Below are 288,358 nucleotides of genomic sequence, written 5' to 3' on the forward strand. Positions count from 1 at the left end.
AAATGAGAAATTTCCTACTACTTGTGAGCAACCTTTAACAGACAATAATCATTTTTAAGCTGACCCTTTTCACTGTTCAACATACAAATCAGTTGTGCTTATTGTAATAATTATTTTCCATAGAGGGTGTTTGCATCCCGAGTCCAGCGTGGCAGGGAAAGTACGGTAAACAGAGATAACCTCCTACTTGAAAATCTTCTTTAGTTTTTCTTCTTTTTAATTCCCCGCCCAGATGACAGGGTTGAATGCAAGCCGTTTTAACGCCGTTGCAATTCCCCTTAAGCCCTCCAAGGTCTTATACGACACCCCCCAGCCCCACACAGTCAAAATCAGCAGATGCGCGCTATCGAAAAGCAAGGCCTTTTAAATGAACAATTAACCTCCACATCAACTCTGTTAATCTGGAGCTGAAAAACGACAGCTCTGGCAAACCATAGGGTCATTGGGTCACATCCTAGCCTAGGCATACTACTGACTTAAATATTTGTGCAGAGTGAGATACAATTATTGGTGGAGGCACGTTATATGCCAGCACAGCATAAACAAACTGGAATTGTATTGCGACGTGAAGCGAGACACCAGCAGGTTGCATGATTGCTGGTCTCCAGGCCGGAGAGTGGAAACACAACAGGAAACTTCACTTTAAAGTTCTAAGAAGTGATATATGGATCTTCAGCTGTAGGGGTCCTGTGAGTGTGCAAATTCAACAGCTGACCTGAGGATTAAGAGCAACAACATCAGCAGCACAGATCACACCGTCATCAGGGACGCGGCTCTGGCCCAATCAGGCTGCAGTTCATCTGCTAGCTCCTCCCAAAAAAAAGTGCTTTGCATTTTCACTTTACGCTTTAAATATGCTTTCAAATTATGATAGAATTGCTCATCCCCTGTAATTCCAGAGTGTACAACCTTTCACCACAGCAAGAATTTATGCTAAGGCAATGCTAACAAGGGCAATGCTAACAACGCTCAATGAGAACACAAGAAGCTTTCACTTCTTAAAACTTTAAATCAAACCTTTTTTAGAGATCTTTAGAATGTTTCCCCCCCCCTTTAGGCTTTCGATGCAGGAGTCGTGCTGGCACAAAAGAGCCATCCCCGTTGTCACTAAGAGACCTCTTTTCAGATTCATACTTAAGGAATGAAGCCGGTCTTCAAGCGAGTCATTTCAGGAATGACGGGAGAAGGCGACGAGATGAAGCATGGCACCCGGGGTTGGTAGGTAATAAGAAAAACACACGGTTACGGGGGTGCGCGAGTATCTCGCTCTAAAGAGGGACGGCCGGCATCAAAGCATGAAGCAGGCCTTTGTTTAATATTTGTTGATAATTGCTGCCCTCTTTCGCCCCGGCCCCACATTAAAAACTTAACATCTCTGTTCTTTGTCTTCCTCCTATCAGCAAAAATACGTTACAGACCTGAACCCACTAACCCCTCCAGTGATGAAATAATGAAGAATTGAGCTACACCTAATAGACTCTCTTTCGGTAATGGTCTCTCTCTGTGTGGAGCCATTTGACTATAATGCAAAAAACAGGAGACAGACTGAATGATCAAACAGTCTGGGGGGTAGGGTGGCTGTTGCCAAGTGGGAAGCAAAAAAGCGAGGCAGGGGGGGGGATTCACATCTCTGCTTCAGCACCGCAGGACACCTTTGGTGTGCTAACAGACACCCAGCTAAGTAAGGCTCGCCTGTATCACGCTCCCACAATGATACAACAGTGCTCCCACATCGCAGCCGTGATACACAAATCAAACGACTCTCCCAGGGTACCTATTGCCGAATCTGTAGCGCAGGTGTAGCTTCTGTTTGTGCAGCGACGGCGAATGGCATATGCCGCGACTCTCAAATCCACCGACAAGTGGCCGACAGCAGCATCTGCCAGACCGGCAGCCGGACCGGCACAGCACCAGCTTTGCTACGGCTCTCCAGAAACACACTGCTAAAATCAATGGTTACCATCAGCAGTGGGCAATCCGTGGGCCACAATCACACCTACAGCCAGGCAACCAAACAAATTTTCGGTACTAAATGGAAGTACTTACGGCCGCAATTTGGTAAGCAGATTAGTAGCACGCCTAAAATATTAATGAGAGGCGTATTGTGACGCCCAGAAGTTAGTAACCAACGGCGGGCAGTGGTGGCTTAATGGTTAGGGAAGTGCACTTGTAATCGAAAGATTGCTGGTTCAAATCCCCGACCAGCAAGGCACCACTGAGGTACCCTGAACAAGGTACCGTCCCCAAGCACTGCTCCCCGGGCGCTGAATTAGCTGCCCCCTGCTATGTCACGATGTCACATATGGGTTAAATGCAGAGGACACATTATGTTGTTGTGCACGGTGTGCTGCAGTGTGCCGAAAAGCACAACTAATCACTTTCACGTAATCTGCAAATTGGGAAGAACGCAACATGGCACCCAATCATCAACTTTAAGGTCCCAGGAGGACCCTGCTGTTGGACCAGCAAGGCTATTAACTAGAAGTGCTTCAAAGCATCAAACTAAGAAACAGGTATCATTATGCACTGCTCTCATTGGTAAGCAATTAAAATTTAACCATAATAACTAGCTATGATAAATAATTAATTATAGTTCTTAAATAATAAAACTGAATCACATCACCAAATCTCAAGTAATGCATGCTTGTTCGACAGAATAACCATGACAGGGTCTTTTTAATCAGCACTAGGACATAATTAATTATTATATAAGCACTGATGTCAGTCGTTTCATTTCCCTCCTTCTCCGTTACCTATTACCTACTGGGAGCAGAGAGGGAGCAAAAACATGGAGTGTTTCTGGGTCCCCGCGGACCGGGTTTGAGAAACACTGACCTGATCCTCAAAAAACTCACCTGCCAGCTGGCTGAACTTTAGGTCAGAGGGCGCAGATAGGAGGGAGCTGACAATTCCAGGGCGTCCCTGCAGCAGCTTCTCAATCATCTCGAAGCCCTCTGGGCCCAGCAGCTCAAAGAGCTGAAAGAGACAGAGAGCAGCGGCTCAGGTCATTGTTTAGGTTACTGAAAACGTGCCACCCCATCAGAACATCTCACAGCACCTGCAAGGCACATACCCACAACTGCTTCATATACACATATACACATTCAGCTGTAGCAAAAACCAGCTACCAACCAGCAGTTGGTTAAAATTAGGGCTGTATGATACCACATCCTGATTATATGGTGCATACGCAATAATCACCGGGGCTTTAGTAATCTGTATAAATTCGGCATATCCTTATGTTTAATAATCGTGTCTGACTGCCTAAAGTGAGCTGCAAAACATACCGTCACACCCCCAATGTCCTTTTTACCTTATTTATCCCACAATATCTCTTCTTTTAAAAGATGAAGTGGCTGCTGAGCTGTCCCTTTCTTCGCCGCCACTTCAGGGTTTATCGCTTCCATGATTTACCAAAACAGCAGCACGTGTTGCGTTCCGCTAAGCGAATTTAATAAACACAAGGAAATGCCAAATTTATTCAGAGTACTAACTATTGGGCGTCACAATTCGCCTCTCAGTAATATTTTAGGTGTACTAGTTATCTGCTTACCAGATTGTGGATGCAAGTAAATGTCTGTATAGCAACCAAAAGCTAGAGTCTGGACAGATCATTCACCCGTCATCTGAAGGCCTACTCACAATGTGATATCCTGCAGCCCTAGCTAAAATATCGGTTAAATTAAGAGTGTACCCCACCATCCTAGAGAATGACCCAAGAACTTGCAGATCTAAGACCTAAATGGCCTAAAACATTTCCCAACAGCAAATGCACATGCCGTCGAGGGGGCCCTAATACTCTTCTGTATTCAGGGTTACTGGCACTGGACAGCAGAGGGAGATAGAGAGCAGGAGCTTTGCCTTCTACAAGCCTATGGACACCATCAATCAGTGATGCTGGGGTCACGGAGGTGCGAGACAGCCAAGCAACACGCCAAGAATAAAACAAAATGACAACTGCAGGGACTACTCTAAGGACAAAATGGCGTGGTTTGCGTGTCTGCTTCATCAATCGTCTTTGTATGTCTCATTCAGGAGAACAGACGGCACAGCAGGATTAGCATGCATGTTCCTACTAAACAATCGCTTAGAATGCAGGGTTGCACAAAACCTGACTCTCCTTTAACTTTATTAAACATGAAAGCATAAATAAGCTAAATGATTATAAGTCACGCAGTCTCTTGACAGGAAGCCATTTTTTTTTATCACAAGAGAAAACAAAGCTTTAATTTCTGTGGGAAGAACAGGAGCATAGAACCGTAGGGTTTTTATTCAGGATCTTCTTCAACAAGATCCAGAGTTACTTCTTACAAGGTAACATGCTCTTGACCAGTTTGTCTGATAAATTGTATGGTAATTACTAGAGATGCACTGATCCAATATTCGTATCGGGCTCGGAACTTTTTGACGGATCAGGTATCAGCCATACATGACCGATCCATATCCGATACTTATTTAGTTTTTGGCAATCTGTAAAAAGATAGATTTAACATGAAATAGGAGCTATTTGTACATTCAATCACCTGACAGCTCTTTCCCATTTTAGATGTGTTTTTGTGGCATTTAGGATAAACACTCAGTCAATTTGCCACTCAGTGCGAGTGCAGTGACTTCCACCTGCTCTGACGTACTGCAAAGGATATGCGCATGACAAGGAGCATAAGAATATCAGATAAGAGGGTGACAATCTGGAAGTATTTTATGCTTTTAACAGCAACTAGTATCACAGAAATTTGCAATCTTTGTAAAAAAAATAAAGTTTTGAGAGGTGGGAATAGCATTTGGTGGAAAATCCCACTAAACAAAGGGCACACAATTGAGAGACAATACGAATAATATGAAAAAAGCAATGGATGGTTTGGGGTCACTGGCTTGGGCTGTTTTGCACACTTGCTACAGCTTGTGATAAATAGGGGGCTGTGATTGCAGTGGAGTGTAAGTGACGCTGTTGCCAGTGGGAGAAAAATTATGGGGCATTTTAAGCATTTGCCAGTTGCATATCCTGCCGTGGAAGATTTTCAAATCGAACTGCAAATGACTCAAAAACGCTTAAAACAAGATGTACACACCAGGTGGAACAGTATGATATGTATGTTTCTAGTAGCCTAAATAAATATTTTTCGCGTACATTTTTTATCTGTATTTTTATCTGCATTTACTAGCTGAATGATGTATGGGAGGCCATTATTTACTTTTATCTGTATTTACTAGCTTAAAAATATATAAATTTGAAATATTATATATTTATTACATTAAAAATATTAAAGTAAAAAGAGATCTTGTATCGGAATATGCATCGGCAGTTGTGTATTGGAATCAGATCGGAACTGAAAAAATGTGGATCAGCCCATCCCAGTTAATTACTCTTACTGGCAGAATGTTGTCTGTAAAATACAGTGCGGAATGTCAACATATTTGGCACTGTATTTAGCAACTTTTACTTTGGAATGTAAATAAGTAGTCATGTAGTAAGTACTCCATGAATAAAAGATGGAACTGCCCTGTATTTAGTGCCAGACCTCTCCAGTCCGCAGGTACCTATTACGCCGATCTTAACCCTCACAGCGGCAGCGTTCGCTACATCTCCGTAGCTGGTCCACTTCCCCGCATTTTGACTTTCCCCGAGTATTTCTAGTTTGCATCAAATTAAACATAATTAAAATTTCAGGCACTGAGCCACCAGTGGGGAAACTTTCCTTATAAGCAATGCAAACCAACAGGGATTTCCTCCAAGGGAAGGAAATCACAGCGGAGTTAAGTCAAAAGCCTTCTGAAAAACAAAAACATCTCTAAAGCATTTCACAATGCTACTGTTTATTAAATCGTTTGTTAAATATTTAACACTTATATAACATGTGGTTTGTATTTTTGAATTCCAAACCCACTAGCATGGATGTGCGTATGCATTAATTTTTAATTATGAGATTAAACTTGAAATATGGAGAAATCTCTTGTCATAGCACCTAGTCTCTTGCACTAACAGTTTACCTTTCATCTTTCCAGAAAAGACAACAGTAATCAATGGGAAAGTGTATTTACTATAATTGTGGGCAGAACCTGGCACTCCAACCCACCTATAAAATGATGTGATATTAAGATGATTTCTTGAAACGCAGTATTCCAGTTGAGTCTCAAAGGACACCTTTGGCTCAGCCCTATCACACAGTGTCAGCTGTGTGAAGCCTGATAAACACACTGTTTTACTGTGATCCATCAGGTGAATTCGTCAGCTGCATTCCCCTCACAGTATTCTATCACATTCTGCAAGGGTACAGGACAGAAACCCAAAAACCTGCACTGTCCTCCAACTATGTTGGAGCCTGAAACCATACAGGAAGAGAGAAAACTTGCCCCCCAAACACACACACACACTCACAAGCATCTTAAGGTGGGGCAAAACCTACAGGTCAACCATCTAAGATTCGGGGAGAAAAATATGGACAAAAAAATGTTCTCACTCAGAGAAAACATTTTTTGATTTTGTTTCTCAAATCCTCAATAACTTAATTCCCAAATGTTTACCTTTCTTCCCTTCCAACTGGTCAAAAAGTGTAAAAAGACAGCTGCCAGGAAAAGGATCAAATACAAGTATTTCAAGGATTCAAAGTTCTTATTGTCATGTACAGAGTACAATGCAATTCTTACTTGAATGCCTTCTTCACAGACTGAACGATTAAACAAACAAAGCAGCGCAACATTACAGTAACTAACAATAAATAAACCACTAACTTACGTGTACTGTTAAGAGCATTTATGTAATTTATTTAAACTTTATTTTAACAGGTAAATGAACTGAAAACCAGTTCTCACTGCTTTACGCGCTATTCGGGAGAAATAGCAGAAAACGCATCGGAACTTCCTGGGATACAAACGTCATGCGTGTGCCTAAAACCTTCAGCCACTAAGGGCAAAGTTGTGTCGTCACGGAGGCGGTTCCAGTTTGTGCTGCACGGTCTGTCTCAAGTCATCTTGCTCTTGTGAGCATTTTGTATCATATGACATGGTGATGAATGGTGACGTTTTGCAGCACCGGACAAAAAAAATCTAACCATGATTTGGCATTTTTTTGAATAAGAGTTTTTTGTTTGGTATAGATTAAGGGTGGCCAATCTTATCCGCAAAGAGCCGGTGTGTATGCGGGTTTTCGCTGCAACTTCCTAATTAGATTACTAATTAGAGGACTGATTGGCTGAAGAGTCCACACACCTGGGTTTGAACAGCTAACCTACAGGTTATCCCAAAAACCTGCATACACACCGGCCCTTTGCGGATAAGATTGGGCACCCCTGGTTTAGATAGTTTTCTACCTCAGAATTTTAAGTTCTTAAAATGGTTTTTAAGTGACCAAGAATAGAGGAAGATACTTGTTGCAGTCAGTTCTGTCCTGCTTTATTTTATGTTTGACCTTTAGCATATTTGCAGTATTATACAGTTTTGCACATTGTTACATTATTATATGGTTTTCTTTTGAGCTATGTTTCTTTGAATACTTGAAAATCAATAACCTTCTATAATTTTAAGGGAATTTTGTATGTAAACATTAAAATTTGTTGGAAAATAAGTACAGTGGTACCTCAGAACTCGAATTTAATCCGTTCAGAACTCCGGAACGAATCCTAAAAAGTTCAAGATCTGATCGAATTTTCCCCATAAGAAATAATATAAAACCAATTAATTGGTTCCCGGGCCAAAAAAATTACACCTAAATATGTTTTTTTTTAGCATTTAAACACAAAGTGAACTGGATAAAACAAGAAGAACATATAATGTACTAAACACATCTAAGCACATTTATCAAAACAATAATTTGTAAAGTAAGAAAATAAATGTATCCAAACAATGTGTAAAGTTTAAAAAAACTATTTGTCCTGCCCTGATCGTCCGCTCCTTCCATGTGGAAGCCCTGTGTGATCAGCTGTTTCTGGTTGTTGTCATTAGTCCTCTGTATTTCGTCCGCGGTTCAGTTTGTTTCCCCAGTCTGGTCATTGTATTGTCCGTCTGCGCTTTGCCTGCCTTACCTGTAATTAAACCCCATATTCCCCGATATACTGACGTCTGCGCCTTTGTCTCCATTCTGTCCCCGCTCGGCACGACAATATTATTATAATTAAATGTATTAATGGTTCATTATTCATTTTTTGCTATAATCGCCCAGCTCTACCATTGAGGATGTACCCCAGATGTTTGCCCTGTGCCGCCGGGAACAGGCTCTAGGTGAGTCACACCAGAGCAAGCAGAATAAGGTAAAACGGGGGAGGGGGTATTTAAATGACAATTTTCAAGTTTAGTTTTGTGGTTAGTGAATCTTTTAGTTTCAAACAGTTACTTCGTCCACATGTACATATGTAAGCACCCCGACAAAGAACAGTAGTTTCAAACAGTTCAGTTCATGAGTTAAACAGGTGGGCATTTACACTGACATCAGAAAGACCCCTGAGATATACATCAGGACAGAAACGTCACGCTCCGACGTGAGGGTAACTCACTCTCAGCTGCCACGCCACTTTCAGGACAGACACCATTTATGCCATCGAGGAACGGGGACAGGGGCGGCATGGTGGTGCAGTGGTTAGCACTGTTGCCTCGCACCTCTGGGACCTGGGTTTGAGTCTCCGCCTGGGTCACATGTGTGTGGAGTTTGCCTGTTCTCCCCGTGTCGTCGTGGGGTTTCCTCCGGGTACTCCGGTTTCCCCCCACGGTCCAAAGACATGCTGAGGCTGATTGGCATTGCTAAATTGCCCTTAGGTGTGCATGTGTGAGTGACTGGTGTGTGAGTGTGCCCTGCGATGGGCTGGCCCCCCGTCCAGGGTTGTTCCCTGCCTCGTGCCCGTTGCTTCCGGGATAGGCTCCGGACCCCCCGCGACCCAGTAGGATAAGCGGTTTGGACAATGGATGGATGGATGGATGGAACGGGGACAGATGTAACATGCTAGCAGCGCATCAGAACATCCACACGCACGCTTTGTACTTTGTACATACTCCCAATTCACCCTGGTGGTTAAAAAGGGGCTTCAAAGGCAGCGTGGAAGTGCTGAGTAAACCTGCGTCTCCCCTATTAGGCACGTGCCTGAATGGCCTCCCATGCATCATTCAGCTATAACGCCAGTACTCTGCTCACTATGTTTGTCAGGATTTGCCCAGACGATACTCCGCTACACAATAACCCCACCTGACACATAGTACTGGGTTGTACTGCCGTTACTTTGTTCATTTGTACAGTCAGAAGCCCCTCTGTTTACATTCAGCAATAAAGCTCCCAGTCAATTATAATAAATTCCAGTTCATGGATGATGCCAATTATGGTGATGATGATAAACACTGGTATTATTCTAATTATACTCTTCCCCCAGTTTATGTCACTACTTCATTCCGGAAAAACCCACAGTGAAGCGAAAAAAATGCAAATCAAAAACTTCGAAAACTTCCATTATGACGAGTTTCATCCCAACACCTACAACATTCTCAAATATGACAAAAACAATGGGAGAAGACTTATAAAAGAAACATGTGAAAAATTTAATAATGAAGCTTTACTATTCTCTTATTATCCTTCTAAAACGAATCAGCATTTGCCTGATGTAATCACAGCATTTTCTACTATATTCTGTGGCCATAAAATATGTCAAGGAAATAGGTCCATAAATTGAAATTCTAGCACCAAATCAGAAGACCTGTGATCAAACATAAAGCAAAATGACCATAACCCGAAGGAGTGATGTTTAAATTATTTTGTGAACATAAATAAACATGATGAATTCAACTAATACACCCACAGAGAGCTGCAAAACACAGATTTCTAAAATATTCCCCTACTTTGTTAATTTCTCTGGGTGAAAAAAAAACAATGAAAGTTCACGCCTTATCAAATACTACTAGACCATATGAAATCATGCTCATTTGACATTATTTCCAAGCTCTGGCCACATCCAACAGTGGTCTCAGTCCCTCTCACGCCAGGGGTGTGAGACTGAGGGCAGCGGCAAAGTTCGATATCGCAGAAGATGCCAGTTTCTGAAGCACAAACTGAGAAATATTAAACAGCACAATAGAAGTCCCTTTTTAAAGTCACCCTCATTTTATTTTGTGTCAGGCTTAACAGCAGAGATATTAGGAGGCAGGAAACCTTTAAACTTCGTTGTTGACTGAAGGGGGGGAGGGGGCACGACACACAAGCACATAAAGGGCCCTATCTGTCTGGGGGTGTCAGGGGAAGAACATGGTTCCAAATGCCAGCGCCGTGAATAACATTACAACTGTAGAGGGGCTTTGGCACCGAAGTGTTTGTGCGTGCAGCCCAGGGTGAAGCGAGAGCAGGACATTCCACACAACGCAGGCAATTACCTGGCATCCACAGTATGTTAAACTCAACCAGAAAGCCCCTCCATCTACCTATGAGAAGATCTACTGGAGAAGAACAGCTAACAAGTGTCGGAAGCACAAAAAAAGAAGCGTGAAAGAGTGTTTAACGGATTCGGGCGAACAGAACCAGGGTCACAAGAGCACTGCCATGAAACTCAAGTCCATCACAGGGTCCGTATACATCAGCACTTAGGAATTCTGTATGTCACCTTTGCTGATAAGTTAAAAGAACACAGGTTCTGCCTGCAATTGCTCACACCCACAACATGCATTTACATTCCATTTATTTACAACCTTCTGATTACAGGCAGTGTCCCAACCTGCTGAGCCACACACTGCCACGAAAAGCACAAAGTCCCACCGAGATACACAACAGAATACAAGACATAGTATACGGCCCGTGTGCCGAGTGCTCATTCCTGCAGGACAGAGAGTTTGCAGACTTTTTTGCTTGCCCCAGAGCAAGAAATACTTTTATAAAGCTTTATGTAAGCAGATCATTCTTAACTCTAAATATTAAAAACAAAACAAAACTGTGCACACTTAATTTGTGTTTCAAAAGTGCATATTCAACTTATTTTTTCAAGGCATTTATTATTGCTGTGATATTGACCAATTAGCAGCCTGTGAGAAACCATACTTAGAAAGCCACAGCGAGGGGGATTTACCAAGCGCCATCAATCACTGCCTGCTTTACCTCAATGGGAACCAATCAAGTAACCATCAACAAAAGTGGCTGACTGACAAAGCACAATAACAGCACATACAATGGCTTTCAAAGCCTCATTTCTCCTCTCACTCCGATCGGAATCTGAAGAGGACATGTAGCTCTAACAAAAGCTGGATACGCTGCAGCCAGTCGGAACAGGAGTCAAGCAGCTTCAGGCTTTATCGCCACTAAACTAATCCCTGTGTTAAACTGACACCTGTAGCCAGGTGAGGACTGTACCGCGGCCCCCATGTCCAAAGCGACCGAGCCAAGACCACCACATCTAAAGCGACCGAGCAGAGACCACCACATCCAAAGCGACCGAGCAGAGACCACCACGTCCAAAGCGACAGAGCAGAGACCACCACGTCCAAAGCGACCGAGCAGAGACCACCACGTCCAAAGCGACAGAGCAGAGACCACCACGTCCAAAGCGACAGAGCAGAGACCACCACGTCCGAAGCGACAGAGCAGAGACCACCACGTCCAAAGCGACCGAGCAGAGACCACCACGTCCAAAGCGACCGAGCCAAGACCACCACGTCCAAAGCGACAGAGCAGAGACCACCACGTCCAAAGCGACAGAGCAGAGACCACCACGTCCAAAGCGACCGAGCCAAGACCACCACGTCTAAAGCGACCGAGCCAAGACCACCACGTCCAAAGCGACCGAGCAGAGACCACCACGTCTAAAGCGACCGAGCAGAGACCACCACGTCCAAAGCGACCGAGCCAAGACCACCACATCTAAAGCGACCGAGCAGAGACCACCACATCTAAAGCGACCGAGCAGAGACCACCACGTCCAAAGCGACCGAGCCAAGACCACCACGTCTAAAGCGACAGAGCAGAGACCACCACGTCCAAAGCGACCGAGCCAAGACCACCACGTCCAAAGCGACCGAGCCAAGACCACCACGTCCAAAGCGACCGAGCCAAGACCACCACATCTAAAGCGACCGAGCAGAGACCACCACATCTAAAGCGACCGAGCAGAGACCACCACGTCCAAAGCGACCGAGTAGAGACCACCACGTCTAAAGCGACAGAGCAGAGACCACCACGTCTAAAGCGACAGAGCAGAGACCACCACGTCCAAAGCGACCGAGCCGAGACCACCACGTCTAAAGCGACAGAGCAGAGACCACCACGTCTAAAGCGACCGAGCCGAGACCATCACGTCTAAAGCGACCGAGCCAAGACCACCACGTCTAAAGCGACCGAGCAGAGACCACCACGTCTAAAGCGATAGAGCAGAGACCACCACGTCCAAAGCAACCGAGCCGAGACCACCACGTCTAAAGCGACAGAGCAGAGACCACCACGTCTAAAGCGACCGAGCCGAGACCACCACGTCTAAAGCGACCGAGCCAAGACCACCACATCTAAAGCGACCGAGCAGAGACCACCATGTCCAAAGCGACCACGCAAAGGCCACCACGTCTAAAGCAACCGAGTCGAGACCACCACGTCTAAAGCGACCGAGCCGAGACCACCACGTCCAAAGCGGGTTCCATCCAGCTGTGGAGCTAAACATGCTTGAGACAGCACACCTGCTCCCCAGCATCTCATTTTTAAGTTCATGAGCCCTTCAGAACAGCCCCCAAGGGACACATCTCTAATAAAACAAATGGCCAGCTTTTGAGTTATATTAAAACTGCACAGTGAGCTTGGCTTTGACATTGAGAGAGAATTACGATTAAATGCATATCACCCATCAGATTAGAGTCCTTCCCAGGTGACAAAGTCTTTCCCATGCGGAACCCGATGGCTGTTTCAGCTGCAAAACATTTTGCTTGTGCTCAATATTTAGTGAACAAATCAGCTAAAAAAAAAATAGCCTTTCCTGCTGCTATACTTTATCGTTTCGGTTCAACCTAACAAGCAGTGGTGACAGTAGCATTAAAAAGGCTGCCAAATTAGCGGTTTGACCATTTAATAATACATTTCTTAATCTACCTATATTTTTAGATGCACACTATTCATTTCCCAGTTTTTCAGCCTCCAAATATTTATTCCTGGGGGAATGAGACTTAAGAGCTGAATCACAGTAAAACTACACACTTCACTCCACTTTAAAGGAACTGCTTATCAAGCCCACAGACAAACGCACGTAAATCTGCGTGAAAAATCCCTCCATACACACCGTGTACGAAAAGCACTTACGCAACACATCTGAAACAGTTCATTCTAAATTGGAGATTAACCTGGACCATGGCTGTCGCGATCAAGTCACAATGTAATCGCGATTATATGGCTCATGCGCGATAATCACCAGGGCTTTAGATGACAGGTGAAACATTTGTCCAGACACTGGCTTTTCGGTACTTTACCGACGTTTACTTAACGCCCACAATTTAATAAGCAGATTAGTAGTGCATCTAAGATTTCAATGAGAGGCATATTGTGATGCCCAAAAGTCAGGAGTTCTATAAATTCAGCATCTCCTTATGCTTATTAAATTCATGCCAGACCTTTGCTTTAGTAAATCATGGAAGCACTGACGTGGCACTGAAGGAAAGAACAGCTCAACCGCTACATCGTCTATTGAAAGAGGACATATTATGGATAAATGAGGTAAAAAAGATCTTGTTGGCGTGGTGGTACTTTTTGCAGTGTAACGTCCCACACGTTTATTAAACATAAGGATACGGCAAATTTATACAGATCACTAACTTCTGGGTGTCACAATACTCATCTCATTAATATTTCAGGAACATATTTCAGGCCGCATGAAAACGTCTGCATTGTACTGAAAAGCCGGCGTCCGCACAAATGTTGCACCCGTCATCTAAAGCCCTGGCGATGATTGCACCGCATGCGTGATATAATTGCGATTACATCATGACGTGATCGCGACAGCCCTAGTCCAGGTTAATCTCCAATTAAGAATGGACTGTTTAAAAACAAAGCATGCTAATATTTGATCTGAATACATTCTGTTTGGAGTAAAATAGGACACTTTAAACACTTTCCTGTTCAGAATTAATCAAATTACAGTATTTATAATTTTAAAATGGGCAGACAGGAGACACAAATTAACTGCCAAAGATTTATGTCAAATTAAAGAGGAGACATACAGAAACTCCTCAGCATGAAATGCCACCATTTTTCAAAACTGCAATCTGAATGGAATCTCTGGAATTATAGGTGCAGTGTGCTGCGCAACATTGCTAAGGACACAAAGGTTGAAACAAAACCTCAACTCAGTAAGGTACACAAGCTAAAACATGAATGGGCAGAGATAAATCAAGGCTGATTTTACAAAGATTTTATGGAGAGATAAGATGAGAGTGACTCCTGATGGAGCAGATGAATGGGCCAGTGGATGGACACCTTCTCCAAGCGCCAAAGGTGGTGGAGGAGTGATGATGTGGGCTGCAGTTATCAGTGATCAACTTGTTAGACTATCGCGTAAAAAGACAGGAATACAAGATCTACTGCCAATTTCTAGAAGATATCTTCTTCAAACATTTGTTCAAGAAGTAGTCAGCAGCTTTTAAAAAGGTTATGATATTCAAACTGGACAATGCCCCTTCCCTTGCATCAAAGTATTCCATAGATTGGCCAAGAAAGGCTTGAAAGGTGATTGAATTTTGACCTTCATCGCCTGACTTTACCCCCATTGAGAACTACTGGACCTTACTGAAGTATGAGATTTACCAAGGCAGCAAGCAGTACCCTTCTCAGAGCAGCGTCTGGGAGGCGGTCCGAGATGCTCAGCTAATATAGGATGGGATCAAATTAAAAACTTAACTGGTTCAATGGACAACGGACTCTTGTTGGCCCGAAAGGTGGCTGTACAGGACGTTAAACTTTGTAAAATGAACTGTACAGAATGGCAGTTGGTTATTCCATATATACACTGAATAACTGAATATGTTTTTTTTTATTATTATTTCTGTTGACGGTGAAGAGAAAAAAAAATTGTCTACGCACACTGATAAGTATTATTTTTGTTTATGACAGGCTAATGTAACATTTTCTCTTGAAATAAATTTACTTTGGGCAAATGAAAACTTCTGAATTCACTGAAGTCTGCCCAACATTTGCTAAAAAATTATCTCCAACAACTGTACTTGCCTAATAATTCTGCACACAGTGTACTTAGTGTAGTGCTTTATACAAATGTAAAGAATTAATTTCACGGATTAGGCCTATGTCATATTGCACTATTTAATGTCTGACATTTACGATTAAGTGATTTTTTTATATACCTGCATTCATGTTGAGACCAGGCTAGGGTAGGCAAGGCAAAGGTTAGAATTAGGCTCTGCAGTGTTGATTGGTGGGCGGAAGGGGAACGCCACATGCATTAACTTTACTGACCTTACGTAAGTGGTTAAAGAACAGTCTATTTGCACAACTTGAGGAGCATCTATATTTCTCTCCATCATGTAAAGCATTAATGGGGTTTTAAAAATTCCTTCAAATTAGAAGAAAATTTTGGCTTAAAGACTCGGAAAATTGTCCCAGGGCTGCTGGTTGAATGGCTGACCCCGCACTCGGACCCGGCGCTCGGACCCGGCGCTCGGACCCACGCACGCGGAGTCCTCACTTTACTCTCACCTGTGCGTGTGCCCAAAAAGGCCGAGATGGGATGTGTGAAAACGAAAGAATTCCAATGTACAAAAGGCAAATAAATTTCATTATAAAACAAAACAGCCATATATCATCAAATGACAAAATTTGTGCATAAGCTTGTATTCACACAGTGTTGCAGGGTTATGGTACGTGATTAACTGATTAGAATTTTAATCTAAAAAAATAACCTTCTCCCATTCATTCAAATGGTGAGGTTTTTGTTATTTTGTAAGTATGGGTAAGGGGTAGTTACTCAGATTAACTGAAAATAGGTAAAAGCCTAAATCTACTGACTGTCAATGTAACCACATAACTGAAGGTAGTAAAGTCAGGGGTGGCCAATCTTATTCGCAAAGCGCCGATGTGTATGCAAGTTTTGGGATAATCTTTAGGTCAGCTGTTCAAACCCAGATGTGAGGACTCTTCAGCTGATCAGTCCTCTAATTAGTAATCTAATGTACAGACAGTGGCCCTTTCTGCATTAGATTGCCCACCTCCAGACAATCATTTCTTGTTTTCTTGCATTAGGTTTTGCTGTATCGCCAGCAATAAAGCATTTCCTGGTTCTAAAAACTCAGATTCAGGTTGTTCTGATAAAATAACTGCATCTAAAAGGAATTTTACACAAAAGACGAAGCGGCAGACGATATCTCATGTGTGTCAAACAGTCCATTACCTCCCACGAACAGAAAACCTGCACTAAGTTTTGTGAAAAATTTCACTCTAAAATGAATGCACAATTTATGCAAATTGTCGGTATTTCTCTGATCTCAATGTCAACAACCACAGCGTGCATTCCAGATTATCATCTGTTTATCGGCATCATTATGTTTTTAAAAACAACATCCCTACGTTGTGTTATTTAGATAACGACACATACCGGAAAACACTTTTTTTACATCCCAAGTACTCATCGAGAATGAAAACTACGGAGGACACCAAATTATGGGAAAAGTGTCCACTGGAAATTCTCGCAGCTGCAAAGTTTGACGCTTTGATGTACACAATAAAAGTACATCTCAAAGTGAAATGAGTTACCTATAAAATCAAAATAAATGCTCTTTGGTTCAGATGACAGTTACTGTAGTGTAGACAGATAAAATGCATCAAATTTTGAGTACCCCCCCACCCAGCATTCTACAATGGTATCTCTAAAAGTAATAGAAATTACTATAAGAAAACTTTATATAAAGCAGGCAAATTCTAATGCTGTGCAGCCATAAATGTTACCTAAGTTTTCACCAACAGAAGAGGCCACAGTGACCTTTTCCAACAGGATTCCCTTCATCCTCACCTCAGGTTTAACATTCTACGGCTGTGCAATCACCTACAGAGAGGACCCCCTTTCTCAGAAAAGGTCAAAGATGTATTGAGAAACATGACTTCAGCCTATCCTGAGTAAAGCACGTTCAGCCCGGGGCAGACTAGTAAGCAAGGTCGGATAACTATCATTAGGATGGTTTCAGCAATCACATTACAGTGGCAATTATTTAGACAGCAAGTCATTAGTCTATAATTAAGCACAAATGAACCTATACACCAAAAGCCAGAGAAGAGTACAGAGGTGGATAGTCCAGATCCAGAAACTGAAAATCCAGACCAAAAATTTGTTTCAACCAACTAATTTACTAAAGAGTGTGACTCTTTATATTCAGCTAGATGGTTAAAACAAAATCTCAGACCTGAAATATCCACCTCTGGAAGAATACATATTAAAAAAACAGCAGTGTTGTTGTCTGTTGAACACACCCCAAAAAGGACTATCAAATAAGATTTAAAGAAATCCCATCAGTGAGCAGACTCCAAGAAAGCCCATGTCGGCTTGTAATAAACCAGCCATGCAGACTGCAAACGGAAGTATATTCAGGGAAAGAGTCTGAACCCACCTCATTCTGCAGTTCGTCGTCCGTCTTCTGTGACGCAAGCATCTCGAACAGTGATGAGCAGAGCTCCTCGGGGCTCGACTGGCTCATGTGCCCCTGGGCCAGAAAGCGCTCCACCTCCTGTTGGAGGACAGCCCCGGCACCGGCAGGAGCGGCACCGTGGCCCGAGGCACCTTCCACGGCACCATCGACAGTCCCGTTCTGCCATGCTTGGCTAGTGAGGAACTTGCCGAAGTCCAAGCTGGTGTCGTCTTCTTCCAGGCTGTCCCATGGCAGACCTTCTAGGTAATCCAGGGCGTAGCTGTCAAAGCAGAAGCTGATGTTGCGTCCAAAAGGAATGCAGCCAGAGGTGGCGTTGGAGCTGTGCGCCAACACAAACGTCTCCAGCTTGGTCTCGTCGACAAGCGCCGCGAGCCCCCCAATGGCTGCGCAGGATGCTCCGGCTGCAGAGGAGGGGAAGGGGCCAAACATTTGCCTGATGGCCCTGGTTTCTTCATGGCCCACCTGGTCCTTATTGTAGAAAATCTTGAAGAGAAAGACTGCAGCACTCTCAATGGTCTCCTGACCAAAGTCCGCGCCCACTGTGAGATACAACGCAGCATTAGTGTCGTAATCAGGACATAACTGCCAATCTGCCATAACTTCTTTAAAGTTGGTAAAGTTGGCACTACTTCCCTGATAAAACCCTGCAATACAAATAAATTAAATAATTATGCATAACATTCTCAGTACCATATAATCCACTGCATCTTACCCCTTCACCTATCCATCACTACTTATCTGGTACAGGGCACCAAAAGGCCTGTCCCAAAACACAAGTGTCAAAGCAGGCACGGCAGTGCTTAATTCAGGGTAAAGTGGGTCTTCCTACTCTGAAGTTCTCTTTTACCAAAGGGTACTCGCACTGTGCTACAAACTATATAAGACCAGATGCCAAGTGACATGTCTTTCAGTTTTGTCAAGTTTGGCAAATGCAGCTGAGTTACGTCAAACCCAAACAGGCGATTTGCGAAAGAGGACAGTGTGACAAGTAAACATTCTCTATGATGAAAATGTATTTTCGGTTTAACATGACTGTGTATCTTTAATTATTTATGGGGTACTGTTCATCCCCTCTGGCAAACAAGACAACTTATAATTCACAGGTATTACTGCATCATGTTATTAATGAGGCATCTGCAATCCCTACAGAGAAAATAGACCATTAACAAGAGCACCTGTTAATTCATCAGCGTCAAAAATATATCTAATGCAATACTACATCAAAACACCATGCATATTAAACTAAATATGCTCGCAACATACCAAAGGTACACACCAGACCACAAATCTGCTTCAAAAACCATTCATTTCTTAGAAGATACTAGTTGAGCTCATTTCACAACGGACATGACATTATATAAAGTCTGATAGCTGGCCTGCATCTCAAGCAGCAGAGCTAAAAGTTCCCAGTTCAGAGAGCATTACACTTTGCCACAGTTTATTTGCCCAGTGATTCTACTGATTCTGGTTAATAATTACAACCACAGTTACAGGACTTGAGCTCCTTTTCTACTGATCCTGATAAATTTATGGAACCTTGATACTGGCAAGTTTTAATGGCTGGTCAAATATATCGGTAAGCCAGTTTACTGGGGCTCATCGATACATTGATCAGCGATTAAAACTGGCCAATATCAAGGTTCCAAAACGTTATCAGGATCAATAGAAAACTTACCAATAGAACACCAATAATGTGTCGGTAAACACTAATGATAAAACAGGAGCTCTTTCACAGGAGAAAATATTTTTGTGATAAATATTGCAATATTTATACCTCTATACAAAAAGGACTTGAAAATGTACTCAAAATAAACTACAGGCGAATAAAAGTTATCAACCAACAGAGCTATAAAATGGTGTTTCCACAAGTTGTGCCAACAGACGTAAAACAGTGCTAACAAATCACTTTCTTTTGTTCAATATAATTTCTATGGAATGCAAAATATTTCCATAGACTTTGGAAATATTTCAAATGTCTTTTGATGACCAGTTCTAGTTCACTTTTCTCCTCATCACTCATTTTTGTTACATGTCTCACAAACCCTGACTATGAGTGAGTTCAAAGGAAAGCACAAGAATGACAATGATCATCTCGGAGACCACAGGCAGAGCTCATGCAAAAGTAGCCACGGCAAATGTTAGACTGCTTTTTAACATATATAATCTTGAAAAGGGACCATCATTAAAACTGCAAAGCTTGTTCAGTTTTATATCCTATGAGAGAATAAAAATCCTTTAGCAAACTCAACCTAGCTGCAGTGAAAATGGTGAAGAATTTTTTTTTTTTTTTATTTGATTAAAACAGCCGTCACAGTCGACTCAATGAACTTGCCAACAAGGATTGGGCGACATAGCCAAAAATCGTATCATAATAAAAATTGTCATATCAGTGCATATCGATGATTATCACAACAGATGTCAAGTCATTTTTGTTCCTGAGTGAAAGTTGCCAGATACTTAATTTTGGTTTTAAAGTGTTTTTCATCATCAGAACATGCCAAACAGAATTTGACATTTTAGAAATTGGAAGTAGAAGTTGAACAGGTTATTTTCGTCAGTGTTGACAAAACGCCACCACTTGCATTTTTCCTAACATTTCCAGATTCTCTATGGATTATTACTATGTGGATTTTTCATAGACTGAATATTGCTGTGAACTTTCATTTTGCATTTCGCTGCATTACCCTTATTGGACGGGTTGCTTTGGACTTACCTGCTCTGCTGGTGAGCTGCCCTGCTGTTTTCACTGTGTTGTCTTTTGTCTGCCTACCTGTCTTATCACATTCTTATTTGTTCAATAAATCCCTCATTTGTGGTTTTACGGCCGTGTCTGCATTTGTGTTCAATCGCTGGTCCTGACAGCTGTCACGGTGAGAGTGACGTCATTTTATCGTGACACAAAATGTGTCAACGGCGAGACGTTGGATGTTAAATTATTGTTGAACTTTTTGCAAGCATCTGCCATATTGATAGAGGGAAATCATATAATTATATTGTGATAATTATCGTTTTATCACACAGCCCTACGATAACCCATGAGATTTAAACCACAAGTCTTGACACTGATGGTAACTTATTGTCTTAACCCAACTGATTATTGCAGTCCATGAAATGTGACAATTGCATGTCCATTACAAGCAAGTCAATATAGCATTTGGTGCACGCTTAGAACATTCTTTTTGCTATTAATTTTAATTACAGTGGACAGACGAAAACAGGAACAAAAAGAGATAAAAAAGAATGTATCCCATGTCCTTTCTCTAATGGGTGGATGCAGGTTTTTGGGATAACCTTTAGGTCAGCTGTTCACTCAGGTGTGAGGACTCTTCAGCCAATCAGTCCTCTAGTCTAATTAGTAATCTAATTAGGGAGTTGCAGCGAAAACCCACACGCAGAGCAGCCCTTTCTGGTTAAGACTGGCCAGCCCTGTCTTAATCAAAAACAAAGTCATATATAAAATAGAGCTGTAACCGATGGACTGAGAGTGGAAATATTATATTATACCATGTGAAAACTTTAGGACCAAAATTTATTTTTACTCTGTGTGTGTGAACACAGTTCATTTCGAGGTGCTTTTGTTAAATGAAACAGACAATATACTGTAAATTTGCTCGTGTTTCCGAGGACAAAACTGGGAGGTCAAAATGGTAAAAGTTATAGTCAAAATCGAGGCTTGTTTTTATAAATACACACACACATATATATTCTCACACACACACACACACACACACACACACACACACACACAGGTGTACCTCAGTTCTCAAACTCATAACTAGAATTTCTTAAAAGTCGAACCATCCAGTTAGAAAAAAAATTACCTAGAGCTCGATCTGAATCTCAGAAGTCAAACCGTGAACGCCAACCTAAGATAACTTTTACACGCGGGGAAATGAGTCATGTCTCTCAGCGGAAACAAAGGGTAACGCTTCAGTCTCTGTCTCACATTCCCTGTGATAGCATCGTGCATGTTTACACTAGCTGAATACATATATTTAGACAGTAAAAATACACTTAGACAATGACAGACAGTAACAATAATTATTATATAATAAAATACATTTTAAAATTTAATATTTAATATAAACCATTAATACATTTAATTATAATAATATTGTCGTGCCGGTCGGGGACGGGATGGAGACAAAGGCGCAGACGTCAGGATATCGGGGAATATGGGGTTTAATTACAGGTAAAGCAGGCAAAACGCAGATGGACAATACAGTGACCGGACTAGGGAAACAAACTGAAACGCGGACGAAATACAGAGGACTAATGACAACAACCAGAAACAGCTGATCACACGGGGATTCCACACGGGGTTAACGAGGGGGCGTGGCACACAGAAGGAACAGACGATTGGGGCAGGACACATTGGTTTTTTTTTAACTTTACACATTGTTAGGATACATTTATTTTCTTACTTTACAAATTACTGTTTTGATAAATGTGCTTAGATGCGTTTAGTACAGTATATGCTCTTCTTGTTTTATCCGGTTCATTTTGTTTTTAAATGCTTAAAAAAAAACATATTTAGGTGTAATTTTTTGGGGGGCCAGGAACCAATTAATTGGTTTTTATTATTTCTTAAGGGGAAAATTCGATCACAACTCGAACTTTTTAGGATTCGATCCGCAGTTCTCAACGGATTAAATTAGTTCTGAGGTACCACTGTGTGTGCATGCATATGTATATATATAAAGCCATTTAACTATTGATGCCCAATTTTCCACTATCTAAAATGAAATCAGTCAATATTGCCAAAACTGGAATTCTTAACTCTGTTCAAAAAATATCATAAACAAAATTTTCATGTCAGTCAGCCCTACCATTTCAGAGAAAAATGTCAAAGCGGAGGATGAAGAAGAAAAAGACCAAAAACAGATTAAAAAGATCCAAACCAAAACACAAAAGGCCACGTTGCCACGCCAAGCAAAACGTTAGCAGTGGCATTACTATTACAAGGAAGCAACATTTGCTTAGCAACAAAAAGCAAAGAAACTGAGCAACAAACATGGTTAAAGGAAAAAAAAAAAAAAAGCTGATACCATGTGTCCAGTGTTCAAGCCATTTAGTTAATTAGCTTTACCATTATAATTGTTCCATCTATTTTCTGCAGTTTGATTTGATTATTCATGTGAACAGAGAACAGGTCACAACTTCGGTAAACAAGGTGGACTGAGAGGCCTGGCTTCTCAGCCCAAAGCAAACACATTTTAAGCACAGCGCCAGATGGCCAAAGCCCCAGCCTGCTCAAGCACCACGTCTGAATGGTGACCTCCAGGAGAGACTCAAAGTCCACATTCACTCTAGTTCCTAGCAAGCAGACAGCGGTGGCTCAAAATGAACACCTTTGATGTCCTGAAGGGACAAGAATACGATGCTGCAAAAGTCTCCATCCAGCTGCTACCATTTTCGCCGCCCAGTGGGAGGGAGGGTCAGTCATACATACCCTTCGAATCCCATCAAGGACTCGGACTGTGCACCCGACACTGCTGGTAATACTGAGGAGGAAAGCCCAACATACTGAAGCGCTTAAAAAGCACGGAACTAATCATAAGCAGATTTTAAAAGTATGAGATTTACCAGCTACATATTAGATATTTAAGGCTGTGAGTAAAGGTTTGCCTTTCGCTTCAGATCTTATCGAGTCCAGCTCACTCAATGGATGACATTTCACACAAAACAACATCTTACTGCCAAAAACCTAGAGATCGCAGAACTGAGAGTCTAGCAAGCGAACCCTACAGTGGTCAATGGTGCTGAAAGATATTACTTTCCATATGCTGTGATTTTACTTAGCTATGTTTAAATGCAACATGCAGTGATATGAACATAACACATCTAACTTGTTCCGAGATTCACAGAAATTCGCATTGTGGCCGGCTGAGTTTTTTCATCTGTTTACCTCATTAGAAACATGGCAGTTTCTGGGTTGTTTCAGCTATAATCTAGATGGGATGGGACCTGTCTGAGTGAAATTTGATTTGCTTATTTTATCACTGCTGCGATATCCATCGTCAGGATCTTTGCTGGTCAGCCTGCCACAAACAGAGTGAGTTGGGGGCAGAGGGGTCACGGGAATTTGTTTGCTCATTTATCTACACATGATAGCTTCAAAGAGAGCTGGCAATGAGCAGCGTGATGAGGTCCTATATGTCATTCATGGGTCAAGCGATAAATCGAGCTTGGATGGAAAATAGCCCCCCCCATATATTCAGAAAGATGTGAGCCTACCACCTTGCACCGCAACTAGATAAAGAAACACTTAATGAGAACAGGTGTGGCTCATCAGAAGCTGGGTATGATAGAAAACCTACTGGACGGTAGCTCTCCAGGACCGGAGTTGGAGACCCCTGCATTAGCTAAGAGTTTCACCTGGAAATCCTCCACCCCATATTAACAATACATTGATAAATACTGATGACGTGATACATTGTCATTGACCGGAAACCAAATTGTTCCCAGGTATTTCCAGGACCAGTCAATCCTATTGATAACACAAAACCTAGATCTTTTTGGATGGAGCGAATAAGAAATCTATGCATCACTCAATAAGAGGCAATAAAATAATAAGCTTACAGGAAACAGAGGCTGAGCTTGTGCATCAAGCCCACATTCAACAAATTATCCTGATTCGGACTTTTTTTCCCGTTACACTAAAGAGATGAGTTGTTACAATGCAAAGCTGATGAGAGCCCTATTGCAGCTGACACAGAACTCTGATTTGGCCAGATTTCAACTTAGTTTCTCCCTAGTAGTGGCACATGTTTACTTCAGAGGGAGAGAAAGTCGATTACCCACCTCCCCACGGTGGGGAGTAGGTTGTATTGAGACACCTTAATTCTGCCTTAAGCTCCACAGGAGATAATCAGACCTCACAACAAGTGTAGCCACATATGAAATGCGTCAATCTGTTTCCAAGGCAACGGGACATGCTTTAGGAGAGCAGGCTGTGGGAGTAAATTGGGACTTGGCTGCCACAAGGTATTCAACCTTTTGAATACAAATTTTTGTAGCCCTTTAAATGTTTTGAACTTTTAACTGGAAACATGTCTAGAATGGCAGAATTCCCATGACAGTGCTAGAACCATCCTTTAGAAGTTAAGAGCATTTGTTGAAGGAACCGATCTCTGTATGGCCACAAAAGAGGCCCTTATGTTTAAATCCGACCAGGCGAAACACGCTAACTACCTATCTGCTGGGCAGCCTGCAGGACATTCCTCAGCTCCCCAGAAGCGGTCTGCTGCGCACTCTTCTCCAGGTGCTGGTTGAAGAACTGCACAACCTTCTTCCAGGTCAGGCCTTCCTTGGAAAACAGCTCCTGCCTCTTCAGCCGCTTGGCCTGAAAGAAGGCACAAAAGTACATTTAGAACGTCACCGTGGCAGCTGACAAGGGGGAAAAAAACACACACACACACAAGTGGCACCGGTGTGCTGATGCATTTAGATTAGATGAAATGGTAAGAGACGGGGGCTCGTCAAAAATGTGATCGGCTGAAACTAAAGCCTCTCAGTGCCCCGGAAATCCATCACCCTGGTGGTCGACGGCATGATTTTATCTCAACAGTCCAGGCCTAAAAGAGCCAAAAGTGAGGTTTAGGGGGGCAATTCCTAATGTAAGAGTCGGGGGGGGGGGGGGGTGTTTGGGAGCAAAGAACAGGCACCAGCCGCTGCACATCCCACCACCATGCAGACGGAGGAGGAGAAAGCCTCTCTTCCCTTTGTGCTGCCTTTACCGCACGACTCAGCGAGTGCACACCGCACAGAACAGCTGATGGCGGGGTTTCAGCAAGCCCACAGCTTAAAATGCTTAAATTCTTAAAAGAGGACGCCTGATTGAGGAAAAATGCCCCCCCCCCCCACTTTAAGAACACAACCACAACCCAAAACCAGCAAATCTTAGAGTACCTCCAACCAGACCAAGAGGATGCATACGGCCATGATTAATGTGGACCCTGTTACGGTCAGCGAGTGAAAGTACCCCTGGAGAGAGATGGACTGCTGCTTTTATATTGGGAAGCTGTCATCATTGTAGGAGGAACAGGAGTGATAAATACCACAAAATTATCCTAACTGCTGCCTGCCTGCACCCTCCACAAGCCTTCTGCTGATACACCAGCACTCCCGTTAATGGGAGAGCTGAGGGTCCCATCCAGGGAGCAGCCTTTCAGCGCGTCTCAGACTGCCGTCTCTCCAGCTCTGCCTGGCATGTTCTCCATTTACGGCTCTAACGCCACCTCTGCCCAGCTGTCTCTGTTAATTGGCCTTCCGTTACCTGTGCCCAGTACGATCGCTGCTTGCCAAGGCAAGCAGGAATCTCAACTAGGGTTACTTGGGGTTGCAGCCCTAAGCACATTCCCCCCCCCCCCCCCCCCAACTGCCTTGCCGCTCACTGCTAAGAAAACGAAAGCAGGAGAATAATTCCCAGTGGCATCACCGCACGCTGCTAACAGAACCAAAATGCACGAGAATAATCTGCCATCAGAAAGCCTAATAGGATGTGGAGTTACTCTAAGAACGGCCTGCAGCTGCTGATGCTGCACAAACACAAAGCAGGTTTAACTCCATCATTATTTATTTTTTTCATATATATAGATGTCAGCGCCCCGTAGAGTTCTGATAACCCAGGATTGAAGACTATACCAAATCAAGGCACATACAAAACAGAACCTAAATCTCCTGTGAATATTCAATGCTGTTGAACTCTAACCACTGCAAGTTAAACAGAAGAGTGATTTTCAAGTCAATACACTACGTTTTATTTATATAGCATACGCTTTTCACCCAACGCAACGCGCATCTTTGAGAAAGCAGGGTCAGAACAATTGAGGGTTACCTTTCTCAGCCTAACTTTGAAATCATTCAGCCGTCCCTTGGATTTGAACCTGCGACTTTGTGATCACACGCCCAGCGTCTTAGCCCACAGTGGCAGACAACGCGCAATGCAACCACACTAATCTGCACAATTCAATGCCTTTTTTCATCAGTGAAAACAGGAACATTAACATCTTAAACAACAGCTCTCTACGAATAAATATTCCCTATTTGTCTCAATATCTCTGCAAGCACATGATAACGGGTGCAGGATTCATTTCAGCATTGGTAGGAATAAAATCAGTGCCAACCACCCCCCATCCCCAAAATAACACACAGTATTCGTACAATATTGGTAGGGATATGTCCCTACTGTCCATAACCAAATCTACACCCTTGCACCTGATGCTCTTCCTCCAGCAATGCATCATCAATGGTACAACTCAGCCAAAACCATCAACAAGCAGACGCCACAATGGGCAGCCATCATATCAAGGCTAGTCTGTGCCAAGTCACAGACCTGTCACAGTCAGCAAGACCATGATTCACTGGAAAAGAGCCAGCAAATACAAAATTATACTTTCATTTCTTAGTTACATTTTTCATGCTGCTGTGTTTTTTTGTCCCAAAAGGCTGTCCAGCTGCAATTAATTTCAATGACATTTAAATGGTGTAATTTGCTTTAAAAATTATTTCATTCTAAGGCCTTGATCAATAAGATATTCTGACCAGTCCAGGAATTAAACATTAAAAATTGGAAGTTTACAATCAGAAAAGAAACATGGTAAGCCACATTCTACGTAGTCAGCCATCAATACAGGGAGCAAACATGAAAAATGAAAATTCGATTAAGCCAATGACTGGAATAAAATGGCTAATTCAGTGCTGTATCATCATCTGTACTCAACCCCAGATCCGGGCACTGATCTAACAGGTGAATTCTTACTGTATTCTTAAACCTCGGGCTAATTAACTTGTAAACTGTAGCTACATTATTCTAACTAAAAACATAAAAACACAATCACTTTCTCCATTCAGTGAGTTCTGAAAATCTATTGATAATAATGATATTAATAATAATAATAATTATACATCCTTCCTACATCCATTATTACAGGGTCCTGGGGGATCTGGAGCCTGTCCCAAGAGGGCGGGGCTAAGACAGCACAACATTCGGGACACAATGTCAGCTCATTATTAATTAAGTAATTAATAAACAAACAAACAAAATACTTCCACCACTACTACTAATGAAAATAACAATAATAACAATAACAATAATAAAAGCAAGGTAATGTTAATAAGCAGTAGTTTGTGGGTACCTATCTGCTGGAGATTGTGAAGTTTCTCAGAGTCTCGTTTTCTTTACATAATACATAAATACATGGCCGGTTGTGGTTAAAGGTGACAGAAGAAACTGGTCTAATGAGAGGCAAACAGCACAGAAGTGGAATCAAAGATTACAGAAGAAAATTAATAGAATAAATAATTTAAAACAAAAAAATACTACTAGTGGAAAGGAATACTGGAAAATAACGGCAAGACTTGTGAAACAAATGCATGCTTTTGTGTGGCTTGAGCAGGAAAACCCCGATTAAGTACTTGCCTTCAGATCGTAGGCTTCCACCATGCAGTCATCCTGCTTGCTGACGTTGGAGAAGGAGCGCAGGGCGCCCGTGAGCCGCGGCGGAACCATCGATCCCAGACTCACGCAGCCGGGGAACCTCGGTCTGAAAGAGACTAATAATAGTTATAAATAAATAAACCTGAAAATTGAACTGTAACACCCCTAAGCGGTAGGGATGTACAAGGTACGTGAGCCGTACTCTGGGAAACACAGGTCAGTATATTTTACATAGCAGGATATCGGGGAATCACAAAACGGGAAAAAAACCGAGTGAGAATTAGAATCTTTTTCAGGATAAACACAATTTCCAGTTCCGTTTTAAGAAAAAAAAATGTTTAAAAAGCTTATAGCTCATATTTACTGTAATATTTCGTGTGAATTTGACGTCAGTACAGCAGGGCATGACCCTTTGCACTTTTTAATTAGGCTATATGTCATGCTTGATGAAACAAGGTGTTGCCAAAACAATGCATTATTATACGTATATTTATGGTGTTTTCCGCATTTGCCTCAAAATTTTAATGACATCCACACAAAATATAAAGAAATAAACATATCTGAAAGTCAAGTAATGTTAACCATACGGAGATGGAGCACAGCTAGCCTAGAACAGGTAGCAAAGGCCCCAAACTTACAGCCACCTGAAGAAAACAATATTAAACTGTATACTTATATTACGTAATGCGTGGAATGTGTACATTTCCCAAAATAACTGCAAATTATACTTTTTTTTACAGATCATACCAGCAATTTTAGCTGTTACAAGCAGTAGTCATCATCCTCTACAAAGGCAGCTAGCTTCTTCGAGTAGTTTACTTTCGACACCACTTTTGGCAAACGCGTATGACCATGGAGAAACGCAAGAAATTAAAAATATATCATCAGTGTGTAGATATTAGTATTTGTTAACTCACATTCAACCCACGAAATGCCGCCTGAAACTTGCTGAAGTGTACGCTACTTCGTGATTCCAACTAGAACCGGCATGGATCCGCAACGCCCTCTGGGTGTTGTATTTCTTTTACTGACAACGGCAGTAATTCGCGAAAGGTGAAATCGAAACCTATAAACTACACTACCCAGAGAAAGCAGTAACCAGGAAGAAGCGTAAAGAATAATGTGCAAAATATTTCGAGACACTATTAATCGATGGCCGAAGGTACAATACCGCACATTTCTGTAATCCACACTGACGTTTTCTATAAACTTAAGTAATTATGTTACCTCTGCTCAGTTTTGTGGTCAGTACGAAGTTCTGAATATATAGGAATAATTCCATTGCAAAAATCACAAACTAAACAGATTAGCGAGGTTAAGAGGTAAAACATATGGCTCCACATCTAAGCGCAGTATCTGAGGGAAACGCTCGCTTAATGTTAGACGGGCTGAAACCTTTTTACGTATGAACTTTTTACAGAAAAGACCTTTCGTCCAGTTCACAATTATGAAAACTATGCCATTATCGTTCCATCCATCCTCTATAACTGCTTTCCTGTAGAAAGGGGCGATGATACTGCTGCTAGCAGTATCACATAATAAGTTTACGTTTTTTACTTCCTGACCTTATTAAATACGATGGATATCAATGCTAATTCACTTCTACTATTTAATCTAGAATATTGGTGCAAAATATTACATATTATTGTTGCCTGTATGATTGGACACGGCACTGTTTTGTACTGCTTCCATTACTGTCACCTGTTTGCCAGATTATCATTACTGTTGTATCCAGCAAAACCATGCACATGCATCAGGTTGAAGGTAAATGAGCTGCCCTTGAGAGACGTTGTTGCTTTCTAGATTAGGTCGCTCTTAGAGCACAGCGCTTATATCTTTGCAAAACATATCTGCTTTGTAAAAATATAACCTGAAACCACCTTGCCTTACTCACAAAATAATGATTTCCTGGATACACCATAGCAGCTCACAAGTCCATAGCATTCATTTCCTTATGTGAAAATATGCACCATTTATTCAGTATCTGTTGTCATGTTTTGATTTTGCTATGATAACCACTTGCCCCATGACTTCACCAATGAATTCTACAGCAAGGTGCTTATGGTGTACTTAACGATCTTTATTGTGCTTATAGACAAATTCATGAATAGTGGCATTGTACGTTCTTCAGGGAATTCTGTGAATATAATTTAATAAAATAATATATAAAGCTCAGGTTTTATGTAGAATTTTTGCCTAAAGTGTTGTTTTGTTGTCTTTATTGTGGCTCAGCATTCGTCCAGGTATATTCGTCCATATGGCTGATAGGGTTGCCAGGTACTTGCCTAATGAGCAGCGCTGTCCTGTCACACTTCTAACATTTTAGCTGTGAGTTGCCCGGGCTGTGAGTGTGTATCTGTGTGTGGCTTTTCCATATTATCCCTTTGTTTGTGTTGGCTACTTCCATCTGTGCAGTTGGTGAATTGATGTCTTAAAATTGGTCCTTTGTGTGAGCATGCCTTCTGTGGAATGGCATCCTGACTACATTGCTCCCTGCCTCAATGCCTGCGCTTTCTGGGATAGTATTCAAGCTCTTTGTGACCCTGTCTAGTTAGACAAAATGGATGGATGATGTTGATGCTTGAATAAACACTTGACTCTTTTGACTGAGCTTTAATCCACAGTCTAAAGTTAATTCTAACCCTAACCCTAGATTCATAACCTAAAGCAAATGCACCAGTGGTTCCAGCTCATTATATTGGCACTCACATAATATTGTTGAGTGAATCAAAACTTGTCCTTCTGTAAGTAAGGTCCTTTTAATCAAAATAATATGACCTGGAGTGTGTTCCACGATGCAGGATTTCTTGCTTAGCTGGATAACTTGTTGGATTTAAGTTAGTCTGAGCTAAATGTAAATTAATGACGATAAAGTCCATTTAGCCCAGACTACTTTAAATCCAACAAGTTTTTCGTGAAACAACCCCCCCCCCCCCCCCCCCCAGGGTTGAATTGCAACAGAAAGAAGTGGGTGAATGTGGATAGAAAAACCTAGAAAAATAATGTGTATGGAAAAAACAATTCATTGAGTGAATGAGAAATAAAAGCGAAAGTGAACTCACAAAATTTCATGACCGGAATCAAGATCTAACAAAAAGATGAACAACTTCCCAAATTCTCTAACTAACCACAATGCAGAAGTCCAACAGGAATAGGTGAAATCATCAGCGTATTATAGGTACAGAAATCACAAAAGGACAGATACCAAATCAAAAGGGCTACGCGAAAATCTAGAATCCACAATAATCCATAACCAAGAAGAAAATGGAAAGGTATGAGCTCAGAAATCAACCCAGGAGCAAGGCAATGCTGGCAGATTGTCCAGGTCGACCATCTTCTGAAGGTCTTCTGAAGCTGGAGACCAGAGACAAACGCCAAAGACAGGGACCGGATCGAAGGGGAAATACTGGGAGGAAATTGGGAGGGGGGGTGAACTCTCTGGAACGTAACGAAAAACAGAAACACATAGCACCATGTAAAAAAGGGAAAAACTATCATACACTGCAATATTCTATTTTATGCACATCACTTTAAGGCAGTGAATCGTTGTCATTTAGTTCATTATTTAAAGCTGTTAAATAATCACAGCAATGTTTTTTTTCATTGTTTATGATGTCATGTTGCCTGTACTGCTCACTAGCTGTATATTCTGTGGTGTATTTTGCTGAGGCTCATCCTTCCGGCCTTTCTGATGTCCTTCACTCTCTTGTCTGTGCAGAGGGACACTTAAAATGTCCAGAAGAGCAGGCTTTGTATGTTTTTCTTCACCAAGGTGATACATCACCACCATAATGTTATTTTTTTCCCCATCCCTCTATTTTGGTAGGCAAAGGGTCCTACGGAGACTAACCTGTCCTTTTAAAATAAAGTGTGAACTTAACAACCACAGTTTGTTTCACTTAAATAATACTGAACTGAATGGAGACTGAATAATAATTTGCTTATCCCAAATCCAGGTTAAGGGTTATATTTTATAGTACATTGATTTTTCTTTCCGGACTGAAATCCAAATTCATGTGAAAGGTGTCATTGTGTATAAGCATGTATTTACCAGTGCCCTAATTTCACATGAGTACCCCAACCTTCGCCTTTTCCGCAGGCAAAGTCATTTTGTTAAGAGGTAACTAATCCCTCCCAGACGTGGTGACAACGAAGCCGCAAGTCACGTCAGTGACACGAGAGCGACAGGCGGAGAGAGAGAGCCAGGACTCACATTGGAGCGCCTGCTTATTGAGAGCTTTCATGCAACCTGGTGGACACTTGGTTTCAATTATATTAATATTAACTTTGTTGCACATTTGATACATTTTGCAGGTATTGTGAGATTTGAGGGGATGTGGAAGATTCTGTCTCCCACAGTGACTTCATTTTCCCACATCCCTGAGATGCTGTGCTAGGGGGACCCGCTGGGGACGCATTCATTTCTGTAATGAGAGGAATATAATTATTATCTTCAAGCAGAAAAATAAAACCAGTGATGGCTGATCTTTGAAAAATTTGGTGTCCCGGGGTTATATCAAGCGGGGATGCTGTTTTGATTATGCGCTGAGAGAGTTTATCATGTTAATTTAAGTAAATAATAAGATGGGAAACAAGGGCACAGATTTGTTTTGAAAGTTGTGTGGAGGCTGGAATGCAGGCCAGTCTGGAGAGTGTGGATGGAACAGATGCTCCTTACTCAGTGTAACAACGATAGTTGCCTATCTGTGTGGGTGGGATACTGAAGCACAGGGCTGCACACTGAGCTGGTTAAACCCATGCATGTTGGACTTTAGAGGCCACAGAACAACTACCACAGATGTAGGGGCAATTCAATTATGGGTAAAAATTCAAACCTCCAAGTACAATTTCCCCTGGGAACACTCAAGAGGGTCCCTCTGCACAGTCACAAGTGACAGTAGAAGCAAATTCTTGTAGATAAATTCTTATGGATGTGGTTGGGTGTGATTGAATCCATAATCCTTAGGTCTTTGCGATGAGGATGAAACATGTTCCCCTTCTGTGCATCCACTGGGATGGAGGAAATTGCAGTTAATCCAAAAGAAATAATCATGGAGGTTGTGAGATCTGCTGTTTTTCAAAGTACTCAACAAGTTATTCTCACAGACATATATCTGCTTTTTACACCATTTGCGGGAGTTTTATTTAGACAAATATGTCCTGTGGGCAGAAAGAAAAATGATTGGCTTAGAGAGACAACCAATCAGATTGTAGAGGAGGTGGGTCCCAGCAACTTGTGGAGGCAGGACCAACCAGTCAAATGTTTTGGTCTTGCCTCCTCTAGTTGCTTGGACCCACCTCCACTACAATCTGATTGGTTATCTCTATGAACCAATCATTTTTCCTTCTGCCTTCAGATTTAGACATTTCTGTCTAAGTAAAACTCTCAGAAGCCTTTACTCCAGCCTTGTATTAAGAACATAAGAACTATACAAATGAGAGGAGGCCATTCGGCCCATTGAGCTCGCTTGGGGAGAACTTCACTAATAGCTCAGAGTTGTTAAAAACTTATCTACAGTAGCTCTGATTTAAAGGAACCCAAGGATTCAGCTTGCACTACGTTATCAGGAAGACTATTCCATACTCTGACTACACGCTGTGTAAAGAAGTGCTTCCTTAAATCCAGTTTGAAATGTTCTCCCGCTAATTTCCACCTATGGCCACAAGTTCTTGTATTTGAATTAATTCTGAAGTAACTATTTGGTTGAACAGCACCCAAACCTGTTAGAATCTTATAGACCTGGATCATGTCCCCCCTCATTCTCCTTTGCTTGAGGCTGAACAGATTTAGCTCAACTAACCTTTCCTCGTATGACATTCCTCTAAGACCAGGAATCATACTTGTGGCCCTATGCTGCACCTTTTCTAAGGCTGCAATGTCCTTTTTAAGATATGGTGACCAAACCTGCACACAATATTCTATTTGAGGTCTCGCCAAGGAATTATATAAATGTAACATCACCTCCCTTGACTTAAACTCCAGACACCTGGAGATATACCCCAACATCCTATTTTATTGCTTCCCCGCACTGGCGAGAATGAGACATGGAAGCATCAACATACACACCAAGGTCTTTCTCATAATCAGCTACCTTTATTTCAGTAGGTTCCATAAAATACCTGTACTTTATATTTCTGCTCCCTACATGGAGTACCTTACATTTGTCTATGTTAAATTTCATCTGCCAGGTATCGGCCCAGTCACTAATTAAATCAAGATCCTGCTGTAGCTGCTGAGCCGCTATTTCAGTATCTGCTACACCACCCACCTTGGTGTCATCTGCAAATTTCACCAGTTTACTGTATATATTGGTGTCTATATCATTTATGTAAATTAGGAACAATAGTGGTCCTAAAATTGAACCCTGCGGTACCCCACTATTAACGCAGGCCCACTGTGACATTGTGCCTCTTACTGTATAACTACTCACTGCTTCCTATCTGTTAACCAGTTATCAATCCAGGTCGCTACAGTTCCTAAAATACCTGTCACTTTGAGTTTAAGTAAGAACCTCTTGTGGGGGACAACATCAAAAGCCTTTTGGAAATCTAAGTAGATGACATCATAGGCCTTCTTATCATCAACTTCCTGAGTAGCTTCCTCAAAAAACTCCAACAGATTTGTTAAACAGAATCTACCTCTCCTAAATCCATGCTGGCTATTAGTCTCTTTACCTTAAGCTTTCTGAATGTCCCATGGAGATGTGGTTGGTCTTGGTGCTGTTTTAGGACTCACCAAATCTGTATTAAAATTTCACCTTGCAGGGATTCCAACAGAGCAACAGGAGCAATATCCTAGACTCATCAAAGAGATTTTCTTTGCCCTTGCAAAGGTAATCGTTATCAGTTCAGTATAAACAAGGGTTGGTGGTCATTTCTCTACTGAACTGAGAATGGGTCATAAATTACATTTCTTATATTTGACTTGATTTGAACTGAAATCATGTCACAAAATCAGGGTCTTGACCTGGCAGATGTTATACCTGATTGTTAACAATATTGGGAACAACATTCAGTGCAACTTTCTACCTGTGGTGCAAAAGGAATGCATGGTTTGTCAAAACTTTTTAATGACAAAGTTGGCAGAAGCTAATGAGAGATGAGATTTCGGTAGGTGGTTTCAAATTTCAGCATGTTAATGCAACCTGACAAAACAGCCAGTTAAAGATAATGAGGGCTGGCCTGGTGATCTTGGAATGGTCTTCTTGGAGAATGCTTTGCAATATTCAATTTAATTCCATAGGAGCTTAAGTTCATAGGGAAACTCTTGAGGTGACAAGAGGAACCTCATGTTTTAAATGCAAAACTCTTGCTAGGTCTGAAGATGTTCTTGTTTCCAGATGGCTGTTACTCTTTATTTATGCTTTCGATTGGTGTGTCACTGATGAGAAACACTATTAAACAACTGCTGACACACAAGCTCACAGTATCAAAGGATTTTGCATTTGGCCACCAGTATTTGTGACACATGAATGAACAGCCCCAAATACAGTTCAGACTTCAGATGAGGTACCAACACGCATAACCCTGCCAGAATTATCCAATCACTAACTTATCAGTGGGAGAAAAATGCTTTATATATTGGCAATGGTATACATTTTCCTTTGTGCATCAGGAAAGATATTTCTTTTGAATGACATTTCAAGGACTTAATAATTAATGGTGAGTGACAGGACATTCTGTAACCATGCTCTGTGAGCATGAGTCATATTTGAAATGTTATTGGCCTGATTATTTGGACTGCTTCTCACTTTTAAAAAGTGTTTCATCCCATGTTTGATTACTTATGCTATGTTTTATGTTTATGGAAATACACACATATCTTTGTAGGGACTGTGCATTTATTTCTATGTGAAAAAACCCTAATCCCACCTATGACAACCTTAACCCCTACCCATCCCTAGCTTTAACCATAAGTAACCAAAGAAAATACAAGATTTTGCCATTTTTTTAATTGCAGTCACAGCTTTTTATAAAACTGTGTTTCCCCTTGTGGGGAGCGAACAAATGGTCCCTACGACATTAAAATAACAGGTTTTTATCACATTGTGAGGACATCCGGTCCCCACAATGTAATATATGCATGACTTACACACACTCATACTTAATTTCATACGTCTCTGCTACTCTGCCTCCATCAGAAACTGCTTGGATTTAAATTGTTATTGGCACGTGGAAATGAAACGCGCTGAATAGGTGGAGGAAATGCTATGCAGAAAGGGCTCTTTCTCCCCTGTGATGTTAAGGTTTGCATTGGGATTCCCCAGAAAAACTGAAAAAACAAGGGGACTTAATAAAAAGCACTGAAGGAAGCCCCGCGCCGCCCCGTTAGGGAACTCCTCTAATCAGTGCCAGAGCAGAGCAGGCATCACTAACAGTACCACCCATTAGGTTCTCACCCGTCAGAATGAAAGTTGACACAGGCCCGGCTGATTTGTAGTAAATTAATGTTATTTGTATTATGTAAATGTCTTTGTGTGATCTATATCCTCCAAGCTTGCAGGCAGAATTTCAATATGAATGAGTCCAGTTCAAGTAAGAGTCCCTGTTAAAATCTGCTACTGTAGTCTCCTACAACACACAATGGCTGCTGGTCTGACAATGAAATGAATCTGTTACTTCGATACAAAAAAGATTACAGTGGATCCGAAAGCATTCAGAACGAACCACGATTGATATCAGCTCTTTCTAATGCATACTATATCATTTTTTCCTTACGTGAAATAAATCTTTCATTTTTCTATTGATAAAACAATTGCTTTCGCTTTGTTTGCTATGGCAATCCGCATTCAATTCTCGGTTGTTAGTGTGTGCCACCTGGTGATTAGATGAGGATGGGATTTTTAAGGAGTTTCGCTATCAGCCCACTGAGTGGGTCATTTGTTTGTGTCGGAATGTAGCGGAAGCCTTCGTTAATGCAGATCCAGGACATACAACTCTGCCTGTCTGTGCAATCCTGGGCCGCTGATCAAATTATTCACATTCTGAGGAGACAATGCCTTATCCAGGCAACCAGCTGCCATTGGATACATTTTAATAAGTCGCCTGCAAAAAGTATCTAGTCAAGGCTAGTTGTGTTCTCAGTCTGAAGGTGATTCATGTCACATGCCTGTTTATTCTAACACAGCTATATGAGGTAGCACTTCCTCACAATAACTCCCTTCTACAGAATGACTGCTGTCGAAACAACATGGTTTGTTAACAGACAGAGCCCCAGTAACAGCTATAAGTGATTTAATTTCCCTCCCTTTGCTTAGTGTCTGGTTCTATGATATCTTCACCTTTCACTGCAAACACACAATTTTCAACGATATTTCAAAATGTAATATTTTTCAAACATGCAGTGTGCACAGAAGGTCTTGAGATGCTTGCTTGATTCAGTAAAAATATTGTTCATTTATATAGTTTATTGGTTGTATAACAAAAATCATTATTTAATTTGTTTGCTATATATATATATATGGAACCCCTTTGGGAGCCAGTGACTACAACTGATATTAAAATCAAAATGGCAAGAACAGAATTGAATAAGTCAGTCAAAAAAAAGCATGACATTTGATGAAGTGAAAATGTCTGTGTGGAAGATATGTGTAGATATGTTAAACATTGCCTGTCAATGGACTTTTGTTATGAAACCAATAAGTTTGCAACATTTTTACAGAATTAAGTGAGCATCCCAGGACTTTCTGTGAGCTCTGCAAAACGAAAAAAAAAATCCAATGGATTAATCACAAAACGTCTCCCAGCAGCCAGCAGATGTGAACACATGTCTGGCCTTCATGGAACACGCTGGGGAGACAGATCACTGCAAATGATTGCATGTTACACAGAGCAGTATCGTTGTGCTCCTGGTCATGAGACATGCTGGGTCAGTGTTTCCCAATCCTGTCCTTGGGGACTCACAGACAGTCTACATTTTTGCTCTCTACCAGCTCCTACCGCAAGCTGGAAGGGAGCAAAAATGTGGACTGTCTGGCAGGGAGCTGGGAGGGAGCAAAAATGTGGACTGTCTGGCAGGGAGCTGGGAGGGAGCAAAAACATGGACTGTCTGGCAGGGAGCTGGGAGGGAGCAAAAATGTGGACTGTCTGGCAGGGAGCTGGGAGGGAGCAAAAATGTGGACTGTCTGGCAGGGAGCTGGGAGGGAGCAAAAACATGAACCGTCTGTGTGTCTCCAAGGACCAGATTGGTAAACACAGCCCTAGGTACATATTTATAGATTTATAAAAAGAAATCTATGTAGTATTGTTTGTTTCGGTAAGGTTTTTCTTATATGTGCAGTTAAAAAATACTTTAAAATGCTTAAAAATTCTGTACTGTGAACTGAAAACAAAAATTACTGTAAACCCTTCCTGTGACCAGCCTGTAACATTCTGCATTTACAAAATGCTGTCAAAAAGAAGAAAATTCTGTTTATATTTCACTGTCTCAAAAAAGATTAAAAATATTGCACCATGAACAGAAAACCAACATACTCTAAAGCTTTCCTGCATCCAGCCTGTAGCATTTTGCATTTACAAAATACAATGAAAAGGAAAAACATTTATCACATTTTTATATTTCACCCTCCAAAAAAGATTTTTTTTATAATAAGTACTGCAAAATAGAATGCATTTGTTGAGTAATTTTGATGCTCTTGCAGGGGCAGCTAAGAGGGCATTTGACATTCTATTTAACTGTCCTGTTCCCACTCCATCAGATAACGGCTTCAATCAGGACAGAATGTGACCCAGGCTGCACGAGATTAACCCCTCAAAGAGTCACTGGTATTGGTTGGTGGAAGGGAGGCACATGTAGGTCGGCTTAGTATTGTCAGATCTGCAGCAGGAAAGCAGCTACAAAACATAGGGTTTCTTGGCCAGGAACAGCAGCCCTTCATTGTGACCGGATTTTGACTAGAATGCCCTGTTATACACACACAAACACAGACACACACACACAGACACACACACATGCACACATGTGAATATGCATAGAATGGAAAAAGGTTTATACAGGGGGGGGCAGCTGAGAGGTGATTGGTCCCTGGAGTGCCTCCTCCCCTGTAACTTACCTTTTAAAACCATATCATTGGCTAACAACAAGGATGGGTCCTCTGTATGAATTTTGTTCTTATTATGCCCCCCACCTTGAAAAACTCTAGTATCACGCCTGTCAAGCGTCATAAATAAAATGCCGGTTTGAGTGCTTGAGTCAAAGAGTAGAATCTCATTTTGGAATTAGCTGCTCTGTGACGGAGCAAACAGAGTTGTGCTAGAGGAGGGTGGGTGGCAGTATATATAGCATGGGCACCGAGGAAGCAAGACCTGACCTAAGGTTTCAAATATACAACAAGCAGTGCAGACTCGGCCAGGCTTTTAAGGTAACTGTTTAAGTGTGGCTATAAGGATGGATGGATGGATGGACGGATGAAAGAGCAAGGCATCATGGGTAACAAACTAGTTGTCAGGCATCATAGATATAAACACTAGATGTCACATTCAGCCTCTCAGCATGCGTCAATACCGCCGCTATATTGGGACGGGGTTCCAAGTTCATTCAACCACGCTTCTTTGACGGTACCAGTGAAGATGCCGGACTTTTGCGCCGTATACGGCTGTAATAAAGAGCGAACGAAGAAGACGAAGGATCAAGGCATAACATTTCACAAGTATGGTTTTATTTTATCATCTTGTATGTTACAAAATTTTGTGTTCGACAAATAACGTTATTCATGTTATAGATTAGGCTGCTGCATGCATGAGGCTGGTGAAGCTAGCTTGCACTAGCACTTCATAGCACTTTTATTGGAGAAAACCAACAACGATTTAAATGTAACGTTTTGACTCAAGACCCTGGAAACCGTGTAAAGTAGTATTGTTACAAGGATACTAAATACTAGACACAGAGCCTCTGTCTTCCCATCACACCCTACAGGAAAGACACAGCATCTGTACTGACACCTGTAGATATTGTATAGTTAGGTCATTGTCTATAGATCTTTTTCCAAAGTTATACAAGCAGGCTGTTGGTGGGTTACAGCTACCCCCACCCCACAGGAAAGACACAGCTTCTGTACTTACACCTGTATATATTGCAGTTCATTGTCTATAGTTCTTTACAAATCTATACAAGATGCCTGTGTGTACTGTATATGGACCTGTCCTGTCTATAGTTCTTTTTCCAAATAAGCATGGAAAAAGAACTGGATGTTCATCTTTCATATTAACCCTGGGGAATCCAGACCACCTTATCATTATAGGAAAAATACTGTATGTCCATTGGCTAGAATGTTCATACAGACCCAGTGAACTCAAAAACAGGTGTTTTGTAAAAATAACCCCTTCCCAGTCCATGTTATGAATGTGCCATATACGGCCCGCTGGACAGTTCATGCTGTTCCAACTTGTTAATTTCACCTATGAAATAAGGACAGAAAAGAAGGAAAAACCAAATCTTTGCAACATTCTCATTTTCAAAATGCATTGTTTGGGCTTTCCTTTTCATCATTCACCATGTGCTGGCAATAAAACACATGCTTCAAACAACCCATCAAGAAACAGCTCAAGCGAACAGACCTGCAAAAAGGTGTTCTACACACAGAAAGTTTACTTGTGGTGGGTTGTAAGATCTGGTGCTCCACCTGTATTCCCTCTGTTTTTGTCTGAGGCTGATGTTGAGCACATGGAACATGATCATCACAGTGATCATCAAGTTTCAAAACATCCAAAACCTAGTTGTACATGTTCTATAACATCTAAACATTATAACTGATGATGCAGAATTTCTGCCACTTACCTATTCACAGCTTGACAGGTGAATCTTTGCAGCATGTACAGCAACAACCTCAAAATGCGTTGGGGGCCATATTTATTGTGGAAAAAAATCTGGTTAATTCAGTCAGTAATCAGTAAATGTCACTGTTACTGGGTCGTATATGGTACAATGGGCTGTAAAGCAAAAAAAACAATCTTAACTTTGGTGAGTGGGTTTAATGTAAGGCAGAAATAAAAGGAAGGGTCGTATATGACCCTGTGGGTTCCCCAGGGTTAAATGTAAAAAAATAAAGTATTTTCCTTGTCTGGAAAATGTATTGTGTACAGTTCATTGTCTATAGTTCTCTACAAATCTATACAAATGCCCGTTGATTTGGATAAAAGCGTCTGCTAAATGCATAAATGTAAATGTAAGAGTGGTAACGCTACGGGGCTTATCATGGAGTTGCCAGGGTCTTTCAGCTAACATTGCTGGCCTTTTTTGTGGTTTGTGTATTTGCATTGTTCTGCATGTAGTGGAAGTGTAGTTTAAGTTTATTTTGAATGGAAGAATGAAAAAATACCTATATATATATAAAAACCGCTTCTCTATCATCTTACTCGCGGCTCGGTCATAAATACATGTCTGAAATTTGTAACGAACCAAGACAATAAAAATCGCTTCTCAAATTTGCCAATTTATGGTTCTTTAATTCTGTATGCCACCTTGGCCCTGATAGACATTAATTCATTTAAAAGGAGCTCTACCCCGTCCCAAGATGGCGGCTCTGTTGATGCATTCACTCCCATAGACGGCTGTATTCAACGTGACATCTAGTGTTTATATCTGTGGTCAAGCATATTTTTCTTGCATAAATGAAATTGATAAATGGGCTCACAACATTACAGAGAACTCTGTTACACTTTCCATGAAAACTTTTTTGTTTATATCACACAAAATGCACTATGAATGGTGCTGTAAGCACATCAGCAGCCCCAGTCCCTCTTCTCTGTGATTCGTTTCTCTCTCATCATCATAGTCGTAGAAAAAGACAACAGCAAGACGACTGAGGTCGTTAAGTGGAAATGCTCCGTTTCGCCCCGTCTGCTTGTCTCCTATGGTCCTGACAATTTGCAGTTTGGGATGATCAATCCAACGAGACACAAATGAAGGGATTGATTTAAACCCCCAGCAACCAGACCCACTGCATCAGGAAAGTCCATCCATCATGCTCGCGGCAGGCTCCGAGGAGTGTGGCTCCCTCCGTCGGTGCCGTCAGGAGGGCACGACGCGGCTCACTCCCATCCTGTTGCACATTAGCTAGCTGCATTGCGAAATGGACCAGCGTTTGGGCTTATGGATGAAACCAAGTGTGAATATAGATACTGTATCCCAACACATACCACATGTCCTATTACACAGCAGATCCATTTTCCACAGCCTAATGCCGGACTGGCGGATATGCAGGGAATGAGGAAATGAGGCAGTGTACACACTGAGCACAACAGCAGGACACACACCCAATCACGCACTAAAGCCACCAAGCTTCTGACTTCATCCACTGCACTTTATTATACTAAAAAGGGGCTTTGTTGGTGCAATTAATAATAAATGGTGCAATTAATAATAAATGTCTTTGATATTGCTGAACTTTGTTCCTCTGTTCTATTTGTTCTAATGGTGACAGTTCGTTGCTTTGAGAAGCAAATAATGAGCTAATATACATATTACTGAAGGCAGTCGATTCATATTTAGGCAAATCTGCCGCTGCTCACATTTCCCTTTTTTTATATTCTTTTGATTTTTGCTTCTGTCGTCACACACCAATTGTCACAATAAGATTTAATTCGGATAAACAAAGAATAGCCACACAAATGAAATAAACTAATGGTAATTCTTGTAGGGCACTGCTGTGACTCCACAGAACTCTTCGCTGGGTAGGAAAATAATTGCTTATTTTGAATATGGTTTAATTACTTCATACTGCAAAACTTTGCCAGGCTGGATGAGAATAATCGTAAAAACATATAAATATGTACTGTTATTGATGACCAAAAAAAGCCAAAGGAAATGCTTGAAACATGTCGTATATACTCATGAAATATACCAGCAAAATTCTCGCTCATACACACACATGCATCTTTCAATTTAATGAGATCCTACTGGATACACACTGTGATTGATAGGCTGTTATGCAATATGAAAGAACATCTGATAACAGGTATATTAGTAATTCTCATTCTTCTAAAAGACATTTTAATCTACTGAAGAGCTCATCTTATTCTTTTTATCGGTTATCTTTTCATTTATGGTGAAGTGAAGTAGTTTCTTTTTCCAGCTCATTTATGTTTTAGGAAAGGTAGTGATCCACATAAGATTTACATTTAGCCTGCTTCAAAGTTAGTGGACCTGTAGAGATCTAACGCCATTCTGCAATAATACCGCCACTCATAATTCCAGTTGTTCCATTGTTCTAGAAGTTGCAAATCACCTGCATTTAGGAGACTCTGAATATGGTGGAGCAAGTGTTGCTGAGTTATTACTATCAAGCAGAGGGTGTCTTTAAAGACAACAACCAAACAACAGATTTTATATAAAAGACAACAAAGGTAAACGACCATATTTTATGTTTGATTTTAAAAGTAGTATTTATATTAATATTCCTCAACCTCAGTAGAAGAAAAAGAGAATACAGCAGTTTATGTAAACACCAGGAATGTGGGACCTAAGGAACAAATTAGTATGACCAATTTATGCTCACTTCTGGTTGGACTAACAGCTTGGTGAATGGGGTTACAAAGTCTGCTCAGTGGATATACCAGAAAGTGAGAAAGGATTGGAGGTGGACAGGGAGACACGGTCAAATGTTTCGCTTTATTGGTTTTCAGTTTGAGAGGTTTTAGTAAATTTTTTTAAAAGGGCTTTTGGTTGTCTGTGATTGTATTTGAATGTGTTGATTCCCTAATAAAGTGATTTGTTTTACCGAACTAGCCTGTATAGCGTTTGTCTCCTGTCTATGTCTCAAACCTCTCACTGCAGACCTGGACATCCTGACAGCAGGAAACAGAACTTGCTTCAGCAGACATCTTTGAGTGGCTGAGGTGTATCGGCGAGTGCAGTTGGCCATATCTGATTGGTGAGTATCATAACTGACACTGCACACAGAAAACCAATCTCATATACTGCTTGAGTGCTCATTTTAAAATCTCTTTTTAAAAGGGTGCATTGTGGGTACTTTTGGCTTTAAATGCTGCAGTGTGTCTTCAGAGGACTGAGGTCAGACTGGGGAGCCTCTCATGCCTGGAGCAGATGGCTCCCCACCCGCTTCACCGTGATGTCATCGCAGCTAAAGCTTACGATTGGCCTCCTACTGATTTACAACAGCTCTCTGTCTCTGGAGGAGATGTGGCTGATACTTTGGATGTTCCTTCAAGCCCGTACAAATACATAATAATCCTTTGTATACCAAACCTATTTTGCTGCATGGCTCTACAGCAGTGTTTCCCAGTCCGATCCTCGGGGATCTGCAGACAGTCCACATTTTTGCTGCTACCAGGTACTGGGAGGGAGCAAAAACATGGACCGACCGTCAGTCCCTAAGGACTGGGTTGGGAAACACTGCTCTACAGATAAGGTTTTTTTTCTAGGAGTTATTATTTCTTATGAGTTATGAGGTCTGTGTCTGCTCTGCCACGTGCACTTGTGCCACAACCTAAAAGACAGACTGCTGGTGGGAGATGAAAGGCAACTGCATTCAGGTGTACACACCTTTCTGGGTTCTCTTCAGACTCAGTATTGTACTTGGGAGTTGAGTGTCTCAGTCTGAACAAGATGTGCTCTCAGAGGCATCTCAGTATCTGAACAGTCTAGCGCTTTCTTTATGTTATGTGACTGGAAAAGGTTTATGCCCTGTTTTCATATTATTTAAGTATTATTATGGTATTATTTATTTGTACTGTGTTAATAAAATGGTCACACCAAATTATGGTGCACAGTTTCACAAGTTGGTTGCCTGCCTTTACTTCTTCACCGACAGCACTATAACACATCGTCATGGTAGCACTTGATCAGAGAAGGGCAGTTATTTAATTCAATGTATTTACAATATGTATTTAATTACTTTTGATCATTTTGTAATTTGTATTTTCTGGACGGAAAAAAAATCCGATGTAATTTGTAAGAAATAACTTTGAGAGAATGTATTTTATGTATGTAAAATATTTAAAATACTTAATAAAATATATGATTTTATTTATGTTCTGTCACTTTAAGAACCTTCATCACCTGGCTTACATCTCCTTTGGTTAGATGCAAGTAAATCACCCAGGATCAACCCTATAGGCGACACAGGCGGCTGCCTAGGGCACCAACTTCTAAGGGGTGTCCACATGCCAGACAATTTCACTTTGTGCCCATTTCTGGATATGATGGAGTATGCCTAGATATATAATCTGTGTCTACATGGCACCGTGAGACACTTGGGGCCAAAAGATTCCCAATTATGCCAGATTGGCTGTTTGGACCCTTCATGGATCAAGAACCTTATGAAGACAGAACTAATTAAAGTCCAGATTTAAGTAATTCCAAGTTATTAACTAGCGATAAGATTGAGTTCTTTAGGATGTAAGCAGGTACCACATGTCCTTGCTGTATAAACATGAATTGTTCTTAGTAAGGCAACAATGTGACATGTTGAACCTCATCTCCATAAGCAAGGGTCCGAACACAAAAACTGAAGTTCTGGTACAGGGGCACAGAAACAATACGCGCCAATTGTATCTCCAGGTAGGAACGTAACCGTGTGGTATGGTGACTTGGCAGAGCAAAGCAGTTTTGTTTGCAATATTGTTCAAGGATAGCCAGAGATGGGTGATGATGATGATGATGATGATGATGAAAACCCTTTATTGCTGTTGCAATATACCATGTCACTAGTCACAAGTACCAGCGAAAAAACTGTCCATCAACCTGACCATACATATACAAACATCACATTATAGGGGGTAGACAGGTCAGGAAGACGGGGGATATAGGAAGAACAGAGAAAACAGAATTTCATGAGGAGAGAGGAGGAGAATAAAAAAACAGCCCCCAGACTGTACTCCAGTAGGGAGTACAATGTATAGGAACAGAAAAAAACACCTCAGCAACATACTGTAAGCACATAGTCACTACACCTTACAACATAAAAAGTCGTGACTCGCAACAGGGGAGGGAAATGGGGAGGTGGAGGTAGTCCAGCATAGACAGACAGCCATCCGGTCCTGCAGCCAAATCCAGCGCCGGTCACAGACCCGCCTGTTCACAGACCCGCCTGTTCACGCTGGGGGTATGAAGCGGCGAAGGCGTGGGTTGGGGGGAGGGTGCGGTGAGTGTGTATCTGTACGTATGTATATGTGTGTGTGTATCCAGGTGTCCTTGGGATTGAGGGAGAGGAATGCAAGAGAGTCTCACTGCCTTGTTCTTCCGGGGGAGTTGTTAATTCAGCAGCGGCCTTGGCCAAGGCCAATGCTGATTAGGGGGGAGCCAAAAGCAGATAGAATAGGTTTGTTCGGGTTTATGGGTGAGAAGCTGTAATTTCGCAGCTCCTCTAATGTCCACGTTGGTCTCCGCCATCCAAAATCCTTTGCAAAGCCGTGAGCTTCTCCGTGATGTTATCCAATTTGCGATCAATAGTCACTGTGATGTTATCCAATCTGCAATCAATAGTATCCAATTTGTGATCTATAACCACAGTCTGAGTGCCAACAGCTCTGTCAACTCCGTCAATCATCCCGGCCAGCCTAGTGGGGCTTTGAGCGGCTGTCACCGTTTTCTTCAATTTTCGATAAACCAGGGCAATGCCTAATCCAATCAGCATAATACCTGTAATCATGGTTCCGAATAGGTAGATATCTTCAATGTCCTCCACGGACAGAGCTGCGAACACATGACTGGGATTGGGCTAATAAAGGCGGAGATAATGTGTTGGGTTAACAGGCAGGGTTGGGGCGAAAAGCTGAACTAATGCATCTGAACTGGAAGGGTAGGAGAGTACAGTGTTGGGGCTGGGTTTTAGCATGTATTCAGGTTGCTAGGGATGGGCCGATCCACATTTTTCAGTTCTGATCCAATTCTGATACACAACTACCGATGCCGACACAGATTCCAATACAAGAGCTCTTTTTACTTTAATATTTAAATGATATACACACACATACTAACACACACTCACACACCGTATACTTTATAGTGTAGCGCCAGTGGGATTTACATGTCCCAGGATGCCTTGTGAATACTGTACTGTAAATAGTCCCTTGTTGTACTGTTGTGTTAATAGTTGTATTTTCTGATTGTGGCATGTACGTTTGCCTGTGTCTTATGTCTGATCCTTACATGTCTTTAGCTTTTATAAATCTCCCACTATGTTTGAACCCTACAGTTTGGTGTCTGACCTCCCTATGTTTCCCTGTTACGTTTGGTTCGGTGCTCATTGGGTACCTATTATAGTCGTGTTAAGACCTGTAATAAAAGAGTGTGTTCGTCCCAGCAAGCAAGTCTCCTCGTCATCCGTGGCTACATTGGTGTCACAAGTGGGATCTCAGTGGCGCTTTAGAACATCGTCATGCAAGCCTGCTCCAGCCTGGAGGACCTCGAGACAGCCAAGAAGCAGCAGCACAGGAGGAGGACAGCTAGGGACGCAAGGCTTGTCTGCTCGTGCTGTGAGAGGAAGGGCCACCGGGCGCACTATTGCCCGGAAGCCAGAACGGGCAAGCAGCCAGCAGACAGGCAGAGAGCACTGGAGCGAGGAAGGCTCCATCTGAGATGCACTGGACCAGCACAGTGTGCCCTGAAGCCATTCCTGCCAGTCAGCTGGACTCTCATCGGCGACGGCCACGTCATCGAGCGAGGAAGGTGGACACTTCTGTGGACTCTGGCCGCTCACAGGCCATCTTGTGTTCCCCGCTCGTTAGCCGTGAGGAGCCGCGCCGCGACCCCAGCTGCGAGAACGGCCAGCAGAGGCAGCAGGCAGAGGCTGCTCTGCGTGAGCGTGAGGAGGTGTGCCACAGCTAGAAGGCCCAGCTAGCTGAAGAATGCAGTGAGCTGGACGAGCAGCAGGAGCTGGACCATCAGGACCGGGAGTGGCTATGGGAGTTCACGGAGCAGAAGTGGCAGGAGCTGGAGTGGCGGTGTGGCAAGCTGGCTGGCTGGGAGCAGGAGCACCCCGCAGATGTGTCTGGCCGAGGGAGTGGAGGCAGTATTACGTGGCTGTGAGATGACACTGCTCGTCCTGGAGGAGGCGTGTTGAACCCCGGAGACCTGGCTTCGGACTGCAGCGCACTAGAGGAGCAGCAGGGCCACTTCCTGTGGGAGCAAGAGCCCCCGTGGCAGTACCAGTCTGGCGCAACATCAGGGCTCCACTAAATGGGGGAGGGGCCAGGGCCCAGAGGAGGTCCCCAGTTGCTCCGTGCGCTGCCTGTCCCCGGAGAAGGGAGCCTGGCTGGTGGAGACACTGGGTGTCATGTTCTCTGGACAGGAGGACCCTGTGGAAGTGCTACCAGATCCATGTAAGGTGCGCAAGAAGAAGGGTCGGAGGCCGGGGGGAATCTGTCACACCAGTGCCCGTCTGCAGCTAGCCACGGCCCCCATCATTGCAGGTGACACAACGAGGTCTGCCACCGGACCAGGGACTTGTGTCAGAACCAAGGTGGGGACTGGGGGTGGTGGTCACTGGGCTGGTCGACCTCTGAGGAGGAGGCAGTGTAGCGCTTATGGGGTTTGCATGTCCCAGCATGCCCCGTGAGTACTGTAAATAGCCCTGTGTTGTACTGATGTGTTAATAGTTATATTTCCTGATTGGGACATGTACGTTTGCCAGTGTCTTATGTGTACCCTGTCCGATCCTTGTGATAGCAGTGGCTGGGAACGGGGACTTAATTATGCTTATGCGTTATTTGAATTAAAATTTTGGGTCTGCAGTTCACAAAATATAAATAAAAGTGTGATCTTCAAACAAAACACAACCTACAGTTTTAAGGTGTTTTAAAATGTTCAAACAAAAGGCAACAGGGCTGTTATTTTTCTACATCTCACAATTTAGATTCCTTACCAGGCTACAGACGATTCCGCTCTTCTGCCAGCTGACCCCTCCTTGCCCGCGCTGCCGCTGGCGCACAATCCTTTGTTGGCATCAGTGTTTGCAGTTCAGCATCACGCCTTTTGAAGTCCTCTAATGTGTCCTCATTTATGTCCAACCGACATCCATCACGCATGGCAATGTTACGCAACATACAACATGCCACAAAGAATGCCGCGACCTTCTGAGGGTTGGATTGTAATGTTCCACCTGACTTATCTAAATATCTGAAATGCAATCCAAATGTCCTTTCAATTACAGTACATGCTTAATTCTGATAATGAACTCGACAGGATTTTAAAATGATATGGTTTGTTCTGTACTTAATATATATTGTTTTTCTTTTGATGTTTTATTGGCCAATATGACTACATGAAAGGAGCAGTTGTACTCTATAATAAAATGTATATAAATTAAATAAAATAAAATACCATTAGTACACTTAGAGTGCGTATCTGTGTCAATAACGAGCATCGTGCACTTGCACATTTCTAAAATGCGCCGCTCTAACAATGTGCCGCTAACATTTGATGTGGTTTTTGTTGGCCAAAAGCACAATGTTATTTCACTGCCTTAAAATAGCAACGCGCCGACAATGCGCCCGGTCACAGCTCATTTAAAAAAACACCACCCCTGTCAGCGGAAAGTGGGCGCAAAATCATTTACTCTTTTGACAACGTGCGCGCATGCCGTGAAAATGGGCAATGCTGGTATGAAACTGGCGAAGCCGCTTCGCATCACACATTGCATAGCCCAGAATATCACAAGCACTAGCACACTGGTTCTCAACCTTTTTCACACTGTGACACTGTGACACTGTGCAGTTTACGCCAATCAATGTCTATTGCACAAATATGATTGAATGTGCCAGTGAATTTTAAATTAATCATCTCTGGTTTGACTTCTTGGATTGGTTGAGTGTTTAGTTTCGCACTAAGCAGTCGCAGACGCAAGACCCATTTATATAGTCTGGGAAATCTGATCGTGGGTCAGCATAGGAGCTTGCTGGTTCTAAAATGCTTATATTTTCAAGTTTGCCTTGCGACCCTTTCAGAACTTTTGGGTCGTGACCCACGGGTTGAGAATAGGTACTGTAGTGAGTGTGCAAAACAGCCCAAGCTAGCGACTCTCAAATCATCCTTTGCTTTTTTCATGTTACTCGCTTGTCTTGTACAATTGTGCGCACTTCGTTTAGTGGGATTTTCCACTACATCTTGCTTCCACTGCTCAAAACATTTTTTTCAAAGATTGCGAATCCTTGTGTCGCTAGTGGGTGGCATGGTGGTGCAGTGGTTAGCACTGCTGCCTCCCAGCAAGAAGGTCCTGGGTTTGGTCCTGGGTCCTTTCTGCAGTTTGCAAGCTCTCCCTGTGTTCGTGTGGGTTTTCACCGAGGGCTCTGGTCTCCTCCCTCAGTCTAAAAAGGAGGGGGGTAGGTTGATTGGTGTGTCTAAATTGGCCCTGTGAGTATGTGCACCCTGTGGTGTGTTGGTGACTGCCCAGGGTTGCCTCCTGCCTGCACCCATTGTTTCCAGGATAGGCTCCAGTGACCCCAGTTGGGATTAAGTGGTTTCCGAAGATGGATGGATCTGCTGCTAGTTGTTACAAGCATAGAATGCTTCCTGATTGTTATCTGATGTTCTTTCACTGCTCCTACTGCAAAGCATATGCACATGACGTCACTGCACCTGCACACTCTGAGTGGCAAAATGACTGAAAAAGAGCTGCCTTGCAACCGATTGTACAAATTGATTTAACAAGAAATAGGAACAATCTTTTTACAGACTACCGAAAAGTAGGTATTGGACGTGGATCGGTCACATATCTTATTGACATGGATCGGTGTCGATACTGGATTGGATCAGTGCATCTCTACAGGTTACTGAAGGCGAGAGAAATCATAATACACCAATTCATGCATTTTATGGAGAATGAAAGACAGGTGAAACTAATCAATACAAATTATCCCAATCACTTGACTCTCTCAAATCCACCATTCTCTCAGCCGCAGGATGATTTCTACAGGGAACACAATCATATATAGGTCACCTTTGGCATGATATCTCCAATCTGCATCTGTCCCTCAACTCCAAGTCCAAGTTATTTTACCCTATTTGAGATCTGGCAGACAGAACAATATTAGTAACAATGTGATATTAATAAAAATAAGGATAATGCTCGCAAAAGCAATTTAATAAAACACATATTCATAGAAGCAGTATGAAATAATATGGATTATAATAACTGGAATGAAGTGAAATAAGTGAACCTTAATAAGAAGTTGCTGGGTTATTATTTGCCGTGTGATCGCTGAGTATCCCCTGGGTATCTCTATCTCAGAACCTACCTTTATGTAATTCACCCTCTTTCTCTCACCCCGCCCCTTTTCTCTCTCTGTCTCTCCATCTCTCCTTGGGGTACAGCTGAATTAAACACGGCTCCAAATTATGAGAGAATGATTGAGGGGCTCGATCAATAGCCTTTTAATCCCTCTTCCCCAATGGCTTCTTTTCTTGTTCAGTTTGCCACCCTCTCACTCTGCTTCTTTATCAATTTGCTCCTCCATAGCCACTTTTCAATTGGCCGTCATATAGAGCACTTTTCCTTCTCCCCCGTTCTCCCTCTGCTTGTCTCTCCTCTCCTTTCTTGGAAGGACCACTTCTTCTGCCGATCGGAGAAGGATGAGGTCCTACACGCCCTGATTTTGCTGAGCTTGATATATCCCCTGGGTCAGAAAAGAAGGGGTTTGCATCTCACTTCTTTAACCAATCACATTCTTCACCTTATGACATCACCACATTAAAAACGGTGTTATCTGTTATGCTGCAAGGTGCACAGTTTTTTTAAGTACTTGTTTATTGTGTATGCCTTTTGTTCAGGAACATGTCATAGATATAGAACATAGGAACATGCTTACCTGCAAAGGCTATCCAGAGCAATGTAAAAGTGCATCTTTATTTCATGATAATAATAATAATGACAAGGCTTGAACTGGCATCCTTGCAATCACAGGTACAGAGGTTTAGTCCCCTGAGATACACACTGCCCCATGCAGGGTGACTGAATAGCTGGAAACCTTGAGTTTGAAAATGAGAAAAAAACACCCCAATGTGATGATGTCATACAATGAACACTGATTGGTTAAAAATGTGAAATACAAGCTCCTCCCTTGATGGCCTTGGGACACATATCAATAGTTTACTTTTTATTGTAACAATGAAATTGATTCACTTTTCAGCTCATCTTTGTAGACACTGATGGACGCTGCTCTGCAGTTTGCTGACCACCTGTCCAACACAAGTGGTTTAACACCAAGCAGCTTCATATCACTGATCTGCTGCCTGGATTTGACAGTCAGGTCGAGTATATGGGCTGCCTTCGCGTGTTTCTCTTAGAAACAGTATTAGCAGATGAAGTTATTTTTTTAGTTTTCTGTCAGTCTTACTTTTTAATGAAGCCAGTTTTATATGAATTATTTGACATTTTCCAAAAGGTTGTGCTATATATTGCAGTACAATTTAATGAGGCAAATGTGACAACAGAGGAAATGCTGATCAACATGGCATAAGATCAAAGTTCGCCTCATACCCCCAAATCCTGCTGCTGGTCCAAAGCTCACATGTCAGAATCAGAACTTCTGCACCTATATGACAGAGAAAAGGCCTCTTAATCAAACACAGTTCATGCACAGGTACAGTGACACATTTTCAGGGCAGCTATGAATGATCTATCTTTGTCTTTATTTACTCACTCATTTATTTATTCTTGCAACAATACAGGCAGTCCCCAGGATACGAGCAAGGTCATCCTCTAAGTCTATCTTTAAGTCAAATTTGTAGCTAAGTCAGAAAAATAATAATACAGTAAATAATAATAATAATAATCATCATCAAAGTACATACGGTAGTGTACTGTACCTCAAGCCAATGAACTGCTGAAGCTGTGTGATATTTTCACGAGCGTCACAAAGTACGGCGTGCATTCGATATTACAAACCTTGGAATTTAACCCAAATATTTCATATTTCATATAATATACATCAGCGATTTCTATGTTACATAATAGTGTTTTTGGTAGTCAGTTCGTAAGTACGACTTGTCTGTAAGTCGGACATTTTTAACCTGGGGACTGTTTGTACCCTAACTGTATGATATCATCCTTCAGTCAAATCAGCGATTTCTATGTTACATCCTCCATACTCCTACATTTGAGCTGTAGCACTGTTCTGTTTAGTTTCAATGTTTTTAAGGGTTACATTTATTTTTATACAGCTTTGGAAGTGTGAGGTCGTCTTAAGAAAGTACTAAATTGCACCTCTTGCAAAATAATTTCTAGCAAGCTATGCATAATTTTCATTTGCACTGCACCGCAGAAGGTTAACATCAATTGTAAGGTCCAGTTTTGCACAATGGTAGATGATCATCTCCAAGGAAAAGGGAAAAATAGGTCTGTAGCAGCTGTGAAAAAGATCAGCGGTCGAGGCTGCTCCGCATTTAAAATGAGCTTCACTTGAGGTAAATGAGTAAAAGCTAAATTTACATCCGTTAGAGTGTCATATAATATATTAGCACTATTATAGATAGCTGTAACCATACCTAATATTTAATATCCAATGCAGTTGTGCATTCGGGCAGTGATGAGGATGAGCTGTTCATGCAGCTGTATGGAACCTTGTGTTCATCTGAAATCACAGTCTATTTGAATTTTGTTGTTTATTGGCCAGAGCCTCTTCCACTTTGACCACCCCAAGGTTCTGCTGGAAATCTTGTCCGTGTCATTTAAATAGCTACCATAGCGCGATGCACATAACAATCTGCTGAAAAAAATACAATGAAGTCCCTCGACCACCATCCACTGTTATTCTTTATTCGTAAGCTGCACACCATCATGATATTAATGAAAATATTTCATCTGCTCTAATCTGAATTCGCTCTGTGCTAAAGACTACTAATTGCTGTCAGGGTCGACTCATTATAGGCAATGAAGAAACCTTTAATTTCACACGATGGGGTGAGAATAAGGGGAGGAGAAAAAAGCTGCATGAAACTCCCCTTGCTGTTTGTCAATGACTGAATCAGAGGCCCTGAAGCTGAAACACGCCGGCATTTAAGCAGATTATGTCAAACTCACCACTGTGTTCCTCCATCTCATTAAAACAAGCCAGACTGCTAAGGCTGAGCCTTTTGGGCCAGAAGATCTGCGATACTCTTTGAGGCCCCTTCAAGGGCTAATCCAGAAAGAAAAAAAAACTACCCACATTATGAAGACGTGCCATTCACAGCTCAACAAGTCAACATGTGTCTCAGAAGAGGGATTTATTGAGAGATAGCTGAGCAACCAGAATTAATCGTTAACCAATAATTCAGCATTGCAGCAGTGTACTTAAGATTGAAATAAGACTGTTACTTATAAATTTACCTTAAGAAAACAATAATCCAGTTTGGCAGTAATTGCATTTAGTTGGTGGTGGTAATGTCTGACGACTTTGTTAATGGATTTCTTCATCCGGCAAAAACATGCTGTTTTTAATGTAGCGTTTTTCTGTCAATAACTATAGTATTTTCATATATTATGCTCAATTGAATTTTCTGGTGTCTTTACAGATGGTAATAAGAGAGATAACAGCTTTACCGTGGAGTTCGCCCACGGACAACTCTCTCATACTAAATACTCAATAAGAGGTTAATTGTTGATTTTATTATTCATACGCAACAGGAAGAACACGTCTAATAAAACAGCCCAAGGCTTGTGTCATCTGTTTTCGCTCTCTGAGCTGGATGTGTACTTTGGGGTGATTAAACTTATCTGCAGTTGTTGTGTTTTTTTTTTTTCAATGGAGGCTGACGTTAAATGAGTTGCCTGAGGCCAGTGATTCACCAGCAGTGGGACTGGATCTTATTTGTTCTTCACTGATGGCTAAGGCAGAGATGCCCAGCTCGAACCGCTGAACCAAAAAAAAAACCATCTCTGGATCATCTGGCTGTGCTGGTGACAGGGATCCTCCATCTTTGCGATGGTCAGCAGTTTCTCTCTGCCAGGCTTTCCATGTAGAGCTACACGATATTGGAGAAAACTGAAACTCAGAGTTCTGAAATCAGGTATCAACACTGAAATATTAGTATCATAATATATTCAGACTAAAATAATGCCATCTGGAATGAGTAACACTTATGTAAGAGCCATATCACTCAAGCACTGGTAGTTTTTACTAAGTAAAGTTTATGTTCAAGAGTTTAACTCCAGCTACATCATGAAGTGATGACCAGAGCTATTTATTATTATTATTATTATTATTATCATTATTATTATATCTGTACAATTCAGCAGTGTACCACTTCTTGAAGAGAAACACACACACATACACACACACAGTTTGGTTTTAAATCTCTTGTCTGTAAATCATAACTCAAATCTTACATCATTGTTGAGAAACAGAGCAAGATAGCAAACCTAAAGGAAAAGAGGCCTGGAATTCGAATGAGACCCCTCATCATTAATTAATAATCCTTCTTTCAGTAATAATATGATTTTTACATGCAGCATGATTAAGACAGTAAGGCAAACTCATTGTACGATATGTCTGCCTCAAATCTGTTCCATTACCGACGGCTTCATCTCATACTGGCATACACAAGTATACATACATGCTTAAGTATAAATCCGCAATCCAGCATGGACGTGCATTTTAATATTTTAATCTACTGATCCAGGTTCAGATTTGAATTGGTTCCATAAATAAGCATTTTAGAAAGATCCTAGTACCTTGTGGCCCAAGAAACCCTGGTGAATGAGAAGGAGAGTGCTTTTTCCAGGCTATTAACTCACATCCATTTTCTCTTTATACATTTTTGTAGCAGAGGGATACTAAAGCAGATTAACAGCTATTGAGATGATCTATTATCTTTGGTCTGACCTCATTTTAATGTGACAGTTGCACAGCGACTGTGGAATGGTCCTGTTCATACACTCACAGGTGCGACGACACCCTTGTTCTGATAATACATACAGGCATATTCCCAAATTTTTGATCTGATGTAGTGGTTCCAGCAGGTAACCCAGGGGGTGACTAGGTCACAGAGACCGATGTTCTGCAGCTAATGCAGGGGGATGAAATTACATAAAGACAATCAAACAAGCAAAGGCCTGGTTAGCAATCAGGGATTATTTCTCTGCCAGCTATTGCTTTTACTGGGAAAGGGACAATCAATTTAGTGTAATATTTTGGTGCCGTTACCTTTTGCCTCCTTTAAAGTTTTCTTGTTTTTCCCCAGGGCCCATTGTCTAATGCTACTGTGTGCTCTTCATGGTCAAGTAATGAAATGAATTAAATGAATCAGACAAGAGGAACATGCTGATGGATGAAGGATACAGAGAATTTTGTTCTCAATAGTTCAATCCCAGGCTTCAGTACTACCTGAAATCTGTGTTAGGTTAGTGATGTTCAGATTCTTAGGATTCTGTGCTTTTGGTCTCAAACAGAATAACTGATATGGCGTATCTATATGCTTCCAGTCCATGTTCTGGCCCGTGTCTCTCTATACCTTAGTCATAATGGATATCTCGCTACCATCTACCTTGTACAAAACTGAACTCATTTTTGTAATGTCAGGACTAGATTTTAGTTGTATGCTTGCAAAAAAACTTGCTTTTTCGGAACTGAATTTTAAATTTTTATTAATTATTGAGAATAGCGTAACTCCAAGTCCACCATAACCCTCATCCACACAGAATATTAAGTTTGAAGTGCACATCCGTACTTAGTTCGCAGTGTGAATGCTGTGATGGTTATCCGGACGGCTGAGTGCAAACATAATGCAATAAATATCTTTATAGCAGTATTTATAATAGGTTATTTATTTTTATTGCCAGTAATCACTTCCTTAAACTAAAATTGTATTGTATTTAATTGATGCTATTGATTATTATAACCTAATATTATGTTTTTCCAATGTGAAATTAATGTACTATAAGGAACGCTAATAAAAAGTTGGGGTTGTTTTTCAGATGTGAAATTTACATACTTGCAAATGCTAACGAATTGTTGGTATGTCAAATCTAAATGAAACTGAAATGAAATGATCTCAGACTGTTACGTCCTGCCTGTCATGTCTGCCTTACCCTCCTGTCTCCTCTCCATCGTGGCCCTGATGAGCTTGTTGCCGCTTGTTAGTATTTGTATATAAGTACCAGTTTGTCTCGTCTGGTCACTGGCGTCGCTCCTCCGGTCTCCCATGTCCTTCCCTGTACTCGCCTTTTTGTTCTGAACCCTTGTTTCTCTGCTCCCTTCCAGTTAATAAAACCCCTTTTTGCCCAACACTGGTCTTCAAGTCTTTTGTCCCACATGCTGTGACACAGACTAAAAATATAATTGAAACTGTGTTTGAAATCTAAAAGATATTTTGATTAAATTATCTTATCCTCTCCTGGAGCCAACACCTTACCAATGATCCAATGATCCCAGGAGCTAAGTTGCCCGGGGCTTTATGCCCCTGGTAGGGTCACCTAAGGCAAACAGGTCTGGGGTGAGAAACCAGACGAAGTGCGGCTCAAAAGACCCCTAATGATGTATACAATGACATGGGTCCACCCTCCAATGGGCTCACCACCCATAGGAGGGGCCATAGGGGTTGGGTGTGATGTGAGCTGGGTAGTGGCTGAAGGCGGGGACCTTGGCGGTCCGATCCTCGGCTGCAGAAGCTAACTCTAGGGACATGGAATGTCACCTCTCTGATGGGGAAGGAGCCTGAGTTGGTGCGCGAGGCTGTGAGGTTCCGGCTAGACATAGTCGGGATCACCTCGACACATGGCTTGGGCTTTGGAACCAGTCTCCTCGAAGGGGGTTGGACCCTCTCTTCCACTCTGGAGTTGCTCACGGGGAGAGACCTTACTCCATGGTAAGGTCTATTCGGGGGTTCTGGAGAGGAGGGTCCGCCGGATTGTCGAACCTCGGATTCAGGAGGAGCAGTGGTTTTTGCCCTGGCCATGGAACAGTGGACCAGCTCTATACTCTCCGCAGGGTTCTGGAGGGTTCATGGGAGTTTGCCCAACCAGTCTGCATGTGTTTTGTGGACTTGGAGAAGGCATTCGACCGTGTCCCTCGGGCAGTCCTGTGGGGGGTGCTCCGGGAGTATGGGGTGCCGGGCTTCCTTTTAAGGGCTGTCCGGTCCCTGTATGACCGGTGCCAGAGCCTGGTCCGCATGGGCGGCAATAAGTCGGACTTGTTTCCAGTGAGGGTTGGACTACGTCAGGGCTGCCCTTTGTCACCGATTCTTTTCATAGTTTTTATGGAGAGAATTTCTAGGCGCAGCCAGGGCGTTGAGGGTGTCCGGTTTGGTGACCTCAGGATTAGGTCTCTGCTTTTTGCAGATGATGTGGTTCTGTTGGCCTCATTGGACCGTGACCTTCGGCTCTCGCTGGGACAGTTTGCAGCCGAGTTTGAAGCAGCTGGGATGAGAATCAGCACCTCCAAATCCGAGACCATGGTCCTCAGCCGGAAAAGGGTAGAATGCTCTCTCCGGGTCTGGGATGGGGTCCTCCACCAAGTGGAGGAGTTTAAGTACCTCGGGGTCTTGTTCACGAGTGGGGGGACGATGGAACGGGAGATCGGCAGGCGGATCGGTGCGGCGTCTGCAGTGATGCGGGCGCTGCATCGGTCTGTCATGGTGAAGAAGGAGCTGAGCCAAAAGGCAAAGCTCTCGATTTACCAGTCGATCTATGTTCCTACCCTCACCTATGGTCACGAGCTGTGGGTAGTGACCAAAAGAACGAGATCGCGAGTACAAGCGGCCGAAATGAGTTTCCTCCGCAGGGTGGCTGGGCTCTCCCTTAGAGATAGGGTGAGGAGCTCGGTCTTTTGGGAGGGACTCAGAGTAGACCCGCTGCTCTTCCGCATCGAGAGGAGCCAGATGAGGTGGCTCGGGCATCTGATTACGATGCCTCCTGGACGCCTCCCTGGTGAGGTGTTCCGGGCATGTCCCACTGGGAGGAGGCCCCGGGGAAGACCCAGGACACGCTGGAGGGACTATGTCTCTCAGCTGGCCAGGGAACGCCTCGGAATTGCCCCAGAGGAGCTGGATGAAGTGGCTGGGGAGAGGGAAGTCTGGGTTTCCCTGCTGAGACTGCTGCCCCCGCGACCCGACCTCAGGTAAGCAGGAGAAAATGGATGGATGGATGGATGGATGGATATCTTACAGTAGATATTTAATTAAATAAAATCTCATTTTGCTGATTTTTATGCTTATTTTTTTCACCCGTTTTGATAACAGGTATATACTGTATATGCCTGTTCCATTTAAGTAAACAACAGCAATTTAAAAAGAAAAATACAAAAGTTGAATTCAATTTCACTGCTGCCGTAAATATGGGTAGAATTTGCCTTATAGCCTTTTGTCTGACAAGATTTTTAAATGGGAATTAAATAAAAACACAAAGACATCAGTGCATCAGAGAACTGTATGAAAAAATGTTTATCGATTTTGTTGTTTATGTAAAATCACAAGAATATTTGCTGGAAAAAAGGAATATGGTGAAAATGTATAAAGGAATAAGCTCTCTACAGTCAGTTCATGGGCTGTGCATGGGTAATGGCCGGTGTTAGAACTGCTGATATTGGGAATGGCATTTGCAGTTCAGCCATATAGTGAGGTACCTTGAAGTGAGCTTGTATGCCGAGTGACAGCCAGTTTCTGTGAAACAGCACCTGCACACTCTTATCACTGACTGCAGGGGCAAACTTCAATGTCTGCAAATGGTGCTTTGTAAATGAAAAACATGACTATAAATATGTCAGTTGCAGTTCACTGGATTGCTAAGATACCTGGATGTGTTTATATAATATCAAAATTTAGAAGCAATGGGTGTTATTTCACATATTTCATAAACACCTTTTTCTCAATTAATGCCCATACATGTTCATAAACACCTTTTTTCACTTAATAGTTTTTCTGGTAACACACTACTTAAAACTGTAGTATGTACTGCATTATAGATGCCTTTGTAATGCATTATAATGGTTGGTATAAGCATTAAGGGTGTTTTGTATTGTATTGTACGTATCTATATTGCATTATAGATGAGAGCTGCATAATGCATAATAAACATGGCGATAATGATTTATGCCTTTTAATAAATATTTATAGTCATGTTTAAGATACTTTATGAAGGCATTATCATATGTGATGAATATGTTCACAGATTCTTGTAGATATTACACTCATAGAAAGTTTTATCGGTTTTTAATCATTTTTCTCCAGCTAAGCGATGTCACAGCTACGTTTCATCCATAGAAACGTGATGCAAAATGATTTCCCTTTTAAAGCTCTGACCTCCAGCTTCCGTAAGAACAATGCACCATGGAACGCAATGCCATTTCTGCAGTCTTTTTTTTGTGAGAGCTGCTCTGCTAATGTATGGCCTGTTTGAATGAAGCAGCCTCGTTGAAAGGCGTCCTTCCCACCACTTCCAGCTGCTGGCTGATTGCGCTGCTGCCATGTCACTAATGCGACGGCTCGTTCTTAAAATAAACGCCTGTTCACACAGAGGCCCAAGTTCCTCAGCATAGTGACTGCTGGCTATTCAGTCAGATTTATTGTTCGCTTATCTGAATATTCCCCAGCATTTTTCTTGACAGTAACGATTCTGTTTCATTTCATTCATGTCAGTTATGTTGCATTTTCTAAAACACTGTTGAATTTAAATGTTACAGTGTAAATAGTTGCAGGGTTGATTCCTTAAGTGTAATTGACTTGGCGTGGTGGGTTGTGGAAGTAGGTCTTCATGATTATATCGGTTTTCACAAACCATACCAAAATGTGCCTTGGAAGATTGTTTTTCCATTTTGGCATAGACAGCATGACAATCTGTAAAGCTTTTGGTCCTACTCCATGTCATGAACTGTCAAAGCTGGACACAGCCTTGAAATAGGCAATTTTTGACATTTTACAGCATCATCATAGAGTTGATATTTTTGTCTTCAGAATAGCTATTTTGGAAAATGTTGCAAAAGTAAAAGTAGTGTCATAAATGCAGCCATTTATCTTTAGTACAGTTTACCAGAGATCCACCCAGTGGACCACGGAATCATCAGTCTTATATGAAAATTGCTCATTCTTTACAATGTACCACCTTCAATAATCAATACCTCTATAGATATATACGTAGGCATAGCTGAAAAAAATCAGCTTGCTGCCTTTTGTGGATTTTCTTGTATTAAGATTATACAAATGTTTATAGCTATTTATCCGAAAGTAACCAATGACTTTAACGAGGCTATAGCCCTGTGGCTGTTGATTTTTTTAATCATGTCATGTGCTTACGGTCAATCCTGCAGTCCAGCATTGCGGCTGCATGGGATGGGTAAATTAATGCAGGCCTGGTTGGTTCTAGTTCATCCTTGTTAATGTAAAATGTTACTGTACAAATAATAAAAAAAATTTAGTAAATTACAGCGGTATAGATTTTTTATTAAGAATAGCGTAAGTCCAAATCCATCATAACCCTCCTCCAGACAGAATATTAAGTTTGAAGTACACATCCGTACTTAGTTTGCATTTGAATCGCTGTTGTTTGTAACCTGGAAGTTGCTATTAACACCCCAGTTTTTGCCACAATAATATCAGATGAGGTAAGTGGTCACTGTTAAGAGAATTACCTGTGGCTGTAGTGTTATCATCACTGACTAAGGAGAAGAAAACAGCCCAGCTAAAGATTCTAGGAGAATGAGAAAAACAGCAGTGTGAATGATGATGGTTATCCGGACGGCTGAGTGCAAACATAATGCAATAAATATCTTTATAGCAGTATTTATAATAGGTTATTTATTTTTATTGCCAGTAATCACTTCCTTAAACAAAATTGTATTGTATTTAATTACTGTTATTGATTTATTATAACCTAATACTATGTTTTTCCATGTGAAATTTATGTACTATAGGGAACACTATTAAAAAGTTGGTATGTATAATCTAAAAGAAGTTTTAATTGAATTATCTTAGATATATAATTCAATTGTCAATTTAATGGTTTTTACACTAATATTTCTTTACCTGTTTTGATAACAAGTATATGCATTTTTCAGTAAACAAAGGAAATTTAAGGAAAAAAATACAAAAATTTAATTTCTCATTTCGCTGCTGCTGTAAACATGGGTTGAATTTCTTTTATAGCCCTTTGTGTGACATGATTTTTAAAATGGAAACTAAATGGAAACACAAAGACATCAAGGCAGTGGTAGAAGGTGGAGTGTTGAAGTAGTGAGGAAGGCTTTTGGAATCGTACAAGAAGCGTGACGATTCACATTCAGTCCTGCCTTTCTTAGGATCCCTGCAGGGGAAAATCAGCAGTGGCGACGTACTGCCAGTTCTTGTCAACAATGTGGCCATCTTATCATTTTTTACTGCTCGACTGCATCAATGCAGCCTGACTGCCATGGCAGAATGTCTGCAAAAGCATACATATTAGTCTTTTTTCTCTGAATTATCACCTACCATAGTGACAACCTGCTTGTGTATGTGTTAGTTAACAGGCACTAAACTATTATTTTGTTTTGCTTTCCTTGGTTGAAACTATGTGTGGCTCCGGTCCCCCCCAGGAGCCCAGTTGGGATTAAGTGGTTTCAGGAAATGGATGGATTCCCTCCTTCTCCTTTGTCCCCCCCCTCCCTCTCCTTCTTTTGAGGAAGTAAATAAAAATATAAAATAAAATAAATAAATAAATAAATAATAATAATAAAATATATATATATAATAATAAAATAAATTAATAAATAAATAAATAGATACAGATAAAGTAGTCCTCCGCAGAGGGGGGGGTGGAGGAGGGAATATAAAAAAAAAAAAAAAAAAAAAAAAAGAAAATGGATGGATGGATGGATGGATGAAACTATATTTACATGCATGATGAACTCATATCTGGGCATCCTTTTTGAGAATGTGACCATGACATCAGTGCCTAAGGATGTATGCATAATGGTATCCAACCTTCCAAAATGACTTGTATGTAATTGTCAAGCAGTATAGCGACAGCTTCGACATCCAGCTCGATGGAGAAACAGTCGTCTTTTACCCTGAGTTAAAGCCCTTTAACCTCAATTTCTCCTGTGAATATCTAGCTCAATAAATGGGAGAATGCAAGCTATTCAAGTTGTTATGGATAAGGTTGTTTGCAAAACAAATAAATAATGTAGTAATGCTCACAATTTTATATCTCACACATTATTCATCCAGACGGATGCTTTCCTAGCACGGCGGCTGAGGTTAAGTACCTCACTGAAGGGCATATCATCCCAGGTTTGAAATCGCAGTCTTCCTCCCTGTCCTTTTTGCCTTTCTCCCTGCCGCTTTACTTACTCTGTCGCTTGCCAGTCGTACGGCTCTCTCCCTGTCTATCCCCTGCCTCTGCTGTCTTTATACCTGTGTCTCAACTTGCCTGCCCCCGCCTGTCCCTCTGATGTTTTGATTTTCCTGTAACTATGTCTTCCTACTGTGTTTGACTTGGGCTGCAATGTAGAATAAAAGCTCACCACGGCCATGCAATTTTATTTTTATAGCTTGTTATTTTGAGATGGAAATAAAAGGTAGTAAAAACAGTTTTAAAAATAATCTGTAAATGCTACTATGGAGCAGAAAAAAGAATGATCAGTGTGACATATACATCCTACTCTATGGTACTACCGTGTATTCAGAGGATGGTGTTAAGGTTTGTTTTCCCTACCTTTTATTTTAAGAAATAATAATAAAACTGGCTACATCCAAAGCATGACATACTGTAACATGGAGCAGAGATGTGTGCTGTGCTGGTCAGCCAAGGGTCTTTAAGCCATGATAGAGCCTCATAACTTTGGAAACAATAATAAGGCTCTACAACAGAAAAAGCAGAAAAATAGGGACATTCTAACAATGTAGGCCTACTTTATTCATGAATAGATTTTCATAGAAAATCTCCAAAAATCCTCATTATCACAGTTGCTTGCCCTCTTGCTATGACACACCAAAGGGCCTAGATCACAAAACCAGTTAAACAAAGTCAGGGTTAGAAGATAAGTTTCAGCTTAACAAAACCAAACAAATGTAATCTCAGATAAATTATATCACAACGCTGAATAACAGCAATGTGTGTCAGCCAGGTTTTCTTACTGAATCCAAGATTACTTCCAGAGCATGTGCACATAAAAGTGTGCTGTGTGCAACGATCAGCCAAACCCGCAAGCATGGATCGCAACAGGGCTACGTATTTCAATGCAGCCAAAGAGAGAATTATTATGGTATAACATGAAGAATTCAAAAGGAGAGTCACAGTGAACAGCAACGCTGAAGCTGCTGTCATGGCTGGAAAGACTTGCTGCAGTGGGTCACTGACTGCGTAAATACAAACATACAGTGTGATTGCCATTATGAAAATGCCTATAATTGTCTTAATTACCAAACATATGCTTTGCTATTTTAGTAATTATTCAATACAAATTATTCCCATTTTTCCCATAATCTCTCTCTCTCTCTCTCTCTCTCACACACACACACACGCACACACACACACACGCACACACACGCACACGCACACACACATTTGTATTCATATCTTTGTGGGGACTCCATTCATTTCTAGAGGAACAACCCTAATCCCAACAATGACAACCTTAACCCCTACCCAGCCCTAACCTTTACCATGAGTAACCAAACAAAATACAAGACTTTTGGCACTTTAGTTTTTTGATTGCTTTCACAGATTTCTATAAATTTCCCTTGTGGGGAGTGAAAAAATGGTAACCCAAAATGTCAAAGTAACAGGTTGTTATCACGTTGTGGGACATTTGGTCATTATAATGTAATATACACATCACACACATGCACACACACACACACACACACACACACACACAGTGTGTGGGTATGTGACTGGAAATGTCAAAGGTATTGACATATTTTAGAACGACATCTATGCTCATTCACAATTACACCATTCAAAGTGCAAAGGGTAGAATAAATGGACTAAATATCTATAAAACCTGACAAAACTTGAAAAAATGAGACAGACATGTCCAGCAAAATGTGGTTTAAATGATGGACCATGGGGGACAATGCACACTACTTGATTTTCAGATTATGTATTTTTATACATATCAATTAATAATTCCACTGTGTACATTCACCACCAGTTACTGAACAAGAAGTACCTATGTGAACAATGAAATATTAATTAAAATCCACTTGTAAAGTAGGACTAATCTGGGAAACCAAGGGACGTACAAGAGTTGCTATGAACTCAAAATGCTGAACCAATATCTTGCTACTGCAGACATTGCCTCTTTTCATAGATATTAACAAGATTTACCACACATAGTCAAAGGGCTTGAAACACAAATATGATTGGTGCGCATCTCTGCCTGTGGACACCAAAGATCAATGATTAAAAACTGCCTGGCTTGCTTGTTGAAAGATATTACAGCCGGAAGACCGAATATCGAATACACAGCTAAATTTACCACAGCCACAGGATTGTCATGGACAAGCCATTTTGAGAGTTTGGGGAAACTCATTTACTGCATCAGGTATCATACTGACTTCTTGTCTTTGACTGGTCCAAGCACTGTTTCAGATATGTGATCCTGAAAACTAACCTGCTCACAAGCAAGTATAGCGTGTAGCATGAGTTACCATGGTGATGTAGCCTGCTACGAAATAAACCAGCATTTTGATATCGTAATACCAGACTTGCTGCTGATTAACCTTAAAGTCATAAAGCCTGTGATACAGGTCCAAAACCAGTGTCCTGTCACCTACTTCAAAGTAGAGTGTTCCTCTTGTGGCAAACAGTGAAATGTGCCCCAGGACCGGATATGAGAGGGACAGGGGAGGACATGGGCTGTGAGGCCAGATAAAAGGTGGTGTACGCTTTGAGACCGGTCTCAACACACACGCACATCTCTCCCTAACACCACTGGGAGCTCTTTAGTGAGTCTTTTACTCAGGATCATTTGGCAACTTTCTCCATGATCAAAATGACAGTTACAGTATATATATATATATATATATATATATATATATATATATATGTATATGCTATTTCACATGCTAACAACAACAAAATAACAAGCCCAAGAGCAAGAATAACGACAAAAACAATACAGCTATTTTGCATTTATGGTATGCTTGATTGTTTTACAGGATAACCCCTGTGTAAGAAGAGTCTGATTTTGTGTTTGGTTGTACGGGCTGAGGTATTATTTCCACTGACAGATGAGATGAATAATTAATTTTCTCCAAGACATGGAAGACTGCCTGTAATTAAAGAGAGAGGTTGAAGCAACTGAGCTCCTAGCAATGGAATGAACCAGCACGCACAGAACTACAAAACACGCAAGCACAGGCAGACACAATACATGCAGACACACACAATACATGGATAAGGACACTTAGGGATGAGAATTAATATCGTTTCAACAAGCACACGCACTTCTGATAGTTCTTCGTCGTGGATCACAGGGCTGCCTTTCAGTATTTTACCCCCCTACAATCGCAGTCTTTATGCGGCTCACTGAGAGAGCCGTATCAAAGATCCCTTTCATTTCGTCACCCGTTCAGCTTAGATCACTTTCATCACCCTCACAAGCCCTCGCCGCAGGACGATCTTAATGCTGCAAGCGCGTGCCTCTTGCTTTCTAAATTGCGCGCTTAGCATCATGACTGGTTGAGCAGGACTATGGTGCAGTTTTTGACAGATTTACATTAATGGTTCGTGTTCTTAAACTTATGATTTACTTTAATCTCAGATCGTTTAAAAACAGACACGTAGACCATTGAAAGCAAATGGCACCAAAATGATACATGTAGGCTATATAACTGTTAGAAATGTTAGAACTGCACTATTACTTCTACCGCGTTCTGAAAATGTTACATGTAGCATATGCAAGGCGTAAATATCTGTGTACTGCGCCTGTCGTTAGTTGGGACATTTCTGTAAATAAATAATTAATCAAATGCATAAACATTCAACATTCACTACACTACCAACGAGCACTGATACACTCATAGATCACGATATTAAATATACAGATATATTAATGTTACTATTGACAGTATTCTACTATAGCTTTCCTTTCAGGACAGCCTCCTATTCAGGGTTGGTTGCTCGGAACAAGTAGCCGGATTCACAATGTATTGGTTGTCACGGGATATTGAGACAGAAGTCATTCACTACGCAAAGAAAAGTATACGTGTAGTGAGCAAGCCTTATGCTATCCATCAGATCGGCTAAGAAGATCCGCCGGACTGCAGACCCCCTGTTGCTTTAAGCAGTGCCCCTTTTGCGCCGACAGGAGGCGTGTCTTCTCCATTGCCGGATCGTGTAGAGACGAGAGTCTGTAGGAGCGATCTCTGCTTTCCTATTGGAACAAATGAAGTACTTTCTCTGGCTCTTTTGGCCCTTCACGGCTCATTCGGACTAGATATTCCAACGTAAGAGTGCATTTTAAAAAGTTTATTACACGCGTTTCGATTACCTTTACTTCGGTTGCAATCAAAATATTAATCCTAGAATTTGCTACCCCAAAAACAACGCAGCTGAAAACAGGAGAGTTTTAATGAAATGTTCAAGTGTTGTGCTATTCTAAAAATTGTGTGTACATTAGTATTACTTTCGCAATTGCGAGAAAGCCAGCATCACGCCGGGAAAGAATCCATCCCCGCAACGTCTCTTTTCGGATCGCTCCACGGTGAGTGATGTGTTTCTCTTCTTTTTTAAAATTCCTTGTGTGGCATCGCATTGCATGTTTTGCTGTCAGTAAACTTAAGAAGCCAAAGATTATTAACTAATGACCATATATAAACGTGACCTCGCGTTTCGCAACTCCTATTTGAAATACAAGCCAATTCAATTGTGTCCCATGTTTTGGGTTGGTAGCCTATCTATGTTAAGGTTATTATATGCATGCAAACAAATTCCTGTTGTCAGTGGCTTTAACGCGATTCGCTCTATGAATAATCCGTACATAACGTTCAATCGTCCCTGGTGAAAAGTCTCCGACGACTAACGCATGCAAATTCTCCGTCCGATGGGCACGTAATGGGGGTGTTTCAAAGCCTTAAATCAAGTTTATGAGCCGGTGTCGCGGTCTGTCGCGGGCAAACCGCACAGATAAACCGACATTCAATTCTCACGCTACTTTTGTGGAGTCCACAGATTGAAATTGGAAACCGGTCATTAAAATGTGATAACCATCATAGTCCACGTGCAGATACCTTGATAAAGAATTAACATCGGAACTGTCAGAGAATGGCACCCCCCCCCAACACACAAGTTAAATTAAAGGCTTATTCTTCTCAAAAAATGGGCTATCAGGATAGATTTCTTAGCATCGGAGTAAATCCATTCACAGTTTTACACCAAGTAGGGTATATAGTTTTCAGATTATTTTGAATAATGTTTATTTCACTTTAATTGTTTATAGCCTGGAAACTGCAAGAACATAATTTAAACGCATAGACGCGGACGACAAACGCCAAGTGCAAATCACCTATACCTTCACAAGTCGAGGCAGGAAAAATAACGTCCAATTAGTTATTTTCATGATAACGACAATATCAGGTATTCAATGGGGGGGAAATTTGCACTCGGAGTCATTGATTTCATTATGGGCATCTGTCTACATTTCAGCGATAGGTCAGGAGGTTCTTCAGCCTGGGAATAAAATTTGACAGAACCGCGTAAGAGCACACTGTTTACTTCCGAGTATAATAAAATAATGACTTTTAGGAATCACTTCATAATAAATTGTGGTAGACATTGTTTTAATGCTCTTATTGCTGTATTTTAGGAATGACGAATTGCACTGTAGATTTCACATGGGGGTTACTTAATATTTGTATAGCATATTCAAAAAGTACTAGATGTATTACTATAAGCACGATATAAATAACAAACCAAAACGTACAGTTTCCCTGCGCGTTTTAAGCCACAAACCTCATCGTGTTGCTGTCCGTGGTGCTGAAATCTAGATGTAATCGATAAACGACGAAGCCATTTGTGCGGGCGATAAGATAAGCCGTGTTTTTACTAGAACTTTCGTAAACGATATCATTGCAGACTAACATTTTGTACAAGGTTTATAATATCAAAAGGCACTTAAGAAAAAACAAAGTAGAAGCATTTTGGAGAGCGATTCTGACGATGGGCTGTATTTGTGTGCTGTGCATGGAGTAGCTTCACTGCTTCATGCCTCAGACGAGCAGTGTTTTCTCGACTCAGTGTAGAAGCTCTTTACATAATATCGGTAACTATAATTGCGCTAAGTTACTATACATTTGATGTTCTTTTCAAAGCTACAGACGTTGGAAAAATATAAGGCATTATGTGAATAAAGCACAATAATGTGAATTCTGCCAACGTTGTAGTAGTTTTGAATAATTCACCCTTAGATAATTTTCCAGATGAAGTTATCACAACCTAAAGAAAAGGAAATCAGTAAAAACAACCAGTGGAAGAAATGAAGTTCATTAACGGGTCTCACATCCTTCAATTACACCTGTCCGCTACACAGTTACAAATCACATCGCAAATACGCATTTCTGCGATCTGCATCTTTTTCATTTTTTTTCCCCCCTTAACATTATAATGAGAATTGTTATTTATTTAAATATGTTCCGGGAAAATATTACAAAAGTATCACTTCTGTTTCTGCTACTAATGACACTAATATTAATTAGCTTATTGTTTTCAGGTTCAGTATTTATAGAAACACTGAGTTGTGTTATAATCTCCGTCGAAATGTACACAACGCGCTTTACCCGCTGTGGATCAATAAGGCTGTAAATGAATTGGTCCTCTGGATCGCCCAAGTCTTTCTGGGTGACTTTCAATTTTCCGACTGAGTATGGGTGTGATATAGTTAATATATGGCTATTTTACAAGTCTCTAACTATGACAACCACAAGCATTGCTGCTTTATGGATATACATTATCAGAAAATGAAACGTGTGAAATTCCTAACTGTCTTTGCATATTGTGGACATTCGAAGATGAATATTTATAGCACCAAAGGCATGCCCCCTCCCCCGCTACAGGAAAATTCTAATTATAGAAACGTTGCATCCTGTACTAGGGCGCAACACTGAAGGATAGTTGCATGGATAACATGGGATCGGGAGCGCTCTGTGGTCAGTGGCACGAGCAGAAAAGGAAACTCTCCTCGCGCTTGCTCTCTCTCGCGCGCCCACTGATCTTGGCTCTACGTCAGAAGCTGTGCAGCAGTGCAGTAGAAGGGGAGCGCAGACAACTAGCTGCCTTATAGGTTGATCCTGCGATTCTGCCTTTGCGCGCTCCCCCTCTTCGTGGCGGTCCAGTCTGGATATTTAACGCTTCTCTTCCCTTCTTTTTTCAGACCCCCCGCGTATGGATTTCTTTCGGATTTGCACAGTCTAACATGGATGCCCCGCCGTTCCTTGAATCGGAAGGCTGTTTCTTGGCGCAGTGAGAGAGGGGACATGCAGGGATTGCTAATGGATTTGGGAAGCATATGCCCTCATCTCTAAGTGACCATGCCGTGATCCTGCGCCTGGGCCGTAACCCTGCTTAACGTCAACAGAAGAATTTCGGGGAATCTAACGATACGAGGAATGAACACTGTGCATTATACAAACACCATGAAGATTACCTCCCCATTGATAACTAATGTGAGCTTCAGGTGCACCGTTAGGTTTTCTCTGCTGCTATTACTATGTGTGGGATATTCTCGGGGGATGCCGCATGTTTTAAGATTTGGTAAGAACATTTTTCTTCACAAATTAATCATGTACATCAAAATGTATTTTTATCGTGGCGTTCAACAGTTTCTTCTCCTATGTGCTTAAGTTATTTTGGACGCCATAGCTACGGCTGCACTTCCCGTTCTACGTGTTGCCGTGACCCCATCAGTACCCTCGTTTTTTCTGTCTAATATCAACTCGCGTAACGGAGGCGGCCAGATTTAAGCTACAGGTGTACTGTCGTTCACTATCATGTGAATAAATCAAGAAATAATATGTAAGAAATATTAGTTAAAATTAAGAAAACACTAGATTCTGTCGTGTAGAGGTAGCCTGAGAACACATGGTGGAAATTCTGAAGTTACTAAACACACACGTACGGTCTGCTATCACCCAACCAGCCAACCATCCAACCGAAACAATTATCTATCTATCTATCTATCTATCTATCTATCTATCTATCTATCTATCTATCTATCTATCTATCTAATTCCGTTTAGTTTTATGCCAGGGTTTGTTTTAACTATTCATTATTCTTTTTCTTCTAAATTACAGAAATGAACGTTAAAACACAACTCTGCTTGCCTCTCACCAATACTTTGTATTTTACATACCACAAGGAAAATAAATCATTTTACTAAAGTCACCTAATGAATCAGATAACTTTGAGAAAATGTTATGAAACATCAATATTTCTTCATTAATTCCCCCTGTTACATGCATGTAACTGCAAATGAAATTACATATTGCATAGGCTCCGAGCAGTTGTCGATTAAAATGATCAAATTCCCAAACTAACAGACAAAAATGTTGAAATAGCATTACGGGTTTGAATTAAAATGATTTTGATTAATGAAACGAAGTTGCACTCCTTACAGTTTTGCCATTTAGAGAAAGGCAGGGCTTTTGTGGAAGGTATATGTTTGTCTCTGGAGTTAGATAGGTAATCTTGGAAGAAGCGTGCGGATCACGCGGTCCCTGTCAAGCATTAAAGGCACCCATGACCTGTAACCTGGGAAACTTTCACTGTTAAATTACTTGAACATTTTAATGCCAGTGGCATGTGAGATTCTGCATGTGTTTGTGTAGCTTGTTTATCTGTGTGAATTTCCTATCCTGTTGATTCTTTGTTGCGCAAAACTCAATAATTCATATGATCTAAATCTGCTTCTTGTATAATTCCCAGGACTACGTGTCCTTCGTCTATTGTTATTAGGTAGACTATGCCTTTCATGCTGTATATTCACCGTTATGAACTGATGGACATAGGCCTGCGTTATGTAATTATTAACCGGCCTCAGACATACCTACCTGAACTAAGCATGTGTGAACATATAACTTTAAAAGTGCATGCCGACATTTAAAAGTCAGAAGTAGTTAGTGATGAAAAGACTGATTTCTTATGACTTAAGCCTTGTCTCGCATTCATTGGTTGCTCTCGCTACGTTGCCATTAGCAACCATTGCATGGCATGCATTGTTCTCATCAGTTTTACATTTAACAGAATCATGCGAATTGGAAAAAAATACCTGGGAGTATCAAGCGGCTGCACTTCTTGTTTGTTCACTCCAAACGCAGTTTGAGAATCTCTCCTGGTGCCGCATTCATTTATGGACATGGTAGGCCAACGTGATTAGCCGTCCATAGACGCTAATCAATTATTACATCCTATCAGCAGTTTTCGCCGGAAAGGCGTGTGGCGTTTGCCGAGCGCTGTATTGCTTCGATGTGATTTCAGTTAATCGCCTTTCACCGTCGCGCTCCGTTAGGGTATCGCGGTTTTCAGTGTTCGGTGATACGACATCTCCCGTTTACAGTATTCCACAATGGCGTGCTTATACGAATGGCTGATGATCAAACTGCTGCCAGAGACACATATTACTAATCGCACGAAGCCCTGTTTGTAAGGCAGGTCGCATCCACACTAGCTGGCACTATGGCAACGACCAGGGCTTTTTCTTTACTATTATCATTCCTCGTTAACTTCAGCACTCTTTGCGTCTTGCAAAAGCGGCTGGAAATGGAGGTGGGAAGCATCGACAACACCGGGATAGAACAAGATAAACCTTGTCATGTACGTGTATGCTAAAACGTTCATTTGGATTTTTAAATTAATTTAAAAAGTAGTATATTGAGGAATTATATGTTTTTAATGCCTGACTTACTATACCGAATCGTAGACCGCAAGCTTTACGCTTTTCAGTGGAAGTCTACAAGTCACAGACTGCCCTAGTATTTGACGCCAGTTCATTGGTGAAGTAAATTCTTTCTTGTTTCCATCCATCCCTCCATCCATCCATTTTCTAATATCTATCCTGCTCAGAGTGACGGGGAGCTCTCCTGCCCCCAGTACTACCAGTAGCCTACTACTTGGACGGAGATCGCTCACCTCAGGAACTTCAGACATATTCAGCCTGGTCCTTTCATCTGCAGACGTCGTAGCATCGGTATCGGAAACGCTTAGATTTTAGAGATCAGCGTGGTTTAGAGTAGGCTATAGATTTCTTTTTGGCGGAAGGGCGATGGATTGTAATCCAATGTGTACAGGTGGATTAGGACTGTGACACAATGTTTCATGGAAATAATCAGGCTATTTGCGTCCTGGCTTTGCAGCAAACTAAATACTATACTGTATGACACTAGACAACATGTAATATACACTAGATAAAGGTTCCGTTAGGGAAGTGTACATTTCTAACAACAACAACAACAATAATAATAATAATAAGAATTATTATTATTATTATTACTTGATTTAATTGAATTTGCTTAGTACCTTTATGAAATTTAAACTACCGAGCAGTTACTTATAGATTATGGTCACCGCTAACCTATTTGATACTCCAAATAAGAACAATAAGATGCTATTAACTGGGATTTTAATGTGACGTTAGATGCTACCTACAATTATACATGGTTGTATTGTTCTAGAAACACATGCACACACGCATATGTGTATGTGTGCTTTATTTTCTGTTTACGGAAGTTCGTTAACTACATATAAATTACGTCACAATATAAAATTAGACTTTGTATGTATTCCATCAAAATGAAGAATGTATGGAGTATTTCGCTGTAACACTATGTCTGTATATACAGTGACACAAGAGACAGCTTCTCTGTGAAAAGATGATGTGTCTGAATATTTGAAGGAAGAGACACAAGTAACCTTATACCTTTAAAAACTGGAGAGCCACAGATCTGCTGTGAATAAGGAGAACCAGTGTTGTGTTGCCAGTTTGGCTATCTGTGCAGGATCTGCCTCTGCCTTATACTGCTCACAGAAACATCCCAGCACTGATTGGCACATTATATACACTATAAGGACAAACGTATTGGGACACCATCCTGTCCAGCATCTCACTCAGAATCAATGGGTATTAATATGAAGTTGACTGACCCTTAGTTGCTATAACAGCCTGTACTCTTCTGGGAAGGCTCTCCATTAGACGTTGGAACATTGCTGGTGAGATTTGCTGCAGTTCAGGTTGGGTATTGATGTTGGGTGATCCGCTCCCTTTCTGTGAGCTTGTGTGGCCAAACGCTTCACAACTTGCTCTCAGACATTTTGACCTTCACGATCACTCAGCTTGCAGTTGACCAGGGCGGCTCTCGCAGGACTGAAATGTGGAGACTCGACTTGTTGGAAAGGTGTCCGACGACAGTGCTAGGTCGAATAACATCTTCTGTATGACCACCCATTCTGCTGCCATTGTTTGATGCTGGAGATTGCCTGGTTCTGTGCTTAATTATACACCTGTATGTCAGCAGTGGGTGTGGCATATGTGGCCAATTCCTGTAATTGCTATGGATGTCCCAGTGCTTTTGTTCATATAATGTATTAATAAAGGGGGGAAATGTGGCCCCATCCAAGTGTAACATGATAACATCCTCAGCTCTCCTGCATAAATCCTGGGCCATCCTTGCATTATTTTGGTAGAACCAGGAACCTGAAGCTGAACCCAGTCATGTGGTGCGATCATGACCATGATGTTAGCCTGCTGAGGATGGTGAGAATGTTCTGAGGTCTGTGTTTAATGGTGCGGGGGGGGGGGGGGGGGGAGCACTGTCACAGGCCCAATGTGAGACAGCATCATAACCATATTCGTGCTCTTTAAACTCGAAATTAAATTAGTGGCTGGTGCTCAATTGATTTTTATTTTTTAGCAAGAATGCAAAATGATGCGGGTATTTTCTGATTGACTGATTTTCACTTTGTCGGCAAAGCTGCTGAAAGATATGATAACATTTTGATAAGCAATTGAATGAGTTATGTCAAACACTGCAATGCTCTCACTCCGGACATCTTATAACTAAGATAAGTATCTAAACTCAAAACATTTAATTTAATCCTTTTGTAGTGACACTCTTCCAGTTCAAATTACAGTTGTGGATGACACTGTTGGTTACCTGAGAAGAGCTTGATACGTCCACTTCCAGATCGATGTTACCATTGTCTCAAAGAAGAAAAGACGGCTTTAAATTACAGTCATAGCACACAAAGAACCTCACTGTATGCGTTTTTCTTTGAATTGCTTGTGAGTAAGTAGCTTTTGTTTAAAAACAATGCCTAGATTAGTGAATCATTGAGTGGAAGTTGTTAGGTAACAAACAAGGCTTTATTAAATAAGCCAAAGTACTTGCTTCTCATCACATGTTAGCAGTTCCTAGTTCAAAAGGAGCCCATTTAACATATCACCATGCTACCTGTATGTGTTTAGCATACCACCATGCTACCTGTACATGATTTAGCATGCCACCATGCTACCTGTATCTGATTTAGCATACCACCATTCTACCTGTATGTGATTTAGCATGCCACCATGCTACCTGTACGTGTTTAGCATACCACCATGCTACCTGTACATGATTTAGCATGCCACCATGCTACCTGTATCTGATTTAGCATACCACCATTCTACCTGTATGTGATTTAGCATGCCACCATGCTACCTGTACGTGTTTAGCATACCACCATGCTACCTGTATGTGATTTAGCATGCCACCATTCTACCTGTATGTGATTTAGCATACCACCATTCTACCTGTATGTGATTTAGCATGCCACCATGCTACCTGTATCTGATTTAGCATACCACCATGCTATCTGTATGTGATTTAGCATGCCACCATGCTACCTGTACGTGTTTAGCATACCATCATGCTACCTGAATGTGCTAATATCATTATTATCAGACACCTTTGGGGATAAGCAGTAGCAGACGGTGATATATAGCCACTGTACAAGCTCGTATGGTTTCTGCAGCTTCTGTTTACCTTGGATGTGGACCGGCAGCGCGAGTCTCCTTTTGGTTTTGCAGAAATGTCCTGCCTTAATTTTGATAGTTATTCAAAAGTAACATAACCTGCTGATTCGAGACCAGTTAATTTTATTTTCAGCATTACAGCCATGAGATTTTATATCTGAGCTTATGGATATATGGGTCTGTTCTGTTCCAATTAAAACAGATGGCATTCATTGACTTTTTACTATTTCTAATCACGGACTAATATAGCAGATTTTCATTGCTATGGAGTGGTGGTCATCTTCGTGTACAGATCTATTTTTTTCTCATGCTTATGGCGATGGGCAGATTAGGGTTATGATTTAACTTCTTCAAATTCATATTCTTGATATAGTATTTATCATGTGAGGCTGATATAATGAGACTGGTCAGGATAAAAAAAAAAAAAAAACCTCACCAGTTGGCCGATAAAGCATCCAGAGCTTGTTGCCCAGGGTCAGGGGGCCATGTGTTTATTCCCACAGTGAACTTTTGACCCCTTGGTCATCTGCCATTGAGTTTCCGGCAAAGTGACAGTGGTGGAGCAGGCTGGCCTCAGACGCCCACGGCGCTGTACTGATCCACTTATGCCACTCGCACAGTGGGGGCGGGGCAGCACCTCCGAGCGCTGCAGATGCAGATACAATCTGAGACATCTTCAGCCTTTTTCCTCAGTGTCCCAGCAGGTTCCAAAACGCCCAACACCCCACAGACATGTAACAGTAGCTTACAGTAAAACAACTTTGCTTTGAATGTGTCTCTCTGCAGCTATGCAGGCGCCTCTGTTTACCCAGGCAGATAATAGGCATGTATCCCACGGTTGAATTTTAACTTAAGCATCAAATGCATGTGGAATATTACAAAAAAAATGATATTCTTGTACTTTCTCAATATTCTTATCTTACTACAGGAACCCGTTCCTTTATCCATATTAAGAATCTTGTTATACAGCTCTGGGAGATCTTAAGAGGCGACTCTTTATTTTTTAAAAATCCGCATTGTTAAATCCTGGTTTAATCATGGTTCTGCTGGCTGAAGGCTGCGCTGAGCAGCAGGTTGCTTCCAGTTTCCAAGATTTCTAAGACAGCAGCACACAAGAATAAGATAAAGCAGGAGACACTGGGAACGACCAGAAACCAGCCAGGTAGAGGGCAGAAGCAACTTTCTTAATGATAGAGATGGCCGTCAACTTATCTGACAGATTCTCATGAATCGTAGGATGACATCGAGTGACCTTCAAAAGGAAACATTAAATACAGGTGTGAAGTGCACTGCTAAAAGACACTGCATATCAGGCTCCTAGAAGCTGGACTGAAGCCCCATAAAGCAAGGAAGCAGCCCTTCATTAATGAGAAACAGAACAATAAAATAATTTATTCACAGACGCACATCCATAAGTTGAGAAATGAGTGAAGCAAAAAAGTGTGCAGTGGTCTCTTAATTTTTTCCAGAGCTGTATTTGCACATTTAATATGCTGTACTAGTGAAGTCAGTCTGATATAAAGGACAGTGGGCTGTGGAAGCAGTGTTTTATCTGGATTCCGTTTGAACATTCTAATATAAATTTATATAATTTATATAAACAACACATTGCAGGAACAAGAATGAAGTTTTGGATACAAATATTAATTAAAACCATAAACTCTGTCTTTATTGATGCTGCCTGATGGATGCTTTTTGTAAATATGTTTGTTATTAGATCAGGAAAATAGGAATCATTATGATTTTCTTTTGTATTGTTGTAATAAGAAAATGCATTAAAGGGACTGGTCACAAGCAGCACTTCTGTGAATCGGATGGCAGAAGTGTCCCCAAAGGCAGGAAAGGGCTTATTGTGCAAAGCCTGGCTTGAAGTGAAATCCCAAACCAGTGCATCTATTCTGTCAAACTGGGCCTCTTCAAACGGTAACACTGGCAGACACACTGACAGGTCTTTGCCAGCTTGCTTTTATTAGCATTTCCCCCCCATCATTAATTGTGGAAAAAAAATCTACTTCTTTAAATGGTTGCAAGCCATATTCTTAGAAACCTGCTCTTCACCCATGGCAATAATACCCCAGAGTGGCCTGTGTGAAGGCCTGGCTCGCAGTGCAGTGCTCAAGGCGGGCTGTAGGGGGCACTGCAGGGCCCAGCCATACCGGTCCACCCTCAATCTCTGTCCTGACCCCTATCTTATCTGTCTCACTCCAATTAGATTACACTGCGGATGAAATATTCCTGTTGCTCCAAACTGTACTTTGTTCATTCCATTGTTAATTGGATTGTCCAGTGATGCATTTCATTGAGTTAATACCTTAACTGCCCATTTAGAGTATGTATGCGGGCATTTATTTATTTATTCATTCATTCATTCATTCATTTGTTTATTCATCCACCCATGCATCTATCTATCTATCTATCTATCTATCTATCTATCTATCTATCTATCTATCTATCTATCTATCTATCTATCTATCTATCTATCTATCTATCTATCTAATGTCTGTATCTGTCTGTTTGTTTGTTTATGGCTTGTGTGAATTTTAGACAGGAACCTGTAAATCGCACATCTCTCACACCTGGTCAGAAAACAGAGAGATAGACTTTGCATGTTAAATACAGAATCAAGAATTATAGGGGATTTTTTCATACTTACACACCTTCCCTTGAGAATAATTGTCCAAGTTGTTCTGCAAGACTTTTATGACTTTTTTGTGAGGAGGGATAGCCTTTACACCAGGAGTGGTGAACCTGTTCCATGGCGAGCCGGTGTGGGTGCGGGTTTTTGGGTTACCCTCTCCATCAGCCAATAATTAAGCAGTGGTTCTCAACTCCAGTCCTGGGGACCCACTGTTATTGGCTGGTTCAGAGGTCATCCCAAAAGCCACACCCACACCGGCCCTACATGGAACAGGTCGTATGCTGTAATAAACTAAACATGAAAAGGATCAGATATCTAGACTGACTGCAGAAGCCACAAGTTATGTTTTTCTTCTGTGGAATGTACTTAATAAATAACTAAACTGATATCTTAATTAAGGTGTAGAAAAACGCGGCTTTTATTTCTCATGCCATCGGAAATGGCTGGTGTTCTGATTCTACAGTTGATGCCATATAGGGATATGAATAAAAAAGCATCCATTTTACCCTTTCTGTCTTTGTCTTGCATCATTCTGTTCCAAAAGACTGTCAGCTCTACTTATGAGAAAGCAAATTTAATTTCCAGATCTTTTCCCAGTAAATATCTCTTTAAATCATTAATATTCATGATTTAATTAAAATTAATCTGCAGGGAAACTCAGCCGAGCACAATTCAAGATCGAGCGACTTAAGCAAAGTAATTGAGTATCATGTTAAGGTGTAAAGTTGTGAAATGAATTTTTCGAAGCATGCTGCACTGCCTTTCTTGCAGAATTCCTAACCAGCTCCAGGATGCAGCCTTAATGATGGTTAAAGCTGTGAAGCAGAAGCTTGTGCTCTGTCCTTTATGGAGGCTGCTTATTGGCTGAACGTTTGGGCGTCTCAGGCCACAGGCGTTTGATTCCCACCCGGGGCGCTCCGCGTGAAAGGTGATTGCTCTCCTGGGGTTCGCACGGTTGCTGCAAGCTCATCTGCAGCCCCAGAACATGCATTGAATTAGCGACTCTGAACTTGAGCATGATGTGTGACTGTGAGTGTGTGCACTGCAACGGACTGGCATCTGGCTGGGGTTGGCCCCTGCCCTGTGCCCTCTGCCTCCTGGGATTTGTCCCAAGCTCACCGTGACCCCGTCCTGGATTAGGAGTACAGAAAAAGGATGGATGGATATTGTAAGAACTGCCCTGGTCAGGATGGCAAATGGAGTGGAGCATGTGATACGGGGAGGAATCGTAGGTTTATCGGGAATGAGGTTGTACAGGGCTTAGGAAGATACAGAGTCAACAGAGCTCAGAGGGGGAGCATTAACAGCCCGGGCTGGGATTTTACAGGGGTCGGGGGAAAAAGCACTCTGTATTGTTAGATGTGAAAAAGAGATGGATAGAGTCAACCTGTTCTTCCTCCGGCAGCTGCGCTCAAGCCTATAACACGTTGTGTTGTGAGGCAAGTCCAGGTTCACGTTATATGAGGCTGAATCCATACTGTAAAACGGTTTTATCAACAGCCAGGGATCTTTAACTTCCAAACAGGTCATCTTTCAATGGACACAAGGAGTATGTAACAAACACTCAAATTTTATTTGGGAGGGAGGGTCACATTATTAAGGCTATTAAAAATATCCAGGGATGGCGACTAACTGGCTGACCCTGTGCTTGGAGCCCAAGCTTCACTCTCACCTGTGTGTGTGTCTCTGTGTGTGTGTGCATCTTAAAGGAGAGTGAGATGGGATATACTGTATATGTGTGTGTGTATGTACCTGTGCTCATACTTCTGCAAATGGCGAATAAAGCATTATTTCACGATTTCATTTTATATTGCTTGTAGAACGTTACAGTATATTCCAGAGAAGAGGAATGATGTGCATTAAGGGCTTTTAAATATGCTGGGATTTGTTATGTCTTTTTCTAATTTTATCATTTTGAGGGAGTAGTCGGCCAACTCTCCTTACAACCTTCTAACAGGCCAAAGCTGTAAAAAGACAATTGAAAATGCTGGTGGTCATCTGTGGACAAGTAACTTAGGAGGAGATTTCATTAGGATGATTGGCCTACAGAGTGAAATGGGTGTCTTGACACGCAGCTCAGCATTCCGGTTGCACAAGCTGAGAAGTTGCTGCTTTTGTTGCAGTTTTAATGCCCCTCTTTAACAGGCATAAATCTTTCCGGAAGGTTCAATGACCGGCTTGAGGACGGCGTGATTAATGTGTAGTGCACATAGCTAATATCTAAATTGGCAGAGGTCTGTCCACTTAATTGTAAATGGGGCTTTTATGGAGGAACTGTATTTGGAAGGACAGACGTTGAAAAGGGCATTTGATTTACCCAGGGACATTAAGGATATAAAAAAAGATCCACGTGCAAACTGCTAACTACGTGTGTACTTGTGGCCTCATCATGCAGAATCTCTCCCTTTCGCAGAGACCTGAGAATTAGTGAGCTGTTCTGTGCAATGAACTGTAGGTCAAGGTGTGCTCTCACCATCGTCCCACTATGGACTCATGATTAACATTAGACGATCTTCACACGAATAGGACTCCCCTAGCTGTTTACGGTAAGAATTTCCCTTGGTGGGGTGTCAGAAGTGTGAGACACAGGAACGGCTGTCAAAACAGGGACACGGGTGCATATTTTATACGAAGGGTTATATATAGCGATATTTAACAGGGAGAACATTCCACATTACACTATAATTGAAATGTTTGAATCGCTCTTAATATTTGCTTACAATTTCTTCTTGTTCCCTGTGTTTTATCTTTATTCCTTTAGTTTTATCTGCCCCGCAGTTTTCTGAAGGACATGGGGGTTGGAGATGAAGGAATTTAAAATGATTATTATAATTGACTTTATTTGCCTGGGTGCTGCCAGACTGAATTATCAGCTTTCACTCTCAAATCGAGTTTAGCACTGCTGCTTGTGTCCCGGCCTGCTGCCAGCATGCTCACAGTAAATATATTTAAATCGCATCTAAGCTGCTTAAAATTTTCACGTTTCACTCATAGCTAGTTCATAGAAATGTGACACTATCCCAGCTACATGGTGTGCATAAAAATAAATATCAGGCAGCATTTATTTCTCACAGCGTGCTGAACAAATTCCACATGCTGAATAGGGCAACTGTCTAAGTTTCCTTCTGATGCTTCCTACTAAAAAATCTCTGCTCCATATGATGTAGGAATTAAGAATTCATCCTTTGCACTTGCCTTCGCTCGCTGAAGACATGCAGACTGCGCTCTTCCAGCTCTGCAGAACATGAGCGTTTGCATACTGGCTGTGATTGGGCACCTCACACAGTGCACCTTGCAGCCGGCTTTCATATGGACTTTCGCATTGATCTTGTTGCCCTTTTCTTCGTTATGGGCAGTTAGCAGCTTGTGCCCTAAGACGAACACATGCTGAAGAAAAATGCAGTTCGTAGAGATTGTCCCATTTCATTGTTACTTATAGGGTTCTATTTATCATAGTCAGAACCACAAACCAACAGCATTATCTGATTCACGTTGAGATGGTTTCTGCAGCCACTTTATATGACAGAGCTGTGTCTGCATCAATATCTCATTTGCAGCCCCATGAATCTAAAAGATCATGAGCGAACAGGAGGTTCAGTTCAGTCTGTGTCCTAATGCACATCTTTGAAGAAACCTAATATATTTCTGTACTAAAGAAATCAATAATATGGCAGGTTAATAATGGCCAGTTCAAACAGCTGGATTTTATTCCATCAATTGTGAGATTTTACAACTGTATGTGTGATCTGTACATAAAGCACGCATGCATGTAGGTGCCTGTAAAGTTGACCTACCTATCACAGTACAAAAGCATAAAAACGTTTGGCATAAACACTCATGCTATTACCTGAAGCTTACGTTTGTTAAAATATGTCTGTACGGGCCCATGGAAAGCCTTTCTCTAATTGCCTCTGCGGAACAATCAAAGAGAAGATAGACACGAAGGTTATAATTAAAAGCTCCCTTGATGGTGATTGATACATGTTAGGATAACGAAGTCAATAAGTTTAATGATAGCCATTTACAGTGCAGCACTCTGCAAGCCTTTTGTTTCCTGTGTGCAGCTGCTTTATGTTGCGGTTTTTCCGTTGTACCTTGAAGCAGGAGGTTCTTGAGGGTATTTTCCTTATTCAGCATTTAATCGAGTGGTCTGAGAGTCACATATACCAATGTCCTAGTTTCCTATATGTAGGTCCTCATATATGAACCTGTATAAAGACAAAAGGATAGAAAAAGATTCCAGTACTTGCACAGAAAACCAAACAGATGGAAATGGCAGAAGTGAAACTAGTGTGTTTATGAACATGTGGGCATGTATTGTGATGAATAACATTATTGATAACCACTGTCTGATAACAAAAAGTGCTGTCTGTGGAACTAAGAATGAAGAGATGGCATAGCAGGCTGAGTGGGCTCTTTTTGAGGTTAATATATAAAACCCTCGGGAAGGAGGAAACTGTGTGTCTGTGTGGGTGAAAACCTTTTTAGAACTCGTGTACATGCACCAGCAGGGCAAATCCGGAAACTTATGTCGTATTTTTACTCGGCCTCAACACCAAACTGTCAGTGCTTCATTCTTCCCCCTGTGGAATTTAATGCATAACTTGCTGAACTTGGTGGGGGGGGGGGGGGGGGGCTGTCCCGTGCCATGGCAGTACTGTAAGTCAGCCATTATCCACTTGCCCTGTCATCCCCGGTCCCGATCGGCCTCAGTGTGAGAGCCAGTGATGGCACTATGAGTCGCACGATGGCAGATCATGCACAACGAAGACGCGGCGAGGGGACACCTGGGGGAGCGGAAAGAACCTGAATGGGGCTGAATGACAGTGCCCTGGGGATGCATGATATTTATGGTAATATCCATCCATCCATCCATCCATCCATCCATCTTCTAGACTACTCATTGTGGTTCAGGGTCGTGAAGGGGACACAGAGGGGCATCAAAGTTCAAATTTTAAAGTAGAGTCGTACTCATACAATATACAGTGAACTGCTTGTTCTGGCAGATTCACTGACTGTGCTATTATTTAAAAAAGCAATATATTATATATTATAATAGGTACAATACATCTAAGTGTACAGCAGTGTAGGACACAAGGTTTAATGTAATGTGTATTTATTCTGCATGTCAGAACCCAAAATCCTAGATGCATATAACTTTACGCATTATAATAGCTGGGTATTACATATGGGTAATAAAGATTAATTATGGATTGGAGATAAAAAGAAGTCAGGATGCATAAGAATGCGTTTTTTTGTGGTTAGCCAAGGCGGTAAGGACCTTCAAGTCTGTCTGCCTGTCATTTTAGGAGCCCACTCAGTGCAGCGGTGTCCACATTTGAGATGGACCCAAGCGCCTTGGAGCATTCTTCTGGCTGTCACTCGTCTCAAAGATGGCCATGTTCACGTCTGCCGGGAAGCTTTATTTTCATTCTCCAGGGCCCTGCTGTTGTTCCAGTGGCCATGACAGCTGGGACTGGCAATAGGACGGGGACATGTGGAATGAAAAGTCAGATAAATGGATGCACAAGACTCACGGCCTTCTAAATGAGGCAATTGTGCAGTTGGGACCAAGTAACTGTAGTGATGTCTGGGGCAGCTGCAGTATAAAGTTCATGTGTAATGGAGAGTTTTTCTGCAGAGAGGCTTGTGGAAATTCACTGCATAACCAACTCAGTAGCAGTGAATAGCTGGTAACAGATAAATAAGGACGTGAAAACGTGGAATGATTTGAAAAAGTGGACTGTAAACAAGAATGTCACAACGTGACCAGAGAGTAGGTAAAATATTGCTACATAAGCAACCTAGCATACACAAATGTCAGTCTGTATGGAGTAAGCAATTGAGGACATTGTTATATATAACGAGATGGTTTGGAAATATTGCTACTTAATCAGACTGGTGTGCCTGTCATTCCTAGCAGCTACGGATGGCATTACAAATGCAGAACAATTGGGAAAGTGACCATATTAGCTAGAAAATGCTGAATGTTTACTAGTAATGAGAGACTGCACATGGGATGAATGCTCACTTTGAAATTCTGAATGATAATCTTAACTGACAGTTAACCCTTCACGGAAATGCCCATTAACTAATGGGGTGGCCTTACCTGAGCTTCTAGATCATGTTCATTATCACGAAAGATCATACTATGGAGTCCTGAGTTTCAGGACTTGTGTGATCCATTTAGCTCTGCTCGATAACCACCCAGAGATTATGATATTGACAAGAGCACAGATTTTTGTCCTCAGTAGGCACAGAACAATCTACCCTCCCTTTCTCATGAAACTCAATTGGATTCAGCACGTCACTAATATAAGTGTGTGTGTATGTGTGTGTATATATTGCTGCCTTGAATGCTAGCCTGGGATTATGGAGCCGTCTCAGATTCTCAGTCCAAAGTATGACATCCTGGGTGTGAGCATGAATATATGCATGTGTATATATGCATGTGTATATATATGTGTGTGTATATATGCATGTGTATATATGCATGTGTATATATGTGTGTGTATATATGCATGTGTATATATGTGTGTGTATATATATATATATACTTACAGTATACAAGTCTGCAACATGGTGCATGAGCAGAGGTGACTCAGCTTTCAGATAAATTTCATCTTGCTTACATATGTTTCAGTAGAAAAAAAACATCATTGTAGACGAATGAAATGTAGGTTTTATTTGCTATATATCTGATCCACAAACAAAAATTCCTCAGGGAGAATAATTTTGGGTTCCAAGTTTGCATTTAATGTTGGCATGTTGGTAATAATCCTACATTTTAGAAGTAAGTACAGATTAAAATCAATTAAACACGATAAACTACCGGAAATCATAGATGTGTTATGTCACAACTGCACATCTGATTCAGAATCATTATAAAGGTTACCTACCCATATCATTTTCCCGACGAACTGACAACAGTACGACGTAGTTTAAATATACTCTGAAGCATTTAACTTTAAATGGAAATTCTCTTTGCAATGCAGAATAATGCAGAATAAAAAAAACATAAAGAGATAAATATGCTGGAAAAAAATAAACCCCAACGCCTATGAAATGAATTTTTATTTCTCAAGCCTACTGAGAGAAGGTTCTGTGATGATGCAACATCTCCAGTAGTGACTCTCAGCTCTGTCAGGGCTCTGCTAAGCCGCAGGCATCTGACTTCTCCTAGGCCCTGGTGCGGCTCACCGGCAAGGCAGCCTGACAGCCTGCAATGTGTTCTGCAGTGACCATGGGGGGGGGTTAGAGTGGCACTTTTATTTCCTTTTGATATAATGGGCAGACTCAAGCCAATCAATACAGTGGGCAGCAGGCAGTAGCGCTGCTGTAGAGAAAAGGACAAGGGCCACTATAAAACAGAGAGATAAAGGAGGGAATTAATAAATTAAGTAATTAAATATCATCCGAAACTACACTGAATTATGATAAGGAACACACATTTATTCGCTTTAGCTTCCTCCATAGACGATAGTGAGTCCGGCCATAAATATCATTGGTCAAATCTCTGAACAGCAGGGGGCATGCTGGTTGAGGACCGAGGTCTGAAACCCGCAAGTTTATTTCACGGGAGGGGGACCTGCCGATTTGTATTTAAGCAAAGTGCGTGAAGTAAACTGCTCTATTGAATTACCCTGATGTTCCAATTGCTGCAAATTTGTTTTGGATAAAATATTAACAATTGTCTGTGGACGAGAGGAATGATTTAAGCCAGCGAAAACCCAGTAGGCTGCGATACGTGCCTTTTGTCATTTGGCAATTAGATTATTTTTTGAGTTGTCTCCTTCATTTTTTGTTTTGGTTAATGCTTAATGCCTCTTCAAGCCTACAATGCCTCTGAGAGCCTACAAAGTGCTTGGTTACACTGTCTGCCTTTTGGGAGACAAGCATGGAGCAGTGCTGATGTTTATACTCTAATTAATAGGATTCTGCACCCAGAGGGCAGACACCCCATAACCTTATTTTGGACGGCGTGCTGAGGTCAGAGTTCCCGAGACAGACCGCTAGCTGCATTAGTGCTGCACTCCGCAGAGACACGTCTCCAGTTTTCCCCTCCAGGATATTTAGTTTCCCCGTTGTGCTGCGTTTTCCTTTCCATGGATTTAAATATGGGCTCTTGCACCTTTGTCAATTAACTGGAAGAAATAAGCAGTGTTTCGGAAAATCTTGTCGAGATGATTCTCTTCTGAGGTGAAAAACAAGCACTCTGACACTGAATGATTCTGTATTAGCAGGGCGTGACGGAGCAGGATGCAGGGCTCTCGCCGTTGGCCCGCATTATGGCCTGATCGAAGCGATCCGTTTTGTTTTACTTCCCTGGTGAAGTGCAGCGAGGAGAATGAATATTAGATAAACCAGCCTACCTGTCGATTCCCACTTGTCAAATCTAATGTGCTAAGGACATGCTGTTCGAAGCAGCAGCTCTGTAGGCCTTACAGGGGGTAAAACAAGGTTGTTTGTAACCTTGTTTTACTCCAAAAACTGATGGCCAGTCATGTATTGTGGTGAAACCGCGGCTCTCGAAGACCGAGAGTCTGAGTCCCAGGTGGGACACTGCAGTGGTGTCCTTGCGAAAGGTCCTCCATCAGTTCTGCAAGTGAGACTGTGAGGGTGGCAGCTTATAGACATTCATAACAATGATGTAAATGCTCTTAAGGAAAGAGGCCAGAGCCTAACCCAATTTTTACTTGCGAAATAGACACTTTCCATACAGAGTTTCCAGGTCTCTTTGGTGATAAAAAAAAGCTAACAGGATAATGTAATACTGCTCAAAATAATTTCAGCATGGCTAGTGTGTCAAAGTGTACAGAAATTCAGGCACTTGGAGTAAATTACACAATTCTTGTTTTCCAAAAGCAGATGAATTAGAAGCATGCTATTCGACTTGTTACTGTCGAATGTCGCTGTGTTGTCTCTCAAAAGATGCAATGAAGTTTTGTGCTCAGTTAAAAAAAATAGTAAATTTTTCGTTAAATTATATTTCCATCCATCCATTTTATTCCGCTTATCCGAAATTATATTTCTATGTGGAATATTTATCCTAGACATAAAACATGGTTAAGATAGCAACCACAGTATAATCATGAAGAATGTCCAAACAAAGAAGTGCGCTGCATTTAACTTTTGAACAGGAGGTTTCAGGTTACATCCTCAGCAAGGTGGAGATCGAAGTACCTTAAATAATTTCCTGTACAAACCGAAAAAGGATGAGTGCACCATGATAACAGCATCTGCTAATTAAATACATAATTTAGCAATTCAACATTTTCATTCCTTTTAATTATTACTTGAATTTGTTCTGCTTAGCAATTTAGGGAATATGGGGGCTTTGAAAAGGTTTTCTTAATTAGTTAATGTTTTGAGAGGTTTTCTACTGAACAATGTGTAGTCTTTCTGTTCCATTCAGCTTTTATTTTCCAATAACATTCCCGTTGTCTGAAGGGTGACAATTATGGGATATTTTAAGAGCGTAATTGTATCTTTTTTGATCGGTTAAAGTTTTCTGTGTGTTAATATTACACACTTGAATCCATAGTTTGGTTAACAGGATAGGGGATATTGATGGTCTATAATGAAGGACCATCAGAGCAGTGACTGGAGCAGTGACTGGGAACGATGGTTCAGCCTGACAGAGTGTCAGCATTGCCTGAATGTGTCTCCTGGGGTTTTACATATCTGTGTGTACTTTGCAGATTCTAGAGACTTGTTGACTTGTGAATTCAGTTACAAAGGTAAACAACATCTTCCCAAGTATGGAGTTTGACCAGGATTATGTCAGTCCTTGGTAGCTTTGCATTATTCAGGATGATCAGTTGTGCATTTATTCTCCACAATTCTCTTTCTACCAGAGCTAAGAATAAAGTGAGAATCTTTTTTCGGTCCTTTTTATGCCTGTGTGTAAATCCGTTGTCCAAATCGGAGCAAAAGTCTTTATGGATAGCAAGATATATGCAGTATTCAGCATTATTAAGCTTGAGACCAGCAGATTGTGTGATTTGGCCATATGTACCCTCAGGCCAATAGGCACAGTCACTTAGCAACCTTCTGCCATGTCCACACGGTGGAGTCTAAGCAGCCCTCAGCCACAAAGACCCCCAGCCTCACTGCATGGCAGGAACAGTAGGGCTGGGGTATGGTGAGCACGGCATGTTGTGAGTTGGGACGCAGGTTCAGTGGTTCGTAATGGTGACTGAGGCGATGTGGAAGTTTTGTGCCACAGACGGGCCTTTTCTCTCTGAAGTACTTATGAAAAATATATGATGCTTGTTTTGCTCCGCAGTAGAAAAGCCATCCGTTTGTTGCCTTAATTGAGTGATATTTTGGCTCTGCTGACCCTTGAAGAGCCGGCAGTCTGTGACCACTATTGGCTGGGATATCAGTCACATTATCACCATTCATCCCGGTGCAGCAGCATAAACCTGCTACCGCCTGTCGCCGTTTCCAGAAACATATTGAATTTCAGGCCTGAAACTGAATTACAGACAGGACATAAAAGCCAATCAGCTCCTGATGATATCTCAGTTGTAGCTGTGTTTATCACATTTTTTGCCCAGGTTACCTGAATTTGAGCTCACAGGCATCTGTTAAAACAAACAAACAAATAAAGCCCAGATATGTAGAGAAATATCACACAGCAGGCCAAATGAAAGCCTGATACAGGAAAGATAGGGTTACAGTGTTTCTCTACTGCTTCGGCACATTTCATGAAGCATCTTTCTCCTGACTATAAGGGCACATCTGAAAACAGTTTATGCATATAGTACAACACTATAGTAAAGCTGCAAAACAATTAAGTTTTGTTTCAAAAGCAAATAATTCTATTAATGAATTTGTCGGTGCCACTAAAATGAAAAGTACATTTAACATCATTTTACTGTAACCTTGAGAGTCAAAATGTTATATTGTCAAAATGTCAGTGTTTGCCTGCTCCTGAGCTCCAAAATTCTGAACGATAATCATTCTCATTGTCACTGACTGATCATTCTTCTTTCAAAAACTGATACTTAGTCACGTGAGAGACATTATAAGGCTCTACATTAGAGTTTGTAAAGTTCACTGGCAAGAGAATGCAGTCGCATGCACATGTAACGTAAGATCTCAGGACACAATAGCCAACAAAACAGTCTCACAGCACTGCATAACACCAAAACAGCAAAATGGCAAGACTAGAAAAACAAAGTTGCAAAAATACAATAACATTGTATTACTGCATTTCATGGAATATATTCTTCAATTATTCTGGAAGTTTGGTGAACTGTTATGTATGTGGTGGCTAACACGATGATACTCTGCATATATAGTGAAAAATTATTACCCTGGGAAAGTACATAATTCATTTTGAGCAATAAGACCTAAGCAACTAACAATTATGCCAAATGATGACAATTGTACAAAACCATTTGCATTCCTGTTCTAAAACAGTTGGTAACACTGTTTTGGGGGCACAAATAATGTAGTATTATGCTACATTATGGGAGTTTTTCCTTGCCACTGTTGCCTCCGGCTTGCTCACTGTGAGCATTGGGCGGGGATCATGTAAAGGGCTTTGAGACAATGTAATGTTGTGAAAAACTCTGTTATATACTGATCTCATGTTAATCTATGATTCATGAATTCATGTTACTAGCAGTTACTATATATGTTACTGTATCTGTTAATTCTGTAAACCTTTGTTAACTACTGAAGAAAAAACTAAGGAACTACTGAAGGAACAAGTCATGAACAACACAAGTGAAATACTGATCTCATGTTTGTTTATCAATAATGAATCATGGTACATCTCTTGTCTCAAGTTACTACTATATCTGATCATGATCTGTACTTCAGTAGTAACTGAGTTACTACTGTGTATTTGTGTCCTGTGAAGTGAAGTGTTACCAAACAGTTTAACTTTGTGTGAAACAGTGAGAAATGACGTTCTGTTATGCACAGCATGGCATGAGAGGATTACACTCATTCTTTTGAAAATGTTAATTGTCATTTAAGAAATGTGCCAAAGCGATTGAGAAAAACTGCATTGACTAGCATTCTGCAGTTACTTCTGCTCAGTTCTGCTCAGCCTGGTGTAGAACCCCCCCCCACCCCATCCACCGGCTGTATGCGGACAAGACGCAGAGCTTTGAAAGAGGAGGAGCAGAAGGGTGACTCAGGGGGGAGAACTGTTACATTACACCCCCAGGACTGGGGTTTAATTCCCGTTCCCACTCCGTGTGTGGAGTCCCTATGCTCTTCCTATGTCACACCGGTATCCTTCTGCAGTCCAAAAACAAGCGATTAGGCTGATTAACATCTCCAGATTGCCTGTAGTGTCTGAGTGTGTGTGTCTCTCTGTGCCCTGCGATGGACTGGCATCTTGTTCAAGCTGCACCCCTGATGGTGCCCGTCACTGCCTGGGATAGACTCCGCCCCCACCTCACGATCCTGTCCCTAGGAAAGTGGTTAAAAGATGAATGAATGGTCAAAGGGAGGAATGTAAGGGAAAGTGAAGAAGGATATTAAGATAAAAGAAAGGAGAACAGATAGATTTTGCCTGCTGCCCTTATACAGCTGTTACTTTGTACGCACCCTCTTGCTCTTTTATTGCGGGTGGTTGTTTGTTGCATTAGGGTGGGAGGGGGCCTCTGAATATTTAGGCATTTGTTTCAGCTTAGGTTTGGTAATCCGACATCTGAGCTTCCAGTCGCCCCCTGGAAATAGCTGGATGTCTTGCTGAGTTATTCAGCTGCCGTACACATATAGGAGGAAAAAAACAATTAGATGAAATGCAGACCGCATTTGTTTCCGATACAACCAAGAATGTGAAGAGCAGATGTTCACAAGCATTGGTTTATTAAGTTTAAAGCAGTTCCCTTTGTAGTAATATATGAGACACAGCTTTCGAATAGTTCAATGGAATCATATTCGAAAGGGTGGAGTTTTATTTCAGAAAAGCTTTTAGAAAACAGTCAAAAAAATTTAAGGAACTTTTAAGAGGTCTATAGCTAATTTGTTTATCACTATTGGATTGTATTCTGTCTATCGTATCATTTTTAAGTTAGCAGCTTAAGAATAGCTCTTTTTGCAGTCATTTATTCTGGAGTCACGTGGCTCTTGATGCACTGCAGCCCTTCTGTGGCAAATACGGCAGATATCGAACAAAAGCCCCCCACACCACAGGAATGGTTCCTGTCTGAGTCCGCGCCATCCAGTGCCCCAGCATCCCTGCCAAACACAAAAGCTTCAGGAACGATTTACCTTTATCAGGGGGCCAACATAATGTGGCTGCTGCTGCAATGTTTGTCCTTTCTCAATATCAATATTACAACAGGCATCCTTGATGAGAGCGGAAAAAAGGAGGTGAGGAGCTGGAGAGGACAAGGGTGAGATACAGAAGGGTGAGATACAGCCCTCTGAACTGAATATCACACCTCTTCAGCAGGTCGTCACGCTTGTAGGTTTCTACCTCCGAATGTCAGTGAAGGTGTTCCTCTCTGCACAGGCTTCTCCATGTGATAATTCATAGGCTTCATCCCCAAGGGTGTCGCATTGTCTTCTCATTAAGAATCTCCTAGTACCCAGTTATCAATGGATTGGAGAGTAAGATCATAAGCAGTGGGCTTCCCTTCATCCAGACTAATCCGCTCTGACTTTCTCATTTCCTGCCGCAGAAAATCAATGTCCCTAACTTGAGACTTTGTGTCCCCCCCCCCCCCATTAAACCTAGTCATCACAGAGCAGGGTGACATCCGGGAGGTGGGTGTATTAGGAGCAGAGGTCTGCCAGAAGCATCACCAAAGCCATTCATCCAACTTGCAAAGCTACTGGGTCATGGTGAGCCTGGACAACAGCCCAGGAAACACACGGCACGAGGCAGGGTGACAGCATGACGGTTCACCATGGCGCTCCACCAACACACACACACACACACACATGTAGGGTAAACATATCCTTATGGGGACCGCTCATTCATTTCAATGGGAAAAATGCTAATGCTAACTATGACAATCTTAACCCCTACCCTGCCCTAACCATAACCATAAGTAACCTAACAAAATACAAGAGTTTTTGCATTTTTAGTTTTTTCATAGCAGTCACCGATTTTTATAAAATAGAGTTTTATAAAAAAAATTGATATTTATCACGTTATGGGGACATTATGTCCCCATAAGGATAGGTAAACCCGCTCACACACACACACACACACGCACACATGCACGCATACACACAGACACACACCCGCATGCACACATACACACACACAGACGCACACGCATGCACACATACACCCACAAATGCGCAGCACGCACACACACGCATGTACACTCACATGCACGCACACATGCACACACAAACACGTGCAAACACACACACACACACGCACACATGCATGCACACGTACAGACACACACACAGACGCACATACACGCACGTGCTTGGAGATGCTAAATTATCTAACTGGCAGTCTTGTCAGTTAGAGGAAACCTGAGTACCTGGAGGGACCCCACAAGGGCTCAACTTGAGTATGCCGACCCACTTCAGCATCATGAAAGCATCATGTGTAATGCGCTATTGTGAAAAATCAGGCAAAGATGAGTGGCCAAATTTGCATATATGATAGGGTGACATTGATCTCGTGTTCTGAGCGTGGTCACCCTGTGTCCATGGGGACACCTGTGTGTGTTAATACCAAAATCGAGAGGATGGAGTGGGTCTGTCCCTCGACGGGTCCTGAGGAGAGTCGCGAGAGGGGAGAAAAGGGCCCCCTCCCTCGGCACTGGTTATTCCTGGTTTGACCCTCAGAATGAGTCGGGGGTAGCGGCCCCCACGGGATCCACGTATCTACTACTTAGCGCGCCCGCCCTGGCAGGGAATAGACGCCTCCATATGGCACAGTAGGACCCTTCAGAGCGCGGGAGCTGTTCATTAGCATTCTGCGTGCCATGGGAAATTAGCAGCCCTCACACTTGTTTAAGCTTAATAAAAATCATTTTAGAGAAAGCGCCGGGATGAGGTTGCCATCTGTCACCTGCTAATGCCACTTTCCAATGTGCGAAAGCCGTAAGGAGAGGGGAGCGCGGCTCGCTCTGCCTCCCTCTCACGCCGTCCCCCCAGGCTCAGCGGTTGTGTTCATATTAAGTGGAGGAAAATCAGCTTTATGGCCGAATTTGCCATTGACACACATGCTCCTGATTGATTTTCACATCAACTTTTAGCTGCGCTGTGAAGATTAAGGATGAAAGCCTGTAATCATTGCTCATTAACAGTGGGTTTGCCTACTTACCCTGCTGCACATGGACCGTAGGTTTATAAAACAGTAACTGTTGACTGTGAAATGAACAAAGATGCTTCTTTAAAATGGAGCTTTGCAGAGTGCTGGTTAATGTAATGTATCTATAATGCTTCGGTCACCAACCTTTTTTACAGTGTGAGCTACTTTTACAAGGAAAATAGTCTGGGGAGCTGTTACGATGCTACATTTTGCTGACTGACTTTTCTAAAGTTTTTCTTGTGTTTGTTTTGTTCACATCTCTTGTCTCACATCTGTTCATACTTGTTCTTGCAAAGTGTACTTTTGGTAGGGGACTTCAGGCTTCGTAAATTCCACAGTCCCTTTAAATTTTTTCTGTGGTGTGGCTTGCTAAATTTAACTTTAATAGTTTGGGCATTAATGGTTTAATGGTAGTGTCTAGTTTGCTCTCTGTTGCCTATAAATGATGGAGGTTCAGTGGTTGGCACCAGGGGCTGAGCTAGAAATTGTAACAGACAAAATGTCACCTTGAGCTGGCTGCACAATTTTACAAATAATCTTACATATTTAAGCCCCCTGTAAAGTGCTGGGCCCCCTGGCTCTGCCAGGGTATCCATGCCCCTCTGATGCCCCTGGTTAGTGCTGTCTGGCTCACTCTTCCAGGGCTATATGTTCGATCTCCTCCACTGTGTGTGTGGCATTTGCACAGGTCTCCACTGCAACTTCTTCTTTCCTCTTCCAGTCCAAAAACAGGAGGCCAGATGAACTGGTTTGTCTCCATTACTCATAGTGTATGATCATGGCTGTGAGTATGCAGCCTTCGATGCATCGCAGCTCAGGCAGGGTTTCTCCTGGCCTGATTCCTCTGAGAGGTTTCAGGCTCTCTGTTTCCTGTGAGAGGTTTCATACTCTCTGTTTCCCGTGAGAGGTTTCATACTCTCTGTTTCCTATGAGAGGTTTCAGGCTCTCTGTTTCCTGTGAGAGGTTTCAGGCTTGCTCTTTCTTGTAAGAGGTTTCAGGCTCTCCATTTCCTGTGAGAGGTTTCAGGCTCTCTCTTTCCTCTAAGAGGTTTCAGGCTTGCTGCACTCATCATATGGGAGATGAAGGGATGACTGTCAACCCCATATACATGATGCTGTTTAAAACCATCCACGGAGTCAAGGTTGAAAAATCACATTATGATTATTCCTTTTCCGATCTCACTCATTTTTCCAGAATGTTCTTTAATGGCTCTGACTATGGACTAGTTTCACTTTTATGGCATGATATTGCTGACAAAAATTATGATGTAAAGTACAATAAGACTGGAGAATGAAAAGGAACTGATGGATTTTATGTCTTAGAGTATAAGGTGTCGACATCTGCTAGAGGTCTATTCTGCATTTAATTATCACTGTCTTATCAGGAAAAATCCATGGCAGTGTGTGCTATACATTTGCAGAAAAAAAAAAAAACACTTTTCGCTATTTTGCAATGACTAAGATCAGTTAATATAACAAATACAAATATAATGTTATACTTGTTTTGAATTTATTTTGTAATATGTGGTGGTTTATTATGCCATGAAAGGTGTATCCAAGCTTGGGCAGCAGAATGTAATGCACTGTCCATTGAGTTTTGCTGGCTGATTTCTCTTCCTGCTCTAACAGAGGGTGGTGTGATTGCTCTAACGGAAACAAAATCTCCACAAACAATGCCCAACCCATGCCTTCTGGCTTCTCCTAATACCATTTTAGCCGTTTTGGCTCTGATGGGTTTACTGTGGCACTTTGCTCACAGATCATTACAAAATCAAAGAGCCCTTTTAAGACAGACTCCCTCATTAATTTAATGAGATGTGCATTTTTCTAAGTAAGAAAATCTTAGATCTTAAAAAGGACATTGAGGCGCCTGAATAAACTATTTTGTTTTACGATTATTATGGTCAAAATTAAGGGGAAAACTTTATACTGTAATTGGAATTAAAAAGAAAATTAATCTCTTCCTCTAGGAAAATAGAGTTTAAAGAGAAAGGGAAAAAACCTGCATATATAAATTAAGCATACATAAGCAGAAGAGAATCTAAATTGCCATGGTTAGTGTTCATAGTTAAGTTTTAACCAAGAGCATTATGCTAAAATCATGTGATTAATAAATGGCAATCCAACTGAAGGTATGACTGTACATCTGTCAGTAGCAATGTAAATGGCCACGTGACAGGCATGAAGATGCACCCAGGCAGGCAATGCAGGCAAATACACAGAAACATTTAATTTACTTGGTGAACACATTCTTACACATATTGGATAATGCATTCAAGCAACCTGAGAGACAAACGCGCACACATGCATTAGTGACACATGCCTGGTGTGTTCTGGATGCCGGAAATGGGTTGGTACATCACGTAAGGGCCATGCATATTAATATTGATACCAGTCACCCTGAAACAGCTGGAAGCGTGTGTGCAGGGAGTGCGGGATTAGTGATCGCTCGGTTTCCGCAGAAAAAACGCGACGGCCCCCACCCAGTCCAATAAAGCAGCCACATCGCTTAGGCCAAGTGTTAGGCTATAAGGTAGCAGGCAATGACAATAAAGATGAAACGGTCTGTTCACTGGTGCTTTCTTTAAACACTTTGTGGGGGGGGGGGGGGGGCGTGGATGTCGTGGAAGAGGGATGAGGTCATGGCACAAGCCTCTCTACTGTAACTAACTGTCTTAGAATTTGACGCAAGCGTGTGCTAAAGGAGAGAGAGAGTCTGGAAGCAGCAGACTGCCTCTTGTGGCTTTATGTCTGGCTCTGAATTAGAGAGCAAAGCAGCTGGTTTTACACGACGCTCCGTTCACCTGCCCCATCCTGGGGGGGCCTCTATATCCCCAACCTTTCATTCTTTGGTTCCTGTGTCCAATGGACCAATGGTTCCTGTGTCCAATGGACCAAGGATTCTCCTGGCTTTTCCTGTGATGGCCCATAATACTCCTTGAATGACAGAAACTTTACACGTTTGCAAATACGTATCCATCCATCCATCCATACATCCATCTTTCAATTGCTTATTCTGCTTATTCCGATCAGGATCACATGTATTTTCATATACTGTGCAATATAAATAAATGCAAACTGCACAGGTTTATACATGATTACACTGAAACAGCTGAAGATAAAATGAATTAAAGGAATCATATCATAAATAATCTGTGAATATTTATGGAATAAATAAAAATGCTGAAATGCACTGATTACGAGTCAGGTTGCCAGAATAAGTCAGAGGGAACAGCTCTGCTTGTAGACAGCTCTACTTAAACCAAAGAGAGGAAAATAATTAAAACACTTAAAAAAAAAATGAGAAACGCGCCAACCATGTGTGAAAGCACGTCTCAGCATGATCACAAAGTCGACCTCTGCCCCCAATTTATAAAGACAGTGAATCAGGGCAGGGAACGGGATGAGGGGGCGTGGAGATTATTGTGGCTGGATGACCGGCTCTCTCGCCTGAGCCGCGCGCGTTTGGTACCGCGGCCCTCGTTACGAGCTCTACACGGGAAGACGTGTGGGCTGAAGCGGCCAGTCGACTCCCACATAGCGGCACCATTTAGCATTAAGTGCCACTTATTCAAATTGCGGAACGGTTTGTGTTTAAACATATGTTTCGTAACACAGCGGGGATGGCAATTGGAAAGCAGAAATCTCACTGTCTTCTCCTCTGCTTTTTGTGGCGGCAATGTTAGCGATGCTGATCCCCTCCATCTCCACTGGTGCCACTGGACAACACTTCCTGAGCTTCCCCTCTGTCTGGTCGCTGTCGATTCTGTCCAGCTAACCTCTCGACACCCAGCATCATAAATATATTTCTCGCCTATGGTTCTCACGGAGACCTCCTTGCCACCGGGAGAGGCTCATGCTGTCCCTCCAGGCACAGTTAGACCCCCCTCCTTCAGCCCCCCTTTCCTCCTCTACGGCCAGCGTGTCTCTCACACCCCAGGCTGAAGCGGCACAGACCAATGGATAGTATAGGCAGACTGAGCACAGTGTATGCTGCCTGGTCCGGGCCTGCAGCAATACATCCTGTACATGCATATCTGTGATTCTATCATGCTGAAACAGCAGTCTGGCAATGACCCTCCCAGGTAATGCCTGAAGGGTAAAAGTTGTGAGTGAGATTTCTGGCCTGGCCGAGAGTTTGAGGTCACAGGCAACTTACAGATGTTACTGCAGTGCTCATAATTTATGACCGTATTACCTAAGGAAATGCTTATTATCCAACAACAATCCATATCTCCTGAATCATGTGAGCAAGTTAGTTAGCACCCTGTGTTACTGAAATGTTTTAATATAAAGGAATAGACTAAATGTGTTTTCTGCTACTCTGGGTGGGGGGTGGGTGTCTCAGCAAAATCTCACCTAGGGCACCAGAACACCCAGGGCTGGCCCTCATTATTAATTTGGTATACGACAGCTAACTAGTTCACAGATCAGTTGCATCCGGCGAAACTCGCTCCATTTTTAAGATTACCATGCATCCAGAACAACACCACACACAATATATACTATCAAAAATCATGGTCCACTTTTATACAAAGGCTTGTAACTGGAATAGAAAGGCTTTATATATTCTGCTACACACTCCGACATCAAAGCAGTCAAAGGGAATGAGGCTACACTGAAAGAGGATGATGGAAGTAATGCTGGACCAGATCTGTACATCGATGATTACAAGCCTGTCTGTCTGCTGCCACGACGACACAGTCCAGCATTACCGGAACTACCATGAGCATTACCACTTCAGAGGTCTCATGGGGTCTGGCATGTAGCCAGGGGTCTGGGTCTGGATCTGTAATATCATTCGCCCATAGCGGCTTGTCCGCTGTAGGGTCACAGCTAGCCTGAAATCCCAGGAACCACAGGGAAGAGGAAATCCGGAATGGGAATCAGGTGCGGGCACTCAAAGATGCGCAGAGACAGCAGTATGCCTGTGTTTTGATTGGGAAGAAACTAGATTTAACATTCACAGAGCCAGGGAATTATTATTATTATTATTATTATTATTCACCGATCCCAAGATTCTTCTTCTGAACCTTAATAATTAAGCCTTGAAACCCAAAAGAAGAACATTTAGACTAGTCTGGTACTTGCTGAAGGAAAATGTGTATTTGTTAATGTACTGTGCCAGTTAATGGGCTGTCTCATGCTAATAGATGAGAAATACCTTGAATTAGCTGTAACATACTTTAGCTGTAATTAGCTTCTCCATTATATGAGAGCCTTTATGCTGTGGGTAGCTTTACCCGATCAGACTGCTTTGTACTTAGAGTCATTCAGTATTTCCTGTGGTTTAAATACAGTTGACGCAGCACCACTGAAAGTATTGACAAACCTGACATTAGAGCATTTGTTCAAAGCCTATGGACATTATGTGTTCAATAATTTATTTTGCTTCACAGGTTCCATGTTGGAATTTTCCCTGCTTTGATTTTATTAGTAAAAGCTCTGTCCTTATCCCAGAGGTTCAATGATGCTGTATTATTGTCTTTTTCAAAAACTACAATCCCGTGGCCCCTGGAGCTGAGACACGTTTTGGCTGGTCCAGGAGGAAGAGGTGCCTGAAGAAATTGCTTCGCTGGGCACCACACAGATTATGGAGAGTGTAATCACTTTCACAAAGCAGAAGATTGAGAGATGAAGCCTCTGGTGTTGGAATATCACATTACTGAGAATTAATGTCTTTGTGAAAGGCACCCATTCTGTTTTTTTCTCTTTTTTTGGTGATGCTATTATATGCATCTGTTTCTCTCTGTCTCACTTGTATAATTCAATCTTTTAACATTTGCAGCACAATAGATTGAGACCTTATCTTCTTGCACTATTTTTGTTCAGTTCAGTGTTAGGTGATGACTAGTTTGCATGAGAGTTGCATCATGGACCCATTGTGACTTGGAAAAGATACCTCTGTGTGTGTTTGTGAAGGTGGTAGTGGGGCGGAGCGAGCGGGGGGGGGGGGTTGCAGATGAGGGGTTCATTTCTGTTGATGTGTGTCCTTATTTGCAAAAAAATAAATAGCTTTTATTTACTAGCCAGTTAGTGAAAGTCAGTGAAGCGTATCGAGCTTCTCACACACTCAATAAAACAAAAGGAGACAAATTTTATTACTGGAAATAGCATTGTTTTCACACCAAAGTGATACAATGCACTCTGACAGAAGCTGTTTGTATCTAATACTGGAAAAAAAATACATCTTCTGGTTCAATCCTACCACAAATTTTCATATAACTGACTCCTTTGCCCTGGGTTTTTAGTTTTGGGAAAAAAAAATAGTTCCATACTGAAATATTAATTCATCCTTCTGAATCTAAATCCAGTTTTCTAATCTGCTGCTCATAAAAATTTCATTGTGAGACATTTGCTTTATTTGAATACGACCTACAGCATAGTTACATAGCATGACAAGGGTTTTAGATTTATGCAGCATTAGAGAGTCAGGTCCCACAAGGCCAGCTCCCCAGATTATCCAAGCAAACATACCACTCTCTTGCCATAAATGTGTGAATCTGCGTCTCTTAGAGGACTGGATGCCTTCCAGAACGAATACCATGGCAATCACATAAAGAATGCTGACATCAAGCGAGGCTAATAATACTGTTTTGTTCTAGTAAAAATAACTAGAGACTGACTTGACATATGTCAAGCAAAACATAAGGTCAGAGCTGTCATACGAACTTTGAACTTTGATTTTTTTTCGCCCGTCAATAATGTCTGTTTGCAATACTCCCAATGCATTCTGGGAAGTCAGGCATTTTTTTCGTTCTTTGTAGTGAAAAAAAAGTCCTTTTCAAATTAAGTTATTCTTCTACGGTCAGGGGCAATGCAACTACAAAAAAAAAAAAGAATCCTGGCAGCAGTACGACTTTCCGTAAGAACAGGATATGTGGCTGTCAGTGGGCTGGCATTTGACAGATTATAGTGCTACTGCCAGGTGGTTTTGGCCCTTGGATGCCACACTTGTGATCTCAGCACAAGGAACTGACTCATCACAAGTCAAAAGAGGAAGAGGCAGAGATCATGGGTTCTGGGCACGCAGAGCATATGGGATCCTTTGAAACAGCCCTTGCTGTCGGTGACCAGGCTTGACTTTCCTCAGCCCTTTTCCCAAATACCCATTTGTTTGAAAATAGATCTTGAGCCAACACGTCCTGCAGGCAATTCCTGCTCTGAAGAAGGTCCCATTTCCTGTTAGTCTGCCGCCTCACTGTGGTGCGGCGCAGGCAGAGACGTATGTCATTGCTCTGTTATGATTCGTGGGCCTGCCCCCCACCCCCACACTCCCTGGTGGCACTTGGGTATATGTGTCCTTTTCAAAGTGCGGAAGGAGATCATTTGCAGAAATGAGGAGAGCAAGCGAGCTATTGTCTACAGGAGAAGAGGCTGCCAGCTACAGTCCCTCACAGGTCATCAATGTACAGTTAGAACATTAATAAGGAAAACAAAGGTACAGGCACAGAAAATAGACCGAGCATCACAGTCTGGACAGGTTTGATAGGGTTAGAAAAAAAGAAACCTGACCATTCTTGACGACAGTTTACACCTTCCTTTTAGCAAGCAAGCCCACTCATTCTTTTCCAGTAAAAGGGGGGGGGGGGGGGGGGGGGGTTGGGCAGCCAATTGACCTTGGACCCCCAGAGTTTCCTATTCACTGTTGTCATCTGCATTCTTTCTTTCTTTCTTTCTTTCTTTCTCCTCCCTTTCCCTTTTTTTGTTTTATTCGGTCTTACTGATGTTGACATATCTCATGTGTCGTGTCACAACACACCCATGCGATGCGCCTGTTGCAATTCATATCAATGAATTCAACGGAATTGAATATATATCCAGCTAGATAAGGTGCAGGTGCGCTGAATTATTGCAATGGTCCCCTTCTCTTCTCTGAATGACAAAATGCAGAGGGAGCAGCTTTACATCATAACTGGACTTTATAATGGTACGAGGCGTGTCCTTTGCTACTTAAGCACAGTAAGTTTAATAAAACTTCAATAGTGTTTATTTGGCTGCCAGATGTTTCAAGTTCATGTGCTCGTTTGCCGGCTTACGACAGGCTTTCAGAGAGGAATCGTGCATATACTGTACGCAGGAACACATGCAGCGTGTGGTCAGGATGCAGAAGCATCTCTCTGCGTGTGCACAGGCCATCGCTGTTTATCTACCCTAACAATGCAGGCCTCCTTCGCAGGCTGTGTGGTGAGTTGCTGAAGATAATATAGTGCCACTGTTTTGCGTGAGTGGGCATGCTGATATATGACAGAAACATGGGCTTTGAGTGCGTCATAGATTAGAGGCTGGATGTTTACAATCTGAGTCTGGCTTTGAATGCAACCGATGCAGCCATCAGCCTCGAAACAGAGCTACCTCTGCCAGGCCTGGGTGCGCGAGGGGGCTTCGCTCTATCTTAATGTGTGGTATTTGTTTCTCGGGGGCGCTGGGTTTGTCTGCCATGTGTGTGGTTGGCATGCTGCTGGGTACCTTCTCCACTGGGGGAGGAGAGAGCTTCAGGTTTTCCCAGTGTTTCACAAGAATTTCACGTTTTTTTCCCCCCCCCAGTGGAACAGCTTGGAGTGCTGCGTCACATCAGCCTAAACTGTGGCAGCAATGGTGGCGGGGAACGGCGGCTCTGGGTTGGATGGGAAACAGGCGCATGAGGCAGGGTTGGGAAGAAGGTCAGGGGGCGGGAGCGCAGATGACTCAGACATCAGGGTCTCTGCACCAGCTGAATGAGCATATTTGTCACCTGTCTACCTGCTGGTTCCAGAAGATCCCGGCCCCTGCCAGCCTTACAGAGGAGTTCTTTGGTGCTGGAACTTGAGGGAATACACTGGATTCTGGCGGAAACTCACATGTCTTTTTAATGAATGAATCAATTTGGATTTGATCATTAGATTTACATATATTAAATAAAAATAAGTCCATTTTGTCTTGATTTAAGACCCGCCTGTCCCCAGACAGTAGTGCCATTCCTCCAGAGGGAACCAGAAAGTGTAGCAGAGTAGTGTGGAGGTGAGAATGAGTCTGCCGGCGCGACTGTCGATGCTGATCACACGCCCACAGAGAGCGCCGTGCCTAATGAGCGGCTGCCGTTCCACTGTTTTCCAGCAAATTAGCACCCTTAACGTGCAGAACATCTGCGCAGTGTCAGTCAGGGCTGCGCAGCAGCAGTCATAGTTGCGCAGCTAGAAGATGAAATTATCATTGCTGCAAAATGTTACATTAACACAGAACCCTTCTGTGCAGATTGGCTTCTGTATTTCTTTCCCCCAGAAAATATTCTTTAAATAAGTTTCGAACTGGAGTCGAGGAGCTCAGAACGTGTTTTATTGTTCCAGGATCTGAAGCACCCTGATTAGGACTGTCCCGCCCACATTAACAGGCTTTCTGCCCCACAACCCCTGAGTCTTTTGGACAGAAAAACCACAGGAAATGGGAAACTGTCGTGACTTGGGGCTGCTGACTGGACAGGTGGCTCTGGAAAAAGGTGCCCTGGAAGAGGACTCAGGTTACGGATGATTGGTTTGAACTGGAACCAGGAAATGGTGACCTGGAGAGTGGGACTATAAGATAAAACCAAAAAATGGATTATGGGACCAAAACCAGGAACTTCCAGTTCCAATAAAGGACCCTGGGGTGACAGAACACACAGGTGTCAGAGTTGCATGCTGCACATAAATCAGAAATGGCAATTACCGGTTCATTACTCTCTCTCTGTATGTATATATATATATGTGTGTGTGTGTGTGTGTGTGTATACTGTATATGAAATAATTCATTCTGGATATTTCTACTTCGTGACAATACAGTCAAAATTACAAAAACAGATCATTTTTGTTTTTATTGAAAAAGAACTATGTGTAAATGGGGGGTGGGGGGGGGGGGATGTCCGTCCCAGGAGACACAGCTGCATCTGGTAGAAGGTGCATTACCATGGAAATCTGCAGGAACACCGGGGTGCCCTTCACAAGCTGCCAAGTCAGGCTTTCATAAAAGATAGCTGCTCTGCGGAGAGGAGAGGAGAGGAGAGGAGAGGACAGCACGGTCACACAGTCGCCTTCTCTATAAACAGCCCTATGTGATTTGAAGTGATACCTATGTGTTGCTCCAGCTGTGAGGCAACCTGGTTCACTGTAACACTGTGAGTAGGATACAAGTGCATGAATAACAATTTGGCTAATTCGAAGAATGGATAATTAAGTGGCGAGCGCCATCTCTTACACTGCAAAGTAGCGCAGTGTTGTGTTTTCTCACAGAGCTGTGATGGATGGCTGAACTGATGCTGCAGATTTGGAGATGCACCACTGTCACCATTCATTGAGTTGTCATGATCAGTGGGAGGTCCTTCCCCGGGTAGAAAACGTTTTACCCCTCCCATGGGGGGTGCAGCAGATCCTGAAGTCAGAGCAGATGGCTTCTTTTCTTGGGGGTGGGGTGGGGGGGGGGGAGGTGAATGTAGAGAGAGCCAAGGACAAGACATTCTTGTATTCCCTAGAACCATGCCTCCCCTCATTGGCCCACCGTCACGGAAAATCAAACGGCTTCTTCTCTTGGTTTTTTATCTGGCCTAGGAGCATAGTTGCTGCTCCTTTGCGATGGGCGGGGTCTCGTGGGACGTTGTGTATGAATTGTGTGGTGATAGAAGGCTGAACTGGCTTTGTTTGTCATTACCTGACCCCCCTGCCTGCCAGTAGCCCTGCGGTGCTGGACTCCGCTTCAGCTAATGTCATTTAAAATGCCATTTAAGGCATTAACCAGGCCGCAATGGATGCGAAGGCTTACACCTACTGATACACGGCCTTCTTCCGGAGGAGAAAGCGGCCCCATGCTGCGTAATCCCAAATAATGCCGCGACTGGACATGTACGGCACCCCGCCAGAGGATTATTCCCTCCCTCACGATCACAATTGCTCAGTTACTGAACACCGAGCCAGAGCGATGGGCCGCAGGCTGTCCTCTTATGCAGGCCACTCGGGCCCCAGACATGAAGGATGCGGCAGGCCCAGAATCTCCAGGGAGGAGGATTCAGCTGAGCGGGAGAGCTGCCGACAGCAAAGGTTCTTTCAAAGGCTTATTTGTGATAAATATCTAACCTGATTCCACCAGGTTGGAGCTTCAAGAATATGCAGTAAGCCTACTCACCGAAAAATGATGCACAGCGTAAAGGGCACTGCAGCCACTGCAGGTCGGGTGGCATCAAAAGTCACATAAATTGGCCATGCCTCACAGACAGCTTTACAGCGTTACAGTGCACTAATTGTGTTTTTATGAAAAGTATATGGGAAATTTGTCCCACTTTGGAATTAGAATTAGAACCTAGGGCCTTTATTACCCTCTTATTAGTAGACTAATTTTGATCTTTAAGATTTGGTATGGGCCAGTGTTTTGATGCAGTGGTTTACACTGTTGCCATGTTTGGGACTGTGGTTCGAATCTCTGACCTTGCTCCGTGTGTGGAGTTTGCATGCTCTCCCTGTGTTATTCATTAGTACTCCAGTTTCCCCTCACAGTTCAACATCATTTCAAGGTGAATTTCAGCTGCCAAACTGTGTGTTTGTGTCTGTGAGTGTGCCCTGCAATGGGTTGGTGCCCCATCCTGGGTTATTCCCTACCTTACCCCCGTGACCCTGCACAAGACAAACAGCTTTTGTGTAATGTCTGAAGCAGCAGTCTAAGGTCCCTTCCTGGAGCAGCATCTTCTTGGGGCTTTTATAAACATTTGCTTTATTTTGGAAGCTAATGCCCACGGAGACCTCTGTTCTTCTTTTAACACTGTGTAAAAAGCAAGCCTATTTGACCAAAGCAATGAGCAAAGAGTTGCTTCTTTTGTAAATAAATGTGCGAGTGGGACAAAGTATTATTATTTTCTTGGATAGAATTAGTAGTGCTTTCCTCTTGTGAGTGATGCCTTAAGCATAAGGGGATTCTCCGATTTGAGAAGTTCAGTATAGCAACAACAGGTTCACAGAGCAGCCCTCTATTCCTTTAAATGTTCCCAAAAGAACACTCTGAAACCGTGACAACCTGTTTGATGAAGGTTCCGCAGTTGCCATGGTGCCCACCTGTCTGTGACCTTGCGGCTATGGTGGAGTCCCATTTGTTACCGAACCCTGATGTGGATGGTCTGTTCACTGAGGCAAGCCAGCCAATGAGAGCGCATCATGTTCAAGCAGCGACAGTTGCACATAAGATGGATGCAAGCTTCTCCAGCAGTATATCTTCATTTTCTGTGTAGTGGCTGCACACACATACACATCACAGATCTGTCTGCGTGTCTGTTTTCCCTTATTTATATATAAGTTAAATTTAATACAGACATTTGGCAAAATTCCTTTTTAAATTGCATAATTTTGTAATGAAATATGCTATTCATATCTTGATCCTTCAGTATACTATAGACAAATTTCTTTCACAGTTATTCTTTTCGCTCTGTAGGCTTTACCAGATTTTCCACAGTATAATAATGTGGAGTAATGTAATACTTATTCTGCAGCGTTTACACCATACTTTCCAAAAGAATGTTTTATATCTTCACATGGTGTACAGTATCATCATTCCCTTTCCATAAATTAGCAAGCCCGGGTCCTGGGAACAATTTGGTAGAAAGTGAATTCTCAAGAAAATGGCCCAAATACTGGAAATGATTCTTGGCTGATAAGAGATAATAGACGACTCTGTAAGACTCGCTCCCGGTAGGACGACGAAAAAAGCCAAATGACATGGGGATGGAAGGGACTTTATTTGGGAACTTTATCTGAGTCGAGAAGAATTTAACAGAAACAGTGCATTTGACAAAAGCAAAAGACAGACATTTTAGCATTAGAAGACAAAATTGGTCAGGGTACTGTGACTGATAACGTGAGAGAAAACAGAACTCACACTTTATGCAATAACTGGCAATGAAGGTTTGTTCCAGCCATATTGTTGGATCACAACACTGCTGTTTAACTTAGGCTCACATGTTCTGATTAGCTGAATGGGCAAATTCCTGCAAAGAGATAATGTCACCTGCTTGAATCCCCCTGGAAAGTGATCTCCAATTGCAGCTAAACTCCACCATTCTCACATAGGAGTTGTTTATACTCACAGATGAAGACATTTACAGTTCAGCTTGTGACATTTTGAAGGTGCAGATAGTCTCCATACTTTTGCTTAACCTCTCTAACAGAAGAATCGCATGCAGTGTTAAGTGGTCACTGTACTCTGGCATACAGTAAGTGCCAGTCTTTGGATATCAGCTTGACAGCAGGTGTTGGTGAGCTGACAGCAGGTATTTGGTGCTGGTGTTTGTTTTATTGACAGTGGGTGGTTGTCTTGTTGCCTATGGATATTGATGCAGATGACAGTAGGTGTTTGTTTTATTGACACTAACAGTCAGTGTAGTTGACAACAAGTGTTGAACCTCTAGTTTGGTTTTCTTACTTGTGAAAACTGCCTTTGTTTCTGGGCTGTGACAATGGTAAAGGTGATGTACAGCGTACAGTCTGTCATACTGAAGGAAGACACTGAGATAAATAAGAGGATGCAAGCAACTCTGTTCTGAGCTTTGGCTCATTTCGTGATCCAGAAACCTAAAAAACTGGACTCGATCAATGTTACACATGAAGAGGTTGCTAATGGGCATTAAAGTGATTTTATTAATTAAAGAAACCCAGGGGTTGTTTGGAAACAGAAAACCCTGTACTCCTAATCATAATATAGAGATTACACTTTAATTAATTTACACAAAGAGCATGTTGCCCTCAATAGCTCAGTCATCTGACTACAGAATACTGTTTAAGGTTTAACCCTCAGCCCCAAATGTGATAGAATATTCTGATCCTGAATTGTTACATATAGTCAAAACAACTTAATTAAAAGCAACAAAGACGCTGTTGACATTTTGTGTCTGAATTTTAAGTTGGCTGGCTATAAAAACAGATTTGTGTTATGTGAAGTCATGTTCAGTGTTGACCTGTACGGGTTCTGTCAAAAGACAATCTGATATAGTGCAGCCATACTAGAGCAAAATATATGCGGTAAGACTTGTTCATTTTCACTGGTCATAGGTGTCCGCTTTAACCGCACCTGTAGCCACCCTTTTAACAGGGTAAAGAGAAAGCTTTATAAGGGAATGTTAATTTGCTGTAGCATTAGCTGATATAATGCAGTGTAGTAAATCTATGGGATTTCCACCTGTCGGAAAGGTCAGAGCTGAATTTTGATCAGGGATACAGGCCAGCTGCTCGATAGTGGAGCTTTGTGTATTGAAGAGAATAGCAGCAACACAGCAAAAAAATGCTGGCACCTCATGTTCTCTTTGTTTCACCTTCATGTCATGTGAGCAAGCCTTATCTAGAGAAATTAACTTTAATTAAGAGCAAAGGCCACTATTTATTGAATTTATTTTTTACAACCCAAACAGAACACTGAGATAGGTTTAGGAGAATCAATCAGTGGAAAAATGGACTGGAATTTCAAATAAAAGTCATTCGTTTTGGCAAATGGAACTTTTAGACAGAAAAACCATTAAGCACTGAATGTTAAGCTTTTTAATTTTAAGCTGTGTTTAATGCTACAATATCAGCATACTTCATAGATATCAGTGTCAGTCAAGTTTTAGTTCAACTGAATTATTCAAAGTCATGTGCAAAGATTTGCAACAATAAATCACTAAAAATAGGTACTGTATATGAATACTGTAAAACTATTACATTGTGTATCTATGGCCAAAATGTAAACTAGGTGAAGGAGGGAATAGATTGAATCAGTACTGTGTTGTACATAAGAAAATTTTACCAGCATTTCAGAGCACAGATGATATGAAACCTGTGCTGACAAAGTAATTTAAATGTTTTCATAAAAAAAGAGAATTGGCTCTATAAACAAACAAATAAATTAAGATTTGCCTCTAGTTGCGAGATTTTATCGAGAGGCATCTTGCTGGGGTACATTACGAACTTAAATGGAAGAAGCGAGGAAACAGCGATAAAGATACAACTGTCATATACGTCACGTGTCACATTTCGTGAGAAGCCTCTAAGAATTCTAAACCAAATGGCGCACATGTAAGAGTAAAAAGGTGGAAAATTCCATATTCATAGGAACATATTTCTAAATATCAGTTTAGTGTTTAAAAATAATGAAATACCTGCCCATAGCAATTTGTACATTTTTGACTGCTGCAGAGTATTATTAATTATTATTATCATCATCTTCATTATTATTAACAACAACAATAATAACAACTTGCAGCTGCTTTGTGATCCGATACATGATTGAAGCCCTATTTTGACAATGAACATTTTCTTGTGTCTCACATCATATCTCGTCTCTTGTGAAACCAAAATGATGTCTATGACAAGACATGGCTGTTATTTAGATTTTTGGTTTTAATAAAGTTAGAATATGTTGCGCATGAATGTTATGGTAGGTTGGTGTTCTGATGCTGGTGGACATCAATCTGTCAACAACAGACACATTTTTATTTTTCAGATAAATAATTCAAACAATGTCAAAATGTCAGGAACAATGACTACATGAAACCTGATTGATTTTTGATTATCTTAAAAAGAATATTGAGACAGATGATGCTTCATTACTTCATTTGCATTATCATATAATGGCATTCAAAGAAAATGTTTAAAGTTATTTATCTGGATAAAAACTGCATATCTGTAGAACTTATGAAAATAAACAGTGACAGAAAAAAAGAAAAAAAGAGGAATTTCTGCTCTTTCTCAATATGTTGATATCTTGTTGGATGGCTAGATGAACACAGCTTCAGCCCCCAATGTCTCCTCAGGGGAACCCCAGCCATTTGTCAAATTTCACTATTAGCTCATTTAATCAATTAACTTCATTAGTTAAAGAATTTGATGAGGCATTAATTAGCCAAACATGGTATGCCGGTTGAGTCATCAAATGCGTATGTATATTGGATTGTTACTGCAAATACTCGGGGTGACTTTTGGAGAGGTTTTTAAATGGGTAAGTTAATGGACTTTGAAAGACAGAAAATTATAGTTTTGCACCAACATGATTATCATTTACATATTGTTTTCTTTGAATGCCTAAGATACTTGCGCAGTACTCTATTCTGTTCATGTATATAAAGGATTTGTGTGTTACTTGTGACAATCCTATGGTTATGATTAACCTTTATACAGTCTTTGTAACATCTGTAGAATCACTAGCCTATATGAAAACCACAGTTTCACATATTCAATTATAAAGAAATGGTATTAAGTTATTAAAGAACCCCTAGGCCAAAAGTAAATACATTACTTATTGTTTAATTGTGCCAAGCATGCAGGTAGACTTTTTACTGTTTTTTTTAGGTTCCCTGCTCATCTGTAGGACAGAAAGGCCCTTGTGTTGCTTATGTCCTTTTCTTTAAAATTTCAGGTCCTTAGCCACTATACAACTTACTTTTTTATACTTAAATAAATATATTTATATATAATATATAAATAAAAAGGATTGGTAATACTGCTCATCAGGTGAACCTGCACTATAAGGACACCTGAGATTTGAAGTATTTTTTCAAGTATTTTTCTTTTTTCCAACTGTAATTTAGAAGTTCAAGTTCTCTGATCTGCATAAATTAAACCATGGAATGTACTGCCTCAGTTTGGCATGGGGCTGTTGTGACAGAAAAACAAAATCATGTTAGCCTACTAACAACATCAGAATTATCGACTGAAATGATATCAATCAAAGCAATTGTTCTGTTTGTTGGAGCATAGCGTTTCCCACCCATAAATATAGTCACACTGTTTCTTAATGTAATGACTTAATATTTATTGCGATGATTCAGGAGAACAGCATCACCAAAGGTGCAAAAATAACATCTCTTCCAATTTTTTTGAGATTTTAATATTGTTTTAATTCTACAACAAGAGAGGCTAAAAGCCGAAACAGAAGCAATGACATTTATGAGATAAAATGCAATTATTTCCTTCCTCTGTAGGGGACTAGCTATGACTATTGATACATTTGTACTGGCCACATCAAATTCAGCAATGTGGAAACACAGGAATAGAAGCAGTGCACTTCAAGGCTTCCAGTTAGAAAACTAGCCTACAGAGAATTACGATATCGATCACGCTGACAGATTGGCGTGATCAGCAGCCAGCCCGCCTTGAGTTACAATCATAAAGAGCACAGTGAATCTGGGTAAACGCTGCGGTGCCCACTTACACAAGAGCATTGATTGCGGAGCGTGTACCTGTTTGATTAATAATTAACCGTTACTGAATTTTGTATCGATTGCGTGATGCCAGCTGTGATGTATTGAAGGAGGCAGGACTGAGTGTCAGTTATACACTGCAATCAGCTGGGTATGACAGGAAGACCAAGGGCCACCCACCAGGATTCCTCTGATGATCACTATGGGAACATTTCTACCACTACGAACACAGAATCATAGGATTTGTTATATTCATTAAAGGCAACAGTTGAACGTAGACACTTTAAAAAAGCACTGAATGCTTTTGTCTGTTCAGATTGAAATGCGACTCTATGAAGAAATCTTCTGTGAAGCTTAAAATTGTTTTTGTGAGTACTGTATGCTCTTGTAGTGCAATGCAATTAATATTATTATTATTATTATTTTTCTTATTATTATTATTATTTTAGGGGCATCTTCTTTTTGTGGACTTGATTGACTTTTAGGCAGAATGTTACTCAGCACTGCAGTGTGATGCTCATTGCTTTGGGGGGGACATTCTGAAACTCTGCCTGCAGACTCATGGAGCCTGACATGGATTTGCACACATATTACTGAATTCCTCCTATGTGGTTATGGCACAGTGGCTCTCAGGGCAGGACTTCTGCACTGACACCACGCGTCACCCTGGCTCCCTCGAAAGGTTCAAAGGCGTGTTGGGTGGATGGTTAGCCCCCAGTGCCCATGATGGGAAGGTAGCTGGTTTGGGCCTGGCTTCAGCAGAAGAGTCACATCTTCATTAGCCCCTTGATCGAGGCCTTTAACCCCCCCACCCCCCCAAAAATGCTCTAGGGGCACGAGATAAGTGGCTGTGCTCAGATGCAAAGCTTTTCTCACGGCTCCCCATACGTGTGTGTTTGTCTCGAAGAAGAGTACGATTGTATACGTGATAATAAGCACTGCAATATATGCGCGCCAATGGCAAATCATCGCTTTAAAAAAGAAACTCCATCACCTCACCCAGGAAAAGCAGGACAGAGATGAAAAGTAAAATGAAATAATGATTGTCAGATAAAACTACAGAAGACTCTTCAATGCAACACGCATAGATGGTCGTGTTGACCTCCAGTCGTTCAGTAAAGGCAAAATGATGCATCAGTATCATGTCTAAGGAGCTTAATTTACTTTATATTTTCACATAATTTACCATTAATGTAAGGGGAAAGGCATTTATGTGAACATCTATTAAGTATGAATGAGGGTTGCAAATGCCTAGGCTTCCAATTATAGTTCATCCAATTTAACTAACAGTTATCAGTTCCTTCAAGCTCATCACAACATGCAAATAGGCTTCCCCCTTGGGAAGAATGTTAATCAGGGTAAAATTTCCACAGTCATAGTTGCCAATTGTCTTCTTGTGGTTGTCGTTCACTGGATGCCCACATTCTTTACTGTATTTTGATTGGGTTTCATGATCAATATGATTAATGAAACTTTCATTTCACTACAATAATCTTAATATGAAGCCTCAATTTATTTAGAGCATATAGTTATCATAAAAAAATGTGAAAGAATTGCCATGTATATTGTAATTCAATTTCTCTAGCATTTTTCAATCTTTTGCTGCAGTATTGATATGTAAGTAGTCTGACTCTTTCATTGATATGCTGTAAAATAAACAAGTAATATGTATGTATGTGTGTGTGTGTTCAGATGACCAGTGACTGCAGAAATATTTGATGCCTATCATGAAATAAAGATACATACTGTATACGTCATGGAGTCGAGAAGCTCTCAAGTTAGGATCCAGTTGCTGATTTTAATTCTAAAAGCTGAATCGCTATTCCAAGATCAGAATCTCAAGTCATGCAAAGGTATATAATGTACTGTATAAAGATGGTGTTGGGAAAAATGCAAAATCGTAAACCGAAAAATCAAGCTGATGGTCATGGAATACGGCGTCCGAAAACAAGAAGGAAAAATGAGACTTAGCTATATGGTCTATCCCAAGGGTTTAAGTATGTGACCGAAAATGCAGCACAGGTGTGTTCCATCAGTGACCCGAACAGTCCCTTCAGGATGCGCGTGGGGGTGGGGGGATTCTGTATGGTCAAATCTGAGGTCTGAGATGGCGTGACTGTAGATATGGAAGTGATCATTCATTTGACAGATTTACAGTTTTCTGATGCCAGATATTAAATGGAAATTATGAATAATAATTATGAAATGAGTCACTTTGAATAAATGCTAATCACATAGTAGGAATTCATAACCCAATGGTAACATTCTGTCTGTTCCTCATCCAGGCGGAATCTTCGAATCTATCGAAAGTGGCCCATCAGGAGCAGAAGAACTGGCCTTCAAATTTGCTTTAAACACAATCAACAGAAACAGAACTCTACTGCCAAACACAACTCTGACATATGACATCCAAAGGATTAACATTTATGACAGTTTTGAAGCTTCAAGAAAAGGTAAAGTGAAACTTTAAAAAAAAAAAAACTTTTTTATAGAAAAAAAAAATAACTTGTACTTAATCAGCGGTTAAGAACTGTGTTTGTATTTGGTTGAGTGGGGTTTTTAGTCATCTACTGGTGTGTATATGCCAGGAAAAACATAACTGTGTGGTTAAAAAATAATTTGTTTTATATAATGACAGCCATAAGCAGCTGGAGTGGCACTGATGATGAAGTCTATCATGGTTAACCGTCCATTCCTAGGAAAGTCCTGGGTCGCTGTGTACCGCGGCCATCCCACTGCAAATTTGGATGATTAATCGCTGCAGTGATTTTGCATTATGTATATATAATTTCTGATTTTGAAGGTTTTAAGAATCCTGCACCCACAGAGGGTGGCGTTGTGCATAGCCTTATGTCACAGTGTTCCCCAAGCTGCAACCAGTAAATAGGGACTGTAAATCACAGTCCGTAAATAGCTCACTGCGTAAATGGGACACTGCGGCCAGCATATGTACCCATACACTGATGTCCTCTCATTACAAGGATTGAGCCCAATTTAATTTTTTTTATGCTGTTATGTTAGGCTTTTGATATCAGTCTGAATAAATTACAGCTGTGCGTTTAAAGAGACCAAACTGGATTAAATTCAGTTCAACCTTCAACAAGCTTCTGGACAGCAGGAGTGCAAAATGGATTGAAAAGTGTGCACTTGTTCTTCATTTATTTCAGTGTGGATTGTGCAGGAACCTTGCTAAGTTTGTCCATAGGACTCTGGAAATACACAAACATAAATTCAAGAATCTGACAGGGATCAGCTTTGTTTCACCTGTTTAATAAAAAAAAATCTTTACTATAAAAAGGCATCAGGAAGAGGTTTGACTGCTTGGTGACTGGGTAGCAATCCTTTCCTCTAAGCAAACAGCCATTAGACCTCCAAAGCTAATAAATTGTTACTAAATCAAACTTTAATATACTTATTTACTATATTCAGTAAATGATTTAATCAATGGTTTTTTTTAGTTCTCTTAGACACCAGCTACCAATACGTGCATGCCACACTACATTGTTTACAGCCTGAATAAATTATTTGAAATGAATTTAGTGCATAGAATCAAGAAAATTATTTATTTAATATGTATTTTTTCAGAGCTGGTTTTGTGGGCATTGATGGTACAGTTATGTACCTACCCTGGCTAGCATAGGATCTGTCAGCATATTTGCCCTTTCTTTCCTCCTGTCATTGACAGACTTCTGTCTTCTCTCCAGCCTGTGACCAGCTGTCCCTGGGGGTGGCGGCCATCTTTGGCCCCTCCCACAGCTCCTCGGCCAATGCCGTCCAATCCATCTGCAACGCGCTGGGCGTGCCCCACATCCAGACCAAATGGAAGCACCAGGTCTCTGACAACAGGGACTCCTTCTACGTCAGCCTCTACCCAGATTTCTCCTCCCTCAGCCGGGCTATTCTAGACCTGGTCCATTTCTTCAAGTGGAAGACGGTCACCATTGTCTATGACGACAGCACAGGTGAGTGCCAGTCAGACTCCTGCCCAGTCGGACAGAAACGTTGGTGTGATGTTGGCTTGCTTTTGCTGCCCTGGGGTCTTTGAAACATTACATGCTAATCTCAACTTCACTACTTTTTGAAAAAATGGCCATGGAATCTGCAGATGCAGTTTTAAACTGCAAAAGGACACCATGGTTAACTACTGAATATGAAAAAGAATACAAAGCCTTATGGGAAATGCGCAACTGTGTGTCCATCCATCCATCCATCCATCCATCCATCCATTCTGAAACCACTTGTCCTATTCAGGGTTGCGGGGGGGGTCGAGAGCCTATCCTGGAGGCTACAGGTGCAAGGCAGTGAACAACCCAGGATGGGGCACCAACCCATCGCAGGGCATGCGCACACACACACACGCACACACACACACACACACACACAGGTTGGTTATTATATCTTGGTGGGAACTCTCCATTCATTTCTATGGGGAATACTCTAATCCCAACATGATGACCTTAACCCCTACCCAGCCCTAACCTTACCCATAAGTAACCAAACAAAATTTGAGACTTTCTACTTTTTTGATTGCATTCACAGATCTTTCTGGGGACCTGAAAAATGGTCCTCACAATGTCAAAAAACAGCTTTTTATTACATTGTTGGTCCCCACAATGTAATATAAACCTACTCCATACACACACACCATATACGACTGTGTATATTATATATAATTTTATATAATTTAAATTGTAGCGCCAACAATCTAGAAAATGGTGGTTTGCACATATGCAGATGCTCCTTTTTGTGGGCTACAGAAATCCGTACAGTATGAGGCTGCAGTCGCGCCCCTAGGTCTTGGAGCCCATTCATTTTCCTGCAGCTGAAATTGATTTCTTCTGGACCTGATGCTGCTGTTAATCCTTGTACATGGTCATGGTGACTTTGAGATAGGGTTAACAGCGACATGATTTTCGTGTCACAAGGCTGGGAGATTGGATCCCCAGGGACCACATGAGATGCAGAAGATCTTTCCCGTCATTTTAATCCCGATGTCCCCACTGGCGTTGATTCTGCTAAATGTCTGGATCTAATTTTAGCATTTCCCTTAAGTAGCTTAAAATAAACATGTAGTCATTTTCTGAAGTTGCACGAAAAAAAGGTGGTGAAAATTTGGTTCATTTGGTACATTGGTTTACACAGCTCACTTAATTTAAGGGAAATGTTTTCAAAGCATTTCTAGGATGGTTGGATTTTCTTTAAGTGGTGTTGTCACAAAACCCAAGGATTAATAAAATTCCATTCCACATATGCATTTAGAAAACATGTTTATTTGTGTTTCTCATCCAACATCTGAATCAGTTACCTGGAAAAGTCCAGCTTATGTATCAGAAAGTCAAGAAAATTTGCTTTAAATGTCACATCGGTGTCACCTTTTGTGAGGATATCATGGGTTAATGGAAATCTGTGATTTTGTTAGCTGCAAAGCAGAAGCGGGTGCTTTCAGAGAAGCAGTGCACAGTGAATGTGTAGTGTCATGCCTGGCCACCTTGTTGCTGTTAAAGAAGGGTTTATGTGCCTGTTGCCATGACAATGCCACCAGCAACAGAGAGAATAGGGAGAGAACTGGAAAGCACAGGTAATCATGTAAGAGCAATAAGTAACATACAACTGAAGTAACACAGCTATTAATTAATTATGCAGTCACCCCTTCTCATGAAATTAAAAAGTCAAACAGTTGTTTAATTATTCATTAATTGATTACGCAGTCATAGCTCTATGGATGGTAAAATACATTTTGCTATCCGTAAAGCAGTGCATAATTAATTACCCTGTCGAATTAATATTTCTGTGTCGCACTGGGATTCTGTCATTATTTAAATATACATATAATTTTCACTCCCTCCACCTGTGCATACATGGCGAGCCTGGAGCCTATCCCAGGAAGCACAGGTCACAATGTGCGTAGCTCCCAGGGGGGCTGTCCCTCACAGGGGACACGCACACTCACACACTAGCCAGTTGATGAGGGCTGGTTTGCCTAAGCATATGTTTTTGGCTGTGGGAGGGAATCACGTGACCTAAAGAGAACGTGCACAGTATATATATGATGCAGTTACTGTCTGGAGTGTGTTTCTTCCTTTATTTATATAGAGAAGCTGTAATTGTTCTTTTGGTTGTTTTTTTTAATGTTAGTATATCGTTAGAAGGGTTGCACGCTTTGGTTTGGCTTGGAGTGAGATTTTCAATTCTAAACAAGTCTGCACACACATGCATACGTATTTACATACGTGTAACACCTTTATTACCTTGTAAATAGTCTGTAGGGTGTGCAAACTGCTCCAACGCTTTTGATATAGCTGTTAGATTTTTAAAGGAATAATATATACAATATACAGTGGTGCCCCAGAACTCGAATTTAATCCGTTCAGAACTCCGGATCGAATCCTAAAAAGTTCGAGTTGTGATCGAATTGTCCCCATAAGAAATAATGGAAAACCAATTAATTGGTTCCTAGCCCCAAAAAATTACACCTAAATGTTTTTTTTTTTAGCATTTAAACACAAAATGAACCGGATAAAACAAGAAGAGCATATACTGTACTAAACACATCTAAGCACATTTATCAAAACAGTAATTTGTAAAGTAAGAAAATAAATGTACCCAAACAATGTGTAATAAAGTTAAAAAAATAATGTGTCCTGCCCCGATCGTCCGCTCCTTCTGTGTGCCACGCCCCCTCCTTAAACCCGTGTGGAATCCCCGTGTGATCAGCTGTTTCTGTTTGTTGTCATTAGTCCTCTGTATTTTGTCTGCGTTTCAGTTTGTTTCCCCAGTCCGGTCATTGTATTGTATGTCTGCGTTTTGCATGCCTTACCTGTAATTAAACCCCGTATTCCCCAATAGCCGGACATCTGCGCCTTTTTCTCCGTTCCATCCCTGCTCGGCACAACAATATTATTATAATTAAATGTACTAATGGTTTATTATTAATATTAAATTAAGAAATCTTTATTTTTAATGTATTTTATTATATAATAATAATTACTGTTTCTGTCTATCGTTGTCTAAATGTATTTTTACTGTCTATATATGTATTCAGCTAGTGTAAACATGCACCATGCTATCACAGCGAATGCGAGGCTGAGACTGAAGCTACCCTTTGTTTCCGCTGAGAGATGTACGGTGTGACAAGTTATCCTAGGTCGGTGTTCACGGTTTGACTTCTGATCAGAAGATTCAGATCGAGTTCTAGCTAATTTTCTTTCGGACTGGTTGGTTCGACTTTTAAGAAATTCGATTTGTAATGAGTTCGAGAACTGAGGTACCACTGTATTTGCCGTCAGATTTCTCGCGTGAGCCTCTTTGTCCCGCCAGATGCGTGAGAGTTGGCAGCCCCACATTAGTCTGCAGAAAGCATGGTAGTAGCAATGGATTGTACTGGGTCGCCAATAAACTTGAAACCCGAGCTGCTGTAATACTCAGAGAGGATTTCCCCGCCTAATCGGTATCATAAGTGTGTTTATAGCCACGCTTATGTCTTTTTTAATTTTGTTCATTTAAAGGTCAGCGTGGGATTGTAAGAGCACATTCACCGAGGAGCGTTTGATTGTTGGACTTTTGCGGCGAGCCGCTTTAGCGAAGGCAGATGAGAGTTGAGCGGCGTTTTCCGAAGGGTTTTGTGGAAGAAAGCGGTCGATGTTCCAATGTGTTTATGATGCTGACCTTTATTCGGCATCTCGAGAGACTGAATGTAAGAAGAAAAAAAAACGCAGCCATACAGCCCTGATTCACGATAAGCGCCTTGAAGTTCAGAGACCGCGTCCACCTCTTGTCAGAACTGCCACGCAGATCGATATATATTTTTGTATTTACTCAGACCGGGGTCCTCCAAGTATATCTCAGAGTAAGGTAGCGACGTGAATATGAGCAAGCTGTGCTGGAGAAGATCCAGCGTGTCCCAGGTCCCCTCCTGTAATCTGTTTCAATTTGATGTGTGTGAGTGCACCGATCTCGCGCAGGAGACTGTAATGAATAAGGCACTGCAAGTGCAGTGTCCATCACGCGCCTCACTGCAGCCTGCCACACTGTTTGGTGCCTCGTGGGCCGTTGGCATTAATGCGGCGGTAATTCAGGTTTACCGTTTAAATTTTTAACGATTTTTTAAAATTAAATAAGTGCCATGATGAACCGATGTGCACTGCGGTGTTTTATAAGCGTCAGCCGGCGCACTGGCTGCTCGGCATAAGGCTCGTAACGCTCTTAATGGACATCACGGCGTCGTGATGCCTGCAGTGAAATCTCTCCTTGTTCACAACCTGACCGCGGCACCGTTGACTGTCTGCGCCAAGCAAAGTTAGAGCAATTAAATGTCATCTCGTTTTCTAATGCCATCTTAAGCGCGAACACAATTTATCATTCATATTCTTTTGCCGTTTCGTTTTTAGATAGCAAGTAACTTTCGTTTATTAGAACAATCGGTGCAGCCATTTCTATTACGAAAAACATGGAATCGGGTTATTTTATTTGAAAAGAGAAAGACGTGATGGACAGGCACTCCGTCCAGGCCACCTCCCGCCTGTGCCCTCTGCTTCCTTGGGTAATTGTATATTATATAAACCGATGTTAAGCTATTCAGTGAATTGTTTCGTCTTATTTACCCTTTCCCATGAAATATTTTTGTCGCGGGGGGGATGGGCTGTCACAGGGAGAACAGGGGTGTAAGGGGGGGGGGATTGGGGGGGGTGGGATCAGAAGGAAACCAGTCTGACATGGCGAGAAACTGCAAACTCCATGCAGGTTTCCCAAATTCTGACCTACTGTACCATCCAGCCTGCTGTTAATAATGTATTACACTAGTGGAAACACTTCCAGTATTTATGGATTGCAGAGCTTTATTCAGCTGTTGCTCCAGTTACTTATTTAATCATCAAATGTATTATTTTACAAATATCTTACATTGGAAGATTAAATAAGTAACTGGAGCAACATCTGAATAAAGTTATGCAATCTCTTATAACTGGAAGTGTTTCCATAATTTTGGCCACTAGTGTATGTATGTACAGTATGTGTGTACGTGTTTCCACAGTGTGATAAAAACCTGTCATTTTGATATTGTGGGGACCATTTTTTTTAGTCCTCATAAGGGAAACAATTTTATATATAAAAAAAAAATCTGTGAATACAATCAAACAACTTAAAATGCCAAAAGTTTAGCATTTTTTGGTTACTTATGATTAAAGTTAGGGTTGGGTAGGAGTTAAGGTCATCATTCCTGGGATTGGGGTTTTACCCACCGAAATGAATGGACAGTCCCTACAAATATATGAATACAAATGTGTGTGTGTGTGTATATTGTATATATTGTATATGTTATATGTATATAAAAATACAGTCCACAGCTAGGGGGCGGATCCTGCTCTGTGCTGGTGAAGTTGCATGTTCTTCCTGTCTTTCACAGGTTTCCTCTGGTGTTGTCTCCAAATTACACTTAGTATGTGTGTTTGTGTATCTGGTGGAGGGTGGAGAGTGGGGAGGATTAAGATAAGTGTATAGTGCTCGCTAGCCGCACCCCATGTGACCCTAAAGCAGCTGGAAGATGGATGGGCGCAGAATGATGTACACATGCAGTAATACACATGCTGATTTTGCTACAAATCCTGCTGCATGAATGAATAACGTTTTTAAATAAAAATGTCAGTGATGCTGTGAGATAAATTTATAATTGTTGTAAAAGTCCTTCAGTAGCATTTGAGCTTTTCATGGGATGTAAGCGGTTATGTAGAATAATTATCACATTTTAGTGTGATATAGCGTTAAAAAACTAAAATACCCCAAATTTTTAGGTGAAATATGTGGTCAAATTGAACTCAAACAGTCTGTAATATAAGTATGGGCGTATTTGTTGGATACATTGTTTGAAAGGTTCTGCAACATTGACTAGGACAAGCGGTTAGGGAGTTGATGGATGGATGGAAGGATGGATGGATGGATGTTTGAAAGACTTGTAATGTAGAAGATACACGATATTGTGAGTCATCAGATGCAGACTGCAAAGCTCAGCAAAGAATAGGATGCACACTTGCATTCTCTCATCTGCTTAAATTAGTATTTTAAATAAAATTAGGAATACATGAATATGAATGTAATAATCACCTTCTTCTAGACATATCTCATTATACACACAATTACACATATAATTATATTACCTGATCAAATACAGAACAGCCAGTTATGTAATCAAAGAAGGCATTTTCTTTGAATGTTTATAGCTAAATTACACATAGATGCAAGCTCAATTTTGTTCTTTTTAAATAATTGTCATAGGTTCTTTATCAGATTCTATGTTACGGTTAATTGTTCATGATATAATCAAAGGACAATTTGCATAATTGAAGGTGGCTATAATTTATTAGAAATCTCAAAGTTTATCAATGAAGCACCATTCCGGTCACGTTTATTTTTATTGTTTATTGTTAGTTTTTTCCTTTCATCCTTGATTTGCCTCCATAAGCGTATGGTGTAATTAAGTACAGAGAGTGGCATGAACCTTTGTGACAAGGTGTTTAAGATTATAACACGCATATAGTTGCGAGCCAGATGTTCCCATATATTAAATAAATTGTGCTTAATTGCTGTGGAGAGCTGCAGCATGTTAATGTGCAGCTTGGAGCTCAAAGTCAGAGTGACAAAGGCGTTTTCTCCCTGGTCAGTCAGTGAACCCCTTTGCAGTCCCCTGAAAAGTCCAGAACAAGAAAGGAGAAATTAAATTTTCTCATGAATGGGTGCATGTGTGTAATTGCCCAAAATGAATGGTTCTGTGTCCCTGAATGAACTGTTAAAACCTTTGACCGGAAACACGTTTTAATGTTTTTTTTTCCTCCCATTTATTCACCACGTTTAATCGAATGTGAAAATAAAGAAAGGGCAGCAGCGTTGCTGCATTAAGCCCGACCTTTTGTACCTGGAGTGAGCCTTGTGATTTACCACTGGCCGTCGGAGCAGAACGGAGCGTCGCTGTGGGCGACGGGCAGACGGCCCCATCCAAAAACACCTGTCTCTCCCCTCCTCCGCGAGGCCGGCTGGCGGGCCGGCGAAGGTTGTTCCGCTTAACATATTTGGAAGCTTTGAGCAGCATGTTTGAGTGATGCAACTGTTTTGGTTATTTATTGGTGACTTTCTCCCCCCCCCCATGGCTCGTAGGGAGCTCCCTGTGACCGAGAGGACTGCTAATAAACGCTCTGAGGGGATGAAATATTCATGCGGAGTTAAATTTGGATCCCGGAGACGTTGGGAGGAATTAGGCGCAGTCTGTAAAGATCAAAGCTGACAGGGGCACTTTTGGCTTGCAGAAAAGTCTCCTGTGAATTTTCCTTTTTTTTGGTGGTGCCTTATTAGACACGCAGAGAGGTGGATTCCCTGAATTATTCTTTCGTTTGTTTTTTTGTCCATTGTATTGTCATATTATTTTCATGCCTTTGTTTTTTGTTTGTCTTCCATGCTGTGGAATAGATCACACTACAAGCATATACACGTGACTGAACGCGTAAAACAAACGAGAATCTGAATGTGAAACTGTCTCGACTTGTGGACGGAAGCATCTGACACGGTGTCAGGCAGGGAACAGGGAATGTCGTGTCTTTTTCAGGGGGAGCAGGACGGCGCAGGGACGGGACTGACAGCACACACTGAGGAAATAAGACGAGAACAGAAAGCTGGCGTTTTGGCAGGGACTGAAATGCAAGCAGTGGGTGGGCTGAGGGCAGGAGAGCGTGGACCTGTCAGCGGCTTCTACCGCTCGGGTGGTTGATGCGTCTGTCCGCTTACTAGAGGCAAAACAAAAACTAGCAGTTTATACCCATGACAGGGATAGATGAGATTAATCAACACACCAGACTTGATCACTTTACATTAATTTATTTCGCAGACGCTTTTGTCCAAAGCAACATACAAGTGCGGATTAGTGAGCAAGGTCAGCCACAGTCCCTGAGGAGATTGGGGTTAAGGGCCTGGCTCAAGGGCCTGATGGTGCAATCACTCTGCAAGCCATGGGCTTTGAACCAGTGACCTTCCGATCGCGGGCACAGCGTCCTGATAGGCAGAGCCACACACCCCCAGACCTCTCAATGATCAGCACCTCTGCAACCTCTAACCTTATTAGCTATATAAAAGAATAAAAGAGCACATGGCCCACTCAGTATAGTGAAGTACAGACAATAGAGAAACATGGACAGTAAGTGGAGGTTTGCAGGCAGTGTGCTTAACAATCTGCACATCTAATCGCTGGAGAGGCATTCAGAGGGATTGGAACAACTCGAAAGGGTGGAGGGGGTCACCCTTGGCATTTCTGTGGAGTCACTCAGTGGTCTTTGCCCAGCCGCCAGAGGCCCATTTGTGTGACTCCTAGCTGCATGTGTCCAGCTGCATCTTGCAGCTTCTGAGCCTTCGGGGTTGTGTCAGCTCGCCATGCTGCTCCGTCATGGCCGAGGAAGCGGCAGTGGTGTGCGACAGGGCATTGCGGCATGACACGCAGGCCCAACGCGCCGGCCTAACGCGCAGGCCTTGGATAGAGGAGTGCCTCGGGTCCGCAGCGGCACACCGTGAGAGAAGATCCCACTTCGCGTTTAGTGTCCCACAGTGTGACGCATTCAAGCGGAAAAAGAATCTAAGTAAACAACGCTTTGAGGAAATCGCCTTGGGACTCGACAATACAGAATAAGAAAACATCTGGTTATGGCTGCTGCTTCACCATGTATATAGAGAATTTTCCTGCTTGTGTATTATCCATGCCAGAAAACGTACCTGTTTTATACAAACATAATTAAAAATATTAATGTAGTTTTTACCTATTTGTGACAAATTTTACTGGGGCTCGATATTCCGTACCCTGTTTGCTGCCCACGACAGTTCAAAAACAGTGAAATCTATGATAGACCAAATTACACTGACAAGAAGCACATGTGATTTTCAGGCGATTCTGATATTTCTCATCGGTTACCCTCATCTTTCTGGGATGACCTGATGAATGAAGCTAGCGAAATAATGACCAAACGACTCATGTTGAGCTGGTTAAGACTATTACAGATGTCTCCGGCTAGTTTTGAAGAGGAATTTCCAGATTATGGAATCATTAAGCATCTATCCGTCTGACTCATTTATGTAATTCTAATTAAAATACATCCATCCATTTCCTGTGAGGGCTTATTTGGTGCATAGTCACAGAGTCCCTGGATGGGACAGTAATCCATCTGAAACATATGTCTTTTTATAGTGGGGGGTAACCAAGGCACCTGAAGGAAGTCCATGCAAACCCAGCATGTTTATGCAAACTCTGCAAACACAGGCTGGGGCAGGAATGAAGCCCACCAGCAGGGGGCGTGAGCCCACTGAGTTCCCACTCCTCCCCTGGTGTAAAAGCTCAGCAAGTTAAAAAAAAAAAAAAAAAACATGTGATGTAGCTTCAAATGTGACATAATTTGGCCTCTTTGCTGCAATAGAGAACTTCAGAGTGATCATTATATCTGGTAAATCATTTCGAGGGAGCTTTATCTATAATGGATATCGTGGTTTTGTGGCTTCGCTGGCATATAATGTAATAGCAAAGTGATATTAGCAATAAGACAGCATGGAAAGTGGGAAATAGCACATGCTTCGGGGTTACAGAATAGAGTTGTGGGAATGTGCAGCTTGGCTCCTGACAGATGTGTGTGAGAGAGACCTGGGGCAGTGGCTAGGTCAATAACAAGGGGAAGACAGGAGAGAGCAGACAACAAAAAAATGTCAGTTCCACCCAGCAGAATGCACAGTAATAGACAAAAGGTACTGATGGACACACAGAGCTACAGAGTAAGGAGAGTCGGCACGTTAGGAACGATGTCTAACAGAGATTCGAGCAGCCTTATGGCACTGCAGCACTGCAAGATGGCCCAGACTATGTAGCCAGGTGGGAACAGGTGTCATCGTCAGATTGGTTCTCAGCCGGACCGAGGCATGATGGGAAGGGTATGTCATGGGAGTTCCCCCGGAAGGCAAACAAAAAAATCCACACGTTTTGGCCTCCACCCACCCCACCCTCTAGTGGCAGGAAGCCTTTACAGACAAATATTCTTAGTGGAAGACAATCCTGGTTTGCTTTGGACCATAAGTGGGGAACTTTATGTGTTAGATGGAAATGGAAGGAGCAAACAAGAATGTTTGGAAGGGTTGTGTGGATGGTGTGCCTCTCCACTGTACTGCTGCTGCTGACAGGCCCAAGGAGCCACTGGGCAGCTGCTTAACTTCAATCTGCAGGCATATGGATGGGAGTGGGGTCATTGTCCAGGGTGCTGAATTTCTATGTTGTGAAGTGGTGCTGAATAGACAGTGTTCCCGACGTCGAGGCCCATGCCCCCGCGACCCTCTGCCCCCCCACGCCGTTACGGCCAGGGGAAGCAGCGAGGTTCTAGCCGGTGAATTGCATTCTTTTGTGTTATGCAAATGTGCAGTGGCCATGGGAGCTCTTCCTTTCTCCGTAAACGTGCTCCCCTTCACGGTGTTCCATTCACCCTGCTCTCTCCCTAGGTCTCATTCGGTTGCAAGAGCTTATAAAAGCCCCGTCTCGCTACAACATTCGGCTGAAGATACGACAGTTGCCGGCAGAGACGAAGGACGCCAAGCCGCTGCTGAAGGAGATGAAGAGAGGGAAAGAGTTCCACGTTATCTTTGACTGTGGGCATGAAATGGCAGCTGGGATCCTTAAGCAGGTGAACCATTGTTTCTGCATGCTCCCTCTCTCCCTCTCTCTCTCTCTCCCTCTCTCCCTCTCTCACACGCACACACCCCTGCAGATTGAAATACTCACACCTAGGTATAATGGAAGCACTAGATGGGCAGAACTGGATGGCTATAACTTATATTTTTATCTTTTATTTCATTCTGACAGCGCTATTTATCACAATGTTATTTATAAATTGTTTGCAGTGGGTGAATTATTTTTGTCATTGACTGATCTGTCTGTTTGTGGGCATTCGAAACTCGATGTCACACTGGGTTTCTCTTAAATGCCTCAGTGTGGTATAAATATTAAATACAGGCACAGTTTCCAAATGCACAAAACATCCAGCGCTGAGAATGTGAGGTAGCAGTCAAAGATTGAAGGCCTGGCTTTTTTGAAGAAACAGAAGACCCGTTAGCCAAAGAATGCAGCTCAGACTGACAGGTGACGATCTCTGTGCCGTAATGAGCTGAGAAGGATGAAGCTCCCGATTGTCTCATTAATACAAAAGACTGGCTCTTAAAGACCAGAATCCATAGCTTGTCATTGTTTCCAGGGGTTATGTAGTAGAAGAAATTAATCATGGCTGTACTACAGGTGGAAGTGGATGGGTTGTGATACAGAGGGTATCATCATTTGTTGACCTGTGTCCTTGTTAATTAATAGTTTTGTACTGTATCTCCACTTTCCTGCTTGTTGTAATATGCTCTATATTTAATGATGTTCATGCCAATAAAACAATTGATACTGAGATATTACTGCAACACTGCAACTGCCAATTGTAAAGCCGTATATTAATCTGACAAAGAAGTTAGCGCATGAATGCTGAAACGGTAGCAACATTTGTCATCATTTATCTAATCTGTGCCATGGATTCCACAGGAAATAATCCTGCTCCAAACAGCATATGAATTACCATTTTAGCATTACCACTGCATAAACTACTATTGATTAATTAAATGTATCATTTTAATCAGGAAAGCTCCTTAATTAAAAAGTTTTTTTGGTTTCTTTTCATGCACTAAACAAAATGTAATCTTGTAAATAACTTTGGTGTTTTGTATCTCTTCAATGCTTTAATGGAAATGGATGTTTTAAACTTCTATAATTAAAGAGCCGTGGTTTTCTCCCAGGATTCCAGACTTGCATTAAATATTAAAGATAACATGGTTCACCCAGGCACTTACAAGGCTATTAATCAATTGCCAAAATGCAGATTGATAGTGAAGGTCAAGGACGCCTTTCATCAGTGGCAAGTGGCATGCAGTGTATGTCCCACTAATGAGCTGTAATAGAAGGCAGCTTCATTTTGTAGCATACCACTAATAATCAGGCTCATTTCTCTTTGTGAAACTTCGGCAATGCTCGATGGATTACATCACAATGTTCTTCGGCAAACTGTTTGTTCTGATCTGTTCTGTTAACCCATCATTTCAACAAGTGATGTAATTCATAGAACAAGCCAGCCCCTGTGATCTATCTCCAGGAACGTGTGTTTGGGGTTGCTGGTGTGGGTTGGACAAAGTAGCTATAGTCACAATATATGACCGTTGTAAATAAAAGGTTCTAGGCAAAGACCTAATTGCATTGACAACAGGTGAATGCTGCCTCTGCCAATCAGAATTAGCTAAAATTATCTGAGAAAAATCGATTACAGTCCATCTTTATAGATAGGATTATGGTTGCTTTCCATGCTTGCTTCTCAGAACTCTTTATTACCTGTATGTAGAACATCCAGGAACTGGTTATGGGTTTCTGCAGGACAAGAACTTGGTACAATAACAGCCCCATTGATATAAAATACAATATGATAGACACAACAAAAATAAGATTCAAGGCTAATTGCCAAACAATGTTACTATACAACGTAGTGCAAAACAATGCATTGTTTTGCATTGCAGCTTAGTGCATACGAGCACAATAACAAATGTCATACAACAAACAGAATGTACAACAACACCGATTACAGGCAAGTAATATTGCAACACTGAACTGAGTTATGGTGCTGTGATTGGCTGCCTAGGTTCTCAGTGTATGTGTGTGTGGGGTTATGCCCATACAGTAGGTTATATTATGGAGATGATGTGCAGTCTGAGTGGCAGAGAGGTGACATGAGGTGGGTGGCACCTGTAACAGCCCTGCCACCTCTACTGTTCACCCTTGCAGTAAAGGGAACTTCAGCAGTGGAGACCACCTGGGGGTAACCAGGCTATGATTGAGGTAGTCAGCGTATTCTCAGTAATGGCTGAGAAGAAGTTCATCATGATGGAAGGTGAGCTTAGTATTGGATGACCAACCTCTCATAGGATTTACTAATGATGGAGGAGGATATAATGTCCCACCTCAAGGTGCTGGTGGACCTCAGAAATATTAATGGCTCAACCAATTACTTGGCTTGGCCATTGACTTCGAAGGAGAGGCATGCAGGGGGATGTCTACTAGTGTCCACCAGTTTATCATTAGATATGGTCTCATCATTAGATACGAGGCCCGCTACTATCGTGTCATCCACAGACTAGGAATTTGGCTGCATTTGTAGAGGTGTCAGCCTTTTATGCATTCTGACATTTTCGTGTATATGATCTGTTCTAAGAATGTGTCCTATATTTGATGAAACTGATGACTGTGACAGAGATGCACTAAAACCACCCCCTAGCACTGCTGCTGTAACAAGTTTAGTGTCAGGGCTTACACAAGCCATTTTACATGTTCCATTAGTGGGGCTGCTAATTTGCATTTAAAATAATAGAAAAGTATTGTCTGTTTCCTGCAGTACCATGGTACTCTGTTCATAGTTCCATCCAAGAGCCAAAACTTTCTGGGTACACAGGTTGTTTGAGAACTTGTGCTTGTCATAGGTTCTGATTGTTTGCCCTGTATTATGTATGTTCTGTCTTATCCAAGCAAACAAAAGAATTTTATAATGTAAATTTCTGAACAATAAATTCTGCAATTATACATATCCTAACAGGACAAATCCTCACAGGGGAATCAGTCCAAGATGCTGGAAACTAAATTATGTTGTTTAAATTCTGTTATGCAACATTTTCAGTAACAATCGACTAACAAAACGAACCAACCCATCTGCTTGTAGACTTTAAATCTCTTTTTTGAGTGGCTGGTAGCAAATGTTATTAATTTTCCACACAGCAACTTCACAGTCAAATCCAAACTTTCATTTTAAGCCTATTCTTTCTCTTTTGCCTTTCTTCCCCGTCTTGTTATGTGAAAATCAGATTCTGTAAACAGTGAATGGACTGTATAATTTCTGCCTTACAGAAATGTTGATGTAGTCATTGGGCTTTGTGTGGTTATTCCTGATTGCTATTGGGGTTTGCAGACCTTTTGAAATGAGGTGTACGCTGCCTGATGAGGGGATTGGCTTGATGGTGGGATGGAGGAAGGGGGAGCGGAGATCAGTCTAAGGGGGAAATTAATTGCCCACAATGCAGGGGACAGTGCCAAAGGTGTCCCCTTAGATGCACCTCGTTAAATGCATGCAGACATGCACACTCTCACACACACTTACACAGACATACACCAGACACCCTCACAAACACACACACAAGCAAACACACACGTTTGTATTCATACACACACACACCTATTTGCATTCATGTTTCCGATGGACTGTCTATTCATTTCTTTCTATGGGCAAAACCCTAACCCCAAAAATGGCAACCTTAAGCCCTACCCAGCCCTAACCTTAACCATAAGTAACCTAACGAAATACATGACGGTTGGCATTTTTAGCTCTTTGATTGCAGTCAGATATTTTTTATAAAACTGAGTTTCCCCTTGTGGGGATCGAAAAACAGGGTCTCCACAATGTCAAAATAACATGCTTTTATCACATTGTGGGATCATTTGGTCCTCATGATGTAATATATACATGACCACACACACACACACACACATATATATATATATTAAAGGAGAGAAACACAGGAAAATACAAAGTCAAGGTCATCAAATATAAAATAACCAGACTTTTAATCTTATAGACTGTTACCGGTGAGTATGGAAAGAAAACAAATGTCAGTTCTTGTCCCAGTGTTTATGAAATGCTTCAAAAGGCTTTCAAAGGAATATCTCTGTGTAGAAATGGTATAAAACGTTAGAAATGGTATAAAACGTTACCATGGCACTAAAATAACAATGAGCTGAACAGGCATATGGAGTAACTGTCATTTGGAGAGAGCCCCTCTCCCTTTCCTGCGTGTACCATTAGTCCTCCACACCACTCAGCTATTATTTCCTTTTAAACATTAACTCAGACTAATTTATGCAGTTTCCCTACAGTTTACTCTTGGTACCGTCATGTATTATGCATGAAAGATGAGGTTATCGCTTTATGTTGTGCACAGAACAAAACTGTGAATTTTTTATTTAAATAAGGATTTTAAAATAGCAAAGATACAGGCATGCAAACATGTTCCCTCTTGATTTTTTTCCCCCTGACGTCCTCTTTCAACAAAATGGTCTCTAATGGTTTTTTTTTCCCTCAGTGAATCTGAGTTGCGGGCCTCGCAAATAGGTTACGTTGTTGATACACTGAGCTGTTTTTGTGCCGCGCGCCAGACTCGCGCGTGTCAGTGAGGCATTGGTATGGTGACAGACACTGTTTTCCTGTCTCTCTTGCAGGCGCTAGCCATGGGTATGATGACGGAGTATTACCACTACATCTTTACAACGCTGGTAAGCAATTTCACACACAATGGTATTTGGCGCCGCTGCTTAGGCGCTAATGGATATTTATTTCTCGGCGCCTCCATTACGAGACGCGAGCATTTCGCGACTGTTTAATAGGCTGAATGGAAAGCTGTAGTTTTACATCGAGGCGAGTTGCTTTTTTGACAATAAGAGCGAGCCAGACGGATCCAGCCTACTGTTTGTGGTGTTTAACAAGCAGACTAATGTCCTTGAAGGAGGTGAATCCAGATGAGGTAGCTTTTAAACTTATGAGGAGCAGAAACTACAGCACAGGAGAGGGCGGGGCTGGTGATGCCCGGCCTGCAGCAGTGGCCGGCTGGGGTCTGACCCTCCCCCACGCCGCCACAACATGTCGACCTTGTACTTATTTCTAAAGGGAAATTAATCAGTTAAGATTCAGGTCTTAAATTAAATGTGCGTGTAAATACCTGCTCAATAAATACACATGCAGTTTCCCAGTTTTACTATTTTCTTTACAAATAGAATAATTAATAATTAACCGGAAAAAGTCGGTATTGATGCTTGCACATGACACAAATATTGCATATTTGACACAATTACAAAGAACCTTGCTAGCCTTTCTGGAGATTTATAGTCAGATGTTATAGCTGTGCAATGTGATAGGTCTTGTTTCACTGCCTATTTCAGAGGCATATTTCCTTGATAAGACTTTGACAAGCATTCCTTAGTCCCCTTGGACATTAGGTCGATATCTATTCCACCCATCGGATGAGAGATAGGGTAATCATACTTCATAGACTTCAGCGTGATGAGAGCCGGTCAAGAAAATTGATTTTGAATGAGGGTTCTCCTTTGTTTAAATGCAGTTAATCATTATTGTCCGGCTTAAGATTACCGCAAGCACACAATGGTAAACACAAAATGGCTTTGATGTGTGTAGAATGGAGGGATGGCTTTTTCATATGGATGACAGTCAGTTTATGTCTCCCCACAACCCTGATGATTCTCCGATGGCACGGGCATCTGTGTCCGCTGCCCCCTCCTGAGACCCCGCCGCCCGGTCTGCTTCACCCGGGACCCCCCCCCCCCCCCGCTAAGTTTGGGTTTCGATGCAGCAGAAGGGGATGTTTTCAGATTGCGAGAAGTTTATGGAAAAAAGTGAAAATGGAGGAGAAATAGGAATAGGAGAGGTGATTTAGCCAAGAACTTTGGCAGACAAGTGGGCCAGAATTGTGAGCTTAATTTGCCAACCAGAAAACACAAACCAGCCATAGAGAGCCGGCATATGGCCTTCATCTTCTGCCAGCTTTCGCTCTCATTGCTGGTGTAATTTCTTGGAGATAAGCGTGTGCTAGTCGCCATTAGTTATAGCTAGTGGGTGTCTGTGCGAATGTACAAGAGTAGTCCTGTATGGTTGCGTCTGGCTGTGTGTCTCTCTCTGAGAAGTTTGTCCATACAAGCTCCTGCCTGTGAGTGTGTGTGAATTTGAGGAACTCTGTGTAGGTGTGACGCAGCACCTGTGCTTATGAGGCTGCTTTGATGTCTGTCTTGCGCAGCGCACAGGTTTGGGTGTACGCGTGTGTGTATTTAAATCATCACAGCAGAACTCGTATGAAAAGTGTCTGCTTGGCGTGATAGTTGCAGGGATGTTCCAGCTGCTGCATTGCATTTTATGCACGATCAAGACACAGAACAACCTAAAAACGCTGTATTCGATCACATTAATGTTGCCCACACACTGCCAGTGCTGCCAGTTAATGGCCTGCACCTGGACTCCATTTCTAGGATCTTTTTGCCCTGGATGTGGAACCGTACCGCTACAGCGGGGTGAACATGACCGGCTTCCGGATCCTCAACACCGAGAACACGCAAGTGTCCTCCATCATCGAGAAGTGGTCCATGGAGAGGCTTCAGGCCCCCCCGAAACCCGACTCGGGCCTGCTGGACGGGTTCATGACGGTAAGTGCTCTGGCTGATAAACTGTAAAATGCAGTGACTCTGTGCGGTTTTGCGGCCAGAGCATTAGAAGATCAAAGACTTTATCTTCATAATGTTCTGTTTAAATCTTTAATATGCTTGCAGCTAAATGTTTATATGTTACATGTCAGCTTTGTGAAGTACTGCCAATTTGCATCTTTAGAAGCATCAGAGTAAATAATTACAATGTCGGAAGATTTGGAACAATTTCTTTCTGAATAACAGCCTCTTATTAATCACTGCTTTTCCAATTTAAATGATAAAATCAGTAAAATATTTAAAATGTCAGTTGTTCTATGTTATATTCTCGGGCAGACTATGATTTTCGTTGTTCTTGGGACATTTAGAGGGAATGACTTTGACTGGGAATGACCCGGTGTCCACTGGCTGTGAGTGCGAGGCCCCCACGCAGCGGAAACGGAGCCGTTTTGACAGCTTGATTGGCCATCGCTGGGGCTCAGGCGTCTGTAAAATCTCACAGACAGTAATGACCGCTCTTCAACGCTCCAACACTTATGCTCTTTAGCTGGGAACGCAGCCAGAAATGAAAACTGTCAGGGTACAAAGACAGACAGAGAAATTAGAGTTCCGGTTTTGAGGCATCTGCCAAAACAACTGTTACAATGATAGAAGTGGAGCGCTACAAACTGGTCTGAGACCAGTCAAGGTTCCGTGAGCGGCTGATGTGAAGTGAGTGCCGATTTGAAGGGGGTCACTAGCTGGTGGACGGAAGGGCATTTCGTTTTGTGTGAAGTTTCAGATCAGTGCAGTTTGCTTTGTTGCTCCGCGTTGACTCTGGGTGTTGATGGAACAGTTTAACTATTAATGTTCCTCTGATGTTGGTTGGGTGAGGAAGTAGGTGCGGTGCAGGTGTGTGGTGCCCTTAAGCTTATATATGAGGCTTTTAACACATAGTCAATTAAAACTCAGAGCCTTTGCATCAGCTAACTCAGGCCAGCTGTCGTGATCTCATCTCTGAGTGGAAGGACTCAACGGTGCGTTTAAAATCCCCTCCGCCCGCTCCTTAGCATCTACTCTTTGCTTTTAGCTGTCCTTGCAGATAAATAACTTTAATTTCTTTTGACTAAAGAAAAAAGAGATTTATGTACGTCAAGGCTGTACGGCTTGTGAATGAGATAATGGAATGTGAGTTAGAATGAGCGATTGATTAATTAGGCAAATGGCAAATCAGTCAACGCCTAATGCATATTGACATGGCAAAAGGTTTCTTAAACGTTTGATTAACTGCTTCATTTGTGCGACTTATTTATGGTTTGCTGTCTTAAAAAACAAACTTTTTGAAACGCCTAGTAGGGATCTGATGAATGTGATTTTTTAGCTTATCATATGCAAACAGTTTTTCGTACGTCATTCTTTGTTTAATCACATGACGATGATGTTGATGACCACGACCGAGTTCTATGATTTCCTGGGGGTTGCCTCATGGTAGTGATAAATTTTGGTGATGTAAGTAGTGTAGTTTTATTGCATTTAAATTATTAACTCTTATGGCAACATTGTTCTTTAAATTACATGTGACCTTGACTCGTTTTATGTTGCCTTCCAGGAAAATATTTCAGAGCTATTGAAAAATAAGGGGTGACAATGAAGCTGTGTGATTTTGCCGTTTTGTCAAGTGTAGATGACTGCATGTTCCAGTTTGTAGGACATTAGCTAGTGGATGCCGAACATTTACCCACAATTGCCCGCCACAGGTTGGCACTGAGCTCATCCAACACTCTGAACCGCAGAGAATATTTTAAGTGGAACATGACCATCTGAGGGGCAGCAGTGTCTCCTCACACCTTTGGAGCTTGGCTTCAAATCTCAGCCAGGGTTCCATGTGTGTGGAGTTTGCATGATCTCCCCGTGTCATCGGGAGGGTTTCCTCTGGGTGCTCTGATTTCCCCCCACAGTTTAAAAGCATGTTGAGGATCCTTGGAGTTACCAAATCGCCTGTAGGTCTGCATGTATGAGTGTAGATGCCACCCTGAATAGGACCAACATTTACAGAATATGGGTGGAGGGATGGATGAATATCTGCCACATACTCCACTGGCAAAGAAATGCTCATAACTTATTTATCCTTCTCCTTTTATTTGGCAGGAATGACAAATAAAATACTGAAATTCTGGTCTGTAATGCAGGCGTTACGAAAAAAGAATATCAATTAGTCTGTTGAAATATTATCCTCAAAAGTGTGGCTTTTAGTTTGTGAGTTCTGGATTATAAACTCAAATTCTGCATTTTTTTCTTTATGCAACTATTAATCTGCTTTTGAAAAGTTCTGTCCAGAGCCACGGCTTAACACACATAATGAAAATGACCCAACAGGCTTGGCAGGGACATTAGCATATTTTCTTTCTCAGCTAATTGCTTTACCTCCTGTGTGATTTACTCAGCACACCCTAATCTTGTGCAGATTATGCAGCACCAGGGTCTGGTCCGAGCCACAGATCTCTCGGTAAACAACGATTGCTTGAGTTTGACAGAGAGCGACCGCAGTTTTCCATCTCTTTGTGTCACTTCTTTGTCCCCTGCTTTGCTGAAGGTCAGGAGAACACAGCATGGTCAGTTGACTCGCTCTTTTTTAACGTAGAAGCGGACAGCCTTCAGGAGTGAGGTTTTTTGTGTCGCCGGATTTGATTTGACCCAGCAGGATAAGTTTTTATTTCCTGCATTTTAGATTCCTCACAAATTGCTCCCAGCATAGGCCGAAGGGCTAAGGTGTGATCTGTGCCCTCGGTGTCAGGAGAGGATTGTTTAAGTAAATAAAAAAAAAGCTAAATTCACAAACTAATTCATATTCGGCACAGAATGACTTGTAAGCATGATAGACAGCAGCTTGGGCAAATCTGAACGGACACATCCGAATAGGTTGTCACCCTCTTGAGGGCTCCATTTTCAGCTTGCGTGACACATATTGACATAAATTTCTGCAAATCCAGACTGTGCAGAAATGAGGAAAAAAAAAATCTATCTCAGCATTCAAATGAAGGGAGATCATATTTAACAGAGCTCAGCCTTTGTGATGCCAGAGAGAGGCAGGAAGAAAAGCAGAGCTCTCCGTTACCACCCAGGACAGCCGCTCTCCTCCATCGGTCTGTCCATCACAGCGTCTGTGGGATTGTGGCAGCAGAAAAATCTCACTGTACCAGCGGGAGATACTGCAATCTGAGAGGCACGTAGGAGCACAGCAGCCAGCTGGACCGGCTGGAGAAATCCAGATCTTAAAAGATCAAATAAAGGCTTATGGTCTGGGGGTGGAATTGTTGGGGGGTGGGGGGAGGTTCCAACTGCAAAGGCTACATCCAGCATCTCACCGGCATCTTTCAAAAGCCACAGCCTCAAAAGAGCCAGAAAATGAGCCGGTCATATCTTTTTAAACATGGATCTGATGGACCGCGTACATCAGGAAATCACTGTCGTAGAAGCTTAATAATCTTAAGCAGTCATTTCACTCTTTATGTAATGATAACCTGCAGCATGCACAATTTGCTGCCGTGCAGCGGAAACCCGAAAGGAAAAAGCTGCAAAATTTGGTAATGTAGCCAAATAACACGATGCGCCCCCATGTGGATAACGGTGGATTGCAACAATGCGCCCCCTTGTGGATGTTAGTGGATGTGAGGCTGTTAAGTGAGAAGGCGAGCGTGTCTTTGTGCATACGGACGGGTGGGCTAGTTTGGATGAGAGGTCCGAGCCCCCGTCCTCTCTCAGCCTCATGTGGAAGCTCTGTTGGAAGGGAACACTGACCCGGACGCTACCCGCAAATTAAAGACCGGTTAGCGGCGGCCTCTCTTCCCGGCTTGTTAGGGAGCTGTTGGTTTTGGAAACGGAAAGCGTGATTTGGCTCCCCGCTGGCCACATGCCGCGCAAAGTATGCTTGGACCAGGACCCAGCATGCATTTTTCCGGCAGCTGGGCCGGCGCGGGGTCCAGCTGGCGCTTGCCCCCGTCCTCTCGCTCGCCTCGTGGGCCAAGAGCAAGGTGTCAGCGCCATGCCCCCTCCCGCGGAAACGGAGCCCTCTCCTCGTCTTCCGTAGGCCCCCGAATCGACGGATGGCGCTGCGGCACACTGAGTCTGATGGCAGGACTCTGCAAACAGCGAAACATGTGACCAATGGCCAGTTCCCGCCCCTTCGCTGTCGCTGCCTGTGGGGTTCTATGCTAACAGCACGTCCTTTCAATTTCTCATGGAGGCACCTGTTATGTCAATTGGTGCATTTTCCTGTGACCAATCCCAGCTCGCCAGGTCTGTCAGGTGTCTGTCTGGTTCTGTTTAATCTCATAGTAAATAAAAAGAGTATATGGACAAGGATTGTTCCTCCCGCTGCCTGAAAGGCAACCGAATAATCGGATGTAGTTCCAAGTCTGAAGCCTTTTAGCACTCAGGGGAGACAGCATTTTGGCTTTAAGACTAACTCAGATTTCTTTAGTTAAATTATTGTAGTATATTTAAGAATATTATATTTCGGATAAGCTCCAGACCTCCCACGACCCTGAATAGGACGAATGGTGACACATAATGGATGGATGGATGGATGGATATGCTAATACATTACACCTAAAAGAACACCAGTAAAAACACATATAACCTATTCAAGAATGAAAAGAAATTAAAAGTAAAACGTAGAAAGTGTGGATTGTAATTAAAATACAGTGTTAAGTCTAGTTGTGCTGTGAGTGCGGAGCCTTAGCTACAGAGGCAGATTTAGCAGTAGTCTTCGTTAGTATTAGCATGCCGTTCTCCTGGGGGAAACGGTTAAAATGATGACGGAATGCTATCATTTAGAATAGCACCACTTCTCCATAGGATTTTTTTTTTCCATAAAGTCAAGAAAGTGCAGGTATTTCCTGTAATTATTAAGCACGTCTCCAGTGCTTTAAAGTTTTCATGGCATTTATCGTTTACCAACAGAAACTGTATTAGCTTGATTAAATTAGCAATGTTATTTTATTTTTTGCTAGTATGCACTTTTACTTTTCTACAATTGTGCAAAAAAGCAACTTTCAGATTCTTATAATTCTTATAATTAGAACTTGTATTATCTGGGGAGGGACACATTTCCCAGTCCAGGTTTGAGTGCCCCCCCAGACCTATAGGATTTTGCATAGATTTCTTGTGGGTGCCAAGCTTTCCTTCTACAGTCCATGAACATGCAAGCGGATGAATTTTTGTTTCTAGATGGACTTGCATCCTGCACAGGACGTCTCCTGTTTTGCACCATGTGCTACCTGCAGTAAACTGTAGATGGACAGAGAGTCATATTCCTCAGTATTCATCTGTTTACGTGCATTTGCACAATGAGTGTTATCGAGTGTCTTTAGTCCTGCGTACAGTAATATTTGAAGTGTATGAGAAGGAGAGATTATGTAGCTTTGGAGCACAGCAGTGATCAGCTTCTCTAAACCTCATACACCTTATACATTATTGCCCTCTGTTAACCTTCAGTGAAAAAAGCAATAATTTAGCCAAATTATGAGTTTATTATGTTTGATAATAGGTGATGGTGGACAGTGTCAAATGCCGAAGCAGCAGCTTAATAGGCACGTAATAAGCAGGCAGTTGGACCTGTCTGCACTCTCATCCTTCATAAATACCCTGTATTGTCCAACATTAAGTTTACAAGACAGGTCCATGTCTTAGTCCTAAAGTCATTTGGTGTGCTTTTAACAGTGGACATCTCTGTGGACTGTTTCTGGACCCATGGACTTCAGATGATGTGTAATTTCATGCTTCTAGTCATTACATGTAGGGTGTACTGTACAATTCTCTCGTATCTCATAGATTTTTTTTTTACTACAGTGTAGTGCAAATCCTGTTTTGTGAATGTCTGACTATATTTATATACACAAATCCATCCATCCATCCATCCATCCATCTATCCATCCTTCCATGTTTCAGGCCTTTATCCTAGTCAGGATTGTAGGTCAAATAGACAAATATTCACTTCCAGATGCTTTAAATGACAATTTATAACAATTTATTTAAATATGGACTTTTCCATATATGAAGATAAGATGGCAGTATGTGCTTCTCTGCCTTGTTCAGGCTGAATGGCCACATATCCCGTCTTTAGCTGCCAGCCTCACTCCCAGTCTCCCTGGGCTATTTGTCCAGCCCCCAAGGGTTCACGGTGAATCGCCACCAAAGCCCAAATTTAAAAAATCCACCTTAGGCCATTTCTATTAATGGGATAATTCTAATAATAAAATTCTGTGTCTCGGTGGTCAGACTGTCATGGACGTGACACGCCAGAGGGCCACCGTGTCAGGGCCTCACGCGTTCGATCGCTGCCTTAAAAATGCGGCTCTGAGAGCAGGGGGGGGGAGATTGCAGACAGGCAGACAGAGTGTGGCAGCATGGAGGGAGCCTCAGGCTGACGAGGGAGGCGGCTTTCTGCAGATACATTCCCAGATAACGATGGCAGCGGCAACAACAATAATCATTATCGTCAGCGATAATCACAGCGTTGGAGTCTTAAATTAATTCAGCTATGGATGAACTATGGTCCATAAAAATCACAGCTGGAGGAACATTATGCAGCGATGAGTAGGAGACAGAGCCACTCTCATTTCCGTGACGCCCAGCTTCCTCTGCTGAGCGCTTTGACGTCAGCTCTCCTGTTTCCCCACTGCACACTTAAGCAGAGTTTCCTGCAGTTTAAACTAAAGACAATGCACACTGTTTGACTATAGCACACAGTGCCACGCAGTTAAATGCTGTGTTCTTCCTGATGGACAATCTGTCCCAGTAATAGGCTGCTCTTTTTGTGTAGCGATTACACTCTGTTAGCACTGACCATAACATTGCAGTCTTACCATTTTAGAACGATAAACACTGTGAATATTACAACTGTTATGTTAATCGCACGGACAATAACTGGCATCTCGCAATTGCTGAAGTGTTACAATGAATTAAAAAAAAAATGTAAAAAGTGTCACTAAAATCATTCTCACTATAACGTTTTGGTGTGACTGCAGGGTTACCTAACTACCTTGCTGATTAGCATTTTCGAGTTTGGTTACGCAAAAAGATCGATATGCATTCATACATAGATATTTCATTGTTTGCAGGGGAATACTAGATTAGATTACCATTATTAATTTTCACTGACATAGTTTTGAATTGCAGTATTTTCATATAATTGTGACCATACCAGCAAACAAAATATAAATATTTCTTTTTAGCTTGTTATTGTATCTAAATTTTCAGCTGGAATCAAATACTTTCACCAGACGTAATAGAACTCCAGTGATAAATGATAGAACCAAACTGTGAATGTAAGATTGAGCAGCTTGTGGAGGCACTTAATGTATATTTTTTTAGTAGTGCCTGATAAACACGTGTAAGATGGGGGAGTGTAGCTTATGAGCGGACATGGACCCTTTCCCCAGTCCTTATAGCTGGCATTTTCTGGCCCCTGCTAAGTGCCCAAACCCTGACTCCTGACCTCACATGCAGTTATGGCCCTTTCTTTGACCTGATGCCAGTTTTTTTTCCCTCTGAGTGTTTTAGCCTCTAGCGCCGATATCAAAATGGCTCTTTTTTTTGCTGCTGTTAAATCTGTCCCCATGCCTATCTCACACGGTTCCTGCCTGGAGGTAGTCTTACCGTGCCTGACCGTCCTATGGCAAAAATAAGAAAATTCTTTGAATTATAGTCGTTCTTTCTACTACAGATGAATGTGGGGATTTATTTATTCTTTTTTTTTTTGGCTACAGATGTTCTGGATGAAGGTCTTTCGTTTGACTCTGCATTTTAATTATGCTTTTTGCATTTTTTTTTCCCCTTTAGAAATTTCCCATTTAGATCATTGGCTAAAACCTGAATCCGGCGTACGAGCCGATCAATTAAAATAAAAATATTCATGGCCGGCACAGCGATGTTTTGATAATTAGAATAGCTACCCTCAGAGATTTAGGATTTTAGGTCTTAAAAGTGAGATCAAATGGCAAGCTTGTGGAGGCGGCCACGGGATCGTTGGCGGCATGGTGGCCTATTCAGGCTCGACTCGTTATGCCTGCTTATTACTGTGAGAGGGAGGCCATTTTCCTAAATGTCCTTTTAATCAGGCGCGAGTCACGCGGCATGGTGCTAAGTGGGCAGTCCCTGTGCCAACACCCCGGCCGCTCAGTGATGTATAGGGGATAATGGCACACTCGTATACCCTCCCTTTCTCTCACTTCATAATATTTTCTGTGTTTATTATTTATCTGTTCTCTCCCCAGACATCCTAATCCAGCATGACTCACATTGAGCGTCATTACCCAGTTAAACATCTGGCCAACATCTCCCTTGAATGCCAAGCAGCATCCGCAGAAGTAAAAACTACGGTCTCTTGGGCCTATTTTTTTTATTTATTTATTTATTTTTAAAATCAATTGTTGCATTCAACTTCCTCCTCAGTCTTATTCCGAGTCACATTCACATCTCACAAACGAAATTTTTTTTCCTTCTTCACCAAAATGTCATTTTTTGCCTCCACACAGATTCAAATCCACCTGTGTGCTGACTGCAGCCAGCATGATTGGCAATGCCTGTTTGTGCTTTATTTATGGCAAGAAGAAATAGCTTCATACACTAAAAAATTTAAATAGCAGTAATACAATAACTGATTTCTGGACCGAAGCCATATCACTGACCAGTCAGCTTATAGGTCCTATTGTCTGAAACAGATAATGCTCAATATCAGTCACTGTGTTTGATCCTGTCGCAATAACCTTCATATATAAATACTGCAACTAATTCACAAGTGAAAGATGTGACAGGAGAGACGAGAAGCTGGGCTTTCAGTGTGTGGTTCTGGCTTTTTCTATGGCAGGACTAGCATTTCAGAAGACTGATATTTCAAAGGTTTGAACAATTTTGTTTTTCTGATCGGTTCTACAAGTATAAAGGACACAGGGGCATAAAAAGCAAGTAAGGTCACACCATTTAATGCCGGATTGCAATGAGTCATGCATGGTCTTCAAACCGTTTTGATAATAGGGTTTTTTTCCCCCTGTCATTTACAAAGTGCTGCCTCTACGAGACTGTTTGCACAGAGTACTCTCAAGGGTGCCGTCATAAAGCCCGCAGAATGTATCTGGGGAAGATGATTCTTCTCTGTCACCTCTGAGTCGCCAGGGGAGTAACCCCTGTGCACTTGGGAAATAGCTCAGTCACTCAACATTTTTGTTGTGTTTTTTTAAGACTTAGCTCTTTATTGGGTACTTAAGTGAGAGATTGAGAATCACAGAGCCAGTTAGCTCATTGTATGGACAGTGACTTGGGAGAGTGCCATTTAGGAACATACTACATGGTGCTTCACTGCACTCAAGGTCTCATAGAGTGCAAATAACTGCAATGCCAGTAACTGAATCAGTATATCAACTGTGGGGCCATTAACTGTGTTTGTGGTTGTTTATTGTTAATGTTCATGTCAACTAACTCAATGTTCGGAAGATTAAGTAGTTTTTTGTAAACGTTTTGTTGTGCATCGCAGTGACATACAAGATGATAAGCGATATTGTTTATAGAGAGCTGAGATATAAGTGGCTTATATTAGGCCTTGACATATATACACATTGCATTGACAAAAATATTGGGACACCTGGCTATTACACCTACAGGAGCTTTAATGACATCCCATTCTAAATCCATAAGCACCAATAAGGAGTTTTGGTAACAACTGTCACTTCTGGAAGGCTTTCTACAAGGCTTTGGAGTGTGTCTGTGTTGGAATTTTTCACCCATTTATCCAGAAGAGCATTAGTAAGGTCAGGCACTGATGCTGGATGTGAAGGCCTGGCTCAAAATCTCTGTTGTAGTTCATCCCAAAAGTGTTTGATGGGGTTGAGGTTGGGACTCTGTGTGGTCAAGTTCTTCCAGGTTCTTCTGTTCATGCTGGAACAGAAAAGGGCCTTCCCGAAACTGTTCCCACAAATTTGGAAGCATTGAATTGCCCAAAATGTCTTAGCATGTTGAAGCATTAAGAGTTCCCTTCACTGAAACTAAGGGGCCTAGCCCAACCCTGGAAAAACAACCCCATACCATTATCCCTTCTCTAGCAAACTTTTCAGTTGGCACAATGCAGTCAGGCAGGTAATGTTCTCCTGGAATCTGGCACACCCAGACTTGTCCAATAGACTGCCAGACAGAGATGTGTGATTCTTCACTCTACACAACACATTTCCACTGCTCCAGTGGTGGTCCAGTGGTGGTCCAGTGGTGGCGTGCTTTACCACTCCATCCAACGCTTGGCATTGCCCTTGGTGATGTAAGGCTTGCATGCAGCTGCCTGGCCATAGAAGCCCATTCCACGAAGCTCTCAGCTCACTGTTTTTGTGCTGGGGTTAATGCCAGAGGAAGTTTGAAACTCTGCATTTATTGAGTCATCAGAGCTTTGGCTACTTTTATGCACTGTGCACCTCAGCACTCGGCAACCTTGTTCAGTTACTTTACCTGGTTTGCTACTTCATGGCTGAATTTTTGTTGTTCCTAAATGCTTCCACTTTGCAATAATACCACTTACAGTTGACTGTGGAATATCAGGGAAGAAATTTCACGACTAACTTTTTGCAAAGGCGGCATCCCATGTCAACACCCTGCATGAATTCATTGAGCTCTTCAGAACGACCCATTCTTTCACAAATGCCTGTAAACCTGACTTCATGTCTAGGTGCTTGATTTTATATATCTGTGGCAATGGGTCCGAATGCAACACCTGAATTCAGTGATTAAGAGGTGTGTCCTAGTACTTTTGTCCATACAGTGCATGTTGATTGATACAATTGCTGAAAATCCTACCAATAAAGCACCAATAATATCTCAAAACATTTATGATGAAATGAAAATGAGCCGGAGACAATGCTAAGAAGCTATGCTTCCTGTATAATCACTTACTGCCCATAATCTGGCATTATTAGTAAGTGTTATGGTTCAGTCTATGATTAAGCTATGACCAAATGGGTGTCGAGAGCATATGCCAAACAAAAACTTTAAATCCAAAAGTTATATATTTTTAAAGCTACTATTGTTATGTAGAGCAGACTATTGTGGTCTATTTAATTTTTGACTGTGTAAAATCATTTTAGTCAATATGATCAATTACTGGTATTTTTAGCCCCTTCTTATAGGTATCAGGATTGATCAGTATTGATCTGACCCTAGTAGCTATATATATTCTGCTCATCTGTAATTCAGAGATTTTTTTATGTTATTCACTGAGGGATATATGGGATTAGAGAACATTGCTTATGTTTGCTTGCTATTTTCCACCATTAAAGCAAGTACTGCTTTGATTTGTCTGTGTTTTCTCAGATTTAATGAATTGAGAGGTGTTTGTTGACACATTATGGGATAGTGAATTACGAAGTGGCACCTACCTCCAAAAAAAAACCCAACGTGAAACCAAAAACAAACATCAAGCCGTCCCTCCACACCTTCAGGTAGAGGAAGTGTGACGGCATGTTGACATGAAAACGTCCCCTTGAGCCGCCGCTTCTCATGCTGGTGACGTGGTGGCGCCACCTGGTGGGCCGGTGGGCCGGCGCGTCACGGTGCCCTCCAGGCAGCAGCTGCGTACAGCGATAGCGGCAGCATGTTATGCATCATGGTGCTGATGCCGTGTGACATCTGCATAGTGAGAAGGTTTGCGGGTCTGCGTCAGGTGTGTTGACTCTACTGGGCTCTCCTTCTAGAACAGGACAAGCAAATACTCTTCATAAAAAACACACAACTTTGCCTTTTAAATTCAGCCTATGGGAGTCCTGAAATGTCAATGGGATTCTCTGGTGGGTCAGGCTGCTTCTGGGGAGCAGGCCGAATCAGTGGTGTGCTTTGACTGCGGGGGTACATATGGCCTCCTTCCTCTTATTACATATTACTAGGTGCCAGGAGCTTCTTGTTACCCTTGTGATAATGAGGTGATTATTTTAACTTTCCACACAGTTAGGGACTTGTAGAGCTTGTTTTCCGTTCCATTATAATAGCATCGCCTCTGTACCTTGGCATGGATACGCCTGAAAACTCAAGGTGCATCCAATTGATCCGAGGTGGTTGTGTATCCTTAGGCAAAGGGGAGATGTTGTTGGATTAAGGAAATTCTCAGCCCTGAAGCAATTTTGTTAAGCACACTTACTCAGGCATAATTCGAATTATACAGCTAGATATACAGTTATGCTGGTGTGTACTTTTCTGTCGGAAATTATGACTTGATGTGGCTGTATCAGCACAGTCGTACCTTCAACATAACTGCAAACGTTGTAATTTGATTATCTCCTCCTTATTCAGTGACCCTTTGAGGCTCTTTTGGTGGTGCTTTAGTCTGAAGGACAAAAAAGAGTCAAATACAAACCGGCTTGCACAAGTTGGTTTACTGCCTCAAGCGTGGTGAATTCCTTTCAAGAAATCAGTAACCAGAATATGTCAGAAATCAACAGAATTCAGCTGTCTAAGTATAACATTTCTGGGAGGTGGTGTGGATGTGTGAATGTGTTGTTTTTTTTTTTTTGGGTGTGGGGGGTGTCAAACCTAGGAAAGCAGCGGGGTGTATATGAGATTTTCTAATGGATGCATCATGCTGGTAGACTATTCTTACCAACAGGAGACGTGTGTGAGAGCCAATTCACATTAGGGCGAAATGGCCCGTTGTAAGCACGCGGAACATGCTCGCTTGGGATTAAAAAAACTCATGGCCCATCACAGCCCATCGCCAAAACAACAGAAAAAACAATGACATTAAATTGGAGCCTGAAAACAGATGAGTTCCTATTTACTAGCTCATTGATTCCTCCTTTATTCTGGGTCCTGTCTTGGGCTGTGATGGCCATTCCCCCCAGCCCAGCCCAACCTAGCCCACCCCCCCCGGCTCACAATGGGACCCCCACCGCTTTGGTTTCCCTTTGACTGCGCTGGGGAGAAGAGAGAAGGCAGTGATGTAGGGGGCCATTCTGGCAGCAAACCAAGCCAATTTGCTGTGGGGAGCTCATCTGCGTTTAAGTAACACAGAAATGTGTGGGAAATGGGAAGCTGCGTAAACAGAGGTATTGTGGTGGGGGAAAGTGTGTCAGAAAGGGTGCTTGCTGTGAAATTGTCTGGACGTGTGTTTTTCCATTTTTCTGACAGTTTACAAGAAAACCTCAAATATTCATGGAGAAAGAAAATTATATATATTTTTTCCCTTTAGCCTAAATGATATAATTACACATTTTTGAAGACTTCTAAAGTAACATTGAATCAGGAGGAGACACCATTTTGATATTCCTTGTTCCTTTTCATCTCATGCATTATGATCACGATGATTTAATTTTCCCAGTCTGCAAACTTATCAAAACCTCAGCAAGGGTCAGTGGAAATACAAACAGTTGCTTGTTTTCAGGCGGGTGACTGTGGCACATTGAGCCATGCCCCTCCAGCATGCCTTGGCATTTAAAGAGCACTGGTTTCATGGGCACATTTATGTAGTGCTGTCCCAAGGTGATGCACCGATGATGATGAGGAGGAGTATGATGAGTGGCAGACTTCAAAGGATGCTGACAGAAACAGACGGATCCAGGCACTATGGAAACCACTTCCCAGTTTCAGAGTGTTTGCCAAACACAGAGCCTTGCAAACTCAATTAAAACCCAGATTTCCCCCAGGAAGAAAGGAAATGTGAAATTATCCTTGCTTGTTAAACCTGTCACTTAATTTCAGTCTAATTATTAGTTATGATCCCAGAGACCTCTAGGCTAATTGTTTTTTCCCTCTTCGTCTTTGTTCCATTTTCTGAGGACTAGTAGGTTTTCTGTGACTCTCCGTATTTTACAAAATTGTGACGTATATTGATGTAGCAAGAGCTTGAGGTAACTGGATTACTTGTCTTGAGCCTTTTAGTTTGATTTGGTTTGACAGCTACATTTCGTCTTGAATATGTTTCAAATTTGAAACCTTTTTTATGGAGGACGACCTACTTTTTTGTTACGAACTATCTGTCTGTAGGGATAGATCTTTCTCAATCACAGAAGTAAGTTCATCTCTTTTATTATTTACACGCTGAAAGTCCTGAATATGAAGCACATAGTCGCACCATGTGCTGCTTTTATACGGCACCTACTGAGTTGTTTGAAAAGTGTTTGTTCAGATATAAGAAACATGAAAGCACCTGCATATTATTCTTATTGCACTTGCGTCGCATCACTTAAATCTTCAAACGCCCCGGAGTTTGATAATTCTGTTACCATGGTTACAGCGTGGAGGCTTCCGAATTGTCATGGAGGTTCAAGACGAGGACGCAGAAAAGTGGGCTGAGATTTGCTGGGGTGTGAATGGCGCCAGGGAGTCACGTAGAGCTGGGAGGGAGAGATCAGGTCGAGAGGGTCGCAAAGAGGAGAGATGGAGAGACAGAAGACAAAGGAACAAAGGAACGTTGAGTTTCAGGTTAGATGGGAAAAGAAGGCCAAGGAGAAAGCGTGTCCGGTGGCCCAGCAGACTGCCAAACAAGGCCCCTCATTCCATTAAAATATCAAAAGCTTGAAACTCCCCTGGAGGTGAACTTAAAGCATCCTCTATGCCTGAATTGCCCCATCAAACACCAATGCCACCCCTGCAAGACAGACACGTTACACATGTATTGGTGATTTGCCACACCCTCATGTTTCGTAATTTTCCCTGGAATTTTAAATAATAACATGCGTGGGTTTCACGTTCTCCCCGTGTCATCGTGGGGTTCCCTTCGGGTTCTCTGGTTACTCCCGTACAGTTCAAAAACATGCTGAGGTCAATTGGAGTTACCATAGGTGTGAGTGTGCGTGTGCCCTCTGATGGGTTGGCACCCAGTCCTGGGTTGTTCCATGCCTTGTGCCCTTAGCTTCTGGGATAGGCTCCAGATCCCAGCAACCCTGCATAAGACTAGCAGGTTTTGAAAATGGATGGATGGATGGAACACGGGGTGGCCGTGTTCTCTGTTACCTCCTGATGCACCAAGCTTACCAAGCACTGCACTCAGTCTGTCATTGTTGAGATGATGTCCCAGCCTGGAACAAGTTTAGGATTTTTTTTTTGTGCCTCAAACAAGCTTAGTGACAGTGGCAGCTGTACCCCGCGGCTGATTTCATGTTAACGGTCACCGTAGGGAGTCTGTCTTTGTGGCACCCAGGGTAGGACCGTGCCCACCTGGGTCTGTGCCCAGGCAGGGCGACTCAGCATTGAGAATCAGCCTCACTTCCTCTTCGTAGAGCTTCAGGGTTCAGCAGATGAATGACATGAACCGAAGAACGATGGAGGAAGTGGAGGAGTGTCACTGCTGGCAACAGTTCTGCTGCTTATTTCTGTAGTGATTTTTAGCAGGAGGAAATGGCATTTCTACATTCTCCTAGTGGCTAAGAGAGAGAGAGACCTTCCTAGAGAGCATCGTGAAGACCACGTTGTGAGTGTTCTCGTCTAAGCAGAAACTCCATCTAGCTAACCAAAGGTTAAATTGAATTGTCTGTATTAAAAGGAAAACGGGAATGCAAAAATAGCAGGATTGTCAGCTATATAATGTATTTTTAGTAAGTGTATCCCATTGGTTTATCTCTTTATTGTGAAAGTCACTTTGATGTGCATAGTGTGTGATGAAGTGAGGTGATGTCAGCTCTAAATGAGTTTCCATCCTCATGATAGAAATTAATCAAAGCGCCCATAGCCCGCTGATGAAGTGATTTTCTGACTCTGTGAGAAAGGCCCTCTTCTGAAAGTCATGAGAAGGTGTCGTTTTACGCTGACTCATGCACTTACATATCTGGAGACGATAACCGCGAATGCCAGTATCCCTGACGATTCTCAGAAAGACGAATGAACGTGGTGATGAGCGCCCCCCCCTTTTTTCTTTGACCCAAATCACAATGAGGCCTCTGTCTCTTTTTTGCTGGGACCAAATTAAAAGTTCTATGCTCTCACCGGCCACTAGGGAGTGCTGACCCATACCCTGGGGAAATCTGCAGGAAAAATGATTTGTTCCGTGTTGTAATTTAATCTTTTATTTGAAATGAGCGATTTATTATTCATATACAGTATATGTGTGGATATGGATACATGGATATTGATATATGTTTAAAATACATGTACATTTTCTGTCATGCTATATAAATACTTTCATAAAAGAAGAAGGGAAGTGTACTGAAAATGAGAATAATGAAAAATCTATTAGCGGTAACTAATTATTTTAACGTGCAGCTCATTTCTGCAGGGTACAACTATTAAATATCAGGAGGATATGAGGGATCTAGAACAATGATTGGAAGAGAGTTAAGGCTTTGCCTGTTCTGCAGAAATAATTGGGGGGACCAGAGGCAGGGAATTCTCAAGGCATCGGTGGTGATTTGAACCGATTGATATTCCGCTCAAAGCGCGGGGCCAACCTCCGGTCCTCATATTTGACCATGCGGCAGGTTTGGAGGGTAAGTGCGTGTGCTGGCTGGGCTGCGCATCGCACAGGAACATCGAAGGCCGAGTCAGAGCCCAGCAGACCAGACATGCTCAAGTGGGCCTCTAACATGTTCTCATTACCCAGAAGGCCAAGCAAGGTCAGGGTGATGTGTGTGGAATTGAACGATGAGGGCTTGCCGTTTTTTAAAATCACTCCATCTCCTCATTGAGTGTCACACCCACCCCTCGGAGATTTGTGTTCTCAGCTGACTGCTGCAGGAACCATCGCTGCAGAATCAGTGATGCCTTATGAGGATCCTGTCAGGCTGCATAGGAGGCAAATACTGTTTTTCTAGAGAATTTGCCATCTGGCTTTCTTCTTGGGATCAATAAATTCTATATCTATCTATCTATCTATCTATCTATCTATCTATCTATCTATCTATCTATCTATCTATCTGTCTATCTGTCCATCTATCTATCTATACATTAACCATCCATCCATCCATCCATCCATTAATGTATTTTCAAGCAGTAACTCTTCCCAGTCATGGCCTAATGGTTAGGAGCAGGCACTTGCAATTGAAAGATTGGCAGTTTGAATCCCCGACCAACAAAGTACTACTGAGGTACTCTGAGCAAGGTACCACCCCAAAGCGCTGCTGCCTGGGTGTTGAATTAGCTGCCCCTTGCTATGTGACATATTGGTTAAATGCGTAGGACGCATTGTGTGCTGTGGTGTGTCAACAATGGCAACTAATCACTTTCCCTTTTCTTGTAGATTTTAGGCCTTTGACTTGTAATACATATGTGGATGTTTTTTGTTCTAAATGGAATATTGGTGTTAATTTTTAGAATGAATCCCTTTGCAATACTAGTATTGAACAGTAGGGAACAGAACAGAAGTAGAACGTGTTATTTCTTAAACCATATTCATGCATTTAAAAAAGAAAATTAATCTCTGTGTACTGTTGCTTTTCTGTTAATGCTGTACCCATAATGCAGTCTGGCAACTTGCTGTTGGGCTGGTTGACATGAGGACTACAATGTGGAAGTTTGCCAGGTGCGCAGTGTTCCTGCTTGCCTTCACAACACTGATAACAAACTTACTCACTAACAAGCTCGGGGTAACACTTAGGCTGGAAGTAACTTTATGGTTCGGTGAACGGTGCTCAAGTTTGCTAACCTATTAGCAATGGCTTCTCTGACACTCTGAGGAAGACAAAATAAAAATGAAAGAGCAGAAAACACATGACCTGTAATCTGGGGACATTTCTGAGTTAATCTACTGGTCTGACACGATGAAGCTACTACATACTGATTTAACATAATTTGTTGATTAATAATCTGATTTACCACTTACTTTGCATTCTGAAATAAACAGACACAATGACTTATGTCCTGTTAGCCCTTGGCAGTGCCCCACAAAGAGCAAGAGACAAGTGGGCCAGAGGGCCTTAGGGAGTTAGATAGGAAGGTGAAAAGGGATATCTATGCTTAAAGAAGACTGAGTTCTGCTGGGTATCATCTCAGAACCCTCCACCCCGAATAAAAGACGTCCTTGCTGCCAGTTACAGGTTCCTCTGTGTTTGCTCTCTGTGATTAACGGCGGAGGAAAGTGACACCTGCTCCGCTCTTTATTGCCTCCTTGTTTTCCGAAGTACCTGCAGGACAGTCGCCGGGGACTCTGGAGCCGCTGAGAGGCGTCTTTCACATTCACTGGCTTGCTGTCTGTCCCTTTTTGAGCCCCGCCTTCCCTGTCCCTTCCCCAGACCTCCAGCGCATCACCTGCCGACCGCCACACTGCAAATCAATCACAGAAAAAAACATGGAAGCCTAGCATTATGCAGTAATCTGCATCCATAACTATGCTTTTAATTAAAGTACAGGCCCGGTAAGGGTTTCAAGCAACAGACTTCTCGTGCTTTTATTGATTCAGTGGCCATATGTTGCTGCCATCAATAACTGAGGCTTATTTGACAGCGAAACTTCAAACTTTTTCTTTTGCTGTGGTGCTGTTTGTGCAAAGCTGCTTCTGGATGCCCACCGTCCTTTCTGCACTGGACCCTGAGCAGTCAGCTCCGCTATCACTGTACAGTATGTTACCGCAGCGCCGTCTGCAGAGCCTGTTCATGTGGCCGTCTACGCAGTCAGCTTCTATGGAGACGCACGGAGCTCCGCGGAGACACACCGCGTGTGTTTGCAGCACTGTCTGTGCGCTGAGCTCCAGCCCAGGATCCTGGGGGCTTTTTCCGGAGCCGTCACAGAAAATCTCGTGTCTTTCATACGCCCGTTGCTATTTCGGTTTTAAGGCAGACATGCATGTGACGCTGTGTTATTTCCGCACTCCCACCACCCGGGCAGCATAACATCGTCTTTTAAAATACAGTATATACCATAAATCATCTATAAAATCATACCATGAATCATCTTAGAGTGATATATGTCTTTGTCAGAGGTTATAACAGAAGGGAGCTTCCCCCTGCTCCATCCTCTGTTTGATAGGTGATGTTATTTTGCAATTATTAATGCCAGAATAATATCACATTAAAATTCCCTATGGGATGAAAATGAGAAGAAAAAAAAACAGGTGTCCAATGTAATGATGTGAAAATCTGACCTGCTGGAGCTGATATAATCTTACCTGATCAACTAGATCCGGTAAAAGCATAAAAAAGCAAATGAGTCATTCTTTTAAAACACATGCAGTGGGAAGAGCGTCACATTTCCGCATTTTTACTAGTATTATAGTTTGACCTGGTTACTATTGTTACTATTTTTGACTTGCCTGTCTATTTATGTAGATATATGTGTCTGAATATATCTATATATTAGTCTGAAGCCAAAGCTGTAATCATGTAAGGAACTTGCAGAAAAAGTACAATTGAAATCAGAATATAAGTAGAAATGTCACAGGAAAAAGCAAACATTTTCACCATACTGATGGAACCATGGAAAGATTACCGATATATATCGATATATGGCACAACTTAAGTTATTAAAAGTGTAGAAACTGAATCTGCAGCACCTGCACCTGTAATGGGATTTTTATAGAAACGTTTCCTGAGTATAGAATGTGCTGTGTATCCAAATGTTTCATTTTCTTCTCTTGATTGCTTTGGTCTGACAGTGTCACAGCCTAGGTGTCACCTGAGATCATTATGCACGGTCAATCCCGGCAGCTGCTGGCTCGCCTTCTGAATAAACAGCAATAATGTGTGAGAATCCAAACAAGCAGACAACCGAAGGCAGCTTCTGCCTGGGTGTGCGTTATTCTCACGAAGAGCGAATGCTTTCTCAGCTCTTTCTCGCTGGGCTTCGCTTGAGAGGGTCGGCGTGAGGCGCTGGAGGGATTGGAGCTGTGCGTTCATATTGTTTCCAGTTACCCCCCCCACACACACCCTCCCTGCACTCGGCCAGGTTTGCTGAGGCTGTTTATGTTTCAATCAAAGGAGCCAGAGCACCGTGACGGACTGTGGCGTTTCCGGGGATCGAGCGCCTTTCGCGAGTAAACACCAAGATGCCGCGAAGGATTGTTTCTCAAAATTTCAAGCATCTCACGAATTGCCAATCCTCAGATGGGTACAAGCCGGGACGTCCCATGGCTCCTGCAAAGAAAAAACTAAATAAAAATGGAAACAAACTCAATTTGTTTGAATTTCAGTAGTAATTTAAATTTATTGAAAAAGCAATGGTGAGCATGAAGTGTGTGGGCACATTTTTGTGCATTTGAAAAAAAATAATCATTGCAAAAAGCATTGTTAGTTTTAATTGGCAGTTGAAGAAGGAGTGCGGCCTAAGCAGGCAGGCAGGACCGGAGGTACTGTAGCCACGGGCGCGCACGTGCACAACAATGCATGAACGACTGAATCAGCCTAAGGTTAGGAGATTGGCTAAAGGTCTCTCTGAGAACACAGCTGTGTGAAAAACGAGGCACTGGGAGTGCGAACAGAAAAGTATCAGGGAAATATTTATATTAGCCGACATGAGGGACATGTGGCTTTTGAGGCATTTAGATTTAATTCTGTTTGGTGGTGACATAATTGATTTTAATGAGGTGTTTATGGAGTGACACTACAGCATTGTGGAGTCAAAGTGAGTCCGCCTAACTGGTGTGTAAATAAATATATATATAGGAATTATTAGCTCAGGTAAATTTTTATATCTCCACCAATATGTTTTGAAATTAATTAAATTTGAATGAATTATTATTTAATGATGATTATTAATTAATTGTTATGCCGAATGGTTAGTTCCTCCAAACTCAATTGCGGTATCCCCGTGAGTCTGTTAATGTGAGACTTACATGGGATTCATTAATTACCAGTATCGCTTAGTAACCTGGGTTAGAAGGCTCGTCCAGTGAGCTGCATCACCAGGTAATGTAAACGATCGGTAGCTAAGATCCTCTCACAGCCGTGGAGAGAGACTCTCGCGATATTTCAGGCGAGTTTGAGGTTTCAGAGCTTAGTAGCCAGATCGCACAGAGGCAGGGACTATTATGAGCACTCAATGAACGGGGGTTGGAGTTGTGTAAAAGACATGCATTTATTCCTAACACTACAACTAACATAAGACAGACATTACACTTAACATAAACAACAAACACAAAATAACGGAATTGAAACAACAGGAGGTAATTATGGAAATGCAATGACCAGATTTAAATGGGTAACCTTAAAAGTGAAATACTGTTCTGCAAAGCAAGCAGTTTGTGGAAACACGACCCTAAAGTCATATAACAGGTTAACAGAACAACTTAGGTTGTTATAATAAGAGGAAGTTGGTTTACTTGGTTGCAGAGTGGGGGGGGGGGGGGGTCTTGGCAGTTGGTTGCAGAGGCTGATGAGCTGATGGGATGATGGCACTCAGGAACGTGCGGCCTTTGGAGCGGTTGTTGGAGTGGAGCCCTTTGGATTCTCTCTCCTTGTGAAGCTTTAAGGTGAAAGGCTTTGTCTTGGTTGCAGTTCTCTGTTGGGTAGCAGGCCTTCACCAGCAGGCTTCAGGAGGGCTTCTTGCAGGCTTCTCTTCTCCTGGGCTGATGTTTTTTCTGCTGTTCTGAGGTGCCAGGTTTTATGGTCTAAAGTTCATGAATAGGGATGACCAGGAATTCGACACATGAACCAATGGCTGACCATCCATTTGGCGGGCTTTCGGAGGGGTGTCTGTGGCAGTCCTTTTGGGATTTATGACCAGACTGATTCCCCCTTTACTGATGATTTTCATTAAGCCGGTTGTATCTCTTGATACATACACTTTCATTGTAACCACTGACCAGATTTGGGTTCAGGAGTGAATGTCCATCAGTTTGACACCAAACATGCCATACCAGCCTGGCAGTTCACACCTCATACCATCTGTATTAATTAATTAACAATTACTTATATTATGTATGTTACTGACTCACATCAGTATATAGTATAAGTGTTTGGGTTGCACCTCAACAGATGTTACACTTTGGGTAAATGGGACAGACATTACATTACATATTCACATTCAAACGGCACATCTTACCCTTAACTAGGTGTGCTCGTTAGTTTGTGGCAATATCAATTTAAATTGCACATCTGGGAACAACATATTTTGGTTGGTATGGCTTATCCCAATTGATCTGCTTTCCAGAATTGATAACGTGCACATTAATTCAATCTTCTAATGCTGCATAGTAGAGCACAAAGAGCTTGCTAACAGACCACAAAGATCAGATAAGGGCTACAGAGGAATGTGAAAAAATAAAGGGGAGGGGGTTGTTAAACAAAGAAAGAAGAACCTCTGAAATTTAGGACACACCTGGTTACACTATTTAATTCTCAAGATTCTTCTGGTATAACTATGAGAACATATATGCAGTGGTAGCTATACATATTTATTTATTCAGATTTATATAAGTGTTTAAGTGTGAGGGGTAAAATAGGTGATACTCCGTGAACATTATATGGTTATAAGGGTGGCACACAAAACACTAAGATTGTCTAAGGACACACACAAACAAAACCTGTATATCTGTATATTGAGACTAGCAATCATAAGCAAAGAAATATACAGGGTATGCAAAAGCTGAACTTAAAAGAACCTCATTTCTTTAGGGTGTTGGGTGAATCCGTGGTAGGTGCGGCAGGATAGCTGGGGAGGGGGTTGCGTGCGAAGTCGAGGGACCCCTATCCTTGAGGTCCACTCTGCTGTCCGTGGGTCCCTAAATCTTTGGGCCATAAAAGTGGGAATGCTGGCCTCCCTTGTTATACACACTGTATATGTATATACACACATATATCATCTATATATATTATGTAAGTATATATAGGCAAGTATCTTGTGCTCATTTTGTTCTGCTATAATAAATTCTTTGCTATAATAGTGCTCTCTCTTGATGTCCTACCTCTATTAGTCTTGTATGGCGCTTGGAGAGACGGGGAAGGTTATGTCCGCCAGTGTCGGGTATATCCAGGACTTGTACGTTACGTGCAGTTCTCAGAAGTATGACCCAGCACTGAGAGGTGTGTGCTAAGGGTGTATCCAGGACGAGGGAACTGTGAAACTTTCCCCATTGTGCAGAACTGCCTGATGCTCAAGCGCGGCTTTCGAACAATGTGCCGGCCGATAATGGAGTCATTACTGCCTTTCAGCTTTGCAGAGAGCCTTGTGTTGGTCCTTTTTTAGTGCTTAGTGAGCTGTTGCTATCGGCTTTTGGCTACCAGAAGCACGCATAAGGGCCTCTCAGACAATAGCGCTGCGGTAAACTGGAACGCAGCTGCGCCTGCAGTGCCTGGGCTGGCCGCCAGTGAGGTCTTGTGTGGTCTTTGTGTGCTGTGCTCCTGTGTGGCCTCCACTGGCCCTCTAACGGAATGCACTGCATAGTTCCGGCAGCTCGGAGAAGCGGGCTGGCAGATTGGCCTGTTTCACAGTTCTGTGCAATGCAAGGCGCTGATTGTCGCTTGCGTGAGCAGCCATAACATGACGGCTGATTCATGCCTGGGGCAGTTTAGCAGAATGGGGTAGCTGATTTGTGTTTGCCTCCCACGTGCGGCATTGTGCCTCTCGGTAGCGAGAGTAGCCATCATAGCTCATTAAACTGTACGGCTAACGCGGCACAGGATGGCTCTTTCATCCCGTAGTCTGACCCTTCGGCCATTAGCTGCCACCCGACATTGTCTTACTGTGGTGACTGACGGACGCAGATGTCAGACAGGGGCCTAAAAGTGGTGGTCGAGGAAAAGGTTGGTGCAATGAACTGTGGCGAGCGATTGGCTGGTTGGGCAGACGTGCACCTCCACACTCGGAGAGGAAGGCACCGGAAAGACAAACACTCTCACAGGCATGCCGATGTGCTGTATGTGCACCAGCAGAAACAAGTACCATTGTATTTACCCACACGAAAACAGGCATGGACACAGACACCCATACATTTGCATAAACATTCAGAAAAACACAATTAGGCTCTCACACTGTCAGAGAGACCCTCTGGGGGCTATTGTCAGCCGATGACGGGACCCTCCGGGGTAAACCTAGACCGGAGCCTTGATGGAGGGGCTGTGTGTGTCACTAAGGAGTACGGGGGACCTCTCCACCGTCCGTAGGTTAATGAGCCTTAGGTGGGATTGGCAGGGGTTATTAATGGCTTTTATTACAATGAAGGGCTTCTCTTCTGCTAGTAAAGGACCTTTTTAAGAATTGATTTTGACGGAGGATCTCAGGATGGAGTGTATGATTGCGCTCTCCTTCGAGGAAATCTGAAAAGGGTCCGAGACAGTCCTCGCATTCCCTCTTCTTATTATTGAATCACAGGGCAAAATTAGGGAAACTTTAATCCAGTACTTCAGTCCAGTGGGGTGAGTCACTCCATTTCCCTTTTAATTGCTTTGCTTCTGCGCAGGCAGCTTTCAGGTGCTATAGCCTGGGCATAAGAAAGGCCTTTTCCGGTCTATGCTGCTGGACATCCAGTCTGTTTTCCGTATGCAAAAATCCCTGCACACTTTTATGTATAGGATGACTCTAAGGACAGTACTAATCACTATGCAAATTTATATAATGTATTTAAGGATTGGAACTTGATCAGATATGGCGTTGTATGGATATACAGATGCACTTTTTGCTAAGAATGGTGAAAAAATATAGTATTCCGTAAAAAATAAGTGCTGATGAGTAATCTGCTAGACAAGTGTCAAATGTGCCAAAAAACGTTTCCACATGACAGATTTTTAACTGGGTTGTACTGAAACAAAACATTATTAATGTTTTCTAAGATTTTAAATATAGGGATCATTGTACAAAATAGGGCTTCTATTTTTTCCTTATTTCTTAAAGCGACACATTTGTAAAATGAACAAACGGCACAGAATTCTGAAACCTAAAGCTGCCACCGCTTTTGGAACGATTGCATGGTGGTCTACAGACTAATGAAACACATGATGATGGTTTTAGGTGTAGCAGGACTACTAACTTTTATGGTCATAGACAGGTGAGTGATCTACAGACTAATGCAACACATTGAGATGGTTTTAACTATATTGGGACTGCGGTTACAGGCAGGGTGGTAGTCTACAGACCAATAGGACATATTACGATTGTTTGAATTATAATGGGACTGATTGGATAATTTCTATGGTTACAGGTAGGGTGGTAGTCTACAGACTAACACATTGCGATACTTGTAACTGTAAAGGGACTAATGAGACACTTTCTGTGTTTGCAGGCAGTGGTGGTCTACAGACTAACACATTGTGTTACTTGTAACTGTAAAGGGACTAATGAGACACTTTCTGTGTTTGCAGGCAGTGGTGGTCTACAGACTAGCACATTGTGATACTTGTAACTGTAAAGGGACTAATGAGACACTTTCTGTGTTTGCAGGCAGTGGTGGTCTACAGACTAACACATTGCAATACTTGTAACTGTAAAGGGACTAATGAGACACTTTCTGTGTTTGCAGGCAGTGGTGGTCTACAGACTAACACATTGCAATACTTGTAACTGTAAAGGGACTAATGAGACACTTTCTGTGTTTGCAGGCAGTGGTGGTCTACAGACTAACACATTGTGTTACTTGTAACTGTAAAGGGACTAATGAGACACTTTCTGTGTTTGCAGGCAGTGGTGGTCTACAGACTAGCACATTGTGATACTTGTAACTGTAAAGGGACTAATGAGACACTTTCTGTGTTTGCAGGCAGAGTGGTGGTCTATAGACTAACACATTGCAATACTTGTAACTGTAAAGGGACTAATGAGACACTTTCTGTGTTTGCAGGCAGTGGTGGTCTACAGACTAACACATTGCGATACTTGTAACTGTAAAGGGACTAATGAGACACTTTCTGTGTTTGCAGGCAGTGGTGGTCTACAGACTAACAGATTGTGTTACTTGTAACTGTAAAGGGACTAATGAGACACTTTCTGTGTTTGCAGGCAGTGGTGGTCTACAGACTAACACATTGCGATACTTGTAACTGTAAAGGGACTAATGAGACACTTTCTGTGTTTGCAGGCAGTGGTGGTCTACAGACTAACACATTGTGTTACTTGTAACTGTAAAGGGACTAATGAGACACTTTCTGTGTTTGCAGGCTGAGTGGTGGTCTACAGACTAACACATTGTGATACTTATTATTGTAAGGAGACTAATGGGACGCTTTCTGTGGTTGCAGACAGATGCGGCGCTCATGTATGACGCCGTCCACGTTGTCGCCGTGGCAGTCCAGCAGTCCCAGCAGATCACGGTCAGCTCCCTGCAGTGCAACCGCCACAAGCCTTGGCGTTTCGGCAATCGCTTCATGGCGCTGATCAAGGAGGTACGGGGACGACTCTTTCTGGCTGCACACACACGCACGCACTGACGGGTACATCCACTCAGAAGCATGCATGTATCTCTACACGCATGTGGACGCACATGCAATGAAAACAAGAACGTGAGTTGACATGAATGTTTATTAATAGTTTCCTTGATCATTAATAACTTTTGATTGTTTTTTTTTAAATTAAAAATAACAGTAAAGTGGTACTGCAGTAATTTTTATGTCCATACAAATAAAACTGTTCAGTTTGACTAGAAAAGGAGACATTATCTCTTGCCTTTCTTCTGTATAATAGCTCTAATGCTAAGTTTTAATTTCTAAAAGCCTATTTTACAAATTTCATAAAGGATCTTTGTGTGTACGCCTGTGCATGTGTGCTTGTTAGCATGTGTGCAAATATAATTCCTCCAGGGCTTTCTGTTTCCCAGTCCAGGATATTGTATATTTGAAATTAGTCTCACAGAGAACTTCTAATTTATCTTAATCTTCAGTAATTATTGTTCAGCGTGCCAGATTCTGGAAAGTGGGACAGCTAATCCAAGCCTCCCCATCACTTAAGCGCGGGACTGTGCAGCCTATATTTAGGCATGATAAACCTCCTCAGTGTTTGCTCTCCAGTATATCAGGAGATTGTCGCTAAGACCTGAGCCACAGAGTGATGTTGGTGCGGGGGGGGGGGGGGGGGGGGGGGCAGGATAGTGTGTGACACATTAAAGCACAATGGTTCTCAGCATTGAACCAGCGCAGAAGTAATCTCCAATCTCTTATTTTCGCTGCCATTTCTCCCGGCGGTAGAAAGTTTTCTCAGTTCCTTTGTACCGATTCTTCTAGTAGCGCTGAACTCTACGCCCGACAAGTGGAGTCAGGTTCTGTGCTGTCGCACACAAAAGTAGTTACCGGCTGCCCCCCCCCCCCCCCCCGCCGCCCCCCGCACTGTAAGCAGGAATCTCCTGAGGTGTGGCAGAGTCCTAGATAAACCTCAGACTCCGATGTACATTTAAACTCCGGCCTGTGCTGTGTATCTGTAACCCTCTGAGTTAACACAGGAATTGCAGTTTCTGTAATCAAAGGCAAGTTGTCATTACAGCACATCTAGGCATATTGCTAAGCCATTTCTGTATACCTTTTCATCCTGTTGTGACAGCATAATGATGCTTTATATGCCATTTGTACGCATGCAGGTTCATAGGAATTCTTTTCTTCCATTTAATGTGTTCTTCTCCTATGAGAGTGAGGTACGTGGTCCAAAGACAAGGTCAGCCACATTTCTGATGCCCCAGAGCAGTTTTGGGGGTTGAGAGCCTTGCACAAGGGCCCAATATGATTACTCTGCTGACCGTGGGATTCAATCCAGTGACCTTCCGGCCACGGGCCCAGACTGCTAACCCACAGAGGCACTGATCTAGAATAAAAGCTTAACTTAATCTCTCTAAACTTGGCATTGCTGTAGTGTCAAAGGTCAGGGGTAAAAGTGCAAGGAAATGTGATTACAATCACTGATCACCATTTTTTAATAGCTATGTAATGCAGATCTTATTCTTTATACCTTTATCCGGTATAAATTGCCACTGTTGTAAAGACAAACTGAAATTTGCTGCCTGGATTCCCTTTATCTAGCATCTGAATGTCAGGATCCATCAGAGATGATTTAATATGCTTGATGGGACGGTGGCTTAGGTCATGTGTCATGGATGAGATCGCAGTGCTCTTGAGTGACAGCGCATAAGTGTGTATAAGCAGTCATGACAAATGACACTGTATGTGCGGGTTCCTGATTGAACTATCACGCTGTGCTAAGTGTACTGCTCTGGGTATGTGAGCAGAATCAGTGCCTGCTTTCCCATTTAATGCAGATCTGGCAGATGCATTCATTTAAACTTGCGCCAATAGCGTCTACCTGCCCCTGTTTGTGCCTCTGGCTTTGTGCTGAATCAGGTTACTTTTGATCATCCTGCTCAAAGGGGCCCAGTTAGCCATTTTGTGGGACTGCAGCATGCAAGCTTTTGGCTAAATGGCCAGTCCCCCTGACAGTGAACTACAATGATGCCGTTTAAATATTAGGGTGCTTGCATGAAGTACAACTGGTCGCATGTTCAAGAGGTACAGTGCATTGATCACGTCCGTATCAGAGATCTGCTTAAGCGATGCTTAGGTATTAGTCATATGCATTATTTCTGTTCAGTGTAGTAATTTCTCAGTTATCAACGCACTCTGAGTGACCTTGAATATATTTGGACCTGTCCAGTTTCTTGAAGGTGAATAGTGATTTTTTTATTGAATAATCATATAATATTTCTGTTTTGCAAGCAATGTATTTATTTTTCTGTCCGTTTGCTCCTTTGTTATGGATTTTTTTTTTTGCCCTTTCCACCCCCGAAGGCCCACTGGGAAGGCTTGACAGGACGGATAACTTTCAACAAAACCAACGGCCTGAGGACCGATTTTGACTTGGACGTGATCAGCCTGAAAGAGGAGGGACTTGAGAAGGTACCGCAGGAGCGTGGTGACGGCTGTCCGTGCTCTGTGTGTTTGAGAGCGAGGAGCGGAGACTGGCAGACACGCATGCGGACAGGGAGGCGCAGGGGGAATCGGCTCATCCAGATGGAGGGCTGCCTGCTCCTCTGCAGTCTGTGACCCCCCCCCCCATCCACACCCCCACCCCCCATGACTGTGCGTGCCTCTACACTTCTCTGAATAATTTACTCTTCTAATAAAAACCCCTTTAGAAGCCCTCCAGGTTCAAGGAGGCTGAATTAAAGAGTTGATTTGCAATTACAAACTACAGTTTAAGCATTTCTGAAGGCATCTGAAGTGCTTTGTTTGGCAGTTGAGTTTATTGCTTTGAAAATGATCTGCAAGGCAGCAGCAAGGCTGCTCAGAGTCCCAGGGCTGTTGACTCTGTACAAGAGGATCCTGAGAGCCAAAGGTCTCTTCTCAGGTCAGCCAGGGTGGGCTTCTCATAGCCGTCATCCCCCTGCCCTGGGAGGTAGCCAGCGATGTTCACCAGCACTCCTCAGCTCACTTCTGGGTCTTTCGCTGTGGGAGATTGTTAGTGCATGCGCCCGCACGCGCGTGTGTGTGTGTGTGTGTGTGTGCTAAACCAACACAGAATTCAGACACCAAAGCTTTTCTAGGTTATACGTATCAGAGGTAGATGTTCTTAATAAAGGAAGACCTATAAAAAGAGAGTAAAATGTGACCAATGGTAGAGGAATGAAGCCTCACCTATTTAGACAGTGCCACAGAAGTTAAATTAAAATGTAAAATTTAGTTTATGCTTCCAGGACAGCTGTTTAAATATTTACTAATATACCATATAATTCAGTATGAGTGTTCTGTGTGCTCGTGGCTGTAGAGGGTGTTGTGACTTCAGCACATTTGTCATGCGTGACAGTTTGGATAAAAGCATGTAGCTGAGGGCTCTGCTGCCTCCCTTAATATGGAGGGGGTGGCGGGGGTATTGCTGTTCGTTCTTGGTATGAACCCATGACACCCCCAGATTCTTCATCACTATTATTACCAGCATGGACAAACCCAGTCACCATTGTGCCGATGGATCGACATTGTGCAGCATTTCATTATGATATAGGAACATGGACTGCAGAACCGGGTGGGGGCGGGGGGGGGGGTAACATTTGGAGCAACATTAAGATTGCAGTGACGAACAATTACAAAAAAATTACCTGCAAATAACTGAATGATGCAGAGTCTATATTGTAGACCATTAAAACTTTATTGATAAAGGTCCGAATTACATCCATGTTCTTTTAAAACACAGATTATATTACAGTTTTCAAAGCAAACATACAAGTGTACGGAACTTCATTCCCCCCGTCCGCCATGTTCAGATGCATCCTATGGTCCATGTGAAGAAAGGCAGACCATTCTTGTATTTTGTATGCCTGGTGCTTGGATTTGCGCTGTTTATGTAAGCACTATACTGTATGCCTTCCCACAGATTGGAACGTGGGACCCACCGAGTGGCCTGAACATGACTGAGAACCAGAAGGGCAAGTCAACCAACGTCACCGATTCCTTATCCAACAGGTCACTGGTCGTCTCCACCATTCTGGTAAATGCATTTTCTTTGTCCTGACCTCCTACACCAATCTTTCATAAAGAGTACATGCAAGTAAAAGAAAAGATCATATGAAAAATAAAATCAGAAAACAAATATGATGTTGATGTCACCAGGCTGGGGAGTAAAGGAATATGTGTAACAGCATTACGTATTCAGAATACAAATAAAAACAAACTGTATTTTGTTACAGTTACAGGAAAAAAGACAATAAGATAATCAATATATGTAGAAGAAATTCGGGCTTTAACCAGGAATACACTTAAAACAAAGAACTGTTTTCTGTAGAAACAGCGCATGTGCACACAATATCTCTCTCAAAGCATTACTCTCCCCTCATGAGAACCATTCACCAAGGCAGTCACTGCAAAACATGCTTTCACTGTGTGGAAATTGCACCACTGTTTACATCCCCGTAGATGTGTGTGTGTCTGTCTGTGTGTGTTCATGTTGAATTGTTTCTTGTACCTGTTTTAATGGAGTAATATAGACATTTAGAGAATTTCTGCAATGCGCAAAACACAGATGGAATTGTGCAATCTAAACAAAAAAAATGGAATTGAGGTTAAAACACGAAATCTTATGGAATTTAACAGGTTTCTGATTAAATTAATTAAAGGCCATTATAAATTATTGTCAATGCTAATTATCTGCTGTGGTTTCTTTAATCGATTGCTAGGTGATATTACAAAATGAAATGCACTAATGTTACACAGGCCTTTGTTTTTTGTTCTTATTTTTTTCTTATTTCTTATTTTCTTATTCATTTGGCATGAGTTACAGCTAGCTAGTTAGCTACCTAATTTTGACTAGGTAAACTAGCTAGCTACCTCACGTCTATTTCCTAATAATGTTTTTTTTCATTGATTGTTTCTTCAATAGTGACAACAGCCTACTCAGTAATTAAAAACTCATAAGATAAAATATAAGTCTATGCAATGAAGGGGCTCTCAATGTTCAGTATACTATCTGTTTTGTTGGGAAAATACTAAGGCATCTCTTAGGCCATGTACTGTGGGAGATGTGTGTCTCCATTTGCCTTACTGAGGTTATCTTGCATTGTTCTGTTGTCTTACACAATATATACAAAAGTAAAAATCATACCGTTGATAAATCTTTTGTCTTGTGCACAATTGGCACTGAGTCTATCCAAAAGTAATGGAAAATAGTCAAGTTATGCCATGTAAATATTGTGATTCTTGGATTAGGTTAGAAGGTTAGTGACTACATTTATTAACTATTATTTAGTAATTGTACATTACTAATTAATTAATTAGTTCACCAAATGAGTTTCTCTTTCACCAATGTTACTAGAAAATGTGAATACTGTATGTTCTCAGTACTTTGTTTTACTTTGATCTTCCATCCAAAACACTGTCCGTTTCCATGGAGGTAGGATAGTTCTTTTCAATATGAGTACGAATGAATTCAGGAAGGACTAATTGACTAATTGATAATCCAATAAGATTTCACAGTTTAAAATTCTCCTTCCCATCTTTCAGTCAATTAGCCCTGACCAGGGGTTCATTATTCTGTACACTAGATCCAATAGAGTAAAGTACAGGTAACTTTTAAGAACTTCAGAAAGAGAAGTGAACAGAACTGTTTAGGAATACTCGCTGCATTAACACCAACAAAACTGCAATGGGACCTTCTGGTAATAAAACGAATTGTGTTTTGATATAAGGACTTGAAAATGAATGCAAAACAGTGTTTTTCATAGGTTCATTCATTATTACCAATGTAATATATACAAATGCCACTTCATTTTCACATAGATTAACATTAACATATTATTTTCAATAAACAAGACATAAAACAAAGCAATAATGATAATAGCAATAATAACAGGCAAATACGAAAACAGTTTGCTATCCTGAAAATGATTACAAAATGGGAGCTTTAAGAAAACAAAACATTCTCTGAACTGTTTTTTTTTTTTTTTGCCCAAAGATATAAAATGTGTTGCCTTTCATCGCTGAGGTACTGAAAGGATGAGTCATAATGACAAAATAGGAAGCCATCTGTACTGCCATTATTACATTGCAAAGAGGCAAAACAATGATTTCAAATAAAATTGATGGTTGTCATTATTTATCCTCTATTTTCCATGCATATTGTATACAAAATTGCAGTTATTATTTGAGATCACACATGCCAGTAATTGCTGTGTTGATCTTGATGCACATATACAGTGTGATAGTTTAACCATGAAAAGTGTGGGTAATATTCAGGTTTAGAGAGGACTATAGGAGAGCTACTTAATTATGGTTTAGGTAAACTTAAACAGCTCTGATATGAATGGATACCTGATGTGTTTCCATGGGATGTCCAGTGCTGTCAGGTAACTGTCTCTATCCAGGGCAAATACAGAAGTCAAAATAGAGCCATTGTGTAAACCAGAGACCAGACCACAGGGGAACATTCTGAAGGCATTCCAACTATTTGTCAATTTTATGACCATGTCTGAGACTGATTGGAGGCACTGAAGGGGAACCTCACAAGCTCACCTCTTTTAGGGAGGAGTCTATTTCCATGTATAAACAATTCGTATGCTAGACACGAGGAACAATTAATTGAATTTGATATGAGGCTTTAATTTACTCCCATTGTGCAATCTATCAGTCACCAATCGAGGTGCATTAAGGTGTACAAATTTACATCCTTACTGTCAGGCACCTAAGGATCAAAGGTGTCACAAGGAGACACAGAGAGAGAGGGGAAATGATGAAAGCAAACGTCTTAAAATGAATAAATAATGTATTCAGGTTTGTTATGAATATTTTATTGTGTCGGTATTCTCCGCAAAATATATTTTGATGGGCTGCGAGAAAACAGCAAGCTGGGTTCCCTGATTCTGAGCGCGTCGTCATTATTAGGAATGAACTAAACAAAAATTACGAAGATCATTGGAAACATGTCTGGTATCTGTAAGGAGACAGGGCAAGGACTGTTGCCTGTATAAAATGTATGTCTGCATATTTCTGCATTTGAATTTATCGTTACGGGATTCATACTGCTTGAATCAGGCTTTTGTAAAAATTATGTGTGAACCCTGCATAAAGGTGCATATTTACATACGACCCCCATGACCCAGACCTAATGGCCTGAAACACAGAAGCACAGATTGAACTGAGCTCACATATCAATCAAAGTACAAAACAAAGGTGTGATGCAAGGCATTACAGATATTACAGCATAAAATTTGAGAATAAGAGTCAGATTTAAATCATGAGTGATGTTTTAATCCACATACACGAGCCCTGCTTCTGCGGTCGTGCTTCTTCATTTCAAGAAGACTTTTCTTTCGAACAGGCGTACCCCGTTTCATTTGACGTCATAGTGCTAAGGGGCCTGTATTAGTGCTTGGAATGTTCACGTTCCAAAATGAGCTGCTGTGTTCTGTGCCAGCCTGACTTTACAATAGCTTGGTAAAAAGAGATACAGTTGTAAATGGTTTGAGTTCCTTGAGGTGGAAATTCAAATAAATGAAAAAACAATGAGTAAGCACCTAATTCATATCCACTTAAATGTTATCTCACACCTTCAGGATTAGGGGTTTCAATCCCTCTTAACTCCAATGTCCTCACAATGTGGTAAATACTGTACCTGTTATTTTGACATTGTTGGAGCACCTTTTGGGTCCCTACAAGGGAAACTCAATTTTATAAAAATCAATGACTGCAATCAAAAAATTGAAAGTGCCAAACGTCTTGTATTTAGCTTGGTTACTTATGGTTACAGTTCGGGGTGATGGTTGTCATTATTGGAATTAGGGTTTTGCCCATAGAAATGTGCGCGCACATGTGTTTGTGTGATACTTGCAGGTTTCTTCCAGGTTCTCTGGTTTGACTCTGAAGTCCAGAAAAGCAGTTAGGCAATTGGCTTCTCTAAATTGCCCGCAGTGTATGACAGTGAGTATGTGCATGAGCATGTGTGTGCCCTGTGATGGTCTGGCATCTACAGTGTACCCCTGCCTTGTGCCCTGTGCCCACCCCCCCCCATTCTGAGCGGGACAAGCCGTTGGAAAATGAGTGGATATTCTCTTTGTGTTTTGTGGACTTTTTCCTGACAGTCATGTTTATTTGCTGAATTACAGTATAGCAAGCCCATACATTAGCTTTGCCACTGTAGCCTTCAGTTAGAATGACCTGTCTGAAAAAATGTTCTAAACACAGTAAACTAAAAGTTAAGCTAGCTAGAACAATTTCTTACATGGAAAGCTGTAAGTGTTTTATGATATATAGATACTATGGTGTGAAATATTTAGACCCTTCACCTGCTATTTCTCCTGTACAGATGCACAGGCTGTTTCCGTGAACAAGATATAAGTTCACTGTGGAATATCAGAATTCTCTTGGTGAAAAGTTTACTTTTTAGCTCACAGAAAAGTTTAAGATTTGGTATTGTAGTGTTTTTGTGGGTGATAACTGATTCTGTGACCTGTCACACTGTTGAGTTGGTGTTTTTTGCCCTGCTAACGCCACGATGTGGAAAAGAAGAGATCGATAACACCAAAATAAATGTTTAAAAATGACTGAAATGGTTGAAAATCATTTGTTCCCAAGGAGACATATAATCTATTGTGCAATTTACTGTACTTGAGAAGGATAGGGATAATTTTGAGGTTATTGAATGTATCTCCTGAGTAAAACAAATGCCTTATTGTTTTAATTAGATTTGTTTTTAATTTACATATGCCTTTAGTTTTTCAGGAGGATGATCGTATACATTCCGCTCAGTCTCCGAATGAGATGGTAATTTGCAATATGTGGAATTGAGTGCAATGATAACTCACTATACTGCCTGCTTACTATCTGATCAGTTTGCCCTGGAATAAGCACGTTTTCCATGCGAACACGAGACTCCTATATGACCTTTGATGACCTCTGAATGGAGGCACCATGTGATGCTTGGTCTCATGGAGGTCCATGCCTGGGTGTCTGTGGCGTTCCATTCCCGATGAGGAGAGTGGCTTACAGTTACATCCCTGTATTGGCCGCTTATTTTGTTCGAAAGAGAAATAAAAAAAAATGCAAGTGGAAAAGCATTTTGTATTTTTCTATTGGTAACAGGACAAGTTCTGACATGATGCAAGGTTTAGCTCCATTATAGTGAAAGGCTGTGATGTTTTCATGGGCTTAATTTGAGGGTAGCACATTAAAAAGCCCCATCTTTTTCCTCAAAGTAATGGAAATAAAAATCCACGTATGATAATTACCGGATAACGTAATTATTGGTTACTGAGTTCTACATGCTCTTTTGTCTGTGAACATAGGGCGGATTAATTTTATGTCCTAATTGGCAAGACTTACAGTGAGGGCCCTCCTGATTGAGTTGACAGTTATTCAAATTCTGGATTTCTAGTACTCTAAAGGCTCAAATCATAGCAGGGTAGCCTAAAATATTGCACATTCAGGCATTTGGGGTTGTTTGGCAGAGGTTTCAAGCTAGAAGTTTCTGCCAAGTATAGCGTATCTGGCTTGACGATCCCCGGTAGTCAATAGCACTGGTCTGTCCTTGGTATCGTCCACGACCCTCCATGCCCCCCCCCGGCTGCATTCTGCTCTGCAGGTTCCTCTCAAACTAGGTCAGAAATAGAGGCAGTGTCCCCCTCACCCCATCTATCATGTTTAGGGCAGTGAGATCAGAATTCTGGGAGTCCTGGGTGTTTATAGAGCAGAATCACCAGGAGAAATGCTGGACTGTTTAACTTCCCCTTAAAGAATTATTGATGATTTATTTGTTGTGTTTTTTTTTTTTACCCCATTTTACGGTACTTTTTATGTTCTCATTTTCCTGTGGATATAAAATACTTGAAAACAACAAGCATTCTATCATTTCCAGTGAATGTTCTCTGGGTCTGTTTATGGTTATTTGAATTTGCAGAGACTAATTGAACCATTAATTCATGAAATATCAAGGATATACTTCAGATTTGTCATAAATGGCTATTTCATGAGCTGACGTAATGAAGTGACCAGAGCCGAAAGCTGTGCACTACTGTATAATTGGCGTGCAGGGAAAAAAAAAAAACAATAATACTTCCATGGTCATGGTTAGTCACCGAATGGCACCTCTGTTGCCATGACAACGCAGATACACAGAGCCAGGCCACTTCCAGCTATTCAGAGGACCTTGTTTTTCTGTTAGTGCTGGAGAGGAAAGTATCCAGCGGGCCTCCGCATGGAAGTAGAAACACAGCAGGGATGGAGCACGCGCTTGTTGCTCCTGAGAGAACATGCTCCTGTGTGTCCTGAAGGGGACATTTGGATTTTGCTTTTGGTCCTGGTACACTGAGGCATCTGGGATATGTCCATGGTTACGGTGCTGCTAAGATCATTACTATTCTAATGGCTTATTTATATGCCGTCTGTGATTATAAGGTTGTTGGCACACTTGTTCCGGCTCTGATAGAGGCTCTGAATTCATACTGTGGCACTCCTCCATGCACGCCAGACCCAAAATACTGTGCCATTAACATCTACTGACTATCAGCGATGATCAGGGATGTGCACAGGCTGGTCTTCGTGGTCTCTCCCTTGCTAATTGAAACCTGATGATTTAAGTGTCTCTTGGAAACGACCTTTTCTTCTTTTCTGAACCTTCTTTTATCTACCTTTTCTTCACTTCATCCCACTGACAGAGCCAAAGACTTTGGTGTCCTTTTCACTCTTCAAAGCTCCCAACACCCGATGTGTTTTCCCCCACGACAGTGTCAGCCTTCACATTCTCAGCCTGTATGGCCCAGTCTGAGCTGCTCATTAAAGAAAGAATCACTGACTGACTCTGACCTTGCCCACTTTCTGGTCCTACATCCTGGATCCCCATAATATTCCCCCAGGTAGCTGAACACCTGACTGGTGTGCCTGCTGTCTAACTGCTTACTCTGTGTCTTATCACATTATGTCCAGGTTAGCTTTTCCCCTCCCTGGGGGTGTAATCAAGGTCCATACCTTGAACCTTGAACCTCCCCTTTCTCAGCCACTCCTATATACTAGAAATGCCTCAACATTATATAGCCTATATACTGTACCAGGGCTGCCCCGACATTATATAGCCTATATACTAGGGATACCCCGACATTATTTTGCCTATATACCAGGGATACCCCGACATTATATAGCCTATATACCAGGGCTACCCCGACATTATATAGCCTATATACTAGGGATACCCCAACATTATTTAGCCTATATACCAGGGCTGCCCCGACATTATATAGCCTATATACTAGGGATACCCCAACATTATTTAGCCTATATACCAGGGCTGCCCCGACATTATATAGCCTATATACCAGGGCTGCCCCGACATTATATAGCCTATATACCAGGGCTGCCCCGACATTATATAGCCTATATACCAGGAATGCCCAGCCCCTTGATCGATCTCAGCGTTTCCAGGTCGATCACAGGAGATGGTAATGAACCCCCCCCCCCCCCCCCCCCCCAATTCCCGGGCTACTTTCTGCTGCCAGTCTGCCCCTGTGCCACGGTGTTCTGTTTTTACTCAAGGTGTGTAAGCAGAGTAAACATTTGATGCACATAGTCTGTCTTCAGTTGTTCTGTGGATCCCCTTGCTGTTCAAGCTGCTGCTCCCTTTCACAGTCTTAGGGTATTTACTTCCTTATATCACATTACAAATTTCTGCTTCAGTTAGGATATTTCAGGTATACGCTTCTGGCTTATAGTATCTGCCAGTAAATAAACAAAAGTAATATCTTGCTGTGTAGTGAGTTCCATATGAATCTTTCTGTATAGAAAAAGCATTGCTGTCTTTGGAAATTGGTATTGTGAGATTTGATGGATTTGGTTTAAATTTGTTTGTTTTAATTGCTAAGCTATAGTAAGGGACTGATGTAATTTTGTTGAAAACTTCACTCATGCAACCAACGATAAATAGTTGGGTAAGAACATTTTAGCCTGTTGGAAAGGCTAAGGGATTAGACCTCACTGGAGTAGCCAGTGGCAGAGTTGATCACATCATTGACTGATACCTCTAGGATTTGGGCTTCGGATGCTCTTGGAGGTTGCATGTTCTCTCCATTTTCCTTCTGCGCTTCAAGGACATGCATTTATAACTGACAATAGAAAGTGAGTATGTGTTCCTCTCACCAGATATCTGGCTCTGCTTGTGTCTTAAGCAGTATGGGATATCATGCACTTCCTCCTGTGACCTGTAAGGCACAGCCAGTTACAAGAAGCATGGATGAATTGCTTACGTACTTACTGGTCTTGTTTGGGTTATTGGGTTAATGCTCAGAAATATCTTCTTCTTAATAGTGCAGGTGGTTGTTTGTGTGCTTAGAAATGTCATATTCTCTTCAACACAAATAATATTATGATGGAGTTGTCCCTTTGCAGTATTATTGGTAATAAATATGCAAATGGAATGTGAGAGAGGCTGTCTGGGTGGTGATTTAATTGACTTTTATCTGTCATTGCAAGCGACCCATTTGCACTATTGCTGTGTCTCGTGTATAAGGATCAATACAATATTGAATTACCAATACATGCTTGATTCTTTGGCTGTTGCCCTGGAAATCATTGCAAGATAGACCTCAGAAGGATTCAAATGCAGCTGTCTTATTTGTTTGTTTTTTTCATGAGAAAATAAGTATGCAAATAAATAAATAAATAGGAACAAAAACATATCCAACTTTAAAAACTATTTTTTTAGTTTTTATGCTGTTGCAAAGTGTATGTGTTTTAGGGCTGCCACTACCCACAATTTTTTTGTGGATTAATCTATCAACTATTTTACTGATTAGTCAATTAATCTAAACGATTCATTTTCCTCCAGAAAATCAAACAGACCATTTAATTTAAGTAAATTTTATTTTGACAACAACAAGGTTATTGCAGGGCTTTAGATAATGGAAGCTGGCTTTTCAGCACTATACGGACATTATTTTCTCCCACAATTCTATAAGCAAATTAGTAGAATGCCTAAAATATTAATTTTGACGCCCAAAAGTTATTACTCTTCATAAATACGGTTTGCCCTTATGTTTATTATATTCGGTTAGTTGAGCACGCCACATGTGACTGTTTTGGAAAATCTTGGAAACGATGAGCACTGAAGTCAAGGTAGGGACAGCTCAGCAGGTGCTTTTTGCTGATTAAAGTCTGACACTTCTTTTCTTGTAAATTTTCATTTTTATTTCAGTTCACGAATTACTTTATTTAGCCTCTGTTTTTGTTTCAGTTTTAGTTTACGATCACGACACTGGTCCCAGCAAGCCAATGCGCATGAACACACACTGGCACCATCAATCCACATAGAATAAGCCCAGACTTTGGCCTAAATATTTGGCCTAAACACTTCAATGGCGATTCTAAATTCAGGTAAGGGTAGCAGGCAGACATCTTTGGCTTTAATAATGAGTCTATTTAGCAGCTACAAGAACAAAAGATATTAAGAAGCTCTCCGTACTAGTGGTAATTTAATAAACATGAACAGAGAACACTTTGTCTATTCTGGGGGTCCGTCGTCCAGAATAGCGCCTGTGTGTTTTCGCTTCAGGCACTCGTGCATAGCGTTAGTGCCCTGTGGTATGCATTCGAACTTTGCACAGTGTAAAACCACCTTTTTGTTTTTTGATAATTTGAACTACTACATAGTGATATTAAAAGAAAACATTTGTTATAATGGATTGAAGCATTTTAGAAATCATAATGGTAATTCCATTAAAAGAATTTAAAAAACAATGTGTTGATTTAAAATGTTGATGTTGACGTATTTTCAGTGTTGACATCATTGACTACATTGACTGATCACAGCAGCCCAAATGTTTCAGCAGTTTCAAGAGAAAAGCTTGCATTATCTCTGCTCGTCATAACGTGTGGCCTTGACATCATATCTCAGTCTAAAAGTCTCAGCTACCTTCAAATGCCTGCAATAATCTACTGTACTTCATGAGCTTTGGCAGAGTCTGGTAGAGAGAGTGAGAGATGGAGGCAGATGGAGGCTGAAGGAGCAGAGGTAATCTCCTCAGCTTCACAAAGCTCAGCAGTGCGCTTTGGCGCCTGTACCCCAGCATATCACTGTATTTAATCTTTCGCATGGGTCACTTTCAGCATGAAAGCACAAGTGAGAGATATGAAGGATTATTCCGTTGTTGGCAAGCGATGCTTTTGGCACCTTCTACTGGTGTAGAGTATCAGAAAGGCCATGTGTTGATCTTTATTCTTTACCCCCAAGAACTGATTTTCTTCCAGATATCCGTGCGTGAGCAGACAACGGAAGCTTTTGGAATAACAGGTGTTATCCAGCTAGGCTGTCGTGCTGAGTCTAGCCTCGCCCATATCATGATCTGGTCACTCTTTTCTGTCCGCTGCTACAGGAGGAGCCCTATGTCATGTTCAAGAAGTCAGACAAGCCTCTGTATGGCAACGATCGCTTTGAGGGCTACTGCATTGACCTCCTGCGTGAGCTCGCTAACATACTGGGCTTCAGCTACGAGGTGCGCCTGGTTGAGGATGGCAAGTATGGCGCACAGGAGGAAACGACTGGTCAGTGGAACGGCATCGTCAAGGAGCTCATGGACCACGTGAGTCTCAGTTACTCTACTAATGCAGTTGATAAGCTAGAAATAAAGTCATGAGGCTTTCAGTGTTGTGTATGATTCTGTTTCAGTAGTAATCCTTCCATTGAAGCACTTAGATCGTTCAGGTTGAGAGTTTGTGTTTATTGAAAGCAAGTGTTTGTAAACAAATCATTAGTTTGTCATGACAGTGCTGTGGCCTGTACTACGAAGCGGGGTTACTGGCTTATCGGGGTAACTTGTCAGATTTAAGGTAGTCTGGGCAAAATGTAAATGAACGAATATGAGGTCCATTTAAACGGTGCTACCTTAAATCCGACAAGTTACCCCGATAAGCCAGTAACCCCGCTTCGTAGTACAGGCCACCGGACATTTGGATTTTGCCGAGTTCGATATGTCCCTGGGTCAACAAGGGAGGGGCTTGAGTTTCATGTCTTTAACCAATCATATAGTCTTCATCGTATGACATTTTTTTTTCTCATTTTCCCACAGCAGTGTAGACTAAGCCATTGTGCTTGTGATTAGAAGGTTGCTGGTTCAATCCTTGTTGTTGTTGTTGTTATTATTATTATCTTCATCATCATCTTCATTAAATAAAGATGCACCCTTAGATTGCTCTGTATAGCCATTGCAGGTAAGCTTGTTCCTATGTCTATATTTATCATTGACTTCTATCATTTTACGTGTCTTATCAAAATGCATACACAAAATCAAACAAGTACTTTAGAATTTTGGATTTAATGAATGCGGTGATGTCATACAATGAAAACAGTGATTGGTTAAAGAAGTGCAATGCAAGCCCCTCCCTTGTTTACCCAGGGAGGCATTGAACTTGGGATGTGCTGAAAGTGCTCATTAAAACAGTATAACATGTACAAGAAGCCAGTCAGGACCTGTGTAAAGGGAAGGGCTCGTCGACAGTTACAGGAAGCTTGTGGTATCCTGCCTAATGCCACAGCTGCACACTTACACCCCCAGTCTTGATGCTGAGATGCTGAACCCTTGTCCTCTCATGTTTAGCAAATCAAATTACAACCAAAGTGGTTTAATAACATTACATCACGTTGCTTGTATAATGCCTAAATTGAAACTGACGTGTTGCATTGTTGCGCTGCGGAGGTACGCACGAGGAAAAGCAATTTGTCTGGAATCATCCCACACTTTTTAATCATATTACCACTCAATTACCAACTTTAGCCAAAGAAATTGGTATTATTGAATTACAATTCCCTACATCGGCAAACAAATCTAGATTCATTCTCCTCATTTGTGTGCTCTCCCTGCATAATCTGAGAGCCAGGGGGTTGAAATGAGTAAAATGCAGCCCTTAGGTTGGTTATATAGTGAAGGAAAGACGGGTGGGCTGTGTTATTGCTGGGGGTGGGGGGGGGGGGTATTCTGTTTTGCCCCAAAGCACTTCTTAAAAGATAAAAAATGTTTTTATATAAAAACATTGCTGGTATATAGGCTTTAAACTGTAGGGACGATGATTTCAGTGTGATTTGTAGGGGGGCTTACCATGAAGAGCGAGCATAAGCAGGTGTGAATCAGATCGATTCTTCGCCACCATGATGGGAGATATCGGTTATTGATCGCAAAGTGCAGTTTGCCCTGTTGGATCTCCAGCATGAGGAGAGAGTCTAATTACCCGTGACAGAAAGAGGATCCTGTTTCCCATGAAATGTGTGGGTGGATTAATTCCCCGATTTATGCACAAAAGGGAACATGCACAATTCATCTTCCGTAGACAAACCCCTTAAAGGTTTGTCAAATGATAAGGTAAAGGAGGATGAACCTCACATTAATGCAAATTCCTTCAAACTGTGGAAAAGAGACCTAAATATATATTTTTCCTTTAATCAGACAGTTTCTCTTTGTTGAACCTCCCCTTGATTCAATCTGCACAAATGTCTCTTTAACTTTAAATGACTAATTTAAGCACACTTGCCTTACTTTGCGTTCATTACTAAACATCAAAAGTTTTCCTCAGAAGAAGGCTGTTCAGGTGAAGTGAAGTGGACTTACTCTAATTTGTTCCTCAGTGTCAAAAGCAAATCACAAATCAAGAGAAATGATGCAGCCAGTACCTATTTGAGTCATCTTTACACCAATGACTAGATAATAAATATATATCTGTACGTCTATTCAAAACAATATTCATCATAATTTTAGCACAGAAATTCATTGTCCAGGTACTTATGCTGGACAGGACACAGAGCTGGGGGACACCCTGGACAGGATGCCAGTCCATCACAGGAACAGGAACCCTAATCAAAAGAATGACAACCTTAACCGCTACCAGTCCTAACCCTAACTAAAAGTAACCAAATAAAAAGACTTTTAGTTTTTAAAATGCAGTCACAGATTTTTAGACTCTTACTTAGCAAATCATCAAATTTGACTAATCCGACACGTGACGCTGCCACAGATTTAATGAGCTCTCATAATTTATATGGCTGAGGGGGGAACCTTAAAAATGCCCAAAGTCCAAGAAAAGGCAGTTTTCTCTCAGGTCCTCCCCCAGGAGTAACCCCTGCTTCTGGGGCACCCCCACTCTCGCCCGGTAACCGTGGATTGGGGCCGTCCTTAGAAACTTACAGCGGAGCAGAACTGTTGAAGCAGCAGTTGCTAAATCAACACTCCTTAACTGATAAACAAGGCCTTTAAATTTTGACTTGCCAGCAGCGGTTACTGTCTCTCGTGTGCACAGGACTCGTTTCCGTAATTGGATTGCCTCTAATGCATCTCCCTCCCATGACTTATGGTCCGTTTCTCTCCGCTGCTCTGCTTTGTGTCCACAGAAAGCTGACCTTGCAGTGGCTCCTTTGGCTATTACCTACGTGAGGGAGAAGGTCATCGACTTCTCCAAACCCTTCATGACACTGGGGATAAGTATTTTGTACCGGAAGCCCAATGGTACAAACCCCGGAGTTTTCTCCTTCCTCAACCCGCTCTCGCCTGATATCTGGATGTATATTCTGCTGGCTTACTTGGGTGTCAGTTGTGTGCTGTTTGTCATAGCCAGGTAACATGTCCGTTTCAGTGATTTTAAAAATGCACACACACACACACAAATACACATGCCATTAACCTTTCACACTAACTTTAATCTCTTTCTGATAAAAAAAGATTCTGGCACTGGGTAGAATTCCGCTGACGGATGCTAGTGAGATCTGTTTCAGTGGTATATCACTGTCTGTGTTGCAAAATGCACAGATCAAGAATGATTTCTAAAAAGAAGCATTACAAAACATGATTTAGACCATGCAAATCAGACTGTTATGATTGGTTGAAGGTCCTGGCCTTAATTGGCCAAACCAACCGAGGCATGTTTAACCAGCCAATAAGCTGTTGTGTTGACATGTCTCTCTTCTTCACTTGCCTTTTTTCTGGTTCATTCATTCAATCAGAAGTCTGCGCACGGCCTCCCAGTGTTAAGTATTGTGAGGAGGCTTGTCACGTATAATAATAAAATCACAAAATAAAATACCAAACAATGGAGTGATGCTTTCTGCAAAATCTAGCCCAATTCCATGTTCCTGCCACTGTAATGTTATAAGGCTAAGATGAAAAGCAGTTGGATGAAACCAAAACATGGAAAATGAGCTGAGAAAAACTCCCAATACGAATGTCTGAATAATGTATAATACAAACAGACCTCAATTTAGATTGTCGGCAAAATTCTCGCAAGTGCTGGTTTCTGATTTAGTAGTGCTGAGAATATGTGAGCACAAACTCATTGTGAGAGGGGTTTGCTTTATCTGAAATCAGCTTTGGGTGCCTGAGCCCAGCCCAGCTGGGGGCTCAGCCCTCCTAGAGCAATCGGAACAGTTGCTGACTTCTTCTCGTTCTACAAGTTAGCTCAGTTTGAACCCTGGTGCAGAGGACACCATGCTCAAACCCTGCACGCACCCACGTTCCCAGGGGAGAGAAATCGTATATATGTGCGTGTCCATGTGTGCTTGCACGTGTGCTTGCACGTGTGCGTGCCTGAGGAGAAACAGAAGCACAGAGTGTCCAAGCACAATCATTGCCCCTCTTCATCCTGTTACAAGCATTATAACTATTTTTCATTTCTTCTCTCTATTCTTTTCATCATGCTTCAAATGCTGTGGATTATTTTTTATGGAGTAATAGTGAGACTTTATGGTATTCTGGCCCATAAAAGGGTGGAAAAAAGCAGTTTTAGGAGTATTGTTGTCACTGGCAGGGCATACTTGGTATAAATATAGTATTCAGGGGCAGTAGAACCAAAGACACTGATTCATAAACCATTATTTTCCCTTTTCTTTCCACACTCAAATTTATAATGAAGAATGTGCTGGCAAAGAGACGAATGAGTCTGGCTAATTATAATTAGCTGTAATGTTTATGCGGTTGGGCACATTTTCTAAATCTAACTTTCAAAAATGCATTCCTTCTCCAGCCCTTCTTCCTTGGGATAATCACAAATAACGCTTCTGCAATGTAAATTCACACGGCCGTGAAGACCAGAGTGAGGCTAGATTAACTTTAGCCAATGTCATTGTGACAAAAATTAAACCTAATTGTTGTGAATGGATTTACATTTGAGTAAATCCCAGTTGATACATGGTGTTTTGGTTTTTTGTTGTGTGCCTTTCATTGGCTTTAATTATGCTCAGTGACTGGTGGTGCTTTTAATAAGCCAGTATAAGGATAGATTTCATATTCCTATCACATGGAGGGCTGACATTTACTGTTGGCTGAAGGGCGCTGATGAATTATCAAACGCTCTAAAATGGATAACTGTTTTGCCGTGGTGTTCAATGCAAATCTAATCAGCTGTCAGAAAGGCTGTTGTCATGTGAAAATTAAATGCCAGCATGTCGGCACAAAACTCTTTCCCTTCTTTACGATGTTGCCATTCCAGGAGGACAAACTTAATTTTTCCATGAATTGCCCCACTGTCTAGGAGAACAATATTGAGTCCCACGTTAACTACAGACTTTCTCTCCTTTGATGTGACAGATCAGTGTTAAGGTTGGATCAATTTGTAAATTATGCCATTACTGTAATTTATTGGATTTGGTTGCCAGTGTGTTATTTTTATTTTTTATATCCAATTATGATTTATTGAGCTCATCGTGCTAAAAAAATCCTATAGACTGGGTACATGTGTAGCCATATTTCTTTACTATGCAGATATGTTTCTTCAAGTTTTTTTTTTTAATTGTCTTTGCCATCTCTGTCTCTGTTGTCTGAACATGGCTGGTAATGTCTAGTCATGTTGACTGGAGTTTTCCATTGGACCCCCTGAGCGGAAGAATTCGCAGAATCTGAGAAAGACCAATGATCCAAACCTTCCCCTTACTGGGCAGAGATGAAGGTGGACCTTAGTAAGTGTACCTAGCAGGGAAATGACTGGAAACTTCTTTTATGCAGGCTCTGATAGATCCTGTGATGTCCTCCTACTTCAAGGTTAGAATTATGGTGACATCTATAGGAGGGTTCTGCAATAGGTCACATGGTCATGTAGGGCGTCTGGACTGAGGAGAGTAGATGATATGCAGGGGCTTGGGCTTATCAGGTGGTCAGGCTTTGTTCTAAGGAGAACCTAGGATCTTCTCAGTCCTTCAAACTTTTAACTCCCCTGGGTTTTAAAAATAAACAATAGTGTGACCATGTAGATTTTTTTTGTATTCACTCTAAGAACATGGATATTAGCTGAAGCATGGTGGAAAAAAAGAGAAGAAATGAAAAAACAAATAATTAACCCTAGAACTTTTGGGCCAGCAGCAGTATTTTATCTTCCATCCCGAGAGTTTTAAGGTTAATGTCCATTTTTCCAATGTTACTGGCAATATGATCACACAAAGAAAAACAAAGCTGCAACTGTCATCTAAGTTGGTTCAGAATATGCACCTAACTGTTTAAGAACTCGTAAAAACACAACTGGGTAAGTTGTATTTTCTGATTCAAGTTGTTTATCTTATGCTCATATTTCAAACAAATGAGAACTTTATCGGCATGCTCGTCTCTTTCGCCCTTTTATTGATATTCAGCCTTAGGAACATTACCACAGATGTTAGCCTAAGTCTGTGAGAAAAAAAAAAACATGAAGACCTGATTTGGTTTGGAAATGTTTGTGTATGGTATGCTCATGGCTGCTGGTATGTGTGCGCATGCCCCTGTTTTTGTGTGTGTGTGTGTGTGTGTGTGTGTGTGTTTGTGTGAGAGACAAAGAGAGAATGTCCACCAAATCACAGGGTTACCACCTGATATTTACAATTTAAGGAGAACATCTTTTACTTGCCATTCAAAACTAAAATATTCAGGATGTTTGTATTTTCTGCATATTTCATAGTTGATCTTTCTCTTTCATTCGTTTTTTTTGTCCCTGTGTTCTGTGGAGCAGATTATGAAAGAGAGAACTTTTCTATAATGAGGAGCTTTATTGCCTAGTCATTTTGGGGAAAAATTATTTCTTTTTCCTCTGTTTTGCTTTTGCTTAAATTTAGGCCTTTTTACAACATTGTTTGAGGTGAATAACTTAGCCTTGTAATCGGAGTGTTTAATTAGGCTTCTCTTTCTACAATGGTTACTTGTGCAGATGATTAATTATGGTTTAAGGATATGGCGAAACAGCATTGTTACTGCTCTCTATAATGTGAACACCAAAAATTAGTGTGACAAAATACACCAGTTTTTGGGGAGACAATTGGCCATTGTTTCAACATGTTTTTGCTGCAGAGCAACAACACAAATAGCCTGTAATTATTTAAGCAAAGGGATTAGAAAGGAAAAGTAAAGCAAATCTCAAGTGATGGTAATCTTAGCACAACGTTAATTGTTGTATTGCCTGAGCTGTAAATTAATTGATGTGTGCGGATTCAGGGGAGTGTTTACTTCCAAGGAATGTTGTGGTTTAAATCCCCCACAAGTTGGGTCGCCCCCGAAGCCTGTTTTGTTGGGTCAAAGAAGCAAAGGCAGTGTGTGTGTGTGTGTGTGTGAGGGGGGGGGGGTGGTCAATGGAGAGGGGAAAGGGCCTTGCAGCTCACACAGGGCAGCTACAGAAGTGCCTTAGGTCTTCATGCATGCTGAATTATTGTCAAAGATTAGGCAGAGGTCACCCGAATGGTGCATTTGTTATTTGTCTTATCTAATTTCTCCCACCAAGTGCTCCCTCCTAAAAATACTCTTTGAATTAGTTTGCGCCCCCCCCCCCCCCCCAACACACACATGCACAGTCCCGGTAGTCGCAAAGCTATTATTCTGCGGAATAAACTGTTTTTGTGTACGTGAAACTGTGAAAATGACATTGTTAGGAACGCTTCCTCACTAGCACTGTGTGTGGTGAGCATTCCTGCCCGTTTTTCTCAACATGGGCCAAGTACGCCAGCATACTGAATAGGTACATTAGCATTACAGTAAAAGTGAGAATAACGGCTCCATTATCATCCCTCACGAAAAGGTATTTCACCGCTTTGAGATGTTTCACATGTTTTACTGTGCTTTACATTACAAATGGCCGCACAGTCCTATGATACTTTGCAGCAGATGTTTCTTCCCTCCCGTGTCTGTCTGGTTCACCCCCGGGTGGATGGATGGTTTTACCTCCCCTCGCAGTCATACCTCAGCCAGATGAAGGCATTGGCTCCTGAAATGTCCACATGGCTTTTTAGCATCTGCATAACATGTTGAAGTTTGTGTCCTCTATGTAATTGGCAATATGGCGGGCTCCCCTTTTCCCTGTTCCTGGGCAGGGTAACTCAGCCCCGTCTGATGCCAGTCTCCGCTGTCCCCGCCGTCACCTCATTCTCAACTTTTTCAAAGTTCTAGCCTAGATTTTCGAGGGAAGTTTGAGGGAAGTCTTTCATTAACAATGCATAAACGTCCCATAACTTCTTTTTTCAAGGGCCTAGGTTAAAAACAAACAAAGTATGTGATGCCGTTTATATATGGCAATTACATTTCAGGATTATAGAGACTCTAGAGCACATGCCACCATCACAGCCCATAATCTCTTACTGAATGAACAAGTAAAAGATGAATGGAGGTCTGGGCATCAGGAACCTGTAATGATTAACTGTAGAAAACAAACGAAAAAAAGTTCCTTGCCAAACCATGGAGTACGACTTTCAGGATGATTCCCTAAAAGAGATAAACCACAACTGTATATGTCCCTTTGGCCATTACCCTAAATGGTAGCAGTTCCATAATGCATGGGAAATCAGTCCCACTAAACAGTCCAACATTTACATTTAGTCTGTATCAATTAGATTTCTCTGTCTCCATGTTCTCCTTATTCACACTGCTTGCCACCCCCCCGCCTATGGCCTTGTCCCTAGAAGACACCCTGGTTGTAATGGTCCCACTCTATTCACTGACATGCAGCCTACCTACTGCATCTGCTTCCAGCATCTTCATGTCCTAGCCCCCGATTCCGCCCCTCATTACGCTGCTTAGCCATCAACTCTGCAGCCAAGAGCCTTACATCACTAAATAGCCTTGATTCAGATTCTTGGAACAATGTTCGGTCTCCTTAACAAGAGGTCGGCGGTTAATATTCACCTTGTTTGCTATAATAGGTAATAGATTTTTGTTCGATTTATTATTGCCCCCTGGAAAACTGTGATCAGTACTAATCCTCAGTAGCCAGGAGCAGCACTGGTAGATTTCTCACCCAGAATGGTAGGCAGGTTTATGAACCAGAGCCACTGTCTCTCCTACCCCTCCACCCCGTATCTTTTGTGCCCGCTGCCATGATTCATAATCTCACGCCACATGTCATGAAAGCGATAGCTAAGCAGCACCAGGCGATTTCACGCACATATCTTCCCAATGCCAGCCTTTCAGCGTCTTGGCGGTCTAGCTGTTATCAGGTGATCAAGAGCCTGATTTTGATTGGCAGGTGCAAGTTCTCCTGCAGACTTGCATTTTATTTAACAAACTCTTTTCTCCTGAGCGACATACATTATTGAGAAAGCAGAGAGCGATTGGGGTTAATGGCCTTGTTCAATGCCCCCAACGCGAATCACTCTGCCGACCCTGGGATTTCACAGTTTTCATGCCAGTGTCCTAACCCGCTCAGCCACACACTGCCCCTTCAGGCCAATGATGGTACAGCCAGCATGCCATTAAGCTTTCTGCATTAACTGGGCAGGCATGTTTTTAGAGTATCCCTGTAGAAATAAACAAACCCTGCCAAAATGGCTCTAATACAAAATCCCATAGTCCCACAATCCTATTTCTAATACTCAAAGTCCTTTGAATCAGTACATCAGCATTGGCAGTGTCCTGCTTGTGACCGTCTCCATCGCAGTTTCCTGGCCCTAATGCGGCCGCCTTTCACCAAGCATCCCTCTACGCCACAGCAGTTTTCACTATTCATCATTTTGGCACTTTGTCATCACCTCGCTTCTTGCTGCTCTTCTTCTCTTTGGTGCTTGATTGTCTACTAACTGCAAAACTAAGCAACTGCTAAGTAACTTTAAACACATCAGAGACTCTCATTGCTGACATTATGCACTGCTCATGTTCTCGCTGCTTCTTATGTGATGGGCTATTCATCTAAGGTGTAGTCCGCCCTATATCCTATGTCCGTGTGGTCGGACACCCACAGACAGTCCAGGTTCCTCCCAGCTCGGAAGCAAAAATATCTGGCTGGGAGATCGAAGGAAGAAAAATCATGGACCGACTGTCGGTCCTCGAGGACCAGATCTGGAGTTCTGCGTCAGCTTACTTAATTGGATTATTTTAGAAGAATATGGATGCATATCAAGAAAGAGAACCATAATGTAGGAATAAATATGAGGAATTTGAGCTTTGCTGGTTTTGGTAAACCTGATCAGGCAAGCTCATACAAGGCAGAGAATTTCCCTCATCCTGACTGGGCACAATGATCTCATTTAACGCTACATCCTTTATGTCACTAGACCAGGTTGAGGAGAGCAGTCTTGCCTGTGTGTCCACTTGTTTTTTTGCCTCGTGCATTTAATCAGCCTTCTGTGCAATGTCTTGGGTGATAAATCAGGCATTTATGGGGGTCAGACTTTAAATGAAATACTGATTGGTACCACAGATTGGCAAACAAACCAGCCAGCAGGTTGACACACACCGATTCAAGTTAGAGAACGGTGACCATGTCTTCCTGATTTCTGAAAGCCTGCCGATTGTTCAAATCATAAGAGATTTAAGTTACTCCCATATTTTATGGCTAGGGGTTCCTGCCAGTGTAATGTAAAAAAGTAGGCATTTGTGGACCTAATGTCTAAAGACCACTTCATCATCATTTGATTATTCATCGCTTCTCATTGTGACTAGCTTAACTTTAACCATTTTCTGATCTTAGCACTTCAGAGTAAAGAAATCAGGTCATGATACTTAATTGTAGCCCAATCAACCTTTACTAATGTAATGTCACTTTTACTTAACATAAATAAATGGAAATCTCTTTGCCTGTGAAGTGTGTGTGTAGGGAGTGGGTGTGCAATATCATGTTGGGATGATGAGAACGGAGTGTTTGATCTCATGAATTTTAATAAGTTTGAAAGATTATCATGATTGCTTTTTCCAAAGTGACAAAGAAGTTATTGAGATTTCATTGATTAAATTGCAGAATTATTTTCTTTTAATATGAATATTCCAGAATGTACTTTTCACTTGGCTAGACAGCTGCCTGAAATTAGAAAAAAAAAGAAAATGAGTTTAATTAACTTTAGATTTTTCAAGCAATAACGGTTGTTTATAATGTATCCCTTCACAATGGAGTTGTCACATATATTTTATGTTTTATCTAAACAAAGATATTAACATCTAACTAATGCTAAGTGCTGTATGTAAATGTTAACAAGTGTCCATTATATATGTTTCTTTTCTTTTAGTTTTGCGTACTGTTTTATTGTACTGAACAGCATAAAATGATTTGCATCTCTAATGCTATCTGTACGCATTGAGATTTGTTACTTTTTATGATGATAACTTTGTATTCTATTCTATAAATTTGCATTGTGATTGTTTCCTTAATCGGTGTTTAACATCTGTCTCTCCCGCTATCTCTACAGGTGAACCGAGCTTTATTTACAAGAAAGAATTCCGACGTTCGTTCTTGTGCTAAAACTGTGTGTTCTTCTCTGTCAATTGCCACAGGTTTAGTCCCTATGAGTGGTATAACCCTCATCCCTGCAACCCAGACTCTGACGTGGTGGAAAACAATTTCACGTTGCTAAATAGTTTCTGGTTCGGAGTTGGAGCTCTCATGCAGCAAGGTAGACGCCTCTGCCTGCTCCCCTTTGTGGCTCATGTCCCACTCTTTGCTGGGGGTCAATTTGCACTTATCAGGCCCAAACTGATGCATGGGTGCCTCTGTGCATGTAGCTAGATGCAGAACTTGATTGCAAAGATACAGAAGCAGGGTTGGGCCAAGAGAAGGCTTTGGGGTGGCTAAGGAGCTTGTTCCCGGGAAGTGGGTGATGTGTGTGTGGTGCAGACCTAACTGACAAGCAGGGAGAAACCAGCCTCACTCACCCAGTCATGCATGACACCTTCATTCACTCCTACTCACCCTCACAGATCCTCAGATTGGGTAAGTGTCATCCCCATCAGACAGAGAGAGGAACAATGTGTGTCTGTTTAGCCTAGCCCTCTCATTTTCGGTTTCCTCCTGTAACCTGTCACCATATCTTCTCAACTAGTCTTCCGCCCCCAGATTTCAGAAAAAGAAACTATGTATGGCATCGGTGAAACGGAGCAATTTCATTCAAAGCTAATGCGTTTTCCGACCTGCATGCCAATGAGATATGTTGCATTGTAAGCGCAGCGCCAGTCAGTACAGTCATGTTGTTGGCTGATGCAACATATCGGAGGCTGAGGATGACAAGTGTGCAAGGCAGCATGGTTTCTGTTGAGCCTGCTCTGAAAGCGAATGTAGCGTACAGACAGGAGGCTTCCAGACATCTGTTGGGAGCTGAACTTTTACTGATGCATTTTGGCGTATTTGAAGTCCAGCAGAATGTGGCTGGCAGTTACTCCATGGCCCATTCCTGCATGCACAACAAACATGACGCATGGTAAAATTATTCTGTCGTGCAGAATTTAAGAATGATAATGAATATAATATCAAGGGCGAAGACCAGACTAGATTGCAGTAAATAACTACAAAAATGTAATCTAATGGGATTGTCCAATGTCCCCTCACTTATATGTGGTGACTAGAGAATTAATATTTTAACCAGTATCTTCATTATGGAGATAGTTGTCAATCCAGAACATACTTAATGTTTTTTTTTTATAAATACACCATACCATTGTAATAAAATTTCATACACTTCTGAACATTTATGGGGCGTTCTTATGGATGGACTGTTTGTCCTTTTGTTCTTGTTCATTTGATCTTTTTACTTGTGACCTGCTCATGGTAGTCTCGATATACTTAGGGTACTTTGGTGACACAGTGCAGATGCAAATCCGCTTGAGGTGATGTTGAGAAGATCTGGAGATGGACCGACCTGGGGGAGAGAGGGAGGGCAGGCTGAAGGATTTCAGACACTGTTCCCCCCCACAGCATGACGCCCCTTCTTGCAAACACACACGGCTGCTGAGGACTACAGTGTAGAGAGGCTCCCGTGTTCATGGCTTGCTAGCCCCCAGAAAACTGTGGGATGTGGTGTTTTGGACATGACGTTACCTTGGGTACATGACAGTCAGCCCCAACCAGGTTCTGTTGTGGTGCACCTGGCCTAATGCGGGCCGGCTTGGGGCTTTCAAGCACATGGGGGTAAGACGTGAGCTGGGATTTGTGGATCTTCCACCATTTCTCCTTCCCTGGTCTTGCTCCTTAGTTTTTTTTTCTTTTTGTTCTTTGTTTTCGTTTTTTGTTGTTGTTGTTTTTTTCCTGTCTTGTTTTCAAAGGGCAGTGCAGACCGCTGGTTATGGTGGGTAATCGTGTTCCTGGCTGAATCATGTCTAACTGCCTGGCTTGACCAGGCAGCAGGCACGTCTCTCTCTTCCTTTACAGCTTTCTAGGCAGAAGTCTGAAGGTGGAGGTGGCTGTCATGTCCAGGCTTGTATCTAGAGCGACAGGTTCTAGACCGGACTGTGAGGAAGTCATAACGAGGGCGCTGAGGAGATGTTCAAAAATTAAATAAAAGAAAAACACTAGGGTCACTTCAAAGAGCAAAGATCTTTCCCACAGTCCTTTTGCCTGAATTTGTAAGATTACAACTTAAAAGAGCTTTAGATTGCTTGAGAAAAATAATATTGACTTTGTACTGTCCTTCCATGGACTGTCCTTCCATGGACTGTCCTTCCATGGACTGTCCTTCATCTCCTGGCCTGACTCCATCAGCTCCAGTGTGACCTTTGACCTTGCCCCGCTCATCCTTCATGAGGCTTGCTTGAAATTACAAATTCTTCTGATGACCTGGAGACCTACAGTTAGGGAGGTGGCTTTATGTAAAGAAGCAACGACTTTCTCGTTTTTAGCAAATCAAGATTTTAAACATGTTTTAAAGCTATTTTAACACAATATAATTGGTATTGTTGCTGTGGTTGTTGTTTCTAAACGAAGTGCAATTAAGATTGTTTATAAATAATGAAGTCCATCATGTTTTTGCTGCTGATTTTTCAGGTTGTGCTTTCCCCATATGCACTGCCGTGTAATGAATGGACCCTTCCTGTGTTATTGAACTGTTTATCTGAAAAAAAAACCCCAGTATCGATTCATGGGCAATCAACTTCAGCCAGAAACGCGGAGCTGAAATGAGTGTGAATTGCTAGATTTAGTCAGCTTGGGACTGTGGGACTGCTATATATAAAAGTATTCTTTGTTTTTTTGTTTCATTTTCTATTTCAAAACTTCTTTTAAGACTAGCAAGATCCTGGACAGCTAGAGAAAAGCTTGGAAAGAGTCAAATATTAATCTGACAAATAAATTAAAATTATCCAGAAGTTACTTTTCATTTTATTAGATAGATATATTGTGCCACTGTTGTTTAAACAAATCTGGCTGCAATATTTCAGATATCAACACATTAAAATATGTTACAGGAAAATGTTACTGTAAAGGATCATTCAAATGCATAGAACAATGAGGGTTAAGACTGCCTTAACAAACACTACGCTGGTCTATAATGATGTAGACATGCCAGTGTAATGTCCTCAGAAACCAAAGCAATGCAGGAACATTTAGTGCCAATTATAAATTTAGTTTCTGCTCCAAAGCCTTGTGCTTCACTATTGACACATCTTGCAGATGCTTACAAAAGTGACGTCTACTTTTTTTGAAGTGGTGTACGGTTAAGCAATGGAAGCTGCCTGATGCAGTCTGAAATTTATTTATCAGATGTATACATGATTCAGCCATCTCCACCTCTGTACTGCCTTGTGCCATTTTAAAGTTATGAAAATGCCTTCTGCAGTTACTTGAAATCACCAGCTTATGAACACCGTCAGCATCATTATCCAGCTGAAGATGTTTCAAAGCAAACATAACAGATCTCAACATAACAGAGTCACGCCTAGATACCTGATGTGGTTTGAAAACACACTTAGTAACCATTTGGGTAGGACTCCATGTTTCATGCTCCAGAATGAATCCAGAAGCACTCACCATCAGAGACACACCACAGGGGAGTGCTTGCTCTGTGAAGTCTGTTTATAATATGAATTTTAAAGGAGGTAGATGACTCATAAACACCTGTCAGTTTAAAATTAATCTACGGGATGAAAATATTGGGCTCCTTCTCCTACCTTGTTTGTGGTGAACTGCAGCATAGAATCTATGTGTTAACTTGTTTGTATGGTAATTTTACAATGCCGTTAACTGTGTGTGTTGAAGGTAGTAAACGCAGATATCCATATTCAAACCACCCAACATCTAGTCTGGTCTGTGTCACTAAAGCAAGGCCTGGCTGGGGTCTACCCTCCTGGAGATATCCTGGGTGTGATCTGTAAGGAAGCCCTGTCTTGTACTGAGTGACCCATGGCCAGAGCAAAACGGGTTGACGTCTCTCTCTGCTCCCCCCTCCTTGCCAGGTTCAGAGCTGATGCCCAAAGCCCTCTCCACCAGGATAGTGGGGGGCATCTGGTGGTTTTTCACTCTCATCATCATTTCTTCCTACACCGCTAACCTCGCAGCCTTCCTCACCGTGGAGCGAATGGAGTCGCCCATCGACTCCGCCGACGACCTCGCTAAGCAGACCAAGATCGAGTATGGCGTGGTAGAAGATGGCTCCACCATGACCTTCTTTAAGGTGGGCTGCTGCCATTTGTAACCCGTACTGATTATTTCTCATTGTGATAAAAAAAACAGCTTGGTGTGAAAGACCGTTTTCCTGTGAACGGCTTCTCGCTAAATTATTGACCCACACGGAAAGCTGATTTTGAGCACAGTTATCTTTATGGTGTAAGGATACCGTAATCTGCTTGTGAAGTTTCAAGTGTTTTCACTGTTATTGCAGGCTCCACAGTCAATGAGACAGAGATTTCTCTGTTGCTCTGCTGGGGGAGCATTTGGTGTAGCACTTCCTGATTCTGCCAAGTTTAGTATATCCCTGGGTCAACAAGGGATAGGCTTGCGTTTCGCTTCAATAACCGATCACCGTCTTCATCGTATGACATCACCACATTCATTAAAACCAGCATTTTGTGTTAAGGGGCAAGGTGCACAGATCTTCCTGTTTTATTCTGTATGCCTTTTGTTTAGGGACATGTCATAGATACTAAACATAGGAATGTGCTTACAGTACCTGCAAAGGCTGCCGGGAGCAATGTAAGGGTGCATCTTTACTTCATGATGATAATAGTAATAACAACAAAAATAATAATAACAAGGTTTGAACCACCATCCTTCCATCACAGGCAGAGAGGCTTAGCCCCCTGAGATACACGCCCCCCACGCTGGGTGACTGGATGGCTGGAAGCCTTGAGTTTGGAAATGAAAAAAAAAAACAAAACAGACCAGCCTGATGATGTCATACGTTGAAAACTGTGATTGGTTAAAGAAGTGAAATGCAAGTCTCTCCCTTGTTGATCCAGGCACATGTCGAACTCTGCAAAATCAGGATGTCCTTTAGTGTATGTTAGCATATGTCAAAGAGCCTGTAATTGTCCCTTGTGTGTACTAACTCAGCATTTAAAGGTTAAAATCATTCTGTATGCATGACACATTGTAAACATAACACACTGGATGTCCTTCAGTGTAACTGGTTGGTGGTATAAGAGGATATTGTTGGTGAGCCTTTGGACTTTGACATCCTGTGGCAACATGGGCCTAGAATTTACTTTCTTTGATCCTGAACATTGTTTGCTTGTTGTTGCTGCAGTGTTCAATATCAGGAGTCCAGTGTACAGTAGCCCCGCGTATCCATGGGTGTTACATTCCAAGGCCTGCTGCAAACAGCTGAAACTGCGGATAATAGCAAACAATCCACGGACCCCGTATATACTGTACTGTAAAGGATGAAGAAACAATGAAAAGCATAGGCTACTGTTACACATTTTACAATAAAAACTATTGTATAATCTACCTGTACATAACCTGTAGTTAGAACAGAAATATGGTGTAAATAGAACAATTGAAACTTATCAACTATTTATTTCAGGAATGCTTTTTTTTTTGTTTTTGAAACCTTAGATACTGAAACCACAGATGAGTGGGTGTTACTGTACAGCTTATAACATAAAGCATAGTGACATTAGGACCTATCGCTAAGATAGGATAGCCAAACCTAATACATTATATACTTATATTTGACAAACTTCCCTGTTTTGGGCTTTGTGGTTCCCTCGCTCATCATCCAGACACAATCACCACGGCAAGCACAATTGTATATTTATGCATGAGATTTTTTTTTGCCATTTAGATGGAAGGTAGTTGCATTGACACTGGGGACAATAGTGGGTGGGACAGGTCATATGCAGCAGAGCTTCTGCTGTTTCACAGAGGACTTAATGGATCCATTGCACTCTCTTCTTGGCGCCTAATGTGACATTTACCTATTTATAACTATGGCTGTAATCCGGTGTGCTGTAGACTCACATTCCTGGAGAGCTGTGAGGCTGGGGCCCTGATTGCTACAATGTGTGATTTCCCAGATGTACGGATGGGTGACACTGTTAGCCGGATAGTTGGCTTACTGACTGGGGCTTTGATCCCCGCTCCTTCTGTGTATGTTGAGTTCTCCTCATGTTTCAATGAGCTTCCTCTGGATACATCTTTCTCCTCCCATAGTCCAAAAATGTGGGGTTAGGGTAATTGCTGTTAAGGGTAATTACCCTTATTTCATGAGAGTGTACCTTGGATTGGACTGGAGTCCCATTCAGCATGTCCCTGTCTCGTTCCCTCTGCTCATTGTTTTATTGTGGGCTCCAAGCACGTTATGATCTTCTGTTGTTACATGCTGCGTTATAGTCCACTTAGCTGTGATTTCTCCATAAACCTCTCAATCAAGCTTCGCAACGATTTGCGCGTCACCACATTTGAGACACAGGACAGCTGTAATCTATATCTGAATCTACCCAGGGCCTTTACAGCATACAGCAGCCATCTGTTTCCAAACCTTCCCGCTTTGGCACTGAATTGTGGGATGCTATGTTATTTGGATTTAATAGTAATCAGCAGGTTAGTTGTTTTCTTTGTAAACGAGGCAGCAATGCCTAAACATTTTTGGTGCTGTTAATCAAACTGAGAAAAGGATTCCTTCTGATTCCTTCTGCACCCTCATTAGGCATCTCGCACTTTCACTTTTTGCCCATTGACAGCTTGTGCGGAAACAAACATAGTTCCATTAATTGCACGTCGGTATCAAGTCTTTAAGATTACAGAATGGGTAGCGCTCCCTGGATTGGCTCACTGTTCATTTTCACGATTTCAAAGAAAAAAAAAGATACAAATCCTGCCATTTATGCAATTATTTACACAGATTTATTCTGGAAAAATAAATGTATAATGATGGGTAATTATGTGAATGGCAGCTTGGGAGAGTCTGGGAATCAGTTTAGAACATGAGTATTTTTTATGTTCTACCGAGGAAGCATCCCTGCAGACTTTGAACACCAACACTGAATTATTTATTAACTGCAGTCACTTCATCTCACTTATCTAATAAAATCACATCTTATTAGGGGCCTGAGAGTGCTGCTGTGTGCTGCCACTGCTGCCGTGAGCAGAGGGGAGGCCGGGCTGCCTCACGCCGCCACTCTGAAGGCCGCCCACTCCAGGAAGGCCACGCCCACTCCAGGAAGGCCACGCCCACAATGATATTTTTCTTGTATTTTATTTTTGTTAAGCAGTCTGCCTTATTGAGTGTAAGTGGGATATGTAGATCGTTTTGACACGCAGCAGTGAGGGAGGGAAAGGGAGGAGAGGAAATTGGTGGGAGATGGGATGCGGGGGGGGGAGGTTATGCTGAGCACTGTCTTGCCCCCAGGCCTGCTGAAGTTCCCATCACTCTCGCAGCCTCTCTGCAATGGCTGCCCCCCTCCTGTAATGAAGCTCCTTCTTCCCCCCGCTTAGCAGATAGCAGATTCCCTCGGGCAGATAATCACCAAACCACTGTTATCCTGGTTACAGGCAATAACAATCAATGGTGAACTCCACCCCCCTCCCCGTTCGGTTTGCAATATTAATATGGGGCTATTCTAAGCATGGAAAATGGAAAGCTGCAAATAGGGTAGCGGTGACGGTGTGCGAAGGCCACCGGCTTTTGAAATTCTAGGCCTGGCGTCACCTCTGACCTTCGGTTGAGCAGAGCTTGTCACTTTGAAATTCCGCTCGACCTATCAGAATTGATGGCAAGGGCAAAGCATGCCCCATCGCCCTGACAACCACATGAATCTCATTTCCGGGTGATTTCCCGCTCTTTTAAACGGTGCATGTTGGCTGAATTTTAAAGGCAGTCATGCTTCTGATCTGCGTACTTTAACATAAACGGAAGCGCACATGGACTCAGGCAAACACATATGGCCAATATTCCATTAAGTGGGAGATTGATTTGGCTGCATTTTAAATATATTCCTTTTAATGTGGATTTTTTTAGATCTTTTGGGAATAAATTTCACTGCAGAGTATGTAAAACCTGACCACATGCAATTTTTTTGGTTTTTAACAGACCAGTATGTGTCTATGACTGAATGTTGGTGACAGTATACTAGAACAATACTAGTGTTTGGATGGCAAAGGAAAATGTATGTCTTTAAAAATGTGGTAACAATTCTTATATTATAAGAAATAAGATTAACTCGTAATAACTTTACATTAATGTTAAATATGCTCTCAGTTTGCTTCCGCTTATGTTGACATAGATCACTGGTGACCTACAGTATAGGTGCTTCAGCAACATATTTACCATTTGAATCGTTTCCACACCTAAACTGTATAACATGCCGATTTTATATTTGACCCCATAAATATTATACTTGACTGCAGTTTTTTTAGATGGTAAAACATCAAGAAAAATTACCTGATAGCAGAAAGTCGACAGTTTCTAAAAGCTATATTAATTTTTTAATAGATTTGTTTTTTTGTCATTTTAAAATCTGTTCTAGCTTTTTGTTTTATCATCAAAAATGCTCTTATCAAAAACAAAAGCTAGGTTGGCTGTCTGACTTTTCCTTCTGATGGTTTTTTTTCACATTATGTTTTCATATGTGTCAACATCAAAACAATCTGCTGAGCAAAGCACATCCTCTTTTCTTGCTTTTTTTCTCCTGTCACCCTTTAGCCAATTTTTTTCTCCTGTTCACTGTTTTATAACTCCCAGAACTGTATACTTTTTTGCAAAAGGCATCTTTGCCCTGCACCCTGTCCCAGCTCAGATCAGGGCCGAGTCCTTTGCAGTGTCGTGTTGCCAGACAGGAACCAGTCATCATTGACCAGGTACAGTCTCTATGCTATTCTGCCTGCAACAGAAATGACAAATTAAACCCCCCCCCCCCTGCCAAATTTGGGCACCGACCCCTAGAAAAGTCCATATGGGTTCACCCTTGATTAGATGCCTGCCTGCCTTTATTACATTGTGGGACACATACACACACACACACACACACAGGGTGGACATGAGACTCATTTTCCATGCAGCCACTATGTCACTATGTTTTTATTAGTACTTATTCATATTTTATTTCTCTTCTTAATGCGTAATGCTTAACACATGGTGTAGTAGCTAGCAAAATATTTCAATTTGGAGTCAATTTGTCTGAGCTCTCTCCATGCTAAGGAATATTTCAGAGTGAATCTGGAATCAGATCTCAGAAGTAGCTTTTGAAAGCAGATACTGCTTATCCAGTAGGAGCCTCTTCCTGCAAGCTTAGAACATGATGTCTGGACGGGATGCCAGTCCATCACAGGGCACAGGGCTGGGGGACACCCTGCACAGGATGCCAGTCCATCACAGGGCACAGGGCTGGGGGACACCCTGCACAGGATGCCAGTCCATCACAGGGCGCAGGGCTGGGGGACACCTTGGACAGGATGCCAGTCCATCACAGGGCACAGGGCTGGGGGACACCCTGCACAGGATGCCAGTTCATCACAGGGCACAGGGCTGGGGGACACCCTGGACAGGATGCCAGTCCATCACAGGGCACAGGGCTGGGGGACACCCTGCACAGGATGCCGGTCCATCACAGGGCACAGGGCTGGGGGACACCCTGCACAGGATGCCGGTCCATCACAGGGCGCATGCTCACAAACTGTAGGCAATTTATAGACGTCGTTTGACCGATTGCATGTTTTTGGAAAGTGAGTGTAAATCCATGCCAACCGGCAACCACACAAACTTCCTACACTGAGCCTGGATTAGTAAATAAACAACCGTAACCACAGAGGTGCAAGGCTGCGGGGCTCCCAACTGCATCACCTGCTCACCAAAACATACAGGTACAAAAACAAGCCAAAGCTCACATCTTAATAGCTGTCACTTTAGAATAACAGTAATAAAAGTGAGTGGTTTAATAGGGAAATGTTACTGTTACTCAAGACCAGTGTAATGGCTGCAGTCCAGAGGGTTTATTAGACTTGGACTCTGATAAAGAACGTCTGCTAGGTACTGTAGTCATGACCCAATATACACAGCTTCAATGGTCCACGTGGGAGTTAGGGACCGTGGCATTTTTTTTTTTTGTCGTTAAAAATTCAAACATTTTATCTTTAGCCATCAATCAGGCCTATATGTGTCAGTGCAGACATGTGGACATTGTGGTTTAATGTCAAGGGGAATCCCTGGGCATCTTTGTTTGCTTAACTCAGGGACATTTGCTCTGTGTCACCGGGTGACAGTTTAGTGTTTGTGTCTGCGATGTATCACAAGCCCTATCTGTCAAGTTTAAGACAGAGGACTAGTTGTATGAAAAAAACCCTTTCATTTTTGAATATATTCTAATTTCTGCACAAGCTCCTGATTTCTTTGATTGTTGTTTTTTGAAAATATGCAAAACACTTTTCAAATCAAGATGTCCTGACGGGTCTGATAATTGTGAGGCAGCAAGGCCTTCTGGGGGATTATTTAATCATTGTATACACATACACATATGCACACACACACACAGGTTTGTAATTATATCTTTGTGGGGACTCTCCATTCATTTCTATGGGGAAAACTAATCCCAACATGACGACCTTAACCCCTACCCAGCCCTAACCTTAACCATAACTTACCAAACAATATATGAGATTTTTTGGGGTATATTACATTGTGGGGAACACTTGGTCCCCACAATGTAATATACACATAATCCACACGCACGCACACACACACACACACACACACACAAACATAAATATGTGGGCACACAAAAACACATAAAGTAATACATTTACATAGATACACAGATATTAAACTGAAAATGTAAATATAAAATCTATAAAAATATTAAATCCCCCTCATTGAAAATCAGACTTGTAATGTGTTGAGACTTTAAATCCTGAAAGTAAACAAATAAACAAACACACGATGCAGTATGTTTCCTGAGTGAGTGCTGCCTTAATTGATTGGTGATTTATTTTCCCTTTTAATTAAGTATTTTACAAGTCCTTTGGTATGCAGTTTGCCAAGTAACAGCATTGATTCCTCAATGGAGCCACTTATTCAATTTACATTTGGTTTATTTGATTAGGCAATTCATCTTCTCCAGAATATAATAGTGCTTTAGTACGTAAATACATGCTGGCTGGCTTGGATGAGTGTCTGTGTGTCATTACATGGTCATAAAATTCTTTTAACTCGTAATAACAAATTGTTGAAATTTTTTAAGTGAATAGAATTCACTGACCTGCGGTCGCATTCATATAATAAGAACATTAATTGTACTTGTTTGTTTGTTTCTTTTTTCGTTTTTTTTTTTTTTTTTTTTTTTACCATACAAAAAATACAGTGACGCCTGTATTCCCCACAATTACGGGGGCACATTTTTAGACTTTGTGGAACCTTGTCTGGGGGCCCCAGGGATGCGCTTTCACAGACCTCTGCCGTGGTTTTTAATTGCACAAGTGTTCCTCTGTGTGGAAAACGAAGTTCTGCAGCCACACTGGCTCTGTGCGTCTCGCCGTGCTGAGCAGGGCAATTGGAGGCACGCCTTCCCTTCATAACGCTCAACTAAACCCGGGCACTTGAAACGGATTGGGAGCAACAGGGCCGAGTTGCTGAGATGTGGACCTTTTTAATGAGCTCCTCTAAAGAGCTCGGGGGAGATCTCAGCTCCGTTCCCAGGCGTTCAGAGGAGCCAGGCTTCAGCGCTGAAATCGATACCGCCCATCGAAAAATGCTATTTCATCATCAGATCAAATCCTACGCGCAGAAATGTAAAGTGGCTTAATTTCACTCAATCGGGAGGAAATAACACAAGTCTGTATCCTTATGCAATGAGGAGAATGTGAATGAGACTTCTTTATTTACTAGGAAGACTCTCAAGGTGATCTGGAATGAGCATGTTTGCCTGTCTGTTCTTGATTAAAGGTTATAAGTGTGTATTATTCTGGAGCACGTCATTCATCACTGCCAAGCCCATTATCATCACAGTGCAGAAATAATGGATTAGCGCAAGGGGGACATTCCACTATGGCAGTAAAGTTCATGGACAGCCTCCTCCTTGCTTATACTGTAAATACATAGACGCTGGTACTTCCAGATTTTGTCATCCAGTAAGTGGCAACCATGGATCCTGGTGTCAGATAAAGTTTCCAGCGGAAGTGGGTAAAGGTTGTGGGCTTTGCAGTATTAAAAGACAGGTTCCATAACCTCTGGAAGCATCAATATAAAAACAAGTTGCATCGGTTATGTGTTGCAGACATAGGGTGTGGATTATCTAGGGAATGTTGTCTGGTGACGATATTGTGTTTTTTTTTCCCCCTTTAACCAGTATTTTAAAGACGGCTCTTCTACTTGGATTGCTCTGTATTGCTTGGTAACTCCAGTCAGCCCAGATTTGTTTCCATATGTCTTTGGTTCCATTTCCAGCCCCTCAATGATTCTATCCTTAAGCCCCACCAGATTCAGATCAGCAGTGTACATTACAGCACACCAGACTTTGCTCTGTAAATGTGTCATTTTGGGCCACACACTATACAAACCGCTCTTCTCATTGCGGTCCCACTCTGCATTCTCCTCTTAGCGGTGCGGTCGTTCCAGCTCACTGTTGCAGAGACTTCATTCTGTAATGGCAGCTCATTTGAAATCGGAATCATTTTAAAATCGCCAGGCTATTACTGGAGCAAGTTAGTGATAAAACAACATTGGGAATTCAGTTGAGAGAAACAAAGGTTTGTAATTTCATTTTTAACTCCTAGCCTGGAAAAATTGCCTAAGCTGCCTCTGCTACAAAGCTCAGTGGCTTTAGTGAGTATCGTATCATTATTTTTAGTAATATATGTTCGTAGTTGGTGTGGGGGAGACAAAAAATGTGAAAAGTAACCGGCAAATAAAAGGCACTCAAAGCTTTGCTCCAAAACCTCACACCTTGCCTTACGGGTGCTGAAAATACATTACATGCTTTGCAGCGATTATCAGTGTGATCTATATCCAACCTTCTTTTGGTGTTATTTAAGCATGATTAATGTGAACTTCTTTATGTAGCAGTAATAAAAATCTCTCTCATTCATATATTATTCTCTCCTCTTCGTACAGCCGGGAAATAGCTAAATAATTTTTAATTTCTGTCTGCCAAAATATCCCAATATGTTTTCATATAAATTGCAATGTCTTCAATACTTATTACTCGTATGTTTAAAAATATAATCTTTAATTAGATATAATACATTTTTAATTATGGAAGGTTGCAAGCTGTGTGCTACTAGTTTTGTTTGAAGGATTTATTCAGTTGGTATCAAATTCATCTATTGCTAAAAAGGAATGGCCTTGCAGGACACCAGACCTTAGGGTAAGCCTGCTTTAACCAAATTCTTCGTCATCCAAATGACCTTTTGTGTTTGCGCACCTTTCTGTGACGTCTCCTATGTACAAAGGGCTTGGACAAGAATGATGTCACAATGAGGTATCAATGAGCTGCCCTGAGGACAACAGGTCCAGAGGCGATTCTAGGGACTCCCTATAGCAAAAGATGGGGCCCTCCATCTCACCTTCCACATGAGAAAATTATTACCATTATTTTAGCTTGGAGTCTAAATTAATCATGTAAACAAAGAAATTAATAAGCACAAGTCCTGTGTTTTCATGTTTGTGAAAAACAGAATACATAAATAAAGTAGATCTGTTGTTGCAGTGTACTATGTAGTCAGTTGCCCTCCGGCCCCCCCAGCTTGAGGGCCCCAGGCTATTGCCCTTGCCTGTCCAGTCCCTACGCCTCGGAGCAGGTCTGTGCCACATGAGCCTGCTTGGCCTGGAGGCTATGCCAGGCCCTTATTCTTTAGTAAACCCTTGTCTTTGAGGACACTGGATCTCATCTATATGATGCCAAAATTCAAAACATGGAATTTTCCATGTATACTAAAATTCTCCTGGCTCAAAGGAGTAAAGAAGGATTGGTGTATTATGTTCTGCAAATGTTTTTTTGTATATTTTCATTCATATGTACCTTCCAGTAGAACTCATGCATTCAGCACTTGTTTTTTCATGATTAATTTTATTCTATACTCTTTTTTCCTCTCATCAGACTTATTTCACTTCCAGTGTTTACTGTACTTTTACTTCACCCTAACTACATGTTTTCACAGATAAACTCTGTTCTTGTTTCTGGCCTTTTAAGCTCAAAACATAAATGAATGCATTTGACATGATGGATTGGTAGACCAGCTTTCTTTGCAGATTTGAACGGCTCCTGCAATGTGAATTGATTGTGGTAACAAAATCTGAATGGCAGGGAAAAGTCAAAAACTGTAAATGACACTTTGATCTAAAGGTTGTACTACATATATCAAAGAGCAAGTTGAGGGAGGCGTAAAAACAATTTCCCCACGGGGATCAATAAAGTATCAATTATTAAATTATTATTAATTATTATTACGGAAAAATCAAACGTAAATGTAGTAGGACTTTATGAACTTGCAGATTTGGCATGTTGGTTTTTGTTGAGTCCCACTGTTTCACAGCAATTAGCATGTAACAGTTGATCATAATTTGCTATCCTATTTCATTCTACTGATCCATGTGAAATGATGCAGATAGAGAGCTCACAGTGCATCATTTGCAAGGATGGATTGAAGCCTCGTCATCTAGAAAAGGTTATAAAGGGTTATAGGAGCTATCGTTATCCCAGACAAAATTGTTTGTGATTACAGACTGCACAACCACACAAAAGACAAAAATAGACAGTAATAGACAAAAATAGACAATGCACAGTGCCACATACACACACATCTGTAACATATAGTATTCCATTAGCTGGAGGGATATTAGTTTAGCATTTCCTGAAACTTTTCACTGTCAGACGGAGTGCTGAGTCAGTGGGGCTCGCTATTGCTTTATATCGCCCGCGCTTGGGATTTAAATGCAGCCTCAACTCTGCTGGAGTCTGCATATTCTCCCTTTGTTGGTTTTCTCCTACAGTCCAAAGACATGCACTTAGGCCTCTTATAGTCCCACCTTGTTGCATTTGCTGCCTGTGATAGGCTCTGGGACCCCCACATGACCCTTTGCAGTCACTGTGATTGGAAGACTTATGGCAGGTGTAAAGTGGAATCCCCAAAGACATCCACAAGTACAGGATCAAACAGACAATATCAAACCACATGTCTTACATGGTGTATTATCATGCATTATTCAAGGTTTCTTATTAAGTTGTTATTAATAATATTTAATTGTTATAATGTATTCATATATAATTATGATACTACACCAGTCCTTGTTTTATGTGCATTCGGTATCCAAATTATCACTTATCCTGATCAGATGCAAAACACCCATTTACACTTTCTATAATTATCTTGTCTGTCTTGTTTGCTACTTATATGGCAATAGTATTTTTAAGAAGCAATGGATGATATTTGATGTTTGTGTTTTATTTTTCAGTGGAATTTTCTCCAAATAGAACTGTTTCAAATTTCATTCAATGCGGGTTAGGTGTATAAGTATTGTTTTGTTTTTATTTGGTCAAACCATTCATAATTATAACAAACAAATAAAAAACAGCAAAAAGCAGTAGAATCTGAATATTATACTGTACATCTAGACTTGCTGTTACAGTAAATGACAATAATTTAGTTACTACAGAAGTTTTGGAACTTAAATACTGGTTTTATGCGATCCCCGTTACACTCTACCGGACAGGTAGATAGGAAAAGGGTGTGTGGATGGATGGATTCATGAAATTGGATTTGCATGCAGAGAAACTCAATAGTCACAGTCAGTACAGTATATGTACTGTATATTTCAAAAGGAAAATCTGAGGCTCATTTGAACGCTTGCTGTAGGAAAATCTTTTAGTTTTAAAATAAATTATCCATCTGCAACTTAGCATAAATCTTGTGGTAGTGCCAGTGGAAAGTGGTACTGTGTAATATTTTGTATTGATGAAACCCTTCTATTAAAACTGCAAAGGAGAGCCCCCCACCCCCTCCCGGTTGCTTCTTTGAGTTGAAGTGGTTATCTATCCTCACATGTATTCAAATAGAACAATTCTGCATTATCAGCAGGCCACCCGGCAAGCTAAATCAGCTGATTTCTCAAGGGTGACTTAAAAAGATTCTGATAGGCAGTTCACAAATCACCCAGTTGATCTAAAATATTGATTGGCCACAAAAAGTCATTACACGCGATGATGGCAGATGGGTCCTTGAAGATGTAACTTCATTTTGTGCAGAAAATGTTCCTTTCAGAGAATTTAATACTCACACAATTATAGAACATACAAATTCTGCTGCTTTTGCAGTACAATAATACTATAATGTCTGTTCTCCCTGCAGGTCAATGCCGAATTGTAGAGATAGAGAAGAAAGTGTTAGCAAGTCATGGCTTCGGCAGTGTGACCAAAAGCACGAAAAGGGAAAATCTACTAGCTAGGAATGACTTACCTTGATAAGGCATCAGCTTCGGCGAATGGTCATCCAAAAAATAAAAAAAAAAAACACATTGTAAAATTGGAAAACTATGCTGTGGAACTTAAACTTAAACTAACACCATTCAGCTTTCCACTAGATGTCATTATGACATTCTTTGAATCTGTATCACTTTCGTCTCTGTCTCAAGGAGTTTCTGATGCCAGTTGTTTATGAGAAATTATACCCTTTATCTCATGATTCTTAAAAGAGTATTTTTGTAGCCTATTATGAGATGCGTTCACTTCTTTGTTTGCTAAGAATGTGTTGCTTGGCTCGTACGCCACAAACAAACCTTTTCAGGGGCCATTTTGAGTCATTATCACGTGGCAGTCTGATCAGCGACGCTACCATGAAGAGAGCGAAGAGTGGGGGTGCATGTAATGACCAGGAAGGGGGGGGTGTCTGTGTTTTGATGTCAGAAAAATGACTAATTTCTAAAATAATAATAATAATAATAATAAAAACACTTACATAATTGTAAATTACCTTTGGCTTTTTTTTTTCTTCTCCAAGTCAGGGGGCTTTTGATCTATTTCATGGTCGTTATTCTCACTTTATAGGCTGAATTTCAGTATTTGTATATTTTCCGGGTTAAAAATAAGGTCCAGTATAAACTGTCATCAGTGCAAAATAAAACTAATATATTTTGCATTTATTATGACACATGGCAGCTGTTCCTTCCACAGAAGTTTGGATCAGAAGACACAAAAATAATTTGAGTGATTTGAAATGTGTATGTGCATCAGTCCTGTAAATGGAGGGACTGAATAAGGCTGGAACAAATACAGGAGCTGTTTTATATTTAGACATTGTGAGGTTTTGATGGCCTGTGAAATTGCAGCCATTTTCAGGATATTTTTGCACCCGTTATAACAGCGCTGTCTTGTCAGTGGAGGTGCTTGGTCATTTAGCAGGAACTCCTTATATGGTCATTCCTGACTGCTGCCCTGCCCATTCTCTCTCCCCAGAAAACCAAGATCTCAACCTACGACAAAATGTGGGAGTTCATGAGCAGTCGCAGGCACTCAGTGATGGTGAAGAACGTCGAGGAGGGGATCCAGCGAGTGCTCACCTCTGACTACGCCTTCCTCATGGAGTCCACCACCATCGAGTTCGTCACGCAGCGCAACTGCAACCTGACTCAGATTGGCGGTCTCATCGACTCCAAGGCCTACGGGGTGGGCACGCCCATGGGTAGGTTCAGCACCGGCCGCCCTCTCCGTACACTTACCAGCACTGCAGACCAGGGCATTCAACAGCTCCTGTTCACAAAGGCCAATCCGCATATGCCCAGGATGCATTTTCTCATTCACACTTACACTCTATAAATCAGGGGTCACCAACATGCCCCCAAGGACCACATGAGGTGCCCGCGGACCTGTTCTAAAAATAGCACAACTCATCAGTGAGCAGCGTTTAAAATTCAATTTTATAATTGTATTGATAATATCATAAACATGATCAGTGTCATCACATAGATGAGTATCATTAATCATTAATAATAATAATAATAATATATATCTAAAGGTAAACTGAGCAGATTTGTTATTTAAGAAGAGCGTATCAAACTGGTAGCCCTTCGTATGGCTCAGTATCCGTAAAGTAGTTCTCATGCAGTTTCAAATAGGTTGGCGACCCCTGCTATAAATATTTCAGCCCAGAAGGAGAATGAGAAATTATCGGTCAAATGGCATGTGAACGATTGAACAAGTAACTAATAAAGCAAAACAGAGAGAGACATCACTTCCATTTCATTCCAGAAAAAGGAAGGTGAATTTTTTTCAACTTTCTCCTGCGACAAAGCGTGTGATTTTCAGTCTCACAGATGTGTATTCTGCAGCCTTAGAGGGCTCAGCGAGAAGGGCCCCACTAATGCGTGTTTCAGAACAGACAGCTTTCGGATGTTACTCTGGCATGTCTCAGCAGAATGCAGTCGGGCAGGTTTCTTTCTGTTTTGCTGCTCGCGTCTTGTGGGAATGTGAAATGCATGGACACAAACCAATTGATGTGTATCTGTTGTTCACTTGGTATGATATGCTTACAGATCTGTGAGAACAAATAGCAAAAAAGTTTATGTGGAGACAAATTCCATATAAAGTTTATGCGAAAGAAAACTTAGGGACACATTAGCAATGAGATGGGTGAAATACAGGATGCAGTGGTTCGTTTTATGCAGTGGTCACGCACGGAAATAAATGGAATGGTTTTTCATTTATTTGGAGGACAGTTACAAATGTGATCTGAAACACATCGCTGTAATCTCTGGTAAAAAATTGGCAGGATTTGTAAATTACACAGGTCTAAGTGTGCGTTTGATGATTTTGAGGCATGTTTTTCAAAACATTTTTCTTACACCCCTGACCAAAGTTTGAACTGCTCAGTGAGGAAATTTTTGGCAGTCATTTCAAAGACCTGCTATGGATCAGAATATGCTTTAATTAACTCATCCCTTAGGTTTATTGAGTGACGATTTTTTTTGTCTATACTTGGACCTTTTTTGTCTATACTTCAACTCGGGCCTTGGTCAGAACTTTGAGTAACAATCGTTACCGTCTTGCGCTGATTAGCAGGATGTTGTCATGACGCCTCTCTGAACGGCGGGGCGAAGTGATTAACGACTCTGCCAACAGCCACCCGAAATGGACTTCACACACTGTTGCCTTCTCACAAGCAGGGCATTAATCCTATGGACGGTGCTGGCCGAGTCATTTCCCGCCGTTGTTTATGCCACGGATCATTATCTCAGTTCCACACTCTGCATTTCCATGGGCACTTATGCGTTTCAAAGCCTGAGAGTACACAGGTTTCTCCGAGTGTGCGTGGTGTGTGTGTGTGTGTGTGTGTGGTCCAATGTCCCCACAATGTGATAAAAGCCTATTATTTGGATGTTGTTGGGACCATTTTTTCGATCGACACAAGGGGAAATTCAATTTTTATAAAAATCTGTGAATGCAATCAAAAAAATTAAATGCCAAAAGTCTTATATTTTGTTTGTTCACTTATGGCTAAGGTTAGGACTGGGTGGGGGTTAATGTTGTCATTTTTGGAATAGAGTTTTGCCCATGGATATGAATGGATGGTCCCCACAAAGAGACATGTCACCTGTCTGTGTGTGTGTGTGTGTGTGTATGTGTGTTTAGCTTCTGTAAAGCAGCATTTAGTCTTCTTGTTCCCCAGTGTGAAATTTGCAAGCTGTCAAGAATGACCCAGTTGGATAACAAATTCTCACCTTTTTTTTAAATTTTTTTTAAACAGTACCATATATTTTCCAATGAATTTCTTGGTGTCACTGTACAGGGTTTTAATTATGAACATTTCACTCATTCTGCTCCACCTCATCTCCTAAGAGTGACTCAGGAAGCACAAATTGCTGTTCAAATCTAAATGACATCATTCGCTGAGGTAACCTGTTGGTGAGCAATCACCATCATGCACGGTGGCTGTGGAGTATTTTACCACACAGCATCACCGTGACCGGCTGCGTGCAGGCAGAGCCAATGTGAAATAAATATCCTGGGGGAAAAAAAAACCACAAACTGTGACTCCCACATTGGGGACACCCCCGTACTGTCACCAAGAAAAGACACGTCCCTCTGCAGTGTGAGTTATATAATCGCAGACATACGAAAATAGAACTGCAGAAATCAGGGATGGAAGACAAAAGAAAGACAAAAGAAAATGTGCATGCAAAACATAATCTGTGGTGTTAGTGCTTTGTAGAATGTTTTAATTTTTTATGTATCTTGCATGGCAGTACACAGTTACGGAGTCCCTTACAAAGCCTATAATTTGCTCCTTATCTCCAGCTACCAGAGCTGGGTATTAGCTGGGCATTAGGTGTCCCAGGATGTACTTCTTAGGTTAGGTACCTCAGGTCCTAGGGTTAGAACCAGCAATCTTCCAATTGCAAATTGGCAGGAGGCACACAAAGATGAAGCACCACGGAGCGAATCTGGCCGTCCTCGTACACCACAGCCTCGTGACGCGCTGTGCATGTGCACAGCTTCTGTGTGGCCCACCCTGCACCGATGAATCTCCTGGCTCGTTAACGCAATCACTTAAACCGTGCTAATGCCGCTAATTTGTTTTCAAGCCTCCAGATTAAAAATGTATAAGGTTCTGTTTGTCATTAAGAAACACAGAGTGCAAAAAAAAACAAATCTGCAATGATGTTAAAGGACAAAATCTCGGTGCTATAAATACGATTTTGGTCTTACAGCAGCTCATTTGAATTTTTGTGTTTACAAAGAATGCATTGGGGACATCATCAGTTCCCTTTCAGCATACTGCAGCTACACTCCTTTTGCAGCACAGTTTACTAGACAGCATTTTCCTCAATCAGGATTTAACGTATTAGTCACTAAGGGCCCGGTGGGCACATTCATTTTCACGAGTGAATGCACGGTGGGGAACAAAAAAAAAAAGACTTCATTTTTCATATGGCTGAATCAAGGAAGAAGTCAGTTTGCATTAGAGAAAATAGCCAATAGTTTTTTTTTTCCATTTTATTTTATTATTATTATTTTTTTGCAGGGGATACTGTCAGTTGTACTTAGCTTCAGGTGAGATTTACTTTAATCAAACTGCTGTCAGGCAACACTCATGTTTTGTTTCCTGCATAATTCTTTGCTCACTTATCACCATCTTTTGTCTCCTTGAAGACTTCTCAGGCTTCCTCTGCCCTTCTGCACTATATCAGTGTAAATATGGTCTTTTTTCATTTGGTAGGGATAAATTTGGCTTTTATGTGAAGCAGGCACGGCGCTGTGGGTGTGCTGTGCTCCGTGCGGAGGTGGGGGTTACGGATAAAGCTTAGAGACTGACCCAGGCTTCCCACGCTGAAAGCAGGTTCTGCCTTGTCGGATGCCCAGGACACCAAACTTGAAGGTTCTTCCATTGTCAAGGGCATGGAGGACTGCGAGTTCCTCGTCCTTTAATGCTGACAAGTCAGCAGTGTAACCTACCTTTTAAACCCTGGCATCTCATCGGGTTAGTGCATCACATCTGGATTACTTAAAACAGGCATCATATGCACTCTGAATGACGCTGTGGTGGGCATAGAGCAGACAAATATCCAGCATGAGGATTAGGTAAAGAGTCGTTTCTTTATTGTGGACATGGTTCCCTTTATGGAAACTGAGTAGGAGCAGAACCAACACAGCACAAATAGGATAATCAACAAAGGAGCCTTTTTGCTGATAGAAAGGAAGTTACTGAGGGTAATTATGGACAGAACCCGATTTTCCAAGAATGGGGGGAGGAAGAAACCAACAGAAGTTACCCCAGTCAGCTGACTCTCTATGAGATGCCTTTTTGGTTTGTTGAGAATGTAAATTATGTTCTCCTGCATGTGTGTAGGAGGCTTCCGAAGGGCCCACTGGGGGTCTGCATCTCTGGGAGCACTTGAAACCTCCTGATACCTATAGCGTCCCAGAATGAGGTAAACGTAGGAACCTCTTCAAAGCACTCAAACTGGGAAGTAATTTATCTTCTAAGACAGTGACAGCAACAGGAAACATTGCTGCATAACTGTTTTTAATTAGTGAGAGCGGCTCTAACGGCTGAAAGATATTGCCAGGACCCCAAATTCGCAGCAAGGTGTGATATCAACATTAGCAGTTCTGCTAAAATAGTCACAGTTAAGACGCCTCGGGGCAGAAGGTTCTCCCCGCAGGGTGCATTAACTCGTAACGAGCAGCTCAGACTGAAAAAAACCTAAGGGCCTCATAGCCAAGCACTGCACATTCTGCTGTTACTAAGTGCAGAAGATCAGTATACTGCTATTTTGTAATGTTTAGTAACTGCAAATAATTTTACCCATAGATTCAGCTGGAGAAGTTTGGATTCCAGGCAAGGACTTCACATTGTGCCAATGGCAACTTGACATTGCAGCCAAATTGCCTGCATAGTGTACTTGTCACCATATATTTTTGATGCAAATGGATATTTTACAGAATATATATTAGAGCCTAATTCTGGGAAGTATAATATACCATCTTGGGATTTCATTCCACAACCATCTAGTTGCCGAGCTACTGCAGTAGTGAATTTCCAGACACAGGCACTGCCAGGGTCCTCCGTCTAACCGGCTAACCGTCGTCCCCATCCAACTCCCAGGCTCTCCGTACCGGGACAAGATCACCATCGCCATCCTGCAGCTGCAGGAGGAGGGGAAGCTGCACATGATGAAGGAGAAGTGGTGGCGAGGCAATGGCTGCCCAGAGGAGGAGAGCAAGGAGGCCAGTGCCCTGGGCGTGCAGAACATCGGTGGCATCTTCATCGTGCTGGCCGCCGGCCTCGTCCTCTCTGTGTTTGTGGCTGTCGGCGAGTTCTTGTATAAGTCCAAACAAAATGCACAACTCGAAAAGGTAAAAAAACATTTTCACATTTCTGGCCTGCAATGATAATGTGCAAAATGTGTGTATATATATATATATATATATATATACAGTATATATATATGTATATATATGTATATATATATATATATGTGTGTGTGTGTGTGTGTGTGTGTGTGCGTGTGTGATTACCTGATTTTTCTTTGCCTTTACCTTATATACCTTTTTATATGCCTACAAACAATGCTATTTTCTGATGTCATTTTTGGTATTTTTGTGAACGATTGTTTTTTAGAGTGACTCTAACATGCTGTCGAAAAGCACAATTGCTGTTGCTAATTTCACAAAAGTGCATGTATGGGTGTAGATGTGCGTGACACTGAATTCGATTATTATTATTAGTCACTTATGAGCGACTAAAACGTGTCAGATGCCTGAACCACCTCTGGTTTTGTACAGAGGTCGTCATAATGTGTTTTATGTACAGTACGAGTTTATTCTTGCATTTGCCTTGATGATTGATCTGAAATAAGTTGAAGAATGTAGAGGGGTATTAAGCTATAGAGATGCCAAGAGGGTAGAATGTCAACCATTGATGCAAGATGAATAGCTTATGTTCAGATGACAGTCAGCATGCATTTGAAGCTGCCATCTTGGTGATCATGCCTCATGTTATGCTCTGCTTGGTTTGGCCTAAGCTTCCACACCGCCACTTTCTGCCTGAGCCTCGCTCAGTTCTTTACAAGTCCTAGTTCTAATGGGTTAAGTGCTGCGGAATGTAATTGCCAACCAAGTGCATTCATGTGACTGCATGCCCAGATGACCTGGCAAACGCGAGGACCGTTTCCTGTGATGTGTCCCAACGTTTTCCACATTCCAACAGTTGTCGACCTCCATAATATCTCCATGTTTCACATGCAGCATGCGTTCATCTATTTTAGGGGGTCTGATCACGGGACGCCTGAGGCGTGAGGCAGGGTACACCAGGGACACCAGTCCGTCGGAGGACACTTACACACAGTCCTGCATTATAAGCAATTTAGAGACACCCGAAAGGCATGTTTTTGAACTGCAGGATGAAACCTGTGTAAACAAAGGGAACTGGGGCTTGGAATGAACCCACAACCCTGGGACACTGGACTCTGTTGTACCTGCTGAATGACCACGCCTCTCATGCCATGTGCAAAAAGCAAAGGAACAATACTGTCGTCAAAGCAACAGATCTTAAAATACATTCCCACTCGCGTATTACTCATAATTCAGCAGTAAAAACTCTCATTATTCATCACTTTATTAAAAACGTTTGTTTACCACATTCTTTCACGTGCTTTAAAAAAAAGCTTTAGCTTTCATTTTCAGTTTCCGCTGTCCTCCCGATCTCCTTCCCAGCAATGGGTCTGTATCAACATTAGCCATGTAAATCTTGATCATTCATCACCACTTAGCCTGCCTCTTCAGGGGACGGCTTTAAAAGCCTTTCCTACACCCTTTATCGATTGGAAACGGTGTTTTTGTTTGTTGAACCATCAACCATGTATTGATATTTTCAACGCGTTCTGCTGTGAGGTATTGTTCTACGATAAGTCCTTTGTTATTGACCCTCTCAGAAATATAGTCCCTCGGTGAATAATTGTGGGGGTCCTCATTTCTTTTTTAAAGGAACGTGAGGAATGAAGCCCTAGTGAAACTCAGCAAGCAGTGATAGCAGGCCTGGCCCACTCTCTGTTAAATACGCCAGACGCTCAGAAACTGATCGTGGCAGCGCGGATCTTACAGTGGTTCGCAAACTAATGTGGCACTAAGAGGACATGTTACGCTGACTTTCAGATCTCCAAATCTGGGGGTATAAGACGTCCCTTTAATGTCTGCATAAAATTTTATATGTGAAAATGAAGGGAGAATAGCTAATTGCGTATATTTAATGTTGTGAGCAATAAATCTCAGAATGCAAGAAGTGTTTATTAATTCCGTAGGTGGTGTTTTGATGAAAATTTGTGTTTATTTTCACCTCAGACTGTATTACAAGTAACTTTCATTTTACAGTGCTTGACACATAGTTGTTGAATATTTTAATAAAAGACTGAAAACTTGTAGGATGGCGTTTTTGAGATTCGCTGTTTGATCATTCAGCCTGTGAGTTTTAGCTAATTCAGAGTCATTGTTCCCAGGTTGCTCTCACGCCTCCACACAGTCTCATGACCACACGCTTTGCTTGGCATGACACCCCTTCTATCCACTTGGCTCATATATGCACATTCCAGCTCTCAAACATGCCACCATGCCCAGATACGTACACACAGGCATTGATTCACAGCCTGACAGACATTTTACATGAGTTTATACAGACACACTATACTTGTTTAAGATAATAAATTTGCTATTGATCATTTGTAGCTACTCAAGTGTTTTAAATGGTTTTCATTGGTATGGTTATGAAAATATTGCAAACTTATGTATTCATTTAAAGGATCTGTAAAGTGTACTCAGAACAAATCAAAGGCAGACTGCTTTGTTTATCCAAGGTTTCTTTTATTATTATCATCATTCTTTTATTATTTTAATTATTGATACACATTTTTGTTATTCTTGGTTTCATCAAAAATTCTCTTTAATGAAATGAGAATGGAGATGTTTCTTTTGTGTTTTTATCTATGGAAACAAGCCTCATCACAATAAAAAGTTTACATGCAGTACCTATGTTCTCTATTCTGCACATACTACAATTATAGCAATGAAATACCCCCCCCCCCCCAAAAAAAAAGAAAAATTAAAAATGGAGTTAGGTATTAGCTGCTTAGTACTTTTGTTCAAGCAGCACCCAGCGTTGCACAATCAAACAACCCAGTGCCTTGCTTAAAGGTACAGTACAAGAAATTCTGGGGTCCTTCACGGATTTCAACCAGCAACCCTTAAGCAAGAAATGCACTTCCTGAATGACATGACCAATCTCCATGCCTCTGTCTGAATGAAGCTACCATTCCATCACAGAACTCAGACCCACCCTAATAACTATGGTTCCTGTAGGGTCACATGTCATCGTTTTCCTCGTTCTCCCATCATGGCTGACAGCGGTGGTTCTACTGGGATGACCAACTATACACTGCGATGCCTGTGTCCGCTTAAAGGCCACTGCCATTTCTCCATTTTCTCCTCCCGTTCCCTCCTTCTCCATTGCTTCCTGTCATCTGGATGTTATGATTCTGTCCTCTCTTGCAATGGGCCAAACTGGTTAAAGCAGCCACCTCCTCGGTACATAGCTATTACCCATCACTAAGTGTGGAGACGCGCTATTCTGAACCTCGACAAAAGATGACAAAAAGGGCGAGGGACGCAGAGACAAAAAGGTAGAGCGAGAGAAGCTGAGAGGGGCGTTCTAGCATGAGAGCTGTCAGAGGATCCAGGTTAGTGCTTCTGTGTTTATTTTTTAAAGTGTTTCACTGCCTCTGTCTGTCTTTCAGTTTCCGCATGACTGGCTCGATTTAAAAGCACGTCACGTTTGCTGAGGATGCGGGTGTGAAATGGCATAGTGCGCGGGAAAGAAATCGCAGGCTGTATAATGACTGAGTAAATTGAAACTGGTTTCCTTTTTCTGCTTTTAATGAAAGTAGATTGATGTATTAATACGTCCCACAACTAGATTTCCACCTTCCATGCAATCAGCCGATTGTCGTCTGCTTGCTGCAACAGAAATCCCACTGTCTGCGAAGAAGTCGTTATCATTGTTATCACGATCACTTTGATATGTTGAAATGTGTGAAATCTCTCTATTGCAAGTTAGACCCCCTCAATCATGCTCTTCATCCTCTATTGCGGACTTAGTGTTGCGAGAGTTGGTTGGCTGGATGCAACGAGAAATGAAGGTGGCAGATTGTGGCTCCTGGGGGCTTTAATGATCTCCATCCAGGACAATCCTAGAGTTTAAGCTCCTTCTGGGATGCAAGGGCTCTTGAAGTAAACGACTTCCTGTTTGGTGTCTGTGGTGAACTGGACCACTGCGCTGCTGCTGAAAGTGTATGAAATATTTTTGCCCCACGTTGTGCATCAAAAGAGGTATTGATTCAGACATAAAACATTGTAGATGGCATTTGCTCCATGTCACTCCATTATGGCTATTTATTACTGGCATGAAACTTTATCTGCCACTCTAAATGAAAACAGCAAGCCCAGACACTGCTGCCCGTACAAAATACTCTACAGTGCATAAAGAAAACAGAGGAGAGTATAACTATTTTGGTCATTGGATTTTTTTTTTTTTTACGGTGACTACAAGTCATTTTTTTATGGAGACTAAGCAATGCTTATGATTCTTGTTTCCGCAAAGGCCAAACACATCATGGTGTCTCAGGCAAGGCTTACTGACAGCACCCCAGGGCTTAACTGGTCATGGAGATACACAGGATTTTAGCTCATGGAAATGTTGTATGCATCAGTAAGTCATCATACTTGATGGAGGAAGATGAGTAAAGGGTTAGTCAAGGTGCTCTGCGCTCTGATCCTGAACTGCTGGGAAAAAAAGACACAAACAAGGGCAGGATAGGGAAAGACGATGGTGTAGAGTAAGATAAGGTAGGGCCCAATATAGTAGGAAAGAGTGTTTACACCTATAGAGAGAGGGCGGGGCTATGCAGATTAGATCAGAACTCAGCTGCGGTGAGAGGGTGTGGCTATGCAGATTAGATCAGAACTCAGCTGCGGTGAGAGGGTGTGGCTATGCAGATTAGATCAGAACTCAGCTGCGGTGAGAGGGTGTGGCTATGCAGATTAGATCAGAAGTCAGCTGTAGTGAGAGGGCGGGGCTATGCAGAGTAGATCAGAACTCAGCTGTGATGAGAGGGCGGGGCTATGCAGATTAGATCAGAACTCAGCTGCGGTGAGAGGGTGGGACTATGCAGATTAGATCAGAAGTCAGCTGTAGTGAGAGGGCGGGGCTATGCAGAGTAGATCAGAACTCAGCTGTGATGAGAGGGCGGGGCTATGCAGATTAGATCAGAACTCAGCTGCGGTGAGAGGGTGGGGCTATGCAGATTAGATCAGAAGTCAGCTATAGTGAGAGGGCGGGGCTGTGCAGGTTAGACCAGAACTCAGCTGTGATGATGAAATCCTCAGCAGCCTTTCTGCCAATGCATCCCATAATGCTTGGATGGGGACATTTTTCCAACCTATCTTCTCTCCTACAGAGGTCCTTCTGCAGTGCCATGGTGGACGAGCTCCGCGTGTCGCTCAAGTGTCAACGGCGGCTGAAACACAAGCCCCAGGCTCCCGTCATGGTCAAAACCGAGGAGGTCATCAACATGCACACATTCAACGACAGGAGACTGCCTGGCAAGGAAACCATGGCGTAAAGAATCGTAGTAATAAAACAACACGCCATTTTGCTTTTGCGATGGAAACTGGGGGACTGGGGGGCGGGATGATGGGGGGTAGCTGGGAGATGGGGCGAGGCTGAGTTTGGGGAAAGGAAATGGGTGAATGCCTGGAACACAGACTGTCATCATTGTTCAAAACAATTTGCCAGAAAAGAAAAATGTTTCCTGTGGAAATATTCAAACCCGGGCAAAATCCAATGAGTTACCTCATAAATCTGACACTTGGGAGCTTGTGCAGCAAAATTCAGAAAATAAAATGTAAAAAAAAAAATTATAATACTACAAAAAGACTCTGATGGTTTTGGAGTTAAGGGATGTGTATTTGCATTTCAGTTTAATGGGCATTGTCTCAGTTTAACTGTCCTTTCTTTGGAATTTCAATGTAAATCTGAGTTCTCTAGAGAACACAACTATTGCGTTTCATGAACACAATATGCATTACACACGTATACAGTATAAAACTGGGAAAACAAGTAGTAGGTGGACTGCAAGGGAATATGTGGTGTTCTTGTTTTAAGTTTTCTATGACCTTATGTTTTCTAACATTTATAATTGATAGAATAAAATGTGGTACAAAAGTTTGGTTCAAAAATATATGGGGCAAAACCCCACCAACAGAAACCAAAAATGAGAACTTGCGAGTCCTAAAGTACAATTAATCTGAAAAAGCAGAGAGGAAGCACCATCATACCGGCAATAAGTTATTAAAAGGTGTCGAGATTTTAACGTATACGATATATGCGTAATATATAATCTGTCTTTTTAAGTATTTGATGGTAGAGTATCAGGCTGCTGTTGGACACAGAGAGGATTGATGGGCTGCACCCAAAGACAGGCATTAAGACACATCGTCACCTGAGAAACCGTGACCCCCCCCCCCCCCCCCCAGTGGAATGTAGATCCTGGGGGCTAAAGCAAACTACCAGCTACTAGAAGCGAGACGGCTGTATTTATTTACTTATTATTTTAATTTATTAATTTGCTTGTTCATCATTTTATGTGCGTCATTAAGACTCAAAATTGTGAGGATTCACCTCAAACAAAATTTGCTGGTTTCCGTTCATTTTATATATATATATATATATTTTTTTTTTGTTTGTTTTTTTTCTGTTTCTTATTATTCCTATTTTAGGGGCAAAATCTTCACGTGTTCTTGTGGAAATGCAAGATTTCTATGAAAAAGTGTTTTTTGTAAGAGTAACGAAAAAAATTAAAAAAAAAAAAAAAGAAAAAAAGAAAAAACAATTTTGTAATCATTTTTATCAACCAAACCGGCCATGGGGGTGTCTGGGTCTGGGGGTGTCAGTGAACCCTCCCCCACACACACGTGCTCTGCGGCTGCCTGAGCAGGATCAACGCTACAGGGGGTGTCCATGGAAACTGAGAACGCTCTCCATGCGTCTGTGTTCGTTTGTTTAGGGCTGGGGGCCCTAGCATGCCTGGTAGTGCAGAAGCAACACGTTTTCGACAAAACCTATTTTTTATCTTGTAAAGGAAGAATCACATTTAAAGAAAATATTTTTACTTGGAGTAACAAGAGAGTAGACAAACAAAAACTATATATATATATATATATATATATATATATATATATATATATATATATACACATAGCAAATAAAAGTAAAACGGAGGTGGACTCTGCCAATGTTGCTTTTCATTCTACCCCTGATTTCCAATAGACTGCTAGTATTCAGTGCTGAGAAATTGTGTGTAAATGGTTTAAAATGGAAGATATATATATATATAAAATAAAAAATACTAAACTAATTTTGACCATGTTGTGAAAACAAAATGGAGTGCACACAGTTTACTGTTTGAATTTGATGCACAACTTTAAAAAAAAAAAAATTAAAAAAAATATACGAAATGTTTGCTTTGTTGGTTTTTCTCTTCAAGTACATGCCAGAGACAAAAGTGCATTTTTAATTAAATGGACGTAGGTGGTTTTTTTTTTGATAAATTAGCTTTATACACAATGCAGTTTATTAGAAGCCATTACTTCCAAGCAGGGGTGTCAGAAGCATTTTGAATGTGGGGGGAGACACACACACACACTGGCATAAAACTAATATTTTAAGTTAAATGTGGGGGGATCCAAACAAATAATTATGAAATGTGAGGGGGACATGTCCCCCTCAGATTTAATGGTGGCGACGCCCATGCTTCCAAGCCTGAGTGAGGCTGGTCCACCCTGTGAACAGCAGCAGAGAGCTCTGACTTGTGAGATGTTACATCCAGTGACTGACTTGCAGTCCCTCCAGTCAGCACAGATCCATAAAGTGACACAAAACTTTAAATACAGTACAGATACTCCCAACACAAAGTCAAAGTACTTTTAAAGTTATGGTATTGTATAAGCCTCAACTCCAACAAGTAAGTAGTGTTTTGACGGGCGAAGAACACACTGTTCAACATCTGGCATCTTGCGTGTGACTTAATGTCTTGTTATTGCCGCTGAGGGTGCTCAAATGCCCACAGTGAACTTTGTTTTAATCATGTGTGGTAAGATCCATCCTCAACCTTTCTGAAAGGCACGGTGTTAAAGTATTACAAAGTGATATGCAGCAAATGTGCATACTGTGAGATCCTGCCAATGGGCTGATTCAGGTTGCAGGACAATGTAGGAAATACACTAAAATCTCTGAGACCTCAGGACATCTTCTGAGAAAGCACTTATATTCCCTTCAAATATAATCTCCAATCCCTAAAAATGAAATAAGAATAAATAACTTAGTGAATTTATACCCCTTTTCTCCTCTGATCTCTCTGCTTACATCTGGAATCCAAAGTCATTGGGCCATTGTGATCTCTGCACAAATAAAAATAATTTCTATGACTCTCTGGTTAATTAAGGCATTATTACACACGAACTCTCTCACTCCATCTACATATAATTTGTGCAGTGCATCTGTCTTATTCAAGTCTGCTTGTCGCCATGTGCATTGCAGACCAAAGCATCCCCTATCTATTCATTAACTCAGTTATTACATTCAATTTGGAATTAATTGGTTAAACACAAGAGAAATGGCAGCGAGGCAGTGCTTAGCGGAAGATGCTCATTTGTAGCACTAAATGAGTGAGTTTTTCTTTCTCTTTGGCCAAATTGAGATGGTTGAGGTATTGAGCAGAAATGAAAATGGCGAGGCGCTGGAGGGTGATAATGCGACACAGCTCCTTCACCTGGCGCTCTGTTTCCGCACAAGTTCACAGAACAAAGAGCAGCATGCTCCATGACAAGCATTCCAGCATATGCTGAAGGGCTCACACACACACACACACACACACACACACACACACACACACACATCGGGTAAACATATCCTTATGGGGACCGCTCATTCATTTCTATGGGAAAAATGCTAACGCTAACTATGACAACCTTAACCCCTACCCAGCCCTAACCATAACCGTAAGTAACCAAACAAAACACAAGAGAAACTGGTCCCCATAAGGATAGGTATCCCCGCTCACACACACACACACACACACAAAATGTCAAGCAATAAATAGCTGCTTATGAAATGGAGATTAATGCAAAGCAGAAGCGCTGAGAAAATATGCTGCTCAAAGTACAACCTCACAGCAAATATAACATTTAGTTCCAGTCAGAGATAGCTCCCTTAGCAACTGGCATCTTTCTTTCTTTCTTTCTTTCTTTCTTTCTCTTTCTTTCTTTCTTTCTTTCTTTCTAATAATGATAATGTCCAGGATGCCCCATCATGTTGTGCTTCTTCACTCCACATTCACAAACATAAATTAGCACCTCACATGACACCAGGAGTCACCAGTAATTATGATGAAGAAAATGCCGACAATGAGTAATTTATTACAATCATTGCAACATCACATCTACACATCGCGCTTTAGAGAACATAGTGGCCAGGTCATACAAAGTTTTGGGAATAAAAAGCATGCATGTCCTGGGGCCTGTGAATGACACAGGGATTTGATGGGGGGGGGGAGGATGGGAGGGTGGACTAGCAGGCTCGGAAGAGATGAGGTCGGGAATCATGCCTAATTATCTGAGAGAAGGAGACTGGATCAGAGTCATAAGAACTACTAATAACACAGGGTTTAAAGTTGTTGGATGCTGGAAGGGGTGAGTTACAACTTTTTCCATCTACAGACATCAGCATACTTTCCATTGCTATCTATCTATCTATCTATCTACTGTATCTATCTATCTATTGCTCATCCACATTTCATAACTTCTTTCCTGGTATCGGGTTTAGTGCCATTCTTGTCATCTTGTCTGCTTTTAGAATTTCCATCTGAATGCATGCAGCCAGGTTTGCTATTATGTGTTCTGCACAATTCATTTGAAAAGCTCCTGGATTGGGTGGTATGGTAGCATGATGCTTAGCGCTGTTGCTTCAGACTTCTGGGATCAGGGTACAAGGCTCTATGTGTGTGGAGTTTGCCTGTTCTCCCTGTGTCATTGTGGAATTTCCTCTGGGTGCTCTGATTCCCCCTCCCCACAGTCCAAAATACATGCTGAGACTAATTGGAGTTACCAAATCGCATGTGTGAGTGTGTGGTGTGTGAGTGTATGGTGTGTGAGTGTGTGGTGTGTGAGTGTGTGGTGTGTGAGTGTATGGTGTGTGAGTGTGTGGTGTGTGAGTGTATGGTGTGTGAGTGTGTGGTGTGTGAGTGTGTGAGTGTGTGGTGTGTGAGTGTGTGAGTGTATGGTGTGTGAGTGTGTGGTGTGTGAGTGTATGGTGTGTGAGTGTATGGTGTGTGAGTCTGTGAGTGTGTGGTGTGTGAGTGTGCCCTGTGATGGGTTGGTGCCTCATCCTGGGTTGAGTCCATAGGCTCTGGACCCCCTGTGACCCTGAATGATACAAGTGGTTACAGAAAATGGATGAATGGAAATCACTAAACTTTCAATGGGAGACATTCTTCCAATGCTGGGACTTTTGCTTTAAATGTGCATTTTGGCAGTGTTTGGCTCTGCGGGTCAGGAGTCTGCCCGTGACTAGACTGTCAGTGGTTCAAATCCCAGTGTTGGCAGAGTGATGTCACCATCGGGCCCCTGAGCAAAGGCCCTTAACACCAATTGCTCCAGAGAAACTGGCTCCCCCCTGCTTTCTAATCCTCACTTGCTTGCAAGTAATGATATTTAGATTTATTTCTCAGAAAAGATGGTGGTTATTTATTAAGTTCATAGATATTTAATAAGTGCATTATTTCTGGAAGGAAAGAAGAAAAAGGTCAGGGAGAAGCCAAGCCTGGCCAGATACAAAAAAAACGTATGTAAAGGGTGGAATGACTCATACAGAAACATTCTGAATGTCGACAGAAAGCATCTAGTGAGAAAGAAAGCATTCAATATGGTGAAGGGTAACATGAATACAGTCTTACGGATAAAGCGGCAAAGGTCACAGAGAAAGGCTTGAACAAAGCAGGATGAGTGCGGTGAATGGGAAAATATGAGCAGGACAAGAGTGCAAATGTTCATGGATGGTTCAAGAGAGTTTCAGGAGAAGGTTGGACACTTGTCTGTAGTAAATGCTGTCTGTGATAGAAAGGTGTCAGAACACACAGCCTGCTGCATAGGGGGCTGCATAACTGCAGACCGGTCAGAGTGTCCATGCTGACCCCTGTCCACCGCCAAAAGTGCCAACCAGGGCTGGGGCCATTCCGGAATGCATTCATCAATTCCAGTCCAAATCAGGAAATGCATTATGGTGGCAGATATGTCTCAACGCGCTGCAAATTCAGAAAAAAAACAATTCAAACATATGCGAGAAAAAAAAAAGAAACTAAATGCTGAAAATGTGATCTTCCGTTTCCTTGTGATCACAGAACAAAGACAGATGACTCAATACCGTTTATGTCAATATACCTTTATCTTGCATTGAAATTAGGGTTCTATTAAAGATTTTGAAAATGGTTTTCCTACCTGCTTGTAAGCGATGCAAGATCTGCAGTCATGACATTGCACAGAATTCAGGAATTCATAGCTAAATTCAAACCATTCAGTTAGCGTCTAACAGGGCATTTGGTGTCACTTGATTCATTTCATTTTAAATCATTGCCAAAAAGCTCTCTTGTTATAAATATCATAATTTATTTTGTTGGAGGCTAATACCTTGAAATAAGAGTCTTGCCAGATATTAAGCCCGTAGTAGGTGACTCTCATCCCAGAGTGCCAGTATCCAGTATGTTTTCCATCCAACCTGGTCTCTGATCTCAGCTGATCTCAGGCAAATAGTAACTCATCAGGTAGGATAGAAAACCTGCTGGATGGCGCCACTGCAGGATCAGGATTCAGTTTTAGAGCCATTTGCAAAATAGGTTTTAGATTGTTTATGAACAGAAAAAAAAATATTGTTTTGAGAGCAATGTCATAAACATAGAAATCTGTTGGTGGATATAGTGGAGTGAAATGCTTTTATGTTGCAGTTGCTCTATTTGACAATAGATATACGCATAATGAATTTTTGTCTTTGTTTTCAGACTTCTGTTTAGAATAAAGAAAATGTCTATAATGAATGGTTGTTGTCTATTTACAAACGGGGAAGGAAGCCCTGTTTTTGCATTTCGTTTTGTCCACACATTGTTTTAATACAATTATTTGTGATATCTAACATGTTGAGATGTGTTTCTTCATAACCGGATTACTGTGTTTACATGATTAGCTCCATAACAGGGTCTTCAAAAACACAGGAAAACATCTTAATTAGGTTATCACATGTAAACAGTCACAATCAGCTTAAAAAAACATAGATCTCGCTTACTTTGTGACTTGGGTAACTACAGTACATGTCCCTCATTTCCTAGGTATGCTTCATAGGGCTGAGCTGGACAATCTGAACCAAAAAGAGTTTCTTGGTATTTTTAGGCAGATTAGCAATATGCTAATTTTTTCATGAAATGTGCTACATGTTCAGTTTTAAATCAAAACTACATATGAAATATAACAATGATTCCTTGCCTTTTCCCCTCCATCAAATTCCCTGTGAAACACCAACTGAAAGGATTGATTTCAGCTGTGAATTCTGTGCAATGTCTGACAATGAGGGAAGCTCTCGTGTTGCATACAATCAGGAAGGAATACTATTGGTCTCAATTCAAAATCTTTAATTTTAACGTACAATAAATGTATATCAACATAATGGGTATTGGGTATATGGTAAAGGGTATATATCGATATGTCGTAAATATTCGATTAACACCCTAACCCTAATGTCCTGTCTCATGTCATTGTCCCCTGGAAATCTCCGTTGTGTGGTGGCTACATCTTTTGTGATTTGCATGTTTTTTGTTTTGCATATGTTTTCAGAATTTGTAAGTGTTTTCTGAATTTGCAGAGCGTTTACACTTATCGGCCACCATAATACACACCTTTCTCCCATCACAATATAGTATAAGGAACTATTAGTCTGACATATGTGGATGCTGGATGTGGATTAGAGATGTGGATGCTGGATGTGGATTAGAGATGTGGATGCTGGATGTGGATTAGAGATGTGGATGCTGGATGTGGATTGGAGATATTTCTTGCCCACAGGGACACCATCAAGGGCACTGGCAGATTTAGGTAGGGGCGGCATGGGCAGCCTTCCAGGGCGGCATGTTACCGGGGGCAACACGGGGCATCTGCACAAAAAAAATTGGTTGTGACACTTGTATGATTTTCTATCACATGAACGATATCATGCCACTGTTGTGGGTGAAATGAACCTCGTCGGAGTGGGTGCCCAGATTCTCTTTTGTGAGCTTGCAGGCTATCACTCAGAAGTACGAGATGGGAGGGGGGCGGGGCTGGGCTGACCTCAGGGCGCCCCACTGGAAGCCCTAGGTAGGGGGAGAATCTATCAAATAATGCACCCCTAACTTTGTAATGTACTGATGCAATTAGTAAAAAATGTCTTATTATCTGTATCATTCCTCGTTTCTTATTAGGGGGGGTGGGAGATAAACACAATTGTGGTTGGCGGGGGGGATTTAGGCCCAATTCTAAGTCTCCCGACTCTGGGAATAGCACTACAGTGATTCAGTTTTTTGAGGAAAAGGGAAAATTAATAAATAAAAAAAGAAAAGGCATTTTTAAAATGTATATTAGGTGGTTTGTCATATTTTTACAATAACACCCAAACCTCCATCCATCTATCAATTTTTATTGCTATGATATCTCAGTGGGTATCGCTGTTGCGTCACACCTCCCACAATTCACTGACATATATGTATGTGACTTGCAGCAGATTGGCATCCTATCAACTGTGTGGGGTACAAGCGCTAAGTTGTTTCCGATAGGCTTAAAGACAGCCACCGACCCTGACCGCTAAAAGCAGATAAAAGATGGATGGATGGATGGATTATTATTATTATATACTATATAACTTTCAAGAAGAGGTCTTGTGACAGGATGTGCTATGCCTCTGTCACACTTTCATGTCTGGCTTGAAGCAGGAATAAGTATAGAAACTATTTTTTTGCACCATGTCATCAGAATACCAGGGGCTGCAACAGATTCCCCTGCGACTTATTTAGTTTTATTTGGCAACATTTACATACATGTTATCTGAATGTATCTTTAACCATGCTTGTCACTTGAAGGTGAGTTTGAGGCAAGCAGTGTTGCTTTTTTCCCACTCCTATGCCAACCAAAAAACAGGCTTACAAAGCCAAATGAGATTTTGTCAGGCTGGAAGTGTCTGCTGTTCCATTATTAGGAAACCTGACTGTCACCATTGGCAGTCAGGTGGTTCAAAAAGCTAGCCTGTTTAAAATTATTACTTACCTTACTAGCAATAAGCATTCATATATGAAAATTCACAAATGTCAGCTGGATTAATACGTAATAGCTAATTAAAAAATAGACGTGGGCTTACCTCAGCTGAAAAGCATTAATTTTTAATTACTTTAATATTTCTTGAATATAACAGAGGTGGTGCCGTGCTTAGTGCCGTCGTTTTACACCAAGTCTCCATCCGGGTTCCATGTGTGTGGAGGTTGCATGTTCTCCCTGTATCGTTCTGGGGTTTCCTATGGGTTCTCCAGATTCCACCCACAGTCCAAAAACATGCTGAGGTTAATTGGAGTTACCTAATTGCCTGTAGGTTTGGCTGTGTGAGTGGATGGTGTGTGAGCGTGCTCTGCCATTGATTGGCACCCCATCCTGGGTTGTTCACTCCTCTGGGACAGGCTCTGGACCCCCTGCGACCCAGAATGGGACAAGTGTGTATATAAAACGGATGAATATTAAGGGTTGTAGACTGGAAGTTTAAAATGTTTCTCGTCTGCAACTGACATTTCAGGTTCCCACCCAGAGAAATCCCAATGCTGAAACATTGACCGCATGTGACTGAATGTGTACAGTATATCAGCAGTGGTGGGCAGGGTTCTACCAATCTGCTAATTAGCAAAGCTAATTTCTTCCTTGGCAAATTAATGTTTCCACTAACTGAAAACATTTTAGCTTCCGTTAAATTTAGTTCCGGTAGCGGTAAATCCGCTAATGTTTTCACAGGTAAAATAAATATAGTTTAGTAAAAATGTTTTTTTAACCGTAAAATCATACATATTTGTTCTTGTCTGTTGTGAACATATCTGCAACAGTCTATCTGGCACACTGTTGGTTGAGTACATGTAAACACAAGACATGATTGGTCGATAACTTGTCAGATTTAAGGTAGTCTGTGTTAAATGCAAGAAAGGATAAAGCCCATTTTAACTAGGGTACCCTGAACTAAGCGGAGAATAGGGGCCTGTATCACAAAGCTTGATTTCTTGCTTAGCCGGAAAACTTGTCTGATTTAAGGTACCCTAGTTTAAATGGATTTTATCTTCGTTCACTTACATTAAGCCCAGACTACCTTAAATCCAACAAGTTATCCGGCTAAGCAAGACCCCCACCTGTATTTTCCAGGTTCTGATTGACAGATCTATAGACCAATAATGAGCTGAGACCCTGCTTTGTAATTCCAGGTAAATGGTGCCATGTTGGTAGGCCTCAAACGGCTTCACTGAGGGAAAAATGGGAGCATTGGCTACCGTGAAATAGTGACAGGAAATATTAGAAATGGCAGAATGACAGTACATTTAACCATTTAACAAAAGACAATGTCCCCTTTTTGATACTTTCTGGTCTTGTGCTGAGGACTGCATATTATTGTTTGGAGACCGTGTAAAATCTGTGACCTGTGAAGCATGATCTCATAAACCAGTGTGTCAGTGCAACACGTTACTATCAATTTATGTTACTGGAGTGTCTGAAGGAGTTATGGAGGCATAAACCAAAGATAAAGGTTTTGCTAATTTTCATCTTTTGGTGACAATTTATTAGCAGGAATTTCTTATATTGTCTCCTTGTGCTTTTGGAGTTATAATAGATACTATGAGATACACGTACAGCATGTCTATATTTGTGTGTATGTGATGAATCTTCGTTACACCATAAAGCAAATGTAGATGTAAAATGTAAGATTCAGTATCCTTTCTTGGATTCATCTTCAACTGTAGCCTTCCAGTGATGTGAAAAACCTCATCATCACACATAGTGTTGAGAGGACTGGTATGAAGTCTGTTTATTTACCACATACCTAGTGATCTGGGAGAAGGGGGATGAATTAGTCTCAAGAACCTTGCATCAATTTAAAATATTCCTGACATGTTGATTGGAGGGTTTCTGCTCTAAGAGTGTCTTGAAAGGTAGGGTGGTGGCACAGTAGTTAGCACTGTTGCCTCCCACCTCTTGTGCCGGTCTCCAGTAGGGTTCCATATGGGTGGAGTTTGCATGTTATCCCTGTGTTCCTGTCTTCCTGATACTTCAGATTTCCCCTCAGGCCAAAAACTTGCTGAGGTTACTTGGAGTTACGGAATTGCCTGTAGGTGTGCATGCGTGAATGTGTCCGGTGATCCTGGGTTGTTCCCTGCCGTGTGCTCATAGGGTCTGCCCCCCATGACTCTGAATGGGACAAGTGGTTATAGAAAATGGACGGTAATGGAATAAATCTTGCTGCCATTCTCATTCTGGGATGCCAATATTTTACTTTGGGTATTTATATATTTGTTTAAATACTGTTTTTCAGTGCTCATTATTTTGTTATTGATTTAATTAGACATGTTTTATTTAGCCTAATGTAATTTAATCTGATTATTTCATTTGTTTCTTTAAAGTATGTGAAAGTATTTCTCTGCAGCGCAACTTGTGAAGGGCACAACACTCACAAACATATTAACAAAACCATAACTGTGTAATTGCAAGAAACTCAATTGGAACCATTATTACTGTGTTGGACCTTATATTTGCTACCCTGATGGCTCATTCTTTAAACATTTATACAGATATTAGTTTGCTGATAGTTCATGTTGCTGGCTGAAACTGGCAAGAATATTAAAACATTTTCTATTAGTAAATCAGCAAACTACTTAAGCACGGATTAGAGTTTTTCATAATGTCGTGATTTAGCAGTTTGTTGGGTTAGTAGCTTAAAGGAAAAGTGATTCTCAACAGCTGGAACATGGACAATAGTAGCTTTTCTGCAGAACCCAGCGGCACCTCTGCCTATTTTTACTTTTTGGTTCCACTGATTTCCTGTGAAATAAGCCAGACCATCCAACACTGTATCGAAATCTCATTATCACCACTGGAAAGATTCATTGTAGGCCGTAGTGGCCCAATGGTTAGGGAAGCATGCTTGTGATTGAATGGTTGCTGGTTTGAATCCCCAGCCAGCAAGATACCACTAATGTATCCTGAGCAAGTTACTGCTCCCCTGGTGCTAAATAATAGTTATCCACTGCTATGTCCCTGTTAAATATGGGTTGAATGCAGAGAAGACACTTTGTTGTTTTGGTGTGGCATCAATGACAATTAATCACTTTCACTTCACTGGTCTGTGGTAGTTCAGGGCAGCAATATTCTCACTGGTCCTGTTTTGTCTATTTTAGACAGTTTTTATTGACCACTTGCTATATTACTATTTTTACTATTACTATAGGGGTCTTCAGAATCAGAATCAGCAACTCCAGAGCCCCTAGCTACTGTCCATACAAATGTATGAATGAGGCTAAACAGTGCCCTGGCCCATTCGATGCACTGCATTCTTAGGTCATAACGACAAAGGTGAATATATTGCCATACTTCCCATCAAGCCCAGTTAAACCAATTTCAATACATGAGGGTTGGAGTTAAATTCGCATGCTTAGGAAGTTCACCGTGAACCCATACAGAGTGGTATTAACAGCAATAAGTCAGACCAATCACCCAACGGAAGCAATAATATTGCACCTTTGCCCGTGTCAAAGTGAAGTGATGAAAAACAAGGTTTGTCCTCAAGTTACATTCCCCAGAAAGAAAGGAGGAAAAAAGGAGCCCCGAATGAGGAAAATGACCGGCCAAAGGTAAGAGTGTGTTGACCGTTCGGCAGTTGGAGAGACCTCAGTTTCATTTAGTCCCCATTGTACTTTAAGAGGGTGAAAAAACAGCCAAGGAAAGTATAAAAATCCAGCAATCAAACAGAAGTGTGTGTCCATTTGCTGGGGTTAATGACCCCTCACACCGGTGTTGCTCTAACAGTGTGCTGCATAGTGACCCCCAGTAATTACCCAGGGGTTATATTAAATGCATTGGGTAGTAAATGAAAAATACTGTTTGGGTAACTTGGCTTAATTAAATCAAATTATTTCTTTCTGAGCATAACAGTGACTTATTCTTGCATATTTTTAATCTCACAAATATTAAGGGTTAGGGTTATCCAAAAGCCCAAGTTTTTTTATTAAAACTAACTGAAACTTCAGCAGAACTGAAGAATTAATACAGGAATCATAAGAAAATTAGGTGTCTGCTATATTTCTTTTTCTTTTATAAATTTCAGATGGATTATTAATTTCTGTAGCTGCCCCCGCCACCCCACCCCGCAAACCAAAACCCTGCCTTCATATCGCCCTGTGAATCCTATTGTATGGCCACCCATTCCCATGATATTTAACATTCTTTTGGGCAAACATGCAGCTATACACTAGACCACTGGATTGCTTGATATGGTGGTAAATCTTGCTATACTTTGTGACTTACATAATTCTCAGGGATAAACTTTCTCCACAATCTTCAGGATCCTACCTCCCTGTCAGCTGTCATACAGTTGAAATGATGAGACAGAATTCCAAAGATGCCCACACTTCATTACAGCCTCTTGCAGAATGTCAGCAATGAAGAAGGAAGGAATGAGCTCCGCATATAATAGTGTCAGACAAATCTCTGCATTAAAGTGCGTGACTTAAAGTGCCAGAACCACAACTGAGCAGTTGACTAGATAGTAATTGTTTCTCAACACCTTTGTTAGTTTGATAAACTGTAACCACTGTGCCTCCTTATATCAAGCCACAATTCTTCTATAAATTCCCACTCTACACTTACTCATCATGCTTCATGCTTCCAGTGCTCCATGCCTATAGTTACTCAGTGAAAATACCTTTATCCTCAGAGTTTTTGAATGTTTTTTTTTCCTTCGATAAGGTTTAGGAATATATAATGACTGTTCAGTCTAGATGAAATATTAGCAGAAAATGATTTCAATAAGCCATCATTAATAAAAGATAACATTAAAATTCCTATTGGTTTAATATCGTCATATAAAGATTATACAATTATACAATAAGGCAATTTCCCAACCTAGTCCTCGGGGGAACCCCGGACAGTCCACGTTTTTGCTCCCTTTCAGCTCCCAGCACACCTGTACCAGGTATTCGGTGTTCCTGATTGGCTGTGAGCTGGGAAGGAGCAAAAACGTGGACTGTCCGGGGTTCCCCCGAGGACTGGGTTGGGAGACACTGCAACAAGGCATATGACATAGTTAGGATGACTGGCACAGTTTTAAATAAATATTAAAAAATTGTGACTCCTTTTGGTTACAATGTTTTCACCCTGGAAGACATCGACATAGAGAGTTTTCCCTTCAGTCTGGCTATAAGCTCTGTACTGCAGGTGTAGCGAAACAGAACCCATAAATGTTCTAAATGTAGGGCAAGATTTTAACATTTAAAAGCATTTTTTTTCCAAATAGGATTGCATTTCTATTTCAAAAATATATTAACAGAATGTAAAAATACACATAGATGTAAGAAGCTATTTTAATTTTTTTTTCCCCCAAAACTGTATTCAAAGAGCTCAGTGAATTAAATTTGCAGATTTGCCTTTCATATTTTAAAATGCAAATTACAAGCAATTAAATTTACATTTAACATTTTGAAACAATATACATTTATTACACAACTGCATGTTTTTAAAACTTTTGCAATACATATTTAAGTACAAATTAACAGATACACGTTAAACTACATTTTGCCATTCTAGAGCTTCAAAGTATAATCATGTTCACTATAATCATTCTTTGTTTATCCACATAAGATACATACATACATACATACATTATCTATCTTAAAACAAATAGATTGATTAAAACAACCATGTAACACAGTTACAGCTCAAGCAGACAGTACTTGTTTCAGGCCTGATTACTTTGTGAATCTTTGATACCTCCCAGCAGTTTGTTCATGATTATTTTCAGTTTAGCCCCAAAGTAAATCCACTAACTACTAAGTCAATTAAATACTAGGAGTTATTCACTCATCCAGTGGCATTCATTGGAATTATAAGGAAGGAGGACCTGAGCATGTGTCAGAGGAATCACTTACGCATACAGTATTTGAGTTTATATACCATCTTTGGAGACTCATCAGAGTTGGAAAATGTACTCTAGGGGGCGCAAACTTCTGGAACTGAACAAAAGTTTCAAAATTCTGCACTGCATAATTCTGATGCCAAGTCATTAGCAAACTGTACTATTGCATGCTCAATCATTTTATGTGGTATAATTAAAACACAATATTGGTCAATTGGTTCCAAAAGCCAATCTGAGATTGTTTACCCCAATTTACAGCCTGGTGAAACTGGAAGCTGTTGTCAATTACTTTGAGTGAGCTTGTGAATCGTCCGTGTGGCACGAATGCTTGCTTGCTTCACTAGTCTTAATAAGGAAAACAAGACGTGACCCCTGAGGACAGCTTAAATCCAGAGAGGGGTCATTAATGTTCCCTGTAGATGTGCCTGAATGGGGGGGCGGGGGGGAGGGGGGGGTCAATGCACTGTTGCCTCCAACCTGTGTGAAGATGCCTCCCAAGGGACCAGACGTATTAGCAGCATGTTACCCACACAGACAGTAAACCTGACTGAGTATGGTGGGGGCTTTGATTTTATTTTGTAAAAAATGTTTTAATCTAGTTCTGATATAATGAGATACGAGTTAGTAGCGAGATTCCCACATTTCCTAAATTCTAATGTCAACTCCACCTAAGTAACAAAGTACAAAGGAGTAACAAAAGAGTAAGGAAGAAGAAGTGACAGAGGAGTAAAGAAGGACAAAAGAATAACAAAGAAACGTTCAGCCAAATATATAATACATAAGTACATAAAACTATGAATAAATAGATATTAAGGCGTTCATGGGCAAAGTCACACGCCTTTGTGTCCTGGATACTGGATCCATAACCAGATAACCAACGTCTAGTTACATTAGCATGTGCAATATTACATCTGTCTGTATGTCAGTGCCAGCTAAAAATTAAATGGTCCATTGTGTTATATGAATGACAGCAGTATTACTCCATATGTTCATTGTGCATTTTATCCACAGCTTTTGTGGACTGTACAATAGTTTTGAAATGAGAGAGTCGGAACTATGTGAATGATCTGCAGTTTGGAGCAGTCACCTTCATATCCACGTCCTGCCCCGCCCCCAGAAAGATTTCCTGGCAGTGTCACTATTCTCGAGGGTGCAAATTTAAAGGGGACACCCTGAATCACGCTGACACATGCTATGCCTTAGATTTCCCAAAATACACATTTTTCAACTTATCGAAATAGTGTCATCCAAACAGGAGCGCAGCTAGAGATTTTGGGCCCCATGAAAGCTTATTGTATCATCATATTGGGCTCCCAACGCAGACCAATCCAATTATGACCACCACCACCCTCGCCGTTTAGGACACCCCTGCATCCAAATGATCCATATACAGATTACATCTCCAGGACACTATGAGACAGTTGTGTCACTGTGTTACGTCCTGCCTGTCACGTCCGCCTGATCCTCCTATCTCCTCCATAACGTGATCCTGATGAGCCATCCCCGATGCTTGTTGCCCCTCATTAGTCTTTGTAAATGAGTGCCTGTCCGCCTCGTCACCCTCAGTCCGGTCATTGACGGCATTCCTCCTGTTGCCGGTGTCTTACCCTATGCTAGTCTTCCCATTTTGATGCCTCGTGGTCCTGTTTTGTTTCCTTCCTCCTGTTTGTTTTCCTCAATAAAGGCCCCCTTTAATTCACCTTACATCTGCCCATGAGTTGATGTAAAGGCTGAAAGTAGTAGTAGTAGCTACTCCAAACTGGACCCATGAAATTCATTACTTCAAAAGAAAAACTATAAGCATAAGGATGTTTACTGAGTCACTGTATTGTGATTTTTGATTTTATTTTTCCTATTAACATGAACATGAATTCTGCTGATAGACAGAAACCATAACTGGGCTTGCCTTATTAAATGGGGCAAATTATTACCTGGAATATTACTGAATGCCCCTTCAGTTAAAAAAAAATAATGTAAATTGCCCATATCAAATGTTTTCTTCAGAATACAAAGAAGGGCAATGTAATTAGCCCTGTAAAATGTGGGAAGAACTGAAAACTAATGCAACCACAATGTAATGTTTATTTTTAAAGGTTGTTAACCTATGCACAAAATAAAATATAGTCGCATACGTAAACTGAGTGGCAGGCATTAAACTAAAACATATCACAATGATACTGTAAACCAATTAACAATGCATTCATAATGTGTTTGCTAACACATCAGACAGTAAAGACAAATGCAGTTACTAACATTACAACTGTGAAATATATTGGGCATTTTACATCAATTAGAAATACAATGATGAAAACTGGGCACATATAACTGAATTAATTCAGTCTGAAAATCTGTTTAGCCAATGCCTTTTAAACATGTCTCAAGCCTGTCGGTGATGCATTAAGAATATGTGAAGATGTACTTACTATACTACAAATATACTACTAATTAATTGCTAATAAGATGCAAAATAATCCGCATTTCTTAGAGCACATGTGCTGTCACGCAAATTTCAAAAGACGTTGCAAGCAACACAGAATACTTTATTATTATCCAAATGATCAACATTGGTATTTCACCATACATACTGATATGTCTAATACTGAGGTTTCCCGGAAATGCCAAAAATGACTCTACATTATAGCTGAATAACACAACATACTGTCATTTTGTTAATTTCTGTATTAATGCATTTGTTCAGTTGATGTTGCGTCAATGCATTTTTTGAATACTGAGAGAATCATTCAATTGAAAATCACCAGCATTTTTTTTATTACGATAAAACGTAACAGCTTCTAAGAGATAAGTTGAGCAACCAATATTTCTTTAGACCCCTAAAGCTAGTTTATGATTTTCGTTTCTGGTAGAAGGAATGCAACAGAACTTGTTTTGTTTTAGTAAACCGTAAAATGAAAAGATATTGCAGATATTTATCAATATTGCTTATTTTATCTTTCAGTGACATAGCAAGAAACATACTTAACTACAAGTTGACGGTTTGGACTGTTGTCTCAGGGGATTTTGAGGCAAATTAACTTTACCTTTTTAATTCTGTGTAAAAAGAACAACTTGGGTTGTTTTTTGGGATTGCTGAAGTATCTGATTATTCAGTTTTATTGTCAAACTGATGTTTTACCATGTTTTCAGTGCGTTTGCGATGACATAATATACAGTATTAGAAATACTTCTATATGACAAATTTGTATTAAAAAAAATGAACCAGCAAAAAAAACAAAATCCAATATAATAAAAACTTGAAATAACTGAAATAGGAATTTAGAAATTTGCCTGTTCTTCTAAAATCCACAAACAGCAAATTTCTTTTGAGTAGTAAAGGTTAACTATAATTAAATAACTGGGATGACAAATAAGACCAAAAAGCCCTAAAACTGACTAATATGACATTAACAGACAGAAAAATCCTGAAGACAATGTGACTGTACAGGGGCGTGATGTCATATGTACGACGACTTCAGTAATTCTGAAGGCTATTGAAAGGCCACTCATTAAGGATGGCTGAGTGGGTGTTTTCAAGGGTACATGATGAAGTGTTTCACATCACATTCAATAATAACCTTAATTTGGGGACACAACAACATCTTGAACTAATTTACTATTCTATTCAGAAGACTTCATGCTCGTTATCCATCTTTTAGAATGATGACCTAACCTTCCATTTTACAGCAAATACAAACTCATAAAGGGGGAAAATGGATTGTATCAAAAGAAAGAATAATTAAGTATTTATTTATATTATTGTTTTGGTAATTAAAGCATTCTTTACCTATATGTTATCATAAAATATAGCATTTAGCATATGTAGCATGATGGGATTTATATTCAAGCACCTCTTTTCATCACCCACTTTTCAGCCCCTAAAAGTATTTCAGAGACACTGGAACACCCTACAGACAGAAAGATTCCAAAACGTTTCCTTACATAGGACTAGGTATATATAGGTTCTTAAGGGTAGAGCAGTAGTGGACTTTTAACTGGTTTCACTTAAAATCCCATATTCATTTGGAGTCTACATATGCAAAGAAAATATAGAAGGAAGAGATCCCTGCTCTTCTGTCTGCTCTGGCACTTTGAAAACCACAGCATGGAACCGCATCGAGACACGCAACTGTATCCAAAAACCATATTCAATATCCAATCCAGGTTACATTCAGTTTGACTCTTCATTGCGTGCTGGACCTGGGAACTGAGCCCACAACTGAGGCCACTGACCTTAAGGTTTGGGGTAACAGTATTAGCTGTACTAGCTGCTAAACTGCCAGAATGAAATGCACAGAGTTATTTTCTCAGAAGCTGTATTTGTTTGCATTATTTTAAAATGATACTTTCCTTTGTGGTTATTGTTATACCGCAAATTGTCCTGGTACATCACGCATACATTCCTGATCATTTTTCATGCACTATACTAAGCAAAATTTCACTTACTGATTAATGGATGTGTGAAAGTCTCCTTCACGGGACCTGTGGTTCCGGCCCGCCCTCCGGCTAAAAGCCCAGGCCGTATATGCAGAGGGGGAGATGATTGGCTAAACGAGTCCCATACCAGTTTAAATCTCCTGAGCTGACCGCACAGCCTCAATTAAAAAACAACTGCAGCTCAGCAGTCGACTTGATATTCAGCAACTGTCCAATAAATGCTCTTATTAGACCGATCCATTTGCCTTAGTCTGTCATTCGCCTTTTACTGTTTATGGGTGTTTCCGACTTGGATGGAGAATAAAGCAAAACTAATGTGTTAATGGCCTCCACTCTGCTCAGAGGAGAGTGCAACCTTGAGATGAAAACTGCAAGATTTATTCCGCCTTTGCTAAGTGCCTGTCAATTCATTCTCCCACAGACCATTTGCTTCTGGCATCCAAAGACAATGTCATGCTTGGGGGGGGAGTGGTTTAAGGGTGATGCCTGAACAGTGGTCTTTGGAACACCAAAAGCATTTATTGTCATTGTGCAGACAGCAAGTACCAAGAGTCAATCTACGCCTGTCCCATCTTGAGGCAGATATACACATGAGGGTGAAGCCGGGGGTCACAGCACATGGTCAGCTATCTTTCCAGCACTCATTGGAACAGTGTTTGGAATTAAGGACCTTGTGCAAAAGCTCAGCAGTGATCTGATGACTCTACCGTCCTAGGATTCAAACCTCCAACATTTTAAACTCTGGCACCTAACCTGCAGAGCCACACAGCACCATGTACTCAAGCATGGGTGGAATTTAAATGAATATTTATAGCAAATTAATATAGAAAAATGAACTAGTAATATGCAATACTCAGATTTCTCCTTGCTTTAGTCTTGTCAAATAATTGCATATAAAGTGTTATCATTTTATTTTCTTGCTTTTAATGGATCTGTCAAGCAAGTGTTTACTTTGAATTGAAATGGTAGATTAATGTAATCAGTCTTGTAACAAACCTTACCATTTCATTTCTTATAGTTTATTTCCAGGGTGGGGGTGGGGGTGGGGGGGGGAGTGTCCCTACATTAGACACCTCATATAATATCAGCTACCAAACTGTGACAAAACAGCCCAATGCATCACCTGAGGAAAATGATTTTCCATTTCCTCCCTAGAAAAACATATAAATATTCAGGCAGTTTAAGCATAGCAGCTTCCCGCTGCAGTAGGTCGACGCCTCTATCGTAGCGCTATAGGAAATTATCTTCACACTTTTTTGGCCACAGTAACACAAGTTCCTCTCGGCTCTGTGAGCCCCGCCCGTCTCCAATGCCAGTCGGCAGCCCCTCCCATCTTGCTGCCTGCTATCCTCACCTCAGTCTTTATGACGGCATGTTGCTGAGGACAGTTCCAGATGGACAGGCGCGTTGTGCTTCCTTGATCTCACCAAACTCAGTCTTATCAGCGGCGGTAGGGCTGGGTCTGCCTGTCAGTAACCTGTTAGTCGCAGGAAACCACACAGTCTGCCATGCGACAGAGGGGGAGAGGATGGATAAAAAAATCATTCAAAAAGGTCATTAAAAAGATTAGACTGATAACCGAAGGGTGTTATACTGTATAAGCATCAGAATACACTGGCTCCAAAACTCAGACTCAGATTTTGGAGGTTGCTGAGGTGTCGGATGAGTGTGGCCTGCTTATGGATCATGCATCCATCTGTGTGGCCAAACACAGCTAGTCAGCTCACAGAGACGCCTCTGTGATGATCCTTTAACTAGATGCATCACTGGAGTAGCTGTTTTGGAGAAACACCCTCTCCCAGCTCGCATCTATTTTACTACTCCGACTTGGGTTACTGTGCCAGGCAACAGGGACCCGGGTTCCACCTCACCTTCTGTATACAGTACCCTCACCTCTGGTATAAATACCCCAACAGAATTAAAAATAGATAGATATCCCCACTATGCTCTACAGGTTATCCCATTTAAAGAAAAAAAGAAAGAAATACTGTATATTATGGGTTGCCCCAGCATGACAGGAAAGTATGCTTTGCATGGTACATTATGTAATAAGTGACGGTTTTTATTGTGCATGGTGTAAATGACTAATTATTGCACAGAGAACCCTTTAATGTCTACCAGGACATTTCCAATTAAAAGTATGCTTAGAATATGAAATGCCTGAATGCATTCGCCATCTTCAGCCCTTTGGAAGTTAGAGAGGACATGTTTGTGTGTGAAACACTGCATAGGAAAACTTGCTTGTATTTGGAAGAGCTCTTCAGTACTTTGTACAAGATAACCTGTCAGATTTCAGGTAACTGTGTCTTTTTGTCTTAATACTTGTGGACTGTCAGGTTTCGCTTATACACCATAATATTGATGTACTCATTAGCCCAAGTTTAGAAACTACAAATAGTCAAATAAAGAATCTAATATTGACAATATTTTAATGCATGCATCTTTCTGCACAAAATACAGCTCTGGAAAAAATTAAGAGACCACTCTATATTTTTAAACAAATCTGCATTTTCAAGTCCTTGTTTAATCATGGTTCTGCTGGCAGAGGCTACGCTGAGCAGCAGGATACTTCCAGGTTCATAATTTCTCAAACAGCAGCACACAAACAGGAGACACTGGAAATGACCAGAAACCAGCCAGGTAAAGGGCGGAAGTGACTGTTTAATGGCAGAGATGACCGTTAACTTATCTGACACTTTCCTGAATTGTACAATGAGATCAAGTGACCTTCAAAAAGAATGGGAAACATTAAGTGTAGGTGTGAAGTTCACTGCTAGGGTAGATCGTATCAGGCTCCTAGAAGTAGGACTGAAGACCCATAAAGCAAGGAAGAAGCAGGGAAGAGCCAGGTTGCAGTGAGTGCATATATAGTGTGTGTATGTGTATATGTGTGTGCGTGTATATATATATACTGTATATATATATATATATATATATATAATTTACAGATGCACATCCATTAGCTGGAAAATTATGTTACTTCATGTGCTGTGGTCTCCTAATTTTTCCCGGAGCTGTATATGTGGTCCAGAACTGCTTTGAAAGTGAACCCTCATTTGGAACAGCACTCCAAGAAGTTTAGTTTCAGGAAAATCTCTGCGAGACTTTTTGAGATGCACTGCAAACAGGCATTAGGCAGACAAACACAGAGTTCTTGGTGGAGGAGACACTGGATGAAAATTCTCACGTGACCTTCACTGAGCAGAGCAGGGCACCTCTCTGTGAAGTGCTGCACAGCACCTACTCAGGCCAGTTCCTGCTCTCCCGCAGTCATTCCCTTCTGTGTTGTGTCCATGAATATTTACAGTTAATTTAAATAAAATTCACATTACAATCTACTCTGATAAAATCAAAATAACTGATAAAAACTGCTGGCAAACAGAACCACAACTACTCTATTCATGAATGTAATAACAGGGAGGGAAAAATAATTTACACATGAATTTATTTCTTAAAAAACACATATAAACATTTTTTTTAATTAAATGTGGTGCTAATTTAGCTGCATATTTGGACACTTGGCCATTACACCTACAGGAACCTTTATGATATCCCATTCAAAATCAGGCATCAATATGGAGTTGGTCCCGCCTTTGCATTTTTGTATAATTTTGTACCATTAATGTTGTTTATGCTTTGAGGTACAAAACTGCACCAGAGCCGAACCTTTTTTCCTGACAGTTTATCCACTTTGAGTGTATCCACTCGAAAAAGCAATAAAATAAATAATAATAATGAACTATTTAAAAATACAGTATTGTATTGTCTTCGCCAGGGGTGGTGTTCTTGAAGTGCCTGAAGTCAGCAGCATATCTAAATTGATCTAAATTTAATTGATCCAAATTTGCGACACATCAAAAGGATTATCTGCAGCAGTAATAGTAGAAATATAAAATTACAGCCGACAGAAATCTCTACATTCTAAGTTCAGGTACATTCAGATTGAAATTTTCTGTCACATACGCAGCCATGCATTATACATGCGTGTAATGAAATGCTTAACACCACTTTTCACGGAAGAATCTTGATTCTTGTCACTTGTGCAAGTACAGATACATAGGAGTTTTTTTTCCCCCACACGTATCATCTTACTCACCAATACGACACACATGTAAGCTAGAACAAACCTGGGGTCAGAACTCAGGGTCAGTTCGTTATTCGGTGCCCCTGTAGCAGTTTTCAGGGTTAAGGACCTTGCTTAAGGGCCTAACCATGATATGATCACTCTGCCAGCCTCGGGATTCAAACCAATAACATTCCAATCAGGGGCACAGAACCATACACCACCCCCATTTGCACGAGACCTAGTTATATTGCAAATTCTAATTCTTTGCTCTTTATCCTGATTTTTATTGCGGCTATAGCTGTGATGGAACACAGCCAAATGGAGGAGAGAATATAGAAAATAATGTAAAAACGATAGCATGATCAGCTAACAAAAATGGTGCTTTATCAGTACTGTGATCACCCAGCAGAATTCACGTGCGCAGCAAGATGAAGGAAAATATCTGCAGTTTATGAAGTGGGGCATAAGTGCAAAGTGCAAAAGTACACAGTTAGGAATAAGGATTTTTTTTAATGCTTTTTTTGAAAGAAAATACGGCATTAAGGTCATGAATGAATTGAATCACACGGAGAGACAGACAGTGCAGAATGAACTGAGTAAATGCTATGGCACTTCAAAGGCTGACCCAGTTCCCTGATGCGCTGGTAGGACGTGCTGCCGAGTACTTGGGCGCCCACGTCTCGCCCGAAACTCATTCACCAGTGCCCACTCTGTACCCTACCAGGGCGATCAGAACCAGCGCAGGCAACTGACAGATGGCAAAGGTCTGATCCCAGGACAGGGAGAATTCGCCGGAGCGTGGTTACCTAGCTGACCGATCACCGTCGCCGAGCCTCAGCGGGGATCCGAGAAGCAGGATGGCGGGGGGGGGGGGCGGCTGCTGCCTCGTGCCAGGGAACGCGGGTGTCCTCGCTCACCTTCCATCCAACCCCCTTCTGCTAGGCGCTTAATTAATGGGACAGAGTCTAAGCCCATTGGGAAGCGGTTTCCGCCTTCCCTTCCTGATGTCCTGTCATCATTCACTAAAGTTTTTACCCTCAGCCTAATACGAGCGGGCGGGGAGGAGCAAAAGGCTTGAAGTCAGAGATGTAGCTACAGAAATGGTGAGCCACAATAAACTGATGTCTTGAAAGGGGAAAGCGTGCACAGAAAATGAACTGGAGCAAAACAAACCATTAAGGTTGTGTCAGGTGGGAAGATAGGAGTGAGGCAAAATGAAGACAGGAAAATGACATTTCAGCCGTCCTGTATGCTTGGGGAGCCATTTTATTAAAGTGTGATGGAGCGGACACATTTTCAAATGAGTCCCTCCCCCTGCAGACATTTTTTACGTTACTTCATGTGGGCGTGGTGGAGCTGTCTGAGAACTCACTTATTCAGTAATATTCAATGCTGGATATTACAATTTGATTATTAAAATGAGAAAAAAACCCCTGGGATAGCTTTGCATTCGGAATTGAAATGAAATTCACAGGCTCTTTACAAAATATAAATTATATCAGTTGTTGTTAAATATAAATGAATTCAGGTAAAGAATTGAGAGCATGAGAAGTTCTCTTGTTACAGATGAACATAACAAAGTGATGCAGGGAAGGAAATGGCTGGGGTTCAAGGTCCTGATCTGGAACACTAGACATGGAACAAAACAGAACATAATCCAGGGGAATGAATGAATGAATGAATGAATGACTTTATTGTCATTCAACATGGCACAATGAAAGGGGAATAAGGCATAGGGGAAATTTATTGTTACAGCAGGTTCCACTCACCAGACATTCCCTCCCAAGACGGCTGCAAGAAACAGCTTCTGCTCCTCCCACAGACCGACTACCACATGAAGAGGAATATATCCATTATATCCAAAAATATCAGATACACATCATTTGCTACATGTTAGTGTGTCTGGCTTGATGCATACATACCCAGGTAGCTGAAAAATGTACATGCTTTCCATGTATATAACAGCATATTTGTCAAAACCATTCAAATATGCACACGCATCCTGAGCCACACAGAAAGGGCTGGAAAAGAAAAAGGAGAATTTATGCACTGAAAGATGACACAAGGCACGGGCACCGTCGGGGATTTCAGCTAGGTTCCTCAGTAATCAAAGACGCTGTTGTTGTTGTTTTCAGTTCTTATGGGGTCCACAGTAATATCTCGCTGTTGACACACTAAGGTTAACATCCAGACGTTCTCCGTGGCCACAGAAAGCTCTGGGAAATCATCACAGCACCTCGCTTTTCTCTAGGCCTTCACCGGACTTCTTGTAATTGTATGGTGGTTCTTATCATTTTTGACACTGTTCCCAAACATTCCTTCCAGCCTTCCTTCCCTCTGAAAATTAATTCACATTTTACTGCATTTTTTGGGTTTTATAAAGCAGATGTGCTAGTTAAAGAGCATGTTCCACTTGGGTATAATAATGCTTATAATAATGCCTAATTCATGATGGCCAAAGTACACCAAGGAGCAGTCTTAAACAATGTGGAGATTTAATAAATAGTCCATTCTAATTAGAAGATAAGACATTGCAGTAATATGTTAATTTGCAGGCAATTTTAGCTACATGTGTCAATTATTTCCTTTTGTAAGAATGATAATACTAATGAACCATTTATGAGCTTGAATATTTGAGTGTGTGCTGCAGAAGCCAAAATACCGTAGTTACTTTGGAACAACACTGTGAAGCTGTGTGGGTCACGGGGGAGTAACTGGCAGTGTCTAGCAGTTTAGGACAGTGATCAGAATGATCAGTGGGCTACAGGCACTATTGGCCAATATCAGCAGTGCTTAGAGCATCTCTGTGACCTGGACAGCAGTATGAAACAGATGAGCTAGACATGTATAAAGGTGGTGTCTTAATAGAGTATTTTTATTGGAAAAAGCCAGGAGCACATACTCCATTGCCATGATCAGCACAGCCTTGGTTTTATGTATTCATTAGCTTATACAATCCAGAGAATATCAAGCTTTTTATGAAAACTATCTGACAGCGTATGTAGGCACAAGTTAATGCATTACTTGTTCGGTTCAAGCTCCAGGAAACAGTGTTTGTATCTCTCCAGATGTGTATTATTTTGCAGTTCGAGCCATTTTATTATGCGGCAGAGAGTGCCTTCTTAATGGAAAAACCATTAGGGTAAATATTATGCAAATGAAACAGCCTGTCTCCTTCTGCTTTGTTTGAAGCCTAAGGGTTAGATAACGAGGTTTTATATTTTCCTGGAATGAGAATTAGCTTTCAAAAGCTTCGAGATAAAGGGAACCGACCAAAAGTTTAAATCATTTCCTCTTCAGCCTTACTATTGGACTCCACTTATGTTGTTCCTTCTGTCTTACACTCAAAAATTGGAAATAAAAGCATATATTTTTTATAGAAGAAGAAAAGAACAAGATTATGGGTTACTGACTCCTACATCGTTCTGAATGATGCACCAAAAGTTGGGTCAAATACTTTTGCACAAAATCATTCATCACACTCATTACTCCATGACAAAGGTCACTCCTATTTTTGCTTATATTTATTTCCTGTCCATGGGAGACACGCAGGCATGTTTCAGTTTTAGTTTTCGTTCCAGAACTTGTTTTCTTTCTATGCTTCATAGTATGCTTTTAATTGGTTTGAATCTGTATGTTGTGCGCACAATATCTTTTCAGCAAATGCAGAAATTACTTTCTTGTTATCAATAAATTAAAAAGAATTAATTTCTCCGGGTAGAACATCAGTCCATTTTTTGAAAAACTATTTCCTTATTCATTATTAGATTTTTATATGTACACCACAGAAGCTGAATTTGTTTGGATTAAACAGCTTCCATCACTCTTAAAGGACGTCAGGGTCTGAATGTGTGTAATAATTCTTGGCATTGATTTCTGAGGCAGCGTTGAATCGAGCTTAATGTTTTTGAGGGAATAACAATTAATTTTCAGAGGACCAAGTCTCTCTAAGCTAAGGAAAACATCTCTGAATCCGTAAACTGTAACCTACATTTTACACTCATCATAATCCCATTAACAGCTGTGTATTTATAGTATGTCTGAACAACAGAATAAATTGCACTGCTGTCCCTGTTTTTCATTGCAGATAGGAGTCAGACAGGGCGGATGTATCACGGCAGAAGAAATGCAAGGAATTAGATTTTATCTGAAGGGACCAGAGCATGAAGTATAAAATATATTAATAGAATCCTTCAAGTATTGATTTAAAAATATGTATTTTTCTCATCTTGTGTATCAGTACAAACTATTTCAAGGCCTAGGACTGGCACATTGACATGCATAATATTTAGTATAGTTTACCTCATACTTGCATTATATGAGGATATAGGCTCACTGGCCACTTTATTAGGTACACCTGTTCAGCTGCTTGTTGAAGCAAATGTCTTATCAGCAAATCATATGCCAGGAGCACAAACTTTAAAATTATGCAAATGCAGGTCAGGGGCTTTAGTTTTTGTTCATATGAGACACCAGAATGGGGAAGATGTGATTTAAGTGACTGTGAACGTGGCATGGTTTTTGGTGCCAAATGAGCTGGCATGAATATTTCAGAAACTGCTGATCTACTGGGATTTTCACGCACAACCATCTCTTGGGGTTACAGAGAATGGGTGAAAAAAGAAAAACCATCCAGTAAGGAGCAGTTCTGTGGCAGAAGGGAAGGGGGAAATGATTTGTTGTCATTATTGACAGACCGTAACACACAGTGCACAACAACAAAATGGATCCCGTGCATTTAACCCGTATGTCACATCATGACATAGCAGAGGGCAGCTAATTGAACACCTAGGACACAGTGCTTGGGGGCGGTACCTTACTTAGGGTACCTCAGTGGCACTTTGCTGGTCGGGGATTCAAACCAGCAATCTTTTGATTACAAGTGCACATCCCCAACCAGAAGAATAGTAGCCAGACTGGTTAAAACTAATTCAAAGGCAACAGTAACTCAAATAATCACTCCTTACAACCAAGGTATGCAGAAGAGCATCTCCGAATGCACCTTGATGTGGAGACCAGCTACCAGCAAAGAGCAGGAAACTGAGGCTACAGTGGGCACAGACTCACCAAAACTGGATAAAGGAAGATTGGAAAAATGTTGCCTGGACAGATAAGTCTGCTGTGATTTTGAGATGGTAGGTGCAGAATTTTGAGTAAACAACATGAAAGCATGGATCCATCATACCTTGCATCAACAGTTCAGACTAGTGGTGGTTTAGTGGTGTGGGGGATATTTACTTGGCACAATCTGCACCCCTTAATGCTGGGGTTGGGTGATGCGCACATAACTGGCATATGACAATGTCTACAGTGAAACATCACGATGGACAATAAGATCAGGGAGTGAGGCGGTGTCGTCTTGTAATGGTACTGTAAATGTGTATATAGTTTCTTTTACACTTTTTAAAATTACTATTCATAAATTCATTAAGTAAGTTTTGCTATTAATTTATTACTATTTGAATTTATTTGCACATTTGAGCCCATTCACAGTCCATGTTCCCCTACTCACTCTTTCTTTCTTTACTTTTCCTCCATATAACTTGCCATGAGCCTCAATTAGCCTACAGTACTCCTGTGCTTAAACTTGCTATTTTGAGTGCCTAAGTGAATGCAGTTATGCAATCAAAATAGCAAGTTTAAGTATTGGAGTAGGCTATTTGAGGCTCACAGCTATGCTCTCTAGTCATAGTGATGTAGTAATGGCAACAGCAGACTTGGTCGCTAAAAAAGGTACCACTTCATTTAGCTTTTTTTTGCACAGTAAACTAATTGAACTCTTCTGAATGTGAAATGGAAATCCTGAGTTTCAGCATATACAGTGTTTTATTTTTTCTGAACAAGGGTATGATTGGGAACAATTTCATTCTTTTATTTCGTTTGACTTGTCGTTTTTATCTATTATTAACCAATCAGAAATAGTATTTATTTTGAGTTGCTGAAGTCGGACCAGGTAGTCTTTGGCCGCTCAAATGCAATGTTGAGAATTAGGATTAATACAGGCACTGCAGTAAAAATCACTCATTTATCATGTATTTCTTAAAGAAATATTCCCTGTTAAATGTGCAGGGTGAGAAACAGGAAAAGAGAGTTAATGACGAATAAACATTAGGAATTGTTTGTTTAAGACAGGTTTAGCAGAGAATGGGAGAGTTTGCTCCGTAGGTAAATTTTAATCCTCAGTTTTGCCATACAAATAGATTCTCCCCGATTTACCAAAACAGGTAAAATAATTTTTATGTGTGCCTAGCAGAGACACTGGGATTATCAATGTGAAGAGAATCACTGTGCTACCTCAACATCGCCATGTCTGGCGGCCATCAGCAATGGGCGATGGCATCATCCATCAGCCAGACCCTACTTTGTTCCAGTTGAGCATCGTTTAAATGCCACAGCCTACCTGAGTATTGTTGCTGACCATGTCTATCCTGTTACGACTACAGTGTACCCAGTTTCTAATGGCTACTTCCAGCAGTATAACGTGTCGTGTCAAAGCTCATATCATCTCAGACTGGTTCCTTGAACATGGCAATGAGTTCACTGTGCTCAAATGGCTTCCACAGTCACCAGATCGCAATCCAATTGAGCTGCTATGGGATGTGGTGGAACGGGAGATTCGCACCATGAAGGTGCAGCTCACAAATCTGCAGCAAATGCCTGATGCCATCATGTGAACATGGACCAAAGTCTCTGAGGAATATTTCAAGCACCTTGTAGAATCTATGCCATGAAAAAAGGGGGCCAACATATTAATAGCAAGGTGTCCCTAATGAAGCGGCCAGTGAATGTTTATTACCTGTATAAGTGTGGAGCTAAAGGTACATTGTTCTGTAGAGCTTTATGCATAATGATAAGCTTAATAACACACAGATGTACAAGTGAATTCATGTTCACGCATTAATAGCAGAATCATAAGCATTTATGCTTCTAATATTATGTAAAATTTTCAAACTTTTAACACTTTGGTATCTCTCTTCCTCTTCCTTGGGCTATAAAGCATTCCTTGCTTTTTCCCTTGATGGGTATTAATACCAAACTTTCAAAGTAAGACTAAGGTATTAATGAATTTCACTATAATAAGCATGCTGTTCTTTAATATCATACATTTTTCTGTTGATATTACACATCAGCAAGAAAAAAATCCCTCCTTGATGAAGTTATTAATTAAAGCCTAAACAGTAATTGTGTCTAGCAACATTTTTCAGCTCTGTCAAAACAATACTGAAAAGTGGGACCTGTCATGCCTTATTGTTTAAGGATAATGGAGAAAACATGTATGTAATGAACTTTGTAACCAATCAGTTCCTGCGCGTGCTTCTGTAAAATTGCCTATTCACTATGATCCCCTGAGTGGGACTGTATGTGACGAACCACAGGGGTGTCGTAAATGGGGTGGAAACTGTCAATGATCTAGGGCTTGAGGGTGAAGGCCCAGGACTCTTAGGTTCACCCCATTAAACCACACCTCCGTATGTTCTGGTGACCAATCACAGAAACCTGAGCCGTGTCCATGCAGAGTAGCAGCACGCTGCACTTTCGGACAAGGCAGAGATGCGTTTGGTCGGGCCAAACGAGTAACCAAATTGTGAACGATCAAACAAACAGTGAAAAAGGTGCTGGAGCATGAAAGAAGGACAGGCTATTCATGAGTCTGCTTTTGCACAACTGACACATGGAATTGCACAGGAGCATAACTCACCACTTGCTGGCAAACGAAGACAGCCCTGCCATTAAATATGAAAGGCTGTACATCCTCTTGTCTGATTGGTGTGTGCAGTGCTTAGCGAGAATGAAAGCAGTGACCTAAAAAAGTGACACTTTTCCTTTCCAGTCTATTACCATTTCACCCATCTTTTCATTACCACCTGACACAACATGCACATTAATCATGCTCCTTGCTAATTCATCTTTTGTAGATTGTATTGACAGTGTACCCAACACCTTCTTTGGTGTGTCACTCCAGTGCTCAAGAGACAAGGGATTATTCAAGGTAAGCAGATAGTAGGTGAAATGGCAGTAATTTGGAATTTAGTAGGAAAACATTTTAAAACCTCTGAAGGACTTCTTTACACAGCGTGTAGTTAGAGTATGGAATAGTCTTCCTGCTAGTGTAGCGCAAGCTAAAACCTTGGGTTCCTTTAAATCAGAGCTAGATAAGATTTTAACAACTCTCAGCTATTAGTTAAGTTCTCCCCAAACGAGCTTGATGGGCCGAATGGCCTCCTCTCGTTTGTAAATTTCTTATGTTCTTATGTTCTAGGTCAGTATTTGATCCCCCATGTTGCCATATTGATATTTAGGATAGAGTCTGATGAGGATGATCAATGTATACTTTTAGGTCTCCTGAATTTATTTCTTCACTGTGGATTGTAAATCATTGGATAAATGCAGAATATGAGAAGTTAGGGACAATTAAAAAGAGTCTGAAATCTGATAGTTTGAGTCTCTGTTCCCATGCTGTGTTGGGTCAGCTGATCTGGATGAGTCCTTTGTGGTGTATATATCAGACAATGTAGATCTGTTCAAAAAATGTCCCTCAGATGCTCTACGTTTGATACTTTCACCTGCCCATTCGTGGCGCCATCGTTCTGGAGCCAGAGTCGTGCACTGCTCGCTACACTTTCGAGGACTTAGCGAAATGGCAGCCATTTTCATTGAGGAAAACAGCTGTCTGATCTGATTATCCATCCCTTTGATCTTCAACGCCTTCAAGCCTTTGAAAGACGGATGGCTGCTTGAAGAAACACAGAACAAAGGGGTGGTGAGGAGGGGTTCCTTCTGATCCATACAGAGCGCTAAGGCTATGGTTGTAAAAGAAGCAAAAGAATAAAAAATAAAAAGTGAAAGTAGGTGTTCAGAAAGAATAGGAAGCAGGAAGGCTGACTCACAATGCAAAGTTAAACTTCAAATTAGGGGAACTGTGACGGAACTTTGACTTTTTGGAAAATCTATTGTGGAATCTATAAACTATTTTTATGTATGCTACTATTTTTCCTAGCGACTGCCCCTCCTGGAGTTTGAAAAGCCCAGAGTCACTAGACACTCCAACTATATCAGGATGTATTGAGCATTAAATCGGCGGATCTCCATCATCTCTTTTGAGGTAGTCTGACATGCCTTGGCATTTTTACATATTTCACCCATATAAAAAACATGCATTCCAAAGTGCTACATGAGCTTTAATTAATCCAGCACAAACTCAGCACAGATAATCTGAAACCATTAAGCGGGTGCCTTAAACTGAATTTGTGAACAATACAGCTGTCATTCTGATCGATGCAGACTATATTCCAGTTATGGCCAACACTCATGTCTCCAGTTCACATATATGCCAAATTATAATTAGGCACAACACCCTGTTTTGACCAGGATGCACTGAGGGCCATGAATGTGCACTGCAATACAGCCCCTGTCAATTCCTACTCTTCTTTCTCTTTTGCCTCCAGAAGACAGTTCGAAACATTCAGAGGTGAAGAGCACATCCCTAGGTGGTGTTTGTACAGCAGTATCCCGGTACAGTCTATTTTTGGCATGAGCCGAACCAATGACCGTCTTGCTAATGTCACACACCTAGATAGCTCCACAAAGGCTCTCATTGCAGAGAATCTCATTTTTCCCCTGCTATACAGCAACCATCTGAGCGTTTACAAGCACACATTCAAGAAGAGTCCATGCTGAGCTTTTGCCAGGTGTTTGCTCCGGACTCCAGGCCTCCACCGTTCCAGGCCATTGCAGATTCCTGGCAATTCTTGTAAGCTCAGGAGGTAGCTGACAATCTCAGAGTCTGCTGCATTATCTTCAGAGGCCATTTCAGCAGCAAGTGCAGCACAGACGCTTACTGTGTCTCTTTACTGCTACCCCACCGCTTGCTTTCAGCTTCACGATGCTCCCTGGGCGTCCGGCAGCATTGATGCTCGATTCTTTCAAACAGCCAATCATGTGTGGACGGAATTCTGACAAAACACCTCAATCACTGCCGAGCCCCTGGGCAGAGGGAATTACAGGAGGCCTGTAAACACTCGTAAAATGGAAGCACAACTGCGTGTAAATGCAGTCAGATCTGGTTGGATGCAGCCAGGGACCCAGCAATGCAATGGAAGCAATACAGATCTTACAGATGCAGTAAAATGCACTAAGTCATAGTCAACACAAGTAATTCACTCAAAAGCATGACAGATGCAATATTGGTAAAATGATTAATTGTTTAATAGGCTGTCGAAATCAGTTAAAAGATGCATAATACAATCCCCATCCTAGGCATTTTTCTAGAAACAGCTGAGCTTGTGGAAGGTGGGGTGGTGTGGCTTTGTGAGTTTGGAAGTGTGTGTTTGAAAAGTATTAACCCAGAACTCAATGAAGTACAGCTGGACAATTTCTAGGAAATATGTGCTAAGAAGATTAAATGTCTGTGACCTCCACTGAACATGCAACCAATATCTCCAAGAAGGAATTTTGCTTCCATACCAAAAGACTCAGTTTGAACACAGATAAAATCTTTGAGATGTAGCATCAAAATTTGCAAGATGAGTAATGTAAATTTATATAACATAATACCACTGAGACATAAACAAAGTACGAAATATTCTAGCAAAGTGTAAAATTTACCACAATTCCAGGTAACCCTGAGTTCTACTATCTGATTAGTTGCCGTGGTTACCAGTTTCGCTGCCTCTTGCACTGTATGTGCACTGCCATGAAATGACTTGAAGACTGCACCTCCCCTCCATTTTTCTTATGAAAAAGTCTGTATGTGTTAAAAAAGAACTAACATTCCGGCTTTCCACATAAAGACAGGTTCAAGGTGAAATTGAAATAGTTGAATATGTGAAAAGTTCTTTGAGTACTTTTGGCCAACTATTTCACCACTGTTCATCAGAATGGCAACTGAGATAAAACACTCTTCACACATCCCACCACATCCCAATACAGCTATAATCTCAGTACCGCTTAAGCTGAACAAGGAGCCAACTATATGCATGTCGTCGATCACTAAGCGTTAGTATAGTATAGATCTCTCTGTTACTACTACCGCAGAAATATGATGTCATCAGTGTCTCAACCATCAACTCTTTTTCTACTGATTTTTCTACAAATCAAATCACAATACAGTTTGTTGAACTGCTCACATGCTCCAATAAATCCGACTGCTTTATGAAATAGAACAAGCCCACAATTGTCCGGGGATATGAGGATGGATCAGAGGGTTTATAAGACAATCCTTCTCTCCTTCTATCGCATAACTACACTCAATGGCTGCTTTATTAGAGACAGCTGCTCATTAATGCATACAGCAAATCATGGAGCTGCAGCGGAATATATACAGAATTCAGAAAGGATCACAAGACTCAGTGGCTTGTGTGAACATTAAAATGTAAAAACATGCAGTCTAAATGACGGAGACATGGCATGATTGTTTGTGCCTGACGTGGCTTTCCCCGCACCTCGAAAACAGCTTGCCATTTTCATGGACAAATTTGTCTAGAGTATATAAAGTATGGTATGATAAACAAAAACAGTCAGCGGCATTTCTGTTGCCAAAAATATATTGTTAATGAGAGAGGCCAGAGGAGAACGGCCAGACTTGTTACAGCTAACAGGAAGGTTATAAGGGTAGAAAAGCACATCAGCACTACAGTGATGTCCAGATAGGCACAACCTAGCAACACTTGAAGGGTTTCTGGAGGCAAAAGGATATTTTACCTGGTATTATGAAGGTGTATCTAATAAAATGGCTACTGAGTACAGGGTTACATAATTCCTGCAATCAGTAAGAGTTCAGTCTCAGATTTGGGCCACTGTTAGGAGTCAAGCATAAAACACACATCACATGGCACACAATGCTCCAAATGTAATTTATTAAGGGTATAGCATTATTGCCTCACACCTCCAGGGATTAGGGCTGCCAAGTGTCATGCATCTGGCGTGACACTCATACTTTCAGACTCTCACACTCATGCAAGAAATCATACAGCAAATCTATAATATTCCATTATAAACCTAAAATTAGCTACATCAATAGTGCCAGGGTAGTTTCATACCCTACAGACTATTTACAAGGTAATAAAACTCTTACATACATGTAAATACCTGTGCAGACTTGTCTCAAACTGAACACTTCACACCAGGCAGCTGACCAAACTTAGCAACCCTGAGGGATGTGTGTTGTGTTTGCAGTGTGGGATACCTCCTCCAGTCCAAAGACCTGCATTTAGGTTAACGATGACATTAATTTGGCATTAGTGTTTGTTTGGGTCATTGTGTACTAGCAGGCCCTGGGATAGGCTCCTGCCCTGTGATGGACTGGCACCCTATCCTGGGTGTACCCCAGCTCAAGGTTCTCTAGTGACTCTGACCAGGATTACCAGTTAGAAGATAAATGGATGGATGGCCATGTCTTAGAAATGGAGAGAGGGTCAGTGACAAGAGTGACCAGTCATGAGATTGACTATGAAATGGCAAAAATGGAATAAAAAAACATCAAAAGAGGCAGCGAAGTAATCAAATACGAGGACCCAGATTGATTATTAAATAATGTGGGGTTCAGAAATGAAAAAAGTGCTGAACAGATGCTGCCACCAAAATACAGAGCGTGCAATACATGCAGAAAGAAAGCAAAACATTGCAAAGACACTGATGCATGAGTCTGACGGTATACTGGTTATTGATTTTATGGAATCCAGTCATAAAGTAATGCAAGACAGTAAATAAACATGTTTTCTCTTTTATGTACCAGTCACTTCTAATACAATTGTTCATAAAATATCAACAACATATATTCTCTAGGCTTTGTTTTAATTTCTCTTGATATTGTTATTGATTCATAAAGACTTTCTACATCTCAAATGCAGTATAAACTGCATATACATTTCTTTTTCTTTTCCTACACGCCTGAATGAAAAATAAGAAAACATTTTGGTCATTGTTTGGGACAAAAATGGACTTGCAAATTCATCTGAGTTAGAAGCCAAAAATATCTTACTAACGGCTTAGAACTGAGAGCTTATGGAGGTGATACATTATAAAATTAAAAAAATTATGAATTGCAGTTAAATTATTCAAACATACAAGGCCAATTAAATACTCATGCAATTTAAAAGTAAAGATGTTGCATCTGAATACTCCCTCTCTAGGTTTAATATTTTGCATATTCTTGTTTTTAAATTGAAACAATGCACAATATCCTGACATAAGTATATTAAAGTCTGTTTAACCACTACATCTGAGACATTTGAGTAACATATCTTAATGTATACGAACTGCAGTAGTACTTAGAGTTTTATGTTTCTGATAGAAAGAGGCAGGAATCCTCAGATGCTGCATTCAAAAAGAAGTGATCGTTTGGCACTGACTTCTGGCCAAAACTGGTGGTTTGCAGAACATTTCCAGAGGGCATGGAAGTACTCGTCAGTGATATTAAGAGTGTGTTGTGTGGCTTAATTCATCTTACAACCACTTCTTCTGGTCAGGGTCATGGAAGGCCTGCAGCATGATTCACGCTGCCAAGGCCCACAGCCGGACCATCAGAGGGCACGTACATGCTCACGCTCACGGCCACAGTTAGCGCAGTAATGCTAATTAGTCTGCCTGCATGTCTTCAGACTGTGGGAGGAAACGTGACTTGGGCAGAACATGCAGACTCCACACATACACACACACATACACACACACACGCACACACAGCTTTGTGGGGACTCTCCATTCTATAGGGAAAACGCTAATCCTAACCTAATTAAGACCCTAACCCCTACCCAGCCCTAACCTTAACCATAAGTAACCAAACAAAATACGAGTCTTTTGGCTCTTTTGGTTTTGGTGATTGCATTCACACACCTGAAAATTGACCCCAACAATGACAAAATAACAGGTTTTTATTACATTGTGGGGAATATTTGATCCCCACAATGCAATATAAATATAACCCCACCCCACCCCACCACACACACACACACACACACACACACAGTGTAGTTGAATTTTATGACATTCATTTTTATTTGTTAGACAAGGAATTACAGAATTACTTCCACAGGCTATTTTGATTACTTTCATTTTCCTTGCTTCCATTTTCTTGATTAGTTGGTTTTGTTGTTTTTGAAATTTTGAAGCCTAAAATTTCATTTTTGTACTGTCTGATAATGTATGCTTTCATGTACTTCTTTAGTATTTTTGTCTTTCAGAATTCATACTTTGTTTATACAGGGATTTAATCAAACTTCCAACTGTTTGCAGCTTTACCAAAAATATGGACATAATGGACTGAAGGACTTGTACAAAATAGGCTTATAAATGAATACAACATTCTGTAGCAAAGTACATTACAGGATCATGCTCTGCTATGCTGGATTGACATCCACCCATCTTCCATTGCTGCTTATCATCTGCAGGGTTGCAATGAACCTTCTAGTACGTCACCAGAATCACAGGGCACAAGGTCACGGAGACCCTAGATGGGAAGGGGTCCATCACAGGCATGCAGTCACACATGCATAACCTTACACTGTCCCCAATGTAGACATGTCCATTCACCTAGCTGCATGAAATGCAGAGGGAAACCAGAGGACATGCAGAACATGTGCAAAACACACAAACTCAGAGTGGAAGTGGAAACTGGACGGTATGAGGCTACAGTGCCTCCTACTGGGTCTGCACACACTTGCACTGTGATGTGTTCAGATTGTAACGTGTCCCATCCATCCATCCATCCATCCATCATCCCAGCCTTCTGTCCTGACTAGGTCAGGGTCACAGTAAGTCTGAAATCTGTCCTAGGAAGCAGACTGTGCTGGGCTGAAGATACCCTGGATGGAATGAATGTGTCAAAAATCTGAAGAAGGTGCCATAGGCAATAAATAAATCATTAAAAAAAAATACTGCAAAACGTGCAGCGGAAAACATTTCCCAGCATAACATTTGATGGTTCAGCAGCGATGACTTGGCGTTAGGCAGTCTGTTTTGTTGTTACTCTCATTATAATTTATTTTATATTCCATATGCCCCGCAATGGACTGGCGTGCAGCCTGGGGTAGGCTCCAAACACCATCGCAACCCAGACCAGAGTAAGCGAATAGAAGATAAACGAACGGATTACATTCTATGACATGTGCTAAATGGTCACGTCGAGCTGCAATTTCATAGCTGTTATTTAAATACCACGTAATTACGCATACTTAAAAAAAAAACGTAATATGATGTGGACGCTTTAGTGTAAAGAGCTAAGTAATATCATATAATATAACGTGTTACATGAACTCTTTTTACAGTTTAAAACATAGATTTGTTTATTATTGCCTGTTCCCTCTTGATGAATTTTTTTATCAGAATAATAAAGTTAAAAAAATCTTTACACTCCAGAGGTCTAATTCATCTGGAAATCTCTTTAGCGAGAAACGTTTGCCAAGTCAACCTTAACCCGAGCCAAGAAGAAAACTCAGTCGAGCAAAACAAACAACCGTCTGCCATACTTGTCGCATTTGCAGTATTTACGAGCCGCTGTTTAATGAGTGAATGGGAAATTAATTATTTATCCAGCAACAATCTCACCTTTAGCACAAGAGCGTTGAAGGGAGAATCAGGCCTTGAAGTCCAGTGTGTTAGCAAGGCTAATTAAGACCGTAGAATGCAAATTTGATTGGCAGGTGGTTAAATCGTTCAGTACTCTTTTTTCCCCCATGTAATTTAATTAAGCCTGATCCACTGGTGTTTGTAAGCTGGAGTTACTTTTTTTAATCTAGGAAGGAAAGGAAAATGCAATTTACTTGAAGCCCAGTGTATCGGACCATTATGCATAGAACCATTAACAGCACTTCTGGATTCTGGATTTGAAGGTATGAGCCGTTGATAGTAGGTATTTACAGATTATACAAATAATACTTTCAGATATTCAGACAAATTGTGTAAAGGTGTAAATGCTCATGTGAGCATCCTGGGATAAAGCCACATAGAAAATGAATGAATGAATGACAATATAAAAACCAGAACTGGGACAAAATTCTGGTACAGCAATGCAACTGATACAGTAAACAGAGATCTCAGCTAATTCCAGCAATCAGAAGTTGTATTACATGAAAAATGTACAGCTCTTAGAATTTCAGTAGTAGTGCCATTATGTATCTCAACTCATAGTTGACAGGCATTTCTTCAAAATCATTTTAATGAAATTAAATTCAGCTAAATCTAATTCATCACACTTTATTATATGAAAATATTTTTCCTGAATAATTCCAACATATAGGAGAAGAATAAGTATTTTTGCTAAGGGAGGAAGGAAGGAAGGAAATGAAAATGATTCTTTGGTCTCCTGGTGACCAAATGACCTGTCTCTATATGGCAAAGGTTCGCCCCCAAAGTGTTACAGAAGCCACACTTTATCCGCGAGCAAACAACTGAAGTTCGTCTCCTGTGACTGAGCAGATGTGCTCACCTCACACAGGTAGGCTGGGGCTAACGGTTCAGCGCTAAACCCCCGGGCACAGCTGGGGGGCCGCCACAATGCCGAATAAAGAATGTTATCGAGGCGATAATACAATAAGGCCACGGTAATTGGTCCCAGTTCAGTGCCTAGCAACAGGGGCTCTGGAGAAATGAGATTCTCTCTCTTATGCATGTAAAACAATGCTCTCTGTAGCATGGAGACATTGAAACAAACCATGCCCTCATGAAAAGGCTGGTCTACTTGTGGGAAACAGCCAGTCTCACCGTGGTCCATAGTAAATCCTAAGCTTTTTAAAAGATAGTACACGTTTGATTATGAAAAATATATGTCATAGCTCAAGTTTCTTGGCCATTAATTAAAAGGGAAAGTGGAATTCTGTCAAGATGGATGCCCTGCACGTCCTCAGAGCAGCATGGCATGCCTCACACAGCGCACACACTCATACACGGCACGTTCCTCAGCTGCTTCCCCGACTGTATAGCTACAATATATCATTTACAACTTTTTACTCAATCCATGGAGAAATATATAAAGAAGGTATCAGTTCAAATGAATGCATTAGTCACCATGTAAGTGAAAGACAAAGTCATTGTGGCTTTTATCTTTATTTTATGATAATCAATTTTAATACCTTCATTATTATTATTATTATTATTATTATTATTATTATTGCTGTTGTGATTGTTATGTCCATGCTGTTGATGCCTGTTCTTGACAGCCATGCAGGTGGCATTCATCCAGAAATTTCTGTCCTCTGTCCAGGTATTCAGACATGTTGTTTGTTGTGAAAATAAAGGCATTTTGTTACTTGCCCTTTTTTTTAAAAAAAAAAAAAAAAAAAACTTCTGCATTATGGTCGGGCTGAACAAGACAGCTTCAGTTTTATATACACGAGAGTTGACCCATCCATCCATTTTCTAAATCCACTTGTCCTACTCAGGGTCACAGGGGGGTACAGAGCCTATCCTGCAGGTCACAGGCACAAGGCAGAGAACATCCCAGGATGGGGCGCCAACCCATCACAGGACACACCCACAACTATGGGCAATCTGGTAACTCTGATTAGCCTCAGCACTTTTTTGGGCAGCAGGGGGAAGCCAGAGGCCCCAGAAGAAACCCCACAACAACACAGGGAGAACAACCTCTGAGGGAGACTCGAACCCAGATCCCAGAGGTGTGACGTGACAGTGCTAGATAGAATTGAATATGAATCTTAAAAATGTTACCATTGTTACACAATGTTAATATTACCATTAAATAAATGAGCAGTAAAAAATAATGTGAACATTGTCATGAGACCAATACGTTGCTCCCAAATGAAGGAGCTTATTCATATCCCGCAGATGAACTACTTTACGTTGATTTTACCCTCATGGTGATACAATAAACAAAATGAAAAACATCACCAAACAGAAAGCTCCGCATTCCAAACTGCCAGTCATACTGTGTATTTTGTTAGTTTTTTGTAATTAGTTACATTCAGAATTCAGCACTGGTATTTTTTTTTTATTACATTCCAATTTCTTTGTTTGGACAGGACAGGACCCATTGATGCCTAGGTATTTGATACATCATATATCAGTATGTTGCACTATTACTTTCAACTGATGTCTATGGTCATTATTAAATGTCTTTTAAAGGAATGTGTCTTCTTTTCATGCCTTATTCTAGAAAAATACTCCTCAAGTCATTACAGCAAAGGAGAATATTTAAAATTATGATGGTTAATTTGCCTGCAGTTAATAACTGCATAAAATACACTGAAATAAAGACAATTACAATAGCACATCATTTCATATCTCCTTTAACAAGGTCCGCTCACCTTCAAAGCGTGTTCTCAGGTCTGTTTTCACATATTTTGTTAGATGAATATAAACTTGTAAAATTATTATGAAAAAGGTTATGAAACCATTTTTTGAAGAAAAAAAAAACTGTAACGTGCAAGCAAACGGATCTAGTTGCATAACTATAAAATTTATTTTAAAAGCCAAGTCTGAGAAACCGCAGTACAAGTACAAGCAGTATTTCCTAGTGCAACTACGGAGAGATGCCAAATCCAAATCATACACCAAAAAGAACCACACTCATGAACGCTGGCAGACAATTGAAAACCAGTACAGAAAAATTACCAAATGCCAAAACACAACACAAAACCCAGAAAACTGATAGATCAGGCAAAGGCCTCAAAAAGGAAGTAAAATGGCTCAGTATGCTGGAAGAGACATGTGACTGTAAGGGTCCTGATATGCTCATGCTGCACTTGAGGCAGAGGTGCTGTAAGATTCAGACGAGGTGGAACGTGGCCAGACTGGGCGTGAAGGAACAGCTCGAGACTCCACGTGGTGTAGACGTCACCAAAGAAGGACAAAGGTTTTAAGAAAAACAGTCATTTGCACTGGTCAAAATTTAAGGTACTTTTGCAAAAATAGCAAGCGCTGACGGGAAAAAATATTATTTGGTTAATTAACTGATTAATCAATTCATGTTCATATTGCATTACAGTAGGCATTATTGTATACTATAAGTGTACTCAAGTGCTTATATAAGGTGTTGCAATCCCTTGAAAATCCTCAGGAATGCAGAGGATGACGTGAAGAGGAGAACAAACCTGACACACACTTTTAAGCTTCATTTTATAGAAGCCGTTGTGTCAAAATGCCATGCGGTAGCTACAAGAGCAAGAACTGCTAGATTTCCAACTGCAGGAACAACTTTCTGTTTTCTTTCGTCCTCCATATTGCTATGCCCTGTTACTATGGAAACAAATCCCTTCTGTGCCTCCCTATACCAACGAGACCTTGAGAAAAACAACAAGGACAGTTTTCCTTTTTTATAATTTTTACTACAGTGATTTATTCTTGCAGGAAGTTCCATACTGCCGGACATTTTAAACATACACAAAGGGGATATTGTAATTTGAGTGCAGCATGTTTAAAATGGATGCCAATGAAGGAAAAAAGTGATGGGATCTTATACTAGTCACACAGTGAAAACCGATAATGAATCTCAGTAAGAGGACAAATAGGCCATTGCAAGTAGCACATGTGAGTTCTGCAAAGGGTTAATCATTTCCATGAAGAGCTTGGTAGCTTGTAAACAAACAGTTACAGCGATAATCAGCACAAGGGCAAGTGGTCTTGTGGTGTCGTTCCTTCATGCTGTCATATTTAATATATTTCCTGTTTAGTTGAGCCTCTTTCCATGAACACCATTGATCTCTGTTATTCGAGTGTTGTTTTTATTGACTATATTCTGGATTTAATGGTCAAATAGGGTGACTCAGAGGGCTGTAGGCTGACCGTGACCCTGCACTAGATAAGCTGCATGGAACACAAATAGGTAACCAAAAGAGTCTAAAGGTCACCCGACTGACAAACAAACACACGCTTTACTCATCATGCAGCCTTTTACAAATACGAGATTTAAGGCTGGTCTCTTATGCGGGACAAAAGTATTGGGACAACTGGCCATTACACCTACTGGAACTTTTATGGCATCCCATTCTAAACCCATAGGCATCATTATGGAGTTGGTCCCCCCTTTGCAGCTATGATAGCTGCCACTATTCTGGGGAGGCTTCCCACAAAACTTTTGGAGTGTGTCTTTGGGGATTTTCGCCCATATATCCAGAGGAACATTTGTGAGGTCAGGCATTGATTGGATGTGAAGGCCTGGCTTCCAATTTCTGTTCCACTTTATCCCAAAGATATTCGATGGGGTTGAGGTCAGGACTCTGTGCAGGTCAGTCATGTTCTTCCACACCAAACTCACCCAACCATGTTTTTATGGACCTTGATTTGTGCACTGGGGCACAGTCATGATGGAACAGAAAAGGGCGTTTTCCAAGCTAGATGCTCGATTTTATACTCCTGTGGCAATGAGTCTGAATGAAACACCTGACTGATTAAGAGGCCTGTCTAAATACTTATGTGTATATTCTGTATCACTGCAGCATTTGTAGCTATATTCGCTACTGTAATACACATTGAGATTGATACTGAATGTTGGACTTAGTGGTACGTGATTAGCTGCTGGATTGGTGGTTTGTAAGGAGATGTGGCGTGAACATTGCTGTAAATTACAGTTGACTTTTGTTTATAACATATTGTAGATTCTCTGTCCTGCTGCTGTTACTGTTTGCACAATTATTTATTTATTGCTATCTACCTCAATCTTGCATTTTTGCACACTTCTGCTGCTAAAATACAGTATCTGTCACAAAACTGTATTAATTCAAACTGGTACTGTTACTGCTTTTGTCAGCTGCACTGTATGTTGTCTTGTCCTGTATTATTGCATTGTTGCTCCGGTGTTTATCTTGCACTCTCCCTCTCTTTGCTCTCCTTGCACTCTGTATTGTTCTGTCCTGCCTGCACTTTTGTAATCCTGTGTGTTGTTTATGTTTTTGTTCTTTGTGTTGCACCGTGGTCCTGAAGGAACAATGTTTTGTTTCACTGTGTACTGTGTATATGGCAGAAATGACAATAAATCTAGTTGACTTGACTTGAAAATAGGATTTAAATTGGAAGTACCTGTGAAATACAGTTATTGTTTTTTTTTTCCGTTCATTTATTCATTTTTTGTTTATTTATTTGTTTGTTTATTGTTTCTAACTATTATAGTACTTTCCAGCTATTGTTTCTGGACCAAAGACAAATGTAATCAAGGCAGTCTACTATAAGGATCAGTGCGAGAATATATCTTTCCATGTGGAAAATTCATTTCTGTTTAATAACAATTTCACTGCATGATATCAATATTGCCAGTACTATACTAATTATGAAAAGACAGGAAATGTGTACCTTAAAAGCCTTATTTTATGTTATTAATAATTATTAATTGAACAAAATGTAAATTAACGATCCAATAAATGGATTCAGGTTTTGCACTGAACTCCCATATACTGTACGAATTTGTGCCTCATTTTTTCTGTATCTTGTCAATGCTTACTGTATTATTTTGCATCCCATGTTTCCTATAATAATAAATATTAAATGACAAAAGAAAGAAAGTGCTTGTATTCCACCTCGGACAAATCTGTTGGTGTATTCTGTCATCCTGTATCCCTCATTCATGTGAATCCTTCTCTGCTGGCTAAATAAAGGGAGATCAGGAGCGGACAACTGAACAGCTCAGTCTGGAATATGCTGATGTGGTGTGGCGGGAGCTGGCGGGAAGCCCCCCCCCAGAGGGGCGGTGTTTATTTATGGATAAGTGGGGGGAAACAGGGCGAGGTGTCAACCAGGTGGTGGTTTGGGTCCACTGAATATAGGGAGAGGGCCAGGCGGGTGTAGGTGGAAGCGACATGGGGTTTGCAGTTGGCTGACTGAGGGGGGTGTTTCTCCATCTGCCTGGGTTAGGGTCCCATGCTGCCGGTAGTATAGCTGAGAGGGGGCCATCCCCTCTGGGCGGTTGTCCTCCAGGCTGCCCATTAGTAAGGGAACAGAAAACCCAAGCGGGTCGCTTACCATTCGCTCCTGTATTCCTACCCACAATTCAGCTCTCTGGCTGTGCCAAGGGAGGCAGTCCCACCTGCTGGTTCCGCTTGTTAGCCCCCGTCAGCCACATCCTGTCTGCATTCCGGACCAGCAGCTCGATGACTCTGGTTGCCGTCCAGCACTATATAGTACCACAGCGCCCCAAAAGTCACAATGATACTGGAAAATCAGAAAGTACAGTATGGCCCATCCAAAAAGGATGTGATTCCAGGTAGGGGCAGTAGGAGACCTTATCCTTATAGTCATGGACAACAGACATAGATCTGGAGCCCAGTCTACCACATCACCCCCTCCCCCCCGACCCCACAGGACATGCCAGGAAAGAAAGAATGTGTCTGACTAATGAAGGAGCTGTCATTGCCCTTAGAAACAGTCTCTTTGATTAACAGGATAGGTCAGAGTGTCAATTTTAATTTAATCTTTGTTAAGAACAAAATATGAGTATGGAAGTATGTGCCTATCGTACTATGAGAAACTCATTCCACACGCAAGGACTACTGGCTTGAGTGCCAGCGCTGCCCATTTTATCAACATATCGGACCCCTAGTCCTCTAATCCCAAGAAAAACATCATGAGCCCCCTGAAGGCTCTTGTACGGGCAAATTCCTATCCGCACGGGCTAGTGTGGCCATTGGCTTTTTCATCTGTTTCTTAACTTTAACTTGTTTCATTGGTTTTCCAAATGCTCTAGGCCAGAAATACAATTTGGAAGTTTAACCCATATTATGAGAAAGTCAAATAACAAGGAGGGCTTGTGCTATATCAGCCCTGAAGTTGCAAAGCTTTGAACTAGTGTCTGTGATAAAGTGCCTTGCTTCTGCATAAACATACAAGATGGAAAATCTACAAATCTAAACTATTATCTGTGAAATATCTGATTCTTCATGCAGACTGTCAGAGTCGGGATATAAGTATGACCCAGGCTTCATCCCTGCATTTGCACAGCAACTGTTATATTAAAATAATGACTTAAACTTGGAGGGAACTTTCACAAGCACAACTACTGTATTCATAGATAATGAGTTGGACTGTAAACCATCTGCTGTTTCTCATAGGAAAATAGGTTTGTTAACCAAAGGTGATATTCTCTGATTCAAAAGATGCCTTTGGGAATCAACATATCAAGAAGACCTGGTATTTTGGGCGTATTTCTAAAGTTGTAAATATAGGATTTATTCTGCTAAAACCGCCCCCCCCCCCACATCTTCTGCCCCCCCGCCACTACCCTGACCGGTGTTTCGTATTCACACACTACCACCAGCATGACAATGGTCACTAAAACACTCACTGTCAAACTAAATATTAAAACTTCAGAGCCCTTTCTAGAAGCCAGTCTAAGACTCGCTCGAGTGTGGAGAGATGTGGTTGTGCTTTAAAGATTCCAAAAAACTTAAGCGACTCTGTTTTGCCTTTCCCTACTGGGTAACCTGCCAGTTTCTGATTGCATAATTATCCAGCTTTTTTGATTGACTCTCCACAGCCCCCAATGTCTTCAAAGTAGGATTTTGCCATCTGTTAAAATTGGGCCCAGATATTCTCAAGGCGTCTTCCTTAAAGACCCGTTGCCAAACACAGACTCTTAAGGACATGCAGTAGTACTAAATGTTTCAGCTACTGATTTCAATGGGTTTTAAAACGTGTGACCAGGCATCTTCAGTGCTAAATGCCATGGTCTCTTAGTGGCCAATAAGGACAAAAGTTGAACATTAGCAAATGATATATTCTATCTCATCCTTTTACCTTTTTTGCACTTCAAAGTTATATCCTTGGACAAATTTTCATATTCAAACAGAAAGTATTCAAATCTGCAATACCATATGGATGTACTGAATTGTTCTGAAGTGTCACAGACATTGTAACCCTGAATATAACGATCACTAAAGACACAGAAGCTTTTGTTGTAGGGGGTTCTGGAGGCTGATTTTATAATAACTCTAGTGTCGTGAGCATGGATAAACAGTCTGCCTGTAAACACTGACCATCTGCTGAACAATATTTGTATTAATTATACTGTAGTACTGTAAGTGTCTCTCCTGACAGAGGGGTGACCACTGGATATTATCGAGAATCCAGACATTGGGGAGTACAGCTAAAGAACACGTAACATGTCCGAGGAAATTGTGAATAGCTTAAAACAAAATACTGGCTAAGAGAGTTGGTGGTTTATAATCATGCTGTTTTTGGACGTGGAATATTAGGCACCACAGCCTGGTCTCCCCTCCATAAATTTCCATCTTACTGTGGTTGGGTGTTTGTGCATCTCAGTGATCCTATAGGAACTATGTTATGGGGGACAATTGCTCTGGTAGTTTCCTATGGCAAATAGGTCCTGGGTGAGCAGCTAGACTAAGGGCGATTCCCCTATGAAGCAGAAGAACACAGAAGCAGAAACCAGGGATATTGGGACCCCACCCAGGAGCCGGGCCTGGGGGGATCGTTGGCGAGTACCTGGTGGCAGGGCCTTCACACATGGGGCCTGGGGGGATCGTTGGCGAGTACCTGGTGGCAGGGCCTTCACACATGGGGCCTGGCCATGGCCTGAATGAGCCACATGGAAGTGTTCTCCTGTGGGCCGACCCCCTGCAAGAGGAGCCATAAGGGTCCGGTGCATTGTGGGTCGGGCGGCAGTCGCAGGGAGAGGCCTTGGCAAACCGATTCCCAGCTACCAAGACAGCCTGCTGTTATTATTTTCTTCTGTTGTTAATGAGTGGACATAGCATGGTAGCACGTCCTGATGTTCCGCAGTTCAAAATGTCCCTGTTTCATCAAAGGAGGGGCTCATGTTTCATGTCTTCATTAACCAATCACACATTCATTAAATCCACTATTTTACTGAACTTTTTCCTCAGCTTTTTATTTAGCATGGATTTAAATTTTATTATAAAAAGAAAATATTAGAGGTTTATTTGGTAATCAGACTCTTTATGCACTGGTTTCTGTTAAATAGCACTGCCTATTTATTTGCTATTCCTACCCATTATTGTTACTCTTATTTATTTTTTTGCTTTTATTGTGTAAAGCACTTTGGTCAACCACTGATTATTTTTAAACTGTGCTATATAAATAAAGTGAGTTCACCTGACATTCATTAATGCATACTGTTACAGTTTTTTTGTATAGGTTAGTTGGGTTTTGGAATTTTGTTGCTGTGAATCCTGTTCCTAATGGGTGTGAAATACTGATACGTATTGATTATCTGTAGGCAGGCAACATGATTCTTGCAGCTGTGTAAATGTGAGGGATACTTGTGGAAACAGACTTGAACCTGGCAGGATGGTGAACAGAACCATGTAAAACAGGGATGGAGCAAGATCACACTTAACATACACGGCAGGGAGATTAGGAGTCACTATGGATAAAACATGCACAAGAAAGAAAGTGTTTGGCCACAGAAGAGGTCAAACTAAGTGCAGAGCTGGACATCGGTGTTTGGAAATAAGAAACAACTGAACTGAACAAGACTGCTGATCACCAGCCTGCACCGTGCCTTTACATCTCCATGTCCCTCAGATAAACAAGACCTCTTGATGGTTTAATCTTGGTAATATATGCTGTCAAGCTTGTTTTTATGAGTCACAGAACTGGATCCCTGAGCCAGCCAAATCTTCTCCAAGCCTGGATAAGTTTCTTCAGCCAACCTCACCAGAGTTTTAGTACCTGGAACTAATTTCCCTGGTAACCCTATAAATGCTTCTTTGTCACGTTTCCCCGGTGTGAGATACTGTGAGTCACAGCAAGCGTTGCCCTAGAATTATATCCTGTATTGTGATCCTTCCACATACCCAGATCCGTTGCCTGTATTTGCCAACTCCGAGTATTGGATCCCGATTCTGGTTTGTGTTAATCCTGCTCTGCCTATTGACATTTTGCCTTTCCTGAGTATAATTCTTGGATTCTGTTACAAATACATTATCTGAATAAACCATGAATTGCTCTGCACATGGCCCCCTGCAGTCTTCCTTACGCTTGTCTTATTGTTGTCATCCACTCATAACCTATGTTGCACTAATTAAGAGGTAATGGTTTTGTAAACTGCTGTAAGCACCTGGGTGTTCACTTTAACAGTGGACTGGACTAGGCATACAATACCGGGACATGCAAGGAATGACTGAGGAGATTCAGGTCTTTTGACAAATGCAGCAGGTTACTGGTTATGTTTTACTGGTCCATTTTGACCAATGAGCTTCTCCTTGCTGATGTTTGCTGAGGAAGTAAGGCGAGTTCAAGTAATACTGGACACCCAACAGGGAAGCCAGATCTGTCATAGAACTAAACCTGGACCCTCTTGAAACAGTCTCAGGAAAGACAATGGTGGCAAAATTGGAGAACATTCTGAGCAGTTCTGCCTTTCTCTCCACGGGGGGCCTCCTGGAGCACCTTCAGCCAGCAGCCCATCCCACCATGGTGTGCTAAGAAGGGATCTTTACTGCCCCCCCCCCCCCCCCCGAAAGGCTGCCCTCGCTTGAGCGCGTCACATGTACATCCATCTTTAATTTATATTTATCTATTTTTGCATGACCAGGTTTGCTCTGTGTGTATTGTCTGCACAATTTGTCAAGTGTCTTGCATCCTGTGTTTGTCTCTGTGTATGTTATGTTCCTTTGCTACAGGAAGCAAATGAGTTTTCTATCTATCTATCTATCTATCTATCTATCTATCTATCTATCTATCTATCTATCTATCTTTCTTTCTTTCTGGGGCCAGTATATTGACAAACTTGTAGTCTATTGAATTTTGTTGGCAGGCAACAGCATAGTAGAGAGTTTGATATTTGGGGTGGGTGGCACCACTTAATAATTTAAATAAAAAGATTTATTCGTTGGAGGACAAATTAAGCCAAATTAAATAGTGGTGGGGGGGGGGGGGGGCATCCTATGCTCCTTCTTATACTGTAGGTGTCGATTGCTGTTCTTTGAGTGAGCCAGTGTCTTAGGCATAGGTTTGGAATCAGTGTGGATACAAGACCCCCTGATTGCAGTTGGTATTCCAGTGCTTAAAGATGGATTGTTGCCCAGATACTTCGGGGGGGGGGGGTACAGATGCCTTGTATACTAATCCATTTATTTCCCATACAGCTGGGGCAGGATACAGAGGCATCCTGTAGAGGTAAGGGCACTAAGCACTGGTTGTAAGTCGCTCTGGAAAAGAGTGTCTGCTAAATGCTGTGAATTTAAGTGTAAATACAGAGGTGGTAATCTTGACGGCATGAGACACAATGTGAGCCCTTCAGAGATATTCAATGATAGACATATTCAGTGAGCAATACAGAGATACATGACTGCATTGCTTCTGAGAAACTCCTGGAAACGCAGATACAACTTTACACACAGAGAGCCAGGGGGAGATGTGATGCTACAGTGCTAACCACTGAGCCACTGAACCACCACTGAACTGTGCTTATCCCAAATAAAAAAAAACCTGAAATTCAATAACTCGTCTAGCTCAGCATACCTCTGTTATTTATCATGTCAATGCAAGGAGAACAAAATGCATCTGAAAGCAACAGATGTACACAATCGTGTGAAATGCACATTTGATATAATTTACTTACAGAGATATTCCTGGTGCTTGGTGGAGTTCAATAAAGGAGACACCCTTCAGCACCCAGTGAATTGTAAATCCAAAATAGTCTTGAATAGGGCAGCTAAGTCAACCAATTTATATAAGTCAACTTAGGAGGCAGAAGTCAACTAAAATACCCAGAGGAGATGCACTAAACAATGCCAGACTAACTGCTAAAAAAAACAAACCTGTAAGGAGACAAAAAAAGCAAGCAAGCTGAATGATAATGCCATGGCAACAGCATTAGCTGGTGAAGTTTGGCTGGTGGAGCAGCATAGCTTGCCTCCCAGACTCCGTTGGACTGGAACAGATATACATTAATTGGAAGTAAGTGTGACAGCTCAAGGGAGAAACATGGTTTTGGAAGGAAAAGGAGCCATCAGCAGACATCTACACTCATGAATAAATAGAAATGAGCAGAGGCCTATGAAGTAAGACTTCAAACATGGTGTCCCCATCGCGTTTTTTACAATCGTCTTATTATGCGGATGATTACTTTCGCTACTTTGCCAATCTGAAAAAAAAAGGGTCATGGAGACCACTTTCGGCATTTTTGGGATGTCTCCGTGATGTATAAACAGAATGAAACAGTGAAGGATCGTGACAGATATGAAAGGAATGAAAGTCAGGCTTCAGAGCCTTGGATGGCTCCATCTCAAGCCGACAGCACTCATCGTCAGAAAAGAGCACTGCAGGTAGTCAATGGAGAAATGTGAGCGATGTCGACCTGCAGTGAAACCCTCTGTTTTGAACAGGAGATGAAAGATGGGAGAGCCATTGTAGAGGGAGCTGTTAGGCCGAGCCTGTGAGAAGATAACAACCACCATCAAAACAAGTTTTCAGAGGTATAAAGAAGTCTATATCTGCTATATACAGATTCATTTTATTTAATTGAACAATGTCTTGATTTCAAGACATGGTAATGTAGCAAGAAGTACAAAGATTATACACAATTTGATTTTACTTTAGAAGATTACACTCGGAGAGATGCATGTGACAAATTATTCTAAGTCAGCCATGGTCTACCATGTTTAACATCTGGTAACACTTTACATGAACTGTAGCTCCATGTTGCCTTTATAATGCATTCATAGAGCATTCATATGCAGAATGTAAATAACAGCTTGTGATAAATTAACAATAAACATTACTAGATGATGACAATGTTTGTTATTATCATATAAATGTTGCTATTAATGAATATTAAAGCTGTTAAGGTATGCTATGATGTTAAGGTATATTTACATGCTGCTTATGAATGTAATAAATGCATTATGAAGGTACAGTTCATGTAAAGCATTACCAAATATTTTAATTCATACTGAATGGTCCCAGTGTAAATGGCTTGCATACACTTAACATGAACCAGCATTGGCTTATAGAGCATAAATTGGCCACTGCACAATTATATCTTGGTCTTCATCTTCAGCAGTGATCAATCAACAAATAGCTTTTACTTTAACACCTTATTTTTAAATAATCTGCTTTCTGTGTTCAATTTTTAATCTGTTATTGAGCCCTGTCTATTATTTTGTCTTTGTGTTCTGACCTTATTTTTTGTGAAATATAAATAGGCACCCTGGGAGTACTGTTTTCATATAAATTAATAATGTTTGTTATACGATGTAAAATGATTGCCCATGGCATAGACACCTTTGAAAAGAATTTAATTGCAGTTGAAGCTAATATGGCTATAGACAATGTTGCGCAAGTTGCTGAAAATGAGTAATTAGTTAGTTACTTGTTACTTCATTCAAGTAATTCAATTACTTTTAGCAATTAATGCTTATAAAAGTAATTAGCTACTAGGGAAAGTAACTTTTGCATTACTTCAATCCTCTTATTATTGCATACATACCCAGACATCACCATGGTTTAAGATCGTCTGTAGAAACTGAACATAATGTGGTAAAACAACGTAATAAAAACGCATTATGTAATTATCTGCCAGTAATGCAATGAAACTGCTGAGCGTATAACGTAGTAACTTTCAGGACATAAGTGTAATAAGTTATTGCATTATGTGCAAGTTATTACATTATGAAGATAGTGGAACATTTTTGGCAAAAATGCAATAAATTGAGAAATACTGTAATAACTAAATAAAATTGAATGCTTTAAGGTCCAAAATGTACAGAGTGTAGGTAGTATAATCTACATCCATCCCAACCATCACATCACGGTGTGCATGTACACACACACACGCACGTACATGTCACACATACACACACACACACACACACACGCACACACATTATGTGCACCAAGTTATTACATTATTCACTCACCATTTGTATTGGTGCAGTTATTACATTATGATGCTTAACATTGTCGTTAAATGATAACGTTCCATTTAGGCCTATTAACAGCTCAATTTGGCTTTAATTGGTTCAGCATAACTGTTACACCTATTGTGACTGGTTCTGTCAATATTTAAAATAAATAATTTAACTGAATAAAAAATATACATTTGTGTGGTGTATGGCTTTAAACAGTAAGCCTACATGTGGGGTAGACAGAACAAATCTGCCCTATAATATATAAATATAGGCCTGTATCTAATGTAACCCTATTGTCAATTATATAGCCTAATCGGGAAAAATAACAGTAGACTAAACTTCACATAGTGATTTCATTAACATTGTGTTGCTGTTGAAATATATTGCGGTGGAATGTTCAATCAATATTCGGTAGCGATGTCTCTACCTCGTTACGCCAGTGAGCAAATGACCTTATAGAGATGCTTTGCTGATGGATTTTAAAGCATCGCGGAGACATTGTGCCTATACCTCTGTGCTGTCTGGGTACTTATTTTATTATAGTGTTGCTACTGTGACAGTACGAGACAATACAACTGGCAAATATTATCTATCACTGTACCTAATATCACCCATTCATTGTGCCACTGTAAGGTCGGATGGCATTAGATCATAAACAGAATATTAGGGGTACAGGCTGCATTTCTCCATTAATATTTTCATGAAGGACAAAAGTAATGTCCATTTAATTTCACTACTTTTAATTGCGTTATAAAATATGAAAAGGTAATTAGTTACTTTACTTGTTACCGTCAAAAGTAGTGAAATTTTTGCGATGGGTTACTTTGTAATGTGTAACTACTGTACCAACACTGCTTATGGATCATCTTACGTTATCCTTACGTTGCCTTCCATTGCTGCCCGAATGCTGGAGGTTTCCCCAGCTGGAGATAATCAGACCTTTGCACGCAGAAGTCAGTGTAACCATGCCAATGTGCGCACCACAATGGTCCTCGTCACACACTGACCACTGCATATCTGCTGGAATCACTGAGGACACCAGGAAATATTGGGGAAACCACTATTGTTCTTACTGTAGTTTCTTTGGTATCCCCCCCCCCCCCTAGTTTTGATGATTAAAACTAACTAGAAGCTTGCATCTGAAGTAGATGTTCTTGCCAGAATTAAATCATAAGAGTATTTCCATTATTTACTTATCCGTTTTATTAATCATTCTGAATGGTGCCAAACTAGACTGGGCCCCTCCCTTTGTTTTGATTCCAACCAACCGGTATTCTGCAGTTTGGGCCACTGAATTCAGGTGTGATTCCTCATTCCAGTAACGCCCACAAAAAAGCCTTTTGGAAGATGGAAATCTCTCTTGAGATACAATAGGTCTTGACATTTAATCTTTTCATAGGATCATAAATTCATAAATATGACCTATTTAAAAAATGTATGCTTCAGCCTTAGGTATCAGACTTGTGTGTGGATGTTGTTTATAAAATATTAAAGTAATTATAAAGGTGTTTCCTTACATTACTGAAGGATTTTGACACTGGTTATAGATTTACTTTTTTATTATGGAAAGCAACCTATTTCCAGCTACTGTATGCGTCATGACCTGCTCGTACGAGCCTTCCATGTGACACGCCCCCCTCGTTACCTCATGTGAATTCCTGATTGTTCTCAGCTGCTCTGCATTTCCGTCCCTTAGTCTTGTGTATTTAAGTCCACGTCAGAGTTTATATCCCCAGATCTGTCATTAACGTTGTGTTGTTATGGTGATTTTCTCCCGTATGCCTCTCCATCTCCCCATTAAATCCCTTTTTGCCCCAGTATTTTTGTCTTTTGCCTGCTTCCCCGGTCTGAGCACCGTGGCACATAACACTATGATGAATATGTCATATTAAAGTCAGACATAGAATTAAAACCTGCTGGCAATGAACTGCAAAAATGGATTACTAATATATATATATATATATATATATATATATATATATTTCAATATATATATATATATATATATTTCAATATATATATATATATATATATTTCAATATATATATATATATATATATATATATATATATATATATATATATATATATATGCACACTGTATATACTAACACTTTTAGAAATGTAAGCATTTTAACTTAATAATCTCAGTGTTTTCCGTCATGAATATTGGAAAATTTTATATAAATTACATTGAAAACTACCCAAAATTCCATCCGTCTTAATTTTAAAATTTTAATGGACTTTTCTGGTCCCTGATTACATGCACCTGTGTCATATTGAATGTGTCTACTTACATCCGCTGAATACTACTTGTTGTGACATCTCATTTCTCATTTTCCAGTTGCAGTCTGAGTATTTGCTTCAGTTTTAGATTTCTCAGGTGGTTGACCGCTTGCATTATTCCTTATTTCCAACTTTGAATTGTTCCCCCTTGATCTAACTGTGGTTGATAATGATTTGGCTTTTGGAATTAAATGCCATACCTGGGTCCTAACCTGCAAGTTTCTAGATTACCAATGTCATAAATAATGATAATGTAGCAAATTATTTGTATGAATGTGCGAAAGCATTACCAATTTTGTCAAAGAAGAACAAAAAATTACTTTAATGACGTGTACAAGTGACTTGATGATGTGGAGGTTGGACAAGTGAAAATTAGTCACGCTGTACGTAAATGATCTCCTGCTATATTCCTCTGATTATTGAGATCAAGTCAAGGATAACCACAGAGTATTGTGGAACCTTCAGGTTTATAAGCTTTTTCTGAAACTACAGAAGCGTGAATGTATTGCTTCTGCTTCTTCGATTATGTGATCAGTGCTCTGGGAGTTACTATTGACAAACTGAAAGTAGAAGCTGCTAAGGGGTGGTCTAGACATGCAGAAGTATTTATAATTTCATTCCAGTAGCCACACCACTCACTGAAGGAGGGTGGCCCTTGACTATGTTGAGACCTTGACTTGTCATGGTCTGTGTATACCAGACTCCAGTTCCCAGAATCCCCGCTTCCTGTTCCCATTTTGTTACCCAGCTGTGTCTATTTCCTCAGCTGTCTTTCATATTTCCATATTTAGCCTGGTTCTAGTTGGCCCTTCCTTGTGAAATTGTCAGCAGTATTTTGACCTGTATTTGGGTGTTTATTCTATTCCTGCTTTGTCTTCCTGCTTATGATTCTACTTAACCCCTTTCCTTAATTGCAGTGCCTGCTTGTTTTATGATTATTGCCTGTTTTTGACCACATGTATGGCTTTTGATTTTGCACCTTAGTCCACCAGTCTCCAGCTGTCCCTTTTTGACTTTTAATATAACACTGGTCTTTCTCCTACCCCTAGTGTGCCAAGGTGTCATTTGACCTAACCCTGCTTACAGGTTATGCCCTGGAATGTACCACAGGGCTGAAAGAAGCCACTCCCTGGCCCAACTATGGAATCCAATTGGGTAGCTAAAGGCTCTGAATGCGTGTACGTCTTTCAAAGTGCTCCTGTAAAGTCACTTGCCCTTTTAGGCAAACCTAATTAAACCCAACTGCCAATTTAAGTGTGAAATTGATTAGAATTTTCATTAAGATCTCTATATAATTCAGATTGCTCAGATTTATTTTAGGCTCTATTAATTGTGACCAACGTTGGTTCTGGGTTGGGGTGTTACATGGGATTTGCTTTGGCTAATAAAGCAAATCTGCAAACACAGTATGTAACTTGTTTGGTCTCAGCTCAGGGATTGAAATGTGGCTACAGCCTAGCACAGTTTCAGCTTGGTTAGTCGGTGACTCTGCACGATTCATCTCAGAGGCTCTGCTTCTCTACCTGTTGTCCAGTCATCTCAGCAGCTCAGCTTATGTCATCACTGCAGTTCAGGCACCATAGGTTATCTGATTGACTCAACTCAATGACTGTATGGCAGTTTATCACTGCACGACATAACATAACTATCTAAGCTTCGATTTCTCTGAGCCAAATGACGGTCAAAAAACTAGAGCCATTCAGTTGTTATGTGCTACGCTCTTATGCTGTGGTCTAGTGTGTACTTAGTCCCAGCTAGGACTCATGATACACTATCCCCCCTGAAATGTATTGGACTTTGCAGTTTCTGATAACCAAAAGTTAACCAGAACACAGTTTATTCGCTGTGAAAAACAATATATGCCAATTACAATTCCCACCATGACATGGAGATTAACGTACATCTATACTTAAGAGGGCACTTAGTTACATAGTTAAAAGAGACAAAAGACTACATTCCCCAGCAGAAGATGCACACAGTAGCTGCAAGACAGATCTGGCTACAGAACCATGCTGGAGCTTTGATTACAGTGCCTCTACAGTGAAGGCAGTGCATGGTGAGTATCACGCCTTTCTTCTGGGGCTTCTGGCTACAGAATGTAGGAAAAATTAGCTCAAATAATTTGTGTCTCCACTGATATGTAGGGAAATGTTTTTTTTTTATTATCAATTAATTACTATTATTAATTATTATGCTTGAGTGGTTTGTTTGTCCAACAAACTATATTATGGAAGTCCCGGTTAGTTACTGGAGGATTTAATTCCAGAATTTTAATGGAATTCATTAATCACAGTATCACTACTTAACCTGGGTTAGAACGTTCGTCCCGCGAATGTAACTCTCACCAGGTAATACAGCAATTCTGTGACGAGACCCTTCTCATGGACATTAAGAAAGTCCCGCCATACTTTAAGACAAGCATGGCACAAAAAAAAGCTTAGAGCGGTTGGACTTTATTATAAAGCCGTTACTCAGACGGAGATTTAAAATGTATAAAAGGCATGCAGTTATTTCTAATACTACAACTAACACATGACTGACATTACATTTAACATAAAACAAACACAAAATAACAGAATAAACTCAATGAGCAGGATAGAATACGGGAAGGCAATGACTACATTTAAATGGATACCCATAAAGGGAAATACTGTTCTACACAGCAAGCCCTCGATCTTGAAAGCTTGACGCAAAATTATAAAACAGATGAACAGGACGAGGTCTGGAGTAACTCATTGCATGGTGTCTCTTTGATGTTCCATCTTGCGGCTTTTTGTGACTTTTCATGCCCCCTTTGTGCAGCTATTCTCCATGCGGGCATCTTCAGCCTTTCGGTTCAGCTCCACCCCAAATGGACGTGAGGTGTGGGCTTTTAAGGTCCAGCTCCCTGAATATCGATTATTGATCTTTACCAAGTGCTTGGGTCATCCAGCCGTTGTCCTGGTCGGGGGTGTGCTCCGCAGATTCATGACCGTATACTGAGGCAACTTCAGAGTTGACTTTTAATTAAAAATCTTTAACTTTAGATGCATACCATTGTGTAACAATCAATGAGCAGATCCATATTTAGGAGAAGTTTTCTGTTAATTTGATACCAAACATGACATCACAACCTGGAGGCGTACACACCATACCATCTGCATTAATTAGTTCATAGCTTAAATTACATCATGCATGTTGGTTACTCACATCGGTATACTGTATAGTACACGTGGTTATGTTGCACATCACCAGATATTGACAATTTTAGATCAGTTTACAGAAGTTCTCTTCGAAATTACAAACAGCACATCTTAATCCTAATTCAGTTTATGAGTGGTCAGTTTCCTAGAGTAGAGTAACTTTATTTGTAAATTACAATTTTGTGGTTAACTTGAGATTATTACAATAACTTGATATCCGTGTTTAACAACACACATATTAATTCATTCATTCGATGTAAGCAGTGGATGAATGTAAGAACAAAAGGAAGGCACCAACTGGCTTATTTATGAGTCCCCCAGCAATGCAGGGGGCATGTGTCTCTGAATTAGTTTAAACAAATAAAGTATTCTTCTGTAACAGGTTTTATAACAGAGAGGGTGATAGCATTTCAAGTTCTCCTAGACTCCATTGTTGAGGAGAACTTTATCAGACCCTGCCTCAGAGAGAGACTCAGGGTCCCAATCCAAGCCCTATCAAGTCCCATTATGACCAGTGCTTTGGATGATAACCCTTTCACTAAGATTTCCCAGATCACGTCTCTGGTTCTTTTACAGGTTTCAGGCAACCAAACTGAAGAAATTTGCCTGTACTTGATTGATTTCCTCATACTCAATGATAGCCCTGTGACACCCCTGGCTGTGCATACATAATCCAGTCATTAATTAGCATGCTGACTGAATTATAGAATTGAGCATGGTTTGCTCTGAACATTGCCTCACTGCATCTCTTCCTGGATCACTGGTCATAAAGCCCTCTCCTGAGTTAAGTCCAGATCTCTGCAAGGTCCCATAAGAATATTACAGCCATGTATTGGTCTTCGATAAGGTGAGGACTTCCTCTCTCCCCTCAAATCATTCATTTGATTGCCTCATTGATCTGCTGCCTGGCACCACACCACCTCGTGGAAGCCTCCTTCTCCTTGTCGAGACCCGCGAGACAGGTGATGGAGAAATACAAGAGTCTCTTGCTGTCAGCCAAATCCTTGTTTCTTCCTTTCTGCTCAGAGCAGGTTTCTTCTTAGCGGGCAAGAAGGATGGATCTCTCAAACACTGCACAGATTACCGGGGTTGGAATGAAATAACTGTAAAGAACTGATGCCCTTTGCCTCTGATGTCCTCTGTTTTGGCAAGGAGCCCTGCTCTTCATCAAGTGGGATCTGCGCATCCAGTTCAAATCCAAGAGGGATACAAAAGGAAGACCACCTCCAAAACACTTATCAGCCATTACAAATACCTCATAATGCCTTTCGCTTTTGCTAATGCCCCCACAGTCTTCCAGAACAATGAACAATGTCTTTTGTGATACGGTGAACAAGTGTGTTTATGTAGATGATATTCTGATCCCAAGACTTGGTCACTCGGCGCCATCAAGTCGGAGTAGTGCTAAAATATGCCCCGGAGTAAGAGTTTTATCAACCTGAGGTGTCCATCTTTTGTTTCAAGATTTCTGCCGAATTGTGACGGACCTTGAAAAGATGAAGGCTGTCACTGAGTGGCCCATTCCCACAACCAGGAGGAATCTTCAATGATTCCTCGGGTTTCCAAATTTCTGTCATCATTTTCTGTAACTACAGTACGGTCGCGGCACCTCTCACCACACTTACCTCAGCCAAGTAGTCCTCCCATTGGAACCAAGATATGGATCAGGCCTTTACCCACAGGAAACCAAGATTCACCTGTCCTGATGGCTCCTGATCCCAAGCAAAACATAATTGTTGAAGATGATGCTTCAGAGACTGATGGTCATACTATCCTGTGACAGAGCTCTTCTGCGAATCACAAGGGACTCCCCTGTGCCACCTTCTTTCCAAATCTCAGCCCCACCAAGAACGTATAACACTCAAGCTGGTAGTGGAAGAATAGTGCTTTAGCTGAAGGGAGCTCTGACAGCTTAGAAACATTCACTATGAGGAAACTCCTTGATGTCAGTGAAGATGGGGTTTCCAGTACCTGATTGACTGGAAGGTGTATGGCCTGATGAATCCTCATGGGTCCCAGCCAACAACCTTCTTGAAAAGGTGCTCATCAAGGTAAACTGGTCTAGAACAACATCAGGTGGAATTCCGTGAGATACACTGGCATATTGCGGACTTCAGTTACAGGGAAACCCTTGCATTTACTTCTTATTTCCCATCTGTTACCCATTTTGTTACTCACCTGTTTCTATTCCACCTTTTTACCTTGATTGTTTTGTTTCACGACCCTCCTTGTGAGATTCTTATTTGTCAATCTTTTGCCCTGAATTTCAGTATTAATTTTAGTCCTTCCTTGCATGCTGCCTAGCCCTGATTACCATGCCTGCCTGCTTTTGATTATTTCCTGTTTCTGACCTTGCGTATGTCTTTTGATTTTGTACCTTTGCCCATCTGTTTTCTGGTTTCAATCCTCGCCTGCTTTTTGACCATGCTTCTGTTTTAGCCCCTCATTGTACCAGCTATGGTTCATGGTATCAAACATTTTTGACTTTGATATTATCATTCAGGTGAGTAGGCATTAAATGAGCTGAAGACAAGGTTCACCAGTGCCCTGATTCTGAAGCACCCAGGTCCCACTTCTTTTTATGGACATAGAACCTACAGACCGTTCAGAACCTACAGAACCTGTTTGTAATTTGGTGACCACCAAAGCTTTTTTTTCCCTAAAAAGTTACCTGCAGCAGAGAGAAACTGATATAGAGAATTGGGAAATCTTGGTAAATAAATTGACTGGAAGATTGGAGGCATTGGCTCAAGGGGACTCAACATCCTTTCCTTGTCCCCACATACCACACCGACCTGGAATATCTCAGTATGGTCATAATATTAATCTCCTGCCACGAATGTTGATCTCTGTTTTCCAACTGCTTCCAATTTAGTCTGTCCTATAGGTGAGAATCCATGAATTCCAAGGAAGAAATGCCTATCTCCATGACAACCTAAAACCACAGAGAACTCCAGATATCTTATTGTATTCTGCATGCATTGTTTACATTAGGTGAGAGATAATGGATCAGATTCAACAGTTCCTCACTCCTGATCCATCTCCAGTTAAAAGCCCTCCTGGTAAAATGTTTGTCTCGATCCCAGCATGTTCCTCTCTCCTACAGTGGATACAGTTGATGCCTAGTTTAGGGCCCCAGGTACTGGATGTACACTAACACTTCTAAAGAAAACCCCCTTATGGCCTGACACAATATATTAAAACCTGCGCATCAAAGCTGCTTTGGCAGTTGCTAGATAGTTTCCTTAGTCCATGTGAACTTGGTCACATATTGCAATCAGTGTAGAAATTTTCAAAAATTTTGGCCCCGACTGTCTAAAAAATTGTGGCCTTTACAAAATTTTGAGAGCACTTTTTTAATATAGTAATTTAATGTGCAAAGTTTCTGTCTTTAATGTGAAATGAGCTCAAATTAACATGCATACAGTAAGCAACACCTTGTGCCAAGTGAATAAAAAGCAAACTATTGCTGCTCCAAAGAGAAGCATGAAATCATTTTTATGTGTATTTGATACTGTATGTGAAAGAAAGCAGAAGACAGCTCTATGTAGGTTTTTATTTAGCTCTTAATAGCCAGGGATGCACATAACTGGCACGCAAGTACGCATTTGGCATATAAAGCGATATGTGCAGCAATTTCTTGGCGTAGCAACTCAAATGCACAAAAAATAAGTATGCATTTGTGCTGCTATGACCATTACCATTCATTTTAACCTCTGCAAATGAAGTATACATTTGCTGTAAAAAGGTTAAATGCATGGGTAAGTTGACGATCTGTAGCCACGCCCCTAGCAGAAATTGGCTTGTTTTTGGATGAACACCTTTATTAAAAAATAAAACTGGCCTTTGTCAGGTATTGTAAGAGCGTTACACAGTAGTGTGTGGTTACACAATAGTGCGTAGTTACACAGTAGTGCGTGTTTACACAGTTACATAAAGTCATGTATGTACGCAGCGTGAACAACAGCACTGTTTGTATGAGCGTGTTTTTTTTTTCTTTCTTTTTGGAAATCCTGGGGCAATTTTTCCCCTCGATCTCGGTTTTTAGGGACATTTTGGGATTTCTTGGGGCATTTTCGCCCTATGCCCCCATTAATTTCCAACACTGATTGCAATCAATTTTGTTACTGGTATCCCCATTTCACAGGGTTCAACCTCAATCTTGGTAGCATTGGACTGACTGCTGCCATTGAAGGGAGGGTTTGGATTAGGATTAGGGTTTGGATTAGGATTAGGGTTTGGATTAGGATTAGGTTGTGTGTTAGAAATGTATGATTCTTGCATACCTATTGTCAAACCCAGCAGAACACTTTGAGTAGGTTCCTGCTGTGGGCTGGGTAGCATGGAGTCTTCCTACCAATGATTTCACTAACTTAACCCTTTTCCAATGCATTTTAGAATGCCAGTATCCCATGACTCTTTGGTCAGCATCCCAGCTGTGGTTGAGTGGCTGCATCACAACAAATCTGTGTGGCCAGTAACACATGCAGTACTGTATATGATTCCAGGATGCAATTCATCATCACAACACCAGGTAAATGCACACCAATGCCCTCAGTATTAACTCAGTCAAAGGGCTCTACATCTGTCATATATTCCTCTGATTCTTCCACTGAAGAGGTTCAGCCTGCGGTATATCATCCCTCTCTCAATCATGAGGCAGACTAAAGTGGTCTCCTATCATCTGCTACCAACACAGTACAAAATTACCTCAAACTTCCACATCTTCTTGTTGAAACAGGTTGTGCATCCTCTTATTATCTAAAGTGCCAGGATTCCTGGCAACAATGAAGCTAGTTGCAGTACCTGATGGATTGAACGGATTAATGGCCCAGAAGAATGGTCATGGGTCCCAGTTTTGAACACCCTGGATTCCTCCTACATGACAGTATCTCATCTCACATGTCCAGAACGGCCATCCTTCTCCTGTCCAGAAATGCTTGACAGTCCCTCTCACCCGAATATTAATGGACTGTTCTAGTCCCTGAATTTGTGCCATATTAGTTATGACTGCTAAAACCCTCCGAATACTTGCCTGGTTGCAATGTCTCATCTCTAATTTTCAAGTGTTACTCTCAGTTTTGAATTTCTCTGATGTTTGACCTTTGCTTTATTCCTGATTTTCAACTCTGGATTGTCCTCCAGACTCTGTACTATGCACCTGATCTAACCCTGCCTGGCTTTCGAACTTGGATAATAATTTGACTTTCGAAATTAAATCCTGTACCTAACCTATGAGTTTTTCATTTCTGTGACACTGTGAGTGTTTCCTTTATACAGAAACATTCACTATGAGGAATCTTTGAATTTCTGGGAGATTTTAATTTTTTTTTTTTAAATAGAGGTTTCAACTTTTTTGTGATATGTCAGATCTGCAAGTACATTTAAAGTGTTAAAAAAACTTTTGGTGTATAAAAATGGGACTTTTTAGTTACATGGCAGGAGTCCTGGTACCTTCATTTTTTTATCTTTGGCCCAAACCAAAACAAAGGTTTAAATTTATTTGAGCCCAGTTCCTATAGAATGTGCTCCTGCAATACACAAGCCTAATTGCTTCTAAATGCCTGGATATAGTGCTTTTAAGGGGTAGGTCTGCAATTCCACATCATGCCTGTTTCTTTTTTTTTGTACATGAATATAACTGTGAATTACAAGTTGTGGGAATAACCAATTCAATCTAAGCGTGCATGACAAAGATTTTTTTTTCCCTTGTGATAATTGTTTTTCTCTATACGATTCAGTAGAGTCGTGTTTGTGTTCCTATATGCACATGTCTGTGTTAGCATGCATTGCATATCTGCACATACACCCTTCACTCCAAAATAAGAAGGATTCATCTGCATTATATTTTGAAACTGACACTGTTATTTCATGGATGGAAATAATGGACACCTAAAGCAAACTGTGCTGACAGGGGGAGCAGACAAAGAGAAGGTCACCTCCTCATGCAGACTGCCATTTTCCCTAAGGAGGAGCTAAAGCTTTGTAATCAATATCAGTCGTAAGTAGCAAAATCCCTTGTATCCATTTCATATCATGTCTATTTTGATTACCGAGTTCATTAACTAGCCCTGATAAATGTCACAATCAAACTGTGCTAAATCATTTTTCAAAATATCTTGCTGTGATTCAGTGAAGTCTGTGAATAAACAAACTTAAGTTCCCACACTTGCCTCATAATAAAAACAAAGACACATGTACTGCGAAGCTGCTAAAATATCACTTCCTGGGATTTTAAGGGCAAACTAAGCTTTCTAAGAATGTGTGATGCCAATAGAAACACATTAGGTATGCTGGTTATAGCAGGTCAGGCTCAGAATACTATGCCATCAGCACAACACTCATGTAAGCTTACACTGTGTGCTACATTTCACAGTCCTCTCCACGTAGTATGTCTGATAAGACTGAGAAATACAGCAATTCACAGACTGGGAGCTGCTGAGGTAATAACGATGCATGGGTTATGGGAACGTCAATAATCTTTCTCAAGACCGAAGCGAGAACTTGCAGTTTGGGAGAAGAAACATACAGGTTAGAGACTTGTTTTTATAAATCACAGAGTTGTGCACTTGATGCATGGCATGCTTCGGTAATATCACTTTAAATACTTTGTCATTGATTTCAAAATGCTAGGCTAATGTCGTTTATTGTTTCCCCTGGGGCTTCCGCCATAAGGCTGTTGTGATGAACCTTGAAGAGAGCTGTGGAAGGTCAGAGTATCTACAGAGCTACGATTTCCAGAAATCTTAGCCGTGGGCGAAGGTGTGGTATTAATTTGTCATTTTTATAGACACATCCTTTGAAGATAAACCCTAAGCCAGCAATCACGCTGCTTTTGTTTGTTTCATTAACAGGCTGTAATTTGCGCCCTATCCCTCAGTTTCCACAGCATTTGTTACCTGATTCCACTAAGCCTATTGTTATTCTTCTATATTAGCCCACACCTCACTGTAATTCACCACATAATCGCAAGTCACCTGTCCGCTTCCTGCGTAAACAGACACCACAAAGAGCTTCATTAGGAACAACAAAATTCACATTTCTGGTGTCAGAGGAGCTTACTGTAGATATTTTGGCAAAGTGAGGCACGATTACTTAAACTCTGCCCATTAGTTCAAATGAAGTCAGTATTTTACAAGATATTCCAAGACTTTTTTTGGTTTAATTTTAATTGGTCTATAAAATAGCCCTCCTAGATTAAATGATGGTAAGAATCAATTCTGTCGACAAAAAATATATTATATCTTGATACTTCACAAATAACCTGCACGCACACACATCATTTCCATATGTAATCCTACCCCAAAGGACCTTACCGGTATATAGAAAAGAGCAGGCAATCTTATAAGCAAAGGATGACTTTGAATTCTTTTCATCTGTTTCAGTGCATTTAAATTTGCCTTTGGCAGACATTCTACAATTTCTGATACTTAAAATAATGTTTTACATCAGAGGAATCTTAAAAGATTATTCTGGACTTAACGCAGGTATATTTAACATGAAAGATAAGGAACTGCAATGGCTTGTGTTTTATGTACAAAAACCAGACTAGTGATGCGAACAGTTTTAATGTCATCTTTTCCTATTTTGGAAGCAGCGGATATCTGTCAGAATATAGTTGCAATACAGAAGAATGCTGAGGCTGTCAATGTCATATTCAATCCATGGCCTAAATAACTGGGTATCTATAAACAGAAAGGCATTAAGTGACCTGCAGAGCGATGCTAAAAATAGGCACTCCCTGGGATTTCTGATTTTTTTTCCCTTATTTTCACCAGTGCCAGTTGCTAGCATTAAAAGTGTGACCCCGTAGTCCTCTTAAGAAGATTATCTTCTTGAGCTCAATCAAAACAAAAAACTAATAATAAAACAAGGCATCAGAAAGAAGTCAACGGACGCCATGATGGAAAAACAGCTTGACCAGAAAGAGCAGTACTTGTTTATTCACTCTTCACACCACTGGTCTCCGAACTCCAGTCTGGGCCTCGACATGTCCTCAGGAGGCCTCTCATATTTCCCTGACACCCATGTCCAGTGTGAGAGCCTAGTGGCATGCATTATGCCATGCCCTGCCATCTTTGCCCTTTCGGCTCCTCGTTTGCAGTCATTATCTGGAGACCGGGTAGCACACAGACAGACAGATGGACGATGAAGGAGGGAATGAGAGGAGAGCAGAAGGAGAGAACAGAGCTTAGACTCCCGTCCTGCTGTTGCTAAGCAGCAGCCGCCCATGGCCCAGCTGATAGGCAGGCTACTTCCTGAGTATTATCAGGCCAAGGTAGGAAAAGATGTCAAGGAAACAGGGGCGCCGTGACCAGGAGACACCGCCCTTCCTGGGCCTATAGTAGTTAGTCCATAAGAATGATACATGAAGGATGACGGGTGACAATGAATGGCTGTTGACTAATGAAAAAAGTCATTGCTATTTCCATTATTGAAATTTTCATCTAGTACAATTCTATATTTCTAGATGCCATATAGATAATGTTACTAATACACAAAAACATTTAGATCCAGGGTATGAAACCTAACCGATGGTACTTTTGTTGATTTTTTTATACCATGTTTTACAGCTCTCTGCCCTTTTATATGGGAACTGGCTATCAGGTGTTGATTAGCAAACTAGACTTGTAAACTTGTTCCATCTTTAAGGCCGTACTGCAGTTATCACTTTAGCTTATGTCCTTTGGATGAGAGTATATGCCCCTATGAACACTGGGACTTACAATTGGTGGAGGGGTTTGTTTGCTGTCTGGAGATATATTGTTTGGTAGGGCCTAACTATGATCTAACAAAACCCCTCATGAAAGATACCTATGAATATCAGAGTGAGACAGAATTACTAGGACCCACCTCAGTTTGGTCTGTTGGGCCAGAAGGTGGCTTTTACTACATTGCCAATGGCTATTGGCTTTGGGAACATGGAACACAAGCTCTCTGAGTTAGTGAAAGAGATCAGCCATATATAGTTAACCTTACCTCCAAGCCTGTTGTGGGAACCAATTACTGTGCTCGAGGATAGAGTCAGTCTTCCCATGAAGTTCCTCATGGTGAAACACCATGGTGGAAGCATCCTGGCGATGGGATCACCCTGAAGGTGGGATCATCCTAGAGTCTATCATTGATGACCTCCCCTGTGCCAGTCATATACAGACTCAGATATCATATCTCAGAGCCTTCTTCTCTGGAGCATTAGGGACCATCTGACTATGGCAATCAGTGAGAACTGAGAGACTCTCAAGGAGCTCCTTCCCACAAGTCACCAGAGCACTAAATGCCCCCATGACAGTTATACTTTAATACTCATTCCTTACATATGCAACATGCACGTTATCTGAGCCATATTGCACATTTCAGGTTTTTCTTTTCTGTCTCAATAAAACTTTCTGTTCTTTATTTCTATATTCATCATGGATATTTATTATATTGTTTTCTTTCTTTTTTATTCTTGTATTGATATTACTGCTTCTTTTTTTATTGTAGCGCACTTTTGTTTCACTGCAGATTATAGTCTGACTGTATATCCTGCATGTGACAAATAAAAATCCTTGAATCCTCACAAACCAAAGGGCTGTGCGTTTCTTCGGGTAGACAAGGGAGTTGCCTTTATGTGTCTGTAAATTGGATAGAGGAAAACTGTGTGAATGCACAAAACATCAGAAGGGCATATCTAAGCTTTCTAAGAGACCATGAGTCAGGCACTCAAAGATACCTCCTGCAGACTCGGGGTGCTGCTAGGTGATTCCATTACACACTTGGGGCATGATGGAGTTATCTGTGGAGTGTAATTGGGAATAACAGCTTCTCAGATCAAAACTTAAGCGGCGAACTGTTGTTGGGCAGTTTGAATACCTCTGCCCTAAAGGGACAGAGTTGGAAAATATTTTTTTAGCAGTTTTGTGTACCTTCAAAAATGTTTTTACATTGCCTCAAAATCTTGTCTGGTGACCTAGATACGCAGTGTACTGACTCTCATGGATCACCGTATTGATTTTCACTTTGAACTTGGTTTAAAATACACAGATATAGTATTAATGCTTAATTCACATGGATTTGTTATTACCGAAGTTTGTTGAGGGAAAGCGAAAACACCTGCGTGGGAAGACAAAAGTTTTGCGAGGGAACGCAAAACAATTGCGAGGGAAGACAAAACTGTTTATAAATAATATTTTCCAAAGCCGTCCCCTCAGGGCCTCCATTGCCTTCTGTAAGGTAGAGGTGTAATATGCAAAAAAAGAACCACACACCCAGAGCTGGAATAGCTTGAAAGATCAATTGCCATGACACCAATATAAACTAATAAATATAATGCAAACAAGGAGCTAGAATTATCAGTATTAACAATATATAAATAGCTTAAGTGGTCTGTTTCCCCCAGCCTACCTCAACCTGTAATGAATTTTTAGTCTACAAAAATAAATAGCACAGATACAACATAAAAGAATCTCAACTGGCATCACTGTAGCCTTACACTTTTAGCAATGTTCCCCATCTCGGTCCTCAAGGACCCAGTTGGTCCACATTTTTGCTCCCTCCCAGCTCCCTGCCAGATAGTGCACATTTTTGTGTAGCGGCCACAAAACTGAGGAAGCAAATACACGAACTATCTGCATTTCCCCGAGGAACGGGTTGGGAAACACTGACCTAGAGGAGTTATGTGTGAGTCCTTCCTTGGTTCTGTGCACGAGGAGTTTGCATGTTCTCTACATGATCATATGGGTCTAGGTGCCACCCCATTTTAATTGGCTCTGAGTGCTTTCTCATCACCGAACGTGGAACACATTTATGTAGCGCAAATATAATTTTAGTCGTTCGCAGAACCGCATGGATATACAGTACATGAGTTCTAACGTTATCATGTGTCGGCGGGGGGCTCCGTAAACAAGGGGGTCTCAGTCAGAGTCTGTTTGCTAGCAGGTGCAACACGGGCTACTTCAGGCAAACCTGACTCGCGGAACGTATTGCTTTATTAACTTAGTGGTCAAACGCATAAAAATGCATCTAAAAAAATGTGAGCTGAATAAATGGTAACATTTTCGTTATGTATTCCACCAGCTCTATCCCAATAATGTATTGATTGTTCTGGTATTATAGAAGCTTAAAACTGGTCAATGAAGACATTGCTTTCAATTAAAGCTTAGAGTGAATAAAGCTTTGCAGAATGATGGTGACTCTATGGTAAAAAAAAGGAAAATGAAAAGCATGACCTGAATATGAGTACCTTAGACACAGAAACACGGAAGCTTCTCCCTGCTCATTGGGCTGTAAGCATATCAAGGAAAGGGTGCAGAGTATTTTGGGAAAAGAATATTTTGGAAAACAATATTAAGAGGTCAGAAGTGTCTCATTTGTTATTAGCTAAAGGTTAAAAGTATTAGTTTCACTGTAACATAATAATTGTCTGATCTAAGAAAAGTGTTTTTTTATGTTGGTGACAGCCTTCAGTTTAAATGTTCAGATGCCCTGCCCTTTACACTGTTGCCCTGCCCATGACCCGTCCAAGACCTGCCCATTCCCCACCCATTCCCCGACCTATGACCTGCCTATTCCCCATCCATGACCTGCCCATTCCCCGCCCATGACCTGCCCATTCCCCACCCATGACCTGCTCATTCCCCACCCATGACCTGCCCATTCCCCGCCCATGACCTGCCCATTCCCCACCCATGACCTGCCCATTCCCCGCCCATGACCGACCCAAGCCCCACCCATGGCTCTCCCCTGAACACAATCAGGAGCCACCACTGCTGTGATAGGCTGCCTGGGATGCACCGTTCACGTCCTGGGAGAGACTGCAGGCTCACCATGACATACCACTGAATATGCAGTTATGAACAACTGACCTAAGCAGCGCACCTACATATTGATTTTATTTGGACAATTTGAGATACACTACATAGACAAAAGTTTTGGGACACACCTCTCAATTATTGAATTCAGGTGGTACATTCAGACCCATTGCCACAGGTGTATAAAATCAAACACCTAGCAATGCAGTCAGGTTTACAAATATTTTTGAAAGAATGAGTTGTTCTGAAGAGCTCAGTGAATTCAGACATGGTACTGTCATAGGATGCCACCTTTGCAATAAGTCAGCTGAAGTGACATTTCTTCCCTGCTAGATATTCCACAGTCAACTGTAAGTGGTATTATTGCAAAGTGGAAGTGTTTAAGAATAACAGAAACTGAGCCATGAAGTGGCAGACCAGGTAAAGTGAGCCGGGTCACTGAGTGCTGAAGTGCATAGTGAGTAAGAGTCGCCAAAGCCCTGTTGATTCAATAGCTGTAGAATTCCAAACTTCCTCTGGCATTAACCCCAACACAAAAACGGTGCGCCGGGAGCTTCATGGAATGAGTTTCCATGGCCGAACAGCTGAATGCAAGCCTCACATCACCAAGCGCAATGCCAAGCGTTGGATGGAGTGGTCTAAAGCATGCCACCACTGGACTGTGGATTAGTGGAAACATGTTCTGCGGAGTGTCAAATTATGCTTCTCTGTCTGGCAATCCGATAGACGAGTTTGGGTTTGGCAGATGCCAGGAGAACATTACCTGCCTGACTGCATTGTGCCAACTGTAAAGTTTGGTGGAGGAGGAATAATGGTATGGGGTTGTTTTTCAACGGTTGGACTAGGCCCCTTTGTCCCAGTGAAGGGGACATTTAATATTCATCAAGACATTTTGGGCAATTGGACAATTCTATGCTTCAAACTTTGCAGGAACAGTTTGGAGAAGTTCTGGAAGAGTCCTGTTCCAGCAAGACTGTGTCCCAGTGCATATAGCAATGACCATAAAAACATGGTTGGGTGAGTCTGGTGTGGAAGAACTTGACTGACTCGCAGAGAGCCCTGACCTCAACCCCATCGAACACCTTTGGGATGAAGTAGAATGGAGATTGTGAGCCAGGCCTTCACATCGAGCATCAGTGCCTGACCTCATAAATGCCATAGACACAGTCCATAAACTTGTGGGAAGCCTTCCCAGAAGAGTGGCAGCTGTTATAGCCGCAAAGGCTATAACATATTGATGCCTATGGATTTACAATGGAATGTCATAAAAGTTTTTGTAGGTGTAATGGGCAGGTGACCCGATATTTCTGTCCATATAGTGTATAAATGCTGGTACTTACAACTGTATTCTTTGATTTTATGGCATTTGTTTGAAATGTACTATCAAAATGTATCATTAAATATTTTGAATCGTATAGTTTTGGGTCTACTACTTAAAATGCTTTAGAGCAAATGCATTATACATGATGTGGCTTATATTTTGACACTGCCCTAGCTGTTGGAGGGATACAGGTCTCTTCTCATGCACGTCCTCTATGGGGTTTTGTTTTTATGGTTCCCATCAAGAGAGTTTTGAGCAGCTGAACCCCCCCCCCCCCACCATACACTATCAGCATTATCTGTGCCTGAAAATATCCCAGGTTATATTTGATAATCTTTTTCGCATCAAAGTAACCACACAAGTTGAATTCGAAATGACCCGACTGAAGGCAGCCATTTCAGCTGAGGGTTCCTGAGGTTAGCTGAGGGCCAGAACACTCATGGTGCGTCACCCATTACCAGACTTTGCATGCAAGTGGGAAAACATTTGCGGAACAGCTTTGCATAGCTCAACTGCGGAGAAAAAAGAAGTTAGCATTGTCACTCCAAGACACATCACAGGGGGGCAACTATAAAAATCGCTGAAAACACGCAACCTTGCTGTTCCACCTTCCAGAGGAAGTCCTGTTGTACTACCCTTGCGTGAGGTTGTTAATCTTCAATTGCTTCAGCAAAGACCTCCAAGGTTGTGAGCTAAACAGATTTTATGTATTTTCTTTCAACCTTTCACACATTATGTGTGCATTGCAGAGGGTTTGTGTGCAATATGTATGCTTCACACAAGTAGCACATTCCTGAAGCTAAAGCACTGAAACAGGTACAGTAACATAGCGGTCAAAAGGATACCATTTGTATGCATAATAAGCCCAAGCTACTTAAACAAAAGTACTTTTTTTGCTTACAGAAAAGTAAGCAAAAATAGCTTTAATGGGACAAGCCCCCCAGTGCTCCTAACAGCTTCCAACAGGGGGGTGTCCTTCCTGGGTAAAAACCATGGGATCTATGTGAACACTGTAAAGGAGTGTAGGGTCTTTTTCTTATAATTCAGAACCACCAACTGCTCACTGCTTAGACTGGCTGTGTAGATATACTTTAAAAGGTACCTTTACCTACAGCCAGGGTACAACTGGGAGACCCTTGAGGCTACGGTCCCAGTGACAAATAATCCCATATGGAAAAGTTTCTTTGCCATTTTACCCAAATCATACATGCTTTTTATATGATACTCAAAATAAAAATACAATCCATATAAACTTAATGTGTTATTATACATATGTGTACTTTATTGATGTAAAACACATATGAATTGAATTTACCATCAAACACATAAGTCCTACATTCATGTACAATCCATATTAAATGCATGTGCCATTAGTCATATATGTCCTTTATTTGTGTAAAATACTTATTACTTTAATGTTTTGTCAAACATATAAGTTCCACGTTGATGTACAATGAATATGAATGCTTTGTTAGCATTACTTTTTATGCATGATTCTTTGACTGAACTCATCTGAATCATGGACATTCCACACAACTAGAATGAGTATTTTGAAAAGTAAACATCCTTTTTCATTCGATACATTCAAAAGAACATAAGAAATTTACAAACGAGAAGAGGTGAAGTTTGTGTTCTGAGAACATAACATCATTTTTGTCATGTCTAATGAAACCAACTGAATGTGGAGAGATCGTACATGTCTTTCATAATATAAAAGCAATATAAAACTTTATTAAGAAACAATAAGCAATAAACATGTATTTCATACTAAAGTCATTTGTTATCTCATATGGTAAAATGTAAAGTTCATTTAGAAGTTTGTAATTTCTCCTGTACGCTTTTCCATTGATTGTTTTACTTGTCAAATGTGTTTTTGGTATGAATGTGGCTGTAATCATACAAGAAAAAACACTGATTTGAAAATTAACATCATGCCTTGTAATATTTAACTAAAATAAGTAAAAAGGCTTGATAGTCTTATAGGAACCATGAGTTTTTTTCATATGGGATTGTACCCTCAAAGGTACAAATTGGTAGTGTTTTCTTCTGACAGTATACAGATATGCTTTAAGATAGGTGATTTCCAATGGCTCCACAGTGCTTCATTCTAAGCACATTCTTTAATTCTAAGAGTAAATAATTCACTGAATTTCCTGTACCTGGTTCCTACATCTCAGTGCTTATGTATTTAGCTCAGCTCCTAATTCCTGCTTTACACAGAGCCCCCAGTCCCCCTCTGCCGGCCCAGGTACATACACAGGTCCAAATAGGCCTATAATCTGTGTAATGACATCCAACAACTCCACTTTCCCAGCTGATATTCACTTTGCAAATCTGCTAGGGCCAAGCATTAGTGAGCACAACAAAGAAGATCTGAGTTACTATCAGTGAGAAGCCTCATGCATTTTTTATCATTCAAATACCTTCAAGGCCTCAGCAGCGGATATACCCTGCCTATCATCGGCACAACAAAAGCACCAGTCATAAATATTACAGTGTCCGCCAAGCCCCTCCAGTGCCCTGTTCACCGACCCCCCTTCACTGCGTAAACCACCTCAATTCAGGACTCAGGGCAGGGAATTGTGTGAAGGCGCCAGCGATTTAAGTCATTCTCTTCTGGCGAGTTTTGCATTTGTCTCTCGTTATTTATCAAGATTTTATGATGAAACAAATGGAATTAGAAATAAATAATAAAAAAGCTGGAAGGCATGGCTAAGCAAAGTAGAAAGCATTCACAGCATTTAACTGGCTTAGGTCAGAAATAGCTGATTGTCATTATGAATGACCATGTGAATCTAATACTGACCCATTTTGTATAACTGTCAAACTGGCCTGTAGGTTGAGTAAATGTTTTTCTCAAGGCTACAAAAGTTTATATTGTGTTTTATCTACTTGCATTTGAGTCAGAGTACTTAAAAGCCATGCACGTGGTTTGTAGTAAATCACGTACAAAATCAATTTTCAATTCTTATAGAGAGAGATGTTTCACTGGAGCACTTCAGCTTAAGGGTGTCACAGTAGAGCCTGCAAGCCACAACCTTGGGTTACTGGTACACATCCCGCACCACTATGCTACACATGAACCATCGATATTTAGTGCTTATCAACCACACTGTGGTTGATTGTTCACACTGAATACCTACTGTAGTATTTCACTGAGAGTATAAGTTTCAGAGAATATAGTTTACATGCACAAAATGTTGTTTATGCAGTAATTTGTAAGGGAGAAAGCAGGTCATTTCCTTTGACAGTTTTGTGATTTTCCAAGTCCATGTCTTAATAGCAAACCTGCTTATAATCACAGCGCATATTATAACTCTATCGTGAACTTTTCAGACCACTAAAAACAAATAAGAGTACAGTATGAGTACAACAAAGCAGCTCTTATTTCCAACAATAAAGACCACTTTATCAGTGTAAACCACTAAGTATGGGTGGCAACTTAAGAAATCCATATGTAATTCATCATGGGGATTGTTCCTGTTGGGGTCCTGCAGCTAGTGGTGGATTCTTGTAGCTAGTGGTCCTGTCCTCTTTATTTGTGAATAACCTGTCAACTATTTCCCTGGACCATTCAGCCAATTGCACAATATGAGATGGTGGGAAACAATGGTTCATAGAGGGAGGTTGTAAAAAGAAAAGGCAATCCATTCACCCATGTTTACTGTAGCTGCTAAATTTTATTTATATGAAGGAAGATTTCCTCTTTGTAGAGATCATATAGTCTACGGAGGAGCTACATTCCACGCCTGTGTTCACTCTCTCAGTTATCTATGTCTCTTTATCCTTTGAGACGAAATACTGGTTTAGATGTTTTGCTCTCCAAGCCTGTTCAAACTTTGAAGAGCGGCAATACCTATAGTCCTGTGCTGTCCACTGTTCTCTAAATCCAAATCCCAAGGATCTGTTCAATGTTACAGAGCAAGTGCATCTTTTACAAACATAAAATCTATAGCAGAAGCACGCAGTACATTTATTGATTCTATATTTACATTATAATTTGGTAACCTGCATTTTTTTCCTTGTAATTTTAGTCTATGTTATTATGTGAATATGTCCAATAAGTTGGTTTTTGGTGCTCTGAGGTTAGCAGATGGTCTATCTGTCTGAAGGCTTCCTGTTTGGATGCGGTATATATGGCAGTTCTAATGGCAATGTGTGGTTAGGAGATTGCTCTGTCTGCAAACCCAGGTGCCATTTCCTGTTTGGCTCTGCACATATAATACTGCTTTCCTGCCGTCTAATGATGCGCGGCCGTAATAGCCAGTATACCTGTGATGTTGTCAAAAAGACAAGGTATGTTTGTTTGTTGCGTGTTATTTTGGAAGACATGTCTGGTACTGGTGTGCAATGACAGGACTATGCAGTGGGGAAGTCATAGAAAAATACACACACACCAACACAGGCATCTAAAAAGAATTTGTGCATAACATTCTCTTGCACAGTAAATGTGTGTTTTCCTATTGGCACAGCGAGTAATTTGAAAATTTGTACTGTTATAGAACTGTGACCCAGGACAGCGACAGGACAGTGCTTACAGTAATAATCCAATCCCCCTGAGGTAATTACCCAATCCCCAGGGTAGTTAGGGTAGTTAACTGTGACCACACAGGGTCATCTTAGTTTTAGAAACATTCTCCCTTTGTAGAAAATGCCCTTGTGGAATAATTTGCTCTTCAG

At 41.4% G+C, this 288,358-nt stretch overlaps 2 protein-coding genes across 3 annotated transcripts in view; one reads left to right on the top strand and one right to left on the bottom strand.

Moving 5' to 3' along the window:
• The window catches only part of ascc3 (activating signal cointegrator 1 complex subunit 3), a 176,543-nt gene extending 147,515 nt beyond the window's left edge, over positions 1 to 29,028 (bottom strand). Inside the window, exons 1-5 of one of the 2 annotated variants that reach the window (XM_023806250.2) lie at positions 28,936 to 29,028; positions 28,001 to 28,124; positions 24,772 to 24,922; positions 17,539 to 18,116; positions 2,856 to 2,976 (exon numbers count right to left, since the gene is read on the bottom strand). In XM_023806250.2, coding sequence (XP_023662018.2) covers positions 2,856 to 2,976; positions 17,539 to 18,116; positions 24,772 to 24,922; positions 28,001 to 28,090 — 940 coding nt within the window. In that variant the 5' untranslated portion in view covers positions 28,091 to 28,124; positions 28,936 to 29,028. Of the gene's footprint in view, positions 1 to 2,855; positions 2,977 to 17,538; positions 18,117 to 24,771; positions 24,923 to 28,000; positions 28,129 to 28,935 lie in introns of those variants that run through there. The other variant, XM_023806251.2, reaches the window with a different exon arrangement.
• Positions 29,029 to 70,354: 41,326 nt separating this feature from the next.
• Positions 70,355 to 215,039, top strand: grik2 (glutamate receptor, ionotropic, kainate 2). Its single transcript, XM_023806230.2, is given in 17 exon segments — positions 70,355 to 70,422; positions 70,424 to 70,614; positions 113,202 to 113,369; positions 114,621 to 114,878; positions 125,416 to 125,597; positions 130,253 to 130,306; positions 132,068 to 132,241; positions 158,275 to 158,418; positions 160,801 to 160,908; positions 162,380 to 162,493; positions 172,848 to 173,054; positions 175,850 to 176,073; positions 184,158 to 184,276; positions 188,043 to 188,260; positions 201,465 to 201,690; positions 206,614 to 206,864; positions 212,012 to 215,039. Coding segments are annotated over 17 exon segments (2,856 nt in total). The 5' UTR covers positions 70,355 to 70,369; the 3' UTR covers positions 212,177 to 215,039.
• The last annotated feature ends 73,319 nt before the right edge of the window (positions 215,040 to 288,358 follow it).

The sequence above is a fragment of the Paramormyrops kingsleyae genome, chromosome 9 (assembly GCF_048594095.1).
Source record: "Paramormyrops kingsleyae isolate MSU_618 chromosome 9, PKINGS_0.4, whole genome shotgun sequence".
Classification (NCBI taxonomy): domain Eukaryota; kingdom Metazoa; phylum Chordata; class Actinopteri; order Osteoglossiformes; family Mormyridae; genus Paramormyrops; species Paramormyrops kingsleyae.